We start from the raw sequence: 271,706 nt of genomic DNA on the forward strand, positions 1-271,706 counted from the left end.
ATTATTTTACCTGCAGCGTGGGAGCTGTTTCTTCTACGCCGGTACTTGAAATTTTTCTTCCATGATTAAGTTACGGAGTTCCCCATTGCAACAGGTTGCATTACACACAAAAACATGTCTCAAGGAGCGTAATTATCACTAAGCAAGGTTGACACAAAGGATTTACGTCTGCTGCCCTTTCCTTTTTCTCCATAATATACCCTTGAACTGAGGCTCTTGGGTGAGATCCCTCCTTGTAACTAGTGAAAATGCCTCTTAGGTAGGGCGCTTTGACATGTGTCATGCAAATACCTTGCTTTGGCCACGTTAAGTCATCCTCTTTGGTGGAAGCATTTGTGTGAGCTAAGGTGTGTGCTCATAAACTGTTACAAGACTGGAGACACAAAGCTACGTCCTCCCCAGGGCTATTAAGCACTCAGCAGTCGCTGCACTTTCAAGCTGCTTTTCTTGTTCCACCTAGAGGAAAAAGTGTGTGTGCGTATGCGTGAGTATTTAAAACGCTTCCATAAATACCAGCACTTATTTTGTTAGTTTTCAACAGTTGGTCAGTTAGTGTCTCCACCAAGTGTTGGGAGATTTTAAGTGCTCAGAGGACTCAGTCAAATAAAAGGGACCTGAGTTGATGTCGGAGACAAATGAAAGATTCTAGGTGGGCAGGTCAGTAGGAGACAACACAATTAAAAAAGATAATTGAATGAACTTGGATTTACTGGTCAAGAAGCTGAAGAAGTAGTTGTACCTAAGCAGTAAACCATGAAGACTGAGTTGTTCTTTTACTCTTGAAAAAAGTAACTCTCATGAGATCAGCAGAATCCAGAGTAACTGGTGTAAAGGTAAAGGTGTGAGGGGGAGATCGCAACCACCGACTCACTTGAGGGACTATGCAAATTACCCCCCACTCTTTTTAGGAGCTTGCATGATAATTTAAATATGTGTTACCAGTCATAGTCAATGTGGTAGTTACTAGCCAATGAATGTAAATTTGGGAGGTTCTCTATTGTTTTCGCTAATCGTGTAACGGGACAAATACGCAGCGATTCCTCTGTGTGGTGTGCTGGCTTTGTGGAACCCAGCACCCACATCTGTGCAAACGTGCGTTACATAAAATACCTCTACTCTGTGTGCATATTGGAGTGTTGCACACTGGCTACACGATCCCCCTTTTGGGACAGGAGTTCTCGCAGTACGAGACAACAGAGTTAATGGGTTATGGAAAAGATTATGTTTAACACTACTTGTTAAATTGCATATTTTAAAATTATTTCTTTTTACTGATGTATAGAGCAATTTTTTTGCAGTGGAAGGCTTGAGTATGCTTTAGGGGTGAGAGGTGATCTTTTGGCGAAAATTTTCTAGGACAATTCGGTAGATGTTTTTACTTAATTTTCTGGTGTTTTAGGAACCATCAGGATTCAGAAATGTAGTTAAACATGTGCTCAGTGGGCACCTGTGGCTGGGCTAAAGACCACTGTGAACACACACACACACACTCTGTAGGTCCCTAAAGTAACTGGCCTTGCATGCTCGGTATACCTAGTAAATGTAATTGACTTGATGTTCCCTTTCCCTCTCTGAAATAAATAACCTGCCTCATTCATGTATTCCTCTTTTGCCCCTGTCCTGCTGACTCAACACCCTTATTTCGTGACTCTATACCCACGTTCAGTGACACCAGTAAATTAGCATTTCCCCCTTTTCAACATCTTCTGTCATTTGTCACAGAATCACCGAATCATTAGGAATGAAAAGACCTTTAAGATCATCAAGTCCAACCATCAACCCAACACCACCATGCCCACTATACCGTGTTCCAAAGTGCCACATCTACATGTTTTTTGAACACTTCCAGTGATGGTGACTCCACCACCTCCCTGGGCAGCCTGTTCCAATGCTTGACCACTCTCTCAGTGAAGAAATTTTTCCTAATATCTAACCTAAACCTTCCCTGGCACAACTAGAGGTCATTTCCTCTCATCCTATTGCTAGTTGCTTGGGAGAAGAGACCAACACCCACCACGCCACAACCCCCTTTTTCAGGCAGTTGTAGAGAGCGATGAGGTCTCCCCTCAGCCTCCTGCTCTCCAGACTGAACAACCCCAGTTCCCTCAGCCGCTCCTCATAAGACTTCTGCTCCGGACCCGTCACCAACTTCATTGTCCTTCTCTGGACACGCTCGAGCACCTCAACGTCCTTGTAGTGAGGGGCCCAACACTGAACACAGGATTCGAGGTGTGGCCTCACCAGTGCCGAGTACAGGGGCACAATCACTTCCCTACTCCTGCTGGCCACACTACTGCTGATACAGGCCAGGACGCTGTTGGCCTTCTTGGCCACCTGGACACACTGCCGGCTCATATTCAGCCGGCTGTCAACCAGCACCCCCAGGTCCTCTTTCACTGGGCAGCTCTCCAGCCACTCCTCCCCAAGCCTGTAGCGTTGCATGGGGTTGTTGTGACTGAAGTGCAGGACCCGGCACTTGGCCTTATTAAACCTCATACAGTTGATCTCAGCCCATCGATCCAGCCTTGTCACCCTTGGGCTCCCCACAGAATCCTTCAACACCTTTTGTCTGGTACTTTCTCCTATTCCTGCCTTACTACTCCAGGGGCAGGTGAGGGTCGGCCAAACACTGTGTGTATGATTTAATTTGAACCATTTATGTGCCCTTGAGGTGTGGATGAAGTGTGGATGTGGTGCTTGGGGCTATGTACAGAGCTAAGGGGCAGGGTGGCCTGGGTCTCTGCCTGGAAATATTGGCTCTGCACGTGATTGGAGGGATAAGAAAAATTTTGTGAGTTTTGGAGAAGGTTTGAGTTCTTCATTCTAGGAAATCTGGGCTCCCCTGAGAGGGCAAAAGGCATGATCAAGGGGAAAAATTTAACCCACTTATTTGCTCATTTTAATATTAAACTTACCAGTTGTTATTTCTGTTCTTCTGTATTTGAGGGATTGTGGTGGTTTGACCCTGGCTGGATGCCAGGTGCCCACAAAAGCTGCTCTGTCACTCCCCTCCTCAGCTGGACGGGGGAGAGAAAGTGTAACGGGAAGTTCGTGGGTTGAGATAAGGACAAGGAGAGATCAGTCACCAACTACTGTCATGGGCAAAACAGACTCGACTTGAGGAAATTAATTTATTGCCAATAAAATCAGAGTAGGGTAATGAGAAATAAACCCAAATCTTAAAATACCTTCCCCCAGCCAAATTCTCGACCTCCCCTCCCTGAGCAGTGCAGGGGTGGAGGGAACGGGGGTTGTGCTAAGTCCATCACACGCTGTCTCTGCCGCTCCTTCCTCCTCAGGGCAGGACTCCTCACACTCTGCCCTGCTCCAGCGTGGGGTCCCTCCCACGGGAGACAGTCCTCCACGGACTTCTCCAACGTGGGTCCTTCCCACGGGCTGCAGTTCTTCATGAACTGCTCCAGCCTGGGCCCCCATGGGTGCCGTCCTTCAGGAACAGGCTGCTCCAGCCTGGCCCCCGCAGGGTCCCAGGTCCTGCCAGCAAACCTGCTCCAGCCGGGGCTCCTCTCTCTCCCCACGGGGCCACAGGCCTTGCCAGGAGCCGGCCCCAGCGCGGGCTGCCCACGGGGTCGCGGCCTCCTTCGGGCATCCCCCTGCTCCGGCGTGGGGCCCTCCCCGGGTGCGGGTGCAGATCTGCTCCCCCGGGGAGCTCCATGGCCGCAGGGGCACAGCCGGCCTCCCCGTGCGCTTCCCCAGGGGCTGCCGGGGACCCTCTGCTCCGGCGCCTGGAGCCCCTCCTGCCCCTCCTGCTCTGCCCTGGGGGCTGCAGGGCTGTTTCACACATTCTCACTCCCCTCTCTGGCTGCAGTTGCTCTTGTGCAGGTTTTTCCCCTTCTTAACTCTGCTCCCCCAGAGCTGCTGCCACTGTCACTGTCGGTCTCGGCCTTGGCCAGAGGCAGGTCTGTCTTGGAGCCGATGGTGTTGGCTCTGTCGGACACAGGGGAAGCTTCTGGCAGCTTCTCACAGCTACCAGAACCAGCCCCCCTGCTACCAGAACCTTGCCATGAAGCCCCCATACAGGGCTGAAGTGCCTTTTTGTGGAAGCTGAGCTAAGACACAGTGAGATCCAGGAGCTCCTGGTTTATTCACAGAACAGGAGAGACACAGAGGAGGGATGTACAAAGAATAGAGGTGACTGATACTGCCGTTTAGGTCTTACTCACCTGTCTTTTTCTTGCCATAGCAGCTCTCCCAGTTGTTTGACATTTCCCCAGCTAGGAGTGGATGTCAGCTGAGTGTGACATTTCCCTGGTCCATTTCACTGTGTAGGGTTAATACTAAATGTCCAAATGCAAGTTTTTCCTATCCTAGGGCCCTTTGAGAGGACGATGTCCAACAATACTACATCGTGGTGGTACAGGGGATGTTCCAGATGAGATTTCCTACAATTCCTTTAGAACTGGGTGGAATAGATGAAAGAGGACACTCAAGAGAGAGAAAATAAAAAACATTTAATACTTGATAGGAAAGATGGACTACAATAGAGTAGAAAAAGTGGCAGTGCTTCCTTATGACCCTCTGCTCCCCTTCCAGTGCAAGCCCATCACTCAGTGGCCTTGTGTTGCCACGGCTTCAGAGAGCAGAAATCTTGTGTTAGGCCAGTACCTGTTAGACATCCATCTGAATATGAAATTCATGAAGCTGCAAACAGCTGGATGCATGCACTCCATACATTAATGGTTAGAGGGAGGTTTGCACATGGAGTTGTCATGTTCAGCAGCACTTCCAAACTGTGGTACTTTCAGCTCTGCAACCTGCTGGCCCCTTTGTGAGCCTTATCCTTCGATGCTCACTTCCCTGCTACTGGGCAGTCAGACAGACCTTCTTCCCGTTTTAACTTTCCCAAGCTGTAACAATGCCAGCAGCTGTGCAAGCACTTGCACAGAGCATGTAGGGGTCTTGCCTTGCTGTAGGAAATGACTTTTCAGTCTTTTAAAAACCAGGGTATGGCCTGTACATCCAGCTCAGGGTTTTTTGGGAGCACAAGGGAAGAAGGGGTAGAGTGATGCCTTTGCCCGTAGTGCCTCGCCGTGCACTCCCTCACCCCGACAGCAGCAAATAGCGGGTCACAGACTTTCCCACCGCGTGCATACGCATGTGCTTATCCCTCTTCCCCCTCCTTGTTCTTTTTCTGTTGCCAAGGGCAGCAGCCAGCGGGAAGCAGCGCCATACCTCCCCAGGCCCCTCCTCCGGGGCCGTTTTCGCTTTCTATTCTCCCGCCGGCCTGAAGTTTCTCTTCCCGGCCCGCTCCCTGCCCGGGGGGGATCCTCTCGCCGCCCCGGCCGACTCCCGCGCTACTGTCGGGGCAAGGGTCGGTCTCCGCGCCCCACCGGCGGCGGCAGCGGAGGCGCGGAGGCGGCCGTGCCATGACGGCGGAGGAGAAGCGGAGCCTGCAGTGCTGCAGGCAGTACATCGAGAAGATCCTGAACCCCGTCTACATCCTGAGCAACATGTCAGAGTGGCTGTCCGACGGTGAGGCTGGCAGCTGCTTTCTTCCCCCGGCGATGCCTACTGCCGGCCTGGGCGGGGGGCTTTCACCCCCCTGCCGCTATCCCTGCCCTCCCCCTTCCCCTCACTCTTTGCCTGCTTCGGGTTTTTGCTAGAGGTGAAGGAGAGAGTCCGGAAGGAGGAGGAGAAGGGGGTGACGGCGGCCGCCGCGCTGTTTGTGGATGCCATCTTGCAGCTGGAGGCGGAGGGCTGGCTCCGGGGCTTCCTGGACGCGTTGGTTGCAGCAGGTGGGTTCCCAGTCGCAAGCGTGGTCTCCTCCGCTTCTGCCTTTCGCTGCCAGAGGCGTCCAGCCGGGCAGGCCAGCGCAGCGCGCCGGGGGGCGAAGCATCTCTCCCTTGCGTTTGGGATGCTCCTGCCATCGGGCCTTGCCCCGTCAGAGGGGCTGCGGTAGGAAAACGTAGGCTGGCGGAGGATGGAAATAAAGCTCTTCGAAGGCAACGGGGAAACGCCCGTCTGAGAAGCGGGTGGAACAGTTTCGATTGTGGAGGCAGTCACTGAAAGATAAAGGGATGGAGAATAAAGCCTCATTGACGGGGGACTTGTGTGTCGCAGAACGTTTAGAGAAGGAATGAGAGAGCCATTGTTCTCACCAAATATAATTAAAGGAAGCTAAATCCTCTGAAAGAGAATGCTAAATGGGTTTCAGGATGTGCGTGGGGGTCAGCTGGTAGCGTGGGATAATTTCCTTCAAGGACAGAGTCTTAAATTAGGAACTGATTTTTTAAAAATATTCAGAGGTCTTAAAAGTCTTATGTTTCAAGAAGTAAGTAGCCACTAATAATTTTAAAATGAGATGATTGTTCCTCAGTAGCTATGACTGATGTGTGAGGTCGTAATCCAATTTTCTTTCTAAAACGTGACAGAAGAGATTGTGAAGGTGTAGAATTACCAGGACTTGCCAGTTTTCCTCTATACATATAGGTACTGTCATAAATTCTTGCTGATGATTTGTTAGATATCTCAAACCCCAAAATCTCATGCCATAAGCCACTTCTGTTTTCATTTACTCACTGTTAGCTATGGAGAGTTACAGTATCTGAGTGAGCAGCTATTACAAAATTTCTTACCACTTGGATGTAGCCCACTCTCCCCTTAAAGCAAATACTAGATCCAGAGCAACTTTTTACAAGACTGTGGTAGTCTTAATCTCTGAATTGCAAAAATGTCTTCTTTGAACACGTTGATAGCATTGTTTGGTGTATCTTCAGCAGAAAACTGAAAATGTTAACCTGCTGACACCAAGTGCTATTCCAAGTACTTATTAACTGGGGCTGAGAATAGAATATATCAATACTCTCATATTTGGCAGGTGCAGAGATGGGTGATCATGAGATTAAAGACATAGTGGTGGTATATATCCACACTTCTCTCCTGCTTTTCCAAAAGAAGATAAAAAGTTAGGCAAATCCCTTCCGTTGGCCCACAGTTCCCCTGGGACCCTGACCTGCTTGCTACCATCTCTGGAGCCTACACAGCAAATCACGCAAGTCCTCTAAGTGTGGTTCCCTGCCACTGCCTGTTCCAGGACGGTAATTTCAGCTGTTTGCTGGCTGTCTAGGCTGCAGGGGTCTGGGCTGCTTTCAGTCAGGGACTGACTTGAATCCAATATGACAAGGATTTTTGAAGGAGGGTGGAGCCAAGGACGGGACTAAAAGGTAAATAAAAGGAAAAGGAACCGAAGCTGTTTGTGATCTGAGTAGTGTCCCGTGCTCTGGGAATTCCTGTGGAAGACTATCATGGCCTGCAGGGATGCAAGGATTGTATGGATCAAAGGAAGGGGGTTGTTACCATTGTTTGGGTGAGGTGAGCTGTGACATCCTGTAGCTCTTTTCTCTCTTTGCAAGTGTTACTGGTCTTTTAGCATAGGGTTTTTCATGTTATACATACAAGTGCTGTAGAGTTAAACAGACACTTATCTATAAAAATTGTTTGTGGTTCACCTTGATTTTTATCCATTGCAGGCCAAAGTAATTTTAATTACTTTGGCTGAGAAAGTGTTTCTACCTATTCTAGCTAGAGATTGAATTGGTAGTAACAATTTGTCTCTTTTTCTGAAAGGTTACACTGGACTGGCAGAAGCAATTGAAAACTGGGACTTTGGAAAACTGGAAAAACTGGATTTGCACAGACAGTTGTTGAAGCGGATAGAAGCAACCATGCTAGAAGTTGATCCAGTAGCACTCATGCCCTACATAAACACGTGCCTGATAGAAAGGGAGTGTGATGAGATCCTGCAGGTACGGCTAATGGCAAAATCCCGCTATTTGCCTAGTTTTGCAGCAGAGAAGTGCTGGCTGCCTTCCTTGCGGGATGAATTGGTGCCCATCTGCCAGCTGCTGAGTGAGGAGGATGGCCAGGCACGGTCCCCCGGGGAGGGACTTCACTTACTTTCTTCTGCTTAGAGAAGGCTTTGCTGTGCGGCTGCAGCTTCCCACAGCTGTGCTCTCTGCGCTCGTTCTTCACCCCTCCGGCTTGGTGGATAAGGTGGCACACGAAAGGGTTGCAGGCAGGGGAGCAGGATGGGGTGGCTTTGGCATTGACAGTGCTCAGCGGTATGTGTCTGTGGAGTGCAGCCTCCTGTGAAGAGACCTCAGGGGCTCTGGAAGGTGCCACATTACAGTGAAATGGGTGTCGTGCTATGCCTTTGAAACAGACCCCCTTCTGGGGTGTTCACACTGCATTAATGCTGCTAAAAATATACATGGAAATAGGCAAAGTGGCATTTAGTTGTTGCCTAAACTGATTCCTGCTTGTCATGGGATTTGACATAGTCTATTACCTTAGCTGTGGTAACCCCTAGAAACTTTGTGTGGCTCTTTGAGTTTTGTCAGCACCCAAAGGGATGGTCGTAGGGCGAAATGAAACTTTTGGTCTGAAGTCGTTAGCTAAATGCTGTGTCATAGATATTGACAACATTTTGTTGCCTTTGGATGTGAAGCTGTACTGGTACCCAGATCTAGCTCAGTGTCATTATCGATGGTGGATAACAAGTGGTATTACCAATCACTCAGCATTTACAACTGGTTGATAATAAATTATTGATGCTGCGTGAAGGAGTCTGTTTGGTGTTCTCGTTCACTGTGACTCCTGAGAAGGACTGTTTGCAACTATTTTATTTTTGAAGCAGTATTTTTGCAATGTTTCAGGCCTTGAGAATATTTAAGCAAATAGCCTTCCTGCTGATGGAGTCCAGCTAATTTTAGTGTATACCTAGACTGGCAGAATTGCAGCAGCAGTGGGTAAATGACTGAATTTTATTGGAAACCTTTTATTCTGTGAGAATATGCAAATTTTCAACTGACCATCAAAGAAAACAAAATATCAATCAAAGAATCGTGGTTTTGATCACTCAGAAGCTACAACAACGTCTGTTTGTTGTGTGTGCAGATTAGCGAACACAGAAGCAAAGCAGCCGGGATAACTAAACTCATTGAATGTCTCTGTCGATCAGACAAGGAAAACTGGCCAAAAAGCCTTCAGCTGGCACTAGATAACACAGGATATTATAACGCAAGTGAACTGTGGGATATGAGAGAAGGTAAACTGCAAATTGTTTTTATGATGCTCTTTTCCTATTCTTGTACCAGACAGTAATTTTTTTCAGGACAATAAGGCTAATTTAAAAGGATACCATCAGACTGCATTGCTCGTTGTTTGAAAGTAAGATCCTTTTTTTTTAAATTAAAATGTCTTTTACATAAAATTAAATATAGGTACTACCCTACAAACGGTCAGAAATTTTGAGTATTTTTCCTCCTGTGTGGCTATGAATGACAACTTTTTGTGGTAAACAGAATCAGAGGCTCTGAAGGTCCAAAACTAACAAAACATGTATCTTCTTCCCTCCCTTCTACTGCAATTCACCTTTTGCCGTCTTTTTGGTTGCGTGAGTTGTGACAGATGCAATGTTTTCTAATAAAATATGATTAGTAATTTGATATTCTAGACAGTGATACACTTCTGTGATCCACAGAGGAGATCATGTAATTTTTCTTTGAGAAATCAATAAGCAGCATTTACCAAGCGACCATATTCATTTTTTGTAAAAATGCTGAATTTCCCCTAAATTTTGTTATTTAATTTACCTTTTTCCACTTGAAAAATACCTATACTAGTACCCTGCAGCATGGGAGAATTTCAAGCGGAATACAGTATTTCACTACAAAATAATGAAGAAAGGCAGGTGATTTTAGATGACTGGATTGTATTTCTTTATATGTACATTTGCTTTCTCCCAAACCATAAGTGAGTACTTGAAATGTTTTTAATTAGCAAACTGGACAAACTACTTTTAAGTGGCTTCTTAAACATTATTTCTTATTTTGAAATGTTTTTGTTGCTGTAGTCAAATGTGTGTAGTTTCTTATCTGGCAATTTAATTATCATATTTATAAAAATTGTAGACGTAGTTAATAAATTTATAAATAATTCTATAAAAACATGTAGGAATAATACTTTTATGTAGATACTTATTTTATGTAGCTGATTGCTATATTATTTGTCTAACAGTTATATTTTATAAGTTAAAGATACCACTATCTTTTGGGGCAGCTTTTGATAATATCCAATTTAATAAAGCCACAGTCAGCCTCCTGAAGAAATGTTGTCCGTATTTGAAGCATTTTAATGCTAGCAGTTAAGAATAGTTGCTAGGAGCAGTTAATCGCAGATACTATGTGCTTTCTGGAGCTGGATTAGGGTGCAAATGTGCTGTTTCTCCCCCTCCAAAAGTAGTGCTTTGTGATCATGTGTGCAATGAGACTCTTGATGCAAAGCCCAGTGACAGTTCTTTGAGAAGGTAACAATTACAGGACCAAAGAAAATTTTAGCAAGCATCTTCAGAACCTCTCTTGATTATCATCTAAAATAAAGGGTGGAGATAGTCTTACAGTTTCTAGGCCCTTCCAAAAGGTGGTGGGAAAGGAAGAACAAAGTCTTGATTTTACGACGCTTCTTTGAACTCTTAAGTACTTTTCATACTTGTGGTTAATGTCCATGTTAAATCTGTAATCTTCTCATTCAACACAGAGGATATAACTTTCCTCCCAATCGATGATCTCCCTCTATTTTTAAGGGATAGATAAATGTGTGTTGAGTGTGTGGGTCTTCTAAACCCAAGACTCTCAGTGCTATCCATCTTACTTGAAAAGGAGCCTGGATGCAGTATCATTTTATGTAGTCTTTCCATGCTAGCAACCACCTCCTTCATCTTGTCATCCCAGCAAATACAACATTTTAAATTCAAAAGGATCAATAACATGTCTTTTTTTGTGATTGCACAGATAATGGCAAAGATGTTGATGGTGAAATGACAGGTGCCTCTGAGAACAGCTTTGAAACAGTGATGACATTTTCTGAAGAAGCAGAATGTGATAATCTCAGTGAAAATCTCTGTCCAGCTTCAGGTAAGATTTAGCAACTTAAACCAGTTTGTGGCTGGAATTCTCCCTTTCCTTAGACTCCTGAAGGATGCAGATACAATGTGCCACAAAGGAAGATACTGAAGAACTACTACAGATCTCTGATTTGATTTAGCTGTCTTCTGTTTTAATGTTTAAAGGATCTCATGCTGGGCATTGCACATGTTAGGGGTTGCCCCTCATTTACCACATTTCTAGTGCAAAATTATTCTGTCAGCACGTTATCAAAAAGGTCTCCAAACACAAGACTGTTGTTGATACGTCCCTCCTCTGATACAACTAATTCATGTGACCTGATATTAGCCAGTTTAGAGAGCTGAATGTGGCTGCTAAGGACCTGTGCGCTGGCTGTCATGTCTTGTATGGCAAATTTTGCTCCACCAGTCATTTCTAGTTCCTGTTCTGCAAGTGCAAACCCTCTGACAAGACTACAATTTGAAAAAGCATTAACTTTAAAAGTCTGGAGAACAGAAGGGTAAAAGGAATGCTGTGCATACATTTGGGGTGAAATAAGCCCTTGTGTTTTCTTTCTGAGTTGAAACAAGGCCAATTGGATGAGAGCTGTCAGCCAAGACCTTGAAATGAGTTCATTTTCGGAAGCACAGCCGAGCAGTGCCATCAAACGTACACAAAATTTTTGTCTGGTGTGTATGTCGTGTTAACAGCCTTGTCTGTCAGAGAATGCTCTCTGTAGACTGCAAGGATACTACCTTTATCATTTTAGATAGCAACTGTATGGGGCACAATGTATTTTATGACTTTTCATTGCAACACTCTTCACAAAAACATCATTCTCTCCTAGAAGGGGTCTGCTGGTCTTCACCTGTTTATGAACCAAAGAAGGCTCGGAGCTACCAGACTGAACTTATGCAGCCTGCCATCAATGGGAAAAACACGTTGATATGTGCCCCTACAGGTAAGGAAACGCATGTTTCTTAGAAAAATCCTCTTGGTGAAGAAGGCTATGAAGAATGGGGAAGGGTAAAGGTTGAGTCAAATTTTCCCAGCTGTTTATTTAAAAGCAGTCTTCCTTGCAGGAGTAGATCCAGATTTAACCTCAAATTAATGACCAAGGACAGCACAGAGACTGAGCAAGACAGATGTGTCTCTTTGCACTTCAGTGCTTATATTCAGATTTCCATCTTCTGACCTCTGTTTTCTCACTCCCCAGTGTGAATTTTTGAGTACAATCACTCACGGATCTCTGCAGATCTTTAAGAAATTTGGCTTACAAGTTGAAGGAAAAAAAGGATGAGTCGCCTTGAGACTCCTCTGTCTTCTGTACTGCAATGCCTACAACATCAAAACAGCACAGGGAACTTTTGCAGTAGCTTGGAAGTGCAAGAAGAAGACGATTGAAGTTCAGCAGCAAAAGAGAGATCAATCAGCTCTTTCTCTCCACCCCTGTTTTCCGTGTTGCTAGCCTGTTTCCCCCCTGGGCCCTGGAGAGGCATGTGGGTTGGCAGAGGCAGGGACACAGAAGAGCTCTGGGTGGCCTGCACAGTGAGCCTGAGTGCGGAAGGAAAAGAAATGTGAGAGGAGCAAGGCTGCATGGGGAAGGATGGAAGCTGAAAGTGCCTGGTGCCTATACCATGGTTTGATTTGATGTGGGAGCACACTGTAAGAGCATAGAATCGTAGAATCACAGAATATCTCAAGTTGGAAGGGACCCATAAGGATCAGCAAGTCCAACTCCCCATCTTGATCTAAATCTTTATCTAAAAATTGCCAATACTGGATATACTGCCAGGTGGCTTTGTATGCACCTGTCAATGTCTCGATCACTGTTCTCATTTCTTCTTATGCTATCTGGGATGTCATCCTCCCCGTTTTAAATGTTCCAGTTCCTTTTTTCCTTACTTAGAGTCATGTAATTCTGTTGGTAATCCCTATTTTAGAATACTTATTTATTCTCCAATCTAAGTTGCCATAATCTCTTCAACACAAAATTATCTTGTAAAATTGTCAGTGTGCTTGTTTTATAAAGATGCTACACGCATTTATTTTCCTTGCAAAGAATATGTAATAAAAAAATTGAATAATATTTATTTTTTTTAGAAGTCCAAGCTGGGTCTATCAGGAAAAAACAAGCAGCAAGCAACACTGCCCCATGACATTCCTGTTGTTTCTGTTGTCTAAAGGGAGAATTTTTCTGTGGATCTTGTTTGTAACTTCAAAATGGGTACATTCAACTGATGGCAAAATATAATTACTGTCCTTAAGATAATTTATCACCTAACTACATTTGTGACATCAGCCATTATGAGGTCTAATGCATGTAATTGGCAAATGTGTTTGTATCTCATATTGCTGCTGACAGCTTTTCAGCCCAGATGAACACTGTTTGCCAAGAGCTATTACTACTTTGCGGAGGTAGTCATATTACAGTGATGGTATAGAGTAATAATTCACTATGTTTTTTTAATGCTTGAAATAGTCTCAGTGATTTCAAAGAACTCAAGTAAAACTACAAATGGATTTGCCTTCCCAGTGAGTGCCACGTGGTCTTTATAGACTGAGATGGTGAGAGAGAAAGGGATTATTACCCACCTGAATAAGCAGCAAGCATGTGTTCAAATCTGTCCCCAGAGAGTCTGGAAGTGTTACAGCCCCTTTGCCAGTTCCTCGTTGTTACAGGGCATCCAGATGAGACAGGCTCCTGCTTACAAACTTGCTCGTTCATACTAGTGCTTTACCTTTCATGTTCTGTGTTTAAAGGATCTGGAAAAACTTTCGTGGCACTTCTGATCTGTGAACACCATTTCCAAAACATGCCCGCAGGACGGAAGGCGAAAGTTGTCTTTCTTGCAACTAAGGTGCCAGTGTACGAACAACAGAAAACTGTATTCAAGCAGCATTTTGAAAGAAGTGGGTAAGTGTAATTCTGCCTGGTGGCTTCCTCCACAGAAAATAAACAGCCCTCTAGGTCAGCTGTGGCTAGGGCAAAATGTTACTGGTGACAAGAGTGTTTGGCGTTAACATAAGGATGATTCCTAGTGGTAAGAACGGCATGGGTCCACCATGGTGGACTTTGGAGAGTCTAAAGTCTGGAGAGTTTAAGCGCTGGTTATGCACCATCTGTGGAAATGGCCAAAGTGTGCCTGTGCTTGCCTCTGGAAAAGGGTGAAGTGTGTTCTCTCTTGAGACTCCTTTCAGCCCTGTTTCCAAAGATGAGGCAGTGTCAGGCAGTGGGATTCCTCTTGCTGTTCTCAAGTGGCAGTCTCTTTTCCAAATGGAAGGACCCAAACTTCTTTGGTTTTTCAACCTCTAGTCAGAAAATGATGGTCCGCCTTACAGGACTGAAAATTGCTTAGGGGAATAATGACAACCTGTAGCTTCTGATTTTGAAGGAACTGATTACTGACCATCCAAATATGAATCCTTATAGTTACGTGAAAATGAGGCTGCTGGACAGAAAAGAGTCCTGTGCTGCCAGATCTATACAGAAAAGGGATAAAGGGTAGGATCTCCAAATACAGCTTACATGTGAACTGACAGATGCAGCTTAAATGTACAAATCGCCACCCCTCAAATCTAATATATTCTAGTTAATGGGAGCTGAAAATCCAGTTGTTTACCCTCAGCGTTTTTTTCTCGGCTTCTGTGGGTCAAACTGCCAGCCCCAACAATTTGACATTTTGAACTTAGTCACTACCTTTCAGGCTTGCTGAAAAGTCCATCCTTCTAGCATTTTTGGCCCTGCAAGACTTCCTTTTTCATACCCTATCTTTTGTCTCTTCTTCCTAGATATTCTGTTCAAGGAATTAGTGGTGAAACAGTTGCAAATGTCGCTGTAGAAAAGGTTATACAGGACAGTGACATCATTGTGCTGACACCCCAGATTCTTGTGAATAGCATTGAAGAAGGGATCCTTAGCTCCCTCTCCATCTTCACTCTGATGATATTTGATGAGTGCCACAACACTACGGGCAACCACCCTTACAATGTGTTAATGACCAGATACCTGGAACAAAAATTTGGCTCCTCTGCAAACCCGCTGCCTCAGGTAAGGCCCAGCCTATCAGTGGTGGAAACATTAGAGAAAAGTATTTTGCAGTGCAGGCACAAAGTCTTGCCTTTTGTGTTAATCCACTTCAAACTCCCATTTAGCAATGGCTGCAAATGGAAACAGTAGTATCTGGAACACTTTTTCCCTCTTCTCGGACACCTCCAGGCTGTTTTCCCGTGTTACATCTTCCCTCCAGCTGCCAAGAAGGACTGATCAAGCATGACAGAGACCAGAGTACTTGAGAGCAAACAGAATTGCTGCGCTGGGAAGGAAGCATGTACCCCAGAACTTAGTAATCTCCTTGTCACCTCTCTGTTGCTGTCTTCTACAACAATAAAATGGGGCCACTGCCTCCACTGAGAGGAGGTTTTGGTCCAGCTGAGAAGACATCTCCTCTGAATGAATACAGAGGACCATTCTGGGGATGGATTTGCTGTTTCTGTGTATGATAAGCACTGGCAAATACAGCTGGTTATGGATTTAAGTTGGTGGCCAATTTATTTTCAGTTTGAATACTCTTAAGCTTGAGTGCCTTGGAGAGGGCAGGAATGGGGACAAGGTTTGTCTCTCAAGATTTAGTCCTTACACTCATGTTTACTTCAGCTGCCTGTTTTGTTTCCTTGTTTTTGAAGACAGTGACTGTTTTTTTTTTCTGTTTGTGACAAAGGAGCAACCACTGCTATTCATGTGTGTGCTCAGATTGTAGGTTTAACTGCTTCTGTTGGAGTTGGTAATGCCAAGAACATCAAGGAAACAATAGAGCACATCTGTAGCCTCTGCTCCTACCTTGACATACAGGCCATATCCACTGTCAGAGAGAACAAACAGGATCTGCAGAGATTCAGAAACAAGCCAGAAACACGTAAGCATGCTTCCTGTTTATTTTCCTGTGAGATGCAAAGCACTGTAATTAGGGCAGCTGTCCAGTTCTCCTTTGGTCAAGTGAAGTTAAAAGCTTAAAACTAAGCTGGAGCCACTGACTTCCATTTCTTGTCTCTAGATGTCAGATGGGTTAAAATGCGAGTTCAGAATCACTTTGCAGCCATAATCTCAGGTCTGATGTCCGAGACAGAGGTGTTGATGAGGAAGATTTACTCAGTAGGTAAGATACTGTAATATGCCTGTAACTGGGATTTAGTCTTTGATTACATCAGTGTGAATCCTCATGGCTACTAGCACAGTCACTCTTCTTCCACTTCCTTCCTCTTCCTTCCTTTTTACTTGCCTTTAACCAATATTTCCTAAATAAGAGATTACAAGTAGAAGAGTCAACTATTTTCCTGGTATATGTGATTAATTTGATAATTATAAATATTTTTGCTTGGATTTCAGGCTGTGTTTCCTGCAGCTAAAGATAGTGTGCTTTTGACCCTGTCAAATAATTTTGAATGTTTAAAGAATCTGAAATAAAATTACCAAAGTTCTTGCTTGCAAAATGCAGTGAGCTGGATGTCATTGATGAGAGATGCCTTTATGATTGTATTTAAGCGTTCTCCAAATCTGTCTCTGTTACGGAAAACAAGAAGGGTCTCAGTTATGGTGGTACTCTGAATGTTGTAATTTCATCTCGTATTTTCTCTGGCCTTTCTGAGTTGCAGAGTTATGTATTGTGGTGCCCTGGCCACCTTTTCTGGTCAGCATTTTGTCCTCTTTATACCTCTGGGTACCCCTATTTCCACTGTTTACCACATCATCATTATTTCCTGTTGAAAAGTATTTAAGGTAAATACTTAAGGTAATTTTGCAGAGGAGGATCTGTGGGACATGAACACCACTAGAGAAAGAATGTGGCTGCTTGAGGAAGGAAATCCTCGTCTGCAGGGGTTACCAAGCAGAGACCCATGGATGGCTATGCTCAGGATCAGCCTTGGTCTGTCCAGCTCTGAATTAAAGGATTTTGTCTGTGCTTAGACTGGCTTTTGCAAGCTGACTAAGGTGCCTTAAGCCTGTTTACTTCAGTCCTATACTTTCTGGATTTCCACACACCACCCTCCCTTCCCAGATATTGGAGAGTGAACTATATTCTGGGGCAGAAAGGGAGAATGAAAAGAAAACACCAAAACAAAAGACCCCCACCCAACCAAAAAAAACCCCAAGAAACCGCAACAAAGAACAAATACAGTGGGAATTTCAAACTGCATGGTAAATTACTCAAACACTTCTGTAGCTTATTTTTGCATCACAGTTACTCTTGCATGAATGCCATTGGCTCCCCTTCTGTGGACCCTCTGATTACTGAAGTTTGTGAAGCACTTGGAGTATGTATGTGACAAACAGGTTCTGCCTTAAGAACCGGCCCTTGGATAATATGCCTTTAAGTACCATGGACAGTTTAGCAAATGAATACTTAACCGTTGAGTAGCTGGTAGTTCAAGGAGCAATACACATTCACTGTCTTGAATACTATAGGCTTCTTACAGGATAAGTGAGCTCTCATTTTAGTGCTAAAGACTCTGTAGATGTGTGTTTGTACACAGATCCTCAGCTGAATTGTACTGGGTTAATTTTAGCTTAACATCTGAGTATACAGTGAAATATATGGAGTGAAGAAGACAGACCCAGCCTCTTCTCAGATGGTTCCCGGAGGCAGGACAAGAGGCAGTGGGCACAAACAGAAATAACTTAAACAACAGGAAGAACTTCTTAGCCTTCCTAAGTGTCTAAGTTCAGTTAGAACTTCTTAAGTGTCATCAAACACTGCAGCAGGTTGCCCAGAGAAGTTGTGGAGTCTCCGTCCTTGGAACTACCCAAAATCTATTTGGACATGATCCTGAGCAATGAGCTTTAGATGACCGTGCTTTAGGGAGAGAGTTTGACTAAGACCTCCACAGGTGCCTTCCAGCCTCAGTGGTTCTGTGATTACATCATAGAGCATTCTTCTGCACAGGCTTCTTAGACCTAACATTCATGGAAAATGTGTTCTCTTCTAACTAACTGTTCTGATTATTTGTTAGTCGAGATGAACCAATGTTTGTTTCTTCCTTCTTTACTAGATATTAGCTCTCAGATCAACAAGAATGATTTTGGAACACAGAAATATGAACACTGGATAGTTGCCACTCAGAAGAAATGCAAGCTGTTGCAACTGGCAGATAAGGAGAAGGAGAGCAGCATTTGTAGAGACCTTTTCATTTGCACTGAACACCTGCGGGTAAGTGTATATCCTCGTAGAGCCATCCTGTTCCTTCTGATAAAGGTAGGAGCTGGTTTTGAACTTAATCATTTTATTTGACACAGGATAAAGCATAGTGTGTAGGAATTGTGTCTTAAGATACTCACTAAGAACAGTGTAGTGCAGAGGAGATTTTGTAATGCTTGTGTTGTCATGCAAATGGAAGAAGAACACAAGTTGTAATACTTAATCTAGCTAAATAAAATTTGCATTCATCCCCTGTCCCACGGAAGATGAGGCTTAACTGTGTATGTCTCTCTTTCTGAGCAGAAATTCAATGATGCTCTCATCATCAGTGAAGATGCCCGCATTGAAGATGCTTTAGCCTACCTAACTGAATTTTTCACAAATGTGAAAAATGGACCATATACAGAGTTAGAGAAGCAACTGACAGCCAAATTTCAAGGTATATTTCACACAGTTCCTGTGACAATTGCAGGGGAGAATCGTAGGACTTATCGTAGGATGATCCAAGTGTTTTCTTCAGAGTAAGTGTGGTTGTTTTTCCAGAAACTGCACTTTTCATAAGACCTAGTGTTCCGTGTGGGTGCAAATGTAGTGTCAGGGTAGACAGGGGAGAACTTACTTTCTGGGACTTCAAGCTTCTAGTGAGGGAGCTAAGGAAGTAGTAGTAATTGTATCTAGATGCCGTAGTTGGTTCTTACATGCCTGATTTGGAGATAAGTCAGCGGTGTCCTTAAGGACATACCTTGTGTGCCCCACAAGCACGAGGACGGTCTACAATCATGGGTGCTGGCAGCATACACTGCTCAGTGCACTGCCTAGCCTCCTCCTGCCCAGTGCTCCTGGACGAATCCCAAACTTCTGGGAAGAAGCAGGTGGCCCTTGTAACCTTCTGATTAAAAGTCAGAGGTTGCACTGTTCTCTAACATCTGATTTAATAGCAGTGTGCTGTAAACCAGCCTGTGATCTGGTGTGTTGCAGTGCTGACTGCTTTTAAGTTACTGGGCTGTCTTCCCTCTAGTGTCAGTTGTCTCCTAAGAAGAAATAGCACCGCTCTTTGCAAGAACTGGGTTTATTTTGTTGGTGTGTGTTGATGCACAGTATGTCACAGAGGTTCTCCCGTCCATTTGTTACAATATGTGAGAGATTCAGAAATTTTTTATCCTGGGGTTTTTGTTGCATTTATCTAATAGTTTTCACTGCTTGCATATGAAGGAGTAGTGTAGAAAATAAAAATAGATGCTAAAGAGAATGTGGGTAGCATTTGAAATTAAGTTTGGGTGAGAATTCTGTTTTCTGCATTAAAGAAAGTAAATTACTCAAGACACTGCTCTTTCCTTCCAGAGAAAGAACCGGAACTGGCTGCCCTTTCAAAAGATGAATCAAATGAGAACCCCAAGCTGGAAGAGCTTGCATGCATCCTGGATGAAGCATACCGCTATAACCCAGAGACTCGCACTCTTCTCTTTGCTAAGACAAGAGCCTTAGTAGCTGTAAGACATTTCTTTTTAAAGCTCCTAAAAAGGGAAGTGAGAAAATATAATGCCTCATCTATTACCCTTCCCATTTTAATCTGGAAATAGGAAAATATGCATGGATTTGATCTTCCTAAGAAAATATTTATCTTTCTGTATCTACCTAAGCACTGATGCTCTGAGAGAGGATGAGGTGGTTTTTTATTTCTTTTTCTAAAAACTACAGTACAGACTTGGTGTCCTTCATCACTACTTCCTGCTCCATGTCATAGTTGATCATTAATCTGTCAGATTTTTACTTTAGGTCTGAAGTCAGTCTTAACAAAATGTGTTACAAAGTTTTTTGCTTTAATGTGGCAGTGTTATAAACCAGCAGCTCTGCTCTATTACTGACTGCACATCAGAAGGTATTTATAGGTTTCCCAGAGGATTCCGATGGGCCCAAAGGAGGTCTGTGCACTAGCCTGTGTTCTTGATCAAGAAAAAGGAGAGACTTTGTGGAGCAGATGTTCTCTGGATGCTTCTGATGCACTGGTCTATTTCAAACTTGGCTAGCTCTTAAACAATTACTGCAAGGTATCATACTCTCTGGCTACTGTAAACAGATTTATCTGCTGAGAGTCCCAACCCCCATTTTATCCTTGGGTATAGACATGCTGGATAAACTGCAAACCAGAAAAAAATTAAAGGCAGGCTAAAGTCCAAACGAACAACACCAAGTGTCTGCTGGCAATTTTCCATTATGAAAAATATAAAAGATGTAAAAGCCTATTGTGACTTGGCTGAATTTTGTTCTTATGTAAGAGCAGTTTGAAGGTGCTACTTCCACTGTAAAAGTGAAGTTTGTATATAGCAACTCATTTCCTTTGGATCTCAGAGGTGTAGTATTCAGTCATCTGTTGGTTTATAAGCAAAAAAGGCATACTTTTTAGCAGTGAAAGGCTGCTTACTCTCTATCCATCCTTTAAGTTGCAGGGATGGGAAAAGTAGAAATCACTTGTGGCGTGGTTGGATCTGGCATTATGGCTGTGACCCTTGCCTTCTCACCTATTAATAGATGTTCCCTCCTGATGCACAAGTACCACCTTTTTCCCTGATTTTGGTTCTCAGAAGTGTTAATGGTCTAGGCAAGCATGGGCAGGATCTACTTACCTATCCCAAACTAGCATTTCATCTGGACAGGGATCTAACTCCGATTTGCTTTCCAGGCTTTGAAGAACTGGATAGAAGCAAACCCTCTACTTAACTACATAAAGCCAGATGTGTTGATGGGTCGTGGAAGAAGAGATCAAAAAACAGGTACTCAGTTTTGCACTGAGGAATACCAGTTGCTAGATCTTTGGTGGCTACATTGCTAAAATTGTTCGATTTTTCCTGTGTTCATCTTCTGTGCTCTTAAACAGAGGAAGGTCATGCAAGTTAGCACTATGCTTTCTTCTGTATCTAGAAGACCTTTAACCAGTCTCCTTAATCAAGGAAATTCTAGCTTTTTCTGTCCAGAATCTTTGGTTAAAGCAGCAGTAATACTACAGGTGACCCTTTGCTGCAGGATTCTTTTGCTAGTTCAAAAGAAGTTTAGAAACTGTTCGCTATCATGGCTCCCTGTGATTACTTCTAGTGGTATTTTCCCTGTTCCTTTTACGGATCCCTCTCTTATTTTCTATTTTGTGGCACAAAGACATTTTAAGGTAGGATGGCAGCTACAGCCAAAATGAGTTATGCATAGCCTAAGAGTTAGCTTGGGCTTAAAATAACTAAGCTGTATGGCTCTCTAATAAAAATCAGCTAGGTGTTGTGTCTGAAATGGTGTTTCCCAGGATGACTATTCTTGTGGCACATCAACAGGAATTCCTGCTTAGTGAGTATAGCATGCAGCTAGCTGGATACGCAGACTTAAACTTACTTTTCTAGAGCAAAAGGACATACTCATTCCTAATCACTTAATTAAGACCAAATGCAGGTATCTTGCTCAAGAAACTCTTCAGTGTTTTTTCCTGACACAGATTTTTGGTACTGTAGGCATGACCCTCCCAATGCAGAAGGGTGTACTGGATGCATTCAAAATGAACAAAGAGAGCAGACTGCTAATTGCTACATCTGTTGCTGATGAAGGCATTGATATTTCTGAGTGCAACCTTGTTGTGCTCTATGAATACTCCGGTAATGTCACCAAAATGATCCAAGTCAGAGGTATGGAATTTCAGAGCTATTAATTTAAAAACCTGTTTTGGCCTAGAAATGGACATAAAGTGCTACTTTGGAAATCCTACAGTTATATGTGCATGTCTCAGCTGTTGTTCCTCTATGCCCCTGAGTGAAGTCAGACAAATGATGGCACCGAATATGACAAATTGACTCTCAGAACTGAGTCCTTGATGTTTTGTGACTTTTCTTTTGCTGTGCAAATTAGCCATGCTGCACAAGGTTACTAAACTGTTGAGGATTGATCCCTCAAGTGGATAATTATACATATAAGCAGCGGGGTTGGACTAGATGACCTTTAAAGGTCCCTTCCAACCTTAACTGTTCTATGATTCTATGATTCTAAGAACTGTAGTCAGAAATAGCGCAAGTTGTTCTGACTGTGACAATTTACAAAGGACCGCTGCAATGGAGTTTCATGTATTGCTTTGGCTTCTGAAGACCTTCCCCTGTCCGGTGGCTTATTCCACACAGCTACTCGTGGGTACCCAAGGCCTTCACATGTGCAGACCTCTAACTTTCAGACTTCAAGACAAAAAGAAAAAAGGAAACCTTGTTTCTGTCTTGACTTGTCTAAAGTCTGTCAAGACTTTGGTCTTGAATCTTGGTGATTTTACAGTATGGCCAGTAGAGGGAAATGAAGATCCACATTAAATACTGGTTTCTGTTTAACATTCCTAAATGTCATAAAATTGCCTACACCTTTCAAGGGTGCATCTGCAATGTTTTATGATATCACCTGAGTAGTTAACTTCATATCTCCATTGTACTTAGTCCTCTGCTTTCGGGGTTTGTGTCCTGTGATTTTCTTATTTTTGTCTTATAATGAAATACTTGGTCCAGAATTCACATTTATGGGTGAAACTATAGTGTTCATTTTTAACAAGCCATTAAAGATGCAACGAAAATAGGCTGTGTCAGTTTTAAACCACATAAAATCATGATTTTGGGGGAATGGGAGCTCAAAAGCAAATGTCAACATTTTTTCTAACTGGAATACTTCTAAACTATACTTCTAAACCCCTATAGTTTTTAGTTTGCCTGTGTCACAGCAGCAAAAAGCAGGCAGGCAGTAGGCATAGACAGGTCGAAAAGATGGCGCTTGCCGTTGTTGTCTCTCTTCTTGCCAGCACTGTATTTCCAGTTCCCCAGTTTTTTCATAATAAGATTTTTTTTTAACAGACACCAATTAGCAGGGCAGAAAACTAGTAAGCAAGACTAAGATGAACTTTTCTCCTCTGGCTTTTGTTTACATAAAAAGGCAGGAAGATGCTGTACAATAACTGAAGTGTCAAGCATGCCTGAGCTTAAGTGAGACAGGCCACAGAAGTAGGCAGTACAGCACCTGTCTCTGGGATTCCATGAGGATTCCTGGAAAGGGGCATCTTGTTCTGGTTTGTGATCAAAAAAGAAAGAGCTGAGAGAACGCTGTTTAGCAGCAGCAAAATCTGAATCTGAGCATGGGAAACAAAAGCAGCCACACATAAAGTCCTTAGTGCTGTTTTATGGCATAGCTGCAGCTTTTGTACATCTTTGTACTCAAGATGATAAATGTGTTGCTGTATAGGTCGTGGAAGGGCAAGAGGCAGCAAGTGCATCCTTGTGACAAGCAAAACAGAAGTGGTTGAGAATGAGAAACAGAACCGTTATAAGGAAGAAATGATGAATGAAGCTATTGAAAAGCTACAGAATTGGGATGAAACAATATTTGCAAGAAAGGTTTGTACTTCTGTGGAATTTTCATACTCAAATCTACAGGTGTAATCTGTATCAGCTTTCATCTGCCAGGGCTCTATCTAGCACCAAGTGATAACCTGAGGAAAGCGTTCACTGTATTTGGTTTCAGACTTAGGCTAGATCAGCAGAGAAGGCATAGTGTGTACTGCTAACTTACAGAACATCAACTGTACTGTAACTGTAAAAAACTTAGAAGTTGAGGTGGAATGTGTATAAACTTCTCAGCTTAGAAATAAAATACAAACTATTCTGTCCACTGGAAGAAAAATATTGCTGTGTCTGCTTGGGATAATGGACAGGGAGATGGGAAACTATGCAAATGCTAGTAATATATTCAGAAGCACTTTATCTTTGCTGCAGGCCAGTACAAGTGCTTTTTTAAAGTTGTTTGTTGTCATGCCAAGTGCTTGTTGATTTGAGAGCAGTGGTAAGATTTCAAGAAACTATTGTCTGGGACATTAATAGGGTGACATTTGGGTTTGCACATGCTCTTCTGCTGGTGCCTTCTTTTGTACTGCCTACAGTACCGTTCATCTTTGCTTCAAGCAATGTCTGACAGATGAACAAGCCTAGTAGAACACCTCAGCACACATTCAGTGCTTTACAATAACCCTGCTGTGTGCTGCACGCACGCTTACCAGAACAGAAAACATCACAAGGGTAGAAAGAAGAGTCAAGAACTTCTGGTGCTGAGGTGATACACAAGAGGTGTACACCTCTTGGTGATGGGGTACACCTGTTTCAAAGGGGGAGGAGTATCTTTGCACAGGAGTTAGCAGGGCTCATTGAAAGACCTTTAAACCAGATTTGAAGGGGGAAAGGGATAAAACCAGGCTCACTAGACGTAAGCCTGGAGGTGGCATGCCAATGTTTGAGGGATGGTGTGCTAGTGAGGTCTTTCGGTCTGCCATCACAGTGGAAGTAGGGGATGCAAATCCATGTGGCAGCAAAGACACAAAGGTTATTGATGTGCTTGAAAGCATGGTAACACCTGAGAATGGTCACGTAGGAATTAGGGCTTGTCCCCCAAAAAAGGTGGCAGGATCAATAGCCCAACTGAAGTGCATCTCCACCAGTGCAAGCAGCATGGGCAACAAACAGGAGGAGCTGGAAGCCATTATGCAGCTTGAAAACTAAGATATAGTTGCCATCACAGAAACATGGTGGGATGACTCACACAACTGGAGTGCTGCAATGGATGGCTAAAAGCTTTTCAGAAGGGATAGGCAAGGAAGGAGAGGGAGTGTTTTGACTGTCTAGAGCTTGATGATGGTGACGATAGGGTCGACTGTTTATGGATAAGAATCAGAGGAAAAGCCAACAAGGTAGATATCATGGTGGGAGTCTATTACAGAACACCCAACCAGGATGAAGAGGCAGACAAAATATTCCATAAGCAGCTGGGGGAAGTCTCATGATCGCCAGCCGTTGTTCTCCTGGGGGACTTCGACTTAGCAGATACCCGCTGGAAATACTATACAGCAGAAAGGAAACAGTCTTGGAGGTTCCTGGAGCATGTGGAAGATAAATTCCAGACACAGCTGGTGAGGGAGCCAACTAGGGAAGGCACCCTGCTGGACCTGTTGTTTGTGAACAGAGAAGGACTTGTGGGTGATGTGATGGTTGGAGGCCATCTTTGGCATAACAATCACAACATGATAGAGTTTTCAATTCTTGGAGAAGTAAGAAGGGGGGTCAGCAGAATTGCTACCATGGGCTACCAGAGGGCAGACTTTGGCTTGTTTAGGAGACTGGTTGACGGAGTCCGTGGGGAGACAGTCCTGAAGCGCAATGGTGTCCAAGAAGGCTGGACATTCTTCAGGAAGGAAATCTTAAAGGCACAGGAACAGGCTGTCCCTATGTGCTGAAAAACAAGCCAGCCAGGAGAGAAGAAGACTGCCTGGCTGAATGGAGAGCTTTGGCTGAAACTCAAAAAAAAGGACAGTTTATGATCTTTGGAAGAAGGGGCAGGCAACTCAGGAGGACTACAAAGATATCGAGAGGTTATGCAGGGTGAAAATCAAAAGGGGGGCTTTGGTCAAAGCCCAACTAGAACTTAAATCTGGCTACTGCCATAAAAGAAAATTAAAAATGTTTCTATAAATAAATTAGCAACAAAAGGAGGGCTAAGGAGAATCTCCATCCTTTATTGGATGCGGGGGGAAACATTGTGACAAAGGATGAAGAAAAGGCTGAGGTACTTAATGCTGCATTTGTCTCAGTCTTTAATAGTAAGACCTGTTGTTCTCCAGGTAGCCAGCTCCCCGAGCTGGAAGACAGAGACAGGAGGGAGCAGAATGAAGCCCCCATAATCCAAGGGGAAATGTTTAACGACCTGCTACACCACTTAGACAACCACAAGTCTATGGGCTGGATGGGATTCACCCAAGGGTACTGAGGGAGCTGGTGAAAGTGCTCACCAAGCTACTTTCAATCATTTATCAGCAGTCCTGGCTAACTGGGGAGGTCCCAGTTGACTGGAGGTTCGCAAATGTGACGCCCATCTACAAGAAGGGCCAGAAGGAGGATCTGGGGAATTACAGGACTGTCAGTCTGACCTCAGTGCTGGAGAAGGTTATGGAGCAGATCATCTTGATCATCACGTGGCATGTACAGGACAACCACATGATCAGGCCCAGTCAGCATGGGTTTATGAAAGGCAGGTGCTAGTTGAGTAACCTCATCTCCTTCTATGACAAGGTGACCTTCTTAGTGGATGAGGGAAAGGCTGTGGATATTGTCTGCCTAGACTTTAGTAAAGCCTTTGACACTGTCTCCCACAGCATTTTCCTGGAGAAACTGGCTGCTCATGGCTTGGACAGGTATACTCTTTGCTGGGTGAAAAACTGGCTGGATGGCCAGGCTTGAAGAGTTATGGTGAACGGATTTAAATCCAGTTGGTGACTGGTCACAAGTGGTGACCAGGGTTCCCCAGGGTTCAGTATTAGGGTCAGTTCTGTTCAATACCTTTCTCAATGATCTGGATGAGGGGATCGAGTTTGCAGATGACACCAAGTTGGGAGGGACTGTTGATCTGCTGGAAGGTAGGAGGGCTCTGCAGAGGGATCTGGACAGGCTGGATTGATGGGCTGAGGTCAGCTGTGTGTGGTTCAACAAGGCCAAGTGCCAGGTCCTACACTTCGGTCACAATAACCCCATGCAACGCTACAGGCTTGGGGAGGAGAGGCTGGAGAGCTGCCTGGCAGAAAAGGACCTGGGGGTGCTGGTTGACAGCCGGCTGAATATGAGCCGGCAGTGTGCCCAGGTGGCCAAGAAGGCCAACAGCATCCTGAGGGTGAGGTGGATGTCGGTCTCCTCTCCCAAGCAACTAGTGACAGGACAAGAGGAAACGGTCTGAAGTTGTGCCAGGGAGTTTTGGATCGGGTATTAGGAAAAATTTCTTCACCAAAAGGGTTGTCAAGCTCTGGAACAGGCTGCCCAGTGAAGTGGTTGAGTCACCATCACTGGAGGTTTTTAAAAGATGTGTAGATGTGGCATGTAGGGATATGGTTCCATGGTGGACTTGCCAGTATCAGGTGTGTGGTTGGACTTGATCTTAAAGGTCTTTTCCAACCTAAATGATTCTATGATTCATTCATGTTCTTTCTTCGGTATGAGTTCCTAGAACAAAGCATGGTTTGTTTGCTTTTAAGTAATAGGTTCCTAGATGTTACATATTCTAAGTCATGTTTAGACAAGACATTGGGGCTTTTCTTAATTTCATAATGATCTTGACTTTTATTTATTTATTAATTTTAAAGATACATGATCTGCAAATGAAGGAAAAGGTATTACGAGATTCCCGGAAGAAAGAAACAAGACCCAAGGTAGCGGAAGGGAAAAAAAATCTTCTGTGTGGAAAATGCAAAGCATATGCCTGCACTACAGATGACATCCGAGTTATAAAGGTATGTCTCTGTATGGAAACGTACATCCATGAACACCAGGGAAGTCAGCATTATTGAACTAACAAACAGCATTGTTTATCAGTGTGGAAAGTAGGCTATTTTGTGCAACCAGGAGCAGAAAAAAATCGAGTAAATCAGTAAACCACAGGAGCAGTCATAACTTCTGTAGCATGTTATGATGGTAGTTGATGATGTCCAAGGTGTGCAAATACGTGATATGACAGGAATCAGTTCAGTTTTCCTGAGCCCCCTTCTGTTACAAATTGATAAACTTTGTAGAAGACCATGTGATCTTTAATGACATACTTACTAGTGTAACTGCTGAATATTTACTTCCCCAATTAGCGTAAGATTGGAAGTCTTCCTGCAGTTGAGAGATTTCTTTCACCATTTTCTATTGACTGAAAATTACCTGAACAAAGTACTGAGATCAGCTCACTGTTCTGCTCCTTGGCTTATGGGCCAGTTTTCTGTTTTGATAGGCAATGGTTTTACAAGAGGAGCCTTTTAATTCTTCAATATTACTTTGTTTTACATCTTTAGGTAGTTCACATTGCTTCTCTGTATCTCATGGGGACATTTTTATTGTACTCTTTCGGAACTTGAAGAATTTCTCTGTAGGTCCAAGAAGTCAATACTCTACACATGGAAAGTGATAATCATGAAAGAACCTTTCTAGTTCTGAAATTTGTGCTGCTCTGAAAAGCGCAGTTATGATGTGATAAGCTGAGCGTTACAAAGTGCCTGCCTTCAGGCACTTCTGGTTTTAATCAAGAAAATCTTTTTTTTTGTTTTTACCAGAAGTTTTTGTGACACAGATGGAGTTCACTACTCCTCTGCACAGGGAAGGTCCACAGGCGAGGAGCTCAGCCTTGTGAAAGCCTAGTTACATTTCTTTGACAAATAACAAGTGATATCTAACACACAACTCTGTTACTCCATTTTGTGCTTCTGGCTTGTTACCTATACCTGTGCACAAAGATCTGAGAGTTCATAAAACTCTTCAAAAAGTGTTTTTGCTTAGTAGTCTGCAAATAACCCGTCAAAATATTTTCAACAATCCCTACAAACTGAGTTCTGTCATAGTTCAGCCTGTATATTTAATGGAAGTTGCATTTCCAGGAGGAACTAGCATTTTCAGACTCCAGCTCAAATTGTACATATGCTTTCAAATTAAGTTGTTAATTTTTTTAAATCTTCGATTACATATGTTACAAAAAACTGTTACTCCTTTACCTTGTTAGGGTTACTTTTTCTTCAACTCCAAAGTAATTGCATCACCCCTCATGGAAAGCTGGGGTCATACAGTTAAAATGAGTGCGAAGCAGGAGTCTCTCAAGTTGTCTTTTGTCCGGATGACTCTGTTAGTTTTATGTACAAGGCTCAAATACTGCAAGCATGGTTCTTAGAGAAGTTCAAATATGTATGAGCTGGTGACATACTAATTTTGATTTTGATAAGCCCAGGCCTGGGCCTTTCTAGTAGCTGATATTTAATGAATGGGCAAAAAAGAGCAATGAGCCAAGGGGGCTGGAAGGCGAACCTCCTGAAAGACAGGAAGCACTTCACCAGGGAAATTGTATTTGTGAGGGGAAGGGGAATGTCAGGAAAAAATAAGGAATGGTGTTCCTACTATTAAGCACTTCTGATGTGTTTTTTCAGGAATCTCATCACACTGTCCTAGAAGATGCGTTCAAGGAGCGTTATATAACAAAGCCTCACCAGAAACCAGTCCAGTTTGATTGTTTTCAGAAAAAAAGCAAGATGCATTGCCGAAACACTAATTGTCAGCATGACTGGGGAATCATAGTGAAGTACAAGACATTTGATAATCTACCAGTGATCAAAATCAAAAGCTTTGTTGTAGAGAATGTTGAAACTGGGACACAAATGGATTTGCAGAAATGGAAAAATATTGATTTTTGTTTGAAGAATTTTGATGCTGAAGAAACGTTCAGCTGAACTCAGCATTGTAGTGCACATATCACCTACTGCACTAAGCTGAAATAGTGGATGATCTATTTCCATGTATAAAAAAAATTCTTTCTCTTTATGCTGTCTGATATGCTAGCCCTTGGCTAGATTTAAAAAGGCTAGTATGGCCACTAAAAAAAAATTTGCTATCTAATGAAATGTTTCACTAGAAGTTTTAATATAAGCATGGACAAACATGTGCCTAAGCACCTAGATCTTAATTGTTGCTGCTATGAAAAAGTTGGTCTGAAAAAAACAAAATCAAGTTGAATAACTAAACATCTAATTTTAGGTGACAGACTACAACTTCATGCTTTTCTGTGTGAATTGGAATCTTCTTTATTACCAGTAACTTCTGGTTGGATTGTACCTCCATGCAGACAACATGGCTTATGCATACTGACACTTTAAACATTTCTTTAGCTACTGTTAAAGCTTGTTAAAAGTTACTTTGAATGCTCTAGGCATTTTGGTATATAGAAAATTAAGATAAAATGTCTGTAACTTTTGTGTAAGGAAAATATTGCATCTTTTAAATCCATCTTTAACAGAATGCTTCTGTAACAGTCTGAGAAAAGCAGTAGGGCTTCACCAAGCCCTCCTGGAGGAGGCAATTTCCAAATTAAAATGGTAGCACTGCTTTCTTCTATTACTGCATGTTTGTCAAGTTGCTGTTGAAGTTGCAAAATGGACACCTTTCTATGTGTTGCTTAACTGAACAAGCTCCAAGGGGGGCAACGCAGTGCCCTGTAAGATGCATGAAGGCTTAATTTAGATGGTGATTAGCATTTACCCTGATGCCCTGTCTCATGAATTGGCATCTGAAATCTCTCAAGACACAAATATTAATTCTGCAGATTTCCTGTCAGAGCTGATCTAGAATTGGACCAAAGTCTATGCATTAGTGTGTTTAAATCTCTCTTCCCCACCCAGATCCCAGACTTCTCTCAGGAAAACACAAACTGCTGCAGACATAGTTATGAAACTTTGTTAAACTTGTGCACTTTAAAGCTCTTGCTGATTCTACCTATTTTCAACAAGCTTAATCTTCAATATTTCTGGAACCCAAGTCAAATATATTTTTAGTTCACTTTATGCATTTGATAGTCTAGTAAGGTGTATATATATAGAAGAATTACGTGTCGGAAACACTTGAATTCTGAAGAAAACAAACCACCTTGAACAGGAACCTAACTTGGAGTCCAAAAATTATTTAAACTACTTAAACCCTAATAAGTGAGACTTGCAGTGTTCTTTTAAACAGTGTTATGTGGCATTAAAAGCAAAACAACTTTAAGCACTGCTTCATGTTCTGCCCCAGTCCATGCCTTGTACTGTGAAAGCTGTATGCATTGTACAGGAAGCTTGAATCTCAGTTCTATAGTAACTTACTCTGTTCTCTAGTTTTTACCTAGTAAATTGGCTGTTCTTATAGCTGCTTCCAAAACAGAAACTCGTAACAACGAAGATGATTTATGGCTGGATAATGCCTCCCCTCCAAAAATACTAAGAACAAAGATTTTGAAAAAGGCTGCTTTAGCACTTTGAAAAAGGCCATGGAAAATCACAGTCCTTGATTATCAGTTTGCTGTGTAAAAGGGCCATCTACTTTAGGACTCTTGGCATAAGAACAAAAAAAATCAGTCTTCAGTTTCACAGCTTATAGTAATAACTACTGGGAAGTTAAGGGATTTGAGGAGCTTTAGTCTTTTATGATTGTTTGAATACCAGGATTGCAGACTAAAAACAACTTTGCAGTTCAGCCTAAATGGGTGTAATAAAGGTTGATGAGGTAACACATTAATAAGAATTTAACTTGATACAACAAGCCTACCTTCAGTAGGTAGTGGAGATGGGAAGGTGGGGAAGAACACCACCATTCTACTTGGCTTTTGAGAATATCTGAATTTTCTCTGCAATTGAAGCCAAAGTTGCATACTTATTACGAAATAATGCTCAAGATTATGACCATATTAGCAGCTCTCTGTTAAGATGTTTCACAGAATCACAGAATAGCTGAGGTTGGGAGGGACCTCTAGAGGTCATCTTGCCACCTACAGCAGTTTGCAAAGGACCAAGTCCAGACAGCATCTGCACATCTCCAAGGATGAGACACCACAAGCTCTCTGGGCAGTCTCTTCCTGTCAGTGCTTGGTCACCCTCACAGTAAAAAAAAGAAGTTCAGAGGGAACTTCTTGGGTTTCATTTTGTGCCCATTGCTTCTTGCCCTGCCATTAGGCATCACTGAAAAGAGCCTGGCTGCATCTTTTTTGTGCCCTCCAATTCAGTTATTTGTACACAAATAGCTGAGATGTCACTGAGACTTCTCTTCATCATGCTGAACAGTCCCGGCTGTCTCAGCTTGTCCTCACATGAGAGACACTCTAGATCCTGCAACATCTTAGTGGGCCTGTGCTATGTTTACTAGAGGAGCTCTGTTTGTTGTAGTCAGGCAAGAGTAGCCTGTTGCAGGTAATGTCTGTCCTCTCCTTAAGCCTCTTGACTTCTTTCAGAACTTTCATTTGTTTTTTTTCCAGATACAGCTGGAGCCAACTGCAATAAAAATACATGAAATTACTTTGAAAGAATTTCTCTGCTATGTTAATTGTTGTGGCAGTTGCTCTAAATACAGTTAAAAATAAGAATTAGTACTATAAGCTTGTTTATCTCTGAGTAAGAAGATACTTGTTATCACTGAACAGATTCATGTGGTATTGTCGATTGGGCAGTCGTTGACTTCAATGAATGCATGAATGCATTAGTGTAATCAGTGGTTGCTAATGCCATAAAAATTGCTGACAATTGTGATAGATTGTCTTCTTGAAGACATAAAACAGCAGTTTTCTGGCAGTATTTGTATTCATCCTATCTCATGCAGATTATTAAAAATAACAGGAATTAAAGTATGAGAAGTCAAGGCTTATATGACTCTGCTCCTACAGGGACAATGAGAAGACCTTAAAGTCAAAGCTTTGTTCTACATCTTGGTACTGAAGGTAACATGACAAAAACCACCAGACTTCTTGAAAATAAATTTAATTTTATTCATTAGAAATATTATCCCCAATAGGTCCACCTTTCCACAAAGGCTTAGATTTTAAACAAGTTCACATTTTTAAAAATTAATAAACAGCTAAATAATTAATTTCAGTATTAGATTCAGATTCTGGTCAACTGGGTAAGAAAGCGACTCAATATAAGGTAATCAGAAAGAAATAAAACCTATTTTTTAATACCATCAGTTAATTTTTGGACCACTGATACGAGCATAAAACTTAACTTCATAGTCAAACTAAGTGGACCAAATATATTAAATCAGCACATAATCTTCAACAGTTCCACAGATTCCAGCAGTATTTTAATTAATTTTGCACTGTATTGTAAGTTAAGTCAAGCTAACCACCATACAAGACAAATAATAAATGCTGTTTACTTTAACTGGGCAAGCTTGTCCAGTTTCCTGATACACAGAATAATTCAGCATTGTAAACATGCCTTCCAATACAATCAAAACCACCCCTGTTCACTTTATGGTTCACACTTTCAAATTTATGATTAGTTTTATTGCGCTCACCAGAAGCAGGCTTGTACCTGGATGTTTTTGCTTAATGTTTTTGATTATGATGCCATTTTACGGATCATGTAGTTCAGAATGCCGCCATTGTGGAAGTAAGCGAGCTCCACGTCAGTGTCAAATCTCATGATGGCATGAAAGGTTTTCCCAGTATCCAACTGTTGGGGTCAAAGAAAGTCATTCAAGCAGCAGAACCTGCAATATGTTACTTGACATCATAGTAGAATAAGGACTATTATGATAGTTTCACCATTTTAAGAAATTGTAGTAGAAAGCTAAAGTGAACAGGCACTGGACATCAGTATTTCCACGCTAGACTACAGGCAGCTGCTTAAGAGGAAAGTTGTTTGAAACAAACCATAATAAATATGGTATGGAGTCTCCTTGCAGTGCATTTGCTGCCTCATTTAGATTTACTGTTCATATAAGCCTAGAGGCATGAAAGCTGGCCATCCTTTCAAGTTGTTATACTAATCCTTAGTGTTCTTCTATGTAGTCATTCTTCTGGCTTAGGTACAACAGCAATACTAATTTCATTAGATTTCTTTGAGGCCTCGTGTTTGAGAATCAGAAAAGCACAAAGACAAGCACATGAAGTGAATAAAACCATGGTGTTATACTGAAGACTCCTCTAGTCAGGTACTTCCAGATGAAAGCGCAGTGTTCATCTGTGACTGATAAGCTGACCAACTCTTTGGCATCTATACTTTCTCCATTTCAGGGCAGTTAATGAGGCATATGTAAACAACTATTGTTAGAAAGTAATCTGAGGAGACCACCTGCATTAAATGAGCATGCAATAAGTGGACAGTTTTGCTAATCGCAGTAAAAAGCAGACTTTCATGCTATTAGCTTAAGTCAGTCAGTTTTACAGATGTTCCAATCAAGAATAAACCAAATTTTTATCATAAATGCTAATATTTTTCAAAAAAGGGCATAGGTTTGTAGGCAAAGCTAGACAAAAAGCAGTCTTTCAAATACAGGGGCTGCAGTTTAACTAGATTTTATGCTGGGTATGCTTAGACTTCACTTTGAACGCTGCAGTGTACAATATACTGTCAGTTGACTCGTCAGTGATTTATTTTAATTCTAACTTAATTTAAATAGTTTAATACTTACAGTTCACTTTGTGCTTCAAATATTTAACTGAGACAGAAGACTTTATAGTGGACTTTGAAAGACTGGTCCAAAATACATGACTGCTTTGTGCAAAATAAAACAGTTTGGGCTTGCTGCTTTTATATCCCATCATAGCAAATCCCTATTACAATGACTGTTCTCATCCCCTTCATCTCAGTTTTCTCCCTTCCTCAAGCGAGAGAAGCCTACTGCCATATGAAAGCACATTGTTTGAAGAGGCAGTTAATTTTGAGTGAAATTACAGTGATTCAGAGAATTCAACCCTTAGGTGTCTCATACCTTAATCTGGATGTTCAGCTGTGGTTTTAGTTTTTCAGGAATGATAATTGTGTAACGTTCCCGTCCAGTGAGTCCTAAAGTCCCTGCATCCTCTCCAGGTAAATACTGCAGAGGAATCACTCCCATCCCTACTAGGTTGCTTCGATGAATTCTTTCATAGCTTTCAGCAAGGACAGCCTTGACACCCTGGCAAATACAGAACAGGTACAATTATCTTCATGGTTCAGGATAGCCTTTCTGTGTTTATAGGAAGGAAATTGGTACATTTGTGGTCTGCTCCATTTCATTTACCAGGTACCGGTAGAGTCAGCAGGTCTGTCTGACAGCAGACTGTCCAGGATGACTTGATTATATGTTAACTTTCAAACATCTTGAAAAGAATTCTGATTGTCAAAAAGTTACATACACTTTCTTGGGAATCTTACACACTTTAATGTGTCTTTCGTAGAGCATCACTAGTCATTTCCCTAACTCCTTCTAACTCAGTGTTGCCCTCCTACACTACAAGCTCCAGGATGCAGTTTAATTAATTTCTAAATTTTTACATGTTAATACAGTTAAGATTAAAAAAAATCACCACTGGAAAGAAAAACCAAACCAAAAGCTTAGATGAACGTAATCTTAAATGCTGACTACCCTAAAACTGTTTATACTACACACAATATTGTCTTCACAAATTCCACACCAAGAAACCTTCAGTCACATCTTGGGCTGGTAAATAGTGTAGGACAGGATAAAGAATGAAACAGGTATTTTGCTGTACGTGGATTTCTATTAGGGTCCTATAACAATACTGCTAAGTATCCCTGCAATCTGCATGGTGAAGCCATGCTAAATTTCGTTTTCACTGATACCCCTTCCTCTTACATTTTCTATATTCTTTGCTAAGTGAGCTGAAGAAGGCAGCTGGAAGCAGCCCCAAGGTTCACTGTGTTACAGGAAGCAGAAGTAAAGAAACTGGCCTTTCTGGTGTAGCCTTGTGGATTTCTAGCTGAAGATCGGTCAAGGCTTCCAGTCTGAAAAGGTTCTATTAGTATTTAAATAGCTTTTGCAACTCTACTGTGGTTCTTGGAGGCAGATGAGATTTCAAAATAGTTCTTGCTACCTAAAGTGAGAATGAGCTACCCAGAACGTTGGTCATAAGCTAATCTGTCTGACAAATTAATGCATTTAAGTCCTGTCCTCCTCCTAGTTTACTGTAGTCACTCACCAAGAGGAATGGTCCTTTAGCTGCCCAATCTCTGGAACTTCCTGCACCATATTCCTTCCCAGCCAGCACAATCAGAGGATGGCCAGCCTGCTTGTATCTTTCTGCAGCATCAAACACATCCAGCTGGAATGAAAATGCCAAACACTTCATATACTTTTTCTGGGGTGAAAGCATGGTTCCAGGGAAACAAGGAAAAAAAATGTCCCCACATAAATAGCTGAAGCCCACACTTTCTGCCAAGCAGCACTTCAAGGATAGCAACCATATGGTGCTTTGTGGCTTCCAGTCTGATCTCACTCCCAACACAAACCTGCACCTTCCACTACTGCTTCTACAGTGGTTATATTCTCCATTGAGATGCCTGATAGCACCGCATTATGTAAGTATATGTGACCTGCTTCCCTAGGTCAATACGACTCCTGTCCCTTCATTAGCTTTACTTAAAAGACACTTAAGTAAATGACGTAAGATGTAAGAAAGGAAGCCAGTACTAATCTACTTTACCATCAATGAGCCTCAAATTAGAGCAGCATGCATACTTACAGTTTCCCCAGAAGGGAAATGGACAGTCTGAGGTCCTTGTTTATCAATAAATTTGTTCACTAAGCGAATGTTTGCAAATGTTCCTCTGGCCATGACAGCATCATTCCCTCTGCGGGAGCCATAAGAATTGAACTCTCGAGGAGTCAAGCTATTGAAGGGAGAGAAAAAAGGGAACTTGTTTTTAGACTGAAGCAGTCTGTGCTTTAAAAGAAGAAGGTAATGAACTGGTGTTTCTGAGGCAGATATGTGCGTAGTTCCTATCATAGCAGTAGCATTGTTAGCTGATACTTCTATTTTTAAGATTTTTTTAAAGAAAAATAATATTAAAAAATACAAGTGTGCCTATAGCTAGGTCACAGAAAGCAGCTTCTATAGTATTCTCATCCCTTGCCCTAGAAAACAGTATCTGATAGTGATGCAAGGATATAGTTGATGTTAGGTCAGAAGACAATAAAATTCTTTTCTTAATAGCTGGTTAAGGAAAATCCTCCTCATTATTATATAATATTATATAATATAATATATTATATTAATATATATTATCTATATGCTATTATCATAGCAAAACATAGAACAAAAGCAGACACACCACTGTGCTAAACATCTAAAATGCAAAGATAGCCCCTGCTGCAAGTTAGAACTACAGAAGAAAAAGTTCATTTGCAAATGGAGATATGGGAATGAGGGGACACTCCAGTCTAACCAGTAAACAAAAAACGTGCTGGAATGTGACAGAAAATTGGACTGTTTGTATTGGGCAACATCCAAACAGCAGCTGTAACATACAACATCTGTTTTGTAATGTGTGTAGGACTATTTAGATTTCAAAGTGACTGGTAGCAGAGGGCCAAAGAGCCCAGAGCAGCTAAGTTTTCAGTAGATCACACTGATTTCATCAATTTCCGTTCCAGAATTATTAGGTCTAGTTAATTTTCTTTTTTTGTATCAGTGCCGTTCCTCAAAACACCACTGAAGTTGTAAGAACTGCTAAACCAGAGAATAAAAGTAGTATATTATCTGTGAAGACTAAATAGGTCAACTCAATAAGTCCTAGTCTTGCCTTAACTTGAACCCAGAGTACTAAACTGACAAGCTGGCCATAGAAAAAGACCAACATTTTACAGCAGTTTGGACTCCAACCACAACAGCTTTGCTAGTTTTTGCAGCTGCACTGAAACCTAAACTTCTGGATGTTCTGTAGCTCCTGATAGCCTAGATCTGTGAAATAGCTGCACATGCTAGAATAAGTGAGTATAAAACCAATTTTTGGCATTAAGGACAATGATCATTTTGCTTCAATAGGAAGACAAATCCTGATTCAATTATTTATGAATAGACTTACCTCAAAAACTAGTCTGAAAGTTATCTTCTTCCCCTCTCTCCATACGAAGGTCTTCAGCTCTCCAGTGTAATAGACATGCACACTCTGTGCAAGTCTTACACTTGGTGAGAACTGCTGAAACAGCAGTGAAAGAAATGCTTTTCTTTCCTCTTTTATATATTCTCCAGGCATCCATCAAAGTATACAACCATATGTGAACAGAGAGCAGATATGCGTGCCTGTGACGTGGTATAGTAGTGGTGGTTCTTCTCAATTTATAACAAGAACAAGTAACAGTGCTTACCCTCTGCTGGTCAAATAACGGGCCGCAGGACTATTTCTTGCTATATTTCCAGCTGGAGATATGTGGTCAGTTGTCACAGAATCCCCAAAACTCAACAGGACATAAGCATCTTCTATTGTTTTCGGGGTCTGAAGAGTCAAAGTCTAAACCATCATAAACACCAAAAAAATCATTAAAATATGACACAGAATTCCTTTACCTTTTTCAAAAGTTCAAATTGCAAAATAAAGTCTCCTTTTTTATATGTTAGAAGGAAGGAAAAAAACAACCCTATTAAAAATGTTTACATTCTTGAACTAAATATGATGTCCTGGCTGCCTGTCAGCAAGTTCACGCACAAAGAAAATAGATGAAGCAAAAAAATTAGCCGAGGCCTCGCGTGGTAAATGCATGAACACAGATGAAAATCCAGGATTCCTAGATATCTGCATGCATTGAAGTCTGCATCTTCTTTTAAATGGTACTGAAATAGCAATCTGAACACTGAACTATTTGGTGCAAAACGCTGGCAGGCAGAATTGTGTGTTTTGTTTCCTGTCCTTTTCCCTCACTTGCTTTGTGACTACTTAAAAGTATTCCAGCTTAAAAGGAAAAGGGGACTTTTCAAAAGCCCTGAAGTGATAGGGAATCCTTACAATTTTCAGATTGACTCGTGCTTTTGTTTTAAAATGAATATAGTAGTGTAATTCTAACATTTGAGAACCAAGGCCACAACAGACTATGATGGATGCTCCCAGGCCTCTTGAAGTGGCCTTTGCTTCACCTTTAACATTAGTCAGGGTCCTACATACTTTGGCTTGATTTGGAGGGAAAGCATGCACATACCAGACCATCAAAGAAAGGTGGAGACTTGATGTAAGTTGACTTCGGATTCCAAGTATATAGTTTATCTGAAGGAGCATTTAAAGCATTCCAAGATTTATTTATTGTCTGAAAAAAAACACAAAAACATCCCATTGATTTCTAAGTTTCCAGAAGCAAAAGGAATTAGTTCAGAATCCAGGTAAAATTACAAACTTGACTCCAGCAAAAGCCCTGTGTATTTTTAAAGCACTTTGGGAAATTCTTACGACAATACACATTATGTCTGGTGTTTTTTTTTTTTTTTCAAATGATTTTATCTATTAGAAGAGTTAGGAAAACCCTCACTTCATTACAACAGAAAAGCTGCTCACCCACTTTTCTGACAACAACCTGTATTACGTACACAGATAACACTTTATAATTCTCAAGTGTATTTATCAGTAATCTTAAGAAGCTTTCCTAGCATGTAGAACTTAAGAACATTTTGTTTCAATACCTGTGAAAGGCTTGCAGGAAGACATTACCAAGTACAAGTTTTTTTTCTGATGTGAATGCTATGAAGTAATGCAAATGAATTTTATGTCACGTGAAAAAACCAAGCATCTGTGAAGCTGGAATAGCTCACTTTCTAGTATCAGCCTGGGATTACTGTTTAAAACACATCATCAATATGTTACATTAAAAAAAAATCACTAAGGAGCAATTTTCAGGACATGACTGTCTCCAAGAACCAATTAAGTAACTAGAAGCCATTAAAAAAAAATATCATTTCAATACTTCTCAGAACAGGAGCAACAGCAACAGAAGGAAAAGGTTTGTATCATTACCCAGGCCATCTTATTTAACACCTTCAGAATAGCACAGTACATCAATCAAACTATTGCCCAGGGAATTAACTCACCTCTATTTTTTGGTAGACCTCCTTGAACATCCCAGGAATAACAAACTGACGCTCAACAGCCTGAATCTCATTTCTTGTTGGCCAGATATCTTTCAGGAAAACCTTCTTCCCTGAAGCATTTATTCCTGTAGAAAATGGTATTGTTATGTTTGTTGCATAAATATTCCATTGAGAAAGAAAGAAAAAGTTTATCATGGTGTTCTTTAGCTATGTGTTCCTTCAAACATCATCAACACTCATGAGACCCACTTTGTTTCACCTTGCAGGAGTCTGGTAGAGGAGTGCCTCAGACCTGATGATACCTGTACACACATCTTCTTTTGTGATTTCCAAGGGCTTTCCAGAATAGTTTATAGAATAATTTAGGTTGGAAAGGATTTTTGAGGGTTGTCTAGCTGAACTACCTGCTCAAAGAAAGTCTACTAGGTCAGATTGCTCATGAGAGACTGTCACCCAGATATAACCAAAAACATGCCCCTATAGAATTAGAATGCTGGTCAGACTTGGCTTTCCCCTTTCTCCATCATACAGATGTCTTGTTGCTGTTTCTTAACAATTGCATGCTTTGTATTCCAGAGGTAGTCAGTCATTTGAGCATGTCCCTAGGACAAATGTTCCTGAAGAGCTTAATTCCAACTAGTTTAGTTTATAAGCTATGAAAAGAAGCATCCTGACACTATCTTACCCAAAGGCTCTCTCTCAAAGTCGATCCGGACAGTCCCTGCAATTGCATAGGCTATTACCAGCGGTGGGGAAGCTAGGTAGTTAGCACGGGTGTTAGGATGGACACGCCCTTCGAAATTCCTATTGCCAGACAACACACCCACCGCTACGAGGTCTCCCTGCAAAAGAGAGTTTGAAACAAAGGTAGCTGAGGTGCATGCAGACTCCACACACCCAGCACATCTGCAGAACTGCACTGTGCTGCATCATCAATGACTGGACAGTCACAGCACTGTCTGCTTCCAAACAATCCCAACGCATTTCACACAGAAAAGACAATATAGACTGAATTTACGTTACACGCAGCTAAGAAGAGTCAGTGCACAGTGTAATACAGCTCAGGACAGCACACAACAGAGAACAGCTTGCCTAAGTAAGCTGCACAGGAAAATCTGCATACCTGTGTAATGGCCTCAACAACAGACTCTGGTAGAGGTCCACTATTGCCAATACAAGTCATACAGCCATAACCCACCACATCAAACCTAGAGAGAGCACAAAAATCAGTGAACAAAAAGGTGTTTTGGAATAAGACATTTGAACCCCTTAGCAGTTGGCTAGGGCTACCTTCAGAAGATGTACTGTTTTAACAAACAAGCTGCTGCCAAAAACAGCATTTTTGAGAATACTCAATTTTTATCATTGCAGTGACTGTCCATGCACAGAATGAAGATCTGGGAAATGTGTTATCTAGCAAGATGAACAACAATATAGTGTCATTTATGCTATTTTAAAACCATTAGTCTTGAAAAATAACCCATTTTCCTGCTTAAGAACATGAGTCTTCAAGAAGCTACAGAGCAGGCAACAGGCCTTCTCCCTCACTGGCACCATATCAGCCAGCACAACAGCAATGCCTTAACTCATGCAGGATCATGTCATAGGGTACCTGCCATATCTTTTATGCTGTGAAGAGAAATAAGTTATTCTGTTGCATTGTTTGTTGTCAATACCTTTAGTTAAGCAGCCATAGGACAACATAAGAAAAGCACTCTTACCCTAGTTGGGAAAGGTAACTCATAACTCCACTCTCCCTCAGATAGTAAGTGACAACCCCGCTTCCTGGGGACAGGCTAGTTTTAATGTATGGTTTCACTGTCAAACCCGCTTCAACAGCTTTCTTTGCAAGTAATCCTGAAAAAATGCAAAGGATAGTTGCAGTTTTTCTTGGAAGTGGGACAGTTTGGTGGATCAACAGGTTAACAGAAGTACCATTAAATAACTGGAAAACAGAAAAGGCTCCATTTCCAGCAATGAAGTGGTACAGTGAGCCAACAGCACTAATACCAGAATAACCAGCTAAAGCTCAAATGCTCTGTTGAACGGTAGATCCAGTCTGTGATTTCTGCTCCACTGGAAAGTTTCTGGAAGTTGTATTCAACACAACGCCCTCACACTGTGGCAGCATGTAAACATTCAAAACTCAGAACACTATTCTTAAGACGTCTTAAGTGTCTCAAAAAAAAATGCAGTGAAGAACTGTTGACTTCCCACTCATGGTGGTCCAGTGACCCAGTGCTGAAATAGCTGCCAACATATGACTTGCTGCCCTCAGAAGCAGATGGCTATGATGGCACTGAATCTGTCCCTTGTCACAAACACGCTATCTCATAATCTACAGCTTGTTGCAGGAGTGCTGCTTTACCACTCCTGGATTTGTAACATGCATAGAGATGTTTTAGCAGAGCATATGTGTTACCAGAAATATATTTATGCTGAATTTCTTCCTTTTAAACAAATTGTCCATACATAGATCAATATTCAGAAAACAAGACTCCTGCAGCCCTTTCCCAGGATGAACATAAAAACAGCAGCAGCTATGCAAACAATGCAAAATTTCACATTCCCATGCCTCATTCTCGCTCTCACACATCCACTTAGATAAGAAAATATACATCAGCTCTGCTGTGATCCAACATGATCCCCAACAGGAAGATGTCAAACTGTTTTGTCTTAGCCAGCTGTTTGGCATCTCTGTTAGAAGTGGAGGTCTCTAGGTCATGTCTAAGTGTTGTTGTGAAAAGGCCTACACAGAGATCTGGAAGCTGAAAGGTAGATATGTGAATTTAAAAAAGCAGTCTTATTGCTGAAATTGCTGAGGCTCCTTAACTGCCAAAGGACTCTGTGGAAACCAAAGTTCTTGGATACTTTTGAAAGTGTGACCATGAACAAATGATCATTCTAGGACCCAAGAGCCTGACAGCCTGTTTGAAAGCGTTGGCTTCTGTTTTCCTGACAATACTAGTTCTGAAAAGAATGCAAAAATCGAACTCTAAAAACTGGCAAGGAAATACCAGAACTGAAGTTGCTTTGAGCAGCCTTAATCCAACACTTTTGTAAAGTCAGATTAGGCTGTCAAGGCTACTACAGCCTACGCTCACTACCCCCACAGACACACAGCTCCTGCACATCATTTAGTGCACAATATATACAGTGGTAGTTTGAAACAACTATTCTTATTTTGGAGATCTTTTAGCTTGGTTACTTAGTCTGGGAGAACTGCACGTTTTATTTAACTTTCATTTCAAACCCTACTCTGAAATCTAAATTATCATGTTTCTGGTGGGTATCTTGGAGGTTCTCAACACTGTAGTGTACAATTACTGGAGACTGACAGAATTACTTTTTCCCTCCTTGTTGTGGTCAAAGCATAAGTGCCACTGTACAGTAAGGCAGTAAGAGTACCCACTAAATCTAAGTGCATCCACTGAGATCCATAGGACCACATTCTTCAGGCTGCTGTGCATTAAATAGTAGAGAATGTGTTCAAAGTACCAACTTGACTTGTATCTGCACAGCATTCTACACTTTAAACCCACAAAGCTATTAAGCCAAGCAGTCTGAAAGATCAGCATCCCCACTGCCACAGAAAGGGTTAAAAATGCATGCCATTAGCCCAGGAGCCAAATGCTTGAGGAAACTGTATCTTAACCAGGTGGCACAACTGAGTGATACACCCACCTAGGACTAAGGGAATAGGACAGAGCAAAGATAGTCTGCCTAGAGGAGCTCCTACTTCTTGATCCTTGGAAGAAATACAGCTCTATTTCTGTGATCATAATCAGGATGGACCTGAGGAGAGAAGTATGCTGATTTGGCTGTCCTGTCAAGGGCAAGTGAATTTGGAGACTTTGTTCAATCCTTTCCTCTCAAAGGTGTAAGAAATAGAGCAAGTCTCTCCCCTGCTTCCCCTTCCACCCCCCATCCTGGTTTATGATAGACTTTGACTCTGTTGCTAGGCTTTAAAAGACCTTTTGTGTCTGGGAAGGGGGAGAGCTGCTGGTACTATAGAGTACCCAGAGAAAGATGGTAGCCCAAGAACAGGTGACAAATTGACAAACTAAAATAGATATTGACAAACTAAACAAAGTGATTGTTGTCAGAGGCTGTACATAAGCCAAGCCTTTCCCAGCACCACACAGGAACAAACAAAACAAATTACATGACTTCAACCAGTACGTAATCCTCTCTGGTCAAGGGTCCTTGCATTGTCCACAGCATATCCCTTCCAACCTTTATAGAAAATAAGCCTGCATCCTACAAATGGTCTGATGGACTAGGAAGCCCTAACGAAGTGATGATCCTACAGTGACAGAAAATACCTGCATGTATGTTTGCAGAGTAGGGAAAGAAATATTTGAACATGTAGCCAAGCACCTGGGAAAGACAGCTGAATGGGGCTAGTACAGACCAAACCCTTTGAGCTGACTCTCTTCATTCTTATTTTGTTGCCAGAAGCACACATCTGAAATAACAAATTTTCTGCCCAGACTAGCCAGGTTAAAAACGAACAACGTCCTGACCTGAAATTTAACACAACAAACTCAGACTAACCATTTTGTAATACTTGCATGGTGATAAGCAATAAAGCAGGGGATACAAAGCCCACCTCCAACCACTTCTTGGATGCAGTTAAGATGTGAATTACAAGGCTCTGAAAGATGACAATCCCCAAGAACAATTTTCCTCCTCTACTCATCCCCCACATGCCCTCAGACTCTTACGGTAACAACTCAACACACCTCTAGCTAAGGGTATCCTTTGTACTTGGCACCTTCAGACTTAAACCCATAGACCATTCTTTACTGTCCCTCTTCTTGTAGTTCTGACCTTTGATAGCCTCTTCTCATCTCTATAAAAAAGCTTCTGTGCATTTGAACACGTGTTAGAGGTGCTGGTTAACTCAGTTCCAGCTTGGTCTGTAGAGAAGACAGTGCAGGAAAAATACATTTTCTTCAACCCATGTTTCTAGCTACCATTTCCAGAATTCCTTCTGCTACCCTTAGGGACTATGCTCAGTTTTAGTACTCCAAATGACATAAACAGCACTGTGCACATAGAATTATGTCAGTGTTGTATTTGTCTTTAGAACACACAGCCAGAGCCATAGAGAAACTACTGCACATAAAGCTAATAAACTTACCTGCTCCCAACATAACTGAGGGGTTACTGGTGTTTGTACAGCTTGTAATGGCAGCAATCACTACTGAACCATGAGCAAGCTCGAAGTCACAGTCCTCAAAATTAAATTTGACTATGCTGTTATGTCGGCTTGGGGCAATTTGGAATCCCTTGAATCCTTGCTGTAAGGGGAGAAAGTAAGAATCAAAAGGATGTAGTTAATATGAATATTTTGACTGAAAATTAGTATGGGCTGGGAATTTCATGAATGAGAAGCATCTGAGAGCCACACCCATGCTTGCACTTTTAGGTCTGGTGGTAAAGGCTTGCATCTCTGGTCAAAGTGGCAGACAAAAATTATTTTTCTGAAGTCTATCCCTATTTTCTGTTTACTGGTAAAAGAGGCAGCCTTTGCAGCAAAATATATTTGTGTTTTCTTCCTGCATGAATATATCCATATTCAGATTGCTCAGATGCTTCTTGCTCCCATATGCTCCAGATTCCTGACCATATATAGTCTTGTTACACAATCTAGTCCTAAGGTTTTAGCCATAACACATAAGATTTTTTAAGCCACAAATATCAAACAGCTCAAACATGCTAAGAGCTAACTCGAGAGGCAAAAGCCTGACGGTTGGAAAACAAACAAAAACCAAGGAGGCACTGTTCACATCCTGAAAAGTTAAGCTTAGAGACCTGAAAGCGTAAGGTCTTTTAATGGAGTTTGGAATACGTAACAAAACAAGAATTATTGGGAATTGCTGTAGTTCAACTTTCTTGATTTGCATCACTAGGGTTCTATACTGCCTTTAACAAGGGCAGTTACCTTATCAGGTAAGGATTCAAACTGATTTTGGAAACTTAAGTGACTGGGCTTATTCATTCAAATGAAAATCTTAGCTCTTCTTTTAATGAACATTTTTGACTGGATGATGTAGAAAGTGGTTGTCTTTTTTCCCCCTGTATTTAACACCAACATCAAAGGGTCTGATGTGCTGAACAGGTTCAGTACTGAATGCAAAACTACATTGTGGAGCTCAGGGCATAACCTGCTTGGAAAGCTGAAGAGCTGGGTAGTCAGAACAGAGCTTAGTGCAGTAGCTACTTGGTCCACTCTAGTAACAACACCCATCATGGCTAGTTCAGAAATCCCTAGTATATGTCAAAACCATGTTAGGCCTAAGGCTGATCTAAAATCAGAAAGAACTACTACTTGAATAGGACATGAACACTTTCATGTGAGAGAAGCATCACACCAATTTTAAACTATCTATTGTTGATGTAATCTTCTAAACCGCTTTCAAACATTCTCATTTACTTTCCAACAGGCAAACAACACGCAAATTAACCCCAGAATGTAGTTCCTGAACACTAGACAACTTTTAGAAGCATGCATTAGTTTGTATGCCGAAATGTTCCTAGTCCCTACCTTGGCTCCCAGACAAGTCTCAAAGTCCTTCTTCATATCTGACACAGCAACTTTGTCCTGAGGTCTTTTTGGTCCACTGCAGCAAGGCACAACAGTATGGAGATCCAACTCAACAACCTATTCAGTAAGAGGAACAGAGAGCATTTCAGCACTGCATGACAAGTTGAAGCCAGTTAAGCCACAGGTATGTTTACTGCTGCTGTTGGACCAACGCTAAGTCTGCACATCTTTATGTTTGTTTGCAGACATTATAAAAGACATATGAGGGAAAGATCAGAAGAAAAGGAACAGTTCTACTTTTAGACCCTGCCTGTGAGCTCCCAGGTATGGCTCACAAAAGTACCCCACTTATTGAAAACCCAATGTGTGACTAAAGCATCTAAACAATGCAGATGATTTTGAGAATTATATCCTTTCATACGCTACCAGCAGGGTCCTCTTCAGAAAACAATGATGTGAAGAAATCCTGGTACTATCATAAACCAAAGCAGACTATTCGTATTGGCCTTGGGGAAAACATTCAGTCTATTATGAAACAGATTATTGTATTTTCCTATTCCTCACCCAGGTTTCAGCTTTGTTTTTACAGTGTGCTGCTTCTTTCCATAATTACTAAGGTTTTTGAACAATCATGCAAACCTGAACATGTTACAAGACAAATTCTTACTGTAGAGAAAACCAGGAATATTCTTGAGTTTCCTGGACACAGAGTAGGATCTTGATTTTCTTGCATAGAAAACATCTTGTGTGGTCTGTGGTTACCACCCAGAGCTTCTAAGTGTCCTTATTCATGAAGTAAAGTAAGTTGTTGAACAGAAAAGGGTAAAACTGGGACAAGGCTTACACAGACACTATACATGCCATCTTCATAGCTGTGTTTGAGTCTGGACTGACTTCTCAAAACTACATGGATCAAGTTGCAGCATCTGCACCAGCTAGAGCTCAGTTGAGAATTAATCTGTACCTATGCTCAAGTTTTCACACCTGGAGATCCAGCTGATTCATTCCACTAGGCCCTAAGTTAAAGACAGCTGTGTGGACCAGGCCAAAGGACAAGGAGTCTCTTGACTATTTCTTAGTTTCTGTGAAGAACACAATTGTCATATTAAAATACGACAAGGCATAAAGCAAAAAGCCAGAAGACAGTAGTTTCTAACCTGTGTGAAGTCTGGATCCTGAGAGGAGTTCTTGAAGTCTCTTAGCATTCCCACAGCCTCAAGATACGTTTTTGTGCACATAACTTTCTCTTTATCACGGCCTAAAGTGAAAGCCAGATACAGCAAAAACAAAATGAAAATGAAACTGAGGAACTACTATGTGACAGAAAAAGCCTAACAGGCTATTTCACTGTTCACACTGTACATTGCACAACAAGGCCCTTTCAGCACAAACATTAGAGACCCACTAGGAACAAAGCAAGTGAGCAGACTTAGTGGCTTTTGCAGAAAAAAAATTTAGGTTCCTGCTGGACAAGCTAGGTTCAGGCAGGGTTGAGCAGGCGGTTAGCTGCAAAACAGTCTAAAACTCGTCTCTTCCTAAACATGGGCCCTAAGAGCAAGAAACAGCCTGAATAAGCAAGTATGGATTTAAAAAAGCAGTTGAGCTCAGAAGGCTCCACGTGATTCAATGCCATTGCTGAGTACACCATATAGACCTGGAGTCCTTGTTTTCAATTACACCTTTAACTCATGGTCTCTTCTTACACTTACCAGTTTGTATCAGGTAACCAATGCTAATATCATCCACTGGGAAATAGGCAGCTGTTGCGCCATACTCTGGACACATATTGGCAATGGTGGCTCGGTCAGCAATTGACAGCTGGGCTACTCCAGGACCAAAAAACTCCACGAATTTACCCACAACTCCAACTTGGCGAAGGTGCTGTTATAAAAATATAGTGCCTGTGTCACTGCTAGGTGTCAAACGACCTGAGCATGTATGTTATGAAATCCAGTTTTTGACTTCAGAGAAATCATTTTCGAAGGTTTCTATAGCCATTTGAAATGAGTAAACTTTGGTAAACTAAATCACGAAGATGAGGACACAGAGATGTAGTTTCAGTAATGAGGTACAACACAGGGATGTATTCCTTCTAAATTCGCACTTCCTCTCATTTAAACTAGAGTCTATCTTAGAACAACTGTATTTTTCTCAACATGCCATTCTAAGGAGAACAGAACAGTGTGGGGTCTTTAGCCAGCAAAACCAGGAAGATGGGGAAACAAGAAGAACCAACCACACAAGTACATGAATCAAACTGTAAGTGACTGAATACACACAATACCTGAACGAATTCATAAAAAAACATTGGCTTTCCCCATCTGGAGGTTCTCTCTAGAGACAGCATCCCATGATAAACGTGTTTACGAGATTGCTGGCCTCCAACAACACTAAAGCTGGCCCAGTAATACTCAGTTCAGTCACAACTCACAGACTACAAAAATACATTATAAACATATAACATGTAAGACATACCTGCAGATCAAAGAAATCAAGACTGCAGCACTTACTGTCTGTTTTCAGGTTTTACACTGCCTTATTTTAAGTGAGGACTTCAAGTAAGAATGTCACTGTGTTCCTTTTGAGGCAGCAGAGAAATAAGATCCTCTTACAAGCACAGTTGTTCCAAAACAGGTCTGGCACGAGGATTTGAACAGGCCATGAGATATCAACTCTCTGTTCTATTTTGCCTGGCTTCAGGGAAACAGATTTGTGTAGCAAATCTGCCATTGTCCTTGGGCAGCTGATTCCAACCCACACAGAGCGATCAAGCTTAAAAAAAGTCCAAAATGACTACATGGAAGCACACACAGAGCTCCTAAGCATGCAATACAGTAGCTCTATGCTACGGAACACATATAGCTTCCAGCAGTAATGGCAAAACAGCAGACTTGTTCATTACCTTGGTAATGGTAAGCACAATGTCAGTGGATGTTACCAGTGGCTGAGGGTTTCCCAGCAGCTTATAGCCAATCACCTCAGGAAGCACCATGCTGATTGGCTGGCCCAACATCACCGCTTCTGCTTCAATGCCACCAACACCTGTACGCAACAGGAGTATACAAGCCAACTATTCAGAGAGATAGTAACGTGTCAAAGGTAAATCCATGAATTACAACTGACTGATGATTACTCAACTCAAGGTGTGAAAGGGGAGAGAAGGCAGACAGCCAGAGGGCTTGGCTTAGCCTTCTGCCAAGAGGCACTCCTCATCTTGCTTCAGCTTCTGCAAAGCTTTTTAATTTCTTTCCATTTCATACTTTCATCCTTGTTCCTCAGCTGTTAGATAGGATATTAGGTAAATCTAAGTAACTTACTCTGAGGACACTTGGCTTTTACAGTAACAGATGTAAAAGTTTTATTTATCCAATGCATAAACAAAGAACAACTGACAAGGCATTGAACATGGCGTGCTGTGAGTGAAATGCATGCAGACCATGACTATGGTTCAAAAATAACTTAAAAGTTATTTTGAAAGAAAGATTATTAGAGTCAAGAGCATAGCCTGTTGTAAAGAATACTAACAGAAAAGCTACTTGTTAAGACAGAAATACCTTCCTTAAATCTATTTAAAGTTTCGACAGGGCTTGGGCATGTGCAGATGGGAACCTCTGTGTAAGCACACCTTCACTATTAGACGAATGCAATTCAAGTGACAACTTCATTTTGCTAGTTTAATAAGGTAAAGTGTCAAGATGTTATAGTCATATGCAATCTAAAAAACCCATGATGTTTATTAGCAATTTGGCATTAGGCAGCAGTTTTATAACTTTTTGGATGTAGAAAGTCCCTCTTGTTTATCTTCCACTTTTAAACCTCCTTCTACATTTTGTTTAGCCTAAGTAATACTGAACTAGAACAAATTGCCTGTAACAGTTGCTTATGTATGCCAAACCATTACTCCTATTCTTTCTTGCACTTAACCTAGTAATTATTCTGAAAATTTATTTCCAATTTATTTTATGCAAAATGATATACCTATCTTAATTAAAAAGATTATTCTGTGACAGATCAAATCATGTGACTCCTTTCACTAGGTGTTGAATCATTTTTAAACGGTCAAGTTAGTCAACATGACTGATGGGCTATGACAGACAGGCATGAAGCAAGTTCAGCATTACCAGCCACTAGCAAGAAATGCTGGATCCAAGAGTGTGTGCTCTGAGCACATATGATATGGACTATGCCAGCCATACTTTTCAAACTCTGGAGACAGAGACTGGGTAGGGGCTAACCTGCCAGCCACAGTCAACTCCCCAGAGTCTGAAACAAACTTAGTCCACCAACAGGCTATTCACAATACGCTACTGCACATACCCCAGCCAAGCACTCCCAAGCCGTCTATCATGGTGGTGTGCGAGTCAGTGCCCACCACACTGTCTGGATAGTAGTAGCCGTCCTGATCCATAACCACTCTTGCCAGGTACTCCAAGTTCACTTGGTGGATGATCCCAGAGCCTGGAGGAATAATCCTCATATTTTTAAAAGCCTGAGAGCCCCACTGAAACAGAAGGAATTGGAATAAAAAATTTTCAATGCACATGAGCACTGGGAGAACTTTTGTTCATTGCACTTTTCTCCATGCAAATAGGATTACTTCTTTCAGTACCTTTAAGAATTCAAACCTTTCTTTGTTCCTTTCAAATTCCAGGTCCTGATTTTTTTGCAAGCTGTCTGACCTGCAAGTGAAAATAATCAGCTGTCAGAACCAAAAGTGTCCACCCGAAAATTACATCTGGTCAGACATACCCAAAGGTTGAAAGAAGAGAAGAGTTATTAGCTAATGTTAATGCTGATCAATATCATCTTTTCAATCTCACTGCAGCTGTGAGCTGCAGGCAACCAATGAAATGGATTTAAGAAACCTTAAGAGACAATACCTGAAGTCTGGTTCAAATGTGAGTGCTAATCTGCATATTCTATATGTGGCAGGCCTAAAACTTGTATCTTGGGAAAAGCTATGCTACATGTTAGAGCGATGTGAAGTTCCCAACCTGAATCAGAAGCAATCAGCAAAGCAGTAAAGGCAACTTGAACACAACTGCCCTGCAACTTGAGTTAAGAAGAAGCTATCACTGATGATACAATGCTGGCTGAAACTCCTGTGTTTCAAAGCAGACAGAGCTAACAAACTTTTCACTTGAACCAGCTACCTAACTCAGGCCTGAAGAGTTTGAAAGAACTGAAGCATAGGGCTGGCCAGTGGTCTATCCATATATACACAAGCCTAATAGAAATAAAGTAAGTCTGTGACAAAAAGTAATTATTAGCAAAAAATTATTGAAGTCCCAGATACTAGTGATAACATAAAATGAATGTTATAAAAATAATACAGAAAAAGAATAGTAATCGTTGATTTTGTCCTATGGTAAAGATGAAATCATATCTTGTTCAAAAGAAATACACTGTTTCCCAAAGATCTTAGAAAATTATGTGAAACAAAAAAGAAAAAAGTTAGGTGTTAGAACACCCATTACCCCCGAGATCAATCTTTAGATGACTAGTTCTAATTTTGTAACTGTTTCTAAACTCCTCAGTGTTATGTTAAGATTAAGAAGAGACACAGCATCTGTAGAAAAAAGTTAAAGGAAGTTAATTTTTGACAGTTACCTACGTCAAAATTTTTTGGGTCTTCTTCTCCCCTGCCAACTACAAAATGGCAGTGAGAATTTGTATCCTCGCTAGTCTAGAGCTAAAAAATAGTTATAAAAAAGTTATATTTGAAAACTGTCTGTCAGCATTCTTCTATGAAGAGGCTTCACAATACATTTCTGCTCAGAAGTTCAGTATTTTTATTCTAAAGAAGCCTCTAAATATTGGCAGTGAGAAAGTGTTCTTTATGTTCTTTAATGTCCACCTTCTAGGAATTTTCTTCTTTGCAATGCTATAACTTAAGTAGCCCACTTCAAAACAGTCCCCTATAGAGGATGATAAATACACAGAATTAGCAGGCAAGGTGACTGCAGACAAAAAATCTTCTGGAGTTTGGAAGATGGAAGGAAACCACTGAAAAACATGTAACTGCAGGATCTGTTTGGAAGAGTAGTTCAGTAGGCCCATGTTTAGATACCATGGAGGGTAGAAGGACCCCTATGCAGAGGTCTTGTATTTCATTGTGAGTCTAGTGAGTGCTAGCAAATGCTCATCTCTCTATAGCATGCTGAGGACTGAATAGCATTGTGTTTCCTTCCTATACTTACAGAAGCCATATTAATCAGTGTCATGTGCTCTTCTGCATGGAGGCACTGAACTGGCAAACAATTCCTGAGAGCTGGGCCAGGGCAGCTTAGGTCTATTCTTAGATAAATAAGGAAGAAAGGAGACACTCTTGCTTGCCCTTTCCAAAAAGCCCTACAGGGTCAAAAAAGTGCATGTGGAAAAAAGCTATTTCTGAGCAACTAATAATAATGCAGTATTATTATGGAAAAGTATGATCACCACAGGTCTAGACTGAGCCTGCTTCTATTAGCATTTAGTCCAGGCTTGTGCTGCTGAGAGATGCACCACAGAAAAAAAACACAAAATTCCCCCAACTAATTCACAGCAACTGATACAACAGTCCAACTTAAACACTTCTTAGGGTCTAGGATGCTGATAGCATTACCAATGGAACTACTTTTATTATCAGTAACTGGATCTAGCTTATTTACTACCATTAAGAAGTAAGAGTTATTTTGTATCCTTACCGCCTGTTAAAATCAACCTGGATGGAGTGATCTATCACTAGATCAGCAGGACAGATAGGATTGATTTTTTCAGGGTCCCCACCAAGTTTCTTCACAGCATCACGCATCGCAGCAAAGTCAACCACAGCAGGTACCCCACTGAAACAGAAAAGACATAGGCAAGGTGAAACAGTTTGGAAAAGAAAAAAACCCAAACACAACCAAGATCCTGAGATGCAGAACAGACACCTACTATCCCATGCAAAGCAAACCTTAGCCTTACCCTGAGTCTTGGGATCATTATAATGTCTATGGCAGAGACAATACCCTTGGGAAGACAAAGTCAGAAGAGCAGAAGGGACTGCATCTATATCTTGAGCACTGCAAGAATGAAAAGCTAAAACCAAAATTCATCAAATAACAGAAGCGGTTTAATATGCTTGGCTGGGAATCTGGAAACTTAGTCCTAGTCAGCACTCCTTTGGGACCTTGAACTGGTTTCTCTTTTTTTGCTCTGTTCCCCTCTCTCCTCCCCATTCTGTTTAAAGAAAAAGGGAGGAAGGGGGAAAAAAACCAATGTCTTTTCTTTCATTCTTTGCTATATTTAGCTGATTTTGAGGCAAGGGTCATCTCTTCCAAGTTTTGCAGAGCACAGAAGAATCGTCTCTCTAATTAGGGCTGCTCAGAGCAGGGCATCAGATTTCTTATATTACAAAGGACAACAAAGGACATGAGTGCAAAACACCTTTGCAGAGTAACTGTATTTTCAAAAGTGGATTTAACTGCCCTGGCAGATCACTGTACAAACATGAAAGGCAGAAACAAGGCATAGAATTCTACTAACAAATTCCTGTACTTACTACTGACAAAGAACTTATATCAAAAATGACAAACAGCACGTTCTCAGACTACAGGCCAACATTCACATTTCTGCCTTCTCACATATTTTGTGACAATCCTGCAAGCCCTTGAACTCCAAGTGACTCAGAAAGTTATGAGGCCTTTTTCTCTATGTTTGTATGTCTTATTCATCCAAAAATATTTTTAAATCCCTAAATTAAACCTTCCTTCCTAAGTGACGTAGGTAAACTATACAGCGGGTCAAAGTAATGCATGTGCAAGTCTCTTGTCCATCCTTCACTTCCAACCCAATTTTAGTCACAAACAAACAAGGAGTAGTAACCAGAAGTTCTGGCACTTCAAAACCCATCTTAACTAATAGATCATACACATTTCTATATTTATTTTAACAACACTTATAGGGCTTCTCACCACATACATTCTCAGCTTCTACAGAGGTATGTACTACCATGACATTTTTCACACAGTTTGGGAAATCCTCTGGCATACCAGCCTGATTTTGCTGTCTGCTGAGACAAAAAGAGCTCTCTGATGTGCTCATAAGGATCTGGCATCATTCAGTAACCCACTGAGAACATTATGTTTCTGCAAGAGCAGCCCAAACCAGTGAAAGTTTATGCTTTCAACTCTGATTATAAGGAAGCTATTAAGATTTTAAAGATTTTATAGTTGTAAGATTTTAACAGCTTCCTAATTGCCACAGAATTTTACCTTGAAAATCCTGAGTGTTTACAAAAACAAAAGGGTCCACATTTTCTAACCTTGACAGATTAACTGATGTTGTTCAGCATTTTGAAGCAGTTTGTTGTCCCAGGACAAGCATATTCCAAAGAAAACAGCAAACGCTATGTTATACTACCTAGGTGGACTTGCAGGAGGGGAGAGGTGGGAGGAAGGGAGTGGAAAAGTTATTTTGGCAGCTTACAAATGACAGACAACTGAAAAGGAACAGATACAACATCCATCTACAGTCTTGTAAGAACTCAGGATAATTACAGAACTATTAGATCTACAAAATTCAATAACTCCAATCCAGACACGTGAATGTAATTGTTGTACGGCTCCTGGAAAGTTGCCAAAGCAGCCTTTTCCAGAAGCTCCCACTCATGAGCCTGTTCAAGAGCTTGTTTTTCATTAATGCAGCTGCTTTACAGACTTACAGGAAAACTTTTAAGACTCAGCAGGAGAGCAGGGGGCAAGAAAGAAGTGCAGTAACAAAGGGAACAATGTTTGCTTGAAAGTTTGGCTTAATCTGTGCTCCAGCCTTTTAAAATGTTAACAACAGCCAGAGGGTAAAAAAAAAATAGCTAGGAAATCAGCACTTTTTTCAACTGAGGCTTTGCCAGTTTTCCTAATGTGTTTAGGAGTTGAGCTGTACTGGGTCTCTAGCACCTGGCCAACCTTTGGGAAAATTCAAAATGGAAGATGTGACAGCTAAGACACTTTACTGTTTTGAGAAATAAAATCAACTGACTGTTTAGCAGCATGGGTCTTATGACAGATGAACTAAACTCTCTTACAATGGCACAGGACAAAGGTACAAGAACAGTGGACTTGAAAGTCAAATGCTGTACTAAAAACAATTAGAAGCTACTGTTCCACCTGAAAATTGACTTTCCACACCTACCAGGGACTATTACATGCTGACACATGGGGAATATCCACACTGCAATAACAAGGCCCAGTTTTCAGAGTCCATTAGGTAGGAATCTCAGTTTGAATTTCTGGGAAATAGTAATTTTTTCAATAGCAGAGAAGCCTTTAAAAATATATGTGGAATAATATTGACTCAGAAGAGAAAAATGACACTAGTTATAAAGGAGAAATTAAAAGGTTAGAAAATTGAAAGCAAGAGCCCCTGGGTGCGGCCGGGGGCAAGGGAAGATACCACCCCCCCGCCTCTAAACTCTGAATTCTCTCATTTGGATACAATTTATCCATGCAGTTTATCCATCCCGTTTTCATATTGATTTCTCCATACCAGAAGCACTTTATTTAATGCTTTTATCATGAGTGTTTGCCTCTCCAAGTGCTGTCCATAGCATGACATCCATGAAAGATAAAAAAAGGTCTTTTCAAACATTTCATTGCTATTCTTTCCCTCAACTTACCCCTCTATCCCATGCTGAGCATTGCTGAACTTTCAAGAGCCCCTATTCCTAGGTTTAGAGAGCATCAGACTCACGTGAAGTCTTGCAGAATAACTCTTGCAGGCTTAAATGGCACTTCGACATTCTTGTGTTGCACCTCTTTCCAGTTGAGAATATTCTCAACATCTCCCTTCTTCACTAGGAACTCATCACAGTTACGGATCGCCGCTTCCAAGAGGACTCGAATAGAAAATGGCAGGTGTGCTGCACGGGTAAGAGGCAAGAAACAAATTCAGTTTTTACCTTAGGGCATGTGTCAGCAAATATAGAGTCCTATGCCTGGGGCAGACAGGGCCTTGAGTGCTTGTCCCAGTATTCTCACAAGGCTTTACCTCAAATTATCAGACACCCTTTTCCAGCCTCCAGCTTTGTCAGGAGGTCAGTGATAACTGATCTGTTCCACCCAATTCTTTGAGCAGATTTATTATCTTCTGTTGCTAAGTTATTCCATTCTTCTGCTGGGTAGTGGAATTGCATCTTTTTTTCCTTTAAACAATCTGAGTTTATCAGTCTTGGAATCCTGGACTGGATCAACTGGTAATACCATACATGTATTTGTCTATTTTCTAAGACTCATCTCTGCTTTTTACACACCAAGTCCAATATTAATTAATTTCTCATTTACATACTATCTGAGCCTGCAATGGGTATGCATTGCTGATGTTCAGAGAAAAACTTCCTCCTCTTGCTTCCTGAATTCTCCTTAATCACCTGTTTCCTCTTTGAAATATGAAAAATACCCAACATAGGCAGCTCTAAGCTATAGCTACTCACTTTCCAAGCCAGTGGCTTGGACTGTAGGATTTTTATGAGTTCCACATAAAAGATGCCTGAGTACATTCAGGTACTGTTAGAAGACTACAGAAAAAGCTTCCTCAGAAAGGATTTTCTAGCTACGACTCTTTTTAAGGCTTTTTAAAGCAATTTTTCTGGATGGTTCAGCCATATCAGTGTTAGGTCCTTTTCAGTCTTTCACAGCAGTACATGAGAAAACAGACGCTGTTAGCTTTGCCTAGTCCTCTTCATCCACTCAAATAAAACAAGACTGCTGTGTGCACACAGCATGTTGAGAAAAATAATAGTGTGATCTTTCCAGTATTTATGGAGTTCTAAGTTTTCAGAATTAAATTTTGCTAAAATTTTGTTTTTAAGGACCATCTTTTGAATTCATAGTTCTCTCCAGAGACCAAATATCATCCATTGTTACAATGTCTCTTCAGATTCTGTTCATCAATGTTAACAAAATGCTTTCCTTATGTTGTCAACATACCATATCTCACATCTTCCAATTTGCTCAGGTTAAAGAACTTCTTCAAAGGCTGTTTAGGGTCCAGTGGCTCCACAATCCGTACAAAAGGGTTGCTCATGGTTATTCAAAACCCTTAGTGTCCCTAAAACACAAAAGAAAAATCAAAGCCATTTTCATGACAACCTGCATACAAAGTACATGTCCCAAGTTCTACAGTGTATCTGTCCCACACATAAGGCCTGTACCAGGCAAAAAAGTACTGCACAGTCTGTGTTAGTCATGCCCCTTCCCCTACAAATCTACTTGTAACACACCCTCAGAGACAAAAGATATGCAGGAAGATAAGAGCATTGTGAAAAATATGGATACACCAAGTGGTTTAAAAAGGAAGTTCAATGCCTGCACTATTCTCTTCCTTACACTGTTTCTAGACAGCCCTTTGTGCCTCTGTGTCCCCACAAATCACCAAGACAATGTGGTCCCATTTCTTAAGTGGCATTAGTCTAAAGCTGAAGAGACAGGCATTTGCTTTCAAAGTTAAGAACAATTCAACTAGAACAGAAAACACAATAATTTTACTTGAGCCAGAAAGTGTTACAGACTAACATTATAAGCCCTGACTATGAGAGACCAAGGAATCCTCCTGATTTCAGAAAGATTTATTAGGGTCATCACAAAAAAAAAAAATTAAAGTAGACTCCACTGTAAGCATCATTTTAACTTGTGACCTTTTCTTTTTCGTAGCTATCCTAATGGTTTACTGGATAGAGCATTCCACTGAGACCTACGACTTTTAGGGTTCCCCTATACAAATTAAAGATTCCCAATATCAAGGCCAACTAGCATGGAGGGGCCTAAATTCACACCAGAAACAATCTCCAGAAAAGGTTAACTGCATGCAAACTGCCTAATGGAACAGTTCCTAGGACACTCTTAAGATGTGAACTCTGCCCAGGGCTCTTTTAGGAGCACTAGCTTAGGCCAACACATGCCAAGGAGTAAGCTAACGGTTTAACAGTAAGGACAATTCTCTTCCAGTGCCTGGCAACATTCCCAGACATGAATAAATTTTTTTTTAGAAGAGATATAATCACAGGCCTGATTTCTAGATCTGCTGTTTTCCGACAGCACTGAATGTCTTCATTCAAGTAATATTATCTTCCCTTGCCCCAGTTTTTCAAACAAAAAAGACCCAAACAACAAGGTATGAGATGCACATCCTTTGACGGGTCTTGGAGACTGTTTGATGCAAAGGAATGCACAAAATCCAGTATTTGTTAAAAACAGTTAATGCAAGACCAAAGAGTGTATTAATTTATCTCATCTGTCAGTCCCATTGACTGTTCTTGGAATACTATTATGTATACATTTATGGGGGATTTTTGAAGTATTCCAGCACAAATCACATATTTTGAAGACAACAACCTTAGAGGTTAGATTGAGATGGAGAGATAGCGGAAGTAGTGACAAAGGAAGGTCCAGGGTGTAAAGCAGCAAGATACCATAAAAGAAAGAAAAATTTCCAGAATTCTGTTGAACAAAACAATGGAAGTTTCTAGATAAAAAGTTGAATGCCCAGGGAAGACAAAAAGGTAGACAAATGAACAGACGCCACCCCACCAAGTATATCACCTCTCACATTCCCATCTATAAAAGTTACTTCCTGGGATTCCTCTTCCCAGCTTTGCCGATACCCATCCTGCACACAAGCCCATGAAGTTTTAGGTGTCATCTTCTTTAATCAGTATGAACTACTCAGCTATTACTCTTCTGAGAAAACTCTGTGCTTCTACAATTAAGTATGACCAAAATAAACTGCTTCCTCCCTCGTCTTGCCAGCTATGCTCCCAATGAGCTTTATTCTCTGCCTTCCAAGATGAGAATTTTGTTTTATGCATATCCACTTCTCATGGGAAAGTCTAAGGGTAACTGAAGGTAGAAAATGGTGGGATATCCCCTGATAGATAAAGCAGGAGATCATTACTTTGATATGACTATTAATGAGTCCACTATACTGAGTTCACATATTCTCGTTGAAGTATGAATTGCAGCTGTAACATTTGCCATCCAAGTCAGTGTCTTGGCAAACCACAGCAGCAACTCAAGATGCTATGACACATTATCTACTTGATACCATTTATTTGCCAGACATCACCCTCTTCCCTGTACACAGCTTTTATAGATCACAGTATGAGATATTTCAGTACAAGCTTGCTTTCATCAGTGAGCGACACAAATATGCCAAACTGTGGGGTGACAAAGGCCTAAACGCATGTTCTTTTCACCTGCCTGGTCACACTGACATGAACAACTCTGTTGCAACCTTGTAAGCCATTTAGAAATCTCCACAAAGAGGTAAAATATCTAGCAAAAATACGAACATGCAGCATTGCTGTAGCAAATTTCACAGAGCTAGAGAAGCCTCAGTCATATATTTCCAGACAGTAAAATTATAAATCAAGTGGCCACAGCACAGAAGTAAAGCTAGCGATCCACCAAAAAGATGCAAAAGAGCAATACTCTGCAGATTGAGTACACCAGCGTTTAAGTAATCACTGTGATAGATACAGATTAACTTGTGATTGCAGCACAGAGTATTTATTCACGTTTTGCAGGCACTGAAATGTAAATATGCAGACAGGCTAGCACGCAGGGGAGCCGACATCTGTCTGCCTGGGATTGGCGCAGCACGCAGTGTCACATGCATTGACCATGGCCAGTGCCACATGACCACAGTAATAGCTGATCACAGATACCAAAGAAAGCACTTTATCTTCTGCCTAACAACCTCAAAACCATTTGCGTGGAGGTCACATCTGAAACGGGATTCTACATAGTGGCCCTCAGGAAGACAGAAGTACAGACTAAGAGGTTTCTGATGGCCACCGGCCACCCACACAAACGTTGCTCAGCCTGGCCTTGGCAAACAGCAGCAGCTCTAGCCCAAGCTATTCCCCCTCTCCAATTATCCAAACGCCCACTCTTTAGTGTTTGTGCAATTCCAAGCCCTAAGGACTCCAGGGGTTTCAGCTGACTGAAATATATGAAAATGGTTCAACTGGGGAGCTAAAAAAAAAAAAAAAAAAAAGGAGCAGAATCTCATTACTAGAACCTTCTCAAAGGGTTGCATGACTTTTATAAAGTGTACCAGGGAAACAATAGCTTTATTTTAACCCTTCCTGTGCCTACTAATACAATTCTGTGAACACTGATAATTAGTCTCATACTAAAGCTGATCATCTTTAAACCTACATTCCCTATCTATCAATTTTGTTTTCTACTCACCTTGTTACATCAACGCAGTAGTAGCTTAGCACCGTGCCACCATCTCTTATCAAAGCATGCCTCCAATTCATCCACAGACGGCACACCAGTTCATCACAGAAAGTCTGATTTCTGGCTTTCCTCTGTCCCAGCTCCTCTCTCCTCCAGAGACGCAGAAATGCAGAAGGATTCTAACCATGAATACCAGGAGGGGCAAATTTATTTGGACGAGGTCAAAACCTTCCAAATCTAAGAAAAGGAATCTGTTTTTTCTGTATGCAACATTCGCCCTTCAGAGTAGAGAATGAACCCTTGGCTGTAACAGCTCTTCCATACTGCCTGTATCCCTAGATATGACACAAGAGGCTTCAAATTTCTCTGGCAACACAAGTTTTATATTGTGATTCTCTAACAAAGCATTTGCACTAGCAAAATCTGAGTACAACAACATTCCTCACTTCATCTGTACTGAGCGAGTCAGCGAACAACAGCTCAGATATTTACTAGCAACAAAAGACCAGTGAAAAAATGCCTACTGGCTGTGTTCTGTGTGTGGATCTCTATCGCAGCCTGAAGACCACACCATTTGATGACCATCACCTAGGAATTACGCATAAGCCCAGGGGGACAGAAGGAAAAAGGTGTCTGTACCCTCCTCTTTCCTTGTACCCTCCTCTTTCCTTGTCTTCTCTTAAAAGTTAATCAATTAAATAAAATACACTCAAAGCATCTTAAAGTCTCATGTGGATCTCTGCAAAGAGGACTAAAGTATGTAACTTAAAATATTTTTTTTTAAAAAAAAAGAACATTCACAGGAGATTTAGACATATGTTGCATATGTTGATTTCAAATCTTAAGTTGATGTAACTTTTCTGAGTACCCAATATAAACACTGTACTTGTCCCACCACACCACCTTCTATGGGAAAAGGACTCAGTTCAGTAATTGAGGTACTATTTAAAGCATGTTCTTGACTGACTGTGTGTCCTGGACTCTCCTTCAGACCCCTTTAAAAGCAGTAGTGCCACTTGGAACAATTTCAACAAGCTGAAATTTTACTGAAATTAAATGGAATTGTGAAAGCATCCTGATGTATCCCATATTTTTGCACTTGCAGAAATTACCTTATGCAGACCACAGGGAGGAAAAAGGTCTGCTGTTCAGTCTCCCACTGTACCTAACAGAGACCCTGAAGACACCAGAGTGGTTCTAGACATCACTTTAACATACTATTCTACTCTCTTTAGAGCTGCAGGAGAGTCTGAAGGTGAAAATGAATACAGCTGGTCAGGCTAAAAGCAACAATCTCTTTCACACCACTAAAAAAAAAAAAGTATTTTTTTTAAAACACAACTGCTCTTATCTTCATTTGTTGTACCGGATGAATATCAGAAACAATATTGTTTGAGGGTTTTTTAGGGATCTCAGGGGAGCCAAATCATCTCTTACCATCCAGAGTAAGAGAAAACATTAGCACATAGAATATCTTTCTGCTAAAATACATACTGGCAGTAAATCATGCTCTTTCTGTAGTACATGACATGACAAAAGTAAGTACTCCCGATTAGTAATAAACACATTTATTAGAGAAGTCCCTGAGGACAAATCAAGGACACAGACTTATTCTGTTTGACCTGCAGAAAGGAAAAAAAGAAAAGCCTCTGTATGAGACGATCTGTATGAGACGACTTCTGTCTAAGCTTCAGGCCATAAAGTGAGAACAGAGCAGGCATAGCCATTCAGCATTTTAGTACAGACACATCAATCTCACTCAGGAAAAAAAAAACAGTCTCCACCACTGCCTTTTCTATTCCACCTTTGGTTTCTCAATTGTTCTCTTTCAAATGATGTGAGGGTGCCTGCACTGTTCATTTAAAGCACCTATTCATAAAACTAAGCACCTAATAGCTTGACTAAAACAGATTTCAAGTAGTAAAAGCTCTTCCCTGGAGAGTGGGTAAAGTCTCACCAACACTCTGCAGAGGGAAGCACACACTCTGCAGAGGAGCAGTTGAATTTGAACACTCTGCCAGACACAAGAAATGCTAGGTTACACTCAGACAAAGCAAAGACAGTATATTATCAGCCATCAAGGAAAGAGGGAAGGCTCAGACTTGCTGGTACTTGCAAGAAATTGAAGAAACTTTCAAATGAAAATTGGGAAAAGGAGAGGTGAGCTGGCAGGACTGCTATGATAGAAGTCCTTGCCTGGTGTTATGGCAGTGGACCTAGGGAACACTCATGGCCTTGCTTGGAAAATACAGCATTTTCCACCCATGCTGAATCTGATCTTACCACCTTCCATTGTGATTAGCATTTCTCCTCCTACTCCCTCAAATTATTTCCCCTAGTTTTGTCCACTCAACTGATTCACACTGTGTATCTGTACTCAGCTTCTAAGTCTGTGATAAGCACCTCTAAATAGGAAAAGCAAGTAACTAAAAAAAAAAAAAAATCCGAGGGGAGCTGCAGCAGAGCAGCAAGCTACTGAGTTGTAAATCCATCAAGACAATACCGAGCATGCATTTTCTGATGTTACTAAGAATTATATATAGCTGAACAGCACTTAAACTGAGGGCTATTGCTCAGCTCCCGAACAGAAAACGAGTCTCTGTAACTTAAATAGCTCTTCTCATGGCTTCACATTCTACTCAAAGGGCCTTAATTAAAAATGTTGATGACTACTTCCAGTTCACCTAAGTTCTAGATCTCTCAGCCATGGACAAAGATCTCTTAGCAGGTCCAGCATGTAGGAACTTCTGTCCTTGGAACTGCAGGATGCCAAGCAAGGAAGGAAAATATCCATGTTAAGCATGCTGCCAGAAGTCTGTATTTTTTGTATGAAAAGACAACCTCTCCAATATTACTCAGGTGTCTGCAGTAGTTTTTGGTAAGTAAATCCATCCATAATTCAAGTCAGTTTAGAAAAAGTATTAATACAGATATTGTGTGGTAGAAAAAAAAATTAGTTTAAATATCCAAGGTGCCCAAGAAAAATGTTTTTGTTACCCTGGAGAAAAAAAAAACAACCAACAAACCACAACAACAAAAAGACACACAAAAAAATCTGGAAAAAAAAACAAACAAAAAAAATCAAAAATGCCCCCAGCATTTGGGCTGAGTTCAACACCACCACTTGAACAAGCACAGTCTTGTTTTATAATTTATCTAGCTATAATTACTTTTGGATGCGCACAGAACAGATCAGTACAACTACTGTTGCAATAAACACAGGTTTCTTAATTTGATTATGAGAAGCTATTACTATTTAACACTTACTCTACTGTGAGCAGATAAGGTCACTATGTAAGAAATATACAGCGCTGCATTGCTGCAAGCAGTCAGTAACAGGATTTCAGTGCTAACAGAGATTTGAGAAAGAATCTTTGTGTTTCTCCGTTACACAATGAAGTCCATCATTACACATAGATCCTTAAAGAGAAGTCCACTAACAATTTAGTGACTGAGCAACTGTTCTGCTGGTATGAACTACACCATCTTTGCACACCGGAAGAAAATGCAGTAATACTTTAAGGAGGTTTTTTAAAAACGCTGTCTAAGCAAAGTTTCAGGGAGCCCCTTTCAACTTTAATGATCAAGAGGAACTCTATACTGGAACACAAACAAGACTCTGGATTGCAGACTTTCTTGCTTTCTCCTGATACCTAAAACTTTGATTGCAATGCTAAAATATTTATTTACTTAGAACCACAATGTGCTATACTTCCAGTGCACTGGACAGGTTACTAAGTGCATATGCCCATAATCCATCCATTTCACAGGCTGTCATGAGCACTTTGTCAGCAGTGCTGTACTGCACATACAAGAACTGAAGATTTAGTTCACAGATCAAGCTTGTGAAACCAAACCTTGAAGTAACTCCAGTTCCAAGTGAACTGGAAATTTAGATGTGTGCCCAGTTCCAAGACATGGACATTAAACTCCCTCAAGTCATCCCTCTGGAGAGCCAAATGCTAGCTTCTCCCTCACTTCAACAGTTAGTTCACTTAGAGCTTAAGGGACAGTCAAACCCTTCTCTTGTATACATCTAGCCAGCGTTTGGTGACCCAGGCAAGCCCATATATCTAGTATCCTCAGACAGCCTCCAGAATGCAATCTAGCCTTGCAGTTAACAAAATCCAGATCCTAATTAAGCAAGCATACGTGTTAAGCGAATGCTGTGTCAGCAGGCACACCACTGAGTGTCCTAGTTAAAAAAGTAGAGACTAATTTTCTTTCTGCTGCAGGAAAATGAGCAGTATTATGTCTGAGAATACAGGGAATCTTATCTAGAGGCTACAGACCACTGAAAAAATGAAGCCTTGAAATTTTTTTTTCCCCTGAAAGAGCAGCTCTGAACTTTAACCTACTTCCTACCTCTGTACAAACCTGCTGCTCATTTCCCCTATGTTAGCAGTCTTACACTGCTCATTAACAAATATGCAGCATGGATCAGTTTTAACAAAGAACCGCCCTTCAGTGTTAGTAAAAAAAAAAAATCCAATGTAACACACACAAACACATTCCCACTGATAAGTTAACACAGAAGCGCTGCAACAAGTCTGCAATACTGAGAGTGCTGTAAGTGTGTACAAGGGTTTGGTCTGAAATTTGATTTCAATTTCAGTAGGCAGGATTAAAAGATATCTCAGTATTGGTCTGTTTGTTTCAAAAGGCTTTTTGGGGAGGGGGAAAGGAACACGGCAGAAGTGCATGGGAAGGGGAAACAAAACAGGAGTATTGTGAATCAGCCCCCTACTCAAGACCATTACCATTGTACCAGCTCTGTAAACTGCTGTCTCTGTACCCCTAAAACCCCTTTTGTGCAACTTGCCATCTGAACTGTTTCAGAGCTATCAAAAATACGTAGGTGGAAGGAGTCCTTTCAGGATGAAGAACTGATGAGATGATTACTACTGTTGTGAAATAAATCTGGCATTGTGGGGAAAAAGTCCTAACTCTTCATGCCATTTTCAAGACAAATCCTGAATTGGTGCTCTGGAAATAATGAAAGATAATTTTCTCACAACAAAAATTGCTGCTTACAATCCCAGCAGCTATTCAGTTGTTCATGGGAAGCTAGCTTTCAAAACCCCTCGGCTTCAGTTTGTAAGCAGAAGAACAAGTGGGTATAAGATTTCATTAGTTCCAGCTAGCTGTTACCAGAGTTTACTAGCCAAGCTCCCTGGAAAGGAAAATTAAGTTTCCACAGAACATTTTTAATTCAACTGGCTTTTTCACAACAGTTTTCCGTAAAAAAAGGGGGGGGGGCAGAGGGGGGGGAAGAGGAGTGGAACAAAAAAAATCAACCAAAGCTAAACACCCTCTTTCACAAGCTTCTGGAGTCCTGACCCTAGAACTGTGGGGTGTCCGAATTCGTGTAAGGAAGTGCCAAATACCTAGAGGAAATCTTCTGAACTAACCACTCCCTAAGGCAGCACCGAAGGCAAGAACTCTGAAAAATTCTTACCTCCTACTCACACAAACAGAGCAGACTGGAAATCAAGACTCCTCTCTACCTTTCTGCTGTTTCAAAAGAAGGAAAGGGACCACTCTTCAATTCATATCCTTCGAGTGATCTTAAGTGGGTCGTTACTCCAGGGAGGGAGTAAATTTCCAGGTATTATGTGGTGAAATCCTACAGTGAGAGTCTATGTTAGAAGACACTAGCAAAAAGAGATTTGCTGCTATTCTTACTATGTAAAAATTAATATTTATTCTGTGGTTTTCTGCAATTATTGTTTCAGCTCTTCTATCATTACTATAGAAAATTCATTGAATACTATCAAAGTATTATTCTCTAGCTAAAAGGAACCAAAGAGAAAGAAAAGTGCCAAATCACAAGTGTGATACAGCAAATAATGCAGTTTGAAAGCCCTACAGTCTTCAGTTCAGCAGTAGTCTGCATGATATACTCTGCAAAGCACCACTAAGTGATCATACTCCTTCATACACTGAAAACCTCTCCAGGAATTTCCTCTATCTTACAAAGTCCAGGATCAGGAAAATACTGACAATTTTCCAAATAACTCCTCACACATACGACAGATCCTGGAAGGCCCAAGAGTCAGCTGCACTTCCTATTCTATGCACATTAAATTCCTCTCACTTTCTTTGAAGAAGTAACAATCCCCAGAAGTTTATTAGGACATTCTGATGGAGCACAACTGCTTTTAAGCAAAGCAATGCTAAATAAACATTCCAGTGTTACTACTTCTCTAGGGTGGTCTTCCTTTACTTCGGTATTGCGGATTGATAATGAGCCAGTCTGAACAATAGCAACAACATGGAGTGCTCAGAGATTTTAATTCAATTCCGATTGTTTGGAGAGAGAATCCTTTGTTTTAGAGCAAGTTTCCTGCTGATACTAAAGAATATTGAAGTTCAGCTGTCTCTGCCTTTCCCCCCACCTCACACCTATGCTAGCTTTGAAGGTGGAAAGAAAAGTATCAAAGGACAACCTTCAGTTAAAAAAGAAGAGAGAACTGTGGTGGTGTTATGAAATGTGACAATGCGCTGAACAGATACAGAGGGACTAATCCAAACATGTACCTCATCCAGATTCTGAAACCAGGCATGTCCACAGCCACAGTCCTCAGCCAGGTTAGACTGCAAGGCAAAAACATGCACCTCTGCTACAAGCTCGGCAACTGTTGCGGTTACGGAGCATGTGCACCTGCTCTCTGTGCCACAAATGCAAAACAAATGACCCAAGATAAAAAAAGCAAAACTATTAAAATCTTTACTTTAATACAGGCTGCACCTTCTAATGCTTTTCTTCCATCCCTTCTCTGTCTTACCTACTTCTGTTAAAGTTTTATTGTTGGGCTTTTTGCAACACAGCAGGGTTGCTGCGTGCTTGGTACATACACCATGCACCACCTTCTACTATTTAGAAACTACTGAAATACCAACAGGCAAGGCCCGAGTTGTTCCAGGAGGAAAATTAATGAAAAAGCTTTGCCTGGAGGAGTCTAGGGGAGCACAACTTCTCTTCTGTTCCCACTCATCTCCTCCAGCTAGATCTCTTCGTTCTCAGCTCTGAGAAGCTGACTCAGCTCCGAGAGCTGACTCCTGTACCTGGTGTAAGCAGGTTCAAAGCCGGGTTTCGGATAGACCCAATTCCGGCTGCAGCACAGCGAGGGGGCCCGGCTGGCCGAAATTGGGTCTCTCCGAATTCTGCTGCTCGGACATGCTGTCATGAAGCCGACCGCAGGGCTGCTTCGGGAGAGCCGCCCCAACGCCGCCTTCCAGCCCCCGCCCCGCTCGCCGGGGCCGCCGGAGGCGGTAGGATCCCCAGTCCCGCCGCCGGGCTAGGCCTGGCCTGGCCTGGCCTGCCTTGCCACCGATCCCCGCCCTCCGCTCGGGCTCGCACCCGCCTCAGCTCTGCCCCGAGGAGCGCGCCTCCGCGCCCAGCCCCCCCTTCCCCGTGGCCGGCCCGGCCCGGCGCCGCAGGGAAAAGGGGGCATCGCGGCAGGGGAAGCGGCTTCAAGACGCCCGAGCCGCCGGCGGAACGGGGGAAGCCGGGCGACCGGGGCCCATACTCACCGAGAAGCGAGGAGATACAGACCGCCGCCGCTGGCCGTCCGGGGCCGCCGGGCGCAGGGAGGGAAGTGGTGGGGGCGGGCTGGCTCCGCCCCGCCGCCCTCAGGGCCAGCCACGGCGGCATGGCGGCTGGACGCCCGAGCAGGGAGGGGGGAAGCGAGCGAGGGAGTGTGAGCGGCCAGCCGGCTGGTCGGGGCGCGGAGCGGGCTGGGCTTCCCCTTCCTGCCCGCAGGCCTGGCCCGGGCTCGCCCCTCACTGATCCGCCGCCTCTCTGGGGCGGCCCCTCTCCGCGAGACGAGGCGAGGGAGCTCTGTTCTGTGTGGAGGGGTGGCCCCCGAGGTCAGGGGGTGGGCAGGGTGGTTGGCACCGGGGACGAAGCCGCATCGGGTCAGGCTTCTGCTGCGGGCCAATTCGTTGCGGAGACGGGCATTGTAAAACGGGCAGCTTTGCACGTGCCAGGAGTGCTCCGCACACTCCCTGCCTGCCTGCTGCCTGCCTGCCTGCCTGCAGGCTTGCTCGGGCTTCGGAGGAGGTCCAGGAGTCCCACCACTGAGGCCCGGACCTGAAAGCGATGATCGAACGGCTCTCGCTCAGAACACGTCCTGACACACAGGACTGTTTCCTCCTGGCAGCGCCATAGGAGAAGGACCTCAGGTTGCCTCTCGGGGCCTGGGGGAGAGCTTGCTGGCCTGGCTGTCAGCAAAACCAGCCTGTTACTTATAAACTGGTCAAGATCAATATCGTGACGCGAATATTGAAGAACAATGTCAGAGTACAGGGCGTCCTAGAGAACCTAAATTAACATCACCCCACAGCTGAGCGCTGTGGGGTGTTTTTCAGTGTCCAGTATGCCCACAATAGAACAGTGTACAGTTTGAGCCTGAATAAAGTAAATTAAAAAGCATCTAATTCTAGGAAAATCATTAGATACATAGGAAAGGGGAGTTGTGTGGAAAGAGTGTAGATGTGTCTTACAACTCTGGAGAAGGTCTTGGTGAGCAGTGGCTAGGAGAGGGTCAGGGCTGCAGGAAGAGAAGACCAGCAGTGTTTTTTTTTCCCCAAAGAAAGCTCAGGCTGAGAACAAACAGGGCTACTTGCTGGCTTTGCTGCAGAGGAGCAGGTCTCAGATCAGCAAGCTGATGCAAAGAGTGAAAATAGAAGTGTTTTGCTCTGCTCAGAAAGAAGAATGAAACATAGAAAATGCCCAGTATGGCTCTCCTGGTTGTTTGCGGGTTGGATTCCTGCACACCGACTTGTGCTGGCAGATCCTCTTGCCTACACACTGTCCAGCTGGAACTTGCAGACCAGGGAAAATCAGTGGCAGGATCTCAGGGTCTAGCAAACAAGATATGTTGTGTAGAGCTTTTTTTTTTTTTTAACTAAATACTAAAATCTTGGCTTTGGCACACCTGCTGCTGATTTTACTGGTACAGCTAAGTCTTCTAGGGCCTCTCTGTAGTTAAACCTACTATTCTCTGACTTGATACCTATAAATGTCCTGTCACCTAAAAAATACAGTACTTTTGAGTTACCATTCAAAAGCTTTTCCAGACTGGCCTGTTTTCTGTTCACGTTAAATACCTCGTGGAGTAATTCATGGGCACTAAGTTCTCTTTTTAGAATTGAGTTTTTAGAACACATGATTTGCTTTAACAAATGGTTAACTTGGACATGAAACTGGACATCCATTCACGATATTCCTTGCAAACCTTTGGCCAGAGAGGTTCACAAGACAGAGTTTTTCAGAACAAGTCATATTTGTAGTTTGGCAATGGAAGGAGAAGACCTATGTTTTCTTCAGGACACCACAAAATAGTAGATGATTCTGGTGGTATGACAAGCCGCAGAATTTCTATAGCATCTTAGTGCTTTCCTTAGAGTTTTAGATGTTTTATTAATTGCTAGAACTTTTTGTGTATGTTTAGTTATTAGTAATAAAAGCATTTCATTTTGTTCCTCTTGGTGAGATAAAGTCCTGCAATAACTCTTTGGGTCACTTCCTTTAAAAAAAAAAAAAGGATTGTGTTTTTTGTTGTTGTTGTTTCTAACAGAACAGGCTTCCAAGGCCTATGTGCGTCACTGAGTTTTGAATCATGAATGAAATCCTTCATACCTAGATACCAAAGCAATTTCTGCAAAATCTGGTTGACTAAAATCTCTTGGGCAAAGAGCAAAGACTAGAGAAATAGCAGGTCACCAACAGAAATAGGAAGTCCATTTGTCAGCTCTGACTTCTCCCAGGGAGTATCTGCAAGGTTTGTATTTTCTGTTCTGTGTGGAGGAGAGGCCCCGGAGGTTAGGGGGTAGGAGGGAAGATTTCCTACCACATAAAGAGAGGCAGCACAGCTGCAGCATCTGCTGGTTATACACAAGGACACAGAGGCCATGATGGGATTGGAAGATAGGCTGTTCGTTCAAGGGTTTGTGGTAATGCTGTCTGAAGGTTATCACAGGCTGGGGCTTGCAGCACGAGTATTTGAAGCTGTCATTCTTCTCAGCGGGGCTGAGTTTACAATAATGTGGCTTATTTAGCAGTTGATTGAAAGTTTGTGGGTTTGTCTCTCTCCCAAGACTACTAGGAGGTGAGTACTGCATTAGATCCATTGTTTGTAAGGAAGATGCTTACTGAAATGGATTCTTGGTGTTAATAACAGATTGCAAGGACGTGCAACAGTTTTCTTGGGCAATCATGCATTGTGCTGAATCAGGGCTAAACGAAATGACTTTTGGTTCTTGCACTGAAGGTGGACGCAAATAAGAGTAACAACGCCTTTCATGTTGCAGTCATGAGCATCCCATTGCTTGTGACTTCCTGGGTTTTAGGGTTTTTCATTAAATTATTTCACAGCAGATGAGGACCTGTGTGTCAGTCCTTTGTCCTTTCTGTTTTACTGGGGAAATCCATTTACAAGAGGCTTAGTCTTACCTCTAGATTCCTTCTAGAGTGTTCTTTGAGGTTATTCACCAGGCAGTGTCCTAAAAGTCCAGGGAGTTTATCATTTCTGTTCAATCCCTAGCCGACTTCACTGTTATGCCTCTAAACATATTTCACTCGTTCTGATCCTATCAAGAAGTTACAAATGTGATTCCCAAGGGGCAGCTTTCAGCTCATTACAGCCAATAAAGCCTTAATATACAGCAGTTAGTAGACTTCTGTGTTGTGGTAATCCTCATGAACTCTCAGCTGATTACTGAGATTGCAGCAATCACAGGATTGCTGCAATCGGTCTCAAACTGGGCTAGGGCTGGGATGAAGAGGAGACAATAAACTAGAGCTGTCAGCCTAGAAGACCCAGAGCTGTTTGGCCTTTGAAGCAGCCATCCCAAAGAAGGGTGCCTCAGTAGCACAATCTGCATGCGTCCTGCTTTTCCTGGCTATCTGCAGTGTAATGAAATCGCCTGATGAAGTTTGCTCTGGAGTGCTGTGTCCCCACAAGCAGCACCTAAGGGTACATTTTATAACATACTATGTTCTGCAGAGCATGGTATGAATTAGTATTTTCAAATGAATCCAGCATTCGGTAAAAGTATTTCACTCCAGGAAGGTATCTTCCAATGAGTTTGGGAACTGGTGAGGTGGTAGCTTGCAGGTTATGACCTACAGCTTGTCCTGAGTACAAGAAAATAAATTTGTTCGGCAGCTCACAAAGGAGTTTATGCTCAGATTTCATTGTCAGTCATATACACCCAACTGTTTTAAACTGTTCGAATTGTCGCTGTGCAACAGTAGTACAAGTCTGAAAAGAGAGAATCTAACATCTCTCAGAAGACCTGTTAGAAATACCAGAATGGATTCTGGTTATTTAAGTAAGCGAGGGCCTGCTGCTCCTGCTGCTTCTCCATCTTTAATTGTGCACCCTGTAAAGGAAATTCTGTGGTCAGCATATTTTAATAAATATATTTTAATTTCCTTCTGGTCTTAGCACTGATTTACTTAAATGCCGTTCTTTAAATGAGTCTTCAATTCATATAATTGCAGTACTGCTTAGTTTAGCTTCAGTATCAAATATGAAATAGTTTAGTTTCAGTATCAAAACCAAGATGGACGTTCTGCCATCTACTGGTTAAGTGGGGTTTAGCGGAGGCTCGGTGTCATTCACTACTAGTAAGAGGACATTGACTTAGGCATTGAGGTCCTGATTTTGCTCCTCAGCCGAAATTGAGACAGGGGTACTGTCAAAGAACCATACAGTTCTCTTGCAGAATAAAAGCACTTGTTCGACTCTGCCACATGAACTGAAGAAAAGGGAGCTAAGAACGGGATTATGTACCCAAAATCAAAGCATAAATTGAGATAGATAACTATAAAACTGCTGTCACTTGGCTGTCAGCACTGTCCCTTCAACACCAGACTACATAATGCTTTTGCAGAATTTCTTCAAAGTGGATGATCTCTGATCAGTTTATAACTGCTGTACTGAGCATCAGAAGGAAAAACTGTGTGCACGATATAAGCGGGAGTTCCTGTCCCTATTGAGAGTAATGACGTAACTTGCAGTAAATGCAGAAGTTTCTGCTGGCCACCAGTGTATTTCCCTGCATAGCTGGAATGGTGTAGAGGACTTTAACGTGGACTAGATTCTGGAGCATGCTCACCCAAAACAACCCATATCCAAAATATTCTTTAAAATCTTGGTGAGTATGCAATGTGCAATATCCTTGCACACTGTTAGGCTGCATCTGTGCTGTCCATAGTCTGTATTGCAGTTGCACTAACACTCTCTACTGAGCTCAGGACTCTGACAGAAAACGTTATTCATCTGATACAGCTGAAAAGGGATGAAGGCAGAGTAAACTAATGCAGAAAGTCGGTAGAAGAAACAAACTACGGAGCCCAGGCTGCTATACTACGTATCATGTGGCCAGTCTAAGCTACCTGTCTTCACTTCGCAGCTGTACCAGCCTAAAGAACTTGCACACAGTCACTGACTCCTGCCTGAGAGGCATCTGTTTCCTACTACAAGCTCACCGTCATGCATTTGGTGACTGGTAAACGTACAGCCTTGAGGATTCACTACAGCACTATACTTCCATTCCCTGTACTGCCTAGTGATTATTTGTAGTTGCCCTGACACCGAGAACTTGGCTTACCTACTTCCCATGGGGCCTATTCCAGTGAGTTCTCTCACTTCTAAGAAGCAAGTTGGTGGTGAATTTGTTTTTCATAGCTCACAATTCAGGAGTTACTCCACTTAAATAGCAAAAGACAGTAACTCAGTCTTTGCTTTAATTTACATTTTTGCTGCAATGTGGGAACAACTTCACATTCAAAATTCTGGATTTGATAATGATGTGTACACAGAAGCAAATTCTGGGCTAGGACTAACTGGTATTTAAGAACAGCTTACAAGAGCTGCATAATTGTGTGGATTTAGCCAAAGTGATGTACTATTTTCAAAGATGAATAAAATCATACAAACTTGAAAAATCGTGTGCCTTTTTCATTTAAGAAACAGTGGTTACTGTTACTCCCAAAGTCAGGGAGAAAGAGGGAACCTTTGTGACCTACCTTTAGCAATGCAGCTGAAATCAGTGTGGTGTCCAGTCTCAAACACTCCAGGGTGCTGGAGGCCGAGATGTTTCATTAAATGTGTCTTTCTGCAGCTCCAGGTAGAGGAAAGCAATTGCTGATTCTGCCCTTCTGTGTTCCATGAACTATTTTGTGAGCTAAGATGCAGAGCAAATTGTCATTGTTATGCTGACTTGAGTGTAACTGAGATAATTTTTACAAACAGAGGTGATGGCCGCACCTCAAATTTCAGAATAATTTCTGCGTTGCAAATAAGCATTAATATAAAATCTAAATTTGTCGCATGCATTAAGTGTCACTGCTGCAGTGTTCTGAATCAACTAGGATGGAAGTTTTAAAGCTGTCACTGGTAGAAATTATGTAAAAGCAGTTTGACAAAAAGTACGAAGGTATTATGTAGAACACAAGGGTGATGTCAGAACAGTTGTGGTCATCTGCAGTCAAATTAAGATAATTTTGAAGTTAATTGCAATAAGATTGTTTAGAAAAATAAACATCATGTAATGATCCTCCAAATGAAGAGTATGAGAACAAGTCACAAGGAATGCTTTGAGAATAAAAGCAGGTTAGAAAAAGAGAAAATTGGTCCAAAAAGAAAATGTGTTGAAGTTCAAGACAGGTACTGTTAGTAACATGATTAGGAAACCATTAATAAGTAAATAATACTATTATCATAAACATGTGGGTTAACTTCTGGGTAGATTCTGCAAGGGTTAAGATACTAGCCATAAATAATGGAAAAGGATCAGAGTAATTCAGCAAATATTGAACTATTTTTGCACTGGCTAAAAACTCAAAGTCTGGAGTTCGACTTGATCAGATCCATGCTGCTGTAGCTGCTCAGATCTTAGTGGAGCTGTTGTGACTTATACCAACCGAGGCACACTGCCACTTTTCACTTTTATAGACTGCTCAGAAAATGCTTCAGCCCTACAGTGAGGGACTTAATGTGCAAAATAATGCGCAAAACTTACTGTAAGCCTCTGGGAGGAGTAGAGCACCTGGGCCCTAAATCAAGAGGGAAAGAGCTATCTTTCCCAGTGCCTCTGCACACCAGCAGTGGTCAAACAGCACAAGACTTTGGTAAGTAGAAAGGAGAGTGTTCTTCTTCCTGTATCCCTGGTTGCTAATTTCTGCGAGTAAGAAAGATCTGGACATGTCTTACTACCTTAGCGAAGGCTCTGCATTAACATATGTCTTCTGGAGTCCCTGTGGATAATAACTGTACTTAAACGGAGCAGCTGAAGTCTTGCTCTAATAACAAATAAAAGCTACTACATTACTAATGAAAGATACGAGAACAGCATCAGGGAATATTTCACTTGCCTTAGGTGTCATTCATCTATGTGCATATTTAATCCACCTGCTGGCATTAATTTCAGTGCTTACTTAGGCCTTATTTGCAAAATACCATTTTTAGCCCCAGACAACTCATTCAGTTATAGTAGGAGGTTGTGCCAAACTTTTTCTTCCAGAACGGAGAAGAAAGCAGAGCCAGGCTCAGCACAAAAGCTAAGAGTTGAGGCTTACTATTCTTTTCTGCTCCCTATTTATATGGAGATGAAGGCGGAGGCGGACAGGAAGCATCTGGAAATAAATCTCATTAATCTCTCTAAAATACGGGAGGTGATAGAAAAATTTGTTTTCAACCTAAATTTTATCATTTTCCAGCTGTCTCTCTTTCTCTCCTGTTATTATCCATTTCCATAGTCATGTCAGAAGAACTCCTGATATAAAATCTAATAATGTCTCCAAGTGTGATAATGGGAACATTCTTCTGTTACTTTGAAATTAGCTATTTGACACCTGTATGAAAAGCAAACACTTAATCATAGCTGTAAAGAACAGCTGGCACATTATAGAAGGCAATAAGGAATGTGCTCCTTGAAAAGAGGTCTATATTTTATACTGCCTATACATGCTTGTTTTGCTCAAAGAGCATTAAAGATGCAGAGAAAAGCAGTAAAAGTTCCTCTGCTGCTCCCTAATGGTGGTCTATGTTTGTCCATGACATTTCACTTCTCTTTATGCCTGAACATGACTGATTAACTGTTCTTAGCTACTTTTAATGAAAAGTTGGATATTGCCTATTTTTTCCCCAAATATTTGTATTAGTACTTTGCTATTTGATTTCTTAGCTTTCCTGCAGAAAGTCAATATTCTGAATAAAAATAGCAGTCACAGTTCAAGAATCTTCCACTAACTTTCTTCCAAGGTTTCCTGACTAGATCACTTATGATATGGCACAGTCAAGATGGATGTTTCTCTGACAGGTTTTCCTGCCTCTGAAGGCAGAGAACAATGCATCATAAGGGTATATCCTGACTCCTCACAAAAGTGAGAGCATGGAGCTAAATTACATCTCACACCAGGCACTGCTATACTATTTCTGTTTAAAAAGTTGTCTTTTTTTGACCCTTTGCAAGTAATCCAAGTCTTTCTATACAACTAAGTCTTCATTAAGGTCTACTTCAGTGGCTGCACTAACCAACAGGACACCCACTGAACGTAGCAGCTGAGGATAACATAGCGAAGACGAGAGACGTTGGTGTTTCTTTTCATCCTGTTTCTTAGCACAACATTTAGATGCCACGAGAGTGGATAATCCTCTACTACTGCTTTGTGTGCAAATAGTACCTCCATTGCGGATCTCTCCTTCAGCGAACAGACTGCCTTATTCACCATGGACCTTAATCAAAAGCTGTGGTTGTGCCAAGAGCAATCTACCCGATGGGATTTACTATGAAATGTTAATTTGAATGCTACCAGGTTCTCAATGCTTTATTTCCACCAGCGAAATCCCATTCGCCTTGTTTTTTTAACGCAGTGTCTTAACTGATTCCAACCATTGAAATCTATTTACTAAACACTGATATTTCAGTCAGCTCCTGAACAGCCAAATTTAATTCCGTTCTGCTTTCAACATATAGCAAGGCTAAGTCTCTTTTTAAATGTCCACCTCCTAAAAACATTTAGTATTGGCCTGATGCAGCTTTTGTTGTAATTTTGCCTTTTAGGAGATTTTGTAAATACGTTATTTGGAGGATAATGACTCAAAGGGACCATTCCACACTAGAGTCTCTTCTGGATGATCTTGTTCCACACTCAAAATTACATTGGCAGTACTTAGTTTAGTCCATTTGCAAAGAAAACTTACCTAGGCTACAGAGCCCTAGTTCTGGAGTAAGCATTCACATGAAAGTTAATGGAGGAATATCTGCTGTGTATCTGCTGTGCTTTAACACTACACCCTGTTATTTCACATTCTCTTTCCCCTGGCCACAGCCCCAGGCAAATGGCAAGCCATCCAAAACTCCCACCCTGAAGTCTGCCTTTTCAACCTGAACATAATGCTAATACACTGGAAGGAAGAGTTGACAGCTGTTTTTTTCCCATATGAAAATAATTTAGGATTAAATTGCCCAACCTCAGCAACTACTTGATGTCTTTGATCTTTGAAACTCTTGTTAATGAATAATTGTGATGACGCATTCAAGTTATTTGTTGGTAAATTGAACATCTTAAGCTTTCAGAAGCAAGCATAAATGACTTTATATTCCAGTGTTCTGAGTGGGCATCTGGGAGCAGAGGAATCTTCCAGGAAGATGTAATATGCTGCTTTATTTAAAAAAACAAAGGTATGTATGAAGTCCCAGGTTGGGAGACCCTCCTGAAGGGCAAAAGGGTCCATGAAGGCTGGACAGTCTTCAAGAAGGAAATCTTAAAGGAGCAGGAGCAGGTGGTCCCCATGTGCCATAAGGAGAGCTGGCAGGGAAGATGACTGGCCTGGCTGAACAGGGAGATTTTGCTGGGACTCAGGGAAAAGAGGAGAGTTTATCACCTCTGGAAGAAGGGGAAGGCCACTCAAGAAGAGTACAAGGATCTTCTTAGGTCAAGCAGAGACAAAATTAGAAAGGCAAAAGCCCAGCTAGAGCTCAATCTGGCCACAGTGATAAAGGATAACAAAAATGCTTCTACAAATATATTAACAACAAAAAGAGAGGCAAGGAGAATCTCCATCCCTTACTGGATATGGCAGGGAACATTGTCACCAAGGATGAGGACAAGGCTGAGGTACTTAATGCCTTCTTTGCCTCAGTCTTTAATAGCCAGACCAGGTATCCACAGGGTATTCAGCCCCCTGAGCTGGAAGATGGGGATGGAGAGCAGAATAGACTCCTCATAATCCATCAGGAAACAGTTAAGGACCTGTTAAGCCACCTGGACACCCACAAGTCTACAGAGCCTGATGGGATCCACCCAAGAGTACTGAGAGAGCTGGTGGAGGAGCTTGCCAAGCCACTCTCCACCATTTATCAGCAGTCCTGGTTAACAGGGGAGGTCCCAGATGACTGGAGGCTTGCCAATGTGACACCCATCTACAAGAAAGGCTGGAAGGAGGATCCTGGGAACGACAGGCCTATCAGCCTGACCTCCGTACCGGGGAAGATCATGAATTGGTTCGTCTTGACGGTGCTGCTCACAGAGTATGTGAAGGACAACCAAGGCATCAGGCCTAGCCAGCATGGGTTCATGAAGGGCAGGTCCTGCTTGACCAACCTGATTTCTTTTTATGACCAGGTGACCCACCTAGTGCATGAGGGAAAGGCTGTGGATGTTGTTTACCTGGACTTTAGTAAAGCCTTTGATAGCATCTCCCACAGCATTCTCCTGGAGAAACTGGTGTCTCGTGGCTTACATAGGTTTACTCTTCGCTGGGTAAAGAACTAGCTGGATGGCCAAGCTCAGAGAGTCATGGTGAATGGCATTAAATCCAGTTGGCAGCCGGTCACAAGCGGTGTTCCCCAGGGCTCAGTTCTGGGACCGGTCTTGTTCAATACCTTTACTGATGATCTGGATGAGGGGATCAAGTGGTCCCTCAGTAAATTTGCAGATGACACCAAGTTGGGTGGGAGTGTTGATCTGCTGGAGGGTAGGAGGGCTCTGCAGAGGGACCTGGACAGGCTGGATCGATGGGCCAAGGTCAACTGTATGAGGTTTAATAAGGCCAAGTGCCGGGTCCTGCACTTCGGCCACAACAACCCCATGCAACGCTACAGGCTTGGGGAGGAGTGGCTGGAGAGCTGCCCAGTGGAAAGGGACCTGGGGGTGATGGTTGACAGCCGGCTGAATATGAGCCGGCAGTGTGCCCAGGTGGCCAAGAAGGCCAACAACATCCTGGCCTGTACCAGCAATAGTGTGGCCAGCAGGAGTAGGGAAGTGATCGTGCCCCTGTACTCAACACTGGTGAGGCTGCACCTCGAATCCTGTGTTCAGTGTTGGGCCCCTCACTACAAGAAGGACATTGAGGTGCTCGAGCTTGTCCAGAGAAGGGCAACGAAGCTGGTGAGGGGTCTGGAGCACAAGACTTATGAGGAGCAGCTGAGGGAACTGGGGTTGTTCAGTCTGGAGAAGAGGAGACTGAGGGGAGACCTTATCGCTCTCTACAACTACCTGAAAGGGGGTTGTGGTGAGCTGGGTGTTGGTTTCTTCTCCCAAGTAAATAGTGATAGGACGAGAAGAAATGACCTCAAGTTGTGCCAGGGGAGGTTGAGATTGGATATTAGGAAAAAATTCTTCACCAAGAGAGTGGTCAAGCATTGGAACAAGCTGCCCAGGGAGGTGGTGGGGTCATCATCACTGGAAATATTCAAAAAACGCGTGGATACGGTGCTTCGGGACATGGTTTAGGGGGCATGGTGGTGTTGGATTAATGGTTGGACTTGATGATCTCAAAGGTCCTTTCCAACCTTAATGATTCTGTGATTCAAGGTTGAGTCCAACTTACAGCTGAACTGATTCTCTCATCAGCAGAGCAGTGCTCATGGAAGGGGAAGAGGCTGACATAAAGTCTGGGAGTCCACCACAGCCAGAGGTCTTGCCAGGAGTAGTACCTTGAGCCAGTGCAGTGGTTCATAAGGAAACTCCTGGGCTGAAAGGCAATGGCTCTGTTTTGGTGGTCTCTGAGTGAAAGCCAGGCTGGACTCCAGCGCTTAGACTTTCATGATGCCAGTGGTCTGTGGTGGGAAACCGTGGCGTTCATGGCTTTTCTGTCCCATAACCAGCCTTGTGCGAATGACACCTGTGGGTGGGTCCCTGGGCTGGGGCTGTGCAGACGAGCTCTCGGCTTCTCTCCCAGGGGCTGCCTCCAGGCCCGTCACAGCTTTGGTGCTGGAGGTGCTGCTGCCTGTCCTCATGCTGCGACACGCAGGTGCAGGATCCCTGTTAACTTAGCAGAGGACAGTGTTTTGATGTTGGATGCTTGTGTCCTTTGGCCCCGGGGAATTTAAGGACATGAGCCTCTGCAGGGCTAGGTGCCACTGCCACATTGCCATCCTTGCCTGACCCTCTGGGATGTCACGCTGTTGCCTGAACCATCAGCTGCCCTGCACACCTTGAAAGTTTCTATTTTACATCCATGACTGCCTGCTGGTCCTGTCCAGTTATGTCACAAGAGCACACAAGCAGGGTTTGAGTTGTTTTACTTGTAGCATGGATTGGAAAATTCACACTCTTCCTAAAATCTCGAACTGAGTTACACATTGTAAAGTTCTGTCTGCATAAGAAGGTGATAGAGCAGGTCAGCAGCCCTGCTCTGACTGAGCCAACAGCACTTTGGTTTGGGCATCATTTGCTTCAGGTCTGACTGAAATCAGCCCTTCTGGGCAAACCTTGAGACTTGTGCGAGGCCATTATCTTCTCAGGAACCAAGGAGTCTAGGCCATGCCTTATCAGGAGCTAGCAGTAACAACCTGATCTGGGACTAGACAAAACTAAAACTGCTATGGCTGCACCCCTGCACGTACACCAAAGAGGGGGGTGATTTAAAGTCAATTGCTTTATGCTATAGGTATCTGTAGCCCCCCAAAGCATCGGCTGCCTGCTGGTGATCTACCCTTGAGTAGGGACACCTCTCAAGGTTTTTCCTCAAGGCTGAGAGATCTCTTACCCAGCATCTGGTATCTGTAACAAGGTAAGCAACATTTTATATTAGGCCTAAAAGTATATGCTATGCTAGTGACATTTATATATCCAGCTATAGCTTAATTATTAGAAGTATAGTAAGTAGTAGAGTGTTTGACCACAGCCTAATCACCATCTAAATCATTAAATCATTTAAATCATTGTCAAACCACTGTTTAATTACCAATGATTGCTTAATCACCATTTGATTGCTGTTTAATTATCATTCAATCATTGATTCATTATAATTTGATCATCATTTAATCGTCAGTAAAACCCATTTTAGTTAACTTCACAGTGATGACTTCTCTTAATAACTCATCTGCAACAGCTGTGTAAGAGGTGGGACAGCTAAAGGCTATGCTTGACTTTGTAGTAGGTTGGGACTCCCATGGTAGGAATGTTGGGAGCTTGTGACTCCTGGCAGAAGGAGAATGGCTCCTTCTACTCATGCAGGTGAGAGCTGAGGGCGTTCAGGTACAACACCCTGAGAACAGGTGAGTGGGAACAAGCTTGGTCAGGGAAAGGCTTCTGAGCCTGAAACACATGTCTCCTCATGAGGACAGAGTGAGTGATGGCAGCTGGAGAATCTACTTTTGTTCACCAGACTTAGTGTCTCAGGAGGTTTATTGCTTGCCAGGGCCTTAGATCTGGGATGCTTTTATCCAGCCCTTGGACCATCACCCCCTGTTACCCATGTGGGCACCAGTGATACTGCCAAAGGAATATCTCATGCCTGACCACTTGCTCTGGAGTCAAGGATGAACGGCATGGGAGCACAGGTGGTGTTTCATAATATTCTTGTTGGTGAAGGAGTGGGTGCATCCTGCGAGCCAACAGGTTCAATCAGTCGTAAAGAGAAAGAAGGCTTTGTTAAATGGTGTTTTATATCCTGGTTTTCTGATGCATGGTTAGAGTGTGGAGACAGAAACTGCAATGTGGTTTAACAACTTCAAACTTGTGTTACATGGACATTTTTTTAACAGGGTGCACAACTCTTACCAAACCTAACCAGCAATCTGTTATTCTATACGTGGCTGTTTCCGCATATTTTGCGGTTCAGAATGCACTGAGTTAGCTACTCCACTCATAAGAATTGCTTACATGTTCCCTAGGTCCAGAGACAAAATATGATTAAATAAATTAAACTAACAATCCTTTACAATTAATAAATTAAACCCTAGTTGATTTTTGGTTTGTGGTTGTTTTTTTTTTCTTGAGAAAAGTGATTCCCTAACTCAGGGCAAATCTCTTACTCTTTGTCGGAAAGTTATTTGTGCTAAAATGTAGGAGTTTGAAATAAGCCATTAAATGTTAAAAATCAGTGCACTTGGAGCACAAATGGCTTGCCTGTCATATCATCATGTTTGCTAGTTGACTGAACATAAAGCTTCAGCCTCTTGACCTTGCTATATTGTCACACGGGCTTTTTTCCCCTTTCAATTCTGATATGGCTTATTATTCACAAGTCTCAGTTTTGTCAGCAGAACCAGAGAAGCTCATGAGATAGAAGGAATTGTAAATGATAAAATATTTTACAAGTTGTGCAGTTATGTCTGTCTGTAAGAAGTGTCTCTATCTTTTTGTTAAACACTAACTATAATGATTTCGTAAAAATAAAGCTGTATTAACTGATGTTATCTCTGTAGGTTTTCTCCCCACAGGAGATGGATGTGTTTAAACTGAAGTACTTTCTTCTGATCTAAGGCTCTGTACCCATGTGTGGAATGTCATATTTTATATGTAAATGTTAATATATAATATGTAATTTATTTTCTGGAGTTCAAGAGGATAGACGTATTTATTTCCCTCTTTTTTTTTTTTTTTAAGCTTGTGTAGTCTAATGTGTTATTATAACCCTTATCTGAAAAGGTATAATCTCTTAATCTGGCTATATAAAGAATCAAATCAAGTATTGAAAGACATACCAGCTATCTTACCGCATAATGTGAAACTGAGACAGAACATTGTGTTTTCTTTCCATATATGAGCTTTTGCTTCTCTTACTCAGGGGCAGTTGTTGGTACTTTTAACCAACAAGTCTGCACTTGATTAATTTCTAGTGTGATCAGAACAATTGTTCTAAAGACTTTTTTTTTTCCCCAGAAAGTAAACTGTAGAGCTACTATAAAGCAAAAATAATTAAATGCTAGCTACTTACTAATACTTTTTTGTAGTGTAGGTCTCTTTCTTTCCGTTGCAGGCTGTAGAGTGCACAAACGTGATCTAATATTTGCCTTGTCTCTTCAGCTGTAAGATTTTTGTAAAAAAAAAAAAAGTTTCCAATTTAAATGAACATCAGGATTTGCCTTTGGCTCAGACAACAGCAACTTAAATTATGGACAGGTGAAAAAGCTACAAAACTGAAAGTTCTCTTGCCTAGGAAGCTGTTACTTCATGATTCATTTCTACCAGATTATCCTTTAATTTCCAAATACTGATTTGCTTGTTTAAACAAACCCCCCATAAGCCTTTCCCTTCTGACAAGAGTAGGACACAAAGTCCTGCCTGTGTTTTAAATTCTTAATTCTGAGAACCCACAGTTAATTTTAAATTTTCCTTTTCTACCTCCACATATACTTCATGTCATGCCTCGCTTTCAATGCTTAGTGGTAGGGAAAGAAATTCAGAAAATAGAAGTCCACAATGTAGAAGATCTAGCTAAGGTCAGAAAGGCTTTTGCTCACAACTTAGCTGTGAGATGGCATAGCACTGGATTTCACACCTCACCAACATGTAAAGAAAACTTCATAGAGAAATAGAAATGTATCAAGCTGATCTGGCGTTTGGGAGGCTAATGTGTCCCACTCCCATTCTGTGAGTGGAGGAAGGTGTTTGGAGCTCTCTAAGAAACCAGGAAATTGGAAGACCAAGAGAGTCTATTTTTTCAAGAAGCTCTTTCTACCTTATTTAGGCTGCCGCATTCGGTCCCACTGCTTCAGTAAGGGCCTCAGTTAAAAGAAGGACTGCCAGTCTTGACTCTCTTCACTGTCAAACCTGCTTCGCAGGACGACAGACCCACAGAGGCTGGCAGGCCTCTGTGGCGTCATCTATCCCACCCACCTCTCCAAGCAGGGTCACCTACAGCAGGTGACTCGGGGCCAGGTCCAGTTGGGTTTTGCGTATCTCCAAGGCTGGAGAGTCTACAACCTCTCTGGACAGCCTGTTCCAGTGTTTGACTATACTTACAGTAAAAATAGCTTCTTCATAGATGTATATGGAATTTTCTCTATTTCAGTTTGTGCCCATTGCCTCTCATCTTTTCACTGGGCACTACTGAGAACGGCGTGGCTCTATCTGCTTTCCTCCCTCTATTCCCATACTTATACACCCTTATAAAATCCTCCCTGTGCCTGGATCTTACCTGATAATTTATTGCCAGTTTTTTTGCAGCTTGCTTACAAATAAATTGCTTCATGAAAGAGCTGAGTAACTGGATTTCATCATATTGAGTGTCAAGAAAGCACTGATACAATTCACTGTACTAATTAAAGGATAAAAAATATGATGTAATATTGACAGCACATAAAACTCATTTAATCCTGTACCTAAACTGAGGGTAATGTACCAAAACTTGCACTTCTCAGTTGTATCAAAAGCTTTCTATATGTCACAGTGTGTTCTCTCCCTAGATATAGAGCGTACAAGAAGGTTACAAAAGGTTCAGAAGATTCAAGGTGTAAAGCTTGCTTGATTTACAGAATATACCTCTACCAAGCCAGGAAACTTGTAGAAATGAGTGTTTTCCTGTATTGCCTGCCCTAGAGTGATATTGCTTGAGTTTAACAAGGTTATAGCATACCAAGTACTGCAAAATGTTTATCTGGGTATAAAACTGAGTAAATTATCTTTTCAGAGGCATTACATTTTGACACTTTTTGCTAATCTTGTCAAAACATAGGAAGTGGATGCTTTTAGAATTTTGGTCATTTTCATCTGTGTGGTACTTCTTTATTAAAAAAAAGTGTATTGAAGAAGTGGTAATTTGTTCCTGTTTGTTCCACTTTTCAGTTATCAGTCTGTTGAGCAACAATTCCTGCATGAACAAAAAAATTCCACTTATTTACTGCAGCTTGGAGACTTGCACAGTCCATTTGAAACAGTCCATTGAGACATGATGGATATCTCATAATTTTATACATAATTATAGATAGATAGGTAAAGACTGGAGGAGGCACTAAGCAATATTTAACAAAGGCAATCCTTTGATGTCTCTCAGCTCTAGATTTTATGATTAAAGTATAACGGTAGAAATTATTTTTTCACCTATTCATGGGTATCTGTAGTCTATACTAGAGTACGTGGGAATGTTGATTCTGAATTAAAGGCTTGCTGGAATTCCACAAAATCTTCTAAACTGGAAATGCTCCAGGATGTTTATCCATGAGAATATAAGATTTTTTAGCGTTAACCAACATATTCAAGGTCCGTCTGGATGGGGCTCTGAGCAACCTGATCTAGCTGAAGATGTAGCTGCTCATTGCAGGGAGGTTGGACCAGATGACCTTTAAAGGTCCCTTCCAACCCAAACTATTCTATGTTTTTTCCCCATAATGTGCTTTGACTGTTGATGACATTGGGTTATCTGAAGCACATTCCAAAGCAGATCTGAATACTGTTGGAAGTTGACTATTGACTACAGTTTCTGGAGGATGACCCCCCTCAGATAGCCTGACCCAGATAACCTAGCACAGCTTTACCATAGTAAGCTGCCAGCAAAGAACACACTGCTGCTTAAAATGGATGATAATTCTGTCCCAACAGAACTGCTGGAGACAAACAGTACTTGCTCGACTTGACGTAAACACATTCCAGCTTCACATCACTAGAACTGGGACTGTAACAGTGACTCTGACCAAAAGTGGCCCTTTTGCATGCTTTGATCCAGCCACCTCAAGCTGCTTCTTTAATCCATCTAGGTGGTTTGACACTTCTAAAACAGGTAGCTGCTTTTATTCTTCTTAGCTGCGCAGGTTCCTGCTATTGTGAGAGTACAGACAGTTACGCTAGTTGCATGTAACTCCATGCTCTTTAGTTCATGCAAACTGCTGTTTCTTCTTCAAAAACACTTTAACTATCACTTTTAAAATAAAGATCAGTATATGCCCTCCTTATAAAGAACACCTTGATAGCTAAAAAAAGAAAAAAAAAAGGCTGGAATTGCTTCCAGCTATTTTATCATTCTTCTGTTTTTGGATGACTATCCTCAGTGCAGACATAAAGGCAGTAGAAACCTTGCAGTTAGGATGAACAAGTCTGAGTCAGGAACTGATATCAAATCCCTCTAGTAAACTATCACATCTATGAATGTGACACCTCTGATAATAATTCTTTGCCTCGGTCTTTTCCACTGTCTAGGACCACATCCCTGCTATACACATGAAAGGGAAAGGCTGGCCAGTCTTCAACTGCTGCCATATTCCATGGCTGAACTCCATCTAAAAAACTACTGGCAGTTCTAAACTAAGTACAACTTTTGTCATGATATAGTCAAAGTCAGCTTGTTTGAAAGCACTGAAATAAGACTACTTGGGAGTTGAGGCAAGCAGACAGCATGGCAAACAAACTGCTTTTGTTAGTCTCAGTTTCCCTTTCTCCATGTTCAACAGGAATTTAAATGTACTGTAGTGTCTCTGAATTCAGGTGTGAATGTCTGCACTGTCAGCTGGTGCACACAGAGATAAAAATCAGGAAACTATATCAGCTCGCACCAACTGACAACATAGGCCGATCTCTAAACGAGATTATATCTGTGTGTGTATCGAGGTCCATTCTCATTTGAAATGGCCGAGTGTAACATTTTGAATCATAGGATCATGGGATAATTCAGGTTGGAACAGAACTCAGGAAGTCACCTAGTTTAATTTTCCTGCTCAAAGCCAGGTCACCCATGAGGTCAGACCAGGTTGGTCATGGCTTATCCAGTCATCTCTTGAAAACTTCCAAGGATAGAGATAGCATAAGCTCTCCAGGTAACCTGCTCCTCTACTTGGCTGCCTTTAGAGTGAAAAGGTTTTTCCTTATATCCAGCCTGAATGCCTTGTTTGAAGTTCTGCCCTTTGCCTCTTTTCCTCCCAGCATGCACCACAGTAAAGAAGCTTACTCATCTTCTTGAAAACGTCTGTGTTGGTACTAGGGGGCTGCTGTAAGGTCTTCCTGAAGCTGTACCTTCTTCAGGATAAGTCCTGCTCCTTCACCCTCTCCTCACTGGATAAGTGCTCCAGCCCCTGACCATCCTGGTGGACCTCCACTGAACCACTGGAGGTGGCCATCCAGTTTGTCAGCGTGCTTCCTGCATTGGGGGCCAAAACTTGATGCAATACTCTTAATATTACAGTGCTGAGGAGACAGGCATAATCCCTTCTCTGTCTACTGGCTGTGCTCTTGAACAGCCCAGGATGCTGTTGCCCCTGGCTGTTGGCAGCGTGCACAGCTGGCTCGTATTAGGTCATTGTTAACCAGAGCACCCAGGACCTTTTCCATAGCACTGGGGTCTTGCCTTACTGCTCATTTCTCCCACCCAGGTGCCCCTGGTTGGCAGTGTAATTAATGACTGTTCCCCCCAGCTTGGTGTCATGTGTAAACTTGACAATACTGCTCTCCATCACCTTCTCCATGTTGTTGATAAAGATGTTAAACACAACAGGTCCCAGGCGAGACCCCTGCAGTACTCCTGCCATTACTGGCCTCCAGGCAGAGTTCAGGTATGTGCCATTAACCTCTACCTGCCGAGCCCACCTATCCAACCAGTTTTTTACCCATCTAGTTGTCCACGCATGCTGGATGATAATATTCCAGCTTGGATACAAGTATATTGTGGGGGACTGTGTCATAAGCCTTGCTGAAGTCAAGGTTCCACTGGTCTCCCGTACTACACAGATATACGCATTTTTTCGCAACACCCTCCCGCCTACTTCTCGGGCCCTCACCTGAACCTACGCGCCCTGTGCGTAACTCGCACTGGGGCAGGAGCGGGGACGCTTCAGGACGAGCCGAGACCTCACCAGAAGCGCCCGGGAAGGGACAGAACGGCGGCGGCCCTAAGAGAAGGCCGCTGCCGTGAGGGGAGCCGGCGGGGGGGTTGCGGCGTCCGCTCAGGGCGGGCGTCGCGGGTCCGCGGCGCGGCCAGCAGGCGGCAGCGCGGCGCCGCCCGCCGCGGCCCTAACGGGGCGCCGCCCCCGCCCGCCCCCCGCCGCCCCCGCTGTCTCGGGCGGAAGCGAGGGCGAGCGGCGGCCGGTGCCGTGCCGCGAGGAGTGGGTATGGCGGACGGGACGCGCTCGCTGCGCGGCGGCAGCCCGGCTGCCAGCCCGGTGCTGGGCGGGCGGGGCCGCGCTGCGGTGGTGGCGGCGGCGGCGGGGAGCAGCCCGCCGGGCCACAGCTTCCGCAGGGTGACCCTCACCAAGCCCACCTTCTGCCACTACTGCACCGACTTCATCTGGGGGCTGGCCGGGTACCAGTGCGAGGGTAAGGGGATGGAGGAGGGCCGCCGGGCGGGAGGGACGGCAGCCGGCGGCGGAGCGGGCGGCCAGGCCAGGCGCGGGGCCGCCGTGCTGGCCGGGGCGGGTGTCGGTCGTGCGGGACCTGCGAGGAACGACCGCCGCGTCCTGGCGGGGCGGGGTGTGGAGGGGCGGTGTGATTTAAAAAATCCTAAAAATACTACTACTGAAAATACTACAACAGTAATAATAATAAAAACAACAACAAAAAAATACAAGAATAGTAATAATAAAAATTCTAGTAATAGTAAAAATTCTAATAGTAAGTTCTAACAGTAATAAAAATTCCAGTAATAATAATGTCTAACAATAATAATAGGCAGGTGGAGGTGCAGCACTGCCCGTTGCTGTGTGGTGACATGGGTGTTTGCAATGATCCAGCACTGTCCCTGCCCATCCCAGGATGGATCCGCTGGGACCCAACTGGTCACCCCAGGCACCACTGGGGTGGTGGGTGGCTCACAGTGGAGCCAATCCTGGGAGTGCCTGTATCTGCTGAAATGCCTGATGGTGTGGGGGAACCACCACCTGTCTGGAGTTTGACCCTTTTGAACCTGGGCTGATGCCAGGGAGAGAAGAAGGAATTGGTAGGTCTCCTTAACAGCCCGCATGGCAGCTGAGATTCCTGGTGGCAACAAAATCATGGCATGTTCTGATGCAGCGAAACCAGTGTCGTAGGGGAAAAAAGGGGTTCTCTGTATCCCGCTTTTAAAAAAAAAACAACCCAACACCACTGTCTTCTTGAGCGTATGCAGCTCAGCCGGCTTGGGTTGCATTTCCAAGGCATAGCTGTCTGTGTCTCACCCGCCTGCTGTTTCTGGGTGCTCTCAGGTGAGCCCCAGCATGGGTGCTGCATCCACTCCTCCACACATCTGGTGGACAGTGCTGAGAGCCCAGGTGCCTCCAGGGTCAGTGGTGGGACCAAGGAGACTAGAGGTTAAAAGCATGACCATTACGTTAGGAGGGAGCAAGGAGTTTTGCCCAGCTGTGATTAAGTACAAGCCTTCAGTTTCCTGCCAGTGTACGCCCAGGACCCACCGCTGGAGCCTGGGATGGAGCAAGAGACCTCCTGATTCCAAGACGACGTCTGGAGGAGTCGGGTTGTACAAGAGCCTCATTTTTCGGGTGGTATCAAACAAGGCTGTGGGTGTAGAGCAAGTACCCTGCAGTGCTTGAAAGAGCTCCTGGCTGTTGTTGTTGTCGTAGTGAGTGAAGAAGATGTGGGATTAAATTGGGTGGAAGTCATGTTCTTGTGTGGTGCAGAAAAAGTCTTGCAAGAACGGTTTTATATTTGCTTGAAACTTTGCTGACATGCATCGTTCTGTCTGCATAGCAGAAAGTCACTGCCTACCCTAACAGCAGAAAAGCCCTGAACTCAAGTGAAAATTTATCAAGTTATGAAAATACACAATGGTAGTCTTTTATAGTCTTTTATTATATCACTGCCTTAAAAAAAGGCAAATTACTGGAGTCACAAAAGTGGGCATTCAGGTGTCAGGTTTGTTACCTGAAGAGCCTAAGCATCTTTTGTATGTTAACAGGTAAGAAAATGTGAAAGGCTTTCGTCCAGGACATCTCACTTTTTTCCATTCACATACAACATGCATAAAGGTAGTGCATAGCTGTAACTTGAATTTAGGGCCTTTATCTAGTTTGAAAACTGCGCTGACAGTTTGTGGTCTGGAATTGTTTTTCTCCTTTGGCTTTTCACCCTGAATTTTGGGTAAGGATTGTTACCACCACTGTCTAATGACCATGTGCTAATAAGGCACTTCGGGGCTGTGCTGTCAAGATTCCTCTTTTTAAACCTACATCTGAAACCTCCATCCCAAACAAGTCGTCTGTGTGAGGGGTAATGAGAGAGAGAAAAATACTCTTAGTCTTCATTAGCTGTAACATTCCCTGTTCAGAGTGTATGGGGAAAATCCCCTAATGTCACCTGGCACTTCAATGTCTCCTTTGGGTGAAGAACTGATTTTGGTTTTGTTGTTTTGTCTGTTTTAAACCAGCCATGCTCAGTGTCGTGTTTGTTGTTTCCAACAACTTCCTGCTAAACAACAAGTTTAAAAAATACCTGGTGGGTCATTTGCTGACAGTGGCTGCTTTTGACAGCCATGCATACACCCTTGTACCTTGTTGAATAGCTTGGCAGCTTGTTCTTTCTGAGTTATTTAATGAATGATAATATGATTTCTTGAATGATACTGTCCTGGTTTTATCTGGGCTAAAGTTAATTTTCTTCGTAATAGCTGATAGAGTGCTGTGTTTTAGATTTAGTATGAGAATAATGTTGGTAACACATTGATATTTTTAGTCGTTGCTAAGTAGTTGTAGTGTTCATACTTAGTCAAGGACTTCCCAGCTTCCCATGCTCTGCCAGTGGGGAGATGCACAAGAAGCTGGGAGGTAGCACAGCCAGGACGGCTGACCCAGGCTGGCCAAAGGGGTATTCCCCTCCATCTAACATCACATTCCGTATGTAAAACTGGAGTTGGCTGGGGGGCAGGAACGGGCCTCAGGAATGGGCTATTGATCCCTGGGTGGTGAGCAAGTGTTGCACTGTGCATCACTTGGTTTCGTATGTTCCATTATTATTATTATATTCTCTTTCTTTGCTGCCCTATTAAACAGTTCTTATCTCAATCTGTGAGTTGTTTTTTTCCCCTATTCTCTCCCCATCCCACTGGGGGTGGGGGGACAAACGAGTGGCTGCATGGTACTTAGTTGCTGGCTGGGGCTAAACCATGAGGGATATTTTAAGTAAATTCGTTTGATAATTACCTCCTTGTCACATTTGCTTTAACTAATGGAGTTTGATCATTGTTCTTTAGACAGTAATAAAATGGTAATCTCTAGGAGTGCCAGGCTGATTAGAAATAAAAAAATAACCCAACTAGCTTTTAGTGAAGGAAATGTTTGAAGTAGACTGGAAAAACTTGGTAGCTAATTGCTATCTCCTTTTTCTTTGCCCCTGAGAGGCTAGGATTGCAGGTGTAATTGCAGCTGAGCTGATGATGTCTTTGTTTGGACTCCCATTTGATAAACCACTTACAGGCTTTGAAAGTATGCCTTTGAGTGGCCTCTTTTTAGGTGGATTTGCAATGGTTTCTGTTCCAAATCTGTGTGTTCAAGGTGTCAGTATCCTGATGCTGTTTGTGTTGACGTTCCATGAAGCAGGTCTTGGTCAAAACAGAAAATTTCCAAACTTTGAAGGGAACTGAGCATGCTGATGATAAGACTCCATCAGTTAAAGAAGGGAGGAAAAAAACCCCCAACCTATCTCCTGCCCGTCATTATTTTGAATAGTTGTGTGGCCTAAGTGACCTGGATTTGAGTTTTAATTGTGATCGAAATTTTGACCCTTGGAAAATGGCATCTTCTATATGTGAGTGGTCAGGGTCTATGGAATATTTCAGTAAATTTACCAACTATTCAGTAGACTGGCACATGCCCATGTGGCTTACATGGCTGTGTAGCAAAAACACAAAGTAATATAAGAATTCTTAAGAAATTTCTGGCAGTGCAGGCCAAGGTAAGGGGTCCTTCCCTTTTCTTCTTGTGGAATCTGAAAAATGCATAGAAGAGATGCTCTGATGCTCTCTGTACAAGGGACACTTCTATTGTAAAGTAAGATACTTCTTCCCTCTCCAGTGCAGGCCCAGTACCGCTGTTGCCAGTGGTTTGTATGGGATAGGAGGTACTCCTGGGGAGAACTGCAGCTCTCTTGCTAGATTGGCAAGCTATTTCTGTAAGTGAAATTTTACAGGGAAGGCAGTAGTCTTCCTGTGTGAATCAGGTGTCCAGTTGGGTCTGAAGATGTCACTGTATTAAGCTTTTGTGCACATATTTATTGTAATCTCACTCAACCAAGCTTGCAGCTGTGGTTTATTTTTTTTCTTTCTCCCCCTGCCCTGCAAATTTGTTTTCTATAAACCCTTTGTAAATGACCCTTTATTTTTCTTGCCACTTTACTCTTTGTAGTTGTCACATCCTTTAATGTGTGTGTGTGAAAGAATAAATGATGTCTGGATTGTAACATGAACAATTACTCTCTTATATTGCTCTTGCTTTCGAAAGCCTGATCATTTCAGTTTTGAGTGGGTTTAAATTTCCTCAGGGTTGGCAAGGAAGAGGCAGTGTCAGTGACTGGGTTTCTGTGCACATGTGTATACACCTTAAAAATGAATAATATTAAATATATAAAATCTGCATAAGAAACAAAAGAGTTCTCATTGTACAGAAGAACCAGTTTTATATACTAAAAAAATAGCTAGCAGATACTTTAATTTGGAGTTTGAGATATATTTTAGCAACCAATAAATACATTTCTTTTCACAGTGCTTTTCTTTTTCCATAAAAGATTGAAAAAAATGCAGGAAGAATTGTGGATCTGTACATTTGGGAGGCTACAAATATTTACAGTGCTATAAATTTTTCTAATGTGAACTCATTTTTAGCCAAAGGTATAATGTAAGGGATTTAAGTAATAAGCAACTTGGTTACCAAATTTAACAGAATTGTTTAGCCATTTTTAGTTTTTTAATATATATATTGGCTAAGCAATTCTGTTAAAGATTATATAGATCTCTGTTTTTCATTAAAGCATTTATTGGAAGCTACTGTCAGGGACTTTTTGGTATGTTTTGTGTCTATTTCTACTAGGGAAATGTCATTTGAGCAGGTAGGGTACTTGTCTTGATATGAAGGCACTAAGTCATATAATACTTTGGGAAATAAGATTTTTTTTTTTTTTAATTAGTATTTTTGGTTTATTTTCTTTGTTTCTGAGGCTTTGTATTCTAAGGAGAACCTCTTTCCAAGATGCAGAAATCCCTGTTTCTTCTAATCTGGTTTAGACGTTGCCTGACAACACTGCGGCTTTTCTAGAATTAAATGTAAATGGTAAAATTGGAGTTACATTAATGCCATAAATCTCTGCCTTAGAAAGACAGCCATAAAGCTGCTGAGATTCATACAGCCATGTCCCACACATGGGCACGCCACGTTGTGCCTTGTTGGTGTGGGAGAACCTGGACATGTTCAGACAGCATCTCTGCAGGGGTCTGGGGATGCACATTCTGACAGATTTTGAACAGAGTCTTCTCCACTTAAAGACTGTTCTAAGTTCCCCCCTATCTAGGGAAGGTGTGTTTTAGTTTAAAGCTGGGAGTTAGACTAACAGGGAGTTTGTCACTCTAGGGATATGGAAATAGGAGCAGGGAATAAAGGGGTAATGAGCAATCCACTTGAACTCTCATCCTCTGTGGTTAGGTCTGCTGTTGGGACAGGCAGCTGGAACATCCTTGACCCTGCTGGTTCCGTTCAGCTCAGTTTTGAAGGAAGTGAATGATGTATGAGATTCCCCAGAAAGTCTTAATGCTTGCCGTTCAAAAGGAAAACAAATTCTTCCTTCTTCTCATGAGCTTGGCTTCCTTTTGGTGCATTTTGAACTAAAAATAAAAGCTGTAAGAAGGTAAAACTGCAGTAAAATCTTGCTTCTATCCCACAATCAGTTTGAATTTTTAAGACTTGCTCGCTTTATTCTTTAGTGGGTTCCTTGTCAGTGGTGTGGCCTTTCCATGCAATAGTAAGATTGATTGATGTTGAGATGCTGTTGAGTGGATGTGACTTTGCTGCGTTTAAAACTTAGTTGGAGCCATGTCACTCTGAATCCATCTTTGGAACAAACATAAAGACTGTCAAAAAATAAAAAGCTCACCAAAAACACTTCCCAAAAGAAAACCTGACACAAAAACTTCGCTCAGTTCTGGTCAAGCTGAAACATATGTTGGGAAAAATGTTTGGAGGATTGACTGACACACTGAGAGGTGGAATTTACTGGTCTGGATTTGAAGGATTATCCATTTTGTACTGGGGAATTTATGCTTTTCTTTTCCCTGCCTCCTCCTGACAGTGCTTTGGAGGAAAATATCATTGTCGCTATCAGTGACGCAGAGGAAAGGACAGGGAGCTTTGCGAGGACACACACAGCTTTTGTAGCTGGAAGCTATATTTTGTGTTGATAGCATTATCCCAGATTTCAGTCCAGAAACTCAATTATGTAGGAAATAACTTACCACAGAAAGTGCTGAAGCAAGTAATCCAATACCAGGCTTTGCACCACACTTCATATCTCATCTATGTTACTGCCTCTGTCTGACTCAGTGATAAATGACAAAAGTGATAAAGAAGGTGCTCATCATTTCATCATGGTCTGGAGCGGCTGTGTCTTGCTCTCTGCAGGTTTCCTTTCTAGATGATCTTTCATCTAATAGTGCTTAGACTTAATATTTCAGGTGTTCCTCTGCAGCTGTCTCGTAGGCTAATACCCTCTGATTCTTTCCATGTTGCAACAAAATTTCTCAGTCTTCCTCTGGTAAGTTTCCCATGGACCAAAGTTCTTGCAGTGCTGTACTAAGGGTCTAAAAAGCCTTTTATTTTTTTTTTGCAGTTGTGTGGGAGATGAATGCCTGACTAGTTATTTCTTTCTGATAAACAAAGGACATTAAACTGTAAGGCTTTCACCATAAAACGTTTTCTAAGCACTGTACTGAGCCATTTAACAGTGTTTTCTTTAAAACTTGGGCAGAGATTCAATCAGAAGTGACCTCAGTACTTCATGGGTGCAGAAGCACTTGCCTGTTCCTATTTTCTGTGATGTTTGCGTGCATTAGCTGTGTGTTTCCCTCTGGTTTCTTATTGGGAACCAGTACATTTTGGTAACACCTCCCCTTTCTCTAGAGTATGTGCATTCCTTGTTTATAGATGTAGAAGTTTGTATTAAAATAGGATATAGCACATCTTACTCATCAGCACACATCTCCATGTGCAATTACTCTGTCCTCCTTCAGTTTTAGTTATCAGCAATTTTTTTTAGTAGTGATGTTACTTTTATTTCAGTAAAATAACTGATAACATTAGGCAATATCCTGGGGTTTTCCATGTGAAAAAACCCATAAAGCAATCACTTTGCCTTGACGATTGCTTTATAACAAGGGATGTGTTATGTACAATGGGCATTTATTACCCAAGTGTAGATGCTGACCTTGAGGTGGGATCTCCTGCTCACAGTGCCGTGGAGGATGACATGCAAGGCTTTTAGGTTTCATTCTCCTCTTGGCAGTTTGTAACGGATGTTTCTGTTGATTCCAGCCTCCCCCCCAGCCCTTGTTCTGAATTTCAACTCCAGGGACAAGGAATTTTGCTGCATTATTTCCAGTGGGTTCCCTCTGGGCAGAGTCCCTGTTGCATGTCTGCTTCTCCTCTTTGATTACATGCTATTTACATTGCCTTTTTTTTTTTTTTTTAATGTTGCTTTTTCTGCTTACTATCCCAGGGAAACCTGGTTCTCTTCCTGCTTTTGGAGCTCTTTTCTCAGGTGGCAGCTTTGAATTGTCTTCGAATCCGGGCTGTCCCCAGATGACCTTTGCTTTTTGGTTATGTCACTACTTTCTTCCAGAGTTGTTTCTAACACTGCATTTTATCAGCTCAAGCTGTCTTCCTTCTGGGCCACTTGTTGCCCGTTAGGACCATCCTGAGCTGGCTCAAGAAAATCCTTTGGCAAAACTGCTTTTGCAACACCTACTGAAAACAGGTGACTAAGTTACAGTCATGTATTTAATTTTGACTCAGCTCCAATGAGGAAATAACAGGATGTATGTATGGCATATGGAACTTTCTAAATGGTAAAATAATGGGCTGATCACCTCCTCTTCTTCCCCCACTGCCTTTTTGTTTAATAGCACTTTTCAGTTTTGAGAGAAGGCTGTTAGGAAAAACTCCCAAGCAGAGAGCCAAAAACTAACATTTGTATGTCATGGTATGATAAGGAACTCAGTGGAAGTGCACTTCTTTTTTTCTAAATGTGCCACCATAGTATTCTTCCTTTTAAACTATGTTGTTGCCCACTGTTCTCTCACTTTTGGAAGTTTGTTATTCACTAGAATACAGTCAACCCCTAATTTCACTTCCTGTTTTTATTTTAAATATTTTTATTTGCTTGGCTCTGGAAGAACGTGGATGTGGGCGTATATATATTCATACATATATGTTCATATATATATACACACACATGTGAAAAACACATGTATTTTTATATATGTTTGTTGCTTTTTATATGTTTAAAATTGAACATGAGTGATTTACTTGGAGGTATGTTTAGTATTATGAATGCAATATGCTGATACTGCTCACCTGCTTGGCTTCTTTTTAAATAGCACTGGTATGATATAAATGCCATGCCACTTGCTGTGTAAAATAACATTGTTTGAGATCTAAAGCAACTAAAAATGATAATAAAAATTGCTGTATTTGACCACAATTTAATCCGTCCCTGGAGGCTTTACATACAGAAGACTGCTAGAGGTGTTCCAAATACTTTGCTAAACAGATGTGTTTGTGAGAATGTGAATGATATGAAATTCAGGTGATAAAATAGAAGCAGTGTGTTGTTCTACAGGGTAGTGTTGGATTACAGTGGCTAGGAAATGGGACTTCCAGTTCAAGAGCAAGAATATGTAGGGGGAAAAAAAAAAATCTCTGTTCCTCATTGCATTTCTTTCTCCCTGGCAGAATGTGTCACGTTTTAATGCTGTGGTTTGTTATGATGTAATTCAGGAAATGAGTCTGTCCTTTTTCTGCAGTACTTTCTCTGCAGCATGTGGAGATAAGAACTGGTACACCTTGTTAGCTAGTGAGCATAGGAGTACTCCACTAACCAGTTCCTTAAGTGTTTCAAACAAAAATACTTCCTCAGTGCTGAAATCATTGCGTGGTTAGGAGCTTCAAAAGAAGGCAGAAGAATACGAGGAAATTGCTAAGATTCCTCTAAGCATGAAGACGGCATGAGGGAAGGATCTGAGTCCTGTTTGAGACTGTGGATGCTCTCTTTCAGAAGAAAAAAATGCCTTTTGTGAGATGAAGGAGTTTCTTCAGAATCTAGTTAGGATGCCAGAATGAGTGTAAATTATCACACATATAAATTTGTGTGGGAGGCTGATTCGGACTAGCAATCATGAAATATATCTGCTGTATAAAGCAGCACTTAGACTTGAAATGAAGGTGTGGGCTGAGTAGCATGACCTAGGAAAACCTTATTTTTCATGTTTAACCTCTTCTCAAAACAATGTTAATACAGAGGACTGGAAAAGATAATTTCAAACTTCTTGGACAGTCACAAAAATTTAGAGAATTTAGAAGTCTCAAGACATTTCTGCAAGTCGATGCACAAGTTTTGGGTGGCCATGGGTAGGTATACTGGTGGCATAGTACCATACTGGGGCAGTTGTGCCTGGCAGGTGTGCATGTGAACTGTGCTCACTGCTGGAGAGTTGTCACTGGTGGTAATGGCAGCCTTTCCAAAAGTAATCATAACCCCTTTATCCTGGAAAGGATTGAAACTTGAGGAAAATGGCACTTGCAATTATTTTTGGTGCTCCAGCTGTCTGTCTGGATGCTGGAAAGACTTAGTCTGCAAATAGAAGATGCTGGGTGAGAAACCAACTATGTGAGAAGGTGTGAAAACAGAGGCATAACCTTAAAAACAAAAACAAGTGAAAAGATTCCTGTTTTGGTTTCTGTGCCATTGACTTAACACGCCTGTAGTTTCTCTTGTGAAGAAAAGTTAACCAGTGCTGCAAATTCCCAGCAGCACCTGGGACTATCAAACCTCCCCAGTCGAATCCTTTTTAGAAATAGGCCGAAGTTGGAGGTGAAAATACCGTAATGTTAAAAATACCCTTCAAAACAGCTAAGTATTGTTGTGTCCATTCTGGTTTTGACCTCTATTATTCTGTTCCTCTTCTCTTTGCTCCAGAATAGCTCCCGTCTGGCAAGTGCCTTGAGATTTCTTGAAACTATTATATTTTTAATTCAAGCACTTTTTCTTCCGCGGGAGCAAATAGATTATTAAAAAAAAAAATCCTCCTCCCCTTCCTTTTCCCAAGTCTGGAAAGATAATGGAGAGATATTATACTTACTCAGAACTTTTGCTCAGTGTGACATTTTTTCTAAATGTGGTCTCATAGGAAGCCATAAGAACCTTTCAGTATGCGTTGGTAATTTATGTGTATAAATTAATAGCTGATTACGTTACGTAATAGATTAAGAGCAAGTGCTACCAGAACTTGCCCTGCCAGTCTGATTCATTAAAGAACCCACACCAAATAACAACAAACCAAAATAAACAAAACCTTGAGATCATTTGGTCCCTCTTTAGGAAGGACTTGTAGTTTCTCAGGGATAGATTTTGAATTTTACTGTTTTGTGAACAGAGTTATTGCACCTCGGAAGTTCTGCTGAACTCCTGAGTGGTGTATACAACTCGACACTGCAGGCTTCTGTTCTCCAGACGGAGGTAAACACTCAGCTTCTATGAAGTATATTATGATTTTACTCATGTGAAGGAGACCCTCACATTCAAGGTCAGCATAGCCCTGAATCTCATCAGTGACTCAAGCCTAAGTGGTGTAATTGAAATCCTCACTCTTTCTTAACAGGAATCTTTTCTAAATGCTTGAAATTCATTATAAAATTAAGAATGGTGATTTTTTAAAAAAGTAGCTCAGAGATTAGCACCTTCAGTTTGCTAGCCTTTCTGTAAATAGTGCCTTGTGAATGTTTTATTTTCCTCTGATTCACCACTGTATGAATCATTTGCCTTTAGTTTCCTGACCATGTCAATACCCTCATAGCAACCACATTGAAGTACTGAAGGTACTTACCCAGCTGGCACAGGACTCTGTTTTCTTTGCTTTTTGCCTTTCCTCCCCTTCTTTCCAGCCCTGTTTTCCACTCAAGTCCTATAGGTTTTTATACTGCTGTCGGTGATACAGCTTGGAAGTGAAACCCTACAGAAATGCGAGGTAGTGGTTACCATAGCAACCGGGGTGTTTTTGGTGGGTTTTTTTCCTTCATTTGTTTTGTTTTGTGGTGATAAGAAGTGTTGAGATGCCCTAGATAATGCTGACATTACCCAGCTTAAAAGAGGAAGATCACTTATCTTGGGGTTACATCCATTTATAATTTGGCCTACATTTTAATTGCACTCAGCATTTCTTTTAAAATTGTAATTGTGCTGTGGAGGTAGGTGGGATGCTATTGTAGCTAAGATTAGCGGTGGTTTTTATTCTCGTCTCTTTAGGGTTTTTTTTTTTTTAATTATGTTTGTATGTTCAGTTTTTAAGAGGTGGAAGGAAGCGCACCTCCTAGGGATTGCAACCCTCCTGCTTACTGGTTACCTCACTGAGCGGAGGAGGCTCATTTCACATAAAATGCTGCCTGTCTCTCCTTCCTTGGTCCATTGAAAGACTTATGTGTGTTTTGGAGGGACTTGCTGAGTTTTTCCTCCCCCTAGATCACTCAGCAAATTCATCGAGCTCTGTGTGCGTGGGGTGCCTGCGCAGTGTACGCTGTGTGCCCCTGGTGATACGCCCCATAGGTGCTGAACTACATTACGGCTGTTCTGAATGCTGTAGTGTTGAGAATGTCTTCCAATCTTTGAGTATTGTGAGGAATTCCAGGCAACTGTGTCAACATCACAGTTTTCTGCCAGAATGCCATCATGGCTTATGAAGTCCGACCATGCATTAAATTCTTCTATGATCTGCCCTGTTTATTTAAGTGTAACTCAAATTCTTCTTTTTCAAACCTAAAGATATAAGTGGGGAGACATTTTGGCTTGGATACGTCTAAAATTGCAGAAGTGTTGACAGGACTGATTTTTGTAGGAGAGATCTGTGTTGTCCACCTGGGTTTTCAGTAACTAGTTGTTGAAGTATGATGTTGACATTGTGGTCTGCGAAGTTATATGTGCTATACTGGGCAACCAGTGGTAGTGATGCAGGAGGCCACGTAAATGAGGGCTGGAAGTCTGCAGGATTTATAGAGGTTCCCTAAGCGTGATGAGGTTTTAGTTATAAGGATGCTTACAGTAAATGTCAAACTGTTTTAGTGCATTTTCTTTAAAATTGAGGGCTGGATCAGACTGCCTTGTGGTTTTTGTGTTACTCTGTTGTGAATACTGTAAGCTATAGCTCTTTGTTTTGACCAGTAGCCATGAGTCAGCTGGAGAGTGCTGATAAACAATTGACAAAGTTTCTCTTTGTAAAGCATCACCCTGCAAACAGTGAATTGAAGAAGTTGTTGCAGAAAACAGCTGCAGGGAGTTACATACCGTGTCTTTAGTATTCATGACACTGGTGTGCATGTGCTAGAGGAGGTGGTTCTGTGGTCCGGGTGGGTCTTCCTTGTCACTCTCCTGGTTTTAATCATTACATGTTTCTCTGCTCCTGTTGTCCCATTTAACTTACAGATGCTGCAGAGCTGGCACCTCTCCGCTCTAGCCACTGGTTTTTATCTGTGGTTCAGTTGATCACATGGGCAATCTGCAGCAGAAGACAAAAAGGGTTCCAGCTTGAGACTGAGCCAGGGGAAAAGACGAATGTTTAAGTGGTCTTGAAGAGGCTTGTCTGTAGCGGTATCTGGTACTTGATCTTCTTCTTATGCCTGTGGCATCTTGCTTAAATTTTGAGTTAGGTGTCATTGGAAGACCTTTCTTCTCCCTTCAAGGGTGTTAGGAGCTATAGCCTTTCACTGCAGGTGCAGTGAGGGTGATCAGAGGTTTTTCTGTCAGACTTCAAGCTGGCTTGACCCTTTCTAGCTTTGTAAAGGCTGGAGTCTGGAAGACTGATTTGTATGGACAACGTTCATCCTCTAGCCTATACAAAATGCTACTGGAGTGCTTAATTGTTTGCCTTCAGATAGACAGATTTCTGTGGTTCAGAGACAATTTCTTTTCAGTATGCCTTTCTTCAGCATCACTGGAGCTAGCCCCCTAAGACTAGGAGTTTGTGATTCCTCCTCGATGGAAGGAGAGTTACAGCCATCCTGATGGTCTGTGACTGCTGCATGGTGGGTGCGACTTCCTAGTAGTGTGTTATTATGCTAGAACCATGCAGTGGAAAGACAAATTCAGTGGACAGAGGGCAAAAACTGTGTCCCTCCAGGCTTCTTGTGCAACTCCACGTTGTGAGTAGGATGCCTTTTCTTCTGGAGGATCTTTTTTTGGGAACTGTGAGGAGATGAGTTGCTGAGCTCTCTTCTGATGTTGTAGCTCTCTTGGAGATTTCTGGTTTTCCATCAGTGAACCAGTGCCTAGTCCCAGAGCACAGTCCTGTCTTTGGCCTAATCCTTCTGAAAAGAGAAGGTGTTGATGCTGTCTGGATCTGAATGCAAGTTTGGCACTAGCCATCTTCCATCTGTCTGAAGAAGAAAAACCTCTTAATGTCGGGGACCTGTTCTGTGCTAAAATCACATGCCTTTGAAATTCTGAGCCCACCTTCATTTCACAGGTGGGAAGTCTGATCCAGCTGTCTTTCAAGAGGGAGCAAGTAAAGTCTTTGCAGAACTTGCCTTTCTGATATAATTTCATCGAATAGAATCAGAGGATAGTTCAGGTTGGAAGGGACCTTTCAAGATCATCTATGAGATGCAATGAGCAGAAAGATCTTCAACTAGATCAGGTTGCTCAGAGCCTTGTCCAACCTGACCTTGAATGTTTCCAGGGATGAGGCATCTACCTCCTCTTCGGGAAACTTGTGCCAGTGTTTCAACTATCCTCATTGTAAAATACATTCTTTATTATATCCAATTGAAATCTACCATCTTGGAACTGAGCACAGCATGTACGTGCATTTGTTGTCTCTCCAGCTGTAGGTGCTCTAGCTTTGCCTGCTTAGCAGGATTTAGGAAACCTGCTCTGGGTGAGGTCAGGAGATGGAAGGATGGGGAGGGTGCTTTTCTGACAGGTGAAGTTCTGTTAGTTCACTTGTCAGTACTGGGCTTACTGTACCAGGGAAGGTGGAGAAGCAAGATAGAGTTTGTTTTTAGACTTCACAATATTTACAGCCTTGCTGATGAGAGGGTGAGTGGTCCTTTGGGTAGCCCAGGGGCTTTGTAAGGCTACCACCATTCAAGCAAACCTACTATAAGCAAATTAGTGTTTTTATGATTGATGGTTCAAGTATATCACTGAACTCATTTGATTGTTTCATTGTTCAGGAGCTTTTCTTGTTTTCACTTGACTTGTTGCTATGTTATTTCCTAACAGCATATATGAAATACAAATGAATAGGAGTTCAAATGTGCTGCCTTGAAATTACAGAGCTCAGATGTTACAAAAACATTTCTTTTGGGAAGCTATACCTATAAATAGGCTTTCATCTAGACAATTCTGGAAATACAAAGTACAATTCTGGAAATACAAAGTACAATGCAATTCACATTGTGCAGGGGGGAGACTGCATTTTTATCAGACAGGGTTGTCCTGGTTTCAGCTGGGGTAGGGTTAATTTTCTTCATAGAAACTAGTATGAGGAGATGTTTTGGATTTGGGATGAAAAAAATGATGATAAGGTACTGATGTTTTGGGTTCTTGCTAAGCAGTCGAGGACTGTCAGGCTTTTCATGCTGCCCTGCCAGTGAGCAGGCTGGGGGTGCACGGGAAGCTGGGAGGGGACACAGCCAGGACAGCTGGCCCAGGATGGCCAAAGGGATATTCCATGCCATATGACATCATGCTCAGTATATAAACTGAGGCGAAGAAGGAAGGGGAGGGGACATGCGTTTGGAGTGATGGCATCTGTCTTCCCAAGAAACCATTACGCGTGATGGAGCCCTGCTTCCCTGGAGATGGCTGAACCCCTGCCTGCCCATGGGGAGTGGTGAATGAATTCCTTGTTTTGCTTTGCTTGCGTGTGCGGCTTTTGCTTTACCTGTTAAACTGTCTTTATCTCAACCCATGAGTTTTCTCACTTTTACTCCTCCAATTCGCCCCCCCATCTCCCCATGGGGGAGTGAGTGAGCAGCTGCTTAGGCCTTAGTTGCTGGCTGGGGCTAAACTATGACAAGGGTATATGCTGGTATCTCCTTTTAAAGCAGAGACAGGTGTGGCTGGTTCGTTGGTAAGACCAGAGAGTCCTGGAGAGAGAAAGGACCTGGCAAGTACAAGATCTATAAGGATGCTCAGTAAATATTTGGAAACCCTTAGCAGGTTTCTCATTCCTTCTGGATTTTCAGAGGAAGTAGATCCACAATGTGGTCTCATTGAACTGTAAGTCAAGCAAAGGCCCAAGATTTCTCCCTGCAGTGAGAAAGGGGGGTGTTTTTAATGCCTGACATCTTAAAGCTTTCGGAGATTTTTCCATTCCTGTCTTGCTGTTGTCTGAAATGTTCTGGGAAGACCAAAACTTCTAGTGACAGTTTTCCTGGTGACATTTAGCAAGCATTGCACAACAGACTTCTAAACTTAAGTTGTGTTTTTGTCTGAGACAGCACACCAATATTGTATACAGGTCTTTGCATGTTTCTGCTGAATTGGGAAATAAGCTGGCAAAATCCATGTACTGCATCCAGCACTCCTTTCAGTGAATAGTTACAATATTCAGGCTGGCCTGTGGTCATGGTCCTAAACAAAAAAAGCTAAATGTGTCTGTTGGCAAGCTGCTACAATGGAAAAGGAACTCAAAGCTGTGTAACAAATGTAAAAGTCAAGTCCCGCAAACTTCCAGTGAAAAGAGAGCATTGCTTTTAAGTTACTCATGAAAATAGCATCTCCGTCATCTGCTTGAGTGGTCGTGTCTGCATAAAGCAGTCTGATAACAGTATGTTTTATATAATAATTTTAAAACATTGAGGTTTGTTTTTTTTTTTTTAAAAAAAGACTTTTTCTCCAATCTATGACTGCTTAGCCTGTGGGCATTTCCTCAAAGCTATTGTCTTCTAATTATCAATGGGTCTCTTCAGTGAACATAAAAGTGGTCCTGCTGAACTGAGCCTGCCTGCAGGACTGAGGACAACTTCAGAAGTGAGTGAAAAAGCCCCTAAAGGGCTGAGGCACTGTAATGTTAAGCCTGTATTTTTGGCTTCTGTCACATCAGGCACATGCTATGGAAGAGCAGGAAGAGAAGAGGAAATAACTGACTTAGTTTTGACCAAAGTAAAACTTTGTTTTGATAGAGTTAGGCTGCCTTGGCCTGAATTGTCTTGGTGCTGATATGCCCTTTAAGTCCCACTGATTCATTGTTTGGAAAGTAGAGACTGTTTTTGTTGTGTTGCATAACAGCTTTGAAGCTTTGGTTTACTCCCTGGCTTTGCTAGATTTCATGTTTGTTTTGCTCTGTCCATCTATAGGCAGCGGTCCTTCCGTCTTTTAAGTACGCTGCAGTAGCTACGCCTCCTGCACTGGGCATCCTTGCTACTGTGTGCATGGGTGCACTTCCATTAAACTGATTGCAGCAAGCTCATTCTTCCATGTTCAGCTCTTCTGTACCCATCTTCCTTCCCCAGGCACTCATAACCAGCCTCTTTATAAACCAGTGCTGCTGTTTCATGACTGTGAGCCCTGGCAGAACTGAGGTGGAAGGGAAGACCTCTCTAGAAATGCTAGCAAACAAAATGGGAATTGTGGAAGCCTTTCCAGGTTCTGGACTAAAGCAGATTGATTTGGTGATCCATCAGAAGGCAGAGGGCTCTGCTGTTTTCATGGTAATCCTGGGGAAAGTGTCTGGACTGAACAAATGTTTGCATCCTCTTTCTTAATAAGAGGGGTAATAAGAGAACATCATGTCTTCTCTTATTCTATCAGTGATTGCCAGTGCTCTTAAAAACAAAACAAAGCAAAACTGTTTTTTCACTTGCTGAGCTCTATCTTTTTTCTTTTTTTTGTGAGAGAAGGGATGAGAATTAACAACTTGAAAGACTTGGTAAGATTTACCACCTTATGTGCTTTTTGCTGTCTTTTCTGTTCTGCTGTCTGTAAGTGCTCAAAATAAGCCTCTTTGACTTGTTAAAATAACCAGCACTTTGGCTTGCTGAGGTACCTAGCTGCAGAAATAGTTACAAAGACAAAGGAAAATGAACAGTTCTTCATGGCTGTATTACACAGGGCAAGAAATGTTGGACATAAGTTGTGATAAGGGAGCATTGGTTTGGACATCAAACACCAGGTTCCTAATTGTAAGGACTTCGGAGGACGTAGAGTTGGCTGTGTGGAGAGGCTGTGGGTTGTCTCTCCTGGGTGGGTTTTTAGAGCAGGTTTGGCTGACACTTGTGAGGAACACAGAAGGATAGACTAGCTGAGCTCTTGAGGTTGTTTGCTGCCCACTGTTCTATAAAAACTAATGTGTTATCTATGTACTTTCATTACTGTTACCACTGGGACATTCTGAGGTTCATGCCCAAAGTCGTAAATATTTTTGTAGCAATTATTTTGACAGTGTATGTGGCACTGAAATAACATACTGTCTAAACTATAACTTGTGAATGTTTGACATCAGCTGAGCAGAGTTGTTACTACTCTTCTATCTTTCTGCTTGGGATGAGTTTTGGTTTGCAGATCTGAGGAGAAAAGGATGGAAATCCCAAATGCTTCCTTCATCGTTTGGACTCCTCTCTTCTTTCCTGGCAGATGTCTTCTCAGGAGAAAATCATGCAAGACCTCTGAATTCTTACAATCATTTGTTTTGATAAATGCTGAGACTTTGGTTCATTGCTGAACTTGTAGTTTTCTCAGGCTTGGCGTCTGGAGTAGGAGAATATTTTGTAATTCTGAGGAACATTTGTATCCTGAAGAATAGCTCTGACTTCAGGGAGAGGAGATGCCTCTAATTGCAGAATAGGTTTCAATAATGGCTTGATGTAGCATAGGCAAATTCAAATACTCCCTCTTGTACTGGATTGTTGATGTCTTGTATAAGTTGGTGATGTATGGAACCAAGATTTGTAATAATTGTGTCTTTAAGAGAAATATTTATGTTGCTAGAAGTGTTGATGGATATCTCTTCTAATCACTAAACTTTACAGGAAGCCTGGGAATGTTTTTGACGGTGTAACTTACTCCTAATTCATTCTTTCATCTTGATAAAAACAAGTTCATGGTCTAATTTATAATCTGGTGTATTGACTTGAAGTAAAAGAATCTTGGCTTCTGTCAATTGTTGTGCTTTAGCAAGCTGAAAGGAATCATGTTGAGTTACAGCATGTGAGAGTCTGACCTTAACTCTTCAGACTACATAGTTAGATGTACTGCACTCTTAACAGTAATCCTATCTATTGGAGTTAATAAAAATGAAAATTACTGAAAGTATTGAAAAGTAATTGAAAAATTCACTGCTGTAGTGAATTACCCCTCTGGCATAAATGGCATAAGCCATTATTCTTTCTGTAATATCTGTTGCATTTAAAACATAGTTGTGTTTGCTATGAAGCACAAGGCTTGGAACTGCATTGCATATCCTTTGTGCTGCCCTAAGACTGCTCTAAATTTGATGGCTCTGATTTCTCGACAAGGTCAGTGGTCTGTTGCTCTAGGCACGTAATAGTGTAAAAAGTGCCTGTACTGTCACCTTCACAAAGAGTTCAACTAACCCCAACAGTTCCATGGAGAAACAGCAACAGTCATACTCCTGGTGCCCTGGAGTTTGCAGCAGGAGGCAGTTGGTTCTTGGATCCATCCTCTAGCAATGTGGGCTCTGACCGATGTTATCACAAGGTACATGTCTGTGATCTTATCCTTTTGCCACGTGTAAGGAGCTGGACTTTTTGTGTACCCCTTCTCTTCAAACAATTGGCCCTCGCTTGGGGCAATCAAACTTTGGGGCAATTGTTGTCTGTTGCAGTCTTCCCATGGCTAAGTCTGGAAATGTGTGGTGGGAAGCGTTAAGGGGCATGGTCCTGTATTTTCAGAGACCTGCCCACCTTTGGCAGAAAATGTTGCTCCTTGCAGCTGCTGGGATTTGTTCAGATGGAAGAAGAAAAAAATGATTACAGATGAGTTTTATTTGATGTATAAAATGCAGTAATGAGTTGAAGGTTGTCATGTGAAAAAGCAGGAGAGAGAATCTCAGGGTATGTGGGTTTATGATAAAGAGTGGAAGTTGCCATAAAGCTGGAGATGCCCCATAATTGTACTACTATTCTACTATGTAGAACATAATTGTACTACCTGCATCTGGTCCAGGAAGCTATTTATAAATGTGTTTGATTTTTTAAATTAATACTTCAAATTTTTGAGCCCAAAATACATGTGAGTACAGAAACGCATTCCAGTTCAAAGTAGGAGGAGTAAAATTGCACTTTAGATACCTGATGAGGACTTTGTTCGTGTTTCTCCATCAACTGTGTTGCATCTTTTTTTAAAGCTAACCTTTTAAAGATGACAAGTGTTTGGATAGGGATCATCTATAACGCTTGCAAAGCTTTTTTTTTTTTTTTGTCCTGTACAATTTCCATGCACTGAGAAAATGTAGACAACATTCCCCTGGCTACCCAAAGGGTGGTCCTGTGCTGGAGTCAGTTGCTAGCCATAACCACAGCCTTTTCTTTGTCTTATTTTTCTGAGCATCTTAGGAGAAGACAGATATAACCAAGGGTACTGCGCACGGAAGTACTGAACTGGAACTGAAAGTTGCCATTCATGGTGTGTGAAATGCTAAAATAAAACCATGCTGACTGCAGGCCTGGTTTTGGGTGGCAGACAGAAGTAGTAGAGGGAAGCAATGAACCCAAACAAGGTTGCAGGTGGATTCATGGCAGTGATGTCTTAGTGCGGCGTGTGCTACTCAAGTCTCTCATTAACAGCCCACCACCCCCTCTACAAAAGCTAGTAGTTCACATTGGACATCAAATGCTGAGGGTTGCCGCAGAATCATTTAAGTGAATTAATTTTAATCTACTGTTTTATTGCCTGGGGTCGCTGAATGTAAAGTGATGTATAGGAAGGGGAGAAGAATAATTCTACAAGTTGATGAGCCTTGAGTCAGCTTTTACAGATCAGGCAAGGAAGGAAGTTAGAGTTGTAATGATGTGTCTAGGGAAATATATGTCCAGTGTGTAATTGTCAAAAAAAGGCAGGTTGAATGCTAGACATTATTAGGAAAGGAATGGGGAGGAGTGGCACAAAAGCCATCTCTGTGCCATGATAAAAACTCACAATGTGCACGTACTGTCTGTGCAGTGGCTGAGCTGCTGATGAGTCCATAGGAGTGGAGATCTAAAGGTGCATGGCGTCTAATATGTGGCAGCATTAGATCTTAAAGGCGGCATTTTCTCCTCTCCCCCCTCTCTCTCTCTTCCCCCCCCGCCCCCCCTGCTTTTCTCTCACTCTTCCTTCTCTCCGCCCTTTTAATTATTTCATGTAATCTATGTATATTTATAGGGCTTCTTGTAAAGGACTGTAGAGAGTTTTCATTTATGTAATACCTACATATATCAGGCCATCCAGTCCAGTAAACTCTCCAAGACAGAGACTTTTTCAAAGTCTTACATTTAACAAGATGCGCCAGAGAACTACTGCTTTTTATTTAGTTTTATTTATATTCACATTAATAAGCTGATTATGTTCTTCAATGCATTTCAGTTAACTTTTTCCAGAAATGAAAAATCTGTTGTGCACTGATAGCTGGGAAAACAATTTTGCGTTACCAGGCCATTCCTGGCTGAGCTAGTAGTTTGTTTTAAAAACAAGATGAGCCCTTTAGTCAACCAGGTCATTCAATAATCTCTAACCTTTGTGAAAAGATTAGAAGAAACTTCAGCAGGGACTTACTGGGAGTTACAGTTTGTGCAGGTGAGCAAAATGCAAATGAGTGAGTGGCACTCACAGATCACGCTGAACAAAATAAAATTATTATTTGCCAAGTCATCCAGACAATATTGAGGAATTGTGGTGTTGCCACTTCATGTCAGGGTATGAAGTTTCCCCAGTGCTGGCTCTGTGACAGGCAGTTGACCAAAACACTGTTGTTTCTTGGGAGTCACTGAAGTTTTCTGTAGGTCGGCCATGTGCCAGTGCATGCAAGGTGTGCATGGAGAGAGTGCTTGGCTACAGGAGCTTGCCTCTGTCTTTGGGTGCAGGAGCTCTCTCTTTTTGAGAGTCCTCAATGTGACCTGTGGCACGAGAAGTGTGGTGGCTCCTGTATTAGTAGCAGACCGCGTCCTGCAAAACCCATGGGTTGTGGCACCCTCCAGTGAAGACAAGGGCAGGGAGTTGTTGGAAAAAGGAGAGAGCGTTACCACTGCTTGTGGTACTGGTGCAAGTTAACTGAGATGTAAGAACCAGAGGCAGAGGGGCAGGAGGCAACTGGCAGGACAACAAATCCAGACAACAGAGGATTGGAGGAGGAATTGCAATTTACTTTGCAGATGCTTTTGTTAAGCTCTAAACAAGTGTTCACTGAAATGTGAGAACTGCTCTTGGGTTAAGAAGCCTGTGAGTAGGTCCACAGTGAGTCTTACATTAAACTGATCCCACTTCCAGGAGAGGATTGAATCTATTTTGGTCTTTGTGTTGACATTCCTTGGTCCTCCTTGGAGAGCAATTTGGTAGCTTTACTTTTAAAAGCGTTTAGCAAATGTAAAATTACATTTATAAATACAATTAAGGTTAACATAAAATATTAAATAAAGACTAACATGTTAAAATATAAATTTAGAAATAAACTCACGTTTGAAAAACAGCAAAACAGAATTATGGTGACTATCTCCTCAAAGAGGAAACAAAAGTAATTTTCAACACCTACTAGGATTTTGCTCAGGACTCAGTGGTCTTTTCAAAAATGGGAGAAGATTGTGTGTTAAATTTGGTATTTTATAGCCATTGCTTGCATGGGACGCTGATATATTGCTAGGTTCTGAACAGGACATAACCTGCCTTTTTCTTCTTCCCACTTTTGGGATCTGCTTTGAAGTCTGTCTTGAGGACAGATAGAAAAAGGGTTATACGGAAAAAATGTGGCATATTGGAGAGTGTAAATAACACTCACTGGCAAAGCAACGGCTACACAGCTCATGAGTTACAGTGACGCCCAGCTTTCATGTCCTGCCTTCCTAGGGAGGGCTGGAGAGCGGCGTTTTCTGTTTCCTTGCAAGGCTATGTTGGAGAGCTACTGGCTGTATGTTCACTGGGTGTTGCTGTACGTACGCACTGCCTTTTACTTTATTAAATCACCAAGTCAAACAAAATGTGATGGGGAAAGTGGCCCTAGGAAGTGAAAGCTTATGGGCAGGGACTGCTGTAAAGCCACATCTTGTGCACAATGTGGAGAGGGAGCAGTCCTACAGTGCCTGATGGCCACTGGCTTCTTGCTGTGCATTAGGAATATATAATTTTTCATAGGAGTTGAGTCACTTATTATTGAGTTTATTTTTAAAAAGAGAAGGAAGACCTGGGGAACTACAAGCTAGGCAGTCTCACCTCTGTGACTGGCAAGATCATGGACCAGATCCCCCTGGAAACTATGCTAAGGCACATGGAAAATAAGGAGGTGATTGGTGACAACCAGCGTGGCTTCACTAAGGGCAGATCCTGCCTGACAAATTTGGTGGCCTTCTATGACAGGGTTACAGTGTCGGTGGGTAAGGGAAGAGCAACTGACGTCAGCTACCTGGATTTGTGCAAAGCATTTGACACTGTCCCACACAACATCCTTGCCTCTAAATTGGAGAGACATGGATTTGATGGATGGACCACTGGAAGGATAAGGAATTGGCTGGATGGTTGCACTGAAAGAGTTGCGGTCGATGGCTCAATGTCAAAGTGGAGACCAGTGACGAGTGGCCTTCCTCAGGGGTTGGTATTGGGACCGGCACTGTTTTAACATCTTTGTTGGCGACGTGGACAGTGGGATTGAGTGCACTCTCAGCAAGTTTGCTGACGACACCAATCTATGTGGTGAGGTTGACATTCTGGAGGGACGGGATGCCATCCAGAAGGACCTGCACAGGCTTGAGAGGTGGGCCCATGCAAACCTCATGAGGTTCAACAAGGCCAAGCGCAAGGTCCTGCACATGGGTTGGGACAGCCCCCAGTATCGGTACAGGCTGGGAGATGAAGGGCTTGAGAGGAGCTCTGCTGAGAATTACTTGGGAGTTCTGGTGGGTGAAAGGCTGGACGTGAGCTGGCAATGTGCGCTCGCAGCCCAGGCGGCCAACCATATCCTGGGCTGCATCCAAAGCAGCGTGGCCAGCAGGTTGAGGGAGGTGATTCTGCCCCTCTACTCCACTCTGGTCAGACCATACCCAGAGTACTGCGTCCAGCTCTGGAGCCCTCAGCACAGGAAAGACATGGACCTGTTGGAGCAGGTCCATAGGAGGGCCACAAAATTCTGAGGGATGGAACACCTCTCCTCTGAGGACAGGCTGAGGGAGTTGCGGTTGTTGAGCCTGGAGAAGAGAAGGCTCCAGGAAGACCTTATAGCAGCGTTCCAGTACCTAAAGGGGGCCTACAACAGAGCTGGAAGAGAACTTTTTACAAGGGCATGTAGTGGTAGGACAAGGGATAAAGGCTTAAACTGCAAGAGGGCAAATTTAAACTAGATCTAAGGAAGAAATGCTTCACAATGTGAGTGGTGAGACTGTGAAACAGGTTGCCCAGAGAAGTTGTGGATGCCCTATCCCTGGAAGTGTTCAAGGCCAGGTTGGATGGGGCTTTGAGCAACCTGGTCTAGTGCAAGGTGTCCCGGCCCACAGCAAGGGGGTTGGAAGTAGATGATCTTTAAGGTTCCGTCCACCCCAAATCATTCTATGATCCAATGATTCTGTAAGTGGAGAAGAGGAGCAAGGGAAAATTTTCAAATGTGTTTGCTACCGTATGCTTGACCATATAGTTAAGTGCAGAAGGACCACGTGAAGTCCCCAGACCTGCAAGTAAGCCATTTTGTGGATTCTGTCAATGTCTCTTGAAATCACATCTGTTCATCTTCCCTCAATATTTTATCTCTTCATGCAGCTTAAACCTGGATATAGGTGCCTTGTATTCAAAGTCGGGTTTCAAGGTGGCAGGCACTGTTTTCTTCAAATATTCCTCAAGTGGTTGTCTCTCCCTTCATCCATGCTATTAGGTACTTTTGGCAGTGCTTAAAATGCTTAGTTAAAGGAGGTACTGAGCTCTACAGCCTTTCAAGCCTGACTGAAACCATCAGTTTCATAAACAGCATCTGAAAGCTGCAATTGAAATTGCATTGTTTTTAGTTAGACAATGCATAGATGTGTCTGCTGGTAGCTTGTCCCTGGAGCTTGTATGTATGAAGAAATCCTCTTTCTATAAATAGAACAGCCTGTCCTCTTCTTTCTCCTTTAAATGTTTTTTCCTCAAGATTGTGCATTTCATCTCCTGAAACTTCACACAGCATCTTCTGGTTTGTTTTTCCTGGTGAAAGATCACCCCTTAAAAAACACCAAACCTCTCCTGGCTGTCAGAACTTCAGGCTTAATTATGCTGCCACTCTGGGACTACTGATACAAATTTAGGATTCCTCCTTTGCTCTCCCCCTCCAAAATATTGTTCATGCTTCAGTTTGGCTTGCTGCCATTATTTCTTTTTTCTTTCTTTGGGGAATGTGGAAAACAAAAACAAAATGGTGACTCGTATTACAAGTTAGCTCACCCCCTGAGGAATTTTGTGGGACAGGAAAAAGACACGTAGCCAGAGCGCATTCTCCCTGCCGAATTTGAGGCGTGTGACAAGCAGAGGACGGGTGTGTGAGTACCGCCTGAAAAATGTGTGAAAATCTTTCATGGATAATGTTACAATCTCTGTTTGGGCACTGCTGAACTCCAGCCATTTGTTGCCTCATACCCCTTAGTTTGATTCTTTGCAAATGCTTCAGTCTTGCCCTTCAAATTTTAGAAAACTCATTATTTTCCATGTTGTCTTTTTTGTATGCACTCAGTCATTATGCACCTTCCTATTTTACTCTGTGTCTGACACCTTCATTCACCTTTTGATTTTACTGCTTGTCTTAAGTTGCCAATTTGAGTTCTTCTTTCATGTATTTTTCTATGCCTGAGATGAACTAGCTGAACCATGACATGCTGTCTTTATGCAGGACCATGTTTTACTGCTTCTGTCACTGGAAAGAGAAAATTTACTAGTATTGTGTAGTGACTTGAGTTGTTCTCCGTTTTTTCAGACATCTCTCAAGGTCCATGCCCATGGAAGGACCCTCACTTCTGTCAGCTGATTTCGAAACACCTTCTCTGAATTCCCTGAGGTGTTTGTGTAGGACTTGGTTAACTTGTGCTACGAGTTATTGTGTGTACACTTAAAATAAAGGTAGTAGCCACTTGGAGCTACTGGTTTTGCAGACTTCAGCTGCCTGGTGCTTCTTGCAGATCATAAAACTTCTGGGAGCAACCTGCAGCACCTTGCTCCGTTCTTTCCTTTCTAGCCTGCCCACTTCTGAACCAGAAGAATGAGGAAAAACAGTGCCATTTCACTGAATTTCATTAGTCACTGGTACTTGCTGCTTGACTTAGCTCTCACCCCTTTATGAAGCTCTTGACAGCTGCATGTTTATATTTGAAGCGTCATATAGTCACCTTCTGTGCGTTGGAGCTGTGGGAACCTTTGTCACCATACTTCTGCATGCAGAGGTCAGTCACCCTCACTTAGCCAGGTTCAGCTGGGCTTTGGGCACCATCTGTGAAGGAGTGAATGGGCCACCTAAACTAATGGCTGGGGCAGATACCTTCTGGCAGTGGCAGGGCATATGTGGTAAATTTCAGACTAGCTGGTAATGGGCAGGTAGTTTTTCTCCTGCAGCCTCTGCAGAGCTGCTCTTACAGCAACCAGCTGACCCTCCTAAAAGTGTCAGTAGAAATGTTGCGGAGACCTGGGGAGAGAGTAGGTTACGTCTACCTACATCCATGTTGTGATAACATACATAAGCATGGTACGAATGGACCAGTTCTCTATGTGGGGTTGTACCTATTTTCTGGAGCCAGAGATGCATCTTTCCTCTGCCCAGACAATCACTTTGTACTCTTTGGTCTCCTCTGTGCTCATGGGCTGTGTGCTCCTTCCTCCATAGTGACCACCCTCAAATGTGTTGGACATCTGCATTTTCAGCTCTGAGAATCTGCTTTATCATCTCTTCGCTGACTGTTTCCACCCTTTATCTGCCCCATTTAGTCAGGAATGCTATCAGCCTTAAAGATAAACGTAACACTTCATAGCACCCAGCAGAAGGTTTGGATCTGCTCCGTTCCCACTTTCTTTCATCAGTGCAGCAATTGCTCTGTGTTCAACCATGGATGATGAATAACATGTTTATACGCAGTAGTGACTTGCATTGCTGCTGCTTTGACTTGCAGACTAATAAAACACAAATGCCTGCCTACTGCTCACATTAAGATCAGCATCAGTGTGAAAGGGGGGCATAAAAAGGGAGGTCACCCTTCTTTTTGTGCCACCAAAAGAAAAGGTTACTTTGCATGGACTGGCAGTAAGCCACGTAGAAAAGGGCTTGTACTGTAATGCTTGAGTTGCCATGGGAGAAGTGGTGTTGTGGAATCAGAAGTCAGTGAGCTGGAGAAGGATGGGGAGAGGAAAACTGTCTGCTTTTGACAGGGCTAGCACGTACACAGTAACGGCAATGGGCTGAAGGTGGGACACTTGAAGCGCGTGGTGGTTTTTTCAGTTGCTGGTGAAACCTAGGAAGTGGTGCAGCGTGCTTCTGAAAAGCAGAGATGTGCAAACTGTTGCCACTGGCAAGTGATCTTCTGCCCAGGCACTGGGGGAGGTCTGTGCTTCCACACCAGAGGTCAGGGCATGAGAATCTTGAAGCATGGTTGAGCAGTTAGAAAATAATTCTGAAAGAAGGAGGTCTCTAAAGCCATAGCTGCATGTCGTCTTAGTTCCTAATTAATGCGAAGTGGTGGGAATGAAATAAAGAATCCCTTGTTTTCTTCATACAGCTTAACATCATGTAAATCCATGGTAAGAAGCGGCGGAAAATATCACCCCATGAGAAATTATTTTTTTAAACACTGTCTTGCTTGAAAGCATGCTTTGTGGAGCTCAGGTGGAAATCTAAACCTGTTGCTTCCACAGTAAAAGAAATAATTAGTTGCCTTTGACTTTCAAAGCTGCATGCAACTGGTGATTTTTAATTGCGTCTCTTTCATGCATTATGCTCAGTGCGTAACAGTACGGTGTTTTCTCCCATTTATTCCTGTCACATGCACTTGTGATTGGGGAGACCAAATGTGATTGAAAATATGCGTTCCTAATTGTATTTGACTCCATATGAATTTTTGTATGCTTGTTTGTTTTTCACAAAGTCCTTTGTTTGTGAAGACTTGGTCACAGTTCTTACTTTACTTCTGCAGTTTGCAACTTCATGTCTCATGAAAAGTGCCTCAAGAATGTCAAGATACCGTGCTCATGTATTGCTCCTAGCCTTGTAAGGGTAAGTAAGCACACACTGCCTTGTCTTTTTCTTCGGATGGTAGCACAAATTTATCACTAATGAACATGGTGTAGTAAAGTGGTGGCATGTTAATATTGTAATGCTTAAATCAATTATGTTAGTCACCATTAAGGCTTTTATAGCTGCTCAAAGGCAAGTTACATTTCTTTTGAGATGTCCCTGCCGTGGGCAGCTGTGAATAGTCTGTCTTTGAAGAACAGTTATTTGCATTCTTTAAATATTACTAGGTGTTCTTACTGGTGTGTCATTACCTGAAAGCCTTGCAAAAATGCAGTGGGGTGACTGATTAATATCAGTACTTTCAGAAAAAACATACTGTGTATCATACTAAACAACTTTGTATACCACCAAATTTTTTATAGCAATTACACCTTTCAGGGAAAATGCTAAAGTTTCCCAGCCTAGCGAAGGGGCTGGTTTTGGCTTCTGTTGATTGCTGCATCTTAAAAGTTTGCTTGTTTATTGTGTCCAGAGAATAAAGTAATTGCATTAAAAGCATAGGATTTCAAAGCAAAAAAATCAGAGGGCAGGACTTCAACTGATGGTAATAATTCAAATTTATTTGTTTTGGTAATTGGTAAATTACTTGCTTTCAGATGCCCTGTGACTTATTCTCTCACAAGACTTCATGCTTAAGAGATTGCTTTTAAAAGATGTTAAAGATGAATCAACTGTGAAGAAGATAATAGGGTGCAGCTGAGTTATTGAGGAGAAGACTTAAGTATATTACCCACTTGGGAAAGAGTTACAAAAAAGGGAAGAAAGAGATGAGAAACTTACTAAACAAGTAATAAAACAGTACTTAGAGCCGTATGCAAAAGTCAAATGAGACATGGCTGTAAAATCAGAATCATGTGCATTACAGACCTCGCTGACTAAAAGTACGTTTATGGGAACACATTGTGTAGACCCAGGAACCTGTGAAGGGGATCGGATTCACTTCTTTGTATCCTAAAAAGCTTTACAAGTTCCTTTAGTGTTTTAGCTTAAATGTCAAAAAGATGTCTGACACATGTAAAGTTGTCAGCAAAATAGTAAGAAATACTGCTCTAAGTCTTAGAACCCAGAGTAAAGGGACAGTAAAGTAGCATCTACTACTGTTTCAGTATGCTGGCGCTTAGTCATTGTAGCATGGGAGAAGGAATGGTGAGTCAGATGGTACAGATATCTTTGCAAGGGCCTTTGGGGGAATGGTACAAATCCAACTGGGAAACATTTGTTTAATTCAGAGTGTCAGAGTTGTAAACATTTCTGACTGCTCCTTTTGTGAATTTGCTCTAAATGTAATTCATTGTTCAAAATACTGTTTGTTCCTTTGCTTTTGCATGATAAAAATCCTGCATTTAAACTTACTATGTTTCCACTTGTATTAGTCATGGATGTCAGTGTAGTTTTTGGTTGTTTTGCCAGTCCCCATTCTCTACCTGCCCCAACACATGAATTTTATCTAATTGTTGTTTATGTGTAAGATATAACTATCCTTGTTGTGCAGCAGAATTTGCTGTCTGAGTGTTGTCAGCCCTCAAAGCTGTTTGCAGTTCAGTGTTGCTGTATTAGCTGCGTTATCCATGTTGAGCTATAACGATTATGTTTTGAAAGTACTGGGTTGTGCTATTTTGTCTGGGCAGTCTTGTCCTCCTTGATGTGGTCATCCAAGTTGCATTAATCCTGGTCTGCTATGCAAGTGAAGTCTGTCATATGGGAGATATCGTTTGCGTGCAGGCTCTGTTGAAGTAAATATTGAACTTGGCATTTGCTTAAAAAACACAATAGAGCAAAAAAGAAATTACAATCGTTTATAGAATGTGTGGAAAGTTTATTTTCTTAATCTCCCTGCTCAACTTTCCGATTGTTTATTATTTATTTATTAAAAAGTCCAACATAAGAGGGAATACTGGTGGGATTTTTTTTTCTGATAGTTCCTTCTAGTATGTCAATATTCAGTGTCTTACAGAAATGAGTTTTTTTAAATCCCCTGGATTTAATCTAGAGAAGATGGCAATTGTTAAAACTCGTCAGAGTATGTGTCATTTGGTACTAAGTCAAACTGTCAGAGAATAATTCTTCAGCAGTTGTTTCATGGAAACATTTATTCCTGAGAGTAAGGTTTCCTTCCCAGGGTCAAGTGAAGGCCCCCAGAGTCACAAACATGCCATGACTGCATCCAGCCTCAGACCATTCTTGATGAGTTCACTCTCAGGTCTGCCCTAAGAATTTGTTTGCACTCTTGTTAATCATTATCACCTGTATTTAGTATTCCAGACTGGATTCAGGTCATGATGTTTCAAAACAAGCCTTCATGGATCGGTCTTCTGAACAAGTTTGTGGTTTTATGGTTTGCAGGGGTATGATTTGTTTCACTGGTCAGGTCTCAGCAACTTTTCCAAATTCAAACCCTCTCTCCCCTACATTCCCATAAGTGTTTGCCTACTCTGAGGTATGCGTAAAAAAAAAACCCAAAAAACCCAAACCCACAACCAAACAAACCCACACAACCAAAAAAAACCCAAATGCAAAATGAAACAAAAAAAACCCACCACAAAACAAACAAAAAACCCCCCCAAAAAGCCCCATTCCCAAAACACCCAACACCTAACAAACCCCAAAATAACAGTGAAAACAAAACCTCTTTGATTGGGTGTAAAACGTGAAGTTTTATTTTCCCTTATTAGGTTGAAATTGAAGCTGTATTACAAGTTTTTTACCCCTTACATTTGCCATGGAAGTGTATGTTTTCTATATAACTGTTCTTTGAAAACTAAATGGAAATGAAAGCATATTAAAAGTGGTTTTAGTGAAGTTAGGCTTCTGCTATGCTTGTTTTTCCTCGTCGTTATGTTGGTGTATTGCTGTAATGGTTTCTAAACATTTCCACTTGAAGAAGGGTTGATAGGCGGCTCATGAAACTTTCTTGTGTGCTTTTGTTCTTAAAGCCAGGTTGTCTAGAATGGAAAAGTGCTGGATTAGGTCATCAGCTTCTCCTGAAGCTTTCTATGCTAAAAATAAAACTTGGCTTTGCAGTTCAGGACATGGGTAGCTGCTGCGCTCATGGGTTGTGATGGTGAGTGGGAAGGTTGTGGTGCTCACAGAGGTCTCTGCTTGGGCAAGCAGGTGGTGTGCTTGCCTGCTGACCCGAGTCTCTCCCTCTGGCTGTGGGATTCAGCTGTGTGCAGGTGGTTGTCTGGGTCAGTTCCTTGTGAACTGAAAGTACAAGAGAGGAAAAAAGGATACTCAGGGTAAGTTGCCCTAACCCCACTCCTGATAATCTATTCTGTATTGGACACTTCACACTTTGTATACGCAACAGCAACATCTCATTTTTCTGCGGCTGAAGGACTTCTGTATTGGGATACCACCTCTTTTTTGTTTGCTTTCTCTCCCTACCTCTGTTCCCTGCCCAAGAAGCAGTGGGAAGCTCCACAAAACGTGAGACAAAGACAAGGTTTGGTTACTGCTTTACTTGCCTTGGAATAAAAAATCCCTCAATCTCATTCAGCTGTCAGCAATGTTTGATGGATTTTTTGTGTGACTTCCTCAGAGAATTAGCTTTTAAAGAATGTTGTTGCAAATGGCTCATAGACATTTTAACAAATGTGAAAGAGCTTGGCAAGCTGGGAAGGAGAATTTGATGTGGTTAGCTTGGGTGGGAGTTCTGGAGACTATAGGAAGAATCCGATTTTGGAAAATTATTCCTTGGTGGAATTGCAGGTGTTGGAGGTTTTATATCAACATGGGTTAAAAAATGCTGCCGTGAACGCTTGCTGAACTTCCTACTGCTTCTCCCAGCAGACTGTCATAGAAGATGGCTGAAATGCAATGTTTGAGTAAGCTGGTTGGCAAATTATTGTTACATCTCATCTTCAAACTACTGTATATTTGGCATGCATCAATCGAGGGACTTTTTGTCCTGCCCCTCTTGTATCTTTTTGGTGGCGGTGGTGGTGGAGTTAGATCTGTAACATGAACTTGACTTCACAAAATACTTGCTTAATATTTTTCCTCTTTTATATTATGTATTGTAAAAACAAGTATTTTCTTGTCTCCTGTCCTAGGATATGTTGACACACCATTTAGCTTTGTATTCTTATCTGATTTCAGAACTTCCATATAGAATATGTACTTAAAGTTGCTTTTTAATACCAACTGATATATCAAGTGCTCAGAAGAATGTCGATTTGGACACAACTGATGAGTAGTTGACAAGCATTATGCCTAAAAGGAAAAAGTGGAAATAGAGTGCATTCATGTGCCTGCAGTGTATTTAAGTTGCAGAAATCTTTTGCTACTAAAGCAGAAAGGTTTCAAGTGAATAAAAGGGCTGTTTGTGATTACTGAGTAGTAAGTAAGTAATGGAAAAGATGTCAATACTGGGAAAAGTTGAATCACAAAGTTGTTAGTTTCTCTCAGAAAGGGTGCGGTCTAGACACTTAATTAACCTGTGCAGAATAATGATGGGCTGTACTCAGATGTGATCATCATATCTACCTCTGTAGAGCAAAGGTTTTTGGTGTTGGAGTGAACCTTAAGAGCATTAGATAAGGATGTATTTTTGCACTGGATGCATGAAAATCCATGGAACGTGTTCTTGTTTCAGAAACACCATTTTAATTTGTGTCAGGAACTTTTTTTTGGCTTTACGTTAAGAGCAGCCTTTTTGCAAGACCCCATGTGACTACTCTTGTGGGCATTTCATGAAGATTGTTGCTCCAGGATGGTTGTGCTTATCCTTAAAATGCCACAGTGTTTTTGAACTGAAAACTAGTGACCTTAAGTTAAATTCCGTTTGCTCAACCTTTGGAGGCTATTGTGAGAGTGTTTGTACCGCTATTTTTGTATACCCTATCCTACTCGGAAGCTGATCTGCCTACAGTACTGTAGGTCCTTGCAGCCCTGCTTTCTCAGTCTCTCTGGTGGGTTCTACAAAGTCCTGTCAAGTGCAAATCTCTCTGATGTGACGGGGAAGGAGATGCGTGGGCAAAATAATATTTAGACACAGGCCTAGGAAAAATTTTTAGCAGGTTGTTCTTTTTTGCCCAAAACAGCAGCTGTTGCTCTGGCATTTGGTATATCTATATTTTTCTTGTTCCCCTTTGAGCCTGGAAGTCTTTGGCTCAGGATTCAGGCCAAAAACTTTCTTCTGCCTGAGTTAGTGGAAAATGCAGCTGGGTGAAGAACAGGCCTTCCTGGACCTATATTTTTCCCTCGTCATGTATCCAGAAGGTTGCAGACCAGTAAGGCTTGACCTGACCTGACTCTATCCACAAACCAGAGGGTTTGGGCGGTAGATGTGCTGCTCTGTACGTAGTGATTCCACCTCAATGGAAGAGCACTTAAATTAATGATCTGCTGTTGGCCACATGCTTGATACCCTGTGGCATTTCAGAATGAGGAACAATTTTAAAAGCCACTGACAAAAGAAAACAGTTCTATCCTTTCTTTTTCTTCCAAAGTTTGGACTTTAAGAGCAGTGTGTTGCTCTTCTTTCTGTATGATGCAGAACTGCTGTGCATGTCCACAGATTGCACTGAAGGGGTTAGAATCTAAGTTTCAAGTTTCTGTAGGATGAAATTGTATTACAGGCTGATACGAACTTTTACAGAAATATGTTACATTCTGTAATGCTTTGGATTTCTTAACAGATGACAGAAAACAAAATAGGAACTAGGAGCGCAAAGTCATTCTGGAGCTTATGATGGAGTGTTACCACTATACTTTGCCAATGGGCTTCTGATCAATACTGTAAGGGCAGTTAGATGTTGTTTAATGATGTTACTAGCAGAAGTTTTCTGTATTTTGCTCTGGAAATGGATTTTAGTGGTTTGCATAAAGTAATTTAAGTAGTTGTATTGGAAAAGTGGTTTTAAACTCTCATAAATTATTAACATTGTAGGCCACCTTATGTGTCTGTATTTTGCTGTACTTACACAGGTGGATATAAATTAAAGACTAATATGTAACATTTCATGTTCTGACAAGTCTCACTGGCTTTCCCAGTCTTCAGTTTTGATTTTTTTTTTTTAATGTATTGGGTGCTTGGAACTTGTTCAGCAGCAAAAGAAATGTAGGGAGCTGCTGGTAGAAACGTGATGTGATTAATGACTTCATTCTGTTGTACTTGCTCCTTTACCTTTTCTGCTTTTCCATCTTATTTCCATCCCATTTCCCACCAGGCTCTCCAGTGATTTTATCATAATAAGCAAAGTTTCTTTGGCTTGTTTCAGAAAGGAAGAAGTTGAAGGAACAGATTTTGTCCCCCTCCCCCCTTTTCACCCATCATTTCAATCAGCAAGTTGTTCCCTTCTTTTTGGCAGTGATTTGAGACTTTAGGGGATTGTCACCAGGGTCTGAACAACTGCAGAATTTAGACTTGGTCTCCTTCCCTTGGGCCTTCTAGATAAGTGCAGTCAGACTCTGAATAAGTTTGACTCCTGTCATAGTCTTTTCTCCCAGTCTTTCCCAAAATAAACAGTTTTTCACAAAACTCTACTTTGATCCTTTAATCTACAGAGTGTCCTTTTTCTTCAGCAGAACCTTTCTGTGACAGTAATGAAAAGCCTGCATTTCTATGCCAGTTGTAAGATAAAATAGCCAGACTGATGGCAAGGGAAAGAAAAGTTCCCTGTGTTCCAAACTCAGGTTGCTGAGGGGATCGAGTGCTCATGCTGGGTGTCCAAGCAGGTTATTCACCACTCCAGAGCTAAATGAGGTCTCCCCCACATCTGATTTCAAGGGGAATACTGCTGCCTTGGGGATGGCTGGCTCTGCTGCGCTTGCGGCTGTGGCAGGAGTAGGGCAGGCAGATGACTTGGAGCCTGAAGACAGGCTGGGATGTGCAGAAAAGATTTCCTGAAAAAATGTCACCGGGGCTTTTCAGTAGTCCTCGCACTATGCTGTGTCTGGCTGGGATTGTGCTCACGTAGCTGTTCGCAGTGTCTCTTTCTGCACTTGAACTGACTGTGTAGGATGAATTCTGGGCATGTGGCCTTCTCCCACCAAGCTGGGATTGGACTTTTACTTTATTTTTATAACAATAATGCAAGACAGCCATGCACTTTGTGTGGATGAGGGCTGCAGAGAATGAAATTTCTATTTGGGTTGATGGGAGTAGGAGATGGACCCCAAAGCATGGTTTGTCTGTATTTTTAATTCCCAAACTCGTACATAAAGTAAAAATTTGAAGCTTTTGGAGCAAGAATGTTTTGTAATATATCATGTTGGAGATACTGGTATGAAATCCTTTTGGTAGGCTGGCTGGCAGTCCAGTGTGGTGGGGAGCCTGGGGTCTGGACGGGCAGTTTCCTGGTCAGTCAGGGACCAAGGATTCCTCCAGACATCACGGTCTGCTGGGGCAATGAGGTGGTGACTCTGCTTCATCGGTCAGCTGCTGTGCATGATCTTGTTCGTGTCTGATAATACAGTCATATTTCTTACCTCTCTTCAACCTCCCAAACATTAGTTCTGAGGAGGACTGGAAGAACCACATGCTTTGCAGTTTCAGGGTTAGTGATTTTTCTTGATTAAAATTCCAGCAGTGTTACTTTCTCCTTGTGTTACATCTGGCAAAACTTTATCTCACTTATTTCATTGCACATGCTTGAAGTACGGCGTTGTTAGTGTAACTGTCCCCAAGCTTTCAGAGGCAGAAACACTGGTGGGAATTAGACCTTTACAACTGGAAGTGACTTTCTGGGTCATCAAATTTTATGTTCCCAGATTTGCTGTTAATGGTTCCCAGGAAAACCCTAATATGCAAGGAGAAAATTTCAAATCCTGCTCATAACTTCTGAGGATTGTTTACTAGTACATCTGGGAGAAAAAGAAGCTATTTGTGACTATGTCTATCTTAAGTAATTGTTTCCAACTTTTTACTGGGGATGATTAGTTTCATTTCACACCTACATAACTATTTGTAATCCTTTACTAGAAATATATTTGGTTTTGTGATGCAAGAACCAGAAGATAAATCTGATATGTTTGTCATATCAGGAAGGGCATGTGAGATGTATAATACTAAATACCTAAGTCATGGCAAACTTCTGTGGAAGTCATTTTGATTCTAGAATTTTAAAGATGTCACTATGCTGCTTCCTTCTAATGTGAATGTCAATTTAACAAAGATGTGTGTCTTGTAGGAAGAGTGGTCTCTAGAACAAGCATAAAGCTCAAATATGTTTCTTATTCTTCATTTTTAATCTTTTCTTCTATTGTTCATTTGGTCTATCACTTACAGTCTTTATTGTTAATCACTAAACAAAAAAACCCCTCTACCTGTTTAGGACAAGTGGATACTATACTAGGAATACATTTGCTAAAACTGCTGGTACAGCTCTTGACAAGATGATATTGAAATGTATCATCTTCCACCTACAGTCAACAGGAACCTCAGTATAGATGTACTTCAAGAGCTCTGTACCATATAGGCTTTGAACTTCTTGGGAGGGGCTGGCCAGAGACCAATGCCTTTGTCCTGATGAGCCAGTTCACTGGTTTATATTCGGAGAAGAGGTGAAAAGCGTGTGGAGAGTATGGGACTGTGGCAGCACTGAGCTTTTAAAAATTGTCTTGAGGGTGTCTTTAGAGTATATTGTGTACATGTGCAACTATTACTTTTTAATCATCCTTGATTCAATTAGGACTACTTAGCAGAAGAACTGTGATTCCAGGTAAGTCACACAGCACTGAACCCAAAGGAAACCTTTGGATTCATGGCACTGTGAATCATCAAAATGCTGACCAGCCCTTAAAAATATATATGTTGCATATTAAAACCCAAGAATTTTAATTTTTTTTAAATTATTATTTTAAAAAGAATATTTCAAATATATTTTTAAGCATGATTTCTTTAGAAAAGGATTATTTGCTTGTATATTTATTTGCAGGCTTAGTTAAATTACGTTATATACGCTGTCCTGTCTTGCATGATAAAGCAGTTTCTGTGAAACTGGCACTTTGAAAGTTGTGGCTGATGATGTCTTATGCATTCTTCATTGGCAGGTTCCAGTTGCACACTGTTTTGGGCCTCCAGGACATTACAAAAGAAAGTTTTGCACTGTGTGCAGAAAGTCACTAGAGTCACCTGCCTTTCGGTGTGAAGGTAACTTAAAAACCCCTATTTCTATAGCCATCTGTGTGTTACCCAGTATGCACAAATGCCCAGTTTGCTTACGTTGCATACCTCAAGGGTATGTGTGTATACTCACACATACATCCATGCTTACTGTGTTTGAGAGATTTTTGGGTAGTTTATCATCCACTCATTAACTGTGGAACTGTGTACTTGAAATTAAGGAATAATAAGTCAGTAACCTTCAGTAAACCACGAACTTTGTCAGGTGTGTACGCTCTTTAATCTTTCCTCCAATTTACTTTGAGCAAGTCTGTGGTGTTGATGGTGTATAATGCCTGAGATGTACAAAAAATGAGAAGCTATTATGGCAAAATAAGGACTACTTCTGTTGAGGTAATTTATTTCTGTTTCCAATGTAAAGCTTTTGATACAGGGAATCATCAGGTAATCACGTTTCTAAAACCTCCCCTTTTCTAGAAAAGAACGGAATATAACTTCTGTGTTACTGGTCTCAGATATCAGTTGCTTGTAATGGGTATGAGGTGCCTTCAATGGAAAGATATTTGAAAATATTATTTGTCAAAATAGCACTGCTCTGAGTATTCTGACATGGATTCTCTGAAAAAACAGTAATTAAAGACATCACCCAAACATCAAAATTTTTATTTGGAATACATGTTGGCATGAGTACTTGACTGATTTTGACATGGGGCAACCCCTTGTCTCCCCAGTCTTGACTGTCTAGTAGCTGTTGTTCAGTTGATATTGTGAGGTTGAATAGAATTTAGTGTTTTAAAAGAATATTACCTGTGAAATGTTTTTTAAAAAAAGGTAGTCTATTGAGAGAAGAACCAATTCTATAGGGATTTGAGATGCTTTCAGAATTGCTGTTATGCTAAAGATAATGTCTTCTGTAATATGGTTGCCTACGTGTAGGGGAAACGTTTCTCTCTCATCAGGGCATTTAGACTTATAATGGTGCAGTGGGGTTTTTTCTGCATTTGTCTGGTGAGTTGCATAACAAATCTAAACTATGTTCTTCTGACTAGTGGGAATCTGTCACTTAATAGAGTTACCATGTGAGTTGGGTGATTTGGTGGGATGGTCAAAGAGCTACAGATACCACAAAGTCTTTTATGATGATCTGTCTTAATGAGCTGCAGAACTTGTGTGGCATGAGATAAGCATACGGAATTTGAAGAGAAAATTTTTGCTAGCTATGTCCTCTGAACTCTTGAAAATAGCTTTAGTTTAGTGACCTATTTTAGTTAAAGCTAAAACTTGCTTTCATCTTCTTACTCTTTTAATTCTACTGTATTAGGGTTGTACCCAGTGCAAGGGAATATTTTTTTTTTTTAAGACATTTCCATTTAAGTGTTCTTAAACTAGAAACACGTGAAATTGCATGTTATATTTAGGTGTTACAAATGCCTGGACATTTTTTTTCTACTGATTCAGTGAAGGTTCTGAGTTGTGTTCCTTGTGTGGATTAAACAGTTTTCTTGTTTTGTGAGGTGTTCCCTGTTTGCTATCCCATTTTCTGAATACCAGTAAGTCTACAACTTGTTTCTCGGATGCTTTTCCAAAATGTAGCTTAAAAAGGCAAGTTGAGGTTCATAAAATGCACAAGATTTTTCCTTTACGCTTCAAAAATACTTCTAGAATTTGTTTTAGAAGTTAGCTGTTTTAAGCTCTAGAGCTTTTCAATCCAGATGGAGATGTTGAACTTTCTTCCTTTTTTTGTTAACTTCTAATGGCTTAGCTTAGTAGTACAAGTCTACTGTTGGCTATGATGTTCACTTGTGACACTGAAATTTAAAGAACATTTCCTGGAATCCTTGTCATAATAAAGATAGAAAAGAGGGTTCAGACAAAATTACCTTTTCTAAGCAAATGATTGACGTTATTAGATGTACCTTTAAAATAATATAAATAACTTGTTTTGGATTCTTCATATCTTACAATAAAATACATTTTCTTGAAAGGAAATTTAGTATTTTCAGACAACTACTAAATTCTGTGGGGCATGAGGGGGCACCTGTTCTTAGAAATAAGCATGCATGTATATTAACCTCTGGTGAGGTAAGTATATACACTTCATTGGCAAAAATTACAATATTTGAACTCCCAAGTTCTGCTGAGAATTACTAATTGCTTTGGATAGCTGTTTTTGCTGTAGAATTCACTGGTAACAGTTGAACCTGGACTCATGATGGTGAGAGTTGCTCTCCTTTTCTTTCCAAGAAGGGCTGGAAAGAAAAAAAGAGGAAAGCAAGTAACCAAAACATTTTTTCAGTGTTGGATCCTTTACAGAAGTTTCTTATTAAGCATCAACTGGGGGCAGCAAAGTTGCTGGGGAGGCAGGCAGTTAAGATTTTAAAGGTTATTCTGCCAAGTTTATGTATCTGAAATTAACCAACGTGGAGTTTTGGCAATTATAGAGGAATTTACAGCACTCATGACTTGAACAGAAAACTGCCATTCTGTTACGAGATAAGAATTGTGTAGATTATGGAAGGGTTGATAAAGGTGAAACTTATTTTTGTAGGCCCACTGATTTGACTTCATCTTTATGTACTAAAAACTTAGCTATCCCACTGACAGGAAAGATTATCTTAAGGGTTTAACTCCTGTGACACTCCCGCCCTTCACATACACGCATTTTCTTACTAATTCTGAGTTGGGGTTGGTGTTAGAAGCAGCAGATGTGAATTACACCAAGGAAAGAAAACCGTCTCTGTTCTTACAGAGTATAGCAAAGGGCATTCTGTGCCTGTGGTAGCAGAATTAACGATAAAAAAATCAATGCTTTTGTTAATTCCTTGAAGCCGTAATTTGGTCTACAGAAACTTGCACTATTAGTGAGGATATGACTCAAAGCATCTAGCTTGCCTGGTAGCTGAATTGGCAAAACTGTAAAATATTCCTCTTATATCTATGAATATGGAGAAATGTGAGCAGAGAGGGGGACCATGTCACACCTCATGTAAAAGTTCTTCATCTCGGTGAAGATACACAGTATGGGGGACTGTATGTGAAAGCTTATGGTTGACTTAGTAAGCCCTGTTAAGAGAGAGGCTTTGCTTTAGTGGGGTGGTAGATTATGGTCTTCTGCAGGGTTTGAATAAGACAGTGTCAGTACTGATCACCTTTTCTAGAGTCCAGAGAGTGATTTCAAAATAAGGTATTATTCTCTATGTAATTTAATACTGTTTTCAAGATACTTTCAGATACCATGGCTAATGTGTAGTTGCTACCTTCCAGTCTTCAGGTTAATGTCTTCAGATTTTTGTGATGTGCTTGGAGCAATAACCTTTTTGAGCAGAATAGAAAAAAATATTTTAAGAATTTGACACTTGCCTAATACTTTCATTTAATTGATGGAAAATCCAATGCCTTCCCAGAGTACAGTATACACAAGTCTTTAAAAAGCAGCTAAAGGAGGATCTTTTTCATCCATCTCTGTCTATGAGGTCCATAGAGAACTTTCCTAACTCTTGCAGTAATGAAGCTAAGTAATTGAGATCTTTTAGTAGTGTTTGGGTTTTTTTAAAATTACATCCTTTGCAGCACAGTATTTTAGCTCGTTGATTTGAGGTTGTGGGGGTTTTTTTTGTAGATTCTATTTTGCTTTCATATCTGATACTTCAAGTTAGCTTTTAGATAATGAAGGTACTTCATCCAAAGACAAACTTGCCTAAAACTTTACAGGCTTCACTAAAACTTCTTCCAGCCTCAGTATCTAACAGGTATAGTGGAAGACATTGTTAAGCTTACATAGCACAATGTGCTGAAAAAAAATTACTATTTTCCTTTTCCTAACAATGAAATGGTGATTTACCGTATGCATATGTAGCTTGAACAAATCTTCTCTGAGATTAACAAACCAGTTTATTCTTGTCAGGTTTAAAATTAAATCCGTGGAGTGTCATCTTGCAATAAAAAGGATTTATTTCCTGAGTAAATCACGCTTTGCAGCCTCGGGAAGACCGTGACTACCACACAGGACTTGGTGGTATTTGGGTGCAGGAGGAGGACTTTCTGTTCATGCTTCTAACATTCTGCTGCTTTGGGGCTTGGTTAAATCAAGGTAGACTTCAGGCATGATTACATTGGAGTAGGCAGTGGTTCCTGTGAAACTGTGAAACAAAGCTGTAATGGGCCAAGCAGTTGTTAGAAATCTAACTTGCTGTATTGGGGGAAATGCAGCAAGTGCTTATGAGCAAAATCAGCTCAGTCTTTCTTTGTACTTGCTGCATCAGTTTAACACAAAGGAAATCGAGCAAAACACAGGACAGTGCAGATGAACTTCTTTTATGAACAGAAAAGAGCATAGAGGAAACGCATGGTGCAAAAAGGGAGTGGAGGAGTATTGGAGGGATGGAGGGAGGAGCTGCAAAAAACCCCGGGGTTTCCAGCTTAAAGAAGTTTTCTTGTTTTTATGCTTTTAGTTTGTGAGCTACATGTGCACACAGACTGTGTCCTGTTTGCTTGCAGTGACTGCCGGCAGTGTCACCAGGACGGGCACCAGGACCACGTAAGTGCGGATGCTGCTGAAGCAGAAAGTGGTCATGCATTTTTGGTGTGAAAACATGGGCTAGAGGATGGGGAGGAGTCTTGGCCTTCTCTGTCGCATGCTGCCAGTTGTCAAAGCACTTTTTTTGTGGCTTATTGGCAGGCAAAGGAAATGTGTGGCTTCAGAATGTATCACAGATAGTGAGATGATCTTAATTCTGACATATTCATGATTAAATATTGAAGCCATGCCGAAAAGTCTGTACGCTGTATGCAGCGTCCTAATTAAAAAAACAAAAAAACAAGCATCTTATCTAAAAATTTGCATTGCAGAAGCTGGCATGGAACTTCCCGCCCCCCCCCATGTTGAGTTGTTGACTCCATGGCATCCCTGGCAAACATTATCATGTTCCTCAGGCTTCCTGCAGTCTGTCTGAGGCAAGACTGCCCAGCTTCTTTCTATAAAATAGATGCATAATCTTGACTTTTCAGGCATTTTTTTTTTAAAGAATATTGATTTTGGTGGACTGTGAAGAAAAAGCACTATGTGATTTTTTTTTTTTAATAGTTTGATAAACTTATTTCAGTGACATGTAAGATTGTTCCAGTTCATATTTATAGTGAGAAAATACTTAATGTCTTAGTCTGTGTTGTATTTCCTCAGAGCTGTTTGAGTTGCTGATTTCAAAGTTAGGTTGAAGATGCTTCTGTATCTCTTCGTGTAACGCTAAGTTGTGATGTTTTCCCCCAGGATACTTATCATCACCACTGGAGGGAGGGAAACCTTTCTTCAAGTGCTCGTTGCGAAGTTTGCAAAAAAACCTGTGGCTCTTCTGAGGTGCTCTCTGGCATGAGATGTGAATGGTGTGGCATCCTGGTATGTTGTGCTGTTGCATATATTTTTGAGAACCATATATATATGCACATGCTTATTTAAACAGTTTTAATAAATATACTTTATTTGAACACTTTGTAAATATACTTTATATACATTTTACAAATACACTTCATTTATACACTTATTTATGTAAATATATATATTTATGAGTTGGATGGAAAATCTGATTTTTTTTTTTTACCACCCCATTAATCATTAAAATGAGCAATTTCAAAACCACAGTTAAATTTTATGTAAATCCAATGGAATTAAAATTCATCAGGGATTAATAATTCTAGAGTTCTGCTTAGAAGCCTGCAGTTACTTTTCCTGTGTGAAATTAGAATTTCTTTCAAATCACATGAATTCTGCAAGGTCAAAGACTTACCATTGTAATATGCTTATTCCTCTTTCATTGCAGAATAGTTCTTAACCTGTGTGGTTGGGGTTCTTTTAAGCTGTCAGTATTGATTTCTGTGTTTTTTCCATTCACATGACACATGTTTAATTCCTGTGCAATTTGAATGGTACCTTCAATAATCCTCATGAAAGCCACATGCTGATACAGAGTCTGCTGTGTAGGTAACAGTTGGTCCATCCACTTAATGCTACCTCTTACTGAAATATGATGAAAGTGCAAAGTAGCACCAGATGGGGTGGGAACTGAAAAGTGTATGTAATGAATCGTTAATTTGCCAGTCAGTGCAGGATGAGGTACTCTGTGTAATAATAATGTAAAATGAAACTCTGAGGTTATTCAGTATTTCAGGTATGATTTGAATAGTTTCAATTTTTTTTTAAATATTATGGGTTTTGTATTTTTAACCTGATTTATAATTTCAGGCCGGGGGGGGGGGGGGCTTTCTTTGGGAACAGTTGAACAAATGTAACATGCTATATGGTCACACGTACAAAGGTGTGTGTGTATTCAGTACTGGCAGAAGATCTCTCACACAAGTACAAAGGCAGAAACTAGCCAGTCATGTTTTGGAATAAAACTCCAAACAATGTTATCTCTGAATCTGCAAGTGGGTACAGCTGTGTAAGAGGATGTTGCTATTTTCAAGCTATTCAGTATAACCTGCTTACCTTTCCCACCTCCCCCAGTAAATACCTGTATAGAATGGAAGATCCTGGGTTTGAGACCAAAACTTTAAACTTCTCTGTTTAGTTTTTAATGGAGCAGTTTTGTAGTAATTGGAGTTTCTTCACATGTTAAGACTTCCCATTATTGGTTGTATGAAAACTGAACAAAACAAATCAAAATCTAGTGTGAAAAATGGGTCACTCATTTCATGAAAGAGATTTACAAAAGGTCTATATGTGTTCTAGCCTGAGTTTTGCAATTCCAGTGCATATTTTGTTATAATGTCTCACTAAGTTCTTAATTGATGCTTCTATTTATAGGCTCATGCTGCTTGCTACATAATTGTCACACCAGAATGTACTTTTGGAAGATTAAGGAATATGATACTTCCTCCAAGCTGTGTGCAATTGTTTTCTCGCAACTTCAGCAAACTGCATTGTTTTCGAATATCAGAAAATTTGCAAACAGAATCAGGTAAAAAGTTTCAAAGTGAAATGCAACTAATTGATGAGCATGTTTAACCTAAGTGCTGTAATTCACTGAAGCATATGATTGCTAATTTTCAGTGGCTTTTGTGGCAATACGATAACTTCTTGCTATTTCTAGAACAGGAAGGAGATTTTTAAATGCAGACTGTATGCAAAATACTGAAACTTCTGTTTACTGGTGCAGGGCAATTCGGAAACAGTTTTTTAAATTGTAAGCATGTGGAAAGTGAAAACCTAACATCCAAAAATTTGCTTAGCAGATTAGTATTGTTATTGCCACAAACAATTGCTGATATACATGGTGGTTTTTATTTGGCACATCACACGTATAGATACTTGTATTTGCCTCTTTGATTAAGCATCTGACCTTTTAAGCTTTCTGTGCTGAAAGGAAATCATGTATTTAGCAGCGTAGTGTTCTGCTGCCATCTAGAGTGTATGTTTATTCAACAGCTCTTCAGGAACAAGAGACTTTTTTAAGCCACTGAAGTATTTGGTACTTGAATACAATACGAAAGCAGATAAAAGGTAGGCAGAATATAGGTCGTGGAAGTTAAATATTTGCAGCTGCACTTTTCTCAACCTGACAGGTTGTTCTTGAACTTTCTGCTTTGAACGTGTAGCTTTGGTTTTGGTGAAGGCAGTTGGTTGCTCTCACGAGCCGTGCGTTCTCACGTGCAGAAGCTATGGCAGGGACTTCTGCTACTGCATAAAGTGCATGACCCTAAGGCTACATAACCTACATACACTGAACTGACCTATAGAAGTGTGGAGGGGGAGAGTGTTACTTTTGTTGGCTGGCGTGGTTTTTTGAGTGAGTTATTTTTCTTTTTAATGAATTTGCTTTTTGGTGGGGGAGGGTAAAGTACAGCACATACTTGAAAGTCATGAAATAGACAACTGGATGAGCTTGGTTTTGCTGGAAGACTCATTGTGAACCTTGATTCAGATGTCTTGTTGGGTATTCTACAAGTGTCCCAAAGGCATTTAGATAAAGTTGTATTATTATTAACAGAAGTTAATCACAAACCTTTTAAATAGCCTCTTTGGGTGTGACTGTAACTAAGTTTGTCTTTTTAAACAGTGGTGTGTTCTTTTAATATGTGAGACTTAAACTTTCTCCTTTTTTAATTTTTAAATCGCCTCTGAGTAAAAATGGAACACAGAGCACCTTGAGTGAAAGAATCCAAGGCTGTAGCTGCACCTTCTAGTCTATTCCTTCATTATTTTACATGATGGAAGAGAAGGTTTTCCATTTCAGGAGTTAGGCTATATGCTAAATGTATGAGTTTGTGTTATGCGTATTCAACTTTTTTTGAAGTAATAATTTTTTTGCATTCCTTTAATTAAAATGTATGTCTTGTACTTCGACAGAATGCAGTCCAGATCATTAGCTAGTGGTCAGAAACAGATGCATGGGGAAGGGGAAATACTCAGTAACTTAACCTGGGCCATTTCCAGTGCTTTAATGTCATATAAAAACAAGAACAACAACAAAACACACAAAAAAAAGCGCAAAACAAAGAAAACCTGACACATTTTGAAAGCCAGAATGTGTTTTTACAGTGCTCAGCCTGCATATACCCAGATAAAATACAGCAATGCCCTGAAAAAATCTCTTTTCTAACACCAGATCTCTCTTCTGCTGGTCTGTGAGAATTTCTGCTCTTCCTGCTGAGCTCCCCGTCGCACGGTGGGCAGCAGCCTCACAGGATGGGGGGGCTGCTGGCACCCAGGGGAGCAGGGTCCGAGCCGTGGGCACTCTCCCCTTTCCTCCTGCTGCTGGTCCCACGCATACCTCTGAACTTGATGGCTGCCCCCAGCACTTGACATCTTCCTTTTTTCGTGGTCAATGGGCCACGGCTGTGGCTCAGAACAAGGCATGGAGAATAACATTTCTGGTGTGGTACCTGCCTTGCAGTCTGCTGTGCATAAGGCATTTTGTTTTGTTTTTCCTTAGCCAATGATGTGATGTGCTTCAGAACCAAGGTCCCTGATGTTCAGGTGCAAGTCCGGTGCCTTCACGCGTGGCTCCTTGTTACACCATTCGCATCCCTTTGAGGCTTGTTGTAAGACCTGTTGCTGGAGTTTTGCTGCTGTCAGACATCTGCTGGAGCTCAGCTGTCTGCAGGTCGGTGCCAAAGGCACTGAATACCATCACTACACAGGTTTCTGCCCAGATTCTTCCTTAAAGGCAGGGCTGGGAATTGCCTTAAACTAATTCTCATGTTATCCTGTGTCGAGGGAGCTCAGTGCTCTGGCCTGGTAGTCCTTGTTACCCAGGTTCACAGAACAGACCTGCATTTTCTTTCAAAAACCCACTAGCTCCTGGCATGTGCCAAAAGATACCAAAAGATGTGTCATGGGTCCAGCAGTTTCCTGAGCAACGTGTTTGAAGCTCCTCTGACCAAGAGCAGCTCAGGACAGCTGCCTGGGAGTTGCTGCCACTTTTCCAGGGGGAGGCGTAGGCTCTGGATGGCAGATCTTGTTAAAGATTGCGTGTGTTAGGGATGTTGCGGGGGAGCAAGAAGCAGTTCAGCTTTGTTGGAGGATAATTAACACTTCCATCCTCACTTCTGTGGGATGCATTGTGGAAGCATGCTCGTTCAGAAGTCCTCACACCGTGGCATGCGCAGAGGGTCCTCTTGTGTTGCCACAACTGATGAAGGGCATCGCTCAGAAGATTGTGAAAAGACCAGTGTGCAGTATGAAAGAAGTGTTGGTGGTCGCCTGGATGAGTTTACTGCTTGCAGGCACAGCTTTTCACAAGCCAATGGTTGGGAAGTGCCAGATGATATGTCCTAGACAAAGAATGAGCACATCATCCCTGACTTGCTGGGGAGCATTTGTCTGGATTAGCTTTTGCTGCTGAGTAAATGCTAAGCTTCATGGCCAACTTTCAGCAAACATCTCTGTTCTGAAAGTGGCTTTTCAAAACTCTTTGCTACCAGGGGAAGCAATGGTAGAGCAGTTATCTCCCCTTCCTCCAACTGACTCCTGTCTTAGCGTATTTCAAAACAAGTGATTGAACTTCACTGGAATAGTTTCAAGAAGCTCCAAGTGTAGATTTCCCTACTATCCAGACTGAGGGAGAAAGTGTAATGAAGGAAAGAGCTTCTTCCCATCTAAACTCAAAAAAGGGGAGGGTTGGGAGCAATCAGCAATTCCTTAATTTCTTATTGCTGTATTTACTTATTCTTTTTTTAATTTGATTTTGTCTGAAGTGAAATTTGAGAAGGCATTCAGCTTCCATTTATATCAGGGTGTTTCAAGACCATATTGTCTAAATTTCTCTCCGATTTGAAGCTTAATCTGTTTGTCTTTCAACTATAGCAGGGGAAGTATTTCAACCCTTCTGTTATATTTTAAAAAACCCAACCCAGAAACATTATTGTTGCACTTTCTTGTAGTCAGTTGAAGCATTACCCAAATATTAAGTTACCTGGTCTCCAGTTTAGGACTCCTGCTAAGTACCCTTCTGGACATGCTGTGATACTGCTTCTTGGAAGGTTTTCCTGCATTAGGATTCTGACTTACCTAGTACCTATTTTGCTCTGAAGATCTATCTTTACTGATTATATTTTACTGTTTCTCCCTTGTTCTGTGCTTTGATTTCCTGCTCTCTCCCTCAACTGCTAGGTATAGTTTTTATAAAGGTGTTGCCTGGCTTATATCTTTTTGGAGTTTGCTTTGCATCCCAGTCAAGACTGATGGGGAGTGTCAATGGATGGGAGCATGAATACTCTTACGCAATCAGCACACAGGGCTGGTTTATGTTGCATGCTACTGCTACCCTTAGAGAAGAAAAATTTACCACGTTTGGATTTGGCACCAGTCTTCCTATAAAGAAAGACCTGAGTGTCAGGAATGACAGTGCAGTCAAGATGTTATCTTCACAGAAGCAAATGTAGATGTTAGTAGCTTTTATTTTAACCTTTTGTAAATATTTTATGTGTGATTTTACAGGCTGTGTTATTATCTGACATGTTAGCTCCTAGCTTTTAGTGAGAGCAATGAGCTGCTGTCAGAGTCCTCTTCTGGAGTGCAGTGATTTCTTTCTCTTTGGGTGTCAACAAATCTATTTTTCAGTTATGGAAATTACTTATGTAATACTCATACTTCTGACTGGAAAGCTATTACTGCAATTCCTGGACTGAATTGGTAATTTAAAACTTAATAGAAACCATATATACTTTGGTCATAGGCAAACATTGCAGCTTGTTTGACAAACATGCCCTTGAGAAAGGGATGAAATGCAGTAGTGGCTAACAGTAGAAGGACTTCAGGTATGCCTTCACTGGAGTTACATGACAATGCAGGTTTGGTTTTTTTAATGCTGCTTTTATAGTATGGATTATTATAATAAAATTGGCAGAAGAAGAAAGTGTGCTTTTCTGACTGGATTCTTTTGTGTTAGCTTCTTTGATGGAAAACATCCTAAGATGACAAACACTTGATTGTTTGGGTTTTTTTCCCCCTAGTTCAAATTAACAAGAATCCTTTCTTAAAATGTTTCTGTTTTCACAGATGAAGATGATGATGTTGATGGGTCAACACAGGGATCAGCAAAAGATGTCCAAATTTCAACAGATTCAAGTAAGCTGAATTTTAGTAGGTGGTGAATAGTCACCCATTCCCAGTCTTTATTCATATAATCTTAACTTGATTTTCCTTATGAAAAAATGTTAAATGGTTATTTTTCTAATGCTAGGTATCAATGTGAGGTCCAAAGTTTTGGTCCAACATGTTTATCCAGAATGCTACAAATACGTCATCACTATTTTCCTTTCATAGATTGGCACAAGTGACAGTCTGTTCATTACCCTGACAAATAGATCATTTTTCTGAACTTGGTAATCGAAGAAAGAAAGCACGGTGTTAACAATCCATAGATAAGCAACCAATTTACAGGGCAGACAGCATGTCTTTTCAAAGCCTTTTTCTTTTAAGATAGCTGGATCCAAGTCTTACTGAAGACACCAGGTGGATTTTTTTTTTTTCTTGGGCATGTTGCAGTAAAAGTATGTATTCTTGTGCATCAGGATTGAGCCAGGCTGGTTGCTTCTCATGCAGTTAAATTCTTATGTGCGTGGAGTTTTCTGGGCTTGGTATTGGACAACTCCTACTTTTCAGAAGATGAAGCCAACCACAGTTTAAGGGCAACCCACCTCCTATGTCCATATTAGTAACTAGAAAAACATGGTACTTGCTACGTAATGTAGTTGCACAGATTGTTGTAAAAACCAAAATTTCAAATCAATAAATAGTATTATTTTTTTTTTTAGCCTAAAGTTCTTAGAAAATTAATAGGATAATTGTGCAAATGCTGTTTGGATTTAAAATAAATGCAGTTCAGTAAGTAATTAACTCAGTTATGGAAGTGACCTCAAGCATGCTCTTACTTCACTTCTTAAAATTTCAAGCTGCTATCTGTTAATGACTGTAAGTTACTATCCTTCACCATGCTCCCTTATTATAGGACCAGGCTCTGACTAACTGCAGTTTATCTAAGAAACTCTCACTTTTTCCAGTGTTTTAAGTGACATAAGTGGTTGAGTGTCAAGACTTTCATACTACACCAACTAAGGCTATTTCCCCTACCACTGACAGAGAGAGCAAATTATGTATCTAGATATTTCAAGTGAATTGGTTGAAAGTACTACTGCAGGACAGTTCAGCTTCACACAGCCTTCCCAAAAGGAGAAAAGATATGAAAATTGGGGGCGGGATACAAACTTTAATATGTCTTTTGTTCATATACAGTGTCCATCTGCGGACCGGAGAAAGCAGCAGTAGATGGTACATTTTCACGGCTCATGTAAAGAATTGTTGCTTGTGTTTTAAATAGAACAGTTGCTTCCTTTTAATACATTTTCATAAAACAGAAGTCAGTGTGGACTGCAGTAACTTTGCTATGATTTAGAAAGGTCAATAGGTAGGAAGTAATTCTAATGTCTCTTTAAAAACAAAGCATTCACACACACATGAGAAGAAAGATGGAATGTTGGAAAGGTTTCTGAGGGTACACTCAATCCCACTGTTTATGTCATTGATGAAGATATGAAAGAGTACTGGTCCCAGTATGGACTCCGGACGGACACCATTTGTCACCAGTCTCCATCTGGATATTGAGCTGTTGACCACTACGCTCTGGATGCAACCATCTAACCAATTCCTCATCCACCCAACAGTTCACCCATCAAATCCCTATTTTTCCAATTCAGAGAGAAGGAGGTTGTGGGGGACCGTGTCAAAGGCCTTACAGAAGTCCAGATAGACAACACTGATAGCCCTTCCTGTGTCTACTGATGTAGTCACTCCATCATATTTATGTATATATGTACATGTGCGTATGGCTGTGTGCATGTATGCACACTCACACCCTCCCCACCTTGGTCTCTCAGTGAACCCCCAACCCCCCACGGTCTCTCCAGCAGTCATCCTGGACCTCCTGGTTCCTCCAGTAGTTATCTGTGCCAGGTGCCTCACTCAGAGACATGCATACGTGGCTCCCAGGCCACTTACCTTGCATGCCAGTGAGTCCTGCTTGATATTTGCTGGTGTTCACACAACAGCTGTCACTGTTTGCTGTCATCGTGGACACATGGGTCACAGTGATCTGCGGTCCTGCTTCAGTTGCTGCACTGAACCCATATGTACACGTGCGTGCAGAAGAGTGGAAGCCACACCCACAAAAAGCATTAGAAATAGCATTTAATGAGAAGAAAGGACGGACTCTGTTGGTCAGGTGCAGGGCAGGGCCAGGCTGGCAAACCAGCCAGCAACCTCTTTACACGTGGCCAGCTTTCTTTTATCTCCTTATCCCTCTATTTTCCCATACTTCTTCCTCCCCAAACCACCTTGATCCCTCCCTTCTACTGCCTTTGGTTCCTCCACTAAACATCCCCTAAAAACTCCTGTACAATCCCAGAAAGCTTTTCCCATACATCTCGTAGAGCCCCAAACCGAGTGACCTCCTCAGTCAATGAGGTGACCCACAGAGCTTCTCTGGTAGACTCACCTGGTGGGTGCCTCCCCCAGCCCATTGGGCTGATGCTCTTCTTCTGACACAGTCAGGGAAGGGCATGGTTTCTCTGATAACTTCTCTGAAAAAATTATTTGTGTTCATCTGCCAGCCATTGTACTTCTGTGCTTCTCTGTGTGTGAGGAGTCATAACGTATCAAATTAAACATGACAGAGGCACAGTTATAGCATGCTGAACCTCTTCCACCCAACTTTAAAGAATACCATTTGTGTAATATGGGTTAAGAGTGAGCTACTCATTAGCTTCTGTGTGTTGACTCAGTATATCTGCCACGTCTTTTGCAGCATATATGATGATCCATCATATCTGAGAAGTTGTGGCAGTCTGGTGAAGTTCCCACTAATTGGAAAAGGGGAAACATAACCCCTGTTTTTAAACAGGGTTAAAAAAAAGAAGAAAGACCTGGGGAACTACAGGCCAGTCAGTCTCACCTCTGTGACTGGCAAGATCATGGACCAGATCCTCCTGGAAAATATGCTAAGGCATATGGACAATGAGGAGGTGATTGGTGACAGCCAACATGGCTTCCCTAAGGGCAGATCCTGCCTGACAAATTTGGTGGCCTTCTATGACAGAGTTACAGTGTTGGTGAATAAGGGAAGAGCAACTGACGACATCTACCTGGACTTGCGCAAGGCATTTGACACTGTCCCACACAACATCCTTGTCTCTAAATTGGAGAGACGTGGATTTGATGGATGGACCACTGGAAGGATAAGTAATTGGCTTGCACTGAAAGAGTTGCGGTCGATGGCTCGATGTCAAAGTGGAGATCAGCGACAAGTGGCCTTCCTCAGGAGTTGGTCTTGGGACTGGCACCGTTTTAACATCTTTGTTGGTGACATGGACAGTGGGATTGAGTGCACCCTCAGCAAGTTTGCTGACACCAATCTGTGTGGTGAGGTTGACATTCTGGAGGGATGGGATGTCATTCAGAGGGACCTTGACAGGCTTGAGGAATAGGGCTGTGTGACCCTCATGAAGTTCAACAAGGCCAAGCACAAGGTCCTGCACATGGGTTGGGGCAACCCCCAGTATCAATACAGGCTGGAAGATGAGACCCCACCTGGAGTACTGCATCAAGCTCTGGGGCCCTCAGCACAGGAAAGACTTGGACCTGTTGGAGTGTGTCCAGAGGAAAGCCACAAATATTACCTGAGGGATGGAGCACCTCACCTGTGACGACAGGCTGCAAGAGTTGGAGTTGTTGAGCCTGGAGAAGAGAAGACTTCAGGGAGACCTTATTGCAGCCTTTCAGTACTTAAAGGGGACTTCTAAGAAAGATGAGGACAGACTTTTTAGCAGGGCCTGTAGCGATAGGACAAGGAGTGATGGTTTTAAACTAAAAGAGGGTAGATTCAGACTAGATCTAAGGAAGACATTTTTCACACTGTGGGTGGTGAAACACTGGCATAGGTTGCCCAGAGAGGCAGTAGATGCCCCATCCCTGGAAACATTCAAGGTCAGGGTGGAGGGTCTCTGAGTAACCTGATCTAGTTGAAGATGTCCCTGTTCCCTCAGCAGCTTTTATTTATCTTAGAGCTTATCCCTCGTAGGTGGTGGTTGAGGGATATTGCTTCTCCATGTTCTCAACTTCTCACCAAAGCTTCTCTTCAGTGATACTTTGAGGTAGTCATTTACAAGTTGAATTGCTCTATCAGGTGACACGCTGAAAATCTTTTTTCCCTCAAGACAGTTTACTTCACCTGCATTTGAAAATATTTTCAAAAAAAGGATTATGCTCAATGGCGTTGAATGAGCTAGTGTCTTATGTGCTGGACGACATTGTATATTTCCTTTTCTTGGCTGAATTGTCTGTAACTATTGGCAAAAGAAAAATGAGTGTTCTGAAAAATCACAGGTTATTTTTTGTTTGTTTCACTTTCCCCATTGTGCATATCTTCCTTTTTCCTCTCCTTCCTTCAATGCCCTTCACCTGCCTTTGCTGACACTTGATAGAGCCCACTTATGTTCTCACTTCTCACTGAATTGTGTTTTGGTCTTTTCCCCAACTTGTCTCTCCCAGTTCCCTTCCTTCCCCAAGCATAACATTTACTCCCCAGTGTTGCTGCTCGTTTGGCTTGATTCCCTTTCAGTCTGCCTATCCCTCTCTTGTTCCCTGAATCCCTTCCCTTCTCCTCCTTTGATGTCTCATACTAGTTGGTAGTCAAAACGTTGGCTGCTCTAGGTGTCTATTTCAGGGAAGGCAAGCACCTCTTCTTAACTATTTCCTGAAAATGTAAAGAGATTTTATGGAAAATCTCTTTAGGAAGAAAGATTGAAAAAATCTTCCTGTAGTTCTGTAGCATCATTGCCAAAAGGCTACGAACTTGCAAGTGTTATTAGTTAGTGGTAATTTATTCCCTGCCTTTGGGGCCCTTGTGACAAGGCTTATCAGATGAAAAATTTAACCATAGATACTTAAGAATGACATGGAGATCCATGCTTTTTGGGTTGTTTCTGTGATTATGTATTCTCTTTGCTTTAACATCCTGCTAGTCTTAATGCTTGGGTACGGTTTCTCCACAGCAGTCCCCTGAAGATGTGTACAGACACATTTCGGGAGGTGTATTGAGGGTTCAACAGTCTTTCGGTCCTTATGCGTAACCTATTTGTCAGTCAGGGATGCGTGAAGAGCAAAGGGCATGGCCCTGACCTGGGAGTCTCGCTGCCCTGTGAGTGTCTCTCAGCACTCAGTGGCTGCACGTGAACTGTCCACTTCAGCATCTGCCCATCTTCCGCAGGGCAAAATGCAGCCTTCAAGAGAAAACCTTCTCTGAAACAGGTTTTAGAGGAATCTGACTGAGGGGAGGAATGGGAGCTGCGGTGCTGTCAGCAAACATACTTTTCACAGATGTCCTTCCATGGCCCCTCTTTTGCCAGGCAGTGCTCTGCTCACAGATAGCACAGCTGTTAGCTGTGAACAGTGCAGATAGCTGTTCATCTGCCAGGTAACGGAAATAAAATGTTCTTCTGTTCGATAGGCCCAAGTCATTGGCTTAGTGCTTGCTTATGTCTTGTCCCAAACCTGCTGACAGGGGGGAGGAGACCTTCACCACAATTCTGCAAGCAGGAGCAAACTGTTTTCAGGAAGAAGAAAAGACAGCATGTGTACATTTGTGGGATTTTTCCTCTAAAGATACGTATGAAAATGTTCAGCCTTCATAAAAAAGATCATTGTACTCTGCTTAAAACCACTTACAGATAACTAAGCATGTCACATGTTCCTCTGAAACATGATTTAAATGTACTTGGAGCCCTGAAGCTAGAGGGCAAAGCAGGTGAGACCAGATCAAGTGGTGATACATATGGCAGATGCTTGGAGAAGTTCTAAAAACCACCCTGGAGGAGAAGTGTAAAAGGCACCGGTATGGGAGGATGGGTATTAACACAGATTTGTGCTTCAAAACTGTCTTGGAACTAGGGGCATTTGAGCTCCTCATGAAAACAAGTTCAGAGAAGTGGTATACCTGCAAATGGCTGTCCTGGAAGAGGAGCTGCTGGAGAAAGGAAGAATCTAGGAATCTGAAGGACTCTCTTCAAGACCAAGAAAAGAATACACAATTCCTACCTGTTTTATTGCTGCCTTGTAGGTTGTGAATGGTAATACTGAAATAAACCAAAATTTGCCAGTCCATACTGTTGTAATTTGAAGTAGCAGTGACTAGAGGAGAGCAGAAAGCATGTGGATAGCACAAGTTTTGTTGGGAAGATTGGTACTTGGTAAGCAATGTTGCTGGAATTTAGTCTTTTAAGAGTAAGTTCCACCAATATGTTTGGTGTGGGCCTGTAGCTTTCTTCAGTGGAAAAAACATTCAGAACGACATCATTTTCCTATCTCTGCCATAAGCTGCATGTAAGTCTCTTTTCAGAAGTTTTATCTGTGGGGATTGGAAGTCAAAGGACATGAGCTTTGGACTCATCAGATGCTGTTCATCCTCTTCCCAGGAAAACTTGGTATCTTAGCCTCCAAAATCAAATTCCATAGTTTGGTAAATTATGCCTGGATTTGACCTTTTTGTAGTTGTTTTATCCTGGAAAAGTGTAGCTATGAAGAACAGGTTTTTTTAAACTCAGTATCCCACGATAACAAAAAAAGTGAAGTGTTTTTCAGGGAAAGTCCTGATACTGTGTAGTCTGATCCAACAGGAAAAGATAAAATGTTAGGCAGTGAAGTGTCAATATTATAAAATAGGAAGTAACTCCTTTGAATACCAAAATTTGTTACGTGCATCTTAGCAAGATTGTTTTACACTAAGCAGTGTAAAGTAGTGGTAGGTAGACTTCACTTCTATAAATGGATAATTTTCTAACATTTAAAAATTGGAACAAAGAAGAAAGAGCTTTATCTAACTTTAAAAGTGATTATAGTTGAGCTCCTTTCCAAGGCTAGTTAGACAAATCAGACTGGCATAAGACACCTCTTAACTTTCATGTTGTGGATGTACACTTGAATTCGTTGAGTAGTATTTTTCTCTATGACTAGTTGTGATCAAATAAGTAGCTGTTTTTTCTGTTATTACTGTGTCCCCACAAGCTCACGTGCCCGAAAGCCATCTTTCATCAGTTTGCAGTAAAAATGACCCCTGTGAGGAGGACAGTGACAAACTAAAACATGATGTTTCACTGATAAATTGAGCTTGTTTTGTATAACAGATAACCAGATTACCTTAAGGAAAGCAGGACTGAGCATACTGTGTATTTAGCTAAGGAATGTACTTGAGCTTAAGATGTTACTACTGGTCTGTAGATGTAAACTCCTCCTTGCAAACTGGTTTATTTTAAGAGTCAAACCAACGTTTTGCAACATTTGGCTGGTCTTAAGAAGTGGAGAGCTCACAAAAAAAAGTTCAGTTAAAATTGCTAGGGATTCTCTCAGGCCAGCTGGTATCTAACAAGAGCAGACTACAAAGGCAGTTCGAATGAAAACAAGTACTAAAAATTGGATGAATGTTTTTATTCTCAGATGGTTGTCTACACTCTGGATTGCTAGAGAAAACAGTAGAGATTTTGATAATGTTGTGAAAATTCATACTCGGAACGTTAGCTGTGCTGTTGGTAACCAGTGTTTGCTGTGTTTTCTCAAGTTGTGTTAGTCCTAAAGAAGGTCACCCAGGACACAGTGTCTTTTGGTTAAAATTTGTCTCTGCTAAAGTCACCATGGACATCACTCTGACAGAAAGTATTTTTAAAAGAATTTCACTTTTTCTGGCATTAATCCAGCAGGGTTTAAAGGAGTGAATCACTTTCTGATGTGCGCTGTATTTTAATGCCGTGGCAATGGAGTTTCAAAGATAGTTTAGAAGTGACAGTTGATGATATTTAAATGTTCCTTATAGTATGGCAAAAAAAAATGGCAACAGACACAACCACCAAGTTGATAATTGGAAAACTGAAAAGCCAAAGCCGCCTGGTAATACTACTTTTCATATTAAAAAAAATACTTGGAAAGTCCCAATGTATCATATTATATCATATATCCCAAGCTCACTTCTCCAGTAGAATAATTTACTCTCCATAGCTGAAAAGAGTGTACATTGCTTGTGGAAATTGTGTGATTATTTTTCTTAAGCAGATGTTGTAAAAGGTTTCAGCTAAATACTCTCAAAAGAGTACTTGAGGAATAGTCATATAGGAAAGAAGAAATTAGAGCAGTACTTCCAAAGTTCATTCTTCTTGATAGGAGCCAGAAGTAAACCTGCAAAACCAGAAACTCAAAGATCTGTCACATTGTAGATACTGTTTAGAAATGCAGTGATTTTTGCTTCTTCAATTTGACTTTCATTTAGGATTTTGGTTCTTTTGCTTCCTTCTTAAACTCTTTGTGGTTTCACATCAATGTCCAAGTGGTAACAAGTGATATCCTTCAAGGGTCCATATCCTTCAACACTATTTATTATTTTCATAAATGACAGAGAACAGGATTGAGGGAACCCTCAGTAAGTTTGCAGATGACACCAAGATGAGTATTGCAGTTGACACACGTGAGTGATGGGATGCCATCCAGAGGGAGCTGGACAAACTTGAGAAGCGGGCCTGTGTGAACGTCATGAATTTCGCACGTTGGGACGGACCATTCTTGAGATTGGAGGAGGCAGTCCCTGAAAATCCACTACCTCTCCTGGACCACTCTTCTCTCCAGGACTGTGTCCCATGGAAGTTTTCCAAGCAGATTCCTGAAGAGGCCAAAGTCTGCTCTCCTGAAGTCCTATCCAGTTGATACTGCTATTTGCTTTATTCCCCTCCTTTCAGGCTCCCGAGCACCACCAGCTTGTGGTCACCCGAGCCAGAGCAGTCCCCAGCCTTTACACCCCCCACCAGGTTCTTCCTTGTTTGTGAGAATCGGGTCCAGCAGAGAATCTCCCCATGTCACCTCATGTGTCAGGATCTTGTCATCGGCACACCCCAGAAACACCCTGGATTGCTCATGCTTGGCTGTCTTGTCTCTCCAGCAGGTGTGGCAGTGGCTCAAGTCCTCCATGAGGCCTGCAAATGTGAGGCTTCTTGCAGTTGTCAGAAGGTGGCATCATCTGCTTTATCTACCCCTTCTTCCCAATTAGGGTGTTTGTAACAGACGGCCACCATAACGTCGCCCATACACTGGTCTGTCTGTCTGCTGCCCGTAAGCTCTTGCTGTCTCATCATCCGTCCCAAGGCAGAGGTATAAGCACTGCTCTCACACTTGGAGGGGCTCACAGAAACTCCCCCTCCTCCCCGTTCCAGCCCGTCATTCCTCAGCAGTCTGTGTCCACCCACGGCAGCATACCAGCTGTGTGAGCTGTCACAAGAGCCCTCCATGACCCCAGAGAGATCACAGCCCTGAACGGCACACAGACCTCCAGCTTCTCTTGGTTGTGCCCCACGCTGCAGGCAGTTGTGCACAGACACTTCAGAGAGGTGCCCAGCTGGGGCCATTTCCAGAAAAGGGTACCAGAGCTTTCCTCATGCTCCTGCCAACAGCCATTTCCTTGTTTGTAACGTGGATGCACATGGGATCAACCACCTACAGCCCTGCTCTGTTCGTAAGGTCTCAGGGTAAAAGAGTTTATGTTCATACACAGTTTATTATAGTTTCATAAATGCAAAAGAAGAAGAGCAAGGCTTTATACTGAATTACTGCCCAAATTCTGTGTCAGGACTGATTACTCCTGGAGTGATCCCACTCATTTTTCTTTTCCTGTAAGGGGAAGTGCTGCTGCCGAAGTGGCCACCCATCAACATAGCCACTTTTGTCCCAGGAGAGCCTAATGAGTTTGGAGTAGGGTGGGAGGCTGTACTGGTGATTGCTTTGCTGTGCAATTAGATCTGTTTATTACCTAATGAGAACATCCTTGCACACGCTTTGTGCCATGCCCAGTGAAATTCTTAATGAAGAAAGGCCTTAATAAGTTGACAAGTCTAAATTAGAAAATAACTCTAAACTGTAGCCGTCGCATCTCAAAAAAATGAGAAATAAAGGTAACGAGAATGAAGGTAGCCAGATTTTTCTTTGAGGATTAGAGTCTCCTTTAAAAAAGGCTGCTTTCAAACATAGTATTGGTTGAACCTTTAGTTCTGCAGTGTCTGCCTTTGACTGAAGTGACAGAATATGCACTGAAACGGGAATAGGTGAATTAGACACGGTGTACCTGAGTTTCAGGTGGCTCTAGAAGGCTAACAGAGCATCACTGAAGTGTCCTTGCAAAGCAGTTACTTGCTGCAGTCTTTCCTCATAATCTATCACTGCAGTATTGAGATACGCAATGATGCACATTTCTGCCTGGGATTCTAACTTGCTTTTCTCAGCCATCAGTTAGGGGTTGTTTGGGTTTTGGCTCCTCCAGTTCCAGCTCTCCTTTTTCATCCTTCTGCAAAAAATGGGAGTTTGCTAATGTGGTTCTTTGAACCTAAGTGCCAGTATTATTTGAGAGCAAAAGACTTTCAGTACTTTCTGTTGTACTACAAAGTATTTCCAAGCTGTTAAGAGAAGGGTGGAGGTAGACTATGGCACATGATGTATCTCTCCTTTACAATGTCTGGCATATGATGTATCTCTCCTTTAAAACGTCTATTAACAGACTGTGTGATTAACTCATCATGCAAACTTTACAGCTGGTGTACGTGGCTTTCAGTATTTCTGAGATTTCAAGTCTGCAAGTGATAACTTCTACTGATTTTATTACTTTATGATGAATGCAGGCATACAGATTTTTTATGAGATCAGAGGCTGTAACACTGTGCTATACAAAGAGTGACTTTTGTTAACGATTCAATACAACACTGCAGTAAAAAGGGCAAATTCTGTCTGTGAAGAATAGTCATGTCTGATGTAAAACATGGGCTCTGTGGAGACCACATGAAAGAACCTGCAAAACTGAACAGGTCTCTTCATAAAGGTGTGATCAGGAGAGGACACAAGGTCTGTGTTCTTGGAATTTCCTTTTTGGTCTGGATTGATTAACTTGATTCCTGCCTTGGCAGGGGGCTTGGGCCAGATGATCTTCAGAGGTCCCTTCCAACCCCTACCATTCTGTGATTCCTATCCATAGGTGGTAAGGACACACGTATTGGACCAGTAATATTCAATTGTTCTTAAAACCTCTCAAAAACTGCCTTTTCTATGAGAATTTGGTTACACTTTGCTATTGCTCTTAAAATAGTAGCTCAAATAAGAGAGAAGCTTTGTCATAGAGTGGACTGTACCAGACTGAGTCTTAACTCATCTTTGTGAAAGGTGAACCTGAAATCCTTAACTCTTCACCCTTTCAGAGACCTGCGCACCAACCTGTGCTCCAAGGTTTGAGCATGGATTTGATAAGGTTTTAGTGAAATGAAACACAGCAAAGGGTTGTAGTTCTTCATTTGCTGTACCTTCTTTCTTCTAGTTTTTCTGTTGTTTCTGCATTTTCTCCTGTTGACTGTACAGTTAACGAGGTACTTTAAGGACTGTCTTTGGAAGGATGCTCTCAGAACTGGCAGTGCTTTGGGAGCTGTTCTGAAGGTGATGGCACTGTTTTGGTTTTCATGTTGTTGAACTGCTAAATAATAAATGCAGTCTTGAATGGTGAGGATGAAGAAGTGATAACATAAGCGGTATAGTTACATATAAACAGTTATATCAAAAGCCAGAATAAAACTATGATTACTTGAAATGCTCTTCACTCTTTCCTCCACAAATGTACCCCTGTTTTAAATGAACAGTAACAAAAGAAAAATTTAAAGATTCATCCCCGAAGTTTGTAATGAAGAAACAGTTCAGTGGGTTAAAAGCAGGTTTTTAATAGTTCCATTATACACTCCTCTTCAGGTAGCTTTATGATTTGAAGGCTGTGTTACTGAAATAGATTCATTGTTTTCATTCAGGTAAACAAACATTAAAGATATTTGATGGGAATGATGCAGTGAAACGCAATCAATTTCGACTGATTTCAGTTCCAAGGATTGCAAAAAATGAAGAAGTTGTGGTAAGATAACTGGTGAAGGTCAATATTCCAGTGTGATAAAGGGGCATATGATTGTATATTACGATAGTCAAAAGCTAATAGTTTTATAAATGTAACTCAACAACAACAAAATCTGCAAATGGGCTATAAGATGATAATGTAATTCAATTTCTTCATGTAATGCTCTTATTTTAGAGCATCTGAAGAAGTGGTGGCCTATATTATCTATAGCACAGTGGGGACCACAGCATATCACTTGTTAAGCAGTCATTCTCCTTCCCTGAAGACTAATTTTACTGATTAGAGTAATACTAGATAATCAGCTCCTTTGATCTTGCTCCTTTTCTGTGGTATTTAGTGGTTTGATGTTTATCCTGGACAGCCACCACTATTGCACTTCAGTGAATCAGCTCTGAAGATTAAAGCGTGCCACAGTTACCTCCACTCCTTGGCTGTGAAAGTAATGAATTATCGATCACATAGTGGCCATTCCCGAGGTTTTCCAGAGCTCCGTCTGGGGTGGAAATGTGACTCAGGACTAAATCACATGTTCTATACAGATCTTAATTTACTGGGCTGGGCAGAGACCTCAAGCTGTGCAGAAATGAAGCCCACAGAGGGTATGGGATGGTGTACAGTAGAATTGAGTACAGTGAGGTCTCAAAGTCATAAAGGACTTGGCACAGGAGTCTGGAGAACTTACTGCATCAGAATTCTGACAATTTAAAATTACTCATTAAGATTTTTATCTTGATACTGTGCTCAAAATCAACAGGAGTTTTGAAACTGCATGTCAAAAATCTTCAAGGAAAATTGTGTACAGTGCTGAAAACACTTTTATTTAGGAATGGCATTTGCCTTTCAAGTACATTTTATCAGGCTGCTGCTTATAATACCAGGGCAGATTAATACCAGTTCTCATTAAGTGACTTACAGGACTGTATTCACTGAAGCATCTCTGTTAGCAGAGGTCCCACAGGCATGGGCCAGTAATGGATGTAAAATTCCTGTGAATCCTTGCATCTTCCAAGGACAGCCCTTACCTTTCCTCTTCACAGGTGTATGGGTTCAGGGCAGCCTTGTGGCTGAGAAGCTTGCTAGTTTTCAGCAAGAAGATTGAATATGCAGAGCTGGGTACAATCAAGTGTAATTTACCATTTTCCTTGTGGAGTAAATTTTGCATGCAGTGCATGTAGCTTTGTTGGTACTGAATTTTTACATTTGATCTATGGAATTAAAATTACTATTGTGTGACAAAAATACTGTGGGCTGTGTTCGGATCCGTGGATATCACAAGTTTTCTTTTTGTATCTTCCACTAAAATTTATTTTAAAAACTTCGCTCCTGTTTTGGTTTTTTTGCCATTGCTATTTATCCACTGTTCTGCACTTAAAACATGCATTAAAGGTTGCTTCCATAAGCAAGGTATTTATGAATGTCTGTGGCTATGCAGGTATTAATAGTGTCTTTTCAAGAAAATTATAATTTATCTTGCTGTGTTGTAGGAGGCTGCTTTGAGGGCATACTACATAAATGATGACCAGCAGGAATATGAGCTTCAGACCTTTACGCAGCAGGCGCTGCTGTCTGACGATGTTATCAACAGGAACAATGCTACAGAGGACAGCAACTTGGGCTCAGTATTCCGAGAATCCGTTCCTGAAGCTTGGATCATCAGAGCCAAACCAAAGGGCGAGGAAGTGATCAGAATTTATCCTGCCTGGCTGAAGTGAGTGTTTTTCTCCTTTATCACAAGGCTATCCTGCTTGGTTACATTTGTTCTCTGTAGTCTAGCTCGCTGTATTTCAGTTACTGAAGTCACACAAGTATAACAGAGAATGTAGTGTTTCTTCCTCTGTGTTTCAGGATTCTTCTGTTTATTTTTCTGAATAAATAATATACATGTTATTAATTTCTGTGCCTGGAAACATGCTCATGGGTTTCTTTACAAGCATGGAACATACTGTGCAACTTGTGCAGTTCTATTATCATGCATTTGGCCAAGAAGACACAACTTTACATTAACTGCATCTATAAACAAATGATGACATACACATGTCACTTGAAAGCTTGATGGTTTTTTGGAAGAAATAGGAAGAATTCAGTGTAGCTTCTGATGTGAGAATAAGGAGGGAAAAAATAAAGAGAAAAAAATCTGTTCCATTTACCACTGAGACAATATATATTTTAAGCATATTTAGCAGTGGAAACGAGACTGACTGGTGATCTGTTCATTTCTTAAGAGCAGTGGGCAAAAATTTAAACATTTGTTCATTTTACTAATGCAACCACATTGCCAAATTTTATGGAAGACTTTCAGGTAATCTGTGTATAGGAAGAAGCTAATTTGCAGTGTTACAATTGTAATGACCAGTTCCTTGAGATGAAAGGCCTTGCTTGTCTGTGGGGCTAATATCGCATCTGCCATGAGCCTCAGTGAATTGATTATTCAGAATCACAGAATCACTAGGTTGGAAAGGACCTTTAAGATCATCAAGTCCAACCATTAATCCAGCGCCACCATGTCCCCTAAACCATGTCCTGAAGCACCACATCCACACGTTTTTTGAACACTTCCAGGGATGGCGACTCCACCACCTCCCTGGGCAGCCTGTTCCAATGCCTGACCACCCTCTCAGTGAAGAAATTTTTCCTAATATCCAATCTAAACCTCCCCTGGCACAACTTGAGTCCATTTCCTCTTGTCCTATCACTAGTTACTTGGGAGAAGAGACCAACACCCTTGTCACCACAACCCCCTTTCAGTTTTCAGGTAGTTGTAGAGAGCGATAAGGTCTCTTCTCAGTCTCCTCTTCTCCAGACTAAACAACCCCAGTTCCCTCAGCCGCTCCTCATAAGACTTGTGCTCCAGACTCCTCACCAGCTTCGTTGCCCTTCTCTGGACACGCTCCAGCACCTCAACATCCTTCTTGTAGTGAGGGGCCCAAAACTGAACACAGTATTCAAGGTGCGGCCTCACCAGTGCCGAGTACAGGGACACAATCACTTCCCTACTCCTGCTGGCCACACTATTGCTGGTACAGGCCAGGACACTGTTGGCCTTCTTGGCCACCTGGGCACACTGCCAGCTCATGTTCAGCCAACTGTCAACCAGCACCCCCAGGTCCCTTTCCACCGGGCTGCTCTCCAGCCACTCCTCCCCAAGCCTGTAGCGTTGCACGGGGTTGTTGTGGCCGAAGTGCAGGACCCTGCACTTGGCCTTGTTAAACCTCATACAGTTGGCCTCTGCCCATCGATCCAGCCTGTCCAGATCCCTCTGCAGAGCCCTCCTACCCTCCAGCAGATCAACACTCCCAAACATTCAACTAATTCAACTAATAATTCAACTACTAAAAATTTCTGCCTACCTCCCCAGAAAATTTGCCACTTAGGTAAAAAAGGTACACACAGGATAGGCAAAATGATTGTCCTAAAATAAGTATTTATTTTCTCTTTAGGGTTGGAACGGCATATGTTTCTCTACGAATAAATAAGGATAGCACTACGCAGACTGTGATCAAAGAAGTGCTTCCGTTACTTGGAAGGCAGGTAAATGACAGATCATAAGCATGCCCCATATACCATCTGAGTGACCCTGAAGTGGGATATGTGTTTTTCTCTTTTGAAAAATTACAATCGTCCATGCATTGTTAATGTGAGTGTTGTTAATGTTTGGTTGATGTTCTCTTATGACTGGTAAGATGCTCAAAACTTTCTGCAGTCTTGATGGTAGACCTGGTTGCTGGTACTGGAAGTTACCATCAGTCTTTCTGGGTCAAGGAGATTTACTTGTATAAACACAATGGTTCTTCACATGCAGTATATTTTTTCTGGTTGTTTATGTCTTGAGATATTTAAAATATGCTTGTATGCAACTACACTGCTAATCTTACCGTGTTGGGAAACTGGCAATCACTGTTAGGATGATCATGCTTGTCTCTTACTTCTTTGCGCTGCTCTGCAAAGGAAGTCATAAAATCATAGCATATATCGAGCTGGAAGGGACCCATAAGGTTCATCGAGTCCAACTCTCTGCTCCTTGCAGGACTACCTAAAACTAATCCATATTTCTAAGATAGTCATCCAGATGCTCCTTGAACTCTGACAGGTTTGGCGCCATGACCACTTCCCTGTTCCAGTGACTGAACACCCTCTCAGTGAAGAACCTTCTCCTAAAGTGCAGTAGGAACTTCCTCTGATGCAGCTTCATTCCATTTCCTTGTGTCCTATCGCTGGTCACCAGAGAGAGGAGATCAGCAGCTCCTCCTCCTCTGCCCTGCTTGAGGAAGTTGTAGACTGCGATGAGGTCACCCCTCAGCCTCTCTTCTCCAAGCTGAACAAATCAAGTGACCTCAGCCACTCCTCATAAGTCTTGCCCTCAAGGCCTTTCACCATCTTGGTCACCCTTCTGTGGACACAGTCTAATAGTTTGATGTCCTTTTGTATTGAGGTGTCCAAAACTGCACAGAGGACTCAAGGTGAGATCACACCAGTGCAGTGTAGGGTTGGACAATCACCTCCCTTGACTGGTTCACTATGTCGAGCTTGATGAACCCCAGGACACACTTGGCCCTTTTGGCTGCCAGCACATGCTGTTGACATTCAGCTTGCCATCAGCCCAAAGCCCCAGATCTCTTCCCACGGGGCAGCCCTCCAGCCTCCCATCCCCCAATTTGTACATATAACCAGGATTAGCTTGTCCAGGTGGAGAATGTGGCAATTGCTCTTGTTAAATTTCATACAGTTGGTGATTGCCCAGCTCTCTGGTCTATCCATATCTCTCTGTAAGGCCTCTCTACCCTCGAGGGGATCCACAGCTCCTCCTAGTTTAGTATCACTGGCAAAATTACTTGATGTGCATTCAATTCCTACATCCAGATCATCTCTAAAAGCATTGAAGAGCGCTAGCCCTAAAGTTGAGCCCTGGGGAACCCACTGGTGGCTGGTTGCCAGCCTGATGTAAACCCATTTACTATAAGTCTTTGAGCCCGACCCATCAGCCAATTGCTCACACATCTTATTATGGACTTGCCTAGATGTGTGCTAGATATTTTGTCCACAAGGATACTGTGAGAGACAGTATGGAAAGTTTTGCTAAAATCCAAAAACACATCCACTGACTTCCCTTCGTCAACTAGATGGGTGACTGTCATAAAAGGAAATTAAGTTTCTTAAGCAGGACTTTTCCTTTGTGAACCTGTGCTAGCTATGACCAATGACTGTGTTGTCTCTCAAGTGTATTTCAATAACTCCCAGAATAACCATCTCCATAATTTTACCAGGCACTGAAGTGAGACTGACAGGCCTGTAATCACCCGAGTCTTCCTTCTTAGTTTTCTTGAAGATTGTGACATTTGCCAGCTTCCAGTTGACGAGGACCTCTCCAGACCCCCAAGACTGTTGAAAAATAATGAAGAGAGGTCCCGCAATGACTTTGGCCAGCTCTTTCAGTGCCCTGGGATGAATCTGATCAGACCCCATAGATTTATGTGCATCCAGCTGGAGCAGCAAGTCTCGAACAAGTTCAGGGTTGGCTGGGAGTTTATCGTTCCCCAAGTCACAGTCTTCCAACACAGGACTCTGGGGGTCCCAGGGCCCATCATCGGTGTTGAAGACAGAGGTGAAGAAGGCATTAAATGGCTCCGCTTTGTCTACATCCCTATTTGTGATGTGTCGGACCTTATCAAGTAACAGAACAATGTTATCTCTGATCCTTCTTTTGCTCTTAATTTATTTTTAAAAAACCTTTTTGTTGTCCTTCACATCAAGCTTTGTCCACATGAATTGTCTCCCTATGGTGACAAACAGTATCTCTGTAGTCCTCAAGAACTACAAGGAAGGACTCAAGGCTGAATGGCACGATGTTCTTTCACGTCTGCATTCCTTCCCACCTCATTGGAAATTATTAGATGCATCTTGTAATCCTGTAAATGCACATTTTCCTTGGAAGATGATCTCTTTTCAGTCTGCCTGTCTTTCTTACAGTTGATGCCAAGGTAGCATCACTTCTAGGAAACGTGTTAGTAGAATGTGTGCATGTGCCAAGGCACTGGCAGTCTCAATCAGACACACAGGTGTGGAGGCATGAAGCTGTAGCGTGCACACTTCATTCAGTAGCTGGGGCTTGTGAGCACACCAGCAGATCACCGTGCTTCCACTGCTCCGGGGAACAGCCATGCTCACAGTGGGGGACCAGCACCTTTTGTGGTTATATACAGGGTACATAGAAACATGCATGTGGCTAGCAATCTGCAGTAGGTGATAATTGTAGATCTCTGTGGAGGTGTACACAACTGTATAGTGCCTGCAGCTCATTTTGTGCTGTAAGATGGTTCTAGGATTTGATTTCAGTTCTTTTCATCAAGTGCTGTGGACTTTTTAACAAAGCTTGGAAAATCTTGGCTGAAGTCTTCTTTCATCTGAAAAAACTGTCAAACAGGATAGTTGGGTACTCTGGGAAAGATCTTCACATCCCTCCATTTGGGAAGCTAGTTTTAGCTTGTAAGAGACTTAATTCTTTGGCTCAACCGCAATTTCTCTGATACTGATAGTTTTTTAAAGGGTTTGCTCCCTTTTTGTGTATGAAGATGCACATACAGGAAATATCTTTTTAATATCCAGAATTTGCCTGTGCTGAAGATGCTCTCCAAGTCACTCTCATCAAATTTCAGGCAAAGCAAATGTAGTCAGTTAAGGCTGTTAACACCCCTGTTCATGACATGTAAAGAAAGACCATTCGTCCATCAGTGCCAGTGGAGAGCCCCAGGAGATGGGGACTGGTCAGCCTGCTTTTGCCAAGCCTGGTTCCTGGGCCATCTTCTCAAAGAGCAGGTTCACTCCCAGTCCTGCATGCTTTCTTTGGAAGGACACTCTGGAAATACCCTAGTTGAGCTGCTGGTCACTGAAAGCAGGTAGAGTTAACCATGCTTTGCAGGTGCCCTTTCACCATGGGGCTGCGAGGATGCCGGTATAGTTAAGGGCATGGGAGCCTAAAGCCATGCTTGAGAGGCTGAGTGTGTAAGTTGAAGATTGTTGCTGGTTTGGGAGGAGTGCGTTAGGGGAAGAACATCGTGGTTGATTTAAAAATATTTAATTTTCCATGCTCTGTGTGTGCAGTGTATAACATAACTTTAACATAAACATCTGACAAAATTGTATTTCATTCAGAAACTACATTTACATGTTGCATCTTTTGGCAGACGGAGTGCCTCCAGAATTTCAAATTGGTGGAAGTGCTTATGGGCAGTAAACAAGGTAAGTGAAGGAGCATTGGCCAAAGGCACATCTGTAACTGATCTTCTAGGTTTTTTTTTTTTCCCTTTTAACACAGTCACAGTTAATTTTTTACAATAAATGCCTTCACAAATGAAACATCACCATCGTGTTGAAGTACATAATCAGAAATGATGTTGGTTCTTTTCGGTCTTGTGCGTCCTGTGGCAATATGATTCCCTTCTGTTTCTTGATCATCACATAAAGATTAATTAGTGGTTTCTGGTGGGTATGGACACTTCAGCAAAGAGCCCTGTTTTGGGGAGCTGCCTTTAACTGACATAATTTTCTTAACTGCAGTTATTTACTAAAGATTAATTGTAAAGTTCAATTGGCTCCCTTCCTTCTCTCCTCTTTCCCCCTGACACTACCCCAAAAGAGCAAATCCAAATCCTGAGATAGTCCAAGGAGTATGTGTATGCATTATGAAGTACAGAAATTTGCAGCCCTAGCATTGCTGAAGATGTTTGTGATCCTGCAGGAGCTGAGCTGATGTCCTCCAAGTTCACATCCTTTTGTGCTTCATTATTTATAAGGCTGCATGGAGAGATAAATAAAGCCACGGAAGTAGTCTGATGATGCCCTGGCCACACCCGAGTAAATAACTTTGTAGTTCAAATACTGGCCTGATTCTTTGCTTTCTTTGTGAGCGTTATCAGTAATCTGTTTTATAAGGTTATTGTAGCCTTGTGAATGTCTTACCTTGGTTGGCTTCAGGTGCTCTGTTTTAAAGCATCATTTACAACCTCATTTTAGCTGGAAGTTGTTACAATTGTTTTAATATTTTAATAAAATACAGAAGTTGGTTATTACTGTAGTTGTCAAGGAATGTAGTTTTAAAGTTTTCTGTCAAACAGTTAGCTTGTTACCAAAGTACTGCTTGTCTTTTGAGCAGCTTCAAGCTGTTTCTTCCTTTTTTTAAAGGAGGCTGGTGTTTAAGAACTGTGAACAGAATCAGACTGTCAAAGTACCTACATGTTTTTGCTGTTGAACATTGAGTAGTTCAGGTCTGCATTTTTCTTTATGTTAATGTTAGTTGTACACAGAGTTGTGAATTTTCCCTAAAATTTTTTTAATTGTTTAATTGAGCCTGATAATAACTTGCAGTGCTTTCGAACATGATTAATGTTCTTGCTGTTTCTAGTTCAGCGCATGGTCTTGGACAATCAGGAACTGATTCTTAACAGACTCAAGGACATAAGAAAGGTAAATCTGAAAAAGAAACGTGATCCTTTTTCTATAGCAAGTAGGGAGTCCCCTTACTTACAGAAAAAGTAATCAATTACCCCCGCCTCCAGCTGGCTCACCTGTAGAGACGCGAAGCGCTTGGACTGAAGTTTGTTTCTGTTCGTATTATTCTCTAGGCGTAGAGGACTTGATTGCTAAGTTCAGAACTATGTGGGATTTGTTTCATGGTGTCTTTTTGCCAAATGTCACATCATTTATTTTTCTTTATTTTGGTAGACTTCAATACGTCAGATGAATCAAACAAGATTTTACGTTGTGGAAAACAGTAAATCCATTGTACGAGTAAATTTATTTGTTGGTGGCCTTCCACCTCAGCTTTCCCATGAAGAATACATAAATATTCTCAAGGATGAATTAGCTATCAAAAGTAAGTAAACAGGTGCATTTTGAGATATATTCACTTGTACAGAATAAAATGTAGTAGCATCTATTGCTCCTTTTTATTATGTTTTTTCATAACATTTTCTGACCTTCTTTGAAAAATCAGTCTACCTTGTACTCTCATAGAGGGCTTTTTTACTCATTTTAACATGTTCATGGTTGCATGAGAGATGTGACAGCTCATTGATTCACAGAACTATTATTACATTACTTGGGTTATATGTGACCACACCATTTTTTTTTAGTGAAAAAACATTACGTTTTAGAAGTGAACCATACATACTTCACACCATTCAAATTATGGCAGTGCAGTTGAATTCCCTGTGCGTGAATGTTCCTCGTCTTTATTAACCTCTGAAATTTTTTGCGTGGGCAGTCCTCCATGTTGTTCATGAGCTCTGTGCCCGTTCACGAAGAAGTATGAGCAGTGTGTGCACACACATATGGACAGGCACTCAGTGAAAATAATTTATTTTTCTTTTTCAAAGTGTAATTGATTTTTCGTAATATTCTTTAAACGAACGTGTTCTATAAACAGTCAGGAATGTGTCATGCTTTTTGTTTCAGGAAACGAAACATTTTTCCCAATCTTTTATGTAACTTAAAGAGGAATTAAACTTTAAATGCCAGAAGGAATTCATAGTCACCTTTTATGAAAATCAGTTTAGCTTTTCTAACTTGCAAAGTAAACTTAGGGGAAGGAAAGTGTTAGCTGGAGGTTCTCCCTATATTTATATAACTTTTAGTATTTATTTATATTATATTTATGTAACTTTAAAAAATATTTTAAATATTTACTCTAAATGTACCCAAAGTTTTATGTGTTTATATTTTTACTCTTTGCAGCAAATGTAATATCTGTGAGTCATGTTTATCAAGCACAAGGTAAGCATTAAGATTTTTAGTCTTGCAAACAATGTCTGTTTTCAAAACTGCAGCCTAACAGAGGCTCTAATCTCAGAGTATATTAGACTTATCGCATACGCAAAAAGCCTGTCAGATAAAATGTAACATGTATTTATGAAGAGCAATGGATTAGTGTCACCTCATTGAAAAAAATAAAACAGTTGGCTTCATGCCTCATGTACCAGAAAGTGTTAATATTTCATCATAAAAATGAGTTTTGAAGTTGCACTTCAACTGAATAGTCTAACACGACTGAACTGTTAAAAACCCCTCAAGTTCTCTCTTTATTTTGACTTCTAAAATACTAAAATTTGGTACTGCTTTTGAACTAGTGGGATTGTTTCACAGTCAGTGTTTCCTAGCACAGTGTCAAGTGGGCGAAGTCTGAAGAAAATCAGTACACTCATCTCTGCATTCTTCCTTGGAGCTAGTGCTTTACTTTTGCTGTACGAATTTTATTTCAGCAAGGTCGGAGAAGCTGTGAGGCTTCTGAGAGCTGGAGCAGCAGGGGCTCTGTGCAGCTTCAGTGTACTGGTCAGGTGGAGAACTTAGAAGTGGGAAAGCTGTCTTTTGTACGTTGAGGTGTCCATATCCAAGACGTTTCATGTCCTTTGGCAGGCTTAACTGTCACATGACCACTAAATGAATCTTTCTATAGCGTGCTTCCTTTGTGTATTTGCTGTCTCCACATGGCTAGTTAATAGTGACTATTACATTAATAGAATTACCTATTCTATACTAACAGAATGACCTAAGCCAACATAAAGATCTTAAATTGATTCTTAAAGCAAATCTTTGCTTGTAGTAATTCTTACTGAGATATTGTCAATGAATGGAACTACTGGATTTTAAATAATGAGACAGAAAATGAAACCTGATACCTTTGTCACTTCTACGTGATGAGAACAGCCTGTTATTTATGATAAAGAGTGTGGAAATAGGCCATACTTCTGAAGCCCAAAGGAAGTCTTTAAACATGCATCAGTTCTATGCTGCAGTTCTTCCTGTCTTCAAACTGCTTTGCTTTAACAGAAATCTGGGGTGTGCTTGGGGTTATGTAGGAAGGCTCAGAAACCAAAACAGCCCAATTCACTGATAACCAACAATCACAAGTGTTGCAGAGTAACTTTTACTGAATAATGTCCTGAGTAAACCTTTGCTGTGATATGATGATACTGAATGCCTAATAATAATAGAAAATAGAAAAAATACTTCTGATGCCTCTTTACAGGTGCTGTTGTACTCGAAATTTCGTGCTTTTCTGAAGCTGAAAGAATATATATGCTTGTTAAAGATACAACTGTCAATGACAAACCTCTGAATGCCGTAGTGATTCCTGAAGTTATGGTAAGAGATGGATTTGAATTTAAAATATGCCTTTAAAAGAAAAACAACTACCTAAGACTTTTTCTGCTGGAAGTAAATGAAAATGTATTTTATTCAAAGGAGCCATACAGTGAGTTTCTGTAAGTAGTGTGTTGAAAAAAAATACTTGAGAGCCTGTACTTCATGTATATGATATACTTCTGTGAGTTAAGTCACTTGCCCTGTTACTGTTGAGTTGTCAGGAATAACTATACAATTGTAGAAATGCATAACTATACAACTATAAAGGGGAGAAAACCAATTCTTTCCTCTTTGTTTGTTTTTATGATCAAAAAGTTAGTTGGGGTTTTAGTTTTAGCTGGTGTGTCTTAAAATCCTTACAACAACTTTGTTTTGGGGGCTAAATGTATTTCCTCACTAACCATGAGGTAAAGTACTACTGCTAATTTTTACATTTACCGCACTATGTAGCAGAAGGAGTTTGACTTTGTTTAAATGCTGCATTGTGGATTTGGAGGAAAATAGTCTTTTGAAAGACTTAGTGCAAGAGTCCTTTCACAAATTCAGGCTTGATTCTGATTTATTAACTTTTATGGTTACAAATCACTTTCTTATGAATCAGTTGGTTTGATAATAGGTTTCATGTTAACAAAGCAGATTCGGGGTGAAAAGAGGGAAATGGTTCACTGAGCAAAGTGATTTTTAACCAGGATGATGCAGGTTCTGTCCAAAAGAGAGTGTAGCTGTAGTCACTTTCTGCTGATCTGTTGTGTGTCTTGCGCTTACTATCTTTTTGGAGTTGCATTATGGCAAGTGAAGTGAGGATCTTGGTTTGACTTCTTAGAACTTCACAGAAGATTGAAAACTTTAAAAAATGCATTATTAGTGGGAACTATGAAACAGCTTTAGATGGGAGAGCCTCAAGTTCAGTAGTGATAGTTGCATGCTTACGTGCCTACTTATACCATTTAAAGAGTCCTATGCTTGTCAAAGTTTTCTGAAGGCAAAGTTATTTTTTCATATAAGCAGATACTAGTGGCAGTGCTTACATGAAACTGGCAGGATTAAAGACTAGCCCCCTCCAAAAAAAGTAAGCGCCTTGTTCTTACGCAGGCATAAGCATTACGTTTTGTGAGTTCCTTAGAAACCAAGGTCCCCCCTCATCCACACTAGGTTTCAGAGTTTCTGTTATCAGAAACAGAAGGCAGCGTGAAGATGGGACTGGTTTTGGATGCTTGTTTTCAGTGATTTTTAGACAAATGCATTATGAGCCTAGATTTGGTGCATGTTGTGTGTAGTTGAACATGCTCCACTGTTTACGTGTGTCTGGTTTTCTGACACTAGATACGTTTGAAGTGAACTTCTTGATGCAAGGAAAATATGGATAATGCTGTTATCTGATGCAAGTTTTAGAAACTCCAGTTCAAGGGACTACTAGGGATGAATTTCTAATATGTAAGAAGGAGAGAGGGGCTATACATGTGCACATACATTTTTTTTCCATTGCAGCATGTATTGTTTATATTTGGTCATCTCACTGAAATGAGCCAAGAGTTAATCTAAATAATATTTCAAATGTTGTTCATATGTTCTCTGGCCACCCAGCTTACGCTGTTCACTAATTACCCAGAGTAAACTAAGAAGAGATTGTTGGCCCTACTTTGGGTAGCAATTGTACTAGATGTCCTCCTGACGTACTTTCCAACCTAGATTATCCTTTTATGCTATGATACTATTAGCCTTTGTTTATACCTTATATATGTCAACATTTAAATACAGGACCAGGAAATAGAGCCACTGAGCACAATATTAAATTTATGTTGTGTTTGACATTCCTCTTGTGGGTGAAATACAAAGAAATTGGGGATGAAGGGCTAATGTTTAGTCTCAGAGGAAGAATGGGTGAAAAAACAAAGGCAATGGTGTTCTGGTTAATGAATGATTTTTCCAAATTGCAACTATTTAAGTTTTTATTTAAAAAAACCAACCAAACCAAACAATCCTTAAAAGTCATTAAAAGCACAGAAGTAAATTGGTGGTTAGCAGGTTGCTTGTCTTTCGTTTTCCCAAAGTGAGATTCGCTTATTCTACGTCTGATATGCCTTCTAAGGAGGAGACCTAGTTCTAGTCTGGCATGATCAGGTCTGCCAGAAGCAATTCATCCTCTTATTATCATTACTGAAATGTTTGAAAGCAGAATCAGTTTACACTAACTGCTTATCAGAAAGTCAAGTAATTAGTGTGATCAAATTTGTTGATCTATTGTGCTGTTTCATGAGCTCAGGCCTTTAAGAATTTAATCAAACACTTTTTCATTTCACAATATTCAAATAAATGAAAATATTCTCTTCATTGGAGTGTGAAAAAAATACAGTCTCTTACAAAGCTGTTTAGCTGCTGTGTTTTGGACATGGAGGCGCAGTTTGGTATCACTCTTTGGTAGCATCTCAAGGTGAAAGACATTGCAGGGCTGAATCTTTGAACTGAAAGATAGTTTACCAGAACTCCCTTTGCAGTACTGGCAAGCAAGGAAATCAGCAGAGAGTTGTCTGAGGCCAATATCAGCATGAAGTTGACAAGTTTTTGTGGCTTTATCACTAATGCCACTTACCAGAGGAGTGCCTTCTGACATAGGTTCCTTAAGAGTAGTAGAAAAAGATGTGTGAGTTTCCCAAATGGGTCAAACTTTCCATTTCATCACTCCACTAATTCCTCACACAAATGTGTCCAACTTAAAATCGTGATAGTTTAATGACTGTCTTAGCCAAAACACCATGAAAGGGTACTTTCCACTCTTCTTCCACTGCCGCAATTCCCTGAAAGGTAAAGACAAGGCTCGAGCTCCTGCGGTGTTGACCCAGCTGCGGCTGCAGTTGCATTGAGACACCTTGCAAGTCATTCCTCATCAGGTGCAATGAGTCCTTTCTGGCCAGGGTGGAGGAATTTGTGCTTGGGGCATCACAAGTCCTTGCACATGGGAGATGCTGCAGACCGCCAGCTTGCAAATGTTCAGTTTTACTTGTCACTTAGAGATATCTGCAGTTCCTGGAGGCCGCCCACCACCCTGGAAGATGTGCCATAGTTGTCATGCTGACAGGCCTGTGGCACAGAACGCCTTGTTCTGCTTTGTCGTGAGATGTGATTACACGGTACGCTCAATAGAAAGGGGATTAGCGTGGCTAATAAATATCTTTCCCCAGCCTGAAGCTGCGTTGCGCTAATCCTGATAAATTAAGCAATTCACAGTGGCTGTCAGAGTGTCTGAATCACACAGCCTCCTTCAGCTGTCTCTGAGAAACGAGCAATAAATTCCTTTCTGAACGCCAGCCAACACAAAACCCCTCTGCAGATTTCACTCCTCAAGCAGAGCACTGAAGCCAGGACTAAAGGGGGAAGGGAGTCCTTAGGCTGTGAGTCACACATCCCCTTCTGCCCAGTAACAAACTCATTTGTACGTCCCCACTGGGACTTTATTAAGGGACTAAAAAAAATTCTGCACCATAAGAGTACTACCCTTGTGGCCGTCTGTAATTGTAACGGAACGTGTGCTTTTCAGAAAGCAATGCAGCAGCCCTGCTCTGCTGTACAAACTATCACAGAGTTTTTAACCCCTACTGAAAAATAATTGTTGTCTTAGAAGCTGGCCTTTATCTAAGGATTTAGCAGAGTTTCCTACTCCTTTAATAGTTTGGGTTGGAAGGAACCTTTAGAGGTCATCTAGTCCAAACCCCTGCAGTGAGCAGGGACATCTTCAACTAGATCAGGTTGCTCAGAGCCCCAGCCAGCCCGACCTGGAATGTCTCCAGGGATGGGGCATCTACCACCTCTCTGGGCAATCTGTGCCAGTGGTTCACCACCCTCATTGTGGAAAAATTTCTTCCTTAGATCTACTCTAAATCTCCCTTCTTTTAGTTTAAAACCATTACCCCTCATCCTATCACTACAGGCCCTACTAAAAAGTCTGTCCCCATCTTTCTTACAAGCCCCCTTTAAGCACTGAGTAATAAAGCGTGATGATGGGAAGCAAGTTAACTGTAAGGCTAAGCACTTTCTAGAATACTTAAGTTTATTCTACATAGATGCGTCTAGTCCTAAGTAGGCATAGTTAGGTTTTACATTAGAAGATATTTGAACAAAGATGGTTTTGAGAGGTAGGACTGCTCAGTTTACACTACATACAAATACTTCGTTAGTGCCAGGCATTCTCCACAGCTACCTGTAAGTCTTAGTGGCATTCACGGTAAATGTTTCACTTTTTTTTTTACAATATTGACACTTGACAATTAGGAAATTTAGATGGCAGTTTTGTAGAAACTGTAAATATATATTTGCAACAGTATACATTTACTTGGGTAAGATCTAGGACGACTTTCCAAAACACGGCTGTGCTTTTGAGTGCCTTGGAGTTTACCGCATCTCCAAAATCATTGTGATTTCCTGAAGTTCCTTGTAAATTATTTTAGTTACTTCGTTTTAAACCCAGTGCATTAGAACTTGCCTGTAAAAGCAAGTAATATAAAACATGTGTTCAACATGTCACTTCTAAATGTCCAAACTCGGTATTTTTAGAAACTGACTTCCTGAAGGAGAAAAGGTAATCAAATGTTCTTATCCACATTCAAGTAAGGTATTTGTTTTACTTGAATGTTCTTTTCTCACATTCTTTCTTGAAAAAGTTTCTGTTTACACAGAGCTGCAGAACTGAGTATTTTTTCTGTCTATTATCCCTTACCCCCCTTTTTTTAAAACCTCACAAGTTTTAGGACATTGGACCAAGCCTGCAGTTTCAGAACCGTATTGTTCAGAAAGTTGAAATGACTGGTGGTGAAATTTAGGTAGGAAAAAAGCTTTGAAGAGGAAGAAATGGGAAATGGTCACATGGGAAGGTAGGGCAGAGTAGAAACTGGGACAAGGAGTGCAGGAGCGGAACAGTTTGCTCTGTTACCCATGGGACGTGGTGTTTCCATTCAGAGCAGCTCTGCCTTTTGTTGCTTGTGGGATTTTCAAGGGACCATTCATAATGGGATATGACAGATGATGGTGCAGGAACTGATGGAGAAGCGAGAAGGGCTTTACTTCTGGAAAAGCCACAGCTCTGCTTACTATTTTTATTAATGCCTGAGATGGCTCAAGGGCAGGAAATCCACTTCTCTCGTTGGGATGTGTGGATCCTTGAGCTGTTGACCTTACAATTCAAGAAGTCTTTCCTTTTTGTGACAGTGGCATGCATTGTTTCCCTTAGACTTCCTTTGCTGGCTACAAATATCCTTTCCCTGTGCTTAATGGAAATCTATTACCCTTGTTGTGTGTTGGACATGCTTTGAATAATTGCTTCCCCTTTTCCAATAAAGCCTGAATATGGAGGTGAGAGGTGTTTTGACCTAGCAGTCATCACAGTGTAGCGTGAAGGTGGCTCCTTTGGAGAAAGCTGTGTGCAGCTTTGCAGCCTCTGACTTGCCAACCTAGTTGTTTTGCCAGCAGTGAAACCTTTGCAGTAAAACAAAATTTTGAGGTTCTTCTGGCTCTTTGTCAGCCAAAGTAGCCCTTGTTTGGCTAATTTTTTTTTTTTTTTTTTTTTGAGAAAACATTTGTATTTTTAAACTGAATGTCTCTGGTAGAATCTAAAGCACAAGGAAGGAAGGGGCAAGAGAAGTGTGTGCCTGCTCCACCAACCTTCTTACCTGCTTAGTGTTCCTCTTCCCAGTGTGTTTTCTGTTTGTGCTGGTGAGTCACGCTGGATGGCAGAGGGCATTTCTCATGCAGGCAGTGACACAGAGGAGAATGATTTTTATGTGCTTGTGGGTGTCTTGATACCTCTGGCAGGGCTTGACTTGCAGAGGATTAGCACCCAGCTCTTTTAGGAAAGCATAATTTGAGGAAACCCCAAACGATCATTTGTTTATAAGCATCCAGATCAGCTCACAGATGGACAATGGTCTGGGCTATCACAGCATGAGACTCCAGTTTGCGTCCCCCCAAAGTGACTCATTAATTTGCCCCAATTTCTCCATTCTTCACCTTAGTTCATGCTCTCTGGTGGTTGCTCGTAGACAGCAGCCGACAGGCTCTCTGGATACCGTCTACTCCCCTCTGTAGCTGTTGGTATCTCTCTGCATGTTTGCACGCTGCGGTCATGCTGCTGCCTCACCGCCCCCGAATCATTCTCGTCTAAATTGACTTATATTTAGCACTGTTGTTCTGTTCCCTGAATCCATTCTGTCAGCTGCGTGACAAATTGCTGTACCCTGAATGCTGTCCAATTTGTAAATACAAATTAGCGCGATTTAGGGACTGTGGCAAACGTTTCTGTTTTGACGCAGGCTCATTGAAATGCCCAATGGACTTTTCCAGCGCCCACCTGCCCCACAGCCCTGTGGCAGGATGGATGAAAGGTGTGCTGGCATTTTCTGACCTTTGTAGAACCATTTACAAATCAATTTGTGGAATGATTTATGGGCTAGCTGGCTGAAAAACAGTCCCAAGGGGTGCTTCTGGTGGCTGGAAGTTTTGGGTGGCTGGAAGTTTTGGCCTCCAGTGAGGCTGGAGGTATCGCAGCCCATGGAGCACCCCAGGATATCCCTCCTTTGCTCAGTGCAGTGGCTTCCTTTGGAGTGGTTTCTGGGTGAGTACCAGGCTCCCCCACAGCATGCTGTGCTTTGAGACCCCTTTCAGCAGCAGCTTCAGTAGAGGGGTGAGGATCGTAAGATACTGGCACCAAATCCTCCTGATTTAAATATTTTAAATACATATTTTTAAAAGAAGCTTTCAACCTCTTATTTCATTGAGAGAGGTATGCCAGTGTCTGCCCTGAACACCCTGGTTTTGAGACATTTTGTCCTTGTAAATTAACATGTATTCTAAGCCAACCACAAAACTTAAGACAAATGTTTCAGTTATTTTGGGGAGAAGTTCTCTCTTTGCAAGTAAAGTGTTTGAATTGTACATGACTGTGGAAAGTACCTTACCCCTCACACTATTCTTTGGCATAGACTGTTTACTGAAAACGTGTAGGAAGGACTACTTACAGTGCCTTTGTTTTTAACATTAAGCTCTCAACTGTGTAGCTGGTGTGGGTTAAGGAAACTTCAGTTCACAGAAAAACAAGATCAGCCGCTAATCTGTCCGTTGTCTAGACATTGAATCTTTATCAAATATTTTATCAAAACTAAGCATCAAGGAAGCATCAGGAAATACTTCTAAGATGCAGTAGTAATTTTCCTGCCTAGTCATGGTTTTGACTAATCCTTTTTCTTGTCTTCTTTCAGGCTTCCAAGATACCACAGAACTGCTGCCCACTTCTTGTATTTGTGAATCCAAAAAGCGGTGGTCTAAAAGGTCGGGATCTGCTGTACAGTTTTAGAAAGCTGCTAAACCCACATCAGGTCTTTGAACTTACCAATGGTGGCCCACTGCCTGGGTAAGCCATCATATTTTTAAATTTTTTCTATTATCAGATTCACTTCTTATGAAGATCTAAATTGTTTCTGTTCTGTGCCTGAAGACCAGAGCAGTGGATCACTCTTTCTGACTGGTTCTCACTGTGAAAACAGATTTAAACTTTGAAGTTCTCTAAATATAGTAGTTCCTGATGTATATGCTTGTGTCAAGTCTAATAGAGTCCAGTTCTGGGGAAGCCACATGCACTTTACAGTAACACAGTTTTAATAATTATTAAAAATAAAAAGATTTTGTAATGGAATGGGGATGGAAAAAGAAATGTCACATTGCCTGATGAGGGCTCATTTTTGCTTTTATTTCCTTTGGTGTTTCATGGGAACTTAACAGGAAAGTATAATGAAATTTTCTATCTTGACTCTTGAAACTTGGCCACAATTGCAGAATTAGTAGGGCCTGCCTGATCACAGCTGCAACATTTCTAAATACAAGAAACAGAACATAATGTGCTTGTAGAGAGGCAGGAACCAATTATTTGATTTAATCAACACCACTTTGTTACCAGCTTCATAAAACTGAAAGTGATGGTTGTAGCCTACTTGAAGTAGCCTCATTCCTTCACTAGTGCTTTAACAGAGAACTGTCATGACAAGCTCTTCAAAACCAAAGCCTTCATGGAAGAAAACGCAGTTCATGCAGGAGGCAAGAAAAACAAGCTGCACAAACTGAAGTTTTTTGTCAGAACTGTGTAATTCTGTTGTCTTTCTAATGCAGTTCAAGCTGCAACTTCAGTAATTAATTCATTTTGTTTTGCCTGTGGAATCCTTCTATAGCTTTATGGCAAAATGCTTCCACTTGTTCATTGCTTCTTGTGCAATGGGAAATAAAAATTCCTTTGCAGGGTATCTTGGTATGTAGGGTGAAAAGCCACAAAAGGTAAGAGTGACCAGGAAGATAGTACTATGATGAAGATAATGAACTATGAGTCCCATGACTAAGTAAAAAAATCAAAACACCACTAATCAACATCTCCACCAGGACTTAGAGAGTTATAGATACTCACATTGAAATTATGAATAATTAGATCTCTGTGTCTTTGGTTAAAAAGGAATTGATTAACAATTTAACTCTAGCTGTGAAGCATCTTAGAAGAGTGTGGATTTCACGCTTTTTAAACAGCTTTATCTAAATGTTCCTATTTTTACATTCACTTTGTTCAAGTTGATCCTGAAACTGATGGTGTGAGCGGGGTGGGGTCCAATAATAATAATATGTTATCTTAAACAGCTTATTAAGAGGCTTCGCTTTTTCTGTACTATGTTGTAACATTTCTTCTCCCTTTTGCTTATGTTTCTCAACGGAGTTTTCACACGTTCTCTAAAGTGCCCTCCTTCCGAGTGCTGGTGTGCGGAGGGGACGGCACCGTTGGCTGGGTCCTTGGTGCACTGGAGGAGATCAGGCACAAGTTGGTGTGCTCAGAGCCCTCAGTGGCCATCTTACCTTTAGGAACAGGTGAGAACCACAGGGAGCACCGTTCTTCTTCTGAGGGCAGAAGTCCTCAGAACGGTTATCTTCATTTATCCATCTGACAAACGCAGTTTTGCAGTGGAGATGCCATGACTGAGTACTGGCCTGTGTTGGAGAGCAAATCTAGTATCAGCTTTTCAGGGTAATGTCAGTCATGCTTTCTGAAGGAAAAATGAGTTGGCAAGGGTGTGGGTGTGTGAGAGTGGGCAGGACTATAAGAGGGTAAAATATTCTGCCCCTAACAAGCACAGGTGCATCTACCATTGCTGTAAACCAGTGAACTCGTCTGCTCCCTGACTTCTCAATTCCGTAACAGAATTTTCCATCACTTTTTGCGATAACTTTTCAGATAAGACAGCGTATCTCTACACATGCAACCACAACAACACTTAGATATTTTTTCAGCTTGTTAACTTTTCAGCCCAATCTAACTACTTCTGTAGTAGTTAGCCTTGTTTGGACCACCTTAATGTGATTTGATTTATAAAACAAGGCTGATGCACTTTTTGATGCTTTTAGCTAACTTCTGAAATGCAGTCATATTTTGGGTTTTTCATTGTTGGCCAGGTAATGACTTAGGGAGGGTCTTGCGCTGGGGAGCTGGATACAGTGGGGAGGATCCCTACTCGATTTTGGTTTCCGTGGATGAGGCGGACGACGTTCTTATGGATCGCTGGACTATCCTTTTGGATGCAGAAGAGCCAGCTGAAGGTGCAGAGAATGGTGTTGCAGAACCTGAGCCTCCAAAGGTGAGCTGAGAACTGTTTGGGTTTGATTCTTTGGAACTGTTCTAGTGAAAATCATAGAGAAGGTAGGTATTGACATAGTTTGATCTTTTATTGCTCGCCTATCTTTGAGCTTGGGCCTTACTGAGCTATTTCTTAGTGAACACAGCATACATCTGGATCTAGTGCTTCAGTTTTGGTAAGACTGATTGGCTGCAGAACACACTTTGTAGCTGTTTGGCAAAAAGTATCTGATAGAGATTAATGAAAAGATTCAAGTGACAAAGGCATACCTATTTGCTTCAGTTGGAAAGAAATTTATTTCTCAAATAAGAAAAGCGTTTTGAAGGAAAGCCAAACACTTTCCAGAACACCAGTGAAACTGGAGTGTCAACCAAAAAACACACACCCCCAAAGTACTTTCATCTTTCCTTTGACAGTTTAAAAAATCACTATAAGTTGCTAGCATATACAGGAAGTAAATCCTTCCATCATCTTGCTGCCATTGCATGTCTATATATGTGGCATAGTTTTATTTTGGTATCTGTTTTATTTTTTTGGAGTGAAAGTCCCTGTCCCTTGGTTCATATTACTTGTTTCTGTTTAGGAAAATAAAAATGTTGATTGTGGATGGTGACATCAGAGCTTTGTGTGGATCCTTGTTCTGTTTATCTTCAGACAAAAACAAAGAAATTGGACAAAGGGGTGGCAAAAAGAAGTAGGAAATTATAATAATGGTAGCAATTGTCTAAGATTTTAGTCCAGTAGCTGGAAAATCCTTGTTATTATGTGTCAGTTGGAGGATTTAAGTTGCTCAATTTCCAGCTATTTTTCACCTGTTGGAGACAGACTTGATTTGCCCTCAGTGCCTAATTGGCTTTTTAAAGGTGAAGGGTGGGAGAGTCAAGGACTAGGATAGAAAAGCTGTGGAATGAAGTGGCATGCAAAGGAAGAATTAATTGCAGAAGTGGTTGAAATCTGTAGAAATTTGAGATTGGCATATACAGGGAGCTCTTCAAAATGTAGCTGAGTTGGTGAAATCAAGTTCTTCACTCATCTGGTATAAGCTGGTCACCTTCCAAAGTAAGGAAGAGGTTCTTCCCAATGATGTCATGATAAATCCATGGCTGATGGCAAACATAATGGTAGCATTAGTATTCAGCAACTTGTGTAGTTATTGCATAGAATCACTTAGAGAAGTTGAGTTGATTTTATTTCTGCATTTGTTTTTATTTCTGCCTTATTATGCTTGTTACTTGCAATTAAGATTAAATTAAATTTTGAAGTTTCTGATACCTTGGAAATAATGACTACACATGTCAACAATTGTCTGTACAGCTTTATTTTTAGTGCAGTGTTTCTGGAAAATGTTTTCCAGAATCTGTCAAGATACAAATTACTTGGAAGGATCATCTGCAAATCTTGCTTTTATTGAAAAATTTTGGAACCTCTTCATTTATAAACATGAGGAGGAAATAATACAATTTTTTTTTTGTCAGATTGTACAGATGAACAATTACTGTGGTCTTGGCATTGATGCAGAGTTGAGCTTGGACTTTCATCATGCTAGAGAAGAAGAACCAGGGAAATTTAATAGCAGGTAATCCTGGGGAAACCAGGGGTGAAGGGCAAACTCTGTGGTATTCTACAACTTCCAACTTACATTATGGTTGATAATCTTGAAATGGTACAGATAGCCACAGACAATATTGCCTGAGGCAGAGCTGGCACAGGGAAGAGTTAAGATAACCACGAAGTCATAGACACAGAATTTGGGGGGTTTGTTTGGTTTTCTTTCTTTTTTTTTCCCCTCCTCTTGTTTTTTTCCCCCTTTACCAAGAGAGAACACCAAACTAGTTTTTAGAAGCCATGTCATTATTATTCAGTATACTTATTTGCCAGTAACTGCAGTGTTGAAATCAGTGAAATTTTGAGGCAGTGTAAATATCTCTTATTCAAAGCTTTTAGCAGGAGGGAGGGCAGTGCTGCTATGTGAAGCAATAAACACACTGTTCAGAGCTTCTTTGTACCTTTCCCACCTTTGCTTAGTGCTGTGGTAGCACCTGTGTGCTAGTAATAAGGATAAAAAAAAAATCTCTATATCTCAGATGAGGCTGTGTGATTAAAAAGGCGTGGAGAGAGACCTTCCTCCTTTCTGACATGCAGATCAATCAATAATAGTACTTTTTCTTCTTCCCATAATCACTGAAATTGATGAGAAAAAGAAATCACATTTGTGTACTTAATCAGTAATCCCTTGTAGAAACTGTTAACTGTCTGCTTCCCCCCATGTTTGTGAGTAAATGTCCTCTAAATTGTGTCTTGGTTGCCAGAGAGAGTTACAGCCAGTTCAACTATGCAATATTCAAATCCCAACTATTACAAATATTATCTGACTGGTTATGAGTGTAATGTGTAATCCCACCTATCTTGTAGTGTTCAGTCTATCATTACAGGCATTGCTCATATTTTTTTCTTTAAAATGGAATAATACGGGATATTGCTTGTGGTACGTAGGTTACTATTAGGCACTGGTTTGCATTTGCAATCCACTGGATTAAAAACATCATAAGTAGTAAAATTGGGCAATAAGTTTTTATATAGCAGTGCCGATTCTAGTGTATAAAACTGTTCTGGATTTACTTGTGCAATTAATATAACATAAGAGTTACGTTCATTCTTCCTTTAAAACATACGACTTTTGACTTTGCAAAGCTGCAGCACTTTAAAATATGTGTCCTTTTCTTACTGCCACTGTATTTAATGGCTATACTTCAACTTCTATTGCCCTGTGTGCTTTCCATCCCTTGAATCTTTGTCTCGATTCACAGTGTGCAGCACCTGCAGTGCAGCGGGTGATGACTTGGTACCATTCTTGCAGACCTTTTACGTGCATATTTGGACACCGTGCAGGCAGGGTGTCTTGAAGGGTGTGTGGGAAAGAAGAGGTAATTTTTTTTTTGTAAATCTGAAGGGCTGTATATTTCTGTGATTCGAGATCTGGAAGAGAAATGTGAAATTATGAATTGATAACTAAGGTGCGGTTTTTGCAGGAGACAAAGAGCCTGTGCAGGTTAACAGTGCTGGCACATGATTGTTGCCTTTCACTGCCTGTGATGATTGTTATAATTGCTGGCTTTACCTTTTCCCAGGATATGCAAGTGCACGCTCCTTAATCATTATCAGTAATTTAACTCAGAAGGGTGGCCACTTAATGCCAGATGCAACAGCTGCTGGCATGTGAACTGGCTGCTCTTGTATGCAGAACAGAAAGTTTCAGGTTGTGGAAACAGAAATTGCAGGTAGCCCTTGGAAGAAAAGTGGTCTTGAGTGCTCTTCTGAATCAAGACCTTAAGCTGGTAAATGCCCGGAGAGCTGTGTGCTCTCTGGCCTCACGCTGTAGAGTCGGTTTACAAACTCAGGACTCCTTACCTTTGGTTAGCAGCTCACAGTGCAATGATGACTTCCCTGCAGGGAGTTTAGTGCTGAACTTGCCTCACAGGGCAACAGAAATAGTGTATGTTGTGGCAGTGATGGTTTTTATGTTGTTGAGTGCCAAGCTATGTGATTTTTTTTCACAGTGTAGAGCTTTAGGATCAGGGTATCTGCCTTCATTCTCCCATTCCCATGGGATCCTGGAGCAGTCTTCAGCCTATTACGGAAGAGATCTCATCTTGTTTGTGCCATCCAAAATTGGCAGGAGATTGCTGTGGCAGGCAGTCTCCAGGATGCAAGGTTAGGCAGAGAGTATATCCTGCATGATTTAACGTGAGCTGAGAATTGTTGTGCAAAGAGAGAGAACCGTTCTCTCTCTTGGTGGGGAGAAGGTTTGAAAAGTATTGGTTGGTTGATTTGTTGGTTGTGGGTTTTAAAATGCTACAACGGCTACTGTCTAAGGCACTTTTTCCATCTTGGGTCCTCTGTATGTGAACCTGTTAAAGTTCTTTCCCAGTCAGTAAGATCACCCTAATAAAAAGACCCAAATGTATGCTAATTATTGGTGAGAGCTCTTAGCTTTTGCAGTGGTGGTTTCCCACCCAGTGGTGGGCTTGTTGAATTGCAGGACTAGATAAAAGCTAGTAATTTCGTTTTGCTTGATAGCTTTCCATGCTGTGTGCTGCAGTTCGGAGAGTTTTGCTTCGGAGAGATGTCACCTAGCTGTTTACTAGTGCTCATGGGAAATTGCAATTCATTTTAAAACGCCTGGCATACAGATTTCTTATCCATCACCTGTAAAAAAAAGATTTCTACAAACTTACCCTTCTGGATGTGCAGCAGTTGGCAAGACGTCTGAGAAGTCTGGCTTTCTGCATCAGCTCACTTGATGACTCTTGAGGACTGGGTTATTTATGTTTTCATGAAAGCTTGGAAAGCTGTTACTGATGGTCTTGATTCCTCTGGCCACCAGAGGTGCTTGCTGCTTGGGCAACAACCACAGACTTGATTAAACTAACAGTGTAAGTTGATGTTATGTTGTGTCCCTGAGTCTGTGGAGACTTGTTCATGGGACTTTTTAAGAGTGAAGAGTGTTTTTCAGTTTGCTCTATCAAGGATAAATACAGGATTGCAATACTTTAAAAACACTTGTTTACTTTCATAATCCATGAAACTGGTCCTATATAGGATCACCTTTTAACTCTATCTATTCTGAGATATACAATTAGCTAAACTGAATAATTAGTCCAACCTTCTGAATGTCCCTCGGGAAAGGTGTATGTAGCTTTATGGATGTAGCCAGTGGGGCATCAGGTAGTATGTGAATTTTTGCTATACTTGTAGTGCATCTTTTTTAGAAAAACAAACAAAAGGATGATTCCTGAGCTGTGTAGGTCAAATCCCCAAACTTACCGAGCAATAGGACATTACTTTGATATCTGTACTCTAGAGAGCCTTCCACATAATTCTGGGATGACATAATGATGCAAGTTTTATAGCCGAGCTGATGCAAGGACTCACTGGCTCCCGTGGGAATGGATAACCTGCATGTAACGCCTTGCCCTCCTCTCTCATCCCCATCAGTGTCATCTACGGCAGTGACTGCAGTGTGAGTCTCACCTGATACAAACCTTGATTTCCTTCGGCACAAATAAGGTGTTGGAGACTGCTCCAAGGACAGCTTCTTCCTTCCTGCCTTGCTCATTTGCTGTGGTGAAACTGCTGTCTGTAGAATGTATCTAACCAAGGGTTTGCTTTAGGAGATGCTTATTCTTTCTACCCAAGTGAGCAAACTAGTATGTTATTGGCTACTCCTAGCAGGAGGCTGACAGCATTCACTGGCACTTTCTCCCCAAATCACGTCCCACATGTAGATGTGCACAAAAGAGTGGTGATTCTCTCTAGTGGTGGATATTTATGTTTGTATGTTTAACACAAAGATCACCCTCCCAAGCCTGGCTGGCCATTTCAATCATAAAATCTTTCAGTCACCTTCAAAACCATTGGGTAGGAATTGGCATGGTAACATTACAGAAATCAGTTTGTTCATTCTTACTTGGTCTCAATGTCCTAATAAGACATAAATGGAATGGAACACGTATGCAAGAACGGAGTGATAGGATTTAATCTCTGATGGATTTACCCTCTGTTGTGCCTCACGGGGTGCTGTATCCAATGTCTCTGGATCCTGTGAACCTCAGTGGTCCGTAAGTATTTCTTAGAAGTCATGTAATTCCAGGCTGTGTCTGCAGTTATGGCTCTGTGTCATATTCTTTCAGTTTCTGCAGGCTTCCTTCTTCGTGCAACAAAAATTAGTACTTCTTGGGGATATTTAAAGTATTGTCTTTCCTACAAATATTCTGTTATTTTTCACTTGTAACCGAATCAGTCAAAACCTGTCTTAGCATAGACACATCTTATTGTCATGTCTGGAGTAGAAGCATATGTTAAGCATATGTTAAATGGTGTTACATCAGGTACCTTTAATTTGGTGCCGTTTAAAACTGTTAGCATGTAGGACTAATCATTCCCAATGTAATAATTTAAAAGAACTGAACAGTCTCTGTCTGAAGAGTTGACTGTAACCCACACACTAAACTGGCTGTCTTTCCCACCTGAATGTCTACAACATTTAAACATAATGCTAGAGAGATTTTGCAGAGTTGGATTCCAATGACACCCATGTGTTAGTCAGGTCAAATAATAGAAATTTATGCTTTTTATTTTAAGGTTGCCCTGAGGGCCATATATCCAAAGGTTTCCTTTATAGAAGAAAATACTGTGTGTGTTTAACTAACATGTGTTTACGTTATTCTTAAAATATTTTGACATTTCTAGAGATGCCATAAAATCTTCCTCATCTTTTTTTACTCTAAAATTAGAGATGTTAGAGCGTTGTCACACATTAAGATGACTAAGCATGTTTTAAGTTTCTACAGATGAATATATATATGTAAGCAAATGCAAAGCAAAGACTTGCAAATGTTTTTGTGCCTTCATTATTCTAGCATTGCATGAGAAAACATTTTAAAACGTTTCATGAAGACCCCTAGGTCTTAATTAAAAATACAATTTTTCAGCCCAGGAGTTTACATTTCAAATAGGCATTGCATTCAGGCGGTGCTTTAAGAAGGGACAAGTTTTCTGTAGTGAAATTTCACAGGTGTCCACATGCCTCAACAGCACAAATCATCTCTTAAGTAAAAGGTATATGAAGTAGCAGTTCGTGGCTCCTGTGTTGTATCTGCAGTAAAGCTAGAAGAATTTGAAGAGGGTTTTAACTGAAAAACTCTTTAAACTTACCTGGTGGAGGCAGTACTGGTATATGTACGAGGAAGAGTGCTATGCTGGGCCTTACTTTTTAGTTACAAGATGCTGGTCTGCTCCTAGGTTTCACAACAAAGGAGTTTATGTGAAAGTTGGGCTGCAGAAGATAAGTCATACCAGAAATCTTCACAGAGACATAAAGCTTCAAGTGGACCAGCACGAGGTGGAGTTACCAAGTATAGAAGGACTCATTTTTATTAACATACCCAGGTACAAAGGAGAGGAAGGATCCTGTGTGGATGCATGTCTGTCTGTATGTGTGGAAAAACTGCTTGGTATTTCAGCATCAAATGATAAATGGTTAGATAGAATGTTAAATGGTTTAGATTAATAGATGGTTGTTACTGGGTATTTCTGATTATTGCCTGACTCGCTAGCTTTGCAACTGTGCCTAAGGAGATAGCTCTTAATACCATTTTGACATCATTTTTCTGATCCTTTGAAACTCACACTATCACTCCATATAAAGATGGTATCTTGTTTTCCCTGTGCACACTCCCCATACATTTGCTCTTTCTTCTGTGTCCTAACAGTAATTTGGAATTATTTCCTCACCAAAGGTCTTCAGACTTCTTTTGGAGCAGTTTATAGTAAAACATTACTTTTTAGGCAGGGTTGTAGGCCTGTGGCTTCTGTCCACTACCATTTTCCCCCTCCCCCGAACTGTTTCAATGGTCCACTGGATTTCACCGTGACTTGTAGAAGGTTCAAAAATTATGAACTTGCACACCCTTTCCGGCATGCTAGAGACCAGGTGCCTAAGCCGTTCCTGCAGTGAAGGCCAGCCAGGATTCAGCTGTCAAACACTGTCCAGGTCCTACAGCCAGCTGGCAACTATATGTGCTGTCGGTGATGCAGCTGTGGAAAACCCACAGTTCAGGTACCTTTCGCGAGGCTGTGGGGGCTGCCCTGACACCTGCAGGGAACTAGAGCCACTGCTGTGGAAGAAAGGAAGGCAAATCCCCTGGAAATCTGGCTGCCTTAGATGTGCTGTTGGTAGAGGCGGCAGGTTTTTTGTTTGCACAAAACCAGCAGGTAATTAATGCTGCCATACTAATTTTTTTTTCCCCAAGTACACTCTTGTCTCAAACTACCTGTATGTACGTCTTTCCATTTTAGTCTGAAAATGTTTCAAGTTTTTATTGAAATACATGTATTTACTCGTGCGCACACGTATGTGCTACTCTCTACACAGCTGGGGGTCCGGAGCCGATCTCTGGGGGTCTGAGAGTGATAACCGCTTCGAGAGACCACGCATCGATGACGGCCTGCTGGAGGTTGTCGGTGTGACTGGAGTTGTTCACATGGTAAGTTGGCATCCCAGTAAGAACAGAGGAAACATACATTTTCTCCTGCTGGTTTATTTTTGTAACAAACGCTGCACTGCAAGTGCATAGTCCTAAAAAGTACGCATCTATGTTAAGGTTATACTATCAATTATTCAGGTGCTTGTTGCATCACGCAGAAATGGTTATAGACCATAAAGGGAATTCACGGGCAGCGTCGGCTGCCTGTGGCCAAAGCGTTCAGATGTTGGGAGTTTAGCTGCAGCTGGTGTGCCTGTGCCTTCTCATTGCCTGTTTATTGGCCTGCCCTGAAGATCCGTATTTAGGTGCCAGACTACAACATATGGAACAGAAACTGAAGAAACCTGTGGTTGTCTAAGAAGAAGTAATAGGAGTGTGAAGAATTTGTTAAAAGTTCATGGAGAAATGCTTCATGACCTAACTAAGCTTTGAACCAAAGCCAGAAACATACATGTATACATATGTATGAAAAGCAAATATATAGATATAGATATGTTTTATTAGCTTTACTAGCTTTCTCAATAACAGGTATCATGGTGTCAAAACCAAACAGTGCATGGGATGTAAACAAGATTTTAGGTTAATATTACAAAAATACCCACTCTTGACAGTGTATTTGTGAAAAATCTCATCATACCTCATCACAATCAGGGCAGAGATTCCTTCTAGTCAAGTGGCTTTATAGTTAATCTGCCACAGGCTTTCCCACACCTGTCTCTGAGAATCTGATGGTAGCTGCTCTTGATTTGAATGCTACGTGAAGCTGGTGGTATGCCAGTTCTGCAAAGAATGTTATGACTCGATTTGTGCAACTTTAATTCTTCCATGTATTACATATTTTTACAATGGCCTGCTACTAGCAACGCAGTCCTGTAGGATGATGGGTTATTTTTGCCCTTCATATCTTACCCCCATGTTTGGTGTCTGTACACAGTCCCCAAGGCAATGTGTAGCAGCGTAGCTCACTTTGCTTCACTTTTTACAGTTAACACTCCGCCACTAGTGGTAGTTGAGTATATGTATATGGAGTTGAATATGTATATGGAGTTGAGTTTGGCAAAACTCTCTCTCCCTGTTTGATAAAGTGCTTTTAGACTTTTTGAGTTTCACACACGCTGAAGTCTGTGCCTATAGTTAGGTGTTTTGAAGATGTTTTTACTACACTACAGAGCCGGGGAAGTAAAAGCAAACAAGACCTTGGCCAACCTGAGTGTACAAATGACTTCACTGTGTGAGTTATCTTGCCTCTGGTAGCCTGCAGGGGTATCCAAGTTCTTCTTCGTGCACTAACTTAAATAATTAATGCTACGTCAGTAAAGGCATCCTACGCAGCTTTTGCCTAAGCAGTTCTTTTACTTGAAACCTAAAACATCAGGTGAGAATAAAATTCTCTCCACCCAGTTTAAGTGCAGCTAATATTTGTGCTTCTTGTTTATTGGGGTGATTGATATCCTGGCTTTTACTTCCTAACAGGGTCAAGTCCAAGGTGGTTTTCGATCAGGAATCCGCATAGCCCAAGGCTCATATTTTCGTGTAACACTCCTAAAGCCAATTCCAGTTCAAGTTGATGGAGAGCCCTGGGTTCAGGCCCCTGGCCAGATTATTATTTCTGCTGCAGGACCAAAGGTACTGGCTGTAGGTTTGTCTTAGCAAGTTGACTTTGTTTCTCCAGTGGATATTATCATATTATCTTTTCTGTTATGTTCCGATGCTTAACTTTAAAGGACCTAGTCGGCACAGTGTGGTAACTGCTGGATAAATACATAGTGGTTTCTACAGAGGATGGCTTGCGGGCCCTCTCCACTGGCTCAGATGAGACTTGTGTTTAAAAAAATAGTCCCTGAGCTTCAGCCTAGTGACTTAATTTTGTCCCATTTTGAGATCTCCAGGCAGTGTTGCTTGCCCTGAAGCAGATCACAGTTACAAGGGCCATGGCAGTACTTCAGTGTGCAAGGCAGGAAGCAGTCTGCTGGCGGTGCTGGAGAGGGGAAGGTCTGTCAGAGAGCAGCACAGGAGAAAACTGAATAATGGAGGAGGAGGGTCTGAGAAAAAGAGGCTTTGGAGTAATCAGTGTCTGTTTTTCCTTGATACCTTAATGTATATGTAGAAGGAAAAGAGCATCAGCTACCAAAGAATTTAACTTCTCTATTAACATTGAAATTGTGAAATAAATGTTTTGCAGTAGTTGACTCTGCACACTAGTCTACACATTTTCTTGCTACCTTAAGGATGCCTTTTAACTCAGATAAATTTGTTGCTAGAGGCAATCTCATAGAATAAGTAGCCCTGCCAGGAGGACTACCAGAACAGTGGCCCTTGCAGAGGAAAAATGGGTGAAAAAGAGAGTCAGACCTCCAGTGTTTTGGAATATGTTAAACTATGCATGCACGTACATATTCTTACACATCTATGTACATATACATACACACGTATATATGTTTATGTAAAACAGTTAATCCTATAGCTTTATAAGGATAGGTGCCTCAGATAATTGTGTATTCAAATATTTTTCTGTTGCAGTTCCAACATTTTACTTGTTTATTAATTGGTTGCCTTAGATCTGCTTACAGGTGACTACAGATATTTTAATACTCACTTTCTTTTAAACCTTTCCATTTTAGGTCCACATGTTGAGAAAGTCCAAGCAGAAACAGAAGAAAACTGGAAGCCTGAGAGAGATGAGAGTGGATAGCATGTCAGTCTCTGAAGGAGGACGCTAAGTGGAGACCTTCTGTGCTCAGAAGTGATGCAGCACACCTACTGTAGATACCAAGATGATTCAGTAAAGCCGAGTGCAGACAACTAGTGAAGAGGGTAGCTTATGAGCGTGCCTTTCATTACATTTTGATAGTACTGGGTTCTACTTCTTCTTTCAAAGATAGTGCCTCATTGTTACTATTATGTACCACTTGTCTCATCTGAAATGTTTACTTTGGGTTGTTTTCCCATAAGCCATTTCTCAGTTTTTCGTGTATACAGAAACTGAGGCCAAACAGAGATTCCAAGATGCTGAGATTTCTGCATCTACCTTCAAAAAGACTCTTTCCCAGCTTTTTCTTAAAGAAAATAATTGCATAGATAATTTTTGGTGCATTGTTCCATAAATGAAAATGTGTTCCTGTAAATTAATGCTCACAGTAGCCTCCCAACCAAAAAAAGGCAAAGACATGAGCTGCTGAGAACTGCTTGGATCAGTCCAAATAGCACAGCTGAAACAGTATTACCGTAAAGAGAAGAATACAAAACACAGGAGACATTATTTCTATAAAAGGAGCCCTGTGCACTGGGAAGAGAGAAAGTACTAGAACAGTTGAGTCAAAATAGTTCAGTGAGTTTACTTCAACAGTATTTGGATAGCATGAATGAAGGGGAAACGGCTTGTAGAGCAAGTTTTCAGCTGCAGCTTAGTTTCTCCTACATTATTGTGCCAAAGCCTGTTTTAAAAGGCATTTGAATTTCACCAACTACCACTCTAACGTAAAAAAGGAACAAGAATACCCAAGGCAGTATTACGTTATACTGGTTTTTTTCTATCATTGATACCATTATCTTTGACACCAAACTTTTCTTCTTGTCTTTACTTGTGCTGTTTAATTTTCATTAATTTGTCACAGTTGGACTGTTATTTATAACAGCAAGCTCAAAGACTAAAAGAATCATCACTAATTAGGGTAAAAGAAGTTCCATTTAGTGTTCACGTAAATAAACTAGCACAGTCATGTTAGAGCTGACTGAAGCACCACATAGGTTTGCTGAGGAGCCTTAGGAGGTATGTAGGGTGCATATAGCATGTAGTAGGCTTCAGATAACTGGGACTTCAATAGCCACCATGAAAACTCAGTTACCTGGTCAGCCTTCTCAAATCCTTGGTGGCTGTTGTTATCAGATGTGGGCCCAGGGACACAGTGACTCTCTTTTCTCACTTGGATGAGTGTCTGCTCTTCAGAGGCTGTTCCTCTGGCAGCTCCTGTGAGACCAGGATCACCTCTCTGTGCTTAGCCATCTGCGGAAGATGTGGGGATCCAGTACTTCTTTTACAGCTTCCTGCTGGAGACCGGCGCTAGAACAGACATGCTGGTCCTGTCATACACTACATATATCTGCTGTCCATGGCGGTAGTCATATCAGTCTTCGCTCACATCTCTGCTTGTCTTATCTCACTGTGGTTCTCCAATGACCGAACCTTTCGCTTCAGGTCAACATCATACGCAAGGGGCCCTCTGAGCCAGTTGTGGTGCGGGTTGCCTGCCATGGTTTTGCTTCTTGTATGCATCTGCTGCTTGGAACTACTTAAGCCATGTTGGCCAGAGCCCACTTAGCTAGCCAGTGGGCTTACTTGTCCTCTATTAGTTAATAACTAATTCAGCTGCGGATGGCATGAATTCATCACTCAAGTGGCACCTTTAGTAGCATTCCTCTTGCCAGTGTGTCCAGAAAAACATCTCCAGCTGCTTCAGGGGACTTCAGTGTAACTTTGAACCATGCAAAAGCATTTTGTGTTGGAGCCAATTATGTGCTGAGGCAGTTCTTACTGGGTCTTGTTGATCAGTCCATACTCTTAAGCACTGTGCCAGCTTGAACAACATCTGATCATTACCTGTGCTTTGTACTTTTGAGTGCATATGAGGGTGTGAATGTGGGTGCTGCAAGACAGTCATCTATAGCAACACAATGATACACCTAAAGCTATAAACAGAGACAAAACAGCTATGCAAACATAGCACCCACCTGCAGCCTCTCTCCTTCCTGTTCAGTGATTCCTTCTGTTCTTAGTGTTCTGGTAGAGATGCATTCGGAGGACTGACTCCTGTTTTCAATGAGGTCTGTTATTGTCTACATTGTTGATTTAATTTTAGGGATGTTCTTCAAGTACCACCATGTGGATTACAACTTATCTTTTTATTCAGTGTGCAAACTGGACTCATGCTATGAAGGAGATAGTGTGGATAGTACAGAGCTAAAATCGTTGTACCCTGATCATTAAACATTGGGATGTCTCTGCGTCAGAACCTGGGCACGAAGGATCAGCTGGAGCTCTTCTGGCATCCCAGTACAAGCACTACAAGTAGGAAGGGTAAAGTGTTGTATTTCAGGGTATGCCCTCTCAGGATGAAGCTCGCAGATTGGAGAGGAAGTCTGAAATAGATTGCTGCTTATAATTGTCCAGAAAGCCAGAGAATCTGCTTTGTATATTCAGGGCAGCAAAAGGAATGCATGGTCTTCTTTCCAATTGCTGACTTAGGAATGGAGAGGAAAACTCGACTTCCTGTTACAGAAAACATGCGTAAACTTTAACCTTGCTGGTACTGACCATCTTCTGCGGCCCAAGTAAATAAACCTGTCTTACTATTTTTCCAGACATATATAATCATGCAGCTGACAGTGTTTCATGTTCTAGGCTCTTTAAGGGCCTGGCTGTCTCTCCCTGTTATACAGTATCTGTTATCTGAAATAACATGAAACTCTCAGGTCACAGTATTTTAGTCGGACGGCCGCTTACTGTGTCACACCCTTCCATGGGGGTTTTCCATCCCTGGAACTCTGTACAAGCCTGTCTCAGGGTGGCGTTGTGGTAGCAAGGTGACACAGAAGTATGAATGTGTTCTCGGTATTGCCAGGGGGGAACTGGTGGAGGACAGGAAGGCTTTGAGTTTTCTATTTTCTTCTCTTTTCTTTTTTCTTTTTCTTTTTTTTTTTTTCCCAGAAACCAACTCCCACATGTTGTTTGAGCAGATGAGTGCCACACTGGAATGAAAATGTATCTTAAGAAAAACACACTTGGCATTTAAGGTCTCTGTGCATCATAAAACAATGCTTAGTGTGTTCTGAAGACAAAAGAGATTCCTGGGCAGTTGAGATAGGAAGGTTCCTGTAAAGCTTTTAAAAGGAGAAACTCACTATTTAATCCCTCTATTAAGATGCTTCAGTTTCGGGTACTGTAAAGGCCAGTAGATCAACATAGTATCAAGAAGGCCTAGTGTTTTCTTCTGTAGTATGTAAGACTTCCTTGAAGAGAGGAGCGAACTCTTTGCAGTTAATAGGAAACATCTTGACTTGCTGACATTGAACAGAACAATGCAGTATAATTTACATGATAGTGGGCAGATAAATACTTCTCAGCACCGAGTCTTCATGTAACATTGTGTGAGAACCTAGTGGTCACACAGCCAAGTGCTTTAAATAATGCAACAACAGAAATGTTGAGGAAGAGGCTCCATTCTGTCAAGACAGGTTGTTAGTCAAGATCAGGGACACAGGACCAGGAGCCTGTAGACAAGGAGGAGATGCAGGCTTAGTGCTATCCCGAGCACACTCCTTCATCCTCTCTCCACTGCCCTGCCTTTTCATCTTGCCTACAAACCATGGCAGGCACAGATAGCACAGTGAGCATCTCCTGCTGAGATACATGCTCCTGACCTTTTACTAGTGTCCTACTAGGCTTTGCCAGCATGGGGGAGAGAATAGTCCTGAAAATCATGGTGCATTTCAAATAACCTGCTATTGCAGATGAGAGAAGGTGGTCAGTTGGTTAAAATCTGTTTTGATGGGTAAACACATTACCTCTGTCTTGAATTAGGAGAACCAAAATTCAAAAGCTCATCCCTGAGACACAGGTGCTACTTCAGAAAAATTGCCATTTTTTCCCCATGGCTTTTACACTTGATTTGTGTAGTTTAAATTGCTGATGTTTTCATTGCGTTGATTTTTTTAATGAAACAGGGTTATTTTGGAAAAAAACTTTTGTTTATTTATATATGTGTATATTGTGTGTGTGTTCATATATGTGTACACATACATATGCACACACCCTTTAAAACCAGGCCTTACTGTATTTCCTTTCACAGTGGCTACTTGTATAGCTTTTGCTGTGCTACAACGTTCTGATAGCACTCCCTTGGAGATCTTTCTCTCACCAGTTTTGGACAGGAGGCAGAGTTTGCTTTCTTACTGGCCCCACCAAAGTTCCCAGCACATATGTCTAATCAACATGTGCTTTCCAACAAGTCGTGATGGCAATATAGTGAAAATGCAACTGTGTTTAGAGTCTAGTCTCAGCATGTGTACAGTTTGAGCTCCTCTTGCTCCTTCTATATTTCAGTCAAGTCTCTGTGTGTCTAAAATCAATGGCAATGGCTATTTGTAGGATTTTAAAAACTAGAACAAGCTGTAGCATACTCCACTGCAAGACTTAAATAAGGAACAAAACTAAATGAACTTGTTCATTAATCTTCACAGTTACCCTCTTACAAATATTGTACAGATTGCATTTCTTTAAGGAGCAAATAATGTAGTTGTTTTGAATATCATCTGTTTGGAATCACTGAGCATTTACTCTGCAGCTGTCAGTTGGCATACAAATGTGTCATTATCAAATGAAGCCTTATTTTGTGGGAGGAGAAGGTAAGTGGAGCTGTTGTGACACTTAAAAAGGACTCATGCTGAAGACGCATCAGATTTATTTACGTAGGTGTTTTACAGCGTGCTGACTGTGTAAGCAGGTATGCCCTGTGTTGCATAGTGGCCAGTCCGTACTCCAGCACTGAAACCGGGGGTGTGTTGGAGTTGTGCACTTGAGAGACCTGGCAGTAGATACCCTTTCAGCCTCATACCTCTTCCTTACAACCTTCATAGTAACTGTGCATTTTCCTCTTCTGCTAGGCTGCCTTCCTGCCCTTTGGGCCCAGCATTTGTATTGAAACGGGTAACAAAGGCACAGGTATGTGGTGATGGATGTGTGTGGAGAGCAGGCCATGGAGATCCTGCTCTAAAACACTGCTCTGGCTATTGGCTGTTCATTAATTTCTACTTCAGCTTCTACTTCAACCATTGAACAGCTGTGCAGCAAAGACTCAGCAACTACTGAACTACCTTGGATTCATGGTGACAGCGTTGCCTCATTTTCAGGCTTTCATCTTGTATGCACCAGTGCATGTATCGCTTCATATACTTTTGCACTTAACAGAAAATGCAGGTTAGATAGGCTTAGGGTGTGGGAAATTTGCAATGTTTGTAATTTTTTGCAAATATGGGGATGATTCTACAGATACAAAGATGCACTTTCAGGTAATAGTGAAAACGAGTTTGTAGAACGCAACTGTTCAGGAGTTTTGGTGACTGCAGTGTTCCTTGATCCCCATCCATCTCTAATACTGTGTTTTCCTGGACAGCCTGCTTGGGAATGAGAGATGGTATCTTCCTCCCATCGCAGTATGTATTTATAGCAGACTGACTGAAAGTTCATATATATTTTTAAACAATTATGAATCGGCTGCTATTCTAAGATTTAGGTTTATTAGACTGATTTTATAATGCATAAAATTAATGTTAAAGTTTTATTTATAATGCCAACATTTACTGATTTGACACTTGGTTTGTAGGAGGGATCCAGCTCAAAGCCTTGGTTCCTTTTGCTATTTAATGTATTTTTTTTAACAGTGTAACCATTGTATGAGTGGAATGCAGTGAAATGAATGCAAATTACTAATCTTAATCTGCAGTTAGACCAGCAGTTTCAATGTTTACAGGACAGTGACTATTGATTGTAAACCCATACATGTTGGTGGAAGCAGTTTCTGCTTCCCATGACAATTAATGAAATACTTGCCTTCTGGTTTAGATTTCTGGTTATGTCCCTTTGGAGAGATTTAAATGCAGATTATGACTTTTCTGTCATGGACTCATAGGACAGGGTTTCTACTGATACAAGTGTTGTATTGAACTTGTTTTCTGAAAGATTGACTTTATTTTTTGTGAAGGTAATTTATGAGAATGGTTTATATGCAGATCAGTGTTGTTGAAAAGGTTGCTCTGAAGTCTTGAAATAAGCGTGTGTAGATATTAAAGATGTATCCCAAAGCAAAGTATTTTTTAATAGGGCACTGTTACTGGTGTAGTTATCCTTCTGAGCCCTCCTAGCAACACACCCCTTTAACATGTCACCGTGCACAGCGCCAAATGTGTTATTTAAGAGACAACTTGACTTCAGAAGATGTGGCTTCATTTACACTGTGCGTATCCTGTATTACACCTCTGGCAGCAACACCTAATACAAACATCATCTGCAGAAGGCAGAACATTTCTCCCACACAAATGACTGCAGGTTAAAGAGCAAAGACTTTGTACTTGACTGCAGGAATGTTACAAGTCTGGTGACTGTTTGGCACTTACAGTCTTCTCTCACTGTGCACAGCATGTGCCACACATTAGTCCTTTTGCTTTCTGAAGGAAGGCATGAATCAATGTGTGCCTGTGTCAAACAGGTAACAGCTTGCCTTGCCATGGTACCCCTTTCTTTGTGCTGCTGATCTTGCCAAATTGGGTAGCAAAGAGGTGCTTGAAAAATTACTGAGTATTGTGTAATTTTAGGTGCTTATAAAGACTTCACTGCTATTTTAAAGCAAAATTCTGGGGATCTGTAGCATAGCAATAGCTGTATAACTCCAGCTTTCTGAACATGCCAAAAGCAAGTTATCCTTGGGATAGTTTAATTAGCAATGGTGTAGATAGTAGCTATCGATACCTTCAAGCTGCAAGTTCTGATTATTGACGGGAACATCTCTGCTTCGAATGCAGAGCATCACAGAGTTTGTAATGCGTAGCATCCTTCCTATTTACGAACCCTTCTCAAACTATGGCTTAACTATTGCTTAAATAACTGTGGTTTTCACCTCTGGTTATTTAAATCATCCAATTTCAAGCAGTTTTATGAATGCTATTTTAATATCAAGATAACTCTAAGATGTCTTATAGCATTTGTTGTGAATGTTCTAATACATTGGTAATAAATATCTTGGCCCAACAAGCTAAGGTAAGCTGACCATTGAACAATTTACTTATTGTCTAGTGTTTATTCTTTGTGCATCTGCCTAATCTCAGAAGAAGAACCCTAAGCATAAGCATTACAGTGGTTGAAAACTGTTTCCACAGTGTATGTCTCAAACCAGTAATGCGTTATAACACATGTTTACTTGTGGATTGGTCTCAGAAACAGGCTTTCAATGATGTAACTTGTTTCTCAATGTCTTGCAAATGAGATACATCACTATGCTGTGGTAACTTGTCTACAAATAACATACCTAGTGTACTAATTGTTTTTTTTAAAAAGTAATTTATAAAAGATGGACTCTTCCCTTCTATTTAAACATCTGTCCTTTGGTTACGTTCTTAGAACAATTCTGTATATATTTTGCACTATGTGTTTTGTGTTTAATTTGATTGTACATTTTGCACAGATTTTAAATTCTGTATTCTAAGTATTATTTACAAATTCCAGAGATCTGTAACTAGAATACGTCTGTGAAAAATACAACATCTCTTCTACCCTGGATGTTTGTGGAATAGTCATGCTTTAAAAATAGTGAAATACACTTCTGCAGAGACAAACATACTTTGTTTCAGCTGGGCTCTACTTTTACAGGTATTCTGTAGCCTTGCTGTTTGAGATTGGGTCACTCTCCATGAGAGGGTCACTGTATTGTAGCAGTGTTATTTCGTAGGCTTTAGTTTCTAAGATGACATGTACACACTAAGTTTGACTCCTGCAACATTCAGGCACTTCTAGAACCCTTATTTCTGCAGGTAGCACTTGCTGGTAAAAACTTTCTGTGACGGCACCATAGCGTGTTAAGCGTTTTTGTTTTGTGAGTTACTTTAACGATGATCCACATTTTCCAAGGTAGGTTTGTACAATTGCTTGCCCTATTTTCACTCCTCTAGAAACACATGACCTGGTGTTTTCAGGCTGTGGGGAACGGGCCCAAGCATAGCCCCAATGCTTGGCTTAGGTGAGCGGTGGTGGACCTGGCCTGCACAATCCAAGGGCCAGACCCCGTCGACCTTGGCTTGGAGGGAGTCAGCTGGGGCAAGAGGAAGGGCTGTCCAGGGAGCAGAGCACAGATGGAAACTCTGCCCTGCTGTGAGTGGACAGCCCACCCCTCCGTTGAGGTCAAGACCTGTCCACCGCTGGCCTGGCTCTTGTGGCTGATGGGGTCCAGCAGCTTGACACCTCCACTTAGGATGTCCCTGCTGCAGTAACCCTTCCTCTGGCATGGAGCAACTGATTCTCCCCACTTTGTTCAACAATTGATTACAGAAGAGTGGAGGGCTTGTTTTTGCCCTAGCATCTCGGTGTAAACCTTACTGTTCCTTGCTGGGCTGCAAATTGACACATTCTGAAGCAGCTAGAGGCTTCATTTAGGCTTGCCGATGTGACGCCCGTCTACAAGAAAGGCCGGAAGGAGGATCCTGGGAACTACAGGCCTGTCAGCCTGACCTCTGTTCCAGGGAAGATTATGGAGCAGTTGGTCTTGAGAGTGCTCACAGGGCATCTGCAGGACAACCAAAGGATCAGGCCCAGCCAGCATGGGTTCATGAAAGGCAGGTCCTGCTTGACCAACCTGATCTCGTTCTATGACCAGGTGACCTGCCTAGAGGATGAGGGAAAGGCAGTGGACGTTGTCTACCTGGACTTTAGTAAAGCCTTTGACAGCGTCTCCTACAGCATTCTCCTGGAGAAACTGGCGGCTCGTGGCTTAGACGGGTTTACTCTTCGCTGGGTGAGGAACTGGCTGGATGGCCGAGCCCAGAGAGTTGTGGTGAACGGCGTTAAATCCGGCTGGCGGCCGGTCACGAGTGGTGTTCCCCAGGGCTCGGTTCTGGGACCAGTCTTGTTCAATATCTTTATTGATGATCTGGATGAGGGAATTGAGTGCTCCCTCAGTAAGTTTGCAGATGACACCAAGCTGGGTGGGAGTGTTGATCTGCTGGAGGGTAGGAGGGCTCTGCAGAGGGATCTGGACAGGCTGGATCGATGGGCAGAGGCCAACTGTATGAGGTTTAATAAGGCCAAGTGCAGGGTCCTGCACTTTGGCCACAACAACCCCATGCAATGCTACAGGCTTGGGGAGGAGTGGCTAGAGAGCAGCCTGGCGGAAAGGGACCTGGGGGTGCTGGTTGACAGCCAGCTGAATATGAGCCGGCAGTGTGCCCAGGTGGCCAAGAAGGCCGACAGCGTCCTGGCCTGTATCAGGAATAGTGTGGCCAGCAGGAGTAGGGAAGTGATTGTGCCCCTGTACTCGGCACTGCTGAGGCCGCACCTTGAATACTGTGTTCAGTGTTGGGCCCCTCACTACAAGAAGGATGTTGAGGTGCTGGAGCGTGTCCAGAGAAGGGCAACGAAGCTGGTGAGGGGTCTGGAGCACAAATCTTATGAGGAGCGGCTGAGGGAACTGGGGTTGTTTAGTCTGGAGAAGAGGAGGCTGAGGGGAGACCTTATCGCTCTCTACAACTACCTGAAAGGGGGTTGTGGCAATGAGGGTGTTGGTCTCTTCTCCCAAGTAACTAGTGATAGGACAAGAGGAAATGGCCTCAAGTTGCGCCAGGGGAGGTTTAGATTGGATATTAGGAAAAATTTCTTCACTGAGAGGGTGGTCAGGCATTGGAACAGACTGCCCAGGGAGGTGGTGGAGTCGCCATCCCTGGAAGTGTTCAAAAAACATGTGGATGTGGCACTTCAGGACATGGTTTAGGGGACATGGTGGTTCTGGATTAATGGTTGGACTTGATGATCTTAAAGGTCCTTTCCAACCTAGTGATTCTGTGATTCTGTGAGCTACAACCACATTTAAAAAACATACATGGAAAAACTCAGTTCAGGACTACTGTTCTGGGAAAAGAGGGGAAGCAAACAAAATATTGACCTTCATGAAGGGGGGAAAAAAAAAACAAACACAAAACACACAGATCTGAAGTGTTCATGATTTAACCGAGCTTTGTGCCTATTGGTTTGCCTTAAAAATGGAAGAAAAATTGCCCTTTCTCTGTTAACTGGGGAATGTGAAGTTGCATTTTCCACTTACTCTTTCTTCAGGTCCTAGAGGTGGTGTGACACACTAAAACATACCGCTCTTCACATTGTATGCACTTCTTTTCAATTTTTACATGTTGCAACCCAGCATCTATTTCAAATATGCAATTACAGGAGCCATCCAGGCTGTCCAGTGGGTAAAACATGTACCTGGAGGACTTGGAAAATCTCTGTGGGTGCTGAATGTGGTGAAGTCCTTCCAAATGCTGCAGGTGGGCCTGTGGTACACCTTTGTGAGACTACGGCATGCAGAGAGCTAGGCGTTTGTTTTTTTGGAGACATAACCAAAAAATTCATCCTCTTACATAGTCCTGAAAAAGAAAGGAAGTATGATCTAATCTTCCAGTAACTGAGAAGAAGCAGGCAGTGGTGAAGCTACAATCCTCCTTAGCAGAGCACTGCTAGAGGCTCTGGCATCAACACTTGACAGACATCCCCTCGAAGCTGTGGGCATGACACCCCAACCTGCCCATGCGAGGCAGCCAGCAGACATACACTGTGGTGCAGGTGCCATGTGAGGCTTCGTGTAAATTTGCTTAGTGAGCGTAAAGGCACATCCTCCATCCTACCCATGTGCAGGGAGGCCTTGAAACCTTTACCCAAGCCTAAATGAGTGCTCTGACTGCCAGAGAAGGAAAGAAATCTAAAGTGGAGGAGCTTCCCCAGATGACCCAGAAACTCATTGTTGTAAGGATTTGTGGGACAAGGGGGTGTTTGGGTATACAGGGGGTTGCACCCCATGTTTAAGTGCATAGAGTACACCTGAGAGGGCCTGTGGGCAGAAAAGGTACCAGGTAAAATTACGTGCCATTTCAGGGTGAGGCACCATAGGCTTCAGTGGAGGATTAATATTTACACAGTTCAATACACATCCAGGAACTTGTGTCCTTCCAAGATGCCATGATGTTCTGCCTCGATCAACGATGACCTGTCAGTGACTTTTATCCCTGCCCTCCTCTCAGCTGCGAGAACAGCAAGGATCTGGTTTGCAGTCAATGGACAATTTCCAACAGTCCCTCCCTTCGTGCTCATGTAGGGTTGTGCCCCACAATCTGGCCATGCCACATTTCCATCAAGGGGAACTGGTTGTCTAAGAATGGGAAAGATGGTTTGGCCATGATAATACCAGACTGACTTCCAAGTGGATTTAGTCACCAGTTAGACAAATACACTTTGAAGTACAGCTAAGCAAAAAACTTTTAGACAAATAATTACATCACAAAGAAATTAAATTGAAGGGCAGCTGGAGCCATTTTGGACATCAAATTGATCATCCAGTGACAGCTTTGGCCCCCGAAAACAGATGCTCGCTTGTTGTGGACAACTGGTGGACTGTAACACACAGGGGATTCCTCCTGCTGGGGCTGAATGACCAAATGCTTGGTGATGCATGACCATGCATGACCGAATGCACGGTGGCAGTGGCTGCATTTCCTCACTCCCAGGACCAGCCTGTTGCAAACAGATCAACACAAACATAGAACAATGCCTTTGCAGGCACCCACATACAGGCAAGCAGCACTGACATGAATAATACAAATGGGCAAACCCTGTGCCTTCTCCCTAACTAACTGGGCTCAAAGTTCATTACTGAATGAATCTCTCTGTCTCCCACAATTTCCTCAGAACCCTCTTGTAGCTGGCACCATACTCTTGGTCTATCCAGAACCTCGTTCTCACACCTCTTAACGAAGAAATCCAGCTTCAAAGTCTGCTAGGCGATCACAGAGAGAGAGAGGAAAAACACAAAACAGTTATAGACAGAGTTTAATAAGGAGGTAGAACAGCCTGCAAGGATCAGGCACAGAGTCTGGCTAGACAAGTGCCTTGACCAGGAGCCTGCTGACTTAACATAGGGCCCTCGTGATAAGAGGGTGTTTAGGGTGGGTGTCAGAAAATGCACCCAGAGAAACTGCACACAGACAGTGCCTCACCCCAGAGTGAGAAATGGGGCAGAGACAAGCTCTGTCACCTTCAGGTCTTCTCTCAGTCAACCTGTGCTGTGAATGCTTTGCCGCGCTCGCAGGCAAGGGCTGGCTCTGCTGCTGGAGCAGTGCCCCCGGGGATGCTGCTCACAACCTCTGCCCTCTTTTGAAGTCAGGACCTCCTGGCTCAAAGTGGCTTTCCCTCCTGCAATTCCCAAAGCACAAGCAACTACAGCAGCTCTGGGGGCACAAAACACCTGCAGCTGCAAGGACATTTTGGGTTTTTCCACCACGGGGCGCTTTCCACAGCACTGGGCCTGCTGGCAGCAGATGGAGTTCAACTGTCTCCAAGGGGGAAGAGGATTCTTGCTTATGAGCTGGCAGGCCTCATCGAGAGGGATTTGAACAAGATTCAAAGGGGGAAGGATGAGGGGGGGAGCAAACAAGGCAGGTATCAGGCTGGGAGTCTGTTACAGACCACTCAACCAGGACGAAGAGGCAGATGAAGCATTCTACAAGTGACTGGCAGAAGTCTCACAATCACTAGCCCTTGTTATTGTGGGCGACTTAAACTTATTGGACATCTGCTGGAAGTATAACACAGCAGAGAGGAAAGAGTCTAGGAGGTTCCTGGAGTGTGTGGAAGATAACTTTCTGACACAGCTGGTAAGTGAGCCCACCAGGGGAGGTCCCTTGCTTGACCTGCTGCTTACAAGCAGAGAAAGACTGGTGGCAGATGTGGTGGTCGGAAGCCGTCTTGGGCTTAGCGACCGTGACATGATAGGATTCTCGATTCTTGGTGACATAAGGAGCGGGGTCAGCAAAACTGCTACCATGGACTTCCAGAGGGCAGACTTTAGCCTGTTCAGGTAGCTGGTCAAGAGAGTCCCTTGGGAGACAGTCCTGAAGGGCAAAAGAGTCCAGGAAGGCTGGACAGTCTTCAAGAAGGAAATCCTAAAGGCACAGGACCAGGTGGTCCCCATGTGCTGTAGGACAAGCTGGCGGGGAAGACGACCGGCCTGGCTGAACAGGAGCTTTTGCTGGGACTCAGGGAAAAAAGGAGAGTTTATCACCTTTGGAAGAACGGGCAGGCAACTCAAGAAGAGTACAAGGATCTCGTTAGGTTAAGAAGAGACAAAATTAGAAAGGCAAAAGCCCAGCTAGAACTCAACCTGGCCACATCGTAAGGGATAACAAAAAATGTTTTTACAAATATATTAACAACAAAAAGAGAGGCAAGGAGAATCTCCACCCCTTATTGAATGTGGGGCAGACATTATCACCAAGGATGAGGAAAAGGCTGAGGTACTTAATGCCATCTTTGCCTGAGTCTTTAATGGCCAGACCAAGCATCCTCAGGGTATTCAGCCCTCTGAGCTGGAAGACAGGGATGGAGAGCAGAACAGACTCCCCGTAATCCAGAAGGAAGCAGTTATGGACCTGTTAAGCCACCTGGACACTCACAAGTCTATGGGGCCAGGTGGGATCCACCCAAGAGTGCTGAAGGAGCTTGCCAAGCCACTCCCCATCATTTATCAGCAGTCCTGATTAACAGGAGAGGTCCCAGACAACTGGAGGCTTGCCAGTGTGACACCCATCTACAAGAAGGGCCTGAAGGAGGATCCCAGGAACTACAAGCATGTCAGCCTGACCTCCATACCAGGGAAGATTATGGAGCAGTTCATCTTGAGGGCGCTCACAGGCATGTGCAGGACATCCAGGGAATCAGGCCCAGCCAGCATGGGTTCATGAAAGGCAGGTCCTGCTTGACCAACCTGATCTCCTTCTATGACCAGGTGACCTGCCTAGTGGATGAGGGAAAGGCTGGGGATGTTGTTTACCTGGACTTTAGTAAAGCCTTTGACAGCATCTCCCACAGCATTCTCCTGGAGAAACTGATGTCTCGTGGCTTAGACAGGTGCACTCTCCACTAGGTAAAGAACTGGCTGGACAGCTGAGCCCAGAGTGTTGTCATGAATGGAGTTAAATCCGGCTAGCGGCCAGTCACAAGCGGTGTTCCCCAGGGCTCAGTTTTACGGCTGATCTTGTTCAATATCTTTACTGATGATCTGGATGAGGGAATTGAGTGCTCCCTCAGTAAGTCTGCAGATGACACCAAGTTGGGAGGGACTGTTGATCTGCTTGAGGGTAGGAAGGCTCTGCAGAGGGATTTGGACAGGCTGGATCAATGGGCCAAGGTCAACTGTATGACATTTAATAAGGCCAAGTGCCGGGTCCTGCACTTGGGTCACAACAACCCCATGCAATGCTACAGGCTTGGGGAGGAGTGGCTGGAGAGCTTCCCAGCAGAAGAGGACCTGGGGGTGCTGGTTGACAGCTGGCTGAACATGAGCCAACAGTGTGCCCAGGTGGCCAAGAAGGCCAACAGCATTCTGGCCTGTATCAGAAATAGTGTGGCCAGCAGGAGTAAGGAAGTGATCGTGCCTCTGTACTCGGCACTGGTGAGGCCGCACCTCGAATACTGTGCTCAGTTTTGGGCCCCTCACTACAGGAAGGACGCTGAGGTGCTCGAGTGTGTCCAAAGAAGGGCAACGAAGCTGGTGAGGGGTCTGGAGCACAAATCTTATGAGGAGCAGCTGATGGAACTTGGGTTGTTTAGTCTGGAGAAGAGGAGGCTGAGGGGAGACCTTATAACTCTCTACAACTACCTGAAAGGAGGTTGTGGCGAGGTGGGTGTTGGTCTCTTCTCCCAAGTAACAAGCAATAGCACACGAGGAAACGGCCTCAAGTTGTGCCAGGGGAGGTTTAGACTAGATATTAGGAAAAAGTTCTTCACCGAGAGAGTGGTCAAACATTGGAACAGGCTGCCCAGGGAGGTAGTGGAGTCATCATCACTGGAAGTGTTCAAAAAACATGTAGACATGGCACTTTGGGACACGGTTTAATGGGCATGGTGGTGTTGGGTTGACGGTTGGACTTAATGATCTTAAAGGTTTTTTCCAACCTTAACAATTCTGTGATTCTGTGAAATCAGCCATGGACCTTGCCAGTCCTGCTTCAAATTGGCCAGGTTGAAGCACATTAATCCAGTCACGTGGGCCATTACAAAACTTTTCATCAAAGGTCCTGGTCCCATATCTCTCTGAGCACAGAGACGGCTTGGCATCCTCTCCTCTGCTGCAGCAGACTCCTCTACAAAACACGGAGCAGAGCTGGTAGCAACAGTCTCCTACAACTCTCAGTCTCCAAAGGCACAGTCCCCACAGCTGCACCCTGACATCTCCTGTCCAAACAAAACTTCAGGACGCTGAGGGGGCTGTCCGACACAGTCTCAGCACATCTGCAACAAAGGTGTGTGAACAGACCTCACCTAGGAGATGCCAGACCTGAAAAGCCTCCATCAGCCCTATTACAGGAGAGGAGACTGTTTCAGTTGACCAGGAGACCCTTTTTTCTTCTGCACTCTTCCACCTCAGCTTCTCAGCCTTTGGCTCCTGCTGGTACCTCCATCCTCCTCTGAACTCCTCATCAGCCATTCCCTTACCAGGACTCATCATCACTCCTGTGTCACTGCTCTGTGCAATGGATTGCCATATTTGCTCTCCTTTAGAAACATTTAACAGTTTTTTTCAGGCTTCTTTGGTTTATAAATGAACATTGTGTGGATCATTTTTCAATCTATTTAAATCTGTAACTGTAGTGTGTCAGCAGCTCTGGTCATAAACTTTAACTGCACTCTGCTAAAACCTGTCCAAAGTCTCAGTTATATCTGCCTGTTAGAGGGAGCTTTAGTTTCTGTTAATTTTAAATATCCTCCCAGGTGTCTGCCAAGTTTTATGCTTAGTGTTGGCACAAAATGAAGCAGTGTCATTAAAGTACCACATTACTAAAACAGGGACCTAAGTTCTGGCAATCCTTTTTTATATACAAACATGGCCATTTGCTGCTGGGCACAGATTTATGATTTTACTGTCCAGTTAACTGTACTCACTGTTAAACTGGAGGTTGCTGCCCTCTTGCTTTCTGACTGAGGATAGCAAAACCCTCCACTGAATTGGGAGAGGCTGTCAGGACCCCCTGCCTAGACACTGGATGTGCTATTGCTGCGGGTTAAAAATTATTGTGAGAGAAATGGTGTACTGTAATTATGCAAAGACACTTATGCTGTAAGTGTTCAGTTCATGGATAAAAAAAGCTTGTTCCATATTTTTGAAGTCATCCTCCTCTGAAATTATCATGAGTTTGGGGAGGGGAAAAAGGCAGTAAGGTGGGGTGCTGAGGGCACAGATTTCTGACACTGCTCTCCCAGTGTCTCCAGAGCTTTCTTTGATGGTCCCTCATGTTGTCTTCTCCATGGTGCCTGCCTCCATCTCTGCCATGGGGTGCTTCCCTACGCCTGGACATGTTGTTGAACCCTGACAGACACCCACCGCCCGTTTTGGGAGCAGCACTGGTGCCATGCCATGCTGTAGCGTGGAGAGGATGGGCTGGCCAGCTTATTCTGATCCCACCCCAAGAAGAAAGCAGATGCTAGGGCTGCGCCTTGGTGGAGATAGACAGCTGAGCCGTTTCCCACAGTAGTGTCCCCAGAGGCTCTTCCTTTGTCCTGCCCCTAACAAGGCCTATTGCTGCTGAGTGCGTTACCAGCGGGTCTCGCTGGGTCTCATTGGGCATGAAGTAGTCCAACATGCGGAGCAGCACGCAGCACTGCTGTGAGGAGCGACATGAAGGTGTGGGGTGCTGCTCTCCAGGTGCCATTCCCCTCTGGAGCAGGGCATGCCTGCTGGGGAAGCACTGGCAAGCGGTGCCCTGGGGGTGGCCTCACAGAGGGCAGTTGGGCTCTCTGAAACCTGCCTGCGAAGGGACACAAGGCAGCGCAAGGCATGGCCCAACAGCCAAGCACCACAGCGCTAGGTGTAGGGTGAGCTGGGGGAACAACGTCTCGCACAGGCAGCGCGGGCCAGGCCCCGCAGAGCCCAGCACAGGGAGGTCATGGCAGTTCACAGCTTGAGGGCCAAGCCCCAGCACTCAACAGTGGGGAATAAAGCCCGGCATCGCTCCAGGGTCAGGTCCCAGGGTGCCGAGAGTGGGCGCAAGCCTTGGTGCAAAGGTCTGCCAGCCTTCAAGAGCAGGACTCATAGCTCTCCTATTCAAGTAGGAGCCTGAAACGCACAGCCCAGCATGCCTGAAGGCACGGCCCCATGCCACTCTGCACAGGGGCACGGTGGTGGACATCAGTGGCACCACCCCAAGCCAGAAACCACGGGCCTTGGCTTGGACGGAGCTGGGGAGCAAAGCCCTCAAGAGCCAGAGGGCCAGGCCCCTGGGTGCACAGGCATGGGGAAGTTGGTGGGGCAGGGTCTGCATGGTCTCAGGACTTGGTGCCACAGTGCTTGGCTCATGGAGGGCCTGAGGTGAAAGGTCCTGCAGAAAACATCTCTCCTGCACAGCTGGACAGCTTGGCCCTTCTCTCCTCTGCACAGCAGCCTCCTCGACAAAACAGAGCACAGAGCGTGTGACACGTTTCTCGACCATGGCTCCACCCAGCCTGCTCAGGAGCAGAAAAAACGGGGTTAGCTCCGTCCTCACTCGTGTCATTAGGAGCTGCAGCGCAGGCAGAGAGCCCCACCTTGAGTCTCCCTGCTCCTGCTGGGACCCCAGCCTCCCTCCCCTCAACTGCCACAGGCAGCACATCTCTCTTCCCTGGCCTCTACCTCCAAACCCTCCACTCTTCACATGGCCACTGCCCGCTCCTCCAGCTTCCTCGCTGCTCCTGCCACTGCTCTCCTCTTGCCCACCTCAGCTTCACAGCCTCTGGCACCTGCTGCCATCAGCCCCTGCCTCGTAACTCCTCCAAATTTCTGCCCCGGCACGTCCAAACAGCTGCTGTTACAGCCACAGCCCGACTGCCCATAGACACAAAAGGAGCATCTCCTGCCCCCAAAAGGAGCCCGGCCCCAGAGCAAAGCCTCAGCAGCTGCCTCCCACTGCCCGGGGCACCTGACCACTCCACCAGCACCAGCACCAGCACACGGGGGCATTTCCCCAAAAGCGCGACCAGCAGAGCACTGCCATAGCAAAGGGCCCTTTGTGGAGCAGCACGAAGGTGACGAGGAGTGCTGCCAGCCATCAGAAAAACGCGATGCTCCCAGGTACAAGAGCTGAAATGGCTGCTGCTCTCACAAGTGCCCTGAGCCCATCCTTATCTGCCCCCCTGGCACCCAGACCCCTGACGCACACACGACTAACGCAGGCACCTGAGGCAGGACGCGTGCCTGCTTTCTGTGGCTCTTCCAGAAAGAGCAGGCACCACAGCAGGATTAAGCTGTCGCTCTGCTCCGTGCCACTTCACAGCTATGCCGCCGTGGAAGCGGCACACCCCTGCCATTTCCATTCAATACAAGGCTGACTTCTAACCCACCCCAGTGACCTGCAGAGGATTACCACCACAATCACAGCACCAGCAGACTTAGCGCAGCCACAATGAGGGAACAGCAAACACTTTCTCGCCACCATCAGCTGATGGCCCAGGGCAGCCGAAAACACCACAGAAAGAGAAATGATGGGGCAGCACTTGGGTAAGCCACCTGGATTAGACAGGCTCAAAGGGGGCTCAAAACCAGCATGTATTGCTAACCCAGCAAAACCGCAGCTCCAGCCCTCGGCTCGGCTCACCCAAGCACAGTCAGGCAGCTGAGGGGCCCAAGCATGCTGATAAGGGCCACAAACACTCACGCTGCAACACAGAACTCAGGCAAGAGGTAAAGAACAGCCACGTGCTGACAACCGTGACCCTGAACACACACCATCGCCTGTCACCTACACACAAACCTCCCGCTTTCTATCGCGCTGGCCACAGCGGCTCCCTCCTGGGCCTGGGAAACGGCGACATCCTCCCACACCCTGGGTCTGACACCTGTGGTCAGATTTCTCCCCAGAAGACAGGGCAGCACCCCAAGAGCACGGGCCAGATGCAGCAGCATTCAAAAAGGCACAGGGTCACCCATCGCCCTCCTGGGCACCCACCCACCTTCAAGCTTCACCTTCTGCAAGGGCGGGAGCAGGGATCCCCACATCCCAAACGCACTGCTGGCATAGCAGCATCCAAGGGTCCACCACACTTCATTCCACCTCGCTCACACACACCCACGTGCACACACTGACCTGTTTACCACAGTGACGTGCCTCTGCATGGGAATTTCTTTAGATGGTCCACTCCCAGTGGCTGGAGGCAAGGCAGACCGGGCGCTCTCCATAGTGGGTTTCACCACTCCACACGCCACTCCTCTGCCTCGTGGCGGGCGAGGAGCAGGCCTCTTGCTGCCTTCTTCTGGCATGCTCAAAGGCCTGGGCTGTCGCAATGTTCCCTTGGGCTTTCCTAAAGTTTGCAGACGTAGCCGTGAGTAGCGCTCCCTTCCACCCAACCCAAAGAGACTTCAAGCACAGCAGATAACTCCCTCCAGGGAGCCCATACTTTTCCAAAAGGCAGGTAAGAAGGATGCCCTCAGCCACAGTCGTGGGTCTCTTTGCTACAGCATCGTGGCTCGCACCCAAGGACTTGCAAACCACAACCTCCACCGCCGCGCTGCAGCAGGGAAACAGACAGGAGACCCATCTGCCCTTACACACTCGGAAAAGCCGTGCACCTTTGAGGTGCCACAACAGCTCATGCCTCGGCTGGAACCCATGGTCAGGACACCCTTCACCACCAATGGCAGCAGCAGCTCCCAGCAGTGCAGCGCACGTAGCCTAACTCCACCTCCTCGGCCGCCTCCTGCACCGCTGCCCAAAGGGCTGCTTCTTCGCCACCCTGGCTTGTGAGCACCCTCCTCCCAAGCTCCCACCACACAGCAGAGGGTCCAGGTAACACCTGCGGAGGAATATGCCGCACTGGCCTTCGGGCCACAGTGGGATAAACAAGCTCATGGTCACTCCGCTGATTACTTGCTGGCTGTACCACACCAATTTTGGCGGGCTCAGACGCTTCCGAGGGGTGTCGCCGTGCAAGACAGTGAACCAACACACGTTTACAATCGTTGTCATTGAACTGTGTCACCAGTTCAGCTTCCCAACTAGAGGGCAGACTCTTGGCATGGTCGCAGAAGAGCAAGAAGCAGCAAACCCTTTGTAACAAAGAACAGAGGAACACAAGCAAACTGTGAGACCCACTGCTGCTCACAAGCAGACGAGCCTTGCCTGGGCCTGATCCTGGGATACCACACTGGCAGCACAGCAGTGAGGGAAAGATGACCCACAGGCTCTGGGAGAACACTGCTGCAGCAGTTTACAGAAAAGTCACAGAGGTGCAGCTCATACACAGCCCTCAGAAGGATTTTCAACCATTTCCATGCCTGTAACTGCTGGGCCATGGGGGCCTGCAGGCAGTTCACCAATTCTTCAGCAGCAGACGCAGACCTTGCAGACCTTTCTCTCCTTTCTTAGTGCAACTCAGAAATCAGCAAAGCAGACGGCCGTTTCCACCAGAGTCTCTTCATGACCTTCCCACATTAGATTGGACTCCACCAGGGAACAGCCTGGTTTCTCACTTCCATCCCACAGGCCCACCATCTCACTTTGTAATACTGCCCTGTGCCCTCCCGTCCCAAACCAACACAACAGACTCCCAAGGGACTACTTATGCCTGCACCGGTAAATAGCCTTTGTATAGAGCTTGCAGAGGCTTCCAGCAGCCATCCAGTGCCCACAGCTGACAGATGCAGAGGCCTCACACTGCAAAACCCCACACTTGATACTCTCCACACACCAGCTATGCCTATATGTACAGGCTGAAGAAGGGACCATCACACACAGCACCACTACCCTCATAACTATGGATGCTGACAAGCATGGGGGCTGGCAATTTAGCACAGAAGCAGGGCAGGAGAAATTCAGGGACTTGGCCAGCACCTCTGAAATTTAGTGAACAGCGGCTCCAGAAAGGAACTTTTCTCACAAGTGAGGCAGGACAACCAAAGCAGAAAAAATGAGTGCCAAGACAAAAAAGGAAGCAAGCACTAAGCAGCAACAGCTTCCAGGAAAGCTCTCCTCAGTCGCTCAGGCTGACTGAAACAGCCCAGGGAAATATGGGCAAGGGATGACAACACCAGGAACAAGGCAACACTCTTGGCCTCCAGCAGTGCACTCCAGCTCATCCTTTGTCTCCTCTTCCTCCTCCACTGCACACCCAGCAGCTGCACCGGGCTGGTGCAACATACAGCCACTGGAGGGAGGGCCTCTCCTTCCAAGGAACAGCTCTCCTATCCGAGGAGCTCCTGCTTAGAAATCAGACAGCATACCCACTATGCAGAAAGCATAGCAGCAGTGTCAGAGCATGGACGGGCAGCTTGCCTGTGCTTAAATGCAAACAGGCACAGAGCGCATATTCAGCATGACCTCGGGGGCAAAAGAATCCCCTCTTCTGCGTCTCTCCATGCTTCAAAGACGTGCACAAAACATGCAGGAGCAGTCCCAGGCTGTGACCAGCCAACAGCAGTGCGCAACTCACTCACCAGCCTTGCTCAATGTCTGCCCAGGACAGACTCCTTCAGCATGTGTTTCACTGGATGGATGGGAACAGGCCTTCGGATATTTGTGACTGTCATTTGTCTAAAAATCCCCTCAGATAGGAAGATGATGTGTGCATGAACATGTAGCACAGCCTTAGATTAGGGGATGCAGCTTGGTGTAACACTCCTGTGTACTGATCACACTAGTCTGCCATGCAGCACTTTAGCCCTTGTCAGCAAAAGGCAGAGTATCATCCCTGTTACCCAAAACTAAAAGTCTCACTAGCCCTTTTATCACCACCATGCTGCTCCTCTGGAACCCAAAATAATCATGGTTGGAGCTGAAAAGCTCTGCAAGATGTCAGTTGTTGTTACTGATCCCCTTCTTCTTTCTGCAGTTCTGCTCCCTAAGGGCACAGGCTCTGGCGTTCCTTTCGCAGATGCTCACTCGCCGCAGGGGCAGTCTCGACAGACAAACCTCCCCGCCATGATCGGGGAACAAAGCTGGATAGAGCTCACGCACAACCCAGGACCAACCCCGCTCTCAAAGCATGTGCTGCATGCAGGGTCAAGGCACAACGCTGAGCACACTCGTGGGCTTGAAACACCTCGTCTTCACTCCCCAGCAACTAACGTGCAACACCAGCACTCGGTGGCTCAGGAGAAGGCGACCTCACTCTCCTCAAGCCTCTCTAGCTCAAGACACAACAGGAGAGTCCCTCACCTCCATGCACACGAAGGCGAGCAACTGCCGCTCACACACCTGCCCGGTGCTCCCTCCAAATGGCGGCATCACCAGGCAGCTCCCTGCAACCACAGTTCTGCTATGTGGGACGCCATGTAAAGTCAGTCTGCGCTGCTCTCTGCGGTAGCAGCCCCTCTCCCCTCGCCGTTTCCCTTTTTAGGGGAAGTCACCCTGGGCAACACACCGGCTCCAGAAGGAAGACAAATCCCAACCCTCAGCACACTTCAGATGCCAGGCCACACATTCCAGCCTAGGCATGGACGCTAGCGCTGCCGCTACCTTCCTGCACCCAAGTGCACAATGGCCCAGGTCGGGTGCTGGGCAAGGAGGCACAGCATTGAGTCCTATTCCTCACCGTTCCTTGAATTCCTTTTACTTCATGCACACACACAGCACTTTACTAACCTAACCGTGTCTCTGTGTGTGTACACGTATATTTACACACGGGTACACACACATACCTACACCTATACAGACAGCGCTGCCTGTACATGTGTTTACACACGCACAGTTCAACAAGCTGCTGCACACAAGCACTTTGGCAGGAACAATCACAGAAAATTCAGCAGAACTAGTTCTACAACAAGCTTCCATTCGTCTCTAGGGGGCGGGGGCGGCAGGCTACCACTGAACTCAGCTCAGCCGCTGTCTCGCTGACAGGCTGGATACCGTCAAAGCATTCAGCGAAGGCTGCGCCTGTACGCAATCACAGGCACGCAGGTACTCCAGCTCCTTAACCCAGCAACTCCTGCCCTTGCCGGTCCAGCGTGTGTCGCTGGCTGATCCTGGAACAGCCGCTGCCACAGCCACCTTCACTGCACCCCCTGCTCAGCTACTGCCCACAGCCTCACTGCGCCCTGAAGGACGGGCACACGTTGAACACATGCACTTGCACATCTCCAGAGAGCAACGGGCAGCAGCCACGCTGGGCCTCTGCATCCTTCTCTCATCTTTTTAAGAGACTTAGCAGCTGGTGAACAGAGCTTCAAAGAGTCAGAGAGGTGGTGGTCACCTGCCAGAAGAAAAAAGACCCAGGAAGTCCATATCTCTTGGACCTGCTCATTGTGCTGACATAATTTCTTGAACAAATGGCCTAAGTCTCTACTTGGCATTAAAGCTTCAATGATAAAAAGTATTCAAAGTCGTCTTCTCCTGTGTCTGCCTGCCCATCACCCCGTGCTGAGATCTCATGATCAGGGGATCTCATGAACACTGCAGAATTAAAGGAAATGAGGCAACTAGCACCGCACTGTCACTGACAGCAGTTTTGAATACCTGCCCTGCTGTAGGTGTGGGTTTTAGTCCTGTGCACTCCAATGAACCACAGCCATATTGGGCTTAGGGGGCTGGGAGAAGAAACTGCTCACACTGTGTCAAGTGCCCTTCGCACAGCAGAAATGTCCTATCAGACCTGGTACTGGTGGTGTACCTGATTACCAAGGTACATAAGGTCAGTGTTGTGAAACTAGTTTGGTCCAGGTTTTTGCCTCACAGTCCCGGAAATGCAAGCCTGCAAGAGGCTGCGCCCTGGGTGAACATGTCCATTCACCTGCTCAGCCTGGCAGAGGGCCAGCAAAGCAAACCCCATCTTAACCTTTGTGCATTCATTGATTTTTTTGTGTGTTTATTGAGAATGTGCAAGACTTTTTAAAATTTGTGGGCAAATACAGAGACACCTATGTAATAAGTACTCAATATTACCCAACATGGTGAGATATCCCCCAAGTTTTCGCTGCTCTTAATGGCGTGCACAGGGCTGAGGAACATAGTGCGTGTAACCAAATGACTGTAGGCAAGTAACTGTCTGTATTTGCTCCTTGTGTCAGGCTCGGTCCGCAGCAAGCAGCTGCATAACCTGGGGAATTGCACAAACAAGTATGTTCCCAGAGATCAGCAGACTGAGACAGCTCCTGCCTGCTCCTCACTATGCCAGCTCCTGCCTGCTCCTCACTATGCCAGCTGCTAGACTATGGTTCAGACCATGCTGAAGGCAAGTCTTCCCCACTTCTGTGACTTGCTCACGAACAGCTGAGAAAAGTGCAGGAGCAGCTTCGTAAACTCCTCTCAGCTGTTCAGGTTTGCATGCTGCAAGCATCCTCAGCAGTCTGCCCAGGTTACTCTCCATCTTGTGGTCATCTTACAGCAAAGCACTGGGAGCAGGTGATGAAAGTGTTAAGCTTTGGCACCGTGCCCAGGGCTTCACTATCATAACTGTGTAGGCATGCCCAGAAGAAACAGAAAACAATTACTTCACATTTAAGAAACACATTCCTTTCCCATCTTTCCCTAAGGTTTTGTTCTGACTTTAGGACCAAGTTGCATTAAATATCTATACATATATAGAGAGAGGGACTCCTGACTGGACAGCTAAAGGTAGAGTTGAGCTGCCTTGCAGACAGCTTGTTTAGGCCAATTCCTATCCACAGACATTTTGAGGAGTACAGGAGAAAGAAGTTTTTGAGGTGCAAGACACAGACCTCTCACTGTCTGCGGAAACAAGGCAATGGATGCTCCTTCACTCTTTCCTGCACATGGGCCTTTCTATATCTTCTGTCCCTGACCCCTGAGTGTCCGATATCCATCAATGTGTTCCCTCACTCCTACCTTCTGGCCTTGCTTTGGGCACCGTTTCTTCTAGATTAGTAGTTTCTGTCTTTGTTCTTTCAGGTGCTCTTCCTGTAGTCCTTCTGCAGCTTTGGAAATTGCTGGCCTCTCTCACAACATTCAAAGCCTCTTTAGCTTTTTCATGACTTGCCAGTGTCCTGACCTCCTTCTCTGCCCTTTTCTTTGGCTCCTCTGCCTGCTCCTGTATCTGGTTTCTGACCATCTTGCTGGCACTATGGCTTTGATGACACTCCCTCCCAGTGCTGGACTCATGGCTACCCCTTGCCACAGTGGAAACAAGCCTTGGAGCTGCTTGCCCTCCTCCTGGGCAGCTGGGAACTCCAGGCAAGCACTGCCTGCTCCTGCCAGCAGCGGAGCAGGTTTGGCTGCAACCCCCAGCCATGTCCTCCCTTGGCCTCCCCCATGGCTCCATCTCCTACCACGGGCAGTGAGGGAGCAGCAAGAGCAGCTCTGGCCCGTCTCCTTCATCAGGAGGAGTGTGGGGAGGAGACCCTACTGGCTTTGCCAGGGCTCCAGCTGGACACATGGAAATGCTGGACATGCTCCATCATCAGAGCCTCCCCACAGATGCTGGGGAGACCATGATGATGCAGGGATCTCATGGGGGATGGTGTATGAAGTGCTGGGAAGATCCTTGTGCCCAGGGACCTGAGGGCTACCAGTCCAGGATAGACTTGGGGCTGGTGCTGGAAATGCGGTGGCAGCTGCCAAGCTCAGTGCGGCCAAGGGGCTTCCTTCATGCTTGCCATGCAGGTTGTAGGCATCCGTGCTGCATGAGGACTGGGCAAAGCTGATAAGGTCAGGTAGGAGCTGCTCGGTGTGAATCATAAAGAAGCAGCTGTAAGTTCCCAGCAGTGGCCTGGCTGTCCAGGTTGTATCTCCTCATGTTCATCAGGACAGCAAGTTTCAGGAGAGTTGCTAGTATCTGGTGGGCTCCAAAGAGGTTCTCAGTTCCTGCTGCAGTCACAGGGCTGTGACCGGTTCAAGGACCCCTTTGCCCCCCACAGTACACACACAGGGGAGGGATGCTCTGAGGAGTTAGGGACAATAATGGAGTGATTGACCATAACTGTTGCAAAAGAAGCCAAACTCATTTCAATACCAGAGGGAAGCAGAGGATGCCTTTGTTTCAGACAGGCTGGCTGAATCAGCTAAGCGTGAAGAACAGTTGTGTAACTGTCTGTCCCTGAGTTAAAGAAATGCAGACTTTTAGCAGAACAGCATATCCCCAACTAGTTTTAGGGGTATAATTATTGTTAAAATAACACAGCTTGTGTACGCATTGGAGCTGTTTAATGCTATGACACTATGATTCCATTTTTTTTTTTTTTTAATGCAGGTAGCTATAACAGGTATGTCGCTTTTTTCTTTTAACTTTTCTGTAGAGCCCTGTTTTCTCTCAGCACGGGAATTTGCCTGCTGTGACTCCATCTACGACTAAGAGCTGGAGCAGTGCAGACACCACAAATTCTGAGGCAAGTCTGAGGTACTGAGCTATACCTCCTGCCAGAAAAACCTCACTCCACAGTGGTTGTACCTTCAAGTTCCATGTATGCATGGCTTGCTCCACCAGACCCAGAGCGTGAGGAGGGAATAAATATGCTCCCCATCATGGTGCCTGTTGGACAGGTCTCTTTAGCTGCACAAGTTCTGAGCTTGGCTCTACACCTTATCATAGTAATTTAGCAAGTATAATAGTTTTATGAGAGTTGTGTGAAGCACTTAAGAAAACAAGTAGTGGCTGAACTCTGCACTGAGTTTACAAGGCCTCAGACTGGGGGCTGTGAAGCTTGCTCTCTGTGAACTTTTCTTGGCCTGCCTGAAACTTTACTTGTTTTAGCTGTGACAGCTAAATTTGTAAGGTTGATACAGCTATTTGCTTTATTTTTTTATCTTTGTCCAATGTGACCATAATTTTGTAAAGAGAATAGTTGGAAGCACTTGTTCTATCCATGTCAAATTCGGTATCTGCAGCGCTGGCACAATGACGTAGTGAGAGAAATACAGGTCTGATGTGATACTGAAGGCCTTGAGAAGTACGGCAAGTGGGAAGAGATGGGACACAGACTTCACACTGCAGAGTCTGTGGCAATGAGCTGAAGCTGACCAGCATAGGCGGTGTATATGTGGCTCATCCCAACAATAAGTACAAAAATGTCAAAAACAATGGACAAAGGACCTCTAACGAGAGAGCTCAAGGCTTCAGCTAGCTGCAGCCCACATATCCCTTCCTGGCAACTGGGGACAGCCAGTGTTGGGACAATCAGCAGATTCTAGAGACCAGTAATGAGATTCACAACTACATTGCGATTCCACAGTATATTGGAAACGCAATAGTCTGCAAAATGTAATGTATGTTTATACTGTGATTTCTGTATCACCCTACTAAATGGAAAACCCTTGTAACTGCAAAAAGCCTCAAATCAGTAAACTCTGTATTAAACATTGGACCCTCCATGTGTGGAGTATCTAAAAAAGTCTGGTCAGAGAATACTGGACTCTGACAGGAAGCAGTCTCTAGAGGCTGCCATGGTTGTGGCAGAAGGCCGTCACCAGGTCTTGGTGGTAGTCATCACTCGGAGTCCTTTGCAGGCACACCCTAGATGAGGTTCAGCATCTCCACCTCTGCCCTGCCATGTACCCCTACAGCCTCCCTCTGTGGGGCCAGGCTCTGGCTTGGCTTTGGCAATCCTCCATCAATCCACCATTATGCAGCTTGACCTGATGTTGCCTCCAGTCTGGCTCTCAGAAGTGGACATCTATAGAGAAGGGAACGCTGCTGCACGCAAGATGCAGGATGGCAGGGCCCCCTGACGTCAGGATGGTGAGGGGCGTTACCTTGCTGGCAGTGGGCAATGGAGACAACTCCACGATGGCCTTGATGGCTGGTGACCATCTTCTGCCCCTCTCCATGGGGCACTGATCAGAAAGCGTGCTTATACATTGGGAGTTCAGTGACCGGTTTGGAATACTGGAAGACACAACTAAAGCCAAGCCTGTGGGATCTAAAGGTTTTAAGCATGCAGCATTGCTCGAGGTGGCCACGTACACAGGTGGTATCTGCCTGGGAACAGGCTGAGCAGGCACAGCCCCGCTGAGAAGGTACTGTGGGCCCAAGTGATGCCCAGGCACCCACCAGTCCCCAGCCCCTCCTTGATGGAGAGTGCACCTGTGCAATGGTTTTGTACAGGTGTCAATAGAGGGATCCAACTATAGAATTAAATCCAGTGAAGTTTTCAGTACTCAGAAATTGAGACAATTAAGTGAATTAGTTTAAAACCTGTATTCTCTGTAGAAAAGATACACTTAACTGTCATTCCTCAGTGTCTCCCGCAAGAAGGTGATCTTAGATGCTGCCTTGTAACAGGACTGAGGTTTCACCGGCCCTATTGGAAGAGGTCATAGAGAACTGACGGGGCACCGGCGGGGCGGAAGGGCCTCCCTCACTGCGAGCACACAGAGCGCCGGGACAGGTACAACATGGCTCCCCCCGCCTCAGCGGAACGCCCCCCTCAGGCGAGCCATGTGGCCCCTTCCCGCAGGGCGGGAGGAGGCGGGTGGCGCGCATGTGCGGCGGGCTGGCCTGGGCGGGGCAAAGGCATTGGCAAGGCCGCCCGGCGCATGCGCGCGGGCGCCTTAGGGCGGGGAGCGGATGGCGCGGTTTAGTTGGCGGCGGTTGGGCGCGAGCGGGCGGTGTTGGGTGGGGCCGCGCGGCCGCTCGCTCGGCGCGAGGGGAGCGGGCGCCGTTGCCGCCCTGTCCCCTGAGGGAGGCGGCGGCGCTCGGCCCGGCCCGCGGCGGCGGCGGCGGCGGCGGCGGTAGCAGCAGCGACAGGGGACGCGGCTTTGGCTGGTGTCTGAAAGCCCCTGGGTTGAGGTTGTGGTAAGGAAACAGCGGAGCCCCGCCGGGCGTAAACCTTCCCGGGCTGGGGTGGAGGGCCAGGCTCTGCCTGTCAGCGAGAGACTGCTTTTCCTCAGTGGCTCCGTTGTGACAGAGGAAGTGTCCCGACTTCGGCGGGTTAGTGACTACTTTGTGCCTTCAGAGGAGACTTGTGTTCCACAGGGTTGTGTCTGTAGTCTTTTGAAAGTATGGCTATTAGGGAGTTAAGCCTTCTTGGAAGGAAAGCTGTCTTCGCTTCCTTTTTTTCTTAGCCTGAGTAATAATCTGCAGCATGGAGACTGTTTTGCAACTGGAGGCTGGTAATCTGTTTTAAGCATACTGAAAAAAGTTTCAGTATGATGTGCCCTGACTTACTGATGGAGGCATCTCAGGCTGTTACCAATGAAGTGTCCTGTCTGGAGGCGCTGAGCCACTGGGTGAATGTCCTAACTGTTGAATGATCTAAGTTTACAGAAGCTGATCACAAAAAATTTTAAAAAAGCTTCAGAAGCCTCTCTGAGATATGCTAATGTATCAGTGTGTTACTTACTGTCACCATTGCTGCACTGAGAGTCTTCTGCGTTACTGCAACCTGTAGGAATGGGAGTGTCCCTCAGGTGTTAGTTGAAAACTGCATTCAGTTTAACCTTTGTACTCTGGTATCTGTCATCTCATTTAACTGAGTGAATTGTCCTCTGACTGCTCCTGATAATATAATTTAGGAGTATATGTTTTATGGTATCCTGTTGGCTATTTCTGATCTAGCTCAGTTCTTTAGTATTGGTGCAGGATAGCATGTATAGATATAATGCTCTTTAGTATACAGAGCTATCTGATGGTGGCTTGATGTCATCCCCCCGTGTCCATTCTCCCTTTCTTTTTTAGTAAAGTTTCCTCTTTTCAATCAACTTTTCAAATTGCCTTCCCAGCTTATTGTAATTTTACTTCCTTGTCACTGTTTCCTAGCTGTAATGGATATTGCGTTAATGTTCTTGAGCAGTGAGTTAAATTCAGGTGGTTAGGCAAGAGGACTTTCAAGAGCCATATTAATGAAATAAGAATTTGGGTGTATTGTTTAAAAGAAAGAGTAGAGAAAAAGGCCCCCAAAATGCTTATTACTTTTCTATGTCTTTTGTACGTATGTGACATGGAACACAATGGCAGACAAAACTGCATTTTTTGGTGTATATCTCAATGTTTGGGTGTTTGGTTTTTTTGCATGATCGACAGTTTAAACTACTTACTCATTGTGCAGCGCATGACATCCCCATGAGACTGAGTGGATCCAAAGGAGATATGGACTTCCTGGGTCTTTTTTCTTCTGGCAGGTGACCACCACCTCTCTGACTCTTTGAAGCTCTGTTCACCAGCTGCTAAGTCTCTTAAAAAGATGAGAGAAGGATGCAGAGGCCCAGCGTGGCTGCTGCCCGTTGCTCTCTGGAGATGTGCAAGTGCATGTGTTCAACGTGTGCCCGTCCTTCAGGGCGCAGTGAGGCTGTGGGCAGTAGCTGAGCAGGGGGTGCAGTGAAGGTGGCTGTGGCAGCGGCTGTTCCAGGATCAGCCAGCGACACACGCTGGACCGGCAAGGGCAGGAGTTGCTGGGTTAAGGAGCTGGAGTACCTGCGTGCCTGTGATTGCGTACAGGCGCAGCCTTCGCTGAATGCTTTGACGGTATCCAGCCTGTCAGCGAGACAGCGGCTGAGCTGAGTTCAGTGGTAGCCTGCCGCCCCCGCCCCCTAGAGACGAATGGAAGCTTGTTGTAGAACTAGTTCTGCTGAATTTTCTGTGATTGTTCCTGCCAAAGTGCTTGTGTGCAGCAGCTTGTTGAACTGTGCGTGTGTAAACACATGTACAGGCAGCGCTGTCTGTATAGGTGTAGGTATGTGTGTGTACCCGTGTGTAAATATACGTGTACACACACAGAGACACAGTTAGGTTAGTAAAGTGCTGTGTGTGTGCATGAAGTAAAAGGAATTCAAGGAACGGTGAGGAATAGGACTCAATGCTGTGCCTCCTTGCCCAGCACCCGACCTGGGCCATTGTGCACTTGGGTGCAGGAAGGTAGCGGCAGCGCTAGCGTCCATGCCTAGGCTGGAATGTGTGGCCTGGCATCTGAAGTGTGCTGAGGGTTGGGATTTGTCTTCCTTCTGGAGCCGGTGTGTTGCCCAGGGTGACTTCCCCTAAAAAGGGAAACGGCGAGGGGAGAGGGGCTGCTACCGCAGAGAGCAGCGCAGACTGACTTTACATGGCGTCCCACATAGCAGAACTGTGGTTGCAGGGAGCTGCCTGGTGATGCCGCCATTTGGAGGGAGCACCGGGCAGGTGTGTGAGCGGCAGTTGCTCGCCTTCGTGTGCATGGAGGTGAGGGACTCTCCTGTTGTGTCTTGAGCTAGAGAGGCTTGAGGAGAGTGAGGTCGCCTTCTCCTGAGCCACCGAGTGCTGGTGTTGCACGTTAGTTGCTGGGGAGTGAAGACGAGGTGTTTCAAGCCCACGAGTGTGCTCAGCGTTGTGCCTTGACCCTGCATGCAGCACATGCTTTGAGAGCGGGGTTGGTCCTGGGTTGTGCGTGAGCTCTATCCAGCTTTGTTCCCCGATCATGGCGGGGAGGTTTGTCTGTCGAGACTGCCCCTGCGGCGAGTGAGCATCTGCGAAAGGAACGCCTGCCCAGGAGCGCAGAGCCTGCCTGGCAGCGCTTGTGCCTGGAGCTCCCTGGCGTTTCATGAGTGTAGCTGACTGGCCATGGGGAAGCCCTGAGTGTGGGCATGCCTGTGAGCTGAGGCAGTTGAGAGGCCTTTAGGTAGCTCTGGCACCCACTTTGAAACTGCCTCCTGTGCTGCCCAGCCTTCCTGGGTGAGAGCCTTTTCTGGCTTCTTCTGAAGTGTCCTGCCAGCACTCTAGCAGCCTGTGCGCTGGGGAAGGTGCTGTTGGAGATGAAGCAGCGGATGCTCATGCCTTTACCAGCACCGTAGTGGCGGGCGTGTGTTACTCTGGACAGGGTTGTACCTGGTGGTGTGACGGCGCGGTGTTGGCACTGGTTCTATAGCACTGCTGCTGTGTGCAGCCCCCAGCTTGCAGGGAGCGGGTTTCACTTCTGTTTCCTTTTCTCTCTGCAGGGGCGTCATGCCTCAGTGGGTAAGATGTGGCATGGTCCGCATGCATGTGGTTTCCATGGCAGAGCTGACAGGCGCCCCGTGGGCATTGGTGTGGGCACGCGGGTTTGCTTGAGGGAGGAGCGGCAGTGAGCTACTCGCTGGCACCGTGGAGCACAAGCGGAGGGAGCACTGGGTCCCAGATTGGGGGGCGGCAGGTCCCTACCTTGCCTTCTGGTGGATGTCCTGGCCTTGCAGGCAGTAACGTGGGCCAATTGCCTGGCAGCCCTGCCCCTCTCCTGGCCTCATGGCCTGTCACGATTGGCTGGCAGGGCCAGCCCATGCACAGGGGCTGCTGTGCTCCTTCAGCTGCTTTTTTCTACAATGTCATGCCCTGTGTGTTTCATATTGCCCTGTGCTTGGCTGGCAGGACTAGGCCCCTGCAAGTCTTCCTAGATGTATCAAAGTCTCCAAAGATGAGCCACTGAATCCTTTCTTGTTTGGGGAGGGAGGCTGAATAGTAAAAGGCAGTATTTTTAGCTTGTGTATGTAAAAATGCTTTTTTTTTTCCTTTTGGGGTGAAGGGGGCATAGGTGAAGATGCAGGAGCCTGAACTTATCGCAAAAACACTGCGAGCTGTTCTTCATCCCTTTAAAAATGGCATACCTTTGTCAGAGCTTCAGGGTGAATACAAATCCCTGACGGGCGAGTGGATTCCCTTCAGGCACCTAGGATATGGCACACTGGAAGGCTACTTGGAGAGCATCCCAGGAGTGGTCAGAATGGAAGGGAACAAAATGGGAGAGGTAAGTACCAGTTACAGTTCAGAAATGTTTTTTGTGTTTGTAAAATATGCATGGTTCATAACTTTATCTCTGCTTGTGCCATTAATTTCGTAGCATGCATGTGGAGCTAATGGAAGCTAGCATAGAAGTGGAAGCTGTGGCATAGACCAAGTGCCCCTTATTTTCCTGCCTCTGCATGCCAGCTGGGAAGTTGTGTTTGCAAAAGGTGAAAGGTTGCAGGGCATTTTCCCGGAAACAGTAGTTCTGGATGAAAAGATAGTTTGTGTGACTGTAGAACTCTGGTCCCTGTCTCAGCATTTCTAACTCTGGAGGGGATATTGGTGGATAGTCCTGGAAGCTTAAAGAAGGTTAACTCGTGTGTGTGTGTTTTGATCATCTCCTCAGGGTGGGGTTTAGCATCATCTTTTTCCTACAGCTGAACTGTTGCGGGTGCTGTTGCTTGTAATCCTGACAGTGCTTGCTTTGGGCTTTGCACTCTTGTGTTCATGAGTTACAGTGCCGCAAGACTGTGAAGACTTGCCAAGGTGAGGAAGATCCCATGCAGGTGAGGTGCCTTGATGCATGAGTTGCAACGCCTCAGCTTAGCAAGTGTGCAAGTGCAAGGGACAAGGAATCAGTGCAGACATCAAGGAAAAGGTGGAGCAGAGCTGAGCAGAGAATATTAGTGTGGTGGGAGAGTTTTTCCTTATTCTAGGGCCTTGCTGCACTAGCCTGTGTCTCCTGGTGGCTGCCAGCTTGGAAGCAGCTTGCCAGGACCACAGTACTCCTTGTCCAATAGTGTGGAGTTCCTGGTTTTGAGTCAGAAGGCATTCTCTTGATGGTTGGCATAGCTGCGTGACTTGTGGATGATCTATCTGAGTGGAGGGCTTGGAGCCACGTCTGGGTTCCTGAAGTCTAGGTAGACTCTGAGAGAGGAGAAAGCTAGCAGATACTTGGTACAATGTATGGCTGTCACAGCAGGTCTGGAGAGACAGAAGATAAGGCTGAGCTCCCAGCTGGCTCAGCTTGATCGGCATGGCATCTGGGAACTCAGAACTAGGTCTTTCTGGTTAGCTGTGAAGAGTATGACAAGCGGTGCTCTGGGTTTTGCGCTTATGTCTGGAATGTGGTTGTTTTCAAGCAGGAGGTTCCCTTGCTGCATTCTTACAACTGTCAGAATTTGCTTTTTTGCAGCGGGTATCCAAGACTGGGGTTCTTTTTCGTTTGCTTCAAGCCTCCATCGGCTGCAACTACATCAGTAACATGGACGCAGATAGCTCTGGGAACATGTGTGATGCTGCAATTTAACGCTTCCTCATGGTGGCTCTGGCAGATAGCCATCTGTTTCTAACTAGGGCCTTGTAGGGTGTAATCTGGTATCCTCCCATTCCCTTGAGAGCCCTACTTATCCTCTAATACGGTGTGTGCTGAGAGCCTTGTGGACTCTTGGATAGCACAAGAGGCGGTGCCTTCTCTGTGGCAGGTGTAAGGAGAGAGTGCAACGTGCCTTTAGGAGACGGAAAAGAAGAAAGCTGCTAAACAGTAGTCGAGGTAGTTGAGGTGGACTTGCTTTGGTTTAGAAGTGCCAACTATGCTCTGCATGACGGAAGCAACTGAGACAAAGCACCCTGTGAACATCTGGGAGGCAGGAGAGATACAAAGACTGAGCCCATGTTGCTCTTTGATGACCCTTCTGTTGCCACTGTCCAGTGTCCCCTGGGCAGACATTGAGCAAAGGGTGGCAACTGTGGTTATGCACTGGTTTGGGCTGGTAACCACCTGGCACTGCTCCCACAGACTTTCCTGATACAGGACCTGGGCAGTACTTGAGTATGATGCTTTGCTTTTCATTCATGCGTCTCCAGAGTATTTGGGCTCCATCATAAGCTGAGACCGCAGCACAGAGTCCACACAAGCCTGCTGCAAGAGCATGCAGTCAACCAATCTCTCTTCCTGGCTCTGGGAGTGCTCTGAGCTCCAGAAGGGCTGCCAAGACCCTTGCCTCTTACTTTAATCCCTTTGCAGACAGTGCAGCAGGAAGGCAAGACATGCTCACACATGCAGAGGTCTGCTAGCAGCTGATGATCCTGGCTGCAGGCTAGGTAGTCCCAAAAGGACTTTCCTTTACTGATAGAGCAGCTGTTCAAGACATACCACAAGAAAAACATTCAACAAGCAATCCTGTAAAGTGGGCAGTACATAATACAGATTGATCTCAGAGTGCTACATGTTACATGTTCCTTAAAGGATTTGTGTGAGATGAATATTGCCAGGGTAACTGATGCTGAACAGATTGGTTGTATTGGGAAGACAATGATATAAATTGTCCCCTGTTCCTCTTACTGCTGAACACTAATTTAGTCTTCTTGAATATGGGAAAGATGAATGCTGACAATTATTCCTTCACATGATAGATATAAACTGATTCTCCAGTTTCCACACAGGATGAGGATCAAATTCATTATACAGAAAACACTGCAAGGGGACTCAAATTGAAATACTGTGCACCTGCAACAGGTGATTGTGTCATTTCAATGAAACCTGCTTTGCTTTGCTTCGCTTTGGTTCAAGTTTGTTCAGTTACAAACAACGTATAGTTGCACTTTCCTCCAAGAAAACTTTGACTTCTGCTTGAATAACTAGGCCCCTCCAAGAAGACAAATTTGAAGACTGCTTTGCTTTGCTGCAAGTGAATTCATCCACCCCATCTCTTTTTAAATCTGAATTCATTCTAACTCAAACCATCATTTTCACTAAGCTTGAAGTCACTATGATGTGAAAACAAGGGAAGAAAATGCTGAAAGTAACGTACAACATTAGTGACAGGAAAAACCTGAAATGTACCAATGCTGTGAAAATGTGTGTTTATGAAACTGTGATAAACTGTGTATGAACAAAAAATCTTTTACGCTGAGACCTTATGAACAGAGCAGGGCTGTAGGTGGTTGATCCCATGTGCATCCACGTTACAAACAAGGAAATGGCTGTTGGCAGGAGCATGAGGAAAGCTCTGGTACCCTTTTCTGGAAATGGCCCCAGCTGGGCACCTCTCTGAAGTGTCTGTGCACAACTGCCTGCAGCGTGGGGCACAACCAAGAGAAGCTGGAGGTCTGTGTGCCGTTCAGGGCTGTGATCTCTCTGGGGTCATGGAGGGCTCTTGTGACAGCTCACACAGCTGGTATGCTGCCGTGGGTGGACACAGACTGCTGAGGAATGACAGGCTGGAACGGGGAGGAGGGGGAGTTTCTGTGAGCCCCTCCAAGTGTGAGAGCAGTGCTTATACCTCTGCCTTGGGACGGATGATGAGACAGCAAGAGCTTACGGGCAGCAGACAGACAGACCAGTGTATGGGCGACGTTATGGTGGCCGTCTGTTACAAACACCCTAATCGGGAAGAAGGGGTAGATAAAGCAGATGATGCCGCCTTCTGACAACTGCAAGAAGCCTCACATTTGCAGGCCTCATGGAGGACTTGAGCCACTGCTAGAGAGACAAGACAGCCAAGCATGAGCAACCCAGGGTGTTTCTGGGGTGTGCCGATGACAAGATCCTGACACATGAGGTGACATGGGGAGATTCTCTGCTGGACCCGATTCTCACAAACAAGGAAGAACCTGGTGGGGGGTGTAAAGGCTGGGGACTGCTCTGGCTCGGGTGACCACAAGCTGGTGGTGCTCGGGAGCCTGAAAGGAGGGGAATAAAGCAAATAGCAGTATCAACTGGATAGGACTTCAGGAGAGCAGACTTTGGCCTCTTCAGGAATCTGCTTGGAAAACTTCCATGGGACACAGTCCTGGAGAGAAGAGTGGTCCAGGAGAGGTAGTGGATTTTCAGGGACTGCCTCCTCCAATCTCAAGAATGGTCTGTCCCAACGTGCAGGGAAAAAAAAGCAAGATTGCAGGAGGCATACATGGATGAACAAGGAGCTCCTGACTTAAGTCTGCCATTGAGAGCATGCGCACGAGAGGCAGAAGCAGAGTTGAGTGAGGTGGCAGGAATTTAGAGACACTGTCCAAATGTGCAGTGGTGGTCTTAGGACAGCTAAAGCCTGTACGGGGCTGACTGTGGTGAGGGACACGAGGGGCAACAAGAAGGGTTTCTATGGGTACATCACCAGCAAGAGGACGCCTAGGGCAAATGTGGGTCTGCTGCTGAATGGCAATGGGGACCTGCTCTTAAAGGACATGGAGAAGGCTGAGGCACTGATGGCTGCCTTTGCCTTGGTCTTTACTGCTAAGACCAGCCATCAGCAATCCCAAGGCTCACGAGACCATTGGGAGAGTGCTGGGTAAGGAAGACTTGCCCTCAGTGAGGGACGATTAGGGTAGGGAGCATTTAAACAAACTGGACATGCACAAGTCCATGGGCCCGTTGCAATGCACTCACGGTTGCTGGGGGAGCTGGCTGGTGTTGTTGCAAGGCCACTCTTGATCGTCTTGAAAGGGTCATGGTGGTTTGTGGGAGATTCCTGAGGACTGGAGGAAAGCAAGTATCACCCTTACCTTCAGGAAGGGTGGGAAGGAGGATCTGAGGAACCGCAGGCTGATCAGCCTGACCTCAATCTCTGAGAAGGTGATTGAACAACTAATCCTGGGAAGCTGTTCCAGACATAGAATCACAGAATCATTAAGGTTGGAAAAGATCTCTAAGATCATCAAGTCCAACCATCAACCCAACAACACCATGCCCACATGTGACAGACAAGAAGGCAAGTAGGACTAATCAGTATGCATTTGTGTTTGTTGCCCGTGCTGCGTGCATTGGTGTAGAGGCATTTGAGCTGGGCTGTTGGCCATGTCACCCTCTTAGAGGAACCCCTTTTAGTCCCTTTGAGGTCTTTTGCTGGTGCGACTGACTTGAGGGGCCTCTGAGACCACAGACTCCTGTTTTGCCCTTGGAGCTTTTTGGGTGGCTCTCTGTGTCCTTGTGGAGCCGTGGAGGAGTACTCATCCAGCTGCCTTTGCAAGCTGTTAGCAATTGAATGTCCCAAAAGCTTGGGCTTGCATCTCTTCTGTGAGGCAAAGTGCAAGCTAGGCATGTGGTTTGGGGACTTGCTGAAGCAGGGTTCCTGCATCCATTCAATGAATGACCTGTGGCAGCATTGCTGAGACATGGCAAGGGGAGGTTGAGGCAAGAGGCCATTAAAGAGGCTAGGGAGGTTGCTGTGGGCTTGCCCAAAGCTGGGCTGTTGTTGGGGATCAGCCTGGTGCTTGCAGGGCGATCTGTGCAGCCAGGATGGCCATGCCATTTCTTTGGTAAGCAGAGCAAAGGCAGCCCAGCTCTGCAGGGTCAGAGTGGTGCCAGAGCCTCTGGTGAGCCTTGGCAGGAGAAGCGAGGGCAAGCTGGAAGCCTATGGCTTCCCAGTATTGTAAAATAAGGGGGTCAGCATGTAGGATTGGAGTGAGAAACCAGGCTGTTCCCTGGTGGGGCCCAGCCTCATGCAGGAAGGTAATGGAGAGGCTCTGGCCATCTGCTTTGCTTATTTCTGAGACGCACTGCAAAAGGAGAGGAAGGTCTCCAAGGTCTGTGTCTGCTCCTGAAGCCTTTGCTGAACTGCCTGCAAGCCCACATGGCCCAGCAGGTTGCAAGTCCTTCTGAGGGCTGTGGATGAGCTTGGACCTCACTGACTGTTTTCCCCCCTTGTTTCCTCTCTACTCCAACCAGGTCATTTGCCATGCTGTTGCTTGCAGTGAGACTGTGCCAATTGCTCAACTGGTGGCCCGGCAGAGGAGTTCCAAGAAGAAAATGGGACGGCAAGTAAACTGCCAGATGAGGCTGAAAAACACGTCTCCAGTCACATTAGCAGGTAAGTCCCAGGCAGCTATGGAGGGCCTGCCTTTGTGAAAGAACTGTGCAGCTGTTGGAGCAAAAGTCTTGGCTGTGAGGATGTGCCACTAATGGCCATGAGTTATGTGGTCCTGGTGAAGAGTTCCTGGGAGCAGGGAGTGTTGCTGACAAGGGTGCTTCTGCTTGCAAGACATGGTCAGTGAGGACGCCCTTCTCAAACACGTACGTGACATGTGAATCATCTTGGAAAAGAAAAGTTCTTGGAGGACGCTTGGCTTTGCTTCCACCTGCCTGTGCTTCTCTAAGAAACATGGTTGAGATGCAGGCCAGAGTGTGGCAATGACCCTGCTTGTTCTTTGAGGCTGAGCATGGCCCATTCTTGAGTGGCAGGGATCAGCCATGCCCTCGCAGTAAGAATGAACTCCTGCAGCATCAGCTGTGGCTGTTTCAGCAGCTTCTGTTGCTGCTGCGAGTGTCTTGGCGCCACGACATTGCTGATGCCCAAGGGCTGCTATTTGTACCTCTGTGCCTTTTGTGTAAGCTGCTGCAGCAGTGTTCTCCCGGAGCCTGTGGGTCATCTTTCCCTCACTGCTGTGCTGTTGCTGTGTTGCTGTCAGTGTGGTATCCCAGGATCAGGCCCAGGCAAGGCTCGTCTGCTTGTGAGCAGCAGTGGGTCTCACAGTTTGCTTGTGTTCCTCTGTTCTTTGTTACAAAGGGTTTGCTGCTTCTTGCTCTTCTGCGACCATGCCAAGAGTCTGCCCTCTAGTTGGGAAGCTGAACTGGTGACACAGTTCAATGACAACGATTGTAAACGTGTGTTGGTTCACTGTCTTGCACGGCGACACCCCTCGGAAGCGTCTGAGCCCGCCAAAATTGGTGTGGTACAGCCAGCAAGTAATCAGCGGAGTGACCATGAGCTTGTTTATCCCACTGTGGCCCGAAGGCCAGTGCGGCATATTCCTCCGCAGGTGTTACCTGGACCCTCTGCTGTGTGGTGGGAGCTTGGGAGGAGGGTGCTCACAAGCCAGGGTGGCGAAGAAGCAGCCCTTTGGGCAGCGGTGCAGGAGGCGGCCGAGGAGGTGGAGTTAGGCTACGTGCGCTGCACTGCTGGGAGCTGCTGCTGCCATTGGTGGTGAAGGGTGTCCTGACCATGGGTTCCAGCCGAGGCATGAGCTGTTGTGGCACCTCAAAGGTGCACGGCTTTTCCGAGTGTGTAAGGGCAGATGGGTCTCCTGTCTGTTTCCCTGCTGCAGCGCGGCGGTGGAGGTTGTGGTTTGCAAGTCCTTGGGTGCGAGCCACGATGCTGTAGCAAAGAGACCCACGACTGTGGCTGAGGGCATCCTTCTTACCTGCCTTTTGGAAAAGTATGGGCTCCCTGGAGGGAGTTATCTGCTGTGCTTGAAGTCTCTTTGGGTTGGGTGGAAGGGAGCGCTACTCACGGCTACGTCTGCAAACTTTAGGAAAGCCCAAGGGAACATTGCGACAGCCCAGGCCTTTGAGCATGCCAGAAGAAGGCAGCAAGAGGCCTGCTCCTCGCCCGCCACGAGGCAGAGGAGTGGCGTGTGGAGTGGTGAAACCCACTATGGAGAGCGCCCGGTCTGCCTTGCCTCCAGCCACTGGGAGTGGACCATCTAAAGAAATTCCCATGCAGAGGCACGTCACTGTGGTAAACAGGTCAGTGTGTGCACGTGGGTGTGTGTGAGCGAGGTGGAATGAAGTGTGGTGGACCCTTGGATGCTGCTATGCCAGCAGTGCGTTTGGGATGTGGGGATCCCTGCTCCCGCCCTTGCAGAAGGTGAAGCTTGAAGGTGGGTGGGTGCCCAGGAGGGCGATGGGTGACCCTGTGCCTTTTTGAATGCTGCTGCATCTGGCCCGTGCTCTTGGGGTGCTGCCCTGTCTTCTGGGGAGAAATCTGACCACAGGTGTCAGACCCAGGGTGTGGGAGGATGTCGCCGTTTCCCAGGCCCAGGAGGGAGCCGCTGTGGCCAGCGCGATAGAAAGCGGGAGGTTTGTGTGTAGGTGACAGGCGATGGTGTGTGTTCAGGGTCACGGTTGTCAGCACGTGGCTGTTCTTTACCTCTTGCCTGAGTTCTGTGTTGCAGCGTGAGTGTTTGTGGCCCTTATCAGCATGCTTGGGCCCCTCAGCTGCCTGACTGTGCTTGGGTGAGCCGAGCCGAGGGCTGGAGCTGCGGTTTTGCTGGGTTAGCAATACATGCTGGTTTTGAGCCCCCTTTGAGCCTGTCTAATCCAGGTGGCTTACCCAAGTGCTGCCCCATCATTTCTCTTTCTGTGGTGTTTTCGGCTGCCCTGGGCCATCAGCTGATGGTGGCGAGAAAGTGTTTGCTGTTCCCTCATTGTGGCTGCGCTAAGTCTGCTGGTGCTGTGATTGTGGTGGTAATCCTCTGCAGGTCACTGGGGTGGGTTAGAAGTCAGCCTTGTATTGAATGGAAATGGCAGGGGTGTGCCGCTTCCACGGCGGCATAGCTGTGAAGTGGCACGGAGCAGAGCGACAGCTTAATCCTGCTGTGGTGCCTGCTCTTTCTGGAAGAGCCACAGAAAGCAGGCACGCGTCCTGCCTCAGGTGCCTGCGTTAGTCGTGTGTGCGTCAGGGGTCTGGGTGCCAGGGGGGCAGATAAGGATGGGCTCAGGGCACTTGTGAGAGCAGCAGCCATTTCAGCTCTTGTACCTGGGAGCATCGCGTTTTTCTGATGGCTGGCAGCACTCCTCGTCACCTTCGTGCTGCTCCACAAAGGGCCCTTTGCTATGGCAGTGCTCTGCTGGTCGCGCTTTTGGGGAAATGCCCCCGCGTGCTGGTGCTGGTGCTGGTGCTGGTGGAGTGGTCAGGTGCCCCGGGCAGTGGGAGGCAGCTGCTGAGGCTTTGCTCTGGGGCCGGGCTCCTTTTGGGGGCAGGAGATGCTCCTTTTGTGTCTATGGGCAGTCGGGCTGTGGCTGTAACAGCAGCTGTTTGGACGTGCCCGGGCAGAAATTTGGAGGAGTTACGAGGCAGGGGCTGATGGCGGCAGGTGCCAGAGGCTGTGAAGCTGAGGTGGGCAAGAGGAGAGCAGTGGCAGGAGCAGCGAGGAAGCTGGAGGAGCGGGCAGTGGCCATGTGAAGAGTGGAGGGTTTGGAGGTAGAGGCCAGGGAAGAGAGATGTGCTGCCTGTGGCAGTTGAGGGGAGGGAGGCTGAGGTCCCAGCAGGAGCAGGGAGACTCAAGGTGGGGCTCTCTGCCTGCGCTGCAGCTCCTAATGACACGAGTGAGGACGGAGCTAACCCCGTTTTTTCTGCTCCTGAGCAGGCTGGGTGGAGCCATGGTCGAGAAACGTGTCACACGCTCTGTGCTCTGTTTTGTCGAGGAGGCTGCTGTGCAGAGGAGAGAAGGGCCAAGCTGTCCAGCTGTGCAGGAGAGATGTTTTCTGCAGGACCTTTCACCTCAGGCCCTCCATGAGCCAAGCACTGTGGCACCAAGTCCTGAGACCATGCAGACCCTGCCCCACCAACTTCCCCATGCCTGTGCACCCAGGGGCCTGGCCCTCTGGCTCTTGAGGGCTTTGCTCCCCAGCTCCGTCCAAGCCAAGGCCCGTGGTTTCTGGCTTGGGGTGGTGCCATTGATGTCCACCACCGTGCCCCTGTGCAGAGTGGCATGGGGCCGTGCCTTCAGGCATGCTGGGCTGTGCGTTTCAGGCTCCTATTTGAATAGGAGAGCTATGAGTCCTGCTCTTGAAGGCTGGCAGACCTTTGCACCAAGGCTTGCGCCCACTCTCGGCACCCTGGGACCTGACCCTGGAGCGATGCCGGGCTTTATTCCCCACTGTTGAGTGCTGGGGCTTGGCCCTCAAGCTGTGAACTGCCATGACCTCCCTGTGCTGGGCTCTGCGGGGCCTGGCCCGCGCTGCCTGTGCAAGACGTTGTTCACCCTACACCTAGCGCTGTGGTGCCTGACTGTAGGGTCATGCCTTGCGCTGCCTTGTGTCCCTTCGCAGGCAGGTTTCAGAGAGCCCAACTGCCCTCTGTGAGGCCACCCCCAGGGCACCGCTTGCCAGTGCTTCCCCAGCAGGCATGCCCTGCTCCAGAGGGGAATGGTACCTGGAGAGCAGCACCCCACACCTTCGTGTCACTCCTCCCAGCAGTGCTGCATGCCGCTAAGCGGGTTGGACCACGTCATCCTGCTGTGACAGAGAAATGTGGGAGTGGGAGTGCACAGGCCTTCCCTTTTGTGTGTGTGCAGATGAGTTGGTTTTTTTGAAGTGGCATTTCCCTAAAAGGCAGAGATCCTTTGTCCCGGCACAGGGTGAGCAAAAGGAGTACCTACAGCTTAGTAGGTAGCTGGTGCAGACTTGGGGGCACCGTTCCAGCAGCATTTCCAGCCTTTGCCTGTGAGAGTGTCTGAACATTCACAGCACAGGTTGACTGAGAGAAGTCCTGAAGGTGACAGAGTCTGTCTCTGCCCCATTTCCCAGTCTGGGATGTGGCACTGTCTGTGTGCAGTTTCTCTGGGTGTGTTTTCTGACACCTGCTCTGCCCACTGCCCCTACATTTACTGAAGTCATAGGACATCTGTGCTATCAGGGTTGTAGTTAAGGGTCTTTGGTATCTCCTCTGATGAGCATCTGTCCTGTTATGGCAGATCTCTGTTACTTGCCTTGGCAGGATGTCCTCCCAGTGACAGGCTTTGCCTGGTTGCTCACGGGTGTGGGTGCTCCACCCAGCATCATGTAGTGAAGCCCTGCAGTGAGGTTGCAAATGGCAGTTCCCTTGTGGCTGCCACAGTCTGTGTCCTACCTCTCTAGCACTCTGTGGTGTTTTGCCAAGTCATTTTAATGATGACAGCTTCTGGATCTTGCCACTGTGTAGTCTTGGGTGGAAGAGGAACAGGCTGTTTTTCCTCCCATTGTGTCATACCCAGATGACAAGGGGAGATGCTGATAGTAGCTGCAGTTGTGCCAGGTTGTTTCCTGCTGCCCTCCCAGGTCTTCTTGCAGACACTGTTGCAAGTGTCTGAGAGGCTGTCTTTATAGCAGCAGTTACTTGGTAAATTCATGATGTGAGCATGTTGCTGTCGACCTGCAAACCCACAGAAGGTGAGAGAGACCTTGCTTGCAAACCTAACTGCAGAGATGCTTGAAGCTAGAAAACAACAGCACAGATGGAAACAGGTTGAGATGCTTGGTGACCCCCTTGCTTGGACCAGCAGGCAGCAGTTGCTGCTGGCTGCCACCTGGCCCTGCTCCTGAGATAGCACTGTCCAAGGACCAGAGGGCAGAGTTGGATGGCATGGGCCTTACCAAGGTAAGGTGATAGGCAGGAAAGGACATGCCTTCCATTCATGCTGAGACAGTGGTCTGTGGGAGAGAAACGAAACTGGCTGCTCGGTTATAGCTGTACATGGGGCCTTGGCAGGACTGCATGGCTGGTCAGGCATTTGTGAAGGGCCAGGCTGCTGATGTGTTCTCCTGTTGCTTGTGTGGCTGGGAGGCTTCTTGCTGGGAGCAGTTTCTAGCAGCTGAGGAATGTGAGACCTTGCAGGCAGCTGAGTTGTCCATATCTGCATGCTGGGGAGAAGTGTGTTGGCCCTGCTTGCTGTCTGGCTGTGTTCCATCCCATCTTTGGAGAGATAAGTCTGCCATGGTCTGTGTGAGCAAGCTCTGCGTAACAGGATCCTTGTGTGACTGCAGGGCTTGAAACTGGTGATAACTGGGCTCAAAGGTGATGTTAGCACTATTTTGTTCCATGAGAAGCTGTTGAACCACAGCAGGAAGCACAGGAAAATATGACATGAAATCTCTTAATACTGAGAAGATCCCAAATCCAATTTGCTTTCACATGCAACATAAAGGAATCATCAATCCTCTGTTCCAGGTTTGTTTCCAAGGTGTTCCAGATGGCATGGCTCGAGAGGAGAACATCTGCCCTTTTCCTCACTGAAACCTTGCTGCAGTTTCTGCTGGCTTACCCTGCACTCATGCCCTCTGTGTCACTTGGTGTGTGGCTTAAGGTGATATCAATGGCATGTGACACTGAGACGTGGAACACAGCTGTGAATTCCCACTGGGAGGCAGCAGTAGTAGGACAGTCTCCATTACCTATGTGGCTAGCTCATGGGATTGTTTTGGTTGCTACCTAGCAAGAATGGTAGTCTCTTTTGAGTCTGCTTCCCTTAGGGGGACTTTTTTCCTTGTGTATCTGTTCAACTTGGGGTTGTCTGTACTGGTAAATAAACATATGGGGGGGGCGGGATCCTGGGTTCCTTGTAGGGTCTGCATGGCCAGTCATGCACACCTTCTAAGAAGAGACTGTGTTGCTGCTTTGTGTGGGGATCTGAGCTGTACCCAGAAGGTAGAGGGTTTTCCTGTGATGCAGGTGGAGTGTTTGAAGAGTCTTTTCAGACACCCAACAAATGCAAGGTGTGAGTGTGTGTTTGGGTTTTGTGTGGGTTAGTTTTCCTTTGTACTCTTTGAGTCTTGTCCTGCTTGTGTTTCACAAATGTGCTTGTAGTTGATCTGCTGTTCAGCACTTCTGGGCATGCCTTTCTTGCTTTGGAAAATGCTGTGGCTGTCCTCACTGCTAATGCTGTGGGACATGACCAAGAACAGAAGTATTATTTTTGGTGCAAGTGACACTCCATAGCTGATGGAGGAAAAGTAGTTTCATCTTACGGGGACAATAAAAAAGCGAGGGAGACAAGTTCATGTTAAGTTTTGTAAGATGCTGCTTAGAAGAGGTGTGAATGTGGGAGACCTCTTTCTGATTTGTGGATCTGCTCTGATTAAAGGTCAATGTGAAGGCACTTAGGGCTACCTTAATACTGTGCTAGCCTCAACTTCCTGTTGCTACTAGCCTCAGCACCATACATGACCCCTAGACTACCTTCTGAGAGCCCAAGTGAAGCTGGGAAAATCCCCCTTGGTGTTTCTGCAGCTGGTGAAGCTTGTGGTTTCCTCCGGATTTCTCCCGGAACTCCAGAGGTGGCCAGTCTCCTTACTGGCCCCTTGGGCAGACATCATCTGCAGAGCCTGCTCAGTGCATGTGCAGGTGGCTGCTGTGGTTTGGAGGTGCCTGGTGTTCCCAGCAACCTGCCATGTTTCTGTGGAGAGCTGTTTTGGTGCATTTGCCACCCCGACTTCTCCACTGCATTTCTTCCTTGGATATGTGTCTTTGGGAGGTGCTTGATCCTGGTCTTTGAACTCTTTTCTCCAGCCCTTGTTCCCTTTTGTATGCAGTGTATGTAATTATTCCACAAGTTGATTGTTTCCAGCGCAGTCTTAGTGAGCCACACACTGCGGTGACCTCTTCACTGACAGGAGCTCATTGTGTTACATGTGCTCCCACTTTAAGCTGCTGCTCTGTGAGGGACCTCAGGAGAGCACTTCAGAGAAGAATCTGTTAAAGTGTAGCAACAGCATCCTCAAAAGACCTTGAGTTCCTGTGTAGTTTTAGGTGTTCCACTGACTTCTGAAGTCAGATACTTTCAGGAGACTCTAACATGGCTACCAAGAAGGTGACCATAATCATGTTCAACAGAAGACTGAGACACCATCCAGATAAAAGACCAAATAGTGAGGCTGAATGTTTCAAATGCAAGACCATCAACTGTTTTAGGCCTAGATGCTTTCCTTTTGCTGATGTCCTTTCACTGTGCATTTTGTTTCTCACTGTAATGGGGTTAATAAAAAAAACTGGAAACTACCTGTTGATCTGTCTTGTTACTGCTGTTCAGGTTGTTTTGCAAGCCAGGACATTGTGAGTACTAATCTTGTGCAGAGGCCTGCTAGAAGCCTGTGAAATACTTTTTGTTTTATAGGTCTTATAAGCAAATGGAATGCTATTCAGAGCCAAGAGAATGATTTAAAGTAATTTTCTTTTCAATTTTAGGTCTGAGAAGAGACTAGCTGTCCCACCACGGTTTCAAAAGGAGTTGCAGGTTCACCTGTCCAGAAGCTCTTCCACAGATTCAAGTGGTATGTTTGTCCATTAAGAAAATTTTTGTCAACTACTCACATTAGATTGGGTGTCATCTTAAGAAAAATCTGTCTTAGTACTTGTTTTGAATGAAGTTAGATTTGGGTGAGCAACCATGTTCTGTAAGTGAGCCTTCTCGCTCTGATTTCATGGTGCTGGGGAAACGTGTGTGTTTACTTGTCTGCCTGCCTCTCTTCTGGGAAAATCCTTGTGTGGAAAGTGTCAAAGCCAATCACAAAGCTAGGATGAGTAGCTTGGAAACAGGAGGGATATGCTTAACTTCACTGCCAGGGTAGGAATCTGGTATAGGAGAGTGAAGTCCTGGCTTTCAGGACTAAGCAATACACTAACCTAACCATCCAGAAATACCCTTCCACGTGTCTGGCTCCCAGCAGTTGTGCAGTTGATGGGCTTGTCAAATGATGGTTGCTTTCTTTAAGACCTGTCAGACTGACTGTGAGGCTTCAGGTCTGGTAGCAAATACACTCCTCCAAAGGGAGGAGAAGAGTAGAGATGAGGGGGCAGGCAAGCTAGTGATGTGAACCTCCAACTGGGATAATGACTGTCTTGCTCCTGTGCACAATGTATGAAACTGTCCCAAGTAGCTGGACAGTTGCTGTCTCTTTCCCTGCTCTGCTGGAGGGCTACCATGGATGCAGTAAGGCTGGGTGCTGGGTTCAGACTTCCTTAGGATTAAAGGCAAACCATTGGTCTGTTTTGTACATCTGTCTGAATTCAGAACATCCTTGGGTGTCTTGCTGTGTCTTTGTTGTTGTGTTTGTACTCCTAAAGAAATTATCTTGTGTCCCTCCTGGGGCACTGCCTCAGTGCAGCCTCTCAGCAGCAGCATGGCTGAGGGTTCTGTAACCTCTTCCAGGATCCCTTCAGAAGAAACATGTAGCAATTTCTTATGAAAATGACTACAGTGATTGAAAATTCAGCTTCAGGTCAATTACTGAATGAGGTTTCCATGGCTCTTTCCAATAGAAAGTGACTGAAACAGCCATGCTGGGCAAGAGAGCTGCATTTTAGAGTTGGTGTTATGCTGACCCCACCCATGTTTAATTTTTAAGTCAGTAGGTAATTATCCATCTTCCTGTCTGCTGATAAGCTATGTTTACTTCAAGACTGTATTTTTGTTTGTCAGATAACTTGAATACATCCACTGCGGAGACACATACTATTGCCTCTGGTTCTTCTGCTGCTCATGTCAATGAAGTTCAAAGTCGCATCAAGGAGATTCTGAGCAAGTGCAGCAGTGGTGTATGGGTGTCAAAGATGCCACAGATCTACCGGGAAATGTACTGGGAGGAGCTTAGCACAGCAGTGCTCCGTCAGCTTGAGAACTGGCCTCATGTGTGCACAGTAAGTATTAAATGTCATTTTTTGTGGAAGATAATAGAATATTTGGGTTCAAAGGGACCTCTAAAGGTCATCTAGTCCAACCCCCCGGCAGTGAGCAGGGTCATCTACAACTAGTTCAGGTTGCTCAGAGCCCCAGCCAGCCTGACGTTGAATGTTCCCAGGGATGGGGCATCTACCACCTTTCTGGGAAACCGGTGCCAGTGTTGCACCACCCTCACTGGGAAAAATTTCTTCCTTAGATCTAGTCAAAATCTACCTTCTTTTAGTTTAAAAGCATTACCCCTTGTCCTGTCTCTACAGGCCCTGCTAAAAAGTCTGTCCCCATCTTTCTTAGAAGCCCCCTTTAAGTAGTGGAAGGCTGCAATAAGGTCTCCCCAGAGTCTTCTCCAGGCTGAACAACCCCAACTCTCTCAGCCTGTCCTCAGAGGAGAGGTATTCCATCCCTCGGATCATTTTTGTGGCCTCCTCTGGACCCTCTCCAGCAGGTCCATGTCTTTTCTGTGCTGAGAGCTCCAGAGCTGGATACAGGACTCCATGTGGGGACACACCAGAGTGGAGTAGAGGGCCAGAATCACCTACCTTGACCTGCTGACCACGCTGCTTTGGATGCAGCCCAGGATACAGTTCACCTTCTGGGCTGTGAGCGCACATTGCTGGCTCATGTCCAGCCTTTCACACACCAGTACCCCAAATCCTTCTCAGCAGGGCTACTCTCAATCCCTTCCTCCCTTCATCCCCCAGCCCGTATTGATACCAGGGGTTGCCACGACCCAGGTGCAGGACCCTGCCCTTGGCCTTGTTGACCCTCATGAGATTCACATGGGCCCATTCCTGGTGCTTGTCAAGGTCCCTCTGGATGGCATCGTGTCCCTCAGGCATATCAACTGCACCACTCAGCTTGGTGTCATCTGCATACTTGCTGAGGGTGCACTTGATCCCACTGTCTGTGTCATTGATGAAGACATGAAAGACTACTGGTCCCAGTATGGACCCCTGAGGGACACTGCTCGTCACGGATCTCCATCTGGACATCGAGCCACTGACCACTACCCTCTGGATGCAGCCATCCAACCAAGGTGTCAGTACCCTACAGATTTCTGAGTGTTCACTTGCCAATTGTTATTTTATGTAGTCCTGCATTTCCTTTCATGATCTGTAGCAGTGAAGGAAGAAATTCCTGGCAAATTGTAACAATGCCTTAGAAACAACACCCAAAAAATCACTGTTAGCTGGACTTAGCATTGTTGGAGAGAAAAGATCAGTCTCTGTGGCCTCCTTGGAGCAAGTACTTTAGGTTGCTGAGTGGCCACCTTTAACTGACTCCCAACACTGACAACCCAAACAGCAGCTGATGCCACTTGCTCTCCATGACATTTCCCCCCCGCCCCTCCCCGGCCCCGTTGCATTTTATGCTTTTCCTTGTTCAAGGGTTTAGCTCCTCTTAAATCCATAACCTATCAGCAAATCCTGTGTGAACAGTCTTAGGTCTATCTGTAGTTACTATCTTTCTATAGACCTTTTCACAGGTCTTTCTCCCATCTTAAGTCAGGGTTATGGAATTTTGCTGTGTTAAGTTAGGGCTATGATACAATATTAGATGAAAATGAAGTGTGATAATATTTGAGAGAGAGATTACAGTTCAGCCCCTTCCTGCCATCGCACTGATGTCTGTTACAGGCATCTTTGTCCTTAATACTAGCAGCTGGTATCAGGCTGAGCTTCCACTTAGAGGTCTGCCACATGAGTTGCCATCACCACTTGAGTTAAGGGTCTTCAACTGCTATGCTTTTTTATCTCTTCTTCTGTACCGATGGTTCATTTAGGGTATAACGCAACTTTGCATCAAGGCTTTCTTTAGCTTTACTTTAATAGGCCAGTCATATCAATGAACACTTTTCAACTTCATCAATGTCTGCCAAATTGTGGCACCAGAAGTGTCTTGAAGAAGTGAAAATACCTGTCTGCTTGAAGTGACTTTTCATGTACATACTGCTAAGTATTTTCTCGTGTCATAGCTTTAATGCCCAAAAAAAAGTTTCACTGCGATTAAATACTTGCTCTTCAGGAATAACAACATTTGAATTTGTGTATGGTATTCTAACACACATATAAGATGCATTTGTGACATCTTACTACAGACATCAGTAACGTATGCAAACAGCAACAGTTTGTTTTGATGGTTGATGATTGGTTCCTATGTTATCCATAGAGCAAGCGGTTATGTTTGGAGTTAACGTAATTCATGCAGCAAATTTTAGTCTTTTTCTTAGCTAATGTTCCGGACAAAGGGTTACTGTTCATCCAGGATCTTTGGACTGTGTTCATTCTCTGTTTGCTTGTTATGCGTTAGGTCTGTCTCTTCTTTCTAGCAAGCAAATAAAGTCATTTTAGTGTAAATAAACAGTAATTAAATCTGTGGAAACATTGTAATACAGCAGGCACAGTACAACAGCAATCAGAACTATCAAGTTGTGTTGGCACAGTCAGTCTTACGGTAGAGAACTGTTAATGAGCCTGTAAATCCCGTCTCAGTTTACTGACTTACGTAAACCATTGTCATGGCTCTGGCATGGAGAAGTTTGAACTGGGGCCCAGGCCTTCTCATATGAAGGCTACCATACGTGTCTTGTGTATAAACAGTCTTTATTCCTGGTTCAAACAAGTTGTCTGCAGGTGTACAGCTCTGTAGATCCTTTGAAATGCCAGAGGGCAGACCGTAGTCTTCAGTATCAATACAGATGTTTTCATGACTAATTTCTGAAGTATTTCTGCCCTGTTGGGTACTTAGACTGGGAGGGTCTGCCAACCTCAGAACAACAGAAAAAATGTGTGATGTTTCTCTCAGTACCTTCTTAAAGAGACAGCACGTACTCTTATTGAATGCACACTGATCAGTAGTAGCTTAGTTACAAACCAGCACTCAATAAACCTTGCAATAGGCTTTCAGCATCTCCAAGCTCATCATTTGAGGACTCTGCTCTGGACAGTGTAATTTCTGAATAACTGGCATCGCTAAACTTTTGTCTGAAAGGAAGGGATTTAATTTTTTACTTTTGGGAAATGATCATTTCTGTGTTTAAGTTACAACCACCAGTAATTGGAAACTTCTCCTATCTAGTGAGCTGAAGTCTACAAAAATCACTGTAAGTTGCAGCTTGATGATCTTATTTTCAGGCTTCACCTTTCAGGCAAGAGGACCTACTGCAAAGGATTGAAGCTGTGCTTGTTCTCCATCGATCTGTTACCGCTCTTCTTTAAGTTAGCTTGCTGGAGCATCTTGCTTGTAGCAACATACTTTGCACAGCTAAATGCAAAAATACAGAGCAATTGTGTAGTGGCTAGTACTCACAGATTATAGCCAAGCCTAATGAGCAACTGGCTGAGAATAAATGTGCTCAACCCCCTTATGTAATCTCCAAAAAGTCTTTCCTGTCCAGACAGGCTTCAGTCAGGAAAAGAAGAGTCTGCTTCAACAGCTCTGTTGGTCATATCCAGAGTGTTGCTGAATTGTCTGCTTCCATCTCCAGCAAGACTAGTGCTTTGAAAAAAGTGATGACTGGTGCTGACCCTCCCATCTTCATGGTTTTTTTAATCAGAAGCTTACACCTTTCCATTTGAATTACTTTGTCATGTATCTTTGAGCAGTTAGTCATCCCCTTTTTAGCCATCCTACCCCTGTCTCATTTCTTATCTTTCTACAGATTTTTCTCACAACTTAGCTTTTTTTTTTTTTTTTAAGAATTCTGAGCCAAGGTTGTGTAGCTCTGCTGTGTTTGGGCTCAGCCTTGAATCCTTGGGATGCAGGCAGCTGAACCCCTGAGGGAGAGAGAACATTACAGCAGAGGTATGAGAATGAGAGGGATGCAGACTTGTATCCAAAAAAGTAATAAATTTACTTTTGGTACTGGCAGCATGTCTTGTTGTTCCCTTTGCAGTCTGATTATAAACCCCCCTTATTGAGTGGTATGTATGTTTAAAAGACTTTTTCCTTGCACATGCTCAGCTCTCCTTAATTACTTGAACTCTGTAATTCTGGAGATGGCGATTCAGATATGGCAATTCAAGAGAAGACTGAATTCCTACATCTTTTCTCAAAACATTTACTTGAATTTCCAGAGTTCTTTTCCAGAAGCTTCTAGAGAATTAGGCAGTCCTAGGACATTAGGGAAGGTCCTTGCACTGATGTATAATTGGTTAAAAGACTGGAAATGCAGCAAGACTGAAATGGTTGGCCTTCAGAAAGGTAGATGTCATGGTGGGTTTCCACAGGGGGGACACTTAGGCACATGCTGGTCAGGTTTGTAACAAGTGAGTTGGTAAATACAAGTTAGGATGGCTAGTAATACAACGTTGTTCAGGGTTATAAAGATGAGGGCGCTCTGAAGAATTGTGGAACTTCCTAATACCAGGTTGCTGGCCCTCCATCCCAGCACTCCAGTCATGGGACTCATTCCACCAAGTCTTGCTAATACCAATGATATCATAGCTCTGGGAACTGACCAATGCTTCTGGTTCATCCTGCTTGTTTTTCATATTGCATGCGTTGGTGTACAAGCATTTCAGATGTGCTCCTGAGCCCCTTGTGCTCCTAGGAGCAGTGTAAATGTTCCTGCTAACGTTGCCACCCTCAGGCAATGCCATGCCAACCTTTGGCTTACCTTTGGCAATCCTCTTGACATCCTCTTCCCTCCGTGATTCTAGTTTAAAGCCCTCTCAATCAGTCCTTCCAGCTTACAACCAAAGATGTGATCCTGCCATCAGGACAGATGGATCCCATCAGGCCCCATCATACCTCGTGCTTCGAAGGTTCTCCCATGGTTATAAAACCCAAAGTTTTGGTGGAAGCACCAGTCTTGGAGCCAGGTATTTATATCTTGGGCTTGTCTGTTTCCTCCAAAGTCTCTCCCCATTACTGAGAGAATTGAGGTAAATACTACTTGTGCTCCTGAATTTTTTAGCCTTCTTCCCAGGGCCCTGAAATGTGTTTTGATCAACCTTAGACTTTTTGTTGCAACATCGTTAGTACCCACCTGAAAGAACAGGAGTGGGTAATAGTCTGAAAGTTGTACAAAGCTTTTCAGTCGCCTGGTGACATCTCTAATTTGGGCCCCAGGGAGGCAGCAGACTTCTCTGAAAAGACAGTCCAGTCTCTATTCTCATGAATAGAGAACAAAATAGAAAACACTGTACCACTGAGGAAATGTATTGTGTAAGCACATGTCAAAATAAGATGTGCTCCTCTGTTCTCCACCCAGAAAATGCACCAAAAAAACCCTCACTGAAAAATCAAGCAGAGTGAGAGGGTGATTCAGAAGGGTCATGGGTAATAAGTAATGGATTCTGTATGAGTAACAATTAAATTAGATGATTTAGGTCGGGAAGGATGGAGATACGGGCTATAATATAATAAGGCACCTGGGGAAGGTAAATGGGGAATGGTCATCATCTTGAATTCAAAAGTGAATACATTCACTAATGAATGGATGATCCCTGGCTTCAGTTGTCATGAACTACTTTATTCCAAAAAAACTGTCTCTAACTGATAGTGCCTGAATTATGGAGTATCCAAAATGGGAGGAAAAGGTATAGCTACATTCATCCTATCCCCTATGTTTTTTCCTAGGCACCTGCTGTTGTCAAAAGGGATGTCAGGCTAGGAACATCTTTGTTGTCACCCAGTATAGCTCTTCTAATGCATTGATTCAGCCTGCCTGTGTGTAATTATTCCACAGCTGATTCTTTCCATCCAGTCTTGGTGCTGGCTTCTTTCTAGTAGCGGCCTTCCATCCAGTCTTGGTGCTGGCTTCTTTCTAGTAGCGGCCTTTTTTCATGCTCATACAACGAACCAGAGAAGATGACAAAGTATGTCAATCCCCTGTGTTGTTTGTCAGGTGAAGCTGTCTTCTATCATCTTTTTCTCCGCTTGTCTTCCCAAATTCTTTCTTGCAGTTAGAGGAGAAGGAGCGCATAGTAGGCAGCCACCTTTTAATTGTCAGAAAGAAGGGATGCATGCTTCTAGATTTGCTTCTAGAGTTTTCATGTAGTAATGGCTGCCGTAGTCTTTCTATCTGTTTCCTTAATGAGCTGATAAAAAAATAACACTACCATTCTGAATTTGGAAATTCCAGTTGTACTGGAAAAGATATCCTTGCTTTTCAACAGTTCTGGAACAAAGATGTTCTTTTTTGTAAAACATCCTACTGACTCTAGCTACCTATCAGTTTAACCATGAATCTGTCATCATCAGAGGCCAGTTTTATCTCCAGTGATCTTCCATTCCTCAGTCAGTTGTCTTTTTTTTTTAATAAGCATATGACTAAACAATATTTAATACCTGAGCATATTCTTTACTGCACTTAAGCATTTTGGTATTGTATTGACTGAACTGTGTGAAAGTGGTCATCAGACTGGAGAACATTTGCCTGGCTATCTGCTCTGAGGAGGTTTTACACAGTAAAAGAAAGCTTAGTGCTTCATTTCATCTCTCAGATGCCTGGGATGGTGCTGGGCAGATCCCAACAGCTGTCTGTCTGATACATAATTGGAAAAAATTGGAGAAAAGAAGGGGAAAATTGGCATGTTTTTTGTTTTGTGGGTTTTGGATGTTTGTGGTTGGTTTTTTGTTTGTTGTTTTTTTAAGTAGTCATTACAAGTTGAAGTTTATCATTACAAACAGGAATGTAGAAGATATTTTTAAACAAGAATGGGGCTTGCATATGTTGCCTAGTTGCCAGGTAGGATATTTTGTTGATTTTTTTTTTTTTTTTTAACAGTATCTGGTTCTCAGAATATTCTTCATCTGTTACATTTTTTAGAAGATGTGACTGTTTGCAGAAAGTGAAACTAAAAGCTCAGGAAGATGGCTGCTGAACTGACTGACAGAAAGAGGGTTAGAGCTGTTATTTTCTCAATCTCTGTTCCTGGGCAGTATCCCTTCCCTTAATGAATTGGGTACTACATACTAGTACATCTGGCAGCTGAGTTTTTACTGTAGTGTTCATAGTTAGTTAAACTGGTCCGCTCAGATAAGAGGAGGATTGCCGAAGTAACCACTTGTATTTCTTGACCAACTTTGGTTCTGTCAGGTTTTTACTCTCAAGCAAGGAATTACTATGCCACAGTTAAGCTGTGTGAAGCAAAAGTCGTCATTCCAAGCAGAGAAATGGACTTCAGAGAATAAAAAATTCAGCTTTAGTTGTACATAATTGATAGTGTGTTCTTATAAGCTGGAATGTACTTTGCACATGGAGGAGATGGAGTGGGATGTCATGGCCGGTAGTATGTATGAATGAAAGCTTGCACAGTTTTACACAAGCCCTGTGAACTGTCTCCTGCGCATGAGCTCTAGCATTATGACAGTTCACTTTCTTTTGCTGTGCTCATTGAATAATCAGTGTTTAGTCTGACAATTTGCTTTAGTGAGTATCTCAGTACTAGACACAGAGCCACTAGCCATTTAGAATGGAGTTCAATGAACGGAAAATGTGTTCTCCCTAAAATTTAACTAGATGTGTTGTATATAGTACAGCACAGGGCAAAATATAGTTGGCATCAGCCTCACTGAGAAGATGACATCATATTATGTGTGGAAATGAGGCAGTTGAGGACTTAAGATCCAGAATAACTTTGCTGCTGAAACACAGTGCTAGAACAGGCTGTAACTCAATGTTCCTGAAGCTCAGTCTTACTGGTGAGTGGTTAGACAACATGATGAGCCACCAAATGAAGTCAGACTCCATTTGACAGCATCTTAACTTGTTCCTGCTTCACATACCCTAGCAACTCTTTGTGTGTTAAATCTTGCACTTCTCTGACCCCTTAGGAAGACTTCACTAATTTTCACCTCATAATGCAGTGCAGCCAAAAAGAACTGCTGACAAAGGTGTTTGCTGATCCTCAGTGCTGGCATACGGATGTGAGGAATAAGGGCAGCCCTCAGCAGTACAGAATTGTTAAATTGTCTCAGCTGGTTTATTGCATCACAGAGTTTTACTTGTAGCTGTGTGTTTTCAGTAGTTACAGTCTCAAAAGCATGAGGAACTGTGGAGAATATCTTCACTGTGATGTGAAAGTTAATGAACTGGGAGGGCAAGGAAGATGGGCAGAAGGGGGCAACCTAAAGACACTTCTGAACTTTGCAGAGCTTACCACCTTAGCCCTGAGCTCTAGCTGAACTTGGACAATAAATATCTTGGCAATAAGGATCTTTTAGTCTAACAGTAAAAGAAAATTGAAAAATATGCCCAGTATGACTTGTATTTTAACATTTCAGTTAAGTACTGAAGTAATGACTACCGGAAATAGAAAGTTTTCAGAGTTATTGTATCATCTGAGAATTTTCACTTCAGTTGAAGGGCTGAAAGTATCTTCTGTATTTGCTCTGAAGAATCCACCAAAACTTATTGTTGTCATTGCCAGTCTAAATATCATAACTGATCTTTTCTGGGCCCTTGTAAGAAAACTGGCATACTTGTCAGGGTGAGTGGTAGAAAAGGCTATTAAATCAAAATACTTTCAAAATTATTTTGCCTTCCCTAGTACTGTAAGAGGCCTGTGATTTTGGCGTTGTTGAGCCTGGAGAAGAGAAGGCTTCGGGGAGACCTTATTGCAGCCTTCCACTACTTAAAGGAGGCTTCTTTTTAGCAGGGCCTGTAGCGATAGGACAAGGGGTAATGCTTTTAAACTAAAAGAAGGTGGATTTTGACTAGATCTAAGGAAGAAATTTTTCACAATGAGGGTGGTGCAACATTGGCACAGGTTTCCCAGAGAGGTGGTAGATATCCCATCCCTGGAAACGTTCCAGGTCAGGTTGGACAGGGCTCTGAGCAACCTGATCTAGTTGAAGATGTCCCTGCTCATTGCAGGGGGGTTGGACTAGATGACCTCTAAAAGTCCCTTCCAACCCAAAGATTCAATGATTCTTACATCCTGATAATTGAAATTGAACTGAAATTTAGAAGAACTGAGACAGTTCTTCTAGCACTGTGTAAACATTTCACAGAATCACAGAATCACTGAGGTTGGAAGGGACCTCTTGAGATTTCCTAGTGCAACCCCCCCTGCTCAAGCAGGGTCGCCATAAGCAGTTTGCCCAGGGCTGTATCCGATCATATTTGAAAAACAGACACTCTACAACCTTTCTGGGCAACATATTCCAGTCCTGTTCCAGCTTCTGAGTTGACATGAGGGTCGGCTGAAGACAAGCCTTTTAATGTGTCCTTTTGGCATTTAGGGTAAGAAGTTAGGTATCATAGTTTCTGTGCAAAAGATTTGATTGCATATTGGACTAGAAGCTATAGTAGCTGGAGTGGATCCCAAGGATCAGCTATAACCGGATGATGTAAGAGGCTTCCACAGCCTTGTAAGAAAAAGCTCTTTACTTTGTCTGATGCCACCCTGTGCAGTGGGGATCTTCAGGCTTTCAAGAACATTGCACAAATCTGCTTTTTTTCCCCCAGATTTTGTTACTTTGCATGCATATTCAACAGCTTTGTAGTTTAAACTGTTGCTTTCAGAGGCAGCTACTTGGAAGAGCAGGGAGGAGTGGAGTGTTAATGTTATCAGAATCACAATGAATCCAGCTGAGAGGATGAGAAGTCTGACGTGTACCTCAAGAGGATTTGATTTTCATAGAATCATTAAGGTTGGAAAAGACCTTTAAGATCATCAAGTCCAACCATCAACTCAACAGCACCATGTCCACTAAACCATGTCCTGAAGTGCCATGTCCACACGTTTTTTGAACACTTCCAGTGATGATGATTCCACTACCTCTCTGGGCAGCCTGTTCCATGCTTCACCACTCTCTCCATTAAGAAATTTTTCTTAATATCCAATCTAAACCTCCCCTGGCGCAACTTGAGGCCATTTCCTCTCGTCCTATCACTAGTTACTTGGGAGAAGAGACCAGCACCCACCTCGCCACAACCTCCTTTCAGGTAGTTGTAGAGAGCGATAAGGTCTCCTCTCAGCCTCCTCTTCTCCAGACTGAACAACCCCAGTTCCCTCAGATGCTCCTCATAAGACTTGTGCTCCAGACCCCTCACCAGCATCATTGCCCTTCTCTGGACACGCTCCAGCACCTCAACATCCTTCTTGTAGTGAGGGGCTCAACACTGAACACAGGATTCAAGGTGTGGCCTCACCAGTGCCGAGTACAGGGGTAAAATCACTTCCCTACTCCTGCTGGCCACACTATTTCTGGTACAGGCCAGGATGCTGTTGGTCTTCTTGGCCACCTGGGCACACTGTTGGCTCATATTCATCCAGCTGTCAACCAGCACCCCCAGGTCCTTTTCTGCCAGGCAGCTCTCCAGCCACTCCTCCCCAAGCCTGTAGCGTTGCGTGGGGTTGTTGTGACCGAAGTGCAGGACCCGGCACTTGGCCTTATTAAACCTCATACAGTTGACAACAAAGCCTTTTCAAACAGATTGTTGTCCTCATAAATGCCAAATATTTTCTGAAGCTAAAAGTTTCCTTGGCTGGTCATTTAAACAAATTCCTCAATCTCGTGCCTGGACACTTTGGACATCCTGATCAATTCCTCTGTATCTAGGATGTCATTACCTGCCAACGTAGTGTGCCCTGATTTTTTTCTCTGGGCCACTTGGTATACTTTGGTCTCTTGACTGTATTTTGAAGGTAGAGTGTAGATGGAGCATTACCCTTGCAAGGCTTTGATTTTTTGTTTGTTTTTTAACAAAGATCCTTTCTTTGCCTGTGGTTCAAGAGCATTATACCCCCAGGGGATATAAATGTAGGTCTTCCTGTTATGAATCCTTGAAGACATCTCTGGTCCTTCTAGGTTGCATGACCAGGTATGGTTTGTCATGTCTTTTATAAAGTGGGCTAGCAGAGATGCTTAAAAACTTAGTGAATGTACCACTGGTACATTGAAGTCTTTTATATAATTTGTTTATATTTTATCCTATAGTAGATATGTATTCTTTAGTAAATGTATGTCTGTAGGACACTACATCTCCCCTCCCCCCAATTAAGAGCGAATGTCTCCTTGGTTTAGTGAGCCTACTTGGAAAGATTCAAGTCTTAAAGTGGACTCATTAGCATGAATTCAGGGAGCTGAGGGTTATTAGATGGGTTTGTCTGCATTTGCATGTCTTATTTTTGCAGAAAATGTTTACTTTGATTTTCACTGATATAGAAGGATTCAGGCATGCCACCATGAATGCATGAGAATTCTCTAATGTGGTTAATATCTTCTTATATCTATGAAAACTATTTGCATCAGTTTTAGATAGCACACGTGCTAGTGTTCCTAGAAGTTGACCAAGACCTATTCCCAGGAACTCTTTGATAGCTTGCTTTTGCACCAGTCTAGACAATGTAGTGCACAGCAAGTGTATGGAAATGCACTTGTGTAGTAACCCTTAGGTGGTTTTGCTGACTCTGTCAACTCAGATCATCATGTGGCAATTTGGGCTGAGTATAAAGAAGTGCACGTAGGAGAAAATACAGGAGTCTTGACACAGTAATGCCATTTTTTCCCTGTTTTTTCAATGTATTGTAACTAAATGTTCTTGTCTTGATAATGTTATCTTGATAATGAGTGACATGTATTATTCTTGTTATGTAAGATAATACCTAAAGTCGTCTTCGTTATGCTTCTGTTGTATATTGCTAAGACGGAACAGCAAAGAATTACTTCAACAAGGTTTATAAAACTCTTAAAAGGTTTATAAGATGGGTATGGACATCAATATCATACAAGTAAATGCTATCTCTGAGTAGTAGCAAGTAATTAAACTACTCAATGTTTTATTCATTGATCTGCCTCCGAAAAGGACTTTGATGTGATGTGGGCCTAGGAAACTGATGAGAGTTGTTTCCTGTGAGGAAGAAATGTCAAGGTGGAGCTACGTAAACTTTAACTTTCTTTATTGCAAGAGTTGTTCTTGCTTTGGGACCAATGTGAAAACAGTGAGCTTTTGTTATCTCAATTCTACATATATATTCCTGCTAAGCTATGGTTAGGCTGATCTAGGTTGAAATTGCATAGCTTTAGGAAGAGGAAATTTATTGTGAATTTGTTTCTATAGTTCTCAAATGGTGCTTTAAAGGTTGTGGTTTCAGACCATGTGAGATGCTTATTATTGAACTTTGCAAAGGGTAGAGACATATGGGCTGGCAAAACATCTAGGTCTGGAGGGAGGCTGTGGGCATGGTTTAAAAAGGCCTAATCAAATTTATCATTAAATTTATTATGATCCAGAAATTTCTTCCTTAATTTCAGAACCTTTTTAAAGTAAAAAAATAATTCCCTGAGCATGACAGTAGATAGTCTTTACAACACTGCCTAACAGGTGTTCTCTTGTTTCTGAAGTATACAATCAAATCCCCTTTCTCTCAGTAAACTTATGATATGCTTACCTGTGCGGAAGATCAGGGGGTTACTGTGCAAAAGACCTAAGTTTTTGGAGTGTTTCGTCATCTTCTGGTCCTCATAGGAGAAAAGAGAGACTATACTTCTTTGGAAGCAAGTCCGAGTTGTATTGCATAGGTTAGGTATTTGCTCTGCACTGATGTAGTCGTGTTTGGTATCCTTCAAAATGGAGGAAGAAGCATTACAAGAAATACTACCCTGTAGTAACTGCCTCAAGCTTAATTCCTCTGGATGTACACTTCAAAGTCTGCATAAAAGGCATGTTATAAAATTGTATTTGCAAAATGATTTAGACTTAGAGATGCAACTGATTATTGACTCTACTTTTTGTTTTCCAAGGTGGAGAAAGTACACAGAGGTGATCAGATGGATGGGCTTCTTTATCCTGCTAAGAAGGTACCACCGATAGCAAAAAGTAATATAGAGCAAGAAAAGGCATCTCAGAATGTTACTTCTTCAAAAGTAGACCCTCTGTTAAAACCAAATATGGAGACCATGCCTACATCACTTAGTAGTGACTTCAAGCAGAAAGTTGTTAACATCTTGCTGAAGTATTCCAGTGGTCTTTGGGCTAATGCGCTTCCAAAATTGTACCAAGACACTTACCAAGTAAAATTTCCAGAAGACATTCTAAATAATCTAGAGTTGCTTTCAGATGTATGTGTAGTGGACTATGTATCTGAAGTCCCCAGAAAAGCCATCCTCTATGCTAAACCCCAAGGAGGTATTGATGAAAATCTGAATGTTGCTGAGAAGGTCCAGAGGCATGATGGTGTGAAGGCCACAGCTGAACAACAGTATGAAGAATCCAAGGACCAGTATCCAGAGAATGTAACTGTTCCTCCTCTAATCATTCCATCAGAAGGATCTGTGTCCGTCATGGTGTTAGAACTGAAAAACACTAATGAGGTCCTAATTAGGCAAGTTTGTACTTCAGAGTCTATCTTTTTTTGCTTTATTTATAAATCCGCATATTCATATTATGCAGGTCTGCCATAAGAGAACAGATGAACAAGAGGTTGCAGGACTTTGATAATGAAACTTAAGACTCCTTTTGTTTGTGTCCTTATATGGGAATTTTCTGAAACTTTGTCAGAAAAAGTGGAATTTTTTTTTAGGAAGAAAAAGCTTTTCTGACCTGGTCAATTCTATCATTAGCTTGTCTTGGAATCAAAGCAGATTTGACTTGCCATTGGAAGACTTTTTAAAATAACCCTACTATAAAACATAGTAGTATTCAGATATTGCCACAGTACTTATTAAAATATTATTTACTTCTATAACTGACTACTAACTAGGTGTGGCTTGAGTGTGTCCAGATTACACTGCAGTTTTCATTTTGTTTACGGATGAGCTTCCATCCAACAATAAACTACTGGTGCTTCTTCGTTTGGTTGCTCATCAGCCCAGCCTTAGAGGACAGTGTAAGAAGTGGATTGTAGTGGCTGTCTTATGTATATGTTACTGTATTGTTTCAGGAAGTACCATGATAAGCTTTCTGTATTTCATTGCTGGGATAAAACACACAAACCCTAGCAGTTCTTTAACCCTTAAAACAAACAAACAAAAAACCCAAACAATTTTTCTGGAAAATATTTAATTTTGACAATTATTTCAAATCAAGCCTAATCTTGAAAAGTTTTATATGTCACTTCGAAGGATGAATTGAGCAACTGTGTGGTAATATACTATTTTGACAGCTCTGTGTCTTTTCCCACTAGTTCCTGCAGTTTCATGTTTCATTGGATAGTTTCAGTCATTCTCAGAGGTCCTGATTAGGGTTGAAATAAGTACGAGTGCAGTTTACTTGCAGATCCTTTCACTATGAAACTAATACTCTGTTCCTCATTGCTGGTTGGCAATATTCAATACACTAGCCTTAAGGCTGAAATCTAGATACTCTTCTTCTCTCTGGCTATCAGTAAAGTATTGGAATATTCAACCTTGAACTTCCTTTATGTGTCAGTCCACCATGTAAGTTCCCTGAAGTCATGGAATCTTAATAGCTGGTAATCTGTAGCAAAAATCCCTATACTTGGGGGTTATGAGAGAAATTCTCATTTGAGAATGTTACCATCTTTGTTTTAGCTGCTAGCACAGTTCCTATTTTGTACTTTTTCTCAGAGAAGCCTCTTTTGTACATTGCTTATACATTTATTTTGTATACTGATCTTACCAGAAAGCATAATTTAAGGCAAGATTCTTCATCCATCATTAACATTTTTACTATGTCTGGCTGGACAACTCAATCATTTTAGCAAACAAGACAGCTGGAATTTGTGAGGGAGCCTAAGCTTAAAACAAGAAATCACAGGAGGAAGAACTGTATCAAAGAAAAGAGAGGCTTTATGTTTTAGGTTGTTCCTGTGAGAGCTCTGTTTGAATTTAGTCTGACATGAAAGATGATGAAGATGAATAGTGCCAGGAAAGACAGCCAATTTAAGACATGTAATCATCTGCTAATAGAGGTACTGAAACAGTTAGACACAATGCATATTGCGTGTTTTGTAATGGGAAGAGCAGAAGCAAATTATCTGTCTCTTACTTCCAGCTTGCTATGCCAGTAGGATGTAACTGCAAAACTTCTTCCATCTTGCTGTACACCTTTTAATTTTGTCAGCATCAATAAATTGCTGTATATGTGGAGTAACAAATCTTAGCTTTCTAATCTGTTATTTTAACGATATTTCAACTAATTATTTGGGGGAAGCTTCCAGTTCCATGGATTAAACTGCCATATGACACTGATGAGCTGAGGATGATGATGTTAAATTTCTCTGAAGCAACAGTTCCCAAATTTTGGACCATGGTTCTTGGACAGTATTAAAGTTTATGAATTTGTGAGCTCTTTGTAGGTGCATGCTAGTGATTAGTGGTTTCTTGGTCCTAGATACAGAAATGACTACTTAGGGTTGTCTATGTACTTCATGGGCAAGGTCATTTACCTTCAAGATGTGAAACTAGCCCTGAAGGGAATAGCTTTTTGCTATGACAAGAAAACGTTCATGTAGGCATACAGGAAGGGCACTGCATGAACTCACCTTTCCCATGCATGTACTAGCAGTCGCTTTCTCCTGATCTACTCAAGAATTGTGTAGCAGCTATTGGTTGATGTTGACTTTTGCAGGATCAATAAAATCAAGATTCCTCTCTCTGTCTTGGGGATGGAGCAATATCTCTTTACTTCCTTGGTATGTGGCTAAGTGTTGTTTGGCTGAAACCTTTCTACTGCAGTACTAATTAAGACAAAGCTGGAAGGTTTGGTGCTATTTCAATTTTCAGACGTGGCACAATTCTGTAAGAATTCTGATGTAGTCAGAATGAAAGTGAGGTGATGGAAACACTCCTAGATACTTGCTATACATCTACAACAGTGTGATTGAAGGCACAGATGATATGCTAGGTGCTACATTTAAATTCTCACAAGAAATAATAATTAACTGTCACCTTTTATTCTAAACTGCCTTGGGTTTGTGTGCTACAGCTTGGATACTTTTTTCCTCTTCTTCTATCTTTTTGAATAGGCAAAATTTTATAGTTTATTTCACTGTGGAAGCATACCCTCTGTTCTTTTCACAATGAAGCAGCAAGCTTTACTTGACATGTGAATTGGTTCCAGTGGAGACTAAGAATCACGCTGAATACACACTTGCAGTGTATTCACATGTATTCATTAGAGACATAGCACATCTATGTCACTAATCTCTGACAAATTAGTATCTAACACACACCTTTCTGAGGTTGCTTTCCAAGATTCTTTTCTGAAGAATCTGAAAAATAATTTTTCAGTTGGCTTTGAGTAACCAAGAACTTCTTCAGTATGATGCTCACCTATTACCAGAAAATAGTGAGCCAGGAAATTCTGAAAGATCCTTCTACTTTTTTTTAAGGTAGTCCTACTGTCTGTTAAGTATCTTTATAAAACAAATGTCAAGAAATAAACTTATAAGTAGCACAAAATGTGACTGTCACCCTGCTTCATGTCCATTATGAAGTAGATGAATGCTTACACAGAAACAAAAGGGCTGCCATTCTGAAAAGTAATATGTAATTGGATGGTGAAGTAGCAGGCTATCTTTAGGAAAATGAGGGTTCCCTGGAATGTGATCAGGTTTAACTTAATATTTATAACAAAGTTAGCATAGTGTGTTGGAGTACAGTATCTGCACTAATCCTGGGCATATAGCAGACCTTCAGAATAAACCTAGCTTTTTATAGGATGATAATCTAAACTGTGTGGTAGAAATTAACAGTATTAATCATTCTATGAACAAGTTTAAACAGTAGCTACTAATACAAATTTGGGAACAAGTTTTCCTTTTGTCTGCTCCAATCTGGCTTGTTTCTGAAGCATTCAGAACTTCCCATTTGGAGTTTGCAGTAAGTTTATATACTTTATATTAAAGAAGATCTATGCAGTACAAACTGCTTCAGTATGAACCATTAGGTCAGCACAGTAATATCAGGATTGTTCTGAAGGCCAAGAGTAAACAGCACATGGTTTGACAGCTGATTTGTAAAGTTATTTTAGATGCCTTGTTTTTGATCAACCTTAGTGAAAACCTGATTAAGCTGGTGTTTGTTTATGACAGAGTTACTTCAGAGATGACATATTAGTTCTCTTTTATACTTGGTCCCAGATACTACTCTACTCTTACGGTCAGGTTCCGCTACATGATTGTAATAATCAAGTAAGAACTCTTACTAAAAATCTAGTTGAGTATGTTAGATTATACACTGCTGGACCACATTTAGCTGTCAACGAAAGTACTAAATTTCATGCCAGTTACTTTTCTGTAGCTCTGTTAATGGACAAAGAGTCTGGATACTGATGTGCTTAGAAAATTTATAAATCCATAATTTACTTATGTTCATATATTCATATAAATGTTCTTAGGTTTTTATTCAGATTTTTGAAGCTGCATCTTAACTCTTCTGTTGAATTTTTTTTCCCTCCCCCCCCGTAAAATACTGTAGGTATGTGGGCAAAGATTATTCTTCTGCCCAGGAGCAAATGGAAGATGACATGAAAGCATACTATAGTCAGAATAGTACAGTGTCACTAGCTCAATCTCTGAGCATTGGGCAACTTGTTGCAGTACATGCCGAAGAAGATGCCTGGCTGCGTGCTCGGATAATTTCTTTAGAAGACAACAGAATAAAGGCAAGAAATTACTTCTTTTGACACTTGGAGAAAGACTTGAAACAATCTTTGTTTTTCACATACACAGTCAATGCCTAAATATGCTGCACTAGCATTCTCTCCTTTCTTGCCCTGAAGTACTTCTATTTTCAGTTATATGAGAAGTTAAGACTTTTTTGAAGTCATGTGATTGCCAAAATGAAATGGTCTTTCAGGGTTTTTTTTCCATAAATAGTTTGAGTTTGGGGGTTTTATTTTGGGTTTTATATGAGACTGGGCTGTATAGCACTTTTGTACTGAAAACATACCTTGATAGTCTTGGGAGGAATGGGTGTTGTAGCACTGTTTGGAGTGGGACAGAGGAAGGGAAAGGGAAGAACAAATTCACTTGTTGATAGGTCTTGTTTGAAGTCTTGTGCTGAAGCATCTATTACATGCACTAAATAGCAAGACAATGAGAAGGGTATACTTGTGTTCCCTTCCAGGCAGATCTGGTATTCTGGGAGTTATATGTAGTGTACATTTTAGTTAAACTCTTTTGAGATTATTGAACTATTCCTGGGCAAAACAGACTCTTCTTGCCATCTGAAATGAAACTAGAACATATGATAGGACTGTAAAAAAAGTTTCAAACTTCAAATTATTTCTTGCCTAGTCAAACATGAATGATTTCTTCTTATTTTTTGTTTCTTTCCCTGGTTAGGTGACTTTTTACCCAGATCTGCTTAACGTACTTCTAAAGTTGATCCATTTCATAAATATTTAAATAGCACATGTATTAGAATTGAGGTTTTTCTGAAAGTTAATGTCATAGGCTTCAGCTGGAACTTGGAGGGGGTTGTCAAAACTTAGTTTTGTAAAAGATTGTTTCGCTTAAAGAAGTGGCAAGGACATTGATAGCAAGCTTGCCTCTAATTTCTGTCTAGCTAGACTTAACAACCAAAAGAAGACTACTGCTGTATTGCGGCATTTGCTGATTATCTTCTGACACAGTGTTCAGACTCCCTTTTCAATATTTGGTATGCAGACATTTTGCATGATAGAGTTTAGAAAACAGTTGTGAAAATCCGTGTCAAAGCCTTCTTTCTCTCACTTTTGCTCCAATTATTTGCTACCAATCAGCAGTTTCCCCACTGGTTTCCTGCATTGACTGTGGTCATTTGTATGAAAGTTACTATAACCATAAATCAAAATTATTCTCTTAATGTTGTAAAAACAAAAGGCAAAACATAGAATGGCACTGAAGTGGTATTTGACTTCTTAACACTTTCAAAACTTTACAAATAAAAATTGCTGCTTTATTACCTTTCTTCATGTGGTTTGAGGTAATATGTGCTGAGTCCTTCCAGCACTGTTCCTGTTAAGAGCTGAGATTCTGTGGAACAGTTGCAGAGGATGGTTTTACAGAGATCTTGAGAAGAAGGCTTTCCCTGAAAACTCTGAACATTCAAGTAGTGAAATAAACAGAGACTAATGGCATTATATACTACTAAATTAGTGAAAAGTGATTTGTCTGTGGCTTCACGGGGAATGTGGTAACAGTATGTTTTCCCTAGACTCAGGAAAACATATTTACAATTATATTCAGGATCTTACACTTTTATTCCCTTTTCCATTATCAGGTATGCTATGTTGATCATGGCTTCAGTGAGTTTGTTGAAAGCAACAGTGTGCACAAACTACAGAAACAGTTCCATTTGCTTCCATTTCAAGCTGCAAAATGTAAACTGGCAGGTAAGAGAAAGCCAGTGTTGACTATACAGCTTGCTGTTGCATGATTTATGGATTGAAGCATCTCAGTCTGGGGGTTTTGATCCTTGTTTGTAATAATTCTATGTATGTTAGATTTTGTCCAAGACAGCCAGTCTAAGCAGACATAGGTAGGCATGGAAAGAAGGAGAAGGAAGAAAGGAAGGATGTGAAGGAGAGCTTTATAAAGAAACCTTGATATTGGAAGACCTTGATACCCAGTATCTCTGCAGTGGAGCTTAGTTGTTGCTACACTTAGCTTGGATGTCTTTGTCCCTTTAATATTTGCGAGCCTAAAGAAATACAAGGAAACATTTGCTGTTGTGTGAAGCAATGTACTAGCACAACTCCTTTTTCCACAAATGAGGCACATCTGTTGTGACCAGTCAGGCAATATTCCTAAACATGATCCTGTATTGTTATTTTAAAGTGATCCTTCCCCTTTCTTGCATACTTGCAGACCTCCTAGATTCTGCTGGAAATTACTTAGCTTCCTGACACAGTTAGGCATTTATAACTTTTCAAAAATATTTTATTTTAAATATATAAAAATGCCATGAGTGAGCCTTTGTTTGGTTGGTTTTTTAATACTTGGATGCATTCCTTTTTGTCTACACATTTGCCTTGACTCTTTCTGAAGAGGATCTTTTTCTTTTCTTTCCCCAACCTCCCCATATGGCTTTCTGTGTTAAAAAGGTGGAAATTAAGCAGAATGCAAGTAGCGGTGCAGTAGAGCTTGCTGACTACATCCTGATTCTTGGAAAGATTCCTGTTGTGAACACAGATCTGATTATTATTTCTCCCTTTGAATACAGCGACACATAAAAAGTATGGTGTGTCTTACAGGACTGGAAGTCTTCTGTGATGATCCTGTCCTAGTTAAGACTGTGGAATCGCAGACATGCTCCAAGATATTTGCTGTGGAAATACTGGAAAAGAGTGATATTCCTCTTCTTGTTCTCTATGACACTTCCGGAGAAGACGATATCAACATCAATGCTACTTGTCTGAAGGCGTTGTATGACAAGTCCCTTGAATTGCACCTACAGGTACCATCTTCCTGTTTCCTTCTTAATTCATTAAAAATCATTGACCACTAAGGCCTTGGATAGACAAAAAACAGTACTCAGAAATTTGCTAAGTTTATGTGTATGTTTTTTTTCCCCTTTTTTTTGTCAAAATCTTACCATTGCAGGTGGATGCGCTATATACAAATGTCAGAGTAACCAGTGTTTTCTCTGATGGAAGCCTGTATTGCCAAGTGCCATCTAAAGGCTTGTCTAGACTTTCTGAAATCTTGCAGAAACTAGAAGACTACTTCCATTACAAGGTAGGTTCTATGGTGAGAGACCATTACAAAGTAGGTTCTATGGTGAGAGAAGTGGTAAAGCCTTTCTTCAGAGTGTACCAATCATTTACTTGCACATAAGTTGAAGTTTCTGAGGTAGCCATAGATTATTCAAAAAGGCTATGAATTCTCTTCCTAATTTCTTGGGGTGCCTTCTTCAGTGTGAAAAGTGTCTTTTGATGCTTCTTGTTCACAAGCTGCCTCTAAGGCTTCAGCAACTACTTACAACTTTCCTTGAATAGTTAGAACAGTAATAGCACAGCTTATAATGGGAAGCTTCCAATAGAAACTGCATCAGATGGTATAAAGCCTGTGGAGATACTGCTTTTTTTTTTTTTAAAGTTTTACTTACATGATAGAGTTGAGGTGCGTAAAGAGCCTGTCCCACAGCACATATGCAAAGTGACAATAAAAGCAGCGTAACCAAAGTGTGTTCTTTTTAGCCTGTCATCCTTGGAGATTCGATAGCTTTGACCTGATGTGCTGCATATCTTGTCCTTATACCCTTGGCTTTTGAATGTTGTGGCTAATTTCAACTAGAACTGCTCTATAGGAGGTGTTTTCAAAAGTCTTAAGTTGCTTTAAAATAGGCATGTGTCAGAGATGTGTGACATTCCACCAGCCATTTACAGACACATGCAACAACCCTTTACTAGAGTCAAGAGGATCTATACAAAAGAGAAGAAATCTTAAGAGTCTAGTTTGTTCAACATTCCGCTGAGCCTTAGAGAAGCAAACCATGAAATGCAGATCCTTAAAGGTCCTGTTAGAACTGCTGCTTGTGAAACTACTCTGTCAAAGTGTTTTTAGGTGTAGAAGCTGAGCTTTAGACCTGTTGTGGAAAACACACTGTCTGGAAATACTTTAGATTGAACATGTCTCATTTATCAAGATTCAGTTTCAAGCAAGCTAAACACTGAAGGAAAGCATATAGAACCCTGAAAGGTTTAGTAACACAAAGGCAGGCAGCCAGACATGTATTTCAAAAGTTCAGATTTTCTGGACAGAGCATATATTAGGTTCTTGTTCCTATCATAGAGAGACTTTGACATTCAGAATCTTTTAATATTAATCTGTATATGGAGGTAAAAGAAGCAATATTGACTTTGCAGCTTATCTTGAGGGTTTTTATTTTGCCTGAGAATTTAAACAAACTACAGTGTTAATGGGTCTTCAAATGGACTTTCTTCATGCTTTTTATAGCATAGTGGGGTTTTTTTATAGTGTATGATATTGGATCATTACGGTGAATGTCACCCCCATGAGATTTTTTGTTTGAGTCTGTAGTAAATTTGGTTTGTTAAATATCTCAACAAATGATGTGTTCTAGAATATAAGCTAGGAGCTTCTGCAGTCGTCTGTCACAGTTCTAAACTTTTCAGAACATTAAAATGATGGTCAGTGGTTTCATATTCTGTGTTTCCAAATGTGGGTTTTTTCCCCCAGCACTTTATATTCTCTCATATATCTGTAAGATACACAGCTTGGAATTAAAGCTTTACTGATTGGGGAAGCTTAAAACACCATGATAAGAAATGCTTCTGAGGCTGGAAAGCGACTTTATATTTGAAATAGAGTTTTTGCTTCTCAGAACTCTTTATTCTATGTGTGGCTTTTAAAATGGTTAGTTGAGTGGCAGATAGCAATATCTCCATGATTTTTAACTTCTGTTTTTATATTTGCAGCAGACATCTGAATTTAATGTGTCACTACCTTTCTGTGGCAAAATCTGCTTGTTTCCTTCCAAAGGAAAATGGGCACGTGTAGAGGTAAGAAGTATTCAAAGAACAAGCTACAGAGAAATGTCTTGTCTTTTTGTTCAGATAAATATGAATCCTTAGTTTCTGTGAAACTTGTTACAGTGTATGTGTCACTGTTGTGTTTTTAACCTCAAAACAATGCTTCCTTTCTTCTTTCAGATAAGAATTATTCACACTAGACGGGCACTTGATGTGCAGTTCATGGATACTGGAACAGTTGCAACTGTAAAAGTATCAGAGCTTAGAGAAATCCCACCACAATTCCTGAGAGAAGTAATTGCAATACCTCCTCAGGTATACAGATATATTAAAGCTAACCTATGCTAGATCTCTTGGCAGTGTTTGTTGTGCTGTTACCTGAAGGTTTGTGTAATGAAATTTTGTTTTGTTTAATAGCATTCAATATTGGAATCTATTTCATTGTGCATCTTTGCCTGAAATAAATCAAAAGGTAGTCCCATCTATTGACAGCATGTTGTGCATGTGTAATGGTAATGGTTTTGCATGTTCCTCTGTCTCTTTCTGTTTGTCAAACATTGAATCTGTCAGCATTAATGAAATTTCTGTGAATAGGACCTTATGGACTAAATTCCATGTTACTAAATTATACTTTGTATACTTAATTCTGTTCTTAGGCTATAAAATGCTGCCTAGCAGATCTGCCTCCTAACACTGGCATGTGGACTCCAGATGCTGTGCTGTGGCTGAGAGACACTGTAATGAATTGTCCTGAATTTAGCATGAAGGTAAATAACCAAAATGCTTATGTGACTTGAAATCCACAGATGTGTGGAAAGAGCATTGAAAGAACAACTCTAGAAGCTTAACCACTCATCAAATTATTTTTGTTACAGAAATTTAAAAGCTTGTAGCCAGCTCTTGGACATAAATTCTATACTAAGTCCTTTTTTTATGACATTTGGCATAAAACTTACTTGCGTAAGCCTGGTAGAAGCTTCTCTTTCCCCCTCAAGAATTTAGCAACTGATTGCCCTTCACATTTTGCTATGCCCATCCAAATATGTAGCTAGAGTTATTTTACTAACTGATAAGAAAGAAATACAGTTGTTAATGTTTCACCACATAAAAAGATACAACTGTTGAGTTAATCTTAAGTTATTTTTGTGCCTTTTGTGGATATAGCTTTTTCTCCTTCTGGCCTTGGAAAGCAGCTTTATTTTTTGTTTGCTTTTTCTAATCAAGTGGGTGTAGTAGAAACTGTTCTGTACTTAGAATTTCTGTTATCTTTGAGATAAAATTATTTCTACTTGCAATGTTCCTATCCAGTTTAATTAATTGAAAACACACTTCTAAAGGAAATCTATTACTAGCCGCAGACTAAACAAAGTTAATTTCCTCTTAAAAATCTGATTCTAGATACTGTTACAGCACTTTGAGAAAGTGCTTTGCAGCTTTCCTTTACCTTTTTGCTTAACACTGGAGACCTTACAGTTAAAACATAGCTCCTCTAGTGTGGGACTTACGACTGTTGCATCTGGCTTTTCAAAACAGCCTCTTCCAAGATAGTTTGAGTTTGGTACTAATTTTTGCTTGATTAAATAATAGATGACAGATGTATAGTTCAATTGTGGAAAGTTTTTATTCCTGGCTAGGAAAACCAACAGAAGAATCTGTAAAGAAATGTTGTACACTTTGTCAAATTAAAATTTCAGTGCTTTACTATCAGTAATGCTCACATATCTGATGTTAAATAAGAAAATATTTTTATGTTGGTGCTTTAAATTTATGCATGACATAAACCTCGAGGCTTTTTTCGTCTTAATTTTTTTCCCATCCTTAGTTTACTACGCTTCATCTCCCATAATGAGGTTCTCCCATGAAGAGAATTTTGAAGGATTAAGTGTTAATATTTAATAGCATTACTTAGTTGTTTAGATCTATTTGGACACTGACTACTGTTCTCCTGAAAACTAGAATTTTACATACACCTGTTGGGCAGAACAAAGCTCAGTTCAAGCTTTATATTTGCTTTACATTAGTGGGATAGCTGCATTAGTGGAAATGCTCTTCTTAGCTGCTGTGGATAGCTTACTATCCAACAACTTCATTAATATATTGGAGAGAACCTTGAAAATACTTACAGAATTCTATGTGCATGTAGAATGCAATGAACTGTTGCTGCTTTTTCTGTTAAAGGCTTTACTGTTCTGTACGAAGTCAGATATGCATTTAATAGTTATTAACTGGAAGTTAAACCGTATTTTGTTTTCCAAGGTGGTTAAACAGGATGGTTCAAAGGGAATTGCACACGTTTACTTGTTTGCTCCAGAGAATTTCCCAGACGTGGATCATAGTGTCAATCGGCAGATCAAAAATGCAGACTTGTGGAAGCATCAGAAAGATGTTTTCTTGAGTGTTACACCCAGTGGCACTAGCTCCGCAAAAGAGACAAGTGGTGCTGTTTCATCCCTACGGTTAACTAGTGGAAGGCTAGAGAAGAGTTCCTCTGATACAGCCAGAGAACCCAGCAGTGCAATGTCTACCATTGATATGCCTCCCCCTCTACCCTTGTCAAAGACTGGTGAGCTCATGGATGTCTATGTCTCAGTGGCCTGCCATCCAGGTCATTTTATTGTCCAGCCTTGGAAAGAGCTACATAATCTGGAAGCCCTAATGGAAGAAATGATCTTGTACTACAGCAGGGCAGAAGAGAAACTTGTGAACGTTGAAAAAAACAAGCTGTATGCAGCTAAAATTGAAAATCAGTAAGTAGATACTTAAATTAAAAACAAAATCTTTGAAGGCAAGCCTAGCTCTGCATTGTCTGCATTGTTAACAAGGTGGCAGATGTCCAATGATACCTGAGAGATTAAGGGAGTAAGTGAGGTTGCAGTCTCTTCATGCTTCTAGATTGTAGTTGGAATCTCTTCAAATCATACTAGACCTGGGAAGCTTGAGACATGTTGGTTAAGATCTTTTGGTTGTGTATTATTTTTCTGGTGCCTTGACGGTGTGTGAAAGCAAATTCAAATTGTCTATTCTTGTTCTCTCCCTTTTTAGGTGGTACAGGGTCATAATAAAAGGAATTCTTAGAAATGGGTTTTTGTCAGTATATGAGCTGGACTATGGTAAACATGAGTTTGTCAGCATAGAGAAAGTACAGCCACTCATGGATCCATTTAGGAAACTACCTTTCCAAGCTATAACAGCTCAGCTTGCAGGTAGGTAGTAAGCATTGAAATTTTTTTTTTTTTGTTAAAAGTCTTACAGCAGTGGGAATACCAAATGAACAGAAATGTAAAAGGGGACAAAGCCAAAGTTTAGTGATGTAATTGTTTTTTGCTGAAGTAAGCATCTATTTGCTTGCAAAAACGTGCTTAATACATGCATGTTTGTCATCAAAGTAGCTCTGCTTTTCTTCTTGACATAGGTGGTGATAGTTCTGTTCTATTATTTGTTTGTTCATTTTAATGCAGCACTTTTAGTTACCATGTATAAAGCTGAAGATTGCTTAAACTTTCCCATCAGCTGCTTTTCGTTGCCATAAATATTTATCATTTAATGTATGCAATGTTTAATATGCAAAAGGACACAGCGAAATCAAATCGGTTTTGGTTACTTAACCATAATCCTTTTTGAAGTGTGAAAGTTATGATGTATCTGTTGATAAGAACTTACATTCTGATTATCCTAATGTACGTAAAGTTAGGAACTAGACGCTGAGTTTCTGAAGAAGTTTTTCATATATATCTTGCCCCTACTGTAATTTACTGTTTTCCAGTGCATATTTGGAATCCAAAGTTGCCTGAAATATATTGGTGTTCTCAAACAAACAAACAAAAGAACTCCACAAGGGGGGTGGAGGATTTCAACAGACTTAAGTAGGATTAATTTAATTGAGAATATGGGGCACAGAGAGTGTGTATACATCTGATAGAATTAAAAAAATAAAACTTCATCTCTCTTTGCTGTCTTTTCTTTCCTTTTCCAATTTTTTCTTTCATTTATGCATTGCTTTCAGATGTATGTGTCTCTTCTTATTCAGTTGCTGCTTTCTGACGCTGTTTGGTCAGCACTAGTCTAGACTTCAGTTACAGTATATACTTGTCTGAAGTGACAGGCCACAAAGTTGGTGCTCGGATCCTAGGTTGCCTTCTGTGGATCTGCTTTCCTGCATAGCCTCAGTGTGACCTTGGGGGTTGCTTTAAACTCGTGATGGTGGATGTCTTATCGACAGGCTGGGGTCCTGGGAGTGCAGTGCTGAAATGAAGCTGATTTCTAGCTGTGTCTGTCTACTGGGGTAGTACAGGACCCAGCTGAGCAAACCTGCAAGTCATCCAATTTTCCTGCTTCACAGAATCCCAAGTAGCTAGTTAAGTTGGCCTCTGAGCTGCTTCATATTGTCAAAGCAGGCCAGCTGAGCCTGGAGGACCGGTAACTATTGTCTTGCTATTCTTCCACTTTTTTTCCTCTTTTTTCATGTCTGCTACCCCTCAGTCTTTGGTCTGTTTGCCTGTAAAATCCCATTTGCTTCCCCACAAGCCTTTCCTAGCATTAATTACCCTTTCTTAACTGTTGATGAACTGTTGACTTCTCATCCTTTCAACCTGCAAGGAGCTGTGTTCCTGTGTTGTCCTCTCCTATCAGCAGCAAGCTGCTGCTAATAGTAAAAGCAAAGTGTTGTCACTTTGCTGTTTTGCTGCTTTTATCCATAAGTTGTTGTTTGGGTATTCATGCACAATACTTGAGCCCCTTGTGTCTAGATGCTCTACACCAGCAGTGGTCTGGGGAGACTGAATTCCAAGTCTGCAGGAGCCACTTCTGTCTTGGTAGATTACAGACATATTCAAAAACCTGTTTGGGTTCTGTCATCACATCCCTGAGCAGACTTGACTTTGTGGGATGCTGCTCTCAAAAAATTAGCAGCAGTTGTGAGGCATTTAGGCAGCATTTGTCTTCATTTCTGCTCTCTGCAGATACTGTTTGGGACTTGAAGGTTTGGCAGATTGTTTTAGTTGCTGATGCTGCTTTGAGATGAAGAAAACTTCATCTAAAGCAAGAGCAACATGACAAATAATTTCAGCAACTTCAGGAAGAAGACAAAGAAATAGTTTGTTTTGAAAGGAACTTTAGTTTCCTTTTTGTCATGTTTCCTAATATGCCTTGATCATGCATGGCAGCTGATGTACTTGGAATTACTCAGTGTGTCAGTGCATTTGCCTTTCACTTCTGCAAACTTGTCCATATCTTTAGACTTCAAGAAAAAATTAATGTCCTAGTCTCTGTAATAATTAAGCTTGTTGACATGGGAGATGAGTGAGCTTGTGTTTCTTTTTTAGAGTTAAGCCGCATTCGATAGCACTTGAATATCTGTTTTCTCAAGTACTTAAACTCCCCCCACTTTGTTATAAACTTAATCATTCTAACTGGCCTAGTCTATAAATGACCTTCTGTTTTGCTTTGCATTTGTCCTAGGAGTGAAAAGCCAGCAGTGGTCAGAAGAGGCATCAATAGTGTTTCGGAATCTTGTAGAGAAGAAACCCTTGGTGGCACAGATACAGGCAGTTAACGAAAGTACTAACTCCTGGGATCGAAAAATAGTGACTTTTCTAGTGGACACATCTCTTCCAGACACTGATATATGGATTCATGATTTTGTGTCTCAAAGTCTTGTGGAATTTTCAAAAGATGATTAATCAGCACTTCTGAAATGTAGCAGCTCAGATTTTTTAGCAATGAAATAAGTAACCAGCTTTGAAGAGAAATATAACTACTACATGGCTTTGAAGACAACAAGGTGATAAAATTAAAAAATCTGTGTTCTGTGAAAAGGGTTTGTTTAACAAGTTTGGGTTCTGTCGACTTCAGTTGACTTTCTGAAAATTTGCACTTTGTTTACCACTGTAATGCTAGAATGTTTGGGTGAAAATATTAAAAAAGTTATTTATCAATAAAACAATGTTGACTTTTGTTCTTGTGATCTTTCCTAATTTTGGGGGGCATTTTGTCTCCTAGCTATTATTCAGAGCCATTACTGGGTACTCCTCCCTTTAACTAGCATTTTTATTACTTGGGAAACATGGAAGCCATCCGCAATATTTCTGAATTTACCATCAGAGACATGCGTTATTGATGGGTTTTTCCCCCTTCCCCAACTTCGTAAGAGTTGAATAGTTGAAAGTGCCTTGTTTGGGAGGCTACATTTGTGGGGCCTAACTTTCACAGAAGGGTATGCACCTCTGTGTGCTTTACTAGTCTGCTTGCTGTTCCTTAGCAATGATACCACTTTTCTGAACTCTCTGCTCCCCTCCACGCCACCCCCATGACTGGTTCCTAAACTCAAGGCATTCTTTTCCCTCTTTTTTGGTAACTCATTTTCATGTACGCTTCTGAAAAATTTTCTCCCTGGAGACAGAGCAGGCAATGTCCTATAAGCATGAGGATTGGTGCTTAAAGTCCTCTGAACACAGGGTTTTTTTGACCTAGTTTAGAGCCTACTTTATTTTTGGCCTTAGAGAAGAGGTGTAGACATCACTGTATTTCATAGTCTGCTGCCTAGATTTGAATTTGCTTGCCATAGTCCCTTGAGATTGTTAAATACAGCATTGAAGCTTTACATAGTGATTGCCAGCAAAAGGAATTTTAGTAATACACAAGTAATAGTAATTCCTAATTAGGAATTACTAAAAGTAATTCCTAATATGCCTTGATCATGCATGGCAGCTGATGTACTTGGAATTACTCAGTGTGTCAGTGCATTTGCCTTTCTAGTAATACACAAGCTGAGCTAAGAAGTTCTGCCAGCACGCTGTCAGCATGAGTAAAGGAGGCTGGACAGAAAGGGAACCATGACTTGAAAGGTGCAGTGCATATGTAACATTAGGATGGGAGAAAGAAAATGCATGCAAATATTCAGAGTAAACAAACTGTTTAAGCATGAAAGGCTTATATTTGCATCCTCTTAGTCTAATTCTGGTGTAGTTCTGGAGAAGGTCTAAGCTAAGCAGCAAGGAGACCTCTTGGAAGTCTGCTGAGTGTCTGTCTGCCTGGATGGTACACAGGGTATAGCAGAGCCCTTATGAATAGAGAGGGCTGTGATAAACTAGCAAACTGCTAATTTAATGCAAATTTCTAATTAACATGGTCCTGTCCATATTTAAGTATGCTGAAGTGACACTCTTAAGTGTACTTGTTGAGGGAGCAGTTGCATTAACACCTGAGATACTAATAATTTTTGATACTATTTTCTCCTTCCTCAGCTGCCACTGCAGAGAAGGTGAAGAATGCAGGTGCAGGAATCAATGTGATGATGAACTGCTGCAGGATAGACTTTGATGCGGAAGTTTCCTTCTCTGTAGGACTGCTTCTGAGCCTGAAAATCTGAATGGTGCAGGTCATTAGGATGAGACAAGCATTTTCCTGAGCTCCTGAAGAGTGAGAGTTTTCCTATGTGTCCAAGAGCGTAGGCCACCTTCATCCGCAATCTTGTAAAGTTGATGGCTTAGGGCATTTTGCTGGAACTGTTTTGAAGTTTGTCTGGTTGTGTGAGAAATGCCCATGCTGCATTTGCATCCTTTGAGGCTTGGGGAGCTGCTGTTGACCAATAGTGGACTTGCACCTGTGAACTCATGGAGCAGGCTTTGGGGCTCTACACTTGTAGTATTAGGGGAAAGAGCCTGGCAGGTATTCAAGAGGCTTGAGGTGCTTTTTGGCTTGTTGTCTGCCCCTTCTGGAGTATGCCTCACCCTCTCCTTTGTTGTTGGTGGCTGCTCCAGAGTCTAAAAAACCCAGGCCAGAAGCAAGGACAACACTTGTACAGCCTCATGCATTTGCACAGCTCAATGCTGGACTTTGCTTTGCATGTTGGTAAAACGGGCTGCAGTCTTAACTGACCAGCAAACCCAAGAGCACCACTCTCCATGTGGTGAATCATTTTATGGATACACTGAGTGTACACCCAACCCAAAGTTACTAACACCATGCTGCGTGCAATTCATACGCTGTATCCAGAGGCTGCACTAAGATATTTGCCCATCTTCATACCCACTGTACAGTACCACCTCTGTCTTAGGTAGCTCCACTATGCTACAGGTACTCTGCTGTTACGTTATTTATCTACTGTTGTCTTCCACTGTCTCTGATTTTGGTTGCAGAGCGATGATTTTACACCCACTTTTAATGTTACTTTTTTACCCCACTGACCAGCCTGTAGAATTCTCTGATACATTTGCTAACTTACCTGCTGGTGCTATTTGGGTACATTTTGTGCTCTGGCTTTGAAAAATGTGCAGAAGGTGTTGGCTGTACACAATATTGAACACTCTTGAGTTTAAGTTCCCGATCCATAAAGTAGTTAGTGTGCTTAGTAATTAGTCTGCTATCCCTAGGAGGCGTTAGACCTGCCTGCTCTGCCTAAGCTGTTAATTCACACAGAATGCTGGGTGGCTTTTAACTTCAGTTTCTCGGCAGTCTGTGTTTGGGATTTGTTGTGAATGGTTTCTCTGCTTTCGTGAATGCACGACACCTCACCGGGCATGCTTCTGCGGCATGTATCTGAATCAAGCAGGTGGTGGAGTTACTGTTTCGCATGATCTTTCCATTCTAGTAGCTATTACAAAGGCCTCCACAGGAATCCCGCAGTTCTGGGCGCTGTCCTGCAAGAAAGATGTGGATTAGTTACAGAGAATCCAGATGAAAGCAAGAACAATGGAAGTCTAGAAAAGCTGGCTTAAATAGAAGGATTTGTAGTTAGTCTGGATAAGAGAAGGCTAAGGAGGAGAACAGTTCCAAAAGTTTTCACTGGTAAAGAATCTGGTTTTGTATGTAGGGAAAACAGGACACGTAAAGGCTTGAATTGCGGAAGGGTAAGTTTAGGTTATATGTTAGGCAATCTTTAGAGAGGGGAAAGCCTGGAAATTCACTGGAACTCCAGTTTTATTATAAATGCCAAAACCAGGTAGAATGTACCAGCAGAAGCCCAGCTGATGCTCCCTTGGGATGTGGAGATGGAGTGTGTGGTTCCTGGGGACCCCATCCAAGATAGCTTTCCAGCCAGAAAAGGGAAATACAGCATTGTTAGGCATGTTTTGTGGATCATTGTGAATTTTATAAACTGGAAAATGAGCATTCATTACCTAGGGAAAACAGATGGCATGGTAATAATTGAAAAAAAAAAAGCAGATCTCTTACTTTCCCAAGGCTGTGAACAATAAGCACTTTCAAACCACCTCTTTTCTACTTATCCCATCTCACCCACATTTTGCTCAGTCTACAAAGTTTAAGTGGACCTGTTTTCATCTCCCACTGTGTTAACCCCAGGTCATGTTGGGGAACTCTGTTTCTGCCCCTCTACTCCACTCTGGTGAGACCCCACCTGGAGTCCTGCGTCCAGCTCTGGAGCCCTTGGCACAGGAAAGACATGGACCTGTTGGAGTGGGTCCAGAGGAGGGCCACAAAAGTAATCAGAGGGATGGAACACCTCTCCTCTGAGGAGAGACTGAGAGAGTTGGGGCTGTTGAGCCTGGAGAGGAGAAGTCTCTGTGGAGACCTTATTGCAGCCTTCCAGTACTTACAGGGGACTTCTAAGAAAGATGGGAATGGACTTCAGCAGGTCTTGTAGTGATAGGACAAGGGGTAATGCTTTTAAGCTAAAAGAGGGTAGATTCAGACTAGATCTAAGCAAGAAATTTTTCACAATGAGGGTGGTGCAACACTGGCACAGGTTTCCCAGAGAGGTGGTAGATGCCTCATTCCTGGAAACACTCCAGGTCAGGTTGGATGGGACTCTGAGCAACCTGATGTAGTTGAAGATGTCCCTGCTCATTGCAGGGGGGTTGGACTAGATGACCTTAAAAGTCCCTTCCAAACCAAAGATTCTATGATTCATCAGCAAAGTGTGAGAACCCTCTTTGCCATCCCAAAATGAGTTTCTATCTCCAAGGTTTCCATTCCTGGACTACTCTTTCCCCATTTGGGGAGACTTGTTGCAAAGCCCTTTTGTCTCTGTTTTCACCACTCTCGTCCTTTGTTGTCACAGTTGCTGTACATTAGGCAAACCTTTGAAAGCCTTGATTCAGTTCAAATGAGCTGACTGTGTTAGCCAAGAAAAGAAGAATCATGCAATGAAAAAAACCCCTCACTTTAAGCCTTTATAATGCCTGAAAGCGTCACTTTTTGTTCTTTTGTTCATTGCTGGTATTTTCAGACTGGAAGTGTTGAACAGGAGAATTGTCCTGCCTTGTGAGGTTAGAACTTGGCTAGAGCAAGAGGAGCTTATGACCTGAGCAGATGTGCTTCAAGTGTGCCGAGCTGCTACCTCGAGAGCTGTTTTGAAGAGGGGCCTCGGTGTAGCTGGAGTTCACAAAACTCAGTGTCTTGTGAACAGTGCTGCAAGGCGCATTCGTTGCGGCATTCATTTTGCTGCAGAGTGTCATGGTGGACAGGTAAAAAAGAAGAATCACTGGTACTTACACTGAAAACAAATGTGCTGAGAAGCTGGGTTAATGTCTTGCCTGATGGAGACAGGCAGAGTGCATTCTGAGGGGACTGTGCCACTCACCATGGACAAGCTTCTGGTGCCCACAAACCTAGATCTGACAGCAGCCAGATGGGAAAAAAATTAAGTGGCTCGTGTGTATCTCAGAGTGCAAAGCCGAGGTAGGCTTGCAGGGAAGCTTGGTGGTAGTTCTTAGCTGCTCACAGCTTGCACACCTGGTTGGTAAGTAGCTAGCACAGATACTGGCGTCTAGGTTTGCCTGATTTGGTACCCATCAGGCTTCTTCAGCTGGAAGAAGTTGAGGCATTTGGGGCAGTCAGTGGGTGAATTGGGTGGTTCTAAGTGCCCCTTTCACCCCTGCCGGCAGCTGGGATGATGCCAGTGACCTGGGGCATAATCCTGCTCACCTCTACGAGGCCTGCACTGAATCCAGTGCTTGGCAGGGTCCCCATTTGTATCCTTCGTTTGGCCCACGCATCAGCAATATTTCCAGGGCTAACTACAGATCTTTCTCCAAAGGCCAGGGCACACAGAACCTCGGCGCGAGCCAGGTCAGCTGTATGAAACAAAAGCCAGGTCCCATCTCTTGGAGACTAGGGCATTTTCAGATTAAGAGCATGGCTAGGCCTGGGAAGCGTGGGGCTGGAGGAGTGCTCAGGTGGACTGCCCTCCTCTGACACACCTCCCCACTCCTGGCTTGTGGCTGCTGGTGGAGACTGGACGGCAGAAATCAGGAGGAACCTGGGGCTGACACTGTGTGGGAGATTTGTTAAAAAAGATTATAAGGACAAATCCATGGGGCATTTACGGTGACTCAAAGGTGAGATAGGGGAAAGGAGATTTAGCAGCAATGTTATTAAAAACTGATGACACCGTGAGGTTGGAAGGCAGTTCCCTGGGCTGATGGCAAACTTGGAACTGCTCTTGGAGGTGGCTGTCACCGATGTGCCAGGCAACTTGACAGGGTGTAAAATAAGACACGGACTTTGTAGGTGCATTCATACAGTTGTGGGGGAGCAGCTTTCTTTTTGGCTTTTCTCTGCCCACACTTGCAGCCGCAGGGCCCCAGCAGCACTGGCACCGGGGACAACCCAGGCCAGAGGCCAGGGCGGCCACGACTTCGTCTGGCTGAGCCTTCAGACCACCCTGCTTCCCCCGTCCCGGGGCTGCACCGCCCCTCCCGGGGAAGGGGTTTTTGCCAACCGCAGCCCCGGGGTGCTTCGCCGTGGCCTGGGTCCCCACGAACCGAGGGGCCCACACCTTGCGGGGTTTTCTGGAAGGCTCGGCGCTCTGGAGGAAGCGGCCGCGGGACGCGGCAGGCTCCAGCCCGCCGAAATCGTCAGGAGCGGGAAAGACGCTTTGGAGGGGAACGCTGCCTTGGCTCGGCCGGGGCTGCCGCCCGGGCAGCCCGGCCACCCCTCGCAGCGCCCGCCCTCCCCCAGGAATGGGCGCTGCAAGCTGTGCCCCCGGCCACGGGCGGAGGGTGGGGACAGACCCAGCCCGGAACGCGGGGCGGGGGCCGGGCCGGCCGCAGCTGCTCCCGGCCGGGAGGGGCGGCGGGGCCGGGCCCCGCTGAGTGACGGCCGGGCCAGGCCGGGCCGGGCCGGGCCGGACCCCCGCCCCCCGCCGCGGCTGAGCCGGGGCGGGCAGGACGCGCCGCCCGGGCTCGGCACGGCTCGGCTCGGCTCACGGCAGCGGTAAGCGGGCGGCGGGGTGGCGGGCCCGGCCCGGCCCTTATCTGGGAAGAGTATTTGGCCGGCACCGGCTCGACATAAATAGCGGCCGCCTCCGCGCTGTGTGCGCCCGGCAGCGCGTAAGGGGGGTTGGCTCGGGGCGCCCTGCCTGCCTGCCTGCATCCCTCCCTGCCTGCATGCCTGCCTGCCCGCCTGCCTGCCCGCTGGCCGGGCTCGGGCGCGGCTGTGCCCCACGGGCGGCGGCGCTCACGCGTGTCCGCGGCAGAGCCCGGCGCGTGGGGAGAGGGCCCTGCGCCGCTCTGAGCGGGTTGCGAGCGGCGCTGGTGGTTCTTTTTGACTGCGGTTGCGTTCGTAATCCGGGGAGCTCTGCTACGGAGCGGTTCTCCGAGGGATGGATCAACAGAAAGCTGCGCTGCTTTTGTACGGGAAAAATAGCGATTAACGAGGGCAAAGATCCCTTGAGTGCTTGTCGTGTATCTTCCATGGCCATACCTTGTCCGGCTTGAATTAGCCACTGCCTTGCTTGAAAGGCGCTGCTTATCTCAAAGATAAGTTTGCTTCACTCAGCTGGACACAGCTTCTGTCCCCGCTCACATGCCATCCTGATGTGCTCATCTATCTGCTGCTGCTTTTTAAATGCCCCTGGATGGGTGGTTGGGCAGAACCCATTGCCCACTGCCACCCTTCTGGACTGGCTGCCCTACCCCTAGGCTGAGGTCCTCCCTGTAGTCACTTCACGTCTTTCCTTGGGTATTGGGCCTTGAGCCAGAAAGGTGCTCAGCCACGTGGCTGAGGTTATTTTTAAGTGTATGTAAGATTCCTCATGTGTGACTTGCCAGCTCACGTGGGAGTGAAGAATGAATTCCTCAATTCTCATCAAAGAGACAGGATTTGTGCCGAGAGGTGGCACCTTCTCTCAGACTACCTGGTAGAGCAAACACTGGACAAGCTTTTGAGTATGCAAGCCCTGCTTCAGGTTATGGTAGTGAGCCCTTCATCTTTTGTCTTCTTGGAAGGAAGAGCTGGACTACAACATTAAAGCCAGACACTGTCAAATGCTTTTTGCAGTGGTGAAGAAGGGTCTGCACTGTTGTCTCCTGACAGCCTCTGTACCTGTTGCCCTAACGTACATTTGGGCATTCAGGTATTCCAACAAGCATGCTGCATCGTATGCTCACTGCTGCTCATTTCAAAGTCCCTGTTTTCCTCCTGTCATGGCTCTTTCCTCCCAACCCCTTCAGCAATACTTTGTTTTCCAGCCTGTGTGCTGGCTTTTCTGCAGATAATATGTTTTTGCATAATATTGGGAGTATGTTGCAGCCTCCCCTCCTGCTTGGTGTATTTGGGAAAGTCAAATAGATGTGGTCTATCATGTTACTGATTTTCTTTGCCCATGTTTTACTTTCATTCACCCGAAGGACAGTTTGATTTACCTTTTCAAGAGATCCTGAATGATCCTGCTGTACGAAGCATCTATCCCCTGTTGCTAGATGTGTAAGTCCATCCCCCAGAGTGATGTGCTACTGAATGTAATGTTTGCAGGTTAATTCTTTTACTTTTCTGTTTGCTGCTTCACTGTTTTCCAGGCATGTGGAGTTTTTGTGAAAGTCCAGCGCAGCTCAAGGGGAAGAGGGTGGGATCTGCTTTCTGACTTTTTTTCCTGTGCAGTTGACAGCCGTTTGCAAATCATGAGCTAGGAAGACTCTGTCTTCACTTCTCTATTCCAGGCAGGGACTTGTAGTTAAATGTGTTTACTTTGTAAAATGACCAGACTCTTGGAAGAAACAGGAGATAAAAATTCTGTTCCGTGGTTCCATGTTGCGAAACGGCCGCATGTTGTTTGTCACAGGAGACCTGCACTGCTGGTGGCTCAGGGGTTCTCTAGTCCCTCCCCAGCTCACAGTAGATTTTTTCTCAGCCAGGGAGGTTGTGGCTTCACATGGCCCATGTCTAGAAAACCCCAAAGATGGAGGCCCCACCTCCCTGGTGCCCTGTCTCAGAGCTCCATCGCCCTCCTGGGAGGGAGTTCCTCCTGCTCATTCATGGTGAATGAAATAAACACATATCAGAGGCTATCCTGGGTCAGACCAAAGTCTGTCCAGCCCGGGATACTCTGGCTGGCAGCAACCAGTAGCAGATGCCCTGGGAGAATCATGGAAACAAAGCTACAGAATGCTTCCCCAGAGCTCTACCCTGTTCCAGCACTGTGTGGTTTAGTAGCTCTCCCAGCTGGAGCTGGTATCTTTGTGTCTTCAGGCCTTGGAGGATTGTGTGAGGGTCCCACCTCTGTTACATGTCTCATTTGGATTCGGTGTACAGCATACACCACATGCTTACTGCTGCTGGAACAGTACTTATTTTGCTCCAGAGTTCATTAAGCATCAACCTATCTAGGGCTTATTAGCCGCTCCTTGATGGAGCATTTCACTTTCACTTCCTCTGCTTCAGCTGCACCAGCAGTGACGTGGGATCAGGCACATGCAGACGTGGGTGTTACTAACAGCTCGCTGTGCTTTGCTCCGGGCAGTCTGGCAGGACCTCTGTTTGGCCAGGACAACAGGACATCAGGATAACAGGATATCGCCATTGCTTGTCGGGGAGTCCAGGGTACTGCTCAGTGCAAGACAGGAGCCTTTCTGCTCCAGTGTTCACATGGCATCCATGAGGTTCAGCTGTTCCCTGCAACTAGAGTGTGCTAGAGAAGCAGGAGTCCATCTGAGGACTGACAGAAGTTGAGGCAATAAACCCAGGATCCCTTTTCAGAGGGGTTGTTCTGGCTGTGAAGTTTGCAAATGGGAGGGTTCAAGTTACAGAGCAGGAACTGGGTGCACGCTGCCACTAATGACTCGTGTGCCCACGTGCTTTTCACAGGGATTAGTAATTAAGCAATTAAGTGCATGCCAGGTGCATGAGAGAACCTCACCTTAAATAGGAGAGCACATAACTGTGCTTACAAGTGTGTGCCTTAAAAATATGCAAAGGGGAGGTACAGCTGGGATGGTTTGTAGTAGAGCTTTGGCAGAATTTGACCCTGTTATATGTTGCCTGGTCACTGAACATCCAGGCTATTTGCTGGATGGCCCTGATAAGAAAGACCACTTGCTAAGAGCCAGTATTGAATTGTGTGGCTTGCAGGCTGCATGAGTGTTGAGGAGAGCCAGGAGGTACAGGCAGTTTCTGAGTACTGGGCTAGGAACTGGGTGAGCTGCATCCCCTGACACACGAGAGGAGAGGACGGTCCAGGAGAGTGCAGCCAGTGTAAGGCTTCCCTCAGCATCAGTGGATGAAGAGAGAGGTCACTTTGGTCGAGCACAGGGAGCTTACTCTGGTGCATGCATGACCTCGGACAACAAGCGTTTGCTGTGGAGCTGTCAAGTGCAAGGATGGGAATGTCAGCTCCGGCATGAGGATCCCCATGGGAATGAAGCAGCAGCATCAGTAAGTGTTGTCTATGGCATATTGAACTTCATCACTCTAGGGTCCTGATTGATGACGATAACTCCAGATAACGTTACATGTTTTGCATGCCTGGCATGTCATTTAGAGAGCCAGAAGTCACAGTGTGCTTTGATGGATCCAGAATTACTCCTTCCAGGTGTTTCTTTTCAAATACGAATTTCAGTGTGTCTCAGGTTAACGGCTGCTGGTTGTGAGGTTTTTATCAAACCAGAGGAAATCCATATCTTCCTTGGAGAAGTCTGCATTTCCAAAAGGGACAGCAGATTCCCTGTTGGATTTCATTAGGTATGAGCCTCTTTCAGGGAGGCTGAGAGGGTCTCCATCTTTCTAGTTGATGGCTGGCTTGCCTGGAGCGATGACGGTGTGTGCTGAGCTCTGCTTTCTGCAGCTGAGATGACAGAGCTTCTCACTGTCTGGAGTATCCCCTGTCTTTTCTCTGTCCACTCATCTCATCCATGCCATGAATGTTCTGGCACTGCCCTGCTCTGCTGTGGAAAGGCTAAAGGGTGAACATACGCCTGATGGATACTGCTTGCTGAGCAGGGGCTGGGAACATCGACTAACTTGTACACTCTGTTTTATTGAGAATCATTCAAGATGATGCTTGGCTAGTCTGCAAGGTGCACAAGGGCTTCTCAGCATGAGAAGGGTGCAGAGCAAGATACTAGATGGTCTACCGGAGGCTGACTCACTCTCATGCTGCAGAAGCAAAGGGCTTAGCCAAGGTGACCTTCAACCATGTCTGAGCTCATGGTGGTTTAAGTTTGGGTCAGGCAAAGGCAGCTGAACCCGCTTGGGCTGAACTAGAATCGGAATTCCAACTTGAATCACAGCAGTGAGGACTTTGCTTCAGATGGCTAAATTAAGTGATTGAAGAAAGCAAGTTTTTATGAAGTGCAGGGGATCAGCTTGGAGCCCAGTTCCCATCCTGTGTAACCTCCTGGCATTCAGAGGAGAAACCTGGACAGTGGCACAGACCTGCGCATTCTTCTGAGACCAAGTCACAGAAAGTTTAGATGGGAAGGAACCTCTGGAAGTTCCTAGTCCAGTGTCCTCCTCTGAGCAGGCCTAGTCCCAGAGCTAGATCAGGTTGCCCAGGGCCTTGCTTAGTTGAGCAGCAAATATCCAAGGATGGAGATCCCACCACCTCCCTGGTCCCTGTCCAAGGGCTGCACCACTCTTGTGGCAAGGAGTTTTCCCCTTGCTACAGCTTGTTTCCATTGCCCCTTGTCCTTCCCCTGTGCACCTCTGAGGAAAGCCTGGTTCTGTCTTCTCTAGAAATCCTTTCCTTTTAGGCAGCGGATGACTGACTGCAATTAGGTCCCACTGCAGCCTTCCCCTCTGACAGGGTTTAGCCCCAGCCAGCAGCCAAGCCCCACGCAGCTGCTCACTACCCCCCAGAGGGACAGGGGAGAGAACTGGAAGGGTAAAAGTGAGAAAACTCATGGTTTGAGAAAAAGACAGTTTAACAGGGTAAGCAAAAGCCGCGCACACAAGCAAAGCAAAACAAGGAATTCATTCACCCCATGGGCAGGCAGGGGTTCAGCCATCTCCAGGGAAGCAGGGCTGCATCACGTGTAATGGTTACCTGGGGAGACAAACACCGTCACTCCAAATGTCCTCCACTTCCTTCTTCTTCCCTCAGCTTTATATGCAGGACATGATGTCATATGGTGTGGAATTTCCCTTTGGTCAGTTGGGGTCAGCTGTCCCAGCTGTGTCCCCTCCCAACTTCCCGTGCACCCCCAGCCTACACACTGGTGGGGTGGTGTGAGAGGCAGAAAAGGCCATGACTCTGTCTCAGCACTGCTCAGCAATAACAAAAACATCCCTGTGCTATCAACACTGTTTTCACCACAAATCCAAAACATAACCCCATACTAGCTACTAGGAAGAAATTAAACTTTATCCCAGCCAAAACCAGCACAACCTCTCCAGGCTGAAGAAGTCCAGTTCCCTCCGATTCTCCTCACATCTTCTGTGTTCCAGCCACTTGCCCATCCTGATGGCCCTGCACTGGAGTCTTCAGCTTGTCAAGACCTGCCTTCTACAGGGGGGCATCAAACTGGATGCAGCATCCAGCTGCAGCCTCAGTGGTGCTAAGCAGAGGGGAATACCTACCTCTGTGGACCTCCTGGCTAGACACTTTCTAGTGCAGCTTGGACTGCAAGTCCAATGCAGGGTCTATAGGAAGTCTCTTGCAGCTTTAACAAGATGTTTCAACATCTTGTACTTTCAAGGTAGTGATGCAGAGCCCAAGCAGACCAACAGTGCTTGACGCTGCAGCCTGGGTATGTGTTTATGGCTTTTTAAAAAGGTGTTTTCCTTTCTGGCTGAAAAAATGAGATCAGCTTAAAAAAGAATCTACAAAAAATGTGCAGCAGACCATTCCATTAAAAGAACTGGCTTTAGATATTTATCTTCCTTTAATTTCTTCAAGCCAAAGATTTGATGTTTAGTGAGAACTAAGTATGTTCATTTGAAATGGGGCAAACTTCTGAAAGGGTGTACCGCAGGTATGGGGCATGTGGTCACCTGCAAGGCCACTGCTCTGCTCTGGTTGTATCTGCCAGAGAAGGGACCGCTGGCTCCAGGTGTGATACTTGTGCCTGTGTGCTGGAAGGAGAGCATTCCTGTTCCAGCACACCTGCATTTACTTCTCTCATGACCGGGGTAATTAGTGACGGGAAGCACCCAGCAGTCAAGACTTTGGATTTGTAAGGCTGCATGATGACACTGGGGACAGATCCAGCTCCTCCTGTGCTCTGCTCTGATTTCCTACTGGCTTTTGCAAAATTGGTGTAGACTCAGGTTTTTAGATGTGGCCTCAGAAGGAGCTGATGTGCATCTTTCCCTCTGTTGTTACTGTATCTGTACTTTGTTGGTCCCTTCTTGAAACTCCCGTGAACTGGTGATGTTGAGGTGCTCAGTGACTCAAACAGCAGGGTGGCTGTGGAGTCAGGCTCTCACACACCAGCACCCAAGTATGCTGGAAGGCAAGTCCAGGGTTTGCAAGTTGTCCTGTGAGCGGCAGAACCAGCAGACTCACTTTTTGGTGGATTGATGTCCTTCGTCCTTACATCCCCACTGTGTCTGCCCCAGCTCTACCATTTGTAACGGCTCTCCCTTCTCCAAGTGCTCCTGGTACCCCGCCACCCCTAGACCTCCCTGCAAACACCCCAGCACTCTCCTCCATTCCCTGGCCGTCAGCCGAAGGAGATGCCTAGGCTTGCTCCACCTTACACCTGTGCTGATGGACCCTTTGCACACAGGTGCAGCTTGCCAAGAGACTGGGATTGGAGCCCTGTACAAGGTTTCATTAGGGTTCACCAATGGCTTTAAGATTTATCAGAGGACTGAGAGGCCACATGAAAATACAGTCTTAATTTGGGAAACCAGCTGAAGCTGATTTCCTCCTCTCATCTCCACAGCATGCATCTTGGATGTACACCTGGGTGATTCACTGAGTTCTAAGTGTATGCACAGAAAGTACTTAAGTTCTCTAGAGTTTATAGGAAATGGTCACCTGAGGTATGTATCGGTTCTCAAATAAAGCCCTGGTGTTTTTCTTTAAAGTTATGCTAAAAGTCAAAGAAAAGAAAAAAGAAATTGTAGCAACTACAGAGGGATTGGTTGACATTGGTTTGTTATTTTTATTCTGTAAAAATAATAGCTCTGAACTTTGACTTGGGTTTATACTTAAGCTGTGAAAAAAGCTCATAAATCAAAACCCTGTATGAGTCAAATAGGAACTGTTCTCGAGCCAGGCTGTCCCTCATGAGGTTAACTCCTGCTTTCATCCTGAATGGTCCTTCAAACTTGGCAGTTTTTCCAAGATTCATCGATATCTATGCTGGTGACACTTGTTGGCTCTGAGAAACAGAAACCAAGCCCTCAGTCTGCTTTCTTATTTCAAAGCAACTGAAAAAGTTTCTCAATAGATGGGAAACTTTGAGGGTTGTCTGGGGTGGGGGAATGTTCATTTTTTTAGCCACGTCTCTCACTGAGGGGCAGAGTACGCAGGGTTCCCGTCCTCTGCCTTTTGCTGGCCATTCGGTGTGGCCAGTGGCTTGGGATGCACCGAACCCTCCAAGTGCTGCAGTCTCTGTGGCCCTGGAGGTGACAGCTGCGTGCGGCAGCCTGCCACAAAAGGCCGAAATGATTTTGGGTTGGCCTGGACTGATACAGAATTTTTCACTGGAAAACCCCGTATCTTCGCTGAGGTCAGTTCCTCTTTCTGCCCAAGTACGTATGAAAAGAAAAGGGCTTTCCGTGATTTCCTGCTGTTGGCATGCTGGTGCGCACGGGAGGTGGTGCAGCTGAAGGCTGGGCTTCCCAGCACGAGCGTGCGCAAGTCCGCCGTCACGCCGCGTTAGGCAGCACCCAGGAGAAATCAGTCTTTATGTTTTCCCTATGACATTTTTGTATTATCTTGGATTTTGTCTTGCTCGCTGCTGTTTCTGTCGCTTTACCCAGTTCTGCCCTCTCATTTGTTGTTTTTCCTGGGGCTGTCAGAGCATTGAGGGATGATCCCGCTGATCCTCCGACTCGTTGGTACCTGTGCTGCTCCGCAGCCTCCCCAAGCAGCCTGTTGCAGCCAGAGCCCACTGCTGCCCTGCTCCTGCCCTCCTCCCAGCTCGCCCACCCGAGGAGCATGACCACGTCCCAGTGCAGGCTCTCTGCCATGGACAGGACACAGTGGTCCCGGGTGGGCCACCTTCCCAGGTCTCGGCTGGTTCCCAGCACGGAGGCTGGTGCTGCTCTCGGGTTTCGGGGCCCCAGAAAGGCCACAGTGCTGCAGGGGGGGCACAGCAGTGCAGAGCAGTGAAGGGAGTATTTCCAGTGTCGTACAGGATGGTTTTCATTTTCACTTGTTTTACAGCATCCATTTGTTTATTCAGCGGTTTTGGACCCTTCAGAAAGAAACTATTCCATTCCCCTTATAATCACAAATCTTGCCTTCTTTTTTGTTTTGTTTTCCTTTGTTAATGATAAGAACAGTCTTCCCTGTAGATGACCTATGGTGTATGTTCATCTCCCGTCCAATTTCTTTTTTCTCCTTGAACCTTTTTATTGGTTTTCATCCATACTTTCTGGTGTGCTCTTCAGAGTTACCAAGTGCAAGTGTTTGAGCTGTCTTTTCATGTGTCTGATGAATACTTTGGACAATGAGACCTAATATCTTGCTATTTTGGTAGTCAATATGAATTTAAATTTTTTGAGGACTTAAGATTGTAATAGTGTCAGTCCTGTGCAGCTTCTGTATATTATGTATGTGTTTTGTTGTGATGCTTCCTTCGTTGATTCAATGAAAAGTGTATTTTTGGGTTTAATGAAAAATAGCAAGAAATCAAAGCTGCCGTCTTAGGAGGGCATTGAGAACAGATTTAATGTGAATTAGAACTAAGTCTTCCCTGAACGTCCAGAAGTGTGTGGATTTAAAATTTGAATATAATATTGCAGTTGTGCTGGAGGATCTTGCTGTTTTTGTGGAGCGGAGGTGGAGGGGTCCTGTGTTAAACCATGTTTGAACCCTAGCAAGAGTCAGGGAGAGCTGTTTGTGGCAGTGGGTGTTTCAGCACATTGTGTAAATGAAAACAGTTATGCCTAGGCAGAACTTACCTGCTTTCTTATTTTTGGCAGTACAAAGCCGCCTTGCCATTTACAGCAGACGAGCTATTTGCTTTTTCTCTCAGCACTCACTAGCAAGATAGGGTAGAAGAGGCCTGGGATGTGGAGATAAGGGAGAGCCAGCGAACGTCCCGGTTCTGGAGGCCATGCTGGAGGATGCGATGTTCGGCGGGCAGGGGAGCGGTACAAAAAGTCTTGCCGCCGCGGGCACGGCTAGAGCTCCCCAGGCACTCTCTGCGGGAGCTGCGCGAGTCGCGGGCGCCGTCCAGCTGCACCGGCGAGGCTGCGAGGGCACTGTCCCCTCCCAGCAGCACTGCCTGGGGTACGCAGCAAAGGGAGCTCTCCCCATGGGGATTTCAGCTGTGTTTCAGCAGGCTCTGCACCTGTCCTCAGCCCTCAGGGCCTTTGCTATATGCAGCCCCGGCTTCATATCTCTGTGAGATGCTTTGAAACCTGAAGCGTTTTCCAGAAGTGTTGCCTGTGCGCGCTGACATCCGGCGTCTGTCCTGCTGTTCGCCTCTCGGCGCTGACAGTCTCCGTCCTTCTGGTGGGAGGTGACAAGGTCAGCCCAGCCGAGCTGCTGCTTGCAGGCTGCCCCCGATTGCGAGGAGCGGCTGTGGCTGCCTCTGGGAGCAGTCGTCCCCAGGTAGCCAAGGTGGAGACTGCCGAGTGCATGGCAGGTGTGGGTATTTTAAGCCATTGCGGGGAATTTAGTAGCCTGGGGTGGGTTATCCTCTGCCTTCCTGCCTGCTCTTAGCTCCAGCTCCTTCCACAACAGAACAACCAAAACTAAAAATTGAATATGAAGTACAGACTAGTTATGGTTCGTGCACTTCAATCTAAGGTCGCAGTGGCACAGCACATCTCCAGATTTGGGTCCAGGCTGCTTTTCTGGGATCTCTCACATCACAGTAATAGTAATGGCTGTAACGGCAAGCGTTGGTTCACAGGGAATTGTGATAAAGGCTCTGCTTTTCTCTGTGCCGACCAGACGGGCAGCCCTGCTCAACCCTGGGGCTGAGCTACTGATGTGGCTCCTAGCCTGACCAGAGCGCGGCTGCATGGCGGCCGCATACCAGTCCCACGGCTGGAGGTGCCTCGCACTGCCTGCTGCCGGGGACTGGTAAAGCGCAGGAGTGCTGGGGTCCCCACCGCCGGGCTCTGCCAAACCCATTGAGCCCCATAGCCCGTGCTTCCTCCTTCACCCTCCCACTGCCCTTGAC

The 271,706-nt window shown here is 43.3% G+C and overlaps 4 protein-coding genes across 4 annotated transcripts; 3 read left to right on the plus strand and 1 right to left on the minus strand.

Moving 5' to 3' along the window:
* Window positions 1-5,384: 5,384 nt before the first annotated feature.
* RIGI (RNA sensor RIG-I) lies at window positions 5,385-29,375 on the plus strand (the record flags this gene model as incomplete). The annotated part of the gene is made up of 18 exons (XM_082013228.1): window positions 5,385-5,490; window positions 5,622-5,753; window positions 7,585-7,763; window positions 8,914-9,064; window positions 10,809-10,931; window positions 11,749-11,862; window positions 13,665-13,818; window positions 14,694-14,952; window positions 15,655-15,817; window positions 15,956-16,057; window positions 17,949-18,106; window positions 18,398-18,533; window positions 19,436-19,584; window positions 20,775-20,865; window positions 21,586-21,756; window positions 23,336-23,487; window positions 27,267-27,413; window positions 29,076-29,375. 18 exons carry the CDS (start codon window positions 5,385-5,387, stop codon window positions 29,373-29,375), a joined length of 2,787 nt encoding a protein of 928 aa, XP_081869354.1.
* Window positions 29,376-33,005: 3,630 nt separating this feature from the next.
* Window positions 33,006-57,059, minus strand: ACO1 (aconitase 1; the record flags this gene model as incomplete). Its single annotated transcript, XM_082013499.1, has 20 exons — window positions 33,006-33,119; window positions 34,381-34,566; window positions 35,591-35,713; window positions 36,134-36,281; window positions 37,759-37,901; window positions 38,584-38,688; window positions 39,464-39,588; window positions 40,149-40,305; window positions 40,587-40,671; window positions 41,185-41,320; window positions 44,610-44,769; window positions 46,017-46,133; window positions 47,174-47,274; window positions 47,726-47,897; window positions 48,919-49,058; window positions 50,334-50,517; window positions 50,626-50,695; window positions 52,703-52,840; window positions 55,728-55,896; window positions 56,963-57,059. 20 exons carry the CDS (start codon window positions 57,057-57,059, stop codon window positions 33,006-33,008), a joined length of 2,670 nt encoding a protein of 889 aa, XP_081869625.1.
* A 30,443-nt stretch (window positions 57,060-87,502) lies between these two features.
* On the plus strand, window positions 87,503-179,076 carry DGKQ (diacylglycerol kinase theta; the record flags this gene model as incomplete). The annotated part of the gene is made up of 23 exons (XM_082013229.1): window positions 87,503-87,707; window positions 114,905-114,984; window positions 124,000-124,099; window positions 128,524-128,609; window positions 129,339-129,464; window positions 130,872-131,025; window positions 135,567-135,635; window positions 147,428-147,528; window positions 149,013-149,236; window positions 150,966-151,056; window positions 154,707-154,761; window positions 155,924-155,985; window positions 156,244-156,394; window positions 157,255-157,293; window positions 158,546-158,661; window positions 165,906-166,057; window positions 167,399-167,547; window positions 168,130-168,311; window positions 169,787-169,887; window positions 175,113-175,259; window positions 176,245-176,356; window positions 177,830-177,982; window positions 178,978-179,076. 23 exons carry the CDS (start codon window positions 87,503-87,505, stop codon window positions 179,074-179,076), a joined length of 2,754 nt encoding a protein of 917 aa, XP_081869355.1.
* Window positions 179,077-211,548: 32,472 nt separating this feature from the next.
* TDRD7 (tudor domain containing 7) lies at window positions 211,549-254,900 on the plus strand (the record flags this gene model as incomplete). The annotated part of the gene is made up of 16 exons (XM_082012777.1): window positions 211,549-211,755; window positions 217,399-217,540; window positions 218,982-219,195; window positions 225,392-225,477; window positions 226,626-226,843; window positions 239,583-240,163; window positions 244,221-244,407; window positions 246,009-246,120; window positions 246,982-247,184; window positions 247,331-247,465; window positions 249,169-249,252; window positions 249,403-249,537; window positions 249,879-249,989; window positions 251,479-251,969; window positions 252,265-252,425; window positions 254,680-254,900. 16 exons carry the CDS (start codon window positions 211,549-211,551, stop codon window positions 254,898-254,900), a joined length of 3,288 nt encoding a protein of 1,095 aa, XP_081868903.1.
* Between the last annotated feature and the right edge of the window lie 16,806 nt (window positions 254,901-271,706).

The sequence above is a fragment of the Phaethon aethereus genome (assembly GCF_964289735.1).
Source record: "Phaethon aethereus genome assembly, chromosome: Z".
NCBI lineage: Eukaryota > Metazoa > Chordata > Aves > Phaethontiformes > Phaethontidae > Phaethon > Phaethon aethereus.